The 288,358-nt window shown below is 33.3% G+C and overlaps 3 protein-coding genes and 3 long non-coding RNA genes across 13 annotated transcripts; 3 read left to right on the forward strand and 3 right to left on the reverse strand.

Annotated features, from left to right (window-relative positions):
* Positions 1-26,799: 26,799 nt before the first annotated feature.
* Positions 26,800-134,734, reverse strand: LOC143249518 (uncharacterized). 2 transcript variants are annotated; one of them, XR_013027811.1, is made up of 4 exons: positions 134,602-134,734; positions 119,010-119,176; positions 56,666-56,788; positions 26,800-29,614 (listed from the first exon to the last, which is right to left on the reverse strand). It is a non-coding gene; the product is annotated as an uncharacterized LOC143249518 (long non-coding RNA). The 2 variants fall into 2 exon arrangements; XR_013027812.1 differs by lacking the exon at positions 119,010-119,176 and having other exon boundaries at positions 134,602-134,731.
* On the forward strand, positions 39,794-180,687 carry LOC143249517 (uncharacterized). Of its 5 annotated transcripts, none has more exons than XM_076499503.1 (5): positions 39,794-40,078; positions 154,526-155,612; positions 169,520-169,673; positions 170,316-174,086; positions 177,626-180,687. In XM_076499503.1, exons 2-5 carry the CDS (start codon positions 154,620-154,622, stop codon positions 177,685-177,687), a joined length of 4,980 nt encoding a protein of 1,659 aa, XP_076355618.1. In that variant the 5' UTR covers positions 39,794-40,078; positions 154,526-154,619; the 3' UTR covers positions 177,688-180,687. The 5 variants fall into 5 exon arrangements, with proteins under 5 accessions (XP_076355618.1, XP_076355614.1, XP_076355615.1 ...); XM_076499499.1 differs by lacking the exon at positions 39,794-40,078 and adding an exon at positions 132,622-134,832; XM_076499500.1 differs by lacking the exon at positions 39,794-40,078 and adding an exon at positions 137,156-137,990.
* Positions 76,579-82,433, forward strand: LOC143249516 (uncharacterized). Of its 2 annotated transcripts, none has more exons than XR_013027809.1 (2): positions 76,579-76,645; positions 81,716-82,433. It is a non-coding gene; the product is annotated as an uncharacterized LOC143249516 (long non-coding RNA). The 2 variants fall into 2 exon arrangements; XR_013027810.1 differs by having other exon boundaries at positions 76,615-76,645; positions 76,924-82,433.
* A 6,062-nt stretch (positions 180,688-186,749) lies between the features above and the next one.
* On the reverse strand, positions 186,750-191,966 carry LOC143249519 (uncharacterized). The gene is made up of 2 exons (XR_013027813.1): positions 191,631-191,966; positions 186,750-191,180 (listed from the first exon to the last, which is right to left on the reverse strand). It is a non-coding gene; the product is annotated as an uncharacterized LOC143249519 (long non-coding RNA).
* A 31,112-nt stretch (positions 191,967-223,078) lies between these two features.
* Positions 223,079-260,247, reverse strand: LOC143249520 (ubiquitin carboxyl-terminal hydrolase 3-like). Of its 2 annotated transcripts, none has more exons than XM_076499506.1 (15): positions 260,034-260,247; positions 246,045-246,105; positions 245,436-245,522; positions 242,132-242,215; positions 241,502-241,583; positions 239,505-239,596; positions 239,183-239,299; positions 234,225-234,338; positions 233,084-233,307; positions 231,803-231,880; positions 230,409-230,527; positions 228,809-228,928; positions 228,172-228,245; positions 226,886-226,926; positions 223,079-226,024 (listed from the first exon to the last, which is right to left on the reverse strand). In XM_076499506.1, exons 1-15 carry the CDS (start codon positions 260,119-260,121, stop codon positions 225,900-225,902), a joined length of 1,506 nt encoding a protein of 501 aa, XP_076355621.1. In that variant the 5' UTR covers positions 260,122-260,247; the 3' UTR covers positions 223,079-225,899. The 2 variants fall into 2 exon arrangements, with proteins under 2 accessions (XP_076355621.1, XP_076355620.1); XM_076499505.1 differs by having other exon boundaries at positions 241,502-241,598.
* A 1,626-nt stretch (positions 260,248-261,873) lies between these two features.
* LOC143249521 (integrator complex subunit 15) lies at positions 261,874-266,403 on the forward strand. Its single transcript, XM_076499507.1, has 2 exons — positions 261,874-262,015; positions 264,719-266,403. The coding sequence occupies exon 2, from the start codon at positions 264,757-264,759 to the stop codon at positions 265,909-265,911; it is 1,155 nt and encodes a 384-aa protein (XP_076355622.1). The 5' UTR covers positions 261,874-262,015; positions 264,719-264,756; the 3' UTR covers positions 265,912-266,403.
* The last annotated feature ends 21,955 nt before the right edge of the window (positions 266,404-288,358 follow it).

The raw sequence follows: 288,358 nt of genomic DNA on the forward strand, positions 1-288,358 counted from the left end.
ATATTTGATGGTACTTGCGCTGGTCCATTATTCCATCTACTTTGCAAATATTTCCTGCTATTTCAAAAGAAAAAATACCACAACTACCACACTGCCTCTCACATGCTTCATAGCAAGTGCTATGCATTGAAGTAGGTATCTTTTACCTTTCTTCTGCCAGACGTACAACCTATGCTTGAAACCTATTATTTCAAACTTGAATTCATCTGTCCATACACCCTTTTCCAATCATCAACAGTCCAGTTTTATACTTTTTAGCAAATTGCAGTCACTAGACAGCATTTGGAGATTGAAATAATCGATTTCTAATTTTTACACGACTAAATATTCTATTCTCGTTGGCCCCCCGCTAGTACAGCAGTAAGTCTACTGATTTACAACACTAAAACCAGGAGTTCAATTCCCCTCAGTAGTCTCAGCAGGTAGCCTGATGTGGCTTTGCTATAAGGAAAACACACACGCACACACTCTCTTCTCGTTGAGTCTTCTTGACACTGTAGACTGGATAGTTTTGTGTAATTTGGTTCACGGTCATTTATTTCAAGCTTGAGATCAGTAGCAGTCTTCCTTCTGTCTCGAAGGTTGCATAAATGAAAATATTTAACATCAATATATTTAAGTTTAGTTGTTCTACCACCTCCCTTTTCTAGTTTGAAAGTTATCTTTCTTGAACTCGTGATTTTAAAATGTATTTGATAGTGTTTAATGAGCATTTCAGGTCTGCAGCAATTTATTGGAGAGTCCAACCAGTATCACGTAAAGCTTTTATGCAAACCTTTTGTCTACTGACAATTTTCCACGTTTCTTGGGCCGTGACATGAGAACAAAACTTAATATATAAGGTGTTTGCTGTTCATAAACCAAGCATGAATGGTTTGAGCAGTTATGTGTCCAAGAAGAAATGAAGTTCCAACGTTGTTTCACAATGATGGACAATTGGTTGCCTAGCCTTATGCTGTAATGGTCATTAGCAAAGCAAGTAACACGAAGGTTGCATTTGTTATACTGCATGTTAAAGTGAGTATCTGGTTATCAACACATGTGAGATTACTAGCTATAGACTGTGTAGATAGTCTTGACTTAATGCAGTAGCAGCAGGTTAGTGGTTGTTGACTGAATATACCAATTTATTTGTTGGACTTTGTTGAATAGTTACACAGTATCACAGAGATACAAATGTTTCAGGTTCAAGTAAACAACCCCCATGGAAGCTTTCTTGGAGTACTAGGAATGCTCCCATTACTGTAATACAAGAGATGTTAAAAGACTGGAATATACGTCCTCAGAGGGTGTTTGATCATCCATGGTAGTGATTGTCATAACAGGGAAAGCATACTCACGTTCTGTAGTGATGTTATAATGGTGAATGTGGTAACATGCATTGATGTCCTTCAACTACCATGAAGAAATGAATGTGTGCACACATTGGAAGAATTATTATGCTTCAATATATTAGATCTAGCAACTGGATATTAATACATCGAGCTAGAATACGAAAGCAGCGCTAATAGTGAGACCTGAGAGATCTCCCTCATAAGTTTTGCATCATGGCGTTTAACCTTTGCAATGCACTTGCCACTTTTGAGAAGTTGATGGAGATTATACTGAGGGAGCTGAATGAAAGAAGTGCCCAACATATGGTAATAATATATTGATATTTGGTACATTTGACTCTATAGCTGAGAATATGAAAATTTCATTTCAATGGATACGAAGAGCAGGCATTAAACTGAAATTAGAAGGTAGAATTTCTTGACTATATTGTCAGTAGAAATGTGTGTAACAATTAATTACAAATGTCTTAAGACATTGCTTTAAGCCTATTACATTTTTAGCACTATATTTTTAATCTATTGGATGTTTAAGAATTGGAAGAGTTTAAATTAACGGTATTTTAGCCACACTGTCTTCGTCATATTCATTGCCAATGATGCATTTTACTCAATACAGAGCTCTTCAGACTGAATGGATTCAATGAATTCTGTAGTAGCAGGAATACTATTTATATAAGTCATTTATTACAACAGTAGTTGCTATGGTGTGAATACCTCTTACATGTTAGTGAAACATGATTATAATTAATTATACTTGCCACAGAACATTATGTTAGGCCTATAACATTTTTAACACTACATGTTTAATCTAGTCTCTTAAGTATGTTCAATAATTAGAAGAATCTGAATGAATTTTATTTCAACCACACCATATTCGTTATATCCATTGCTGATGAAGCAGCTCATCAATACAGATATCTTGGCTTGTAAAAGGTGTTCACACTATAACAACTTTGTTGTTGTAACAAATAACCCATATAAGTGGTATTACGACTCATAATGAGTTTTGGATTGAGTGAAACACATAATTGGCAATGGATATGACAAATATAGTGTGGTTGAAATGCTTCTAATTAATACTCTTTTATTTATTGAAATTTCTTAAGGAACTAAGTTAAAAATATAGTGTTAAAAATAATATGCCCGACATAATGCCTTACGAGACGTATAATTAATTATAATCATGCTTTGCCAGCTTGTAAAAGGTATTCACACCATAACATTTATTATAAATGGAATATACATGGATCCTACTAAATTAACAGTGATGCTAAATTGGCTTAAACCTGTGACCATGTAAGAAATATAGGTTTCTATGACTTCTTGTTATACTATCAATAGTTTGTGATCAATTTTTCCAAGATTGCTACACCACTATTGGCTCTCACTAAAACTGAGATGCACAACAGAATGAGTAATATGAACAAACATTCTAATCTCTAAAGCATAGTTTAGTAATTGCCCAGATTTGGTATATCCATAACAGGACTATCATCAGTGATAGTAGAATCAGAGTAGTTCTGTCACACTAGCACGATGGAGTAGAATGTTTGGTTATATAAGTTAGTCATACACTTGTGAGTCATGAACACAAATTCTGTACAATGAAGAGAGAATTACCTCATTGATTCTTATTATGCAACATGATAAAACCCAATTAACTCAAATTGAGGAATGTAGCATAAATGCATGGTTTCAGTAAGACGTGCTCTACGAAGTTGTGTTTCTCAATCTGTTTTACAGCTCATCGTCATTTAGGCACGAGATTCTCCAGAATTTGTATAATACAAAGGCTAGAGGGCACCAAAGTGTTATCCACATTCAACATTAGCTTTGAAATAAATAATGATAGATTTAAAGTGTCTTATATATCTTAACCAATATAGTTTGCAGAAAAAATAACTCACTGTTCAGTAAAGGCGAGTGGCCAGTTTCCTAAGCAAGTATATGTACTGTGTTTATATTATTAAGTAATGATTATTCATTGCGTCTTACATTGCGTCCAGTTTTTTTTTTACATACTATTCAAAGCAAAACCAGTTGTACAGATTTCTGTACTAAATGTTTTAACAGGCTAATTTTATAGAAGTTCAATCAGAAACACATATATGTTTAATTCTTAAGGACAAAGTGTGTAACCTTTATTTGTGTAAAAGGATTAACACATGTTTACAATCTTGAGCTATCCAATCAACACAGACACACTTAATAACTTGCAGGAAATTATGCATGTCCTTTCAGTAATTGATGCTTCAACCAACCAACTTTCCCTACTGCAAAGTAATTAAATCATTATTACACAATGTACTGTACAACATTCTGTTGAGAAGCACTATTGGATACTTCACAAAACAAGGAACTCTATATTCTTTCACTACTATATTCTTCAGTCAACTGATTCTCCGAGTAGCTCCTGTTTTATCTCTCCTTTTTTATCTCTTTTAATACTGGTGTTTTTTATCTTTTTCACATTACCATCAAAATTTAACAATGAAACAGACAGTCACCTGCTGTTAACATCTCTACTACTGCACAACTAAAAGATGTGCACTTTCTAGGGAGGCCTTTTCTTCCTCTATATATCTGAAGATGCATTTATTCTCATGAATGCGACTTTCTCGGGCTCAAAAATAGAATAAAATAACTTATCATGCAATAGCATGAACCTTCATAATGACATGACACATTTTACACTTTTAATTGCATCTCACAATTTTCTCATTCACCAAATATGACACTGGAGATCACATTTTAATGCCTGAAAATTCATGCATCTTGAAAAGTGAGACATCCTAAGATCATGGTCACAACGGGATAATTTGGTAACTGGAAGCACACACTATAATTGCCATTCTAGATGCATGATGTGCATTGAAACACTTTGAAATTACATTCTACTGGGTCCTCAGCCATCAGATATGTTTTTTTGGGTATCATCACTATGCTTTATCAGCAGGAAGGCTGACTAACTCCTAATTAGATGTCAAGTGCTTATCCTGATGACATTTCAATGAAGCATGACAAATTTTGTCCAGTCTGCAGATCTCGTCATTCTCCTCGACCATGTGTGGCTGAAACTAAAGCCTTGCAATTTATGAACTTGTTAACTTGTGTCTTTGTATCCATAGGAACCATCGTACTAAGTTTCAGAACCTTGAGGCTGCTTGATGCGACCACAAACCTTTTTTGCCACCTTGTGCTTCAAACCATAGGAAATAACCATTAAAGGTTATATCAGGGACAGCTAGAATTGCACAGTGAAATTCTCTTCAATCTCATGGTCCTGAAAACAGATAAGTCAAAAACTTGGATGTAACGATCATCACTACTGCCCGCAAAAACTCTAGGTCGAAAAGAGTATTTCTTTTAGTTTTTGTCGCATTTGTCGATAAAGTTTTAACCTTAATTGTACATTTCTCCTCTCTATAATTAGTTCTCAATGGTTTTAAACATGTCGATTTATTGATGTTACAATGTAAGAAAGTCAAATAAAAAAGTATGCTCAAAATAAACTCCACAAAAATAAATCTTTTTACCGTAGCATCAAAATTTTACTTTTTAATTAAATCTGTGGTATTAGTACTTTGATGATTAAAAAAAGCTCCTAGTTCTTCAATAAAATGCAGTTTCAGAATTCTTAAATGAAAAATAAATTGAACATGGACAGCAAAGGGTAAAGAAATGAACACCATTTAATAAGCAAGCAAAATATTTATATGCATGAATATTGGTAATGACTCCAAATTTCTACTATTACTGTCTGGTTAAGATGTTCCTTCAGAGCTCACTACTACTAATTTACACCAATAGATAACATGAATGCATAAATGTGTTATATTGCAATTAATCGATGATCCACTTTAAAGGAGGAGCCTATGTACAGTACTATCCATATTGCATTAATAAAATCTCACGTGGTATGTATGTAACTAATTTTTCTATTGGAACTCGTATGCTATCATTAATGTTTATCAACAACTGATTAAGCTAATATTTAGGAATGCATAAAAGCCAATCGTAGCACCTACAAAATCATAAGACTAGTAACAATAAAAAATGGCTGTTGCTAATAAACAACCCAGACAGATTACTAATTCTCAAGTTTATTAATGATATACAGAGAATTGTCCCATAATATTTTGAATTCTTGGTTTCATAACATTATGATCTGTATTGTTCGAAGTATAATATCAGGTTTTATAAATTTATATTTGTAGTGAGTATTGCTCTTTATTATAAATATACCTCACATGCAAATTAAATATTATATCTTAAAGCTTAATTTATGGTATTAGATATGAATTATTATTACAAATTTTCTTACCTGACACACTAAAAATAAATGAACTAAAAATAAAAACTCGAATTATTTTCCGATGCTTGTTTTGGAATTTGTTTGTTTGTTTTGGAATTTCGCACAAAGCTACTCGAGGGCTATCTGTGCTAGTCGTCCCTAATTTAGCAGTGTAAGACTAGAGGGAAGGCAACTAGTCATCACCACCCACCGCCAACTCTTGGGCTACTCTTTTACCAACGAATAGTGGGATTGACCGTCACATTATACGCCCCCACGGCTGGGAGGGCGAGCATGTTTAGCGCGACGCGGGCGCGAACCCGCGACTTTCGAATTACTAGTCACACGCCTTACGCGCTTGGCCATGCCAGGCCCTTTTCGATGCTAAGTTCATCAATTTGTGAGCCAACGCAACTTTACTCGCACAGAAAATACTGTCCAGACACTTTGTTGTGAATATAATAAATTCGTATTTCGAGATAGACCTTACAATATATATTCAAAACGTTTCAAGTGAAGAAAGTTAGCGTAACGTTCAATATACATGAAATGTATTACCTGGTAAACCGTAATGAACACACTTTGTTACCATGTAGAAAACGAAACCAACGTTCACAGTTCCTTCTTAGCCGTATTCATACATGCTATTTTCACAATTTAGAGTTCCCATGCAATAAAAATATACCTGTGTGTTTTTTTAAGTTCGCACAAAGCTCCTCAAGGGTTATCTGCGCTAGCCGTCCCTAATTTAGCAGTGTAAGACTAGAGGGAAGGCAGTTACTCATCACCACCCACCTCTTAGGCTACTCTTTTACCAATGAATAGTGGGATTGACCGTCACATTATAACGGGATAAAAGGGCAAGCATGTTTGGTACAACCGCGATTCGAACCCGCGACTCTCGGATTACGAGTCAAACGCCTTAACACACTTGGCTATGCCGGGCCTCTGTGTGTGTGTGTGTGTGTGTGTGTGTAATGGTAAAACTATGACTCGTCATATATGTATATATACATATATAAATATATAATAATGAACGCATACAAAGTTATAAAAAACCCATAACCCGAGCGCTTTTGAAAGGTGGACTTTTTTCTGCAGTGACAAACTGAGAATAAGTTATTTATCCCTGTATTGATAGGAGGTAGAAGCGCAGAACTCTTTGAAAGTGAAAATATCAGACTCCACAACTTACGAGCTAGTTGTCGTCTATTACATTTTACGTGAACTAAGTCTAAATGAATTTTCTAATGACATTTTTAAGTTCATCTCTCTCACAAAAAATTGTATCACTGAAAGAGATTTATTATTTTAAGATTAAATAATAAACATAATTGAAGTGTTTAACTTTGTAGGTGTGAGTCTTCTTACGACTAGTTTCTATCTTATGACATCTTAAAATTACCACAAAATTGCATGTTTACATAAATAAAAACATTTAAAAGTATTACATTATAAAGCAAAAATAAAAAATATTAATCATTCGTATATGATGGGGCCTGGCATGGCCAGGTGGGTTAAGGCGTTCGACTCGTAATCTGAGGCTTGCGGGTTCGAATCTCAGTCACACTAAACATGCTCGTTCTTTCAGCCATGAGCGCATTATAATGTGACGGTCAATCCCACTATTCGTTGTTAAAAGAGTAACCCAAGAGTTGGCGGTGGGTAGTGATAACTAGCTGCCTTCCCTCTAGTCTTACACTGCTAAATTAAAGACGGCTAGCGCAGATAGCCCTCGAGTAGCTTTGCGCGAAATTCAAAACAAAGAAACAATCGTATATGATGGTGAGTAAGGAGGAAGAGGTGCAGTGCACCTCACCCTCCTGGGTGGGTATTTAACATCACTACCCAAATACCAACACAGAGGAAGCGATGGTGAGTAACTATGTACAAAACATGTAAGTTAACACTTTAACCACGTAATTGTTTATGCAGTAACTGAATTTCATGTTGAGAAAGTAACTTTCTCAAAATTCGTTTAAAAAAAGAACTGTTCAATGCGTAGCCTAATTTCAACCTGTGATTAAATCTTTAATGTCTTGTCTTTTACAATAAGTTATTATTTTTAAAACATTTTGTTTACCAATCTCAAAAAAATACACATGGAACGTTCTTTAAATACTTCTATAAAGATGAATGGTAGAGCTGAGAACCAAAACGAATGAGAAAAACAAGATATAAGAGAAATAACTGTGGAAATATCCCATCTTCACAGAGTATTATACAAGTCTGTGGGTTGCATACTTCAACAAAGGGCTACAAAGCCAGTTGTATAGATTTCTTATCGCCAATTAGAATAAAAGGCTATTAAAAATGCCTGAATGCTAACTTGAGATTTAAGAACAAAAGCCACAGCCTGTAACCTTTACCTATGGAAAAGGATTTGCACGTGTTTATGACCTTGAGACATCTGGTCCACGAAAACTTGTTTAACTACTTGAAACTATATAGAAGTATATTAACGCATCCGAATAAAGGTATGTTCTTTATTAAGTATGAAAGCACAAAAGTAGCATATGTTCCAACTATGACAAATGCGTCATAAAATCATATTTGTTTCATTAATAGCAACAGAACACTGCCTAGGAGTTTAAACGACTTCTTTACCACTAGATCAAACTCTCGTCCTTTGGTCATGCTATTGATTGGGTTTACATCTATATTAAACATGTGATGCAAATAATAACTCATGATAATTTAACAGTTCTGCTATCGTCAATATCACTAAGATAAATAATAAAAAGAATGAAACATGAAAAGGTTACAACAAGAATACAAGCTCAAACACTGACCGCTTAGCCACACCACTTGTAATAAAAGTATAGCCAATCTTCAATCCAGTTAACTATGTATTTAGTGTTTTCATTCTTATTAAGTTTAGTAAAGTTAGTATTCTGAATTTGCGTAAGTATTTGTAGCTGCATGTGTAGTTTAAATAGTAAAATGTTGATCAGTGAATATAGTTAGATTACCACGTTACATTACTAGACATTCCTCAAATTATTGGAATTACTACAGTTATTTTTAACTTTATCAAAGCAAAGGTATTACAACAAAATAGAAGTTTTGTTTGGACTTAACAAGTGTCAATTAGGTTTCACCCAGAACATTATCAAACTAGACCCAATTGAACTCATAGTCCATTATTTAATATAGTGTATCTAAACCGTTCTGAGATACATTTTTATTTCAAGTGGGTTTCCTGTCATCGAGTATTTAATATAGTGCTGTGTTGTGGGCCCGGCATGACCAGGTAGTTAGGGCATTCGACTCGTAATCTGAGGGCCGCGGGTTCTAATCTCTATCACACTAAACATACTCGCCCTTTCAGACGTGGGGGCTTTATAATGTTACGGTCAATCCCACTATTCGTTGGTGAAAGAGTAGCCCAAGAGTTGGCGGTGGGTGGTGATGACTAGCTGCCTTCCCTCTAGTCTTACACTGCTAAATTAGGGACGGCTATCAAAGATGGCCCTCTTGTAGCTTTGCGCGAAATTAAAAAACAAACAAACAAACAAAGTAAAAATGGGTAAATCCAACATTTTTATTTGCCAATGAGTGGGGAAGAAAAGTATCGGCCCGACACAGCCAGATGGGTTAAGGCGTTCGACTTGTAAACTGAGAGTCGCGGGTTCAAATCCACGTCGCACTAAACATGCTCGCCTTTTCAGCTTTGGGAGCGTTATAATGTTACGGTTAATCCCACTATTCGTTAGTAAAATAGTAGTCCAAGAGTTGACGTGTGGTGGTGATGACTAGCTCCTTTCCTCTAGTCTTAAACTGCTAAATTAGGGACGGCTGGTGCAGATAGCTCTTGTGTAGCTTTGCTCGAAATTCAAAAATGAAAAACACACATCACGTTGTAAAGGCTTTTATACTTCCTTCTGGTGTGATGGCTGACACACAATGTATTCTGCCAGTGATGTATGTTTGTTTTTTGAATTTCGCGCAGAGCTACTCAAGGACTATCTGCGCTAGTCTTCCCTAATTTAGCACTGTAAGACTAGATGGAAGGCAGCTAGTCATCACCACCCACCGCCAACTCTTGGGTTACTCTTTACCAACGAATAGAGGTATTGACCGTCACATTATAACGCCCCCACGGAAAAAATGACGAGCATGTTTGGTGCGATGGGGGATTCGAACCGGTGACCCTCGGATTACGAGTCAAACGCCTTTACCCACCTGGCCATGCCAGGCTGTACTAGTGCTCTCTATATTATAAAGAGTAGAAATTACCCTGCCCTTTTCGTTGCTTCTTCTAAAGTTTTGTTCATATTCGCAAGGTGATTTTTTGTTTTCCTTTTTATAGTATTATTGCTAACACTTTCCTAACTTTAAAAGTATTCAATGTAATTATTTTAATCAATCTTTTTTCCTAGCCTATTTAAGTAAGCTTACCTAAGTTTTTCTTTTAATATTAAAGATTTTAATAATATCCTTGATTGAGTTAATTTCCATGTTATAATTAATAACACGTATTTCACTTACCAAGAGTTTGTAAACAGCAGAACACCAACTAAAACACACTTTAGTAACTGAAATTCTTAACCTCTGTTTTCATTCTGTATAAATACGAATGTTTTTTGGTGAGAGCAAACTAGTCAATATATATGTACATGTAATATCAACAAGAACAAATTTACCCTCGTCTAAGTTGGAAGTGAAAAGTCGGTACGTGTGATATCTGAATTAAATCATACTGTAGATGCAGTCAAGATAGAGTTTCTGCTTAAGATAAAGCATGGTAAAAGATAGATCATTAAAAACATTATGGATTTAATGAAAATAGGATAAGAAAATTACAGAGTAGCAGAAATAGTAGTAGTACTAACAATAAGATACTTTGTTCTTCTGATTGTCTTAGATAATTTAGTAGTTTTCAGACTTAGATATGATTGATCAAAGTTCAACCATTGAAGGTCATAAGAAATATCTGAAAATAATTTAATGTTTCAACTGTGTATGTAGTCTTGATGTCATGAATATGTTACAAACATTATTGCAATGGAAATCAAGACCAGTATGGAATGACGCTGAGCAAACATGACCTTGCTTTTGATAGTTTTCTCATTAATACCAAAACAAATATTTTTTTTTATAAAGAAACATTTATTTAACACAATAATCGTAAAATGAGACTGTTCTCAGTCTCAAAAAATACAGTAAAATACTTATAATTTACTGTATAGGATAAAAACCTGATGAGGCTGGAAACATGTGGACTGAATTAAATATTCTTATCATGAATATGAACTAAGTACAGAATAACAGAGATTCCTGTCCAAGGGTTGCAGAAATTTATTTCTGTAACTCTTTTGAAAGAAAAGGACAAATAGGTGGTTGCACCTTTAACGTTAATTGCTGGGTAGAGAAGTTTTGCCTTATACAGCCATAAGGAAGTGTATATAAAAATCATAACAGTGCTTCACTGCTGTGTTATTTCTAATTATGGTAGGTCTACGATCTACTGAAACATGTAGAAACATTCAAATAAGATTTGGCGCCTTCAATAAATGTTTTATATTAAGTAACTTTAAGTGTTGTGAATTTTTTTAAGCATTTTACAGGGACATCTCCAGCTTGATATTAACTATACATGTGGTCAATTCCACTATTAGTTGGTAAAAGAGTAGTCCAAGAGTTAACGGTGGATGGTGATGACCAGTTGACTTTCATCTAGTCTTACACTGCTAAATTAGAGACGGCTAGAGCAGATAGCCTTCGTGTAACTATGCACAAGATAAAAACAAACAAACAATTCCTGAAAATCTGATAAGTGAAAAGGAGACTCGTGAGGGCTTAACCCTAGGATATCGGTCAATGGGACTGTTGCTCTACCATTTAAATATGCAAACGTATAACACCGTCTTTCTCTTTCTTCACCCGTAAATCGCATATATTCCATCAAAACATTAACTACATATATTCAAAGTGTTAGTAAACAAAGTGTGACAGAAGATAATGTTCATGTTCGGAGATGTTAATGTCAGAAAGGGAGTATACTCTGCTTTCTCTATTTGTACCCCACCGGCACAGCGTTAAATCTATAGATTTACAACTCTAAAAACAGGGATTTGATTTCCCTCGGTAAACATAGTAGATAGCCCGATGTGGCTTTGCTATAAGAAAACATACACACACACACACCTTTCCCTATTTCTTGTGATAAAAACGATTTGAAAATTGGTTACATGTATATTATATAAAACAGTTTTAACTATAGGAAAACCTCTAAGATCCCATCATAATTCGTCACTGTTAACACAAGTGTTATCGGGTGTTTTTTTTATCTGTATTTCTTGTTATTCATATTCGGCCATCACCTTCAAACTTAATGAAACAAATATCTTATTGGACAAAATACGCAGTACATTATCAATCTAACGCACTTTATATTATCTACTGATTTAAATACAATGGATTTGAAAACAAATTATGCAAAGCGTTATGGAAAATCTTAACTTAGCAATGCTAAGTCGTCTTTGTGTAATAACACTCTTTCTACTGCATAGAATCGAACTCTCGATTTTAGTATGGGAATTCCATAAACTTATTACTCACCCTTGGATAACAGAAGAAACTATTAACAGAAATTAGTAAACAGATTATATCTAATACAAGAATTTCATGCCTGACGTGGCCTGGTGGCACTCGAGTAGCAATCTGAATGTCACGAGTTCGAGTGCATGATTGTGTGTGTGGGTTTTCTTTTAGCAAACACACATTAGTTTATCTGCTGTGACCACAGAGGAGAATCGAACTCCTAATTTTAGCGTTGTAAATCCGAAGACTTATCGCTGTCCCAGGGAGGACCACGGGTTCGAATCTCTTTCCTTAACAAACTCGCTCTTCCCGCTGTGGAGGCGTTCTAGTGTAACGCTCAATTCCATTATTTGTTGGTAAAGAGTAGTCAGAGCGTTGGTGGCTTGTGGTGATGGCTAGCTGCCTTCCCTCTAAACTTTCACTACAAAATTAGGGACGCTATCGTAGATAGTCCTCGTGTGGCTTTGCGCGAAATTCAAAAACAAATAAACAAAACAAGCAAGTATTTCAATACTGGTAGCATTATAAAACAAATGTTTACAACATTTTCATGTTTTAAGGCCGTTTGAAACGTACCTTCCTTGTATGATTTCAATGTATGGTTCATGAATAACTTATATCTACACTATTCACATAATTAAAGGATAATAAGGTTTATCTACACTATTCACATAATTAAAAGGTAATAAGGTTTATTTAAATTTTGATATATTTTTAAGTTATCTTTTTTTTTTTCAATTCAACTTGCTTATTAGAGAGAATGACACTAATTAAACTAGGATGTGTAAGTTTATGCACCAATGATTCCTTATGTAATATGCCTTTCTGAGAAATAACTAAAATTCAGCAAAAGAAAGGTTACTTTTTCATTAGGAAAAAATGTTTACATTTGAAATTATACTACGTTTAAGAGTTGTTGGTTGTTTTTGTTGTGTTTTTTTTTTTGCTATTATTGACTTTTACAAAGATTGTGAAAGTTATTAGAACCTATTAACTGAAACTGAAATTTACAAAGTTGTAACATTGGTACAAAAGGGTCACATCCAGAATGAGGTGGCACAGGTCATAGGGATATCACAGTCTGTGGTCAGTAGATTATGGCTTAGATACAAGACCACAAGATATTATACCAGAAGGACAGGATATAGATGCAGTAAATGACTAATGTCTGCGTAATTTAGCCTTTAGAAACAACTCCAGTAGGGCTGGGGCCTCAGAAACGAGTTTCAGCAAACACTGGATACCGAGTATCCTGATAAACAGTCAAGAAGCTGGGCTCAAATCCAGAACCCCGGTTAGAGTCCCCGCACTAACCCCAAGGCATCAAACAGCTTAGCTGTCGTTCGAATAGGAAAAAATCACATGGATCCTTTAGTAGTAGAGACCTCTGCACTAATCACAGTTAAGAACAGGTTCAGTGTATCTTAAAGAGATTGACGTGAACGAGATTCTGTTTCCGTCTTCACTCTTTTGCTGGTGCTGTGGGAAATTAGTTCATGTACCTCTTGTCAGATTCTGAGCTAATTGTATTACTTGTCATTTTCTAGCACTGATGCTAAATTTATGCCTGACTAAACAGCTCCTAAAGCTACTGCTCCTTTTTTCAGAAATGGTATAGTCAAACAAAACAAGTTATTCAGAACGTCTCCTAATCAATCTCCTTGTTGCCACTGACTACCACCATAATAGGGTAAACTGTTTCCCGCGTAGTAATTGTAATATACATAATAATCGGTTGGTTCTTGACAGTAAGAGCCTCTCATGATTATTAAAAGTAAGCATTATGATTACTCTTTCTTATTCAAATGAGGTAGATCGACCAATGTCTATAATCTGAAAATTGTGTTCAGAAACTGATCTGTATTGAGAATTTGTAAATGTTTCAGTGATCGTACCTCCATCCTGAACTTGAACAATTTGCACCAGTGGTATGTATGTATCACCAACAATACTGGATTCCATAATGTCCCCCCCTCAGTGGCCTCAACAAAACACACACACTCCATAATGTCTGAGTAAATTTAGATTAAAATGAAATCAAATACCAAATGGAAAGGAAAATATCTTATGTAGTAATAGATATTAAATATAAAATATATGATGATTTATCTTTACCTCAGGCCTGGCATGGCCTAGCGCGTTAAGGCGTGCACTTCGTAATCTGAGGGTCGCGGGTTCGCGCCCGAGTCGCGCCAAACATGCTCGCCCTCCCAGCCGTGGGGGCGTTATAATGTGACGGTCAATCCCACTATTCGTTGGTAAAAGAGTAGCCCAAGAGTTGGCGGTGGGTGGTGATGACTAGCTGCCTTCCCTCTGGTCTTACACTGCTAAATTAGGGACGGCTAGCACAGATAGCCCTCGAGTAGCTTTGTGCGAAATTCCAAAACAAACAAACAAAATCTTTACCTTACCTAATCCATAAAAGTGTTCAAGAAAACATTTTCTCTCACAAAATCATTACAACCTTTATAACTGTAGTAGTAGCAATGTCAGGGATCTTTTTCATAATCGTATAGTTACAGTTAATTTAGATTTTTTCAATAATAACAAACTAAGATTGGAATTTAAAAAAGACAAAACGTGAAATCTCAAAATATTTAGAGAAAAATATCTATTCAACGTCTTTAAAAATCACATAAGTTCATGAACTATTTATTAGTACCCCGATTGATAAAGCTGACTGTAATTTAGTTTTTGTGTATAAAAATTATACACACCAATTTTAATTAACGAAATGAATACTACAAACAAATTTACAAAAACAGCGACTCAGATAAAATACTATTATTACAAATTTAAAGACGGCCAGGTGGGTTAAGGCGTTCGACTCGTATTCTGAGGGTCGCGGGTGTAAATCCCGGTCGCACCAAACATGCTTGCCCTTTCAGCCGTGGAGGTGTTATAATGTGACGGTCAATCTCACTATTCGTTGGTTAAAAGAGTAGCTCAATAGTTGGCGGTGGGTGATGATGACTAGTTGCTTTTCTTCTAGTCTATTACTGCTAAATTAGAGGTTGATCGCAGAGAGAGCTATTGTGTAGCTTTGTACAAAATTCAAATCAAACCAGTCATTTGTTTTAATTCAATTAACAAAACACGTATAAGGGGCTCCATGTAATGTTTAGAGTGCACATATATCATAACACATGTGTGTTTGTTTACAAACTTATATGACCACATATGCATGCTGTTTTACACTTGATCATATTATCTAGAAGTTTCAGATCACCTCTGGCTTCCCCATAGAGAACATTGACAATATCCAGGGACCATCAAACTCAATAAATTTATATTTCAGATTTCACTAGTTAAACAATTACAAGTAAACTTTCGGATAAATTAAAACTTTTGAACTAAATATATCTTTGTCATGATTACATAATTATGCTATTACTATTGCACTCGTCTCAAGAAAGGCTGGATTCATCGTTAATTGTAGAACCGGCTTTTCACCAGTGATGATCATCGAAAATCTAATGGGAAAATCTAGTCACACCTTCTGCAGAGCCACGGGCATAATGTAAAGCCTTCTGTAATGCTACAGATCATGGGTGAAACTTAGTTAAGTTATGTGGAGTAATTTCCTTGAAACATCAAATAATTTTTCACATCCGAAAATTCACTTTCTATTTGTGAAAGTAAGGGATAGAAACTCCCTTTTAATTACATGATTGTCCTAATTAATAATAACCAAGTAGCAGCTACAAATGTAGCTTATACATTCTGCCAGTGCTCTCTACTTAGAGGTTTGCAAAACAAAGGTTTGTGGCACTCTTTTGATTACCAGGTGCTCGACCCAATGATCGTCCTACGTTTTATGTGATTGAATAGAGATTCCGCAGTGTAGTTCATACAACACATGCTCTCTACTACCCAATAACTTGAAAATAAAATGTATTTAACCCAATAATCATCTTATCAATCAAAAGATTGGCATCGATGGGCCATCTGTCATTCGGATTGATGACTAACTGCCTTCAGGTCTTTCAGTTTTCCATTTAGTACATCAAAGACAACCAGACTGATATCCTCTATTTATTCTTTATTATCAGGTGAGCCTAAGTGACTCACGACAGTGTCTTCGTTTTCCCGATGTCGATCCATGCTCTATTGTTTTATACACCTTCATTAAATATCGCTAGTGTTCATCCCATTTGGTTCAATATGGGTTTACAAAATATACAAGCATCCATTTTGTAGTCTGTATTACCCAGTTAGTCAAACAATTTGAAATGGAATGATGAGATACAGTTCAAATATTAAGCACACACAACACTTTGCACAAATTAGTGAACAGGTGACTGTTTAAGTTGGCTACCTGGTGTATGTATATTTCTTTCAGTATATTTTACTGTTACCCAGTGCTTGGTTAACACATCTGACATCGTCTGGGACAGTATATCCGTCAACGTCGACATTGGTTCCGTTACTTTTTAAAAGTGGGTAACAAATTGTCGGTGGTAAAATGTTAAAGCAAGGAAACTGCAAACTTTTTGCTTCATCAAGGGTTTAGGTCAATTTCGGACTGCAGCTATCTTAACCATTTTGTAAAACTTCCATTCCTTCCCACTATGTCATCAAGAAACTCCACTTCTATTTGCATTAGTAAACAATTTCTGGGCTTCATTTTGAAGACTGCCTTTCGAATGGACTGGAGCACCACCTGCAGGTTCTCAGGTGTCAACTTGAGAATGTGGTCAAACGCTAGAACATTGCCGATATAGAATAAACATCATTTCCATTAAAATCTACTGAGCATAAGCTCCATCCGCCATTCACAAGGAGCTGGATCGTTACAAATTAATTGGAACTAGTATAGTCTATCTCTTATGTTGTTCAGTGTGGTACTAATATATCCGCCCCTCCCCCACGCCTATCTTCTGTTGCTGGTACTCTTGGACCTACAGATCAGATAGCCGATATCACCGCTCCTGACTGCTTTTATCCCAGCAAAGTAGTGACACGGTGGATTGTCACGCAGACACTAATAAAGTCTTTACCTTCTTCCTTTGCAAAGTCGACTATTAAAAAAACAACTAAAAACCGGTGTTTTCCAGAGTTAGGCCTTTCTGATCACCTAGTATAAGTCTCTTTGATTGAATAAATAAAACAAGCCTAAATTTCCAGATGAACTTGGGTGTCTTTCCTCTGTCTACAACGTCATCTTGTGGTCTTTATACCTCTACATCATTAGTGAGTTGTGGATTTAGCAACGTCATCATCAGCCAGAGAACAGATATTACGACGTTTACAATATCCCGTGATTAGACCATTACTTCTATAATATTGTAGAATAAGTACCTATGCTGTACCTATGTTTAACTCGAAATCAAAGTAATACATTCTTATAATAATAGTGATAATAATTGGAAGATTATTTAGGTACAGGATGTTTATGTTTTTTATTGAATAACAAATAATGCACAAGATAATACTCTACCGTCATCTAGTAGCAAGGTCTGAAACTTTTAAGTCTATTAATTAGACCATGGTTTTTCAAACTATGCTTCGTGGAACCATAGTTATCTGGGGCTCCGTGAGGAGATTTTAGAATGTTAATGTTTGTTTCTAAAACTATAAAATTGACTCAGAATACGTTGTACAAAGAAGTAAAAAGTAAAATACATCTTTAATATAACACGATTATCGCATAATAGGCCTTTTAATATTTTATTCTGCCTAACGCCAGACAATTTTATTTTGCTTAGGGGAAGTTCTCAATTAACTTCGACAGTGGTACCATCTCGAGATCCCATGCGTCATAGGAGATGCAAGATAGCCTAGTAATTTTCGTATGAAACATTGGTCGACCATAAGTAGTGATGCCAACTGTCTTTTAAAAGCCAGATCTGTATTAGCGGCTAAATCTCGAAAGAAATAAAACAAAATGAAACATGATGTCATAGCTGAAACTTGTCCAGATTTGAAACATTGCGATGCAGTTAGATGCAGTATCAATTGTTTCAATTTCAAAGTATATTTATACGAAGCATAATTATATTTATGAAAATTATAAATGGTAATTGTTAGGTTAGGTTACACTCGTTGTAGTTAAATTAGACAAACTTGGTACCAATGAGCTCTATGACGTCGTACTCCCACATGACGTAATATTTCATTTCATTCGAGATTTAGACGCACGTCAGCTCTGGCTTAATATTTTGTTCTTTGGCTTTAAAATTTCTGTTAAAAAATTGTAAAAATAATAAGTTACCCTTTTCCTTTAGAAAACATATTATTATAGCGGCCTAGACTTTTTTCACAAATCTTTATTTCTGACTTCGTTATGGCAACACTGATCTCAGGTCAGCATGTCATTGTATGATGATAAAATCAAGTGCTTGAACGAGTTTTTATTAAGAAGCTATTTTGTGTCCGTGATATACGTTTAAAGTTCCAAAGATATAATAATATGTTTTTAGACAAATAAATAATTAATTGACACCCTTATAATGAATAAGTGGCTGAATATCAGTAATAAATCTGATACGAGTAAAAATCTTCCTAGGCCTAGGCCTAATACAGATTCATCGACGTTGTCGTCGTGTGCAAGCACTTTAACGCAGAATGATGCAAGAAGTACAAAACAAGAAAGGAAATAAAGTATGATGAAAGTTTTATTGAATATGGTTTTACATGGACAGGTAATGAATATGGACCTGTTGGGTTGTGTTTTGAATGTGGAACAATGTTGAGTAATAGTAGTAACAGCAAAGTTAAAACGGCATCTAAAAACCAACCACTCCCAATTTAAAAATTCATCTCACGAGTATTTCAAAATAAAGTGTTTGCAATTAAATGCAAGAAAAGCTACATTTCGCTAGTTTGTCCACCAGGACAACAAAGGTGTTCTTATTGCTTCACATCGTGTTATTTACCCGTATTGCAAAAGCAGGTGAAGCTCATACAAATGCAGAATATTTGATAAAACCATGCGCAAAAGATTTGGTAGAGTGCATGATTGATGAAAAATTTCTTAAAAGCATTAACTCTGTGCCCCTTTCTGACAACTTGGTTTCTTGAAGAATCAAGGATATGCCAGCAAATTGTTTAACGGAGTTAATAATAAAGCGAGTCCAACGTTTTCGCTTCAGATGGATGAACCAACAGATGTCACAGGTTATGCGATGTTGCTTGTATTTGTTCATTATATTCACAAAGCTAGTTTTAAAGAAGACATGCTAATTTGCAAACCTTTGCCTATTCAAACAACAGGCGAAGAAATACTTAAACCGATCGATTTATTTATGGAAGAACATGAGATCCAATGGCAGCTTTGCTCAAGTATTTGCACTGATGGGGCTGGAACTATGATTGGAAAATTTTCAGACACAGTAGCACGCATAAAAAAGAAAAATCCGGACATCGAGAATATCCATTGCTGTGTTCATCGTCATGCACTTGCAATGAAACAAATGCCAGAAAACGTAAAAGATATATTGGGTGATGTCATAAAAATAGTTAATTTTATAAAATCAAGACCACTCAATGCGAGAATTTTCAGTTTACTCTGTAAGGATATGGGAAGTTTGCATAAAATTATGTAACTTCATACTGAAGTCCGATGATTTTCTCGGGGAAAAGTGCTTGCTCGGTTTTACGAACTGCGAGAGGAGATAAGTTTCTTTTTATCTGAATGCCATTTTGAACTTGTGTACAAATTAAGGGACAAATGCTGGATACAGAAAGTGGCTTACCTTTCGGACGTGTTTGCCGATCTAAATGAAGTAAATGCTACAATGCAGGGTACCAGGGTAATCCACTTCAAAGCTTAGAGCAAAACGGAAGCGCTTCATCGTAAGCTAAAACTTTGGGGTGAATGTATATTTGTAGAAGAACTTGATTGTTTCGAAAATCTCAGTGGTTTTTACTTATGAATGAAATTTCCTTAAGTGAAGATGCAAATGTTTCAGTCTTGCAGCACATATCTGATTTGTATACGACTACTGGGGAGTACTTCCCTCCTCATTTAGAAAAATTACTGTGGATTCAAAATCCCTTTGTTGACTCTGATTACACCCTATAAACAAAATTTCAGTAGGAAGAAATTACACAATTTTGGATTCGAATGGCCGTGGAATACCCTGAAATAAGTAACAGAACTTTGAAAATTTTGATGCGTTTTCCAACAACATATCTTTGTGAGCAAACGTTTTCACTGTATACAGCTACAAAGACCAAATTTAGAAACAAGCTAAATATTGAAGATGACTTGCGCTTACAGATGTCAACCATATCTCTAAATATTAAACTACTAATATATGAGCAGGTAAGTGGAAGTTTTTTTTTTTAATATTGATATTTTTAATAAATTTATATTATAAAAGCATGAAATAAACTTCATCAGATGCTAGTGAACGATTGTTTCTATTTTTAGTGTATTTTTTGTTAAGGCTCCGGAATGTTTGTTTTTTTTTTGATGTGAAGCTCCGCAGGTCTAAAAGGTTTTGGAACCCCTGTATTAGATTATTACTATATTACTTCAAAAAATAAATTTTCACTGCAGTACGTCTTGCTTGACATAATCTCTAGAAGTACAATTTTCATTTCCTTTATATCAAATGATTATAATTATGATGGCTGTCATTATAGTATATTTATTTGATCATCAGGTGCAATTATTAATGAAGAAAATATTAAGTGGAAACCTACCCAATTAAAGCGCTAAATAACAACATGTAATTAATTGCGAAGGTTTACAACATATTATTTATTCAACTAACGCATTGTAGATTATTAATGACGAGTAACTGACTATTCATCAAATTAGTTACAACGTATTGTTTAAAAAAAAATTATACGAAACTTTAGTGTCATCTAGTGACAAATATTGCAAATTTGGATCTATTGTAGTTGTTTGCACAGGAAAATAATATTAATGACTTCGTTGTTCTCATATACGTCATGCGAAGTTTTAAAGTTATCACTACATCTAAATGATTGCTTGGTTTTCTAATTGGCAACAAAATTTCAATAAAAATAATATTTAGATAATCATAGTTTAATGTAGAGTTACCAACATTTTCATAACCAGGGTGCGCTCATGCTGATTGTCTTTCTAAGCTGTTGCGAACTGTTCAAATGCAAGTACAAGAAAAACCATTATGTGTTATAGATGAATATCCTGACAGTTTTTGTTCGTTTGTTTTCCTGAAATTCCTCATAACAGTGGTTGTTACGGACCGAAACAGTTCACGGACCGTTGGTTTATAAAAACTAACCTATTCATGTAAACTAAATCATTAGGACGACAGAAAATAATTTTTTTAACCAACCAAAATAATTCATAAATGCAAAGGTCTGAAACTGCATCGTATTTTTTTTTATGATTTAAGTCAAATTCTAGACTGTTTTTATATAATCTCCTAGGATTAAATAAAAAATAAACAACTATTCCTATCTGTTAGGCATAGTTATACGAAAAATTATACGGGCAATTTGCTCGAGCATTTATGGATTTGCTATTATTCACTATTTTAACCACACTAATTTCAGATAATTAATTATTAATTGGAATAAAGTATAACTTTATACACTGTTTTCATTTATTTGCATCACATTTAAATAGTATTATATTTAATATTAAAATATTATTGAAGTAAACGCGATGATGAATATTAGCAATAGAAAATCTAGCAACCTCACGAATAGCGTCCACATCGGTTAAGTAGTTCTCGTTTCTCAATCTCTTTTTTTTTTTTTTTTTTCGCGAGAGTTTGTAATTTGTTTCCAGTTGGGTATTCAACCGCTTTTTGTCTCATTTTATTTGATCTACTTATAAGTACCTCAACAGATGGCGCTTGCGTATGAACGATGTGCAATAACTCGGTCACATTGAGCACTTACTACTAGGTCGATTTACCTTTATAACAACTTTGAAATATAATGCAAATAAATAACGAAAATAAGTTCAATATATTTTAGAACTGTATTCGTTTTATGGCACTTATCTACTTTGTTTTTTTTACTCTGTGTAAATATAAGTATAATTCACATATGATACTGTTTGCTCAGTGAGTGGGATTGTAATTGAACACGGTTATATGGTTTAATAAATAATGCTAGTAATTCTGATACGACGAAATGGTAATCGCATATATTATATTTCAAAAAGTAATGATCCATACATAGTCGCGTTTTATGTTTATTACTTCTTTTATATTTGTCTTGTTTTGAACATTAAAACAAAAAAGATATGGAATATCTATGAAATTAAGAGTAAGAAATGACAGTTTGAAAAGGCTTTCAGTATGATCTATTGATTGGTTTCTGGATTATGAATTCAAGGGTTGCTAAGCAAATGCGTTCTACACTTTGGGGCTGTTGTAACAGTATAACAATAACGGTCAAATCCTTCTGAGGCCCATCATGGCCAGCTGGTTAAGGCACTGGACTCGTAATCTGAGGGTAGGCGGGTTCAAATCCGCATCGCACCAAACTTGCTCGCCCTTTCAGCCGTGGGGGCGTTATACTGTATCGGTCAATCCCACTATTCGTTGGTAAAAGAGTAGCCCAAGAGTTGGCGGTGGGTGGTGATGCCTGGCTGCCTTCCCTCTAGTCTTACACTGCTAAATTAGGGACGGCTAGCGCAGATAGCACTCGTGTAGTTTTGCGTGAAATTCACGACAAACAAATCCATGTGTTCGGGCAGACGATAATAAATCCAGCGCTTGCGTAGGTGTGAAGACTTTTCTTTCCTTTTGTCTATCACAGATAGCGCTTGTGTTTCCTTGTGTGTGTTTTTTTAATTTCACACAAAGCTACTATGTCGGGCCGATACTTTTCCACCCCACTCATTGGCAAATAAAAATGTTGGATTTACCCATTTTTACTTTGTTTGTTTGTTTGTTTTTTAATTTCGCGCAAAGCTACAAGAGGGCCATCTTTGATAGCCGTCCCTAATTTAGCAGTGTAAGACTAGAAGAAAGGCAGCTAGTCATCACCACCCACCGCCAACTCTTGGGCTACTCTTTTACCAACGAATAGTGGGATTGATCGTTACACTATAACGCCCCCACGGCTGAAAGGGCGAGCATGTTTGGGGCGACCGGGATGTGAATTCGCGACCCTCAGATTACGAGCTCCACGCCTTAACACGCTTGGTCATGCCGGGCCCTCCTTGTGTGAAAACAATTAATTTCAAGCACGTTTAATAATAATAATCAACGCATTGTGCACAATGAAGTTTATAATACCTGTATGAGAAAGAACCTAATTTTAGAATCTTTTGCATGATTTATTGCGGTTTTGTAATAAGTTTAAGGTTGATAACATTTATAAATAAGTTGTTTTGGAGAGTTCGCCGAATGAAATGTTATTAATATCTAATTTTTTATAATTATATTCTTACAAAAAAACGTTAAAAAACCAACAAACTATATCTAAAAAAGTAATGTGTTCATGATGTCATGCAGTGTAAAAGTTCAATTTATATATTTTGAACATTTTCTGTATATTTTCACCATTAAAGTATTCTTTCACTTTTGTTTCGTGTTTTCATTCTTTTGTAAGATTAACCGTTTTATAAGTAAAGAATAACAAGGGAATATTTTATAATGATGAAGACAAACAAAAGAAACTTAAGTTATCGGGGTATAAAAATGAAAAACCTTGCGAACGTGTTAAAATTTCATCCAAAATATATCTTATTGAAACATTTATTTGCACACTACTTCCTATAAACGAGAATAACCGAGAAGCAGTAGTCGCCATGTTGTTTTTGATACTCACAGTCTTTAGTTTCTCCTGGCATGAAAAAACTCAGAAAGAGAAATAAAGAAATAATAAAGAGAAATCATAGTTATTTTGAAGTTTGCACATGCACGAAAGTATTTAAAATAAAAAGGAATAACATCTGGCGAAAAAGCTGAAAGTAGTTTCCTGAACAGTTTTTCAGTTTTACAGACATGCGTGATTGTATTCTCTTTGTCGTGGTGTTTTTCCCTGGTAATTATTTCAGTTAACGATTTCAGTTCCGTGGTCAGAAATTTAATTTAACTTATAATAATGAACTTACGTCCCTTAAAAAAAACAACATTGTAGACTGAAACTAAGTTACTTTTACTGGGTCTAAGTTCGTGATCTATGATATATGCAATATAAACATTGCAGAAGTCAAGGAAACATTTTCGTGCTCAGAACAGTTACCATATTTGCCAATTCATAGTACGATACATAAGAAATGCATTCATATAGTTGGATAGACAGATAGACAAACATACATCAAATAACAGTGTTCGTTTATTCACCATTATGATATATAGTTTAATGTATACAGCATTTTTTTTCACCAGAAAGCAATTTTCATCCAAGGCAATTACGCCTGCAGCCAGCTATAAAAGCACAAGTAAACGTTCCCATTGGCCAATCAGAGCACGAAATTTGTATTTTCGTTATTGTGATTGGTAGATAAGCACTGTCTAGAGAGCACTGAGCGATCAGGAATGTACAAGGTTGTAAAATGCATGCCCTACGGGGGTGATAAATGGCAGGGGACGAAAAGGGGACAGTGAATAGCCTCTAGGCGTAGTAGTTCCTGCTGTTGGGGAAAAATGAGACAATATGTTACTAGCTAAGTTTTTGTCCTTGAGTTTAACGCAGTTTGTATACCAAAAAAGACAAACAGCACACATGTGCTCTGTTTCACAACTGCCCATCTCTATCGATTCACATTCAACCAACCATAGACTTCACAGTTTTACGCCGACGCTGTGTATTTACTTTGTCCTAACGACCATGCGGGCTTCTAAAGAAAAAAAAAAAGAAACAAACAAACAATAAAGGACAAAAGAAATTGTGGTGGCAAACTTTTATATTTCGTTTATTTCATTATTAGTTATCGTTTTAAGTTGTACTTCAAGTACAATATTGTAATTTTAGAATAATTTCTCTACACATTTTACGAATTCTACGATTTAGTATTGCTGTTCTTAAATATCTCTGCCTTTCTTATTGGCTTCTTCCTAATAATTCTCATAGAACGATTCAAGCACATTAAAGCTTTTAAAAACTCAGTGTAGACATGATAAAAAATAATGTTGTCGAGAAACCCTAACTAAATTATGTATTGTCTCTGAAAATAAAATAAAATACAAATTCAGATGCTAATGTTAAAAAATTTTGTGTACAAATACTGATTAAACACTTTTTGTATTGTTTGGTTGTTTGTTTTTTTAATTTTACGCAAAACTACACGAGAGCTATCTGCGCTGGCTGTCCCTAATTTATCAGTGTAAGACTAGATGGAAAGCAACTAGTCATCACAACCCACCGCCAACTCTTGGGCTACTCTTTTACCAACGAATAGTAGGATTGACCGTAACATTATAACGCTCCCACGGCTGAAAGGGACGAGAATATTTGTTCGGAAGGTCATTCGACCCACGACCCTCAGATTACGAATCGAGTGCCTTAAACACCTGGCCATGCCGGGCCTTTTTTGTATGGATGAAGAGTCTAGAAATTTGTGATAAAAACAATTTTATGGAAAACACATTCTGAATACACAACTACAGAAAATCGATTACAATTATACCAAAGTTAAGTATCTTCGTTAACCTCAATAAAGGATACAGAGCCATTGATTTTCTATAGTTGGTGCACCTAATCTCAAGAAAGGCTTTTTTTTTTATATTAACCGTTGTAGAATTCAGTAAATAAATTTCTATTTCAATTGACCCATAACCCATTGATTACACCCGTACACAAAAATTATAATCAGAAATACAAATGTCATGTCTGTTAATTAATTTACATTTACAGTACGGTTTTCCATATGTAATCTAACACTTTTTATGTAAGATAATTTTGATTAAGATTTAAGTAAACGAATCGGACGCTTCACTAAATAACGATTTGATATTTCGAAATGTTCTATTTTATATCAATTAATATATTTTAGTTTCCACAGGAAAATATCTTTTTTAACTCTTTCAAACGGTTTAGTTTTTTGTAAATAACAACCCAAGCGAAGAAACAACAAGAAAAAAGACTAAAGTAAACTGAAATCAATAAATAGTTCATGCCTCACTGAACGTAACTTTTTTATCAACATATTAGGAAGAAGAAATAAGTAATGTGTAAGATGTATAACACTGCTTTTCTGAAGAAGTCCTGTCAGACATTACCATATGGTTTTCACATATTAAATTAAAGCTCAAACAAAGATTTAATGTTTGTTGAGCACGACACAAAACCAACAGACAGGCGTATACACAGTCTGGACACTCGCATGATGTCGTCAATATTCAACGAGTAAATCTGGTAAATCATGTACTGAGCTTGAATGTTTACAAAAGACAGTTTCCGACACATATTTTTGTCCAGTTGAATTCTGAACTTTCGACTTAACTACTCAAAGACGGATAAATAACTTATTTGTCTTTATGCAGCGCCATCTGGCGTCAACAACTTATTATGATAAACAAATAGTAAAAATATACACAATTTTGTGAAGCGCAAACGTTATAATATAATACTGAGTAGACAAAAGTTGTGTCAACTGTAGTCAACCCAAAAGTTACCTGGCCCCGTTCGTACAATACAACTTTAAGCAAAGGTAAATAATAGTTACGTTTTGATAGTTTAAAGTACAAAGATACACAACGGACTATCGTGCTGTGCCCATCAGGGTTATCGAAACGTGGTTTTTAGCGTTGTATGTTTCATATTTACCGCTGAGCCACTGGATGTGAAACAGTAATAAAATCATGGAAAATAATCTTTTATACCTAAAAATGTATCAAATTGCAAAAACACTTCGCCAAGCGAAATGTGGTTTCAACATTAAAAACAATAACATTTTTTTTTCTTTATTGTAAAAATTTTGCTTCTGTTTGTTTAGTTCTCGCAACTTCGGACATCGAATGAATTATGGTAAATGAAGTGCTTGAATGCACTTTATCGTGTACGTTGAATAACTTACATTTCACTTGTTGTTATTGATTAGTGAGATGACTGATTAAAGCTAATAGAAAAATAACTCAAAGACATTTGTTTGTTTTGAAAAGCTACACAAGAGCTATCTGCGTTAACCGTCCGTAATTTAGCAGTGTAAGACTAGAGGGAAGGCAGTTAGTCATCACCACCTACCGCCAACTTTTGGGCTCACTCTTTTACCAACGAATAGTGGGATTGACCGTAACATAATAACGCCCTCACGGCTGAAAGGGCAACCATGTTTGGTGTAATTGCACAAAGAAATGAATGATGTTAAAGTTAGTCAACAGTACACTAAATTTATTTAACTTGTGTACAATAATTGTTTATGCTTACAACGCTGCTTAAAGCAAAACATAACTTGTATTACTGATCCATGTACACTGTTATAAAATATTCGTATGACAAAAAAAAATTGCTTTCAAAATATTTAATTAAAAGTATAATTAACTCGTACAACGAATGACAGACTGAATAAACGATCGCTTTTGCGGCTAGTTTATCTATTATTGATTTATTTGTTCATTTTTACTGACTTTGATAACGATGTTGACAGAGTAATAACAAACTTCTCTAAGAAGTTTGATGTTTGATCTGTATCACTTTTATTTTTGTATCGAATGAATTTTTTTTATGCTCCCTCAATTTTCCACCGAACGCATGATAAACTACTTATCTTGTTCTATAGAGGCTCAACACAATAGTTGAAATTACACCCTCCCTACGCCATGGTCGATACTCTGAGCCTTGGCAACTGATCTAGGTTCGTCAGGTTCCTTTCATACTTAACCAATAGAAAAACAGATTTCTGAAAACGTAAACTATGATTGGCTGAAAGATATGTATTCTCATTCAACCCGTCTAACGTAGGGAGAAATGACTTGAACTGCAGCTACGAGCTTGCTTCTCGCTTGTTTCGTGATGGCGTCAAACATAGAAAACAGAAAACGACGTTTTATAAGTTTCAGTTTTTGTTCAGCTACGAAGCAGACTTAAAAATCAGAAAACGAAGTACAAAAACCAAATATGCATGCAAATATTTTGTAGTATTTTAATAAAATCAAATATATAGTGTATTAATCTTCAGGGATCAATAGTCAGAGAAATATTTATTGTAAACACTGCTAGAATTCTTACTTTTTCATACACAATACGTGCTGCTACAAATACGACAAAAAATAAAAAGTTAGTCAACAATTGATCCACGATTCTTAAATTTTTCGTTTGTACACAAGGGGCTCCAGTATTCTTTTTTTTATGTTTGCTGTACTTCTCTATATGTAGTTCTTTCTATGGAGGTATGCTGTACTTCTCTCTCTGTAGCTCTTTCTATGGAGGGTATGCTGTACTTCTCTATCTGCAGCTCTTTCTATGGATGGTATGGTTCGTGAGTGTAGTTAAAACATCTTTGTTATTTCTGGGCAAGGTTTTACGGACTAGCTATCATTAAATTGTGTGTGTGTGTGTGTGTGTTTATCGTATAGCAAAGCCACAAAGGACTATCTGCTCAGCCCACCGAGGGGAATCGAACCGCTGATTTTAGAGTTGTAAATCCGGAGACATACCGCTGTACTAGCGGGGAGCCTATCATTAAATAATCTAGAACATGTGACAGTTGAATCAAACTATAACTGTGCTTATTAAATAAATTAGCATGTCGTAGGTAGGATAGGGAAACTTCGTTCTCTATCGATCTCAACATGCAATCTACTTAGATCTGGAACGTTGACAAAGATAACTTTTGTTGAGGGAATACCGTTATTTCAAATCCCAAAGGATCTATGTTAACTTCCTAGGTATTATCTCGGTCGGATTCAGTTTATCTAGAAATTATTGATGTTTTATTGGTTGCCTGACAAAAGGATAAAAGGTATAATTTTTGCTTTGTAACGTGAATAGTGGAACATTTAACATCATAAGTAGATAAACATAAAACGTTCAGATTTTATGCGTTTACCTTAACTGTTAAAATAAATTTATAATTCAGTCATACTTCCGGAGAAAAGCTACAACATCAAAAAGAAAAATGTCAAATGAACTGATCACAAAAATACTGAAGTCAGAACTTATGAATTTGTCTCTTTTGCCATCAGACTTCAGTATATAATACTTCCTCTCCACCCACCCACCCAAAAAAAAAGCAACTAATAACAACAAAACAAGCTATTCGTGAGAAATGGACATAAGAAAAAATTGTTGTAAATTTAGAATTGTAGGTGGCTGTAATGTCAAAACTACTGTATGTGTATTGAGTCACCCTGATAGTTTTTCTTCTTATTGTTTTCAGTACAATGACTTTTCCCCGAAATTCACTATTGGAAGATAATACAATGTGGTTCGTCTAAATATGGCTTCATCGTCTTCGCAAATAAACATCCCCAAGTCTGCTTAACTTTTGTGTATACATGTAGGACTAGCCAGATGGGGGGCTTCACAAGGCTTTTGTGTTGCATTAGTCATTGGCAGGTTAGGAGCCACAACTTATTCATTCTCCTTGCAACTGCTAAAATAAAAATAAATTCAATATAAAAGAGTTTTTTAGCCCTCAACAAATAAACAACTAACACTAATCGTATAAAATATAAGTAACTAAACTAAGATGTATATTTTATATGTGTATATATATATATATGTTCGTTTGTTTGTTTTTTGAATTTCGTGCAAAGCTACTCGAGGGCTATCTGCGCTAGCCGTCCCTAATTTAGGGGTGGAAGAGTGGAGGGAAGGCAGCTAGTCATCACCACCCACCGCCAACTCTTGGCCTACTCTTTTACCAACGAATAGTGGGATTGACCGTCGCATTATCACGCCCCCACGGCTGAAAGAGCGACCATGTTTGGTGCGACTGGGATTCGAACCTGCGTTCCTCGTGTTACGAGTCGAACGCCTTAACACACTTGGCCATGCCGGGCCATGTATATATATATATATGTATATGGTAACATAGAATTGCCCCTCATCTTTATTATGAACTCATTTTATACCGTTCAGGGAAAAGTGGCGGGAAATGTTTTCTGCGATAAGTAATCTTGTACTAATTCTCATATAATGTAAGCGAGTATTCAAACCATACATTAGTTTAATTTGAACATAGTTACATACTAGTAAACTGTACTCAGTAAAAGAGATTCCATGGTTGAGTTGTACCATAATACTTTTGATTTGTTCTTCATCCACTTTTTTCTATTTTTTTTTAGATAAATTTCCGCCTTGCTTTACAGATAACTAGAACATCGAAACTCATTGGACCTTCTCATTTACCATTGTTACAAGATAAAATAACGTTTCAAGAAGAATAGTTATATAAGCAATATTTGTCCAAGAGAAGGCACATCTAATGTAAAACAACTAACGTACTTACTCCCAAGTTAGGAGGAAAAGAAATACTACAGAGTAAGATATCAGAAACTAATTAGAATATTGTGTAATTTAAAACTTTGCTGTATCTTATTTTGACACATGTTCATAACCAATGTTTTGTGTCGCCATAATTTCTTTCTCGTGTATTATTTTATTCAAAACCTTCGTAAATGTCTGTCCTTAATGCAATTTATTTTTCGAAAATGATTATTTGTAATTATATTTTAAAATAATTATTTATTCTTTTTTATTCCTCTTTAAAGTGCTCTTACCGAAAGTTTAAAACAACGTATCTGAGTATTAGAATAATTAGATGATATATCATAAAGGCACGTGTGACCTAAAGTGTTGAGACAAGGTCCTCGCGCTGCAGCATATCCAACACATTCTATCTACCAACTGATAAAATCTGTTTTCAAGTTCCACTTATGATACACGTATACACATGTAGTTTTCACAAATATATTCGATGAAATCAAATACTTTATGACTTACGACAAAAAAAGGAACATTTATGCTATCATTATAGCTAAAAATATCGTTAACAGCGAGGATGCTCAACTAATTAAACAATAAAAGATTCTGAATTTATAAATAACAGCACTAGAATAGTATATTTAATTAGATGTGTTCATTACAGGGTTGATTTTTAGTTATATTTATAGATAGCTTGCTCTGAGCAAAATCTAATATTAATCAGAACATCAACATACATGCACACATGATGCCGATGTTCGAAATGTCATTTTCTAACAAGATATGCAGAATATTTGGTACATCATCTCAAAGGAACATGAAAACATCTGTAGGCTTTGGCGTTGTACACTTTGTTTGCGAAATATAATGCCTTATGACAAATATAATTAATTATATCATGCTTCCTATTATGTTTTTGACAATGGATATGACGAATAAAGATTAAAATACTATTATTATAGACTCTTCTAATTATTGAAAATCCTAAAAGGACTAATGTAGGAATGTAATGTTTAAAATATAATATAACAAATATATCATGTGTTTAACAATGCATAAGACTAATACAATTTGGTTGTGGATTTTACTATAGAAAAATCACATCGAGCTACCTACTGCATCGACCGAGGGGAATCGAACCCCTAATTTTAACGTTACAAATCCATAGACTTATGGCTGTACTAGCTGGGGACAGTTTGATTGAAATACTATTACTATAGACTCTTTTCATTATTGAAAATCCTTAAAAGACTAATGTAGAAATGTAGTGTTTAAAATATAATAGTCCTAGCATAATGTTTTGTGACAAATATAATTAATTATATCATGCTTCGTTAGCTTTTAAAATACTTTCAAATCATAACCCTTTTCGTTAAGATTGTTTAAAATTTTCTGATTGTACTAAAAATAATTTTCTTGTTTTTAAAATTTACAAGATAAATGGTGCCAAACCTTTCAGTTATTGTTTTGTACATACGCAGAAGAAAAACAATTATTAAGGAGTTCGACCTACAGTCAGTCCGCTATCCCTAGTTATGTTTGTATTCATTGTTTTGTTTGAATTTCACACAAAGTTACACAAGGGCTAACTGTCCTTAATTTAGTAGTGTAAGATTAGAATAAAGGCACTTAGTCAGAGAAAATAACCGTCAACTCTTCAGCTACTCTTTTACCAATGAATAGTGGAATTGACCGTTACATTATGATATCCCCACAGCTGAAAGTGCGAGTATGTTTGGTATGGCGGGGATTCGAACCCGCGACCCTCAAATTACGAATCGAGTGCGTTGCCAGGCCGTGTTTATTGTAACCACCTCACCATGTGTATATGTACAGATTAAACAATTTTTGTATCATTTTGTTTTCAAATCATGTACTATTCATACTGCCTTTTCTTTCTAGATTACAGATTTTGGATAAATTGAATAGCAAAGTTAAGGTCAAGAAAAGAAAGCTCTTTTAGTAATTTAACAGCTTCGTTAGTATTTTATTCACTTCTGCGTGGATTTGCTACAAGTTGTGAGCTTGGTAATGTACCACAGCGACATCTGTACCGTATCTAATTAGGTGTGCAGGTGCTGTCTAAAGCGTTTCTCTGAGTTTGTTAATGATCATTTAGAATTCTTTCTGTAAACATATTTTGCTTGATACAACTAGCAACAACTTTACAACTTTTTATATAACAAGTCGCTTGTTCGCTGTTCAACTTTTAATTTTACAATAACTATCGGACTTTCATGTTAAAGCAATGAAAATGAGATAAAAGGCCTGTCTTCCTACGATACTTCGCTCACAATTATTTAGACGTATACCAAACTCGAATTTCTGGTTTTTGTCTGCCAAAATAACTGGTAGCAATAAACCTGATTATGAAGTGCAGTGCAAATCCCCACTCAAGCGCTTTGCAATAAAGTTTTTACAGTTAAATCATTTCACGTGGTATTCATGCTTAGTACGATTTGTATACGAAGTATACTTTAGCTACATAAATGGCGTAATCACAGTATCATAGTTTCTTGGAAGGGTGCCAAATAAAAGTTTTTCTTTATATTTTTATTTTTTGTAACATGTAAATTTAATAATATATCATCATTATACATGAAGAATGTTTTCGGCTAAAATATTTATTAATATTTTAAGGTTTAACCTACTCCAAAAATGTGCGTTAATTAGAAATTTGCAAGGCAGTCTGTATTTTTACGATATATTCTGCATAAAGCCTGGTTATTACTAAAACAATGAATCCCTCAAAGAGCTACTTTCCTTAGAAGCCTGTAGTGCAACAGTACATCCAATATTATCACAGTAGCCGTGTTTGTATTTGTCTTTTACTTCATTGTAATTACAAAAATATGTTTGTTTGTTGGTCAATGGCAAAGTTACTGAGACAATCTGTCACCATTCCAAATGCTGATCTTTACTGACAAATAGGGATTCGGAATGGCCAATGTTAGGTATCATAATTTATCTCAGACAAGTCTCCCATTTATTATGTAACGTACGTTACGTACTGCGATTCCAAATAGCCAGAAACTTGAAATAAAAAGTTAATTAAATATCGATACGTATTAAATTTATGATACTTATCAACACGACTGATACACGCAATTTTCTTTCTTAACAAAAAATATTTTAATGTACAAACAACACTACAATTTATAATAACGGTTGTTAAAATAGTTATTACAAATAGCAGTATATATACATGGGTTTTACAAGCTTACAAACTATATTGAGTCTTTTATCTGGTCTACAACTGAATATATTATCAACAGTCCAGGTCACGTCGAGTAAATTAATTTTTAGTTGATATTGCTACATCTCAGTTAAGCTAGCTAGCTGTCTTTTCTTGGCTGGCCTCACACCACTTACAAGCTGATTTTTTACTGACGAACATGTTTAATGTCCTCGTAGAAATAATAACTTCCGAAGTTAATTCACTGAAGTTGAACGGTTTGTAATGTTCGAAATCTATAAACGTTCGTGGTGAAATTCTGTAGTTTTCTGATTAACAAGCGTTTACCACAATTATAGCATTTGAACGTATAGTGACTGTAGATGACCAACAATATTCTATAGCTGTCTCTTGGCAAGTCGATTTATAAACCTTTTAGACGTGGTTCAAGAAAGTTCAATTTGCAACAATACTGTCAATCCCATTGTGATATTTTCAAAACGACACCCAAAACTCGAGCGGTTTTAAATAGTTGACTATTCTTCTTCGGGAGAATAAAAGGCTATTACTTTTTTAATTCTCACACCTGAGAATTTTTCACAAATTTAGAGAACAAGCGGGACTTGCACAAAACATATTTAACAATATATGTCACATGCATCAAACTTAAACAAAAGCAGATATTAAAATAAATTTATAACAGTAAATCCGTTAGGACGCTCAACTCGTATTCTTAGGATCGCGGGTTCGAATCCCCATCATACCAGATCTATTCGTCCTTTTAGCCGCGGGGCTTTATAATGTGACAGTCAATTCATTAGTAAAAGGGTAGCCCAGGAATGGCGGTGGGTAATGATGACTAGTTGCATTCCCTCTAATCTTACATTACTAAATTAGGGACGAGTATCGCAGATAGCCCTCAGGTACTTTGCGCGAAATTAAACAAATAAAAATCAACTAACTTATAGTGGGATTGACTATAATATTACAACACATCTACGGCTGAAAGGGTGAGCATTTTCGGTGACAACTTTAGATCCAAAGACCCTCATAACTAGCTAACTTTTCATTCAGTTTAAGTTTTTTGTTTTTGAATTTCGCGCAAAGCTACTCAAGGGCTATCTGCACTAGCCGTTCCTAAGTTAGCAGTGTAAGACTAGAGGGAAGGCGAGCATGTTTGGTGCGACGGGTTCAGTTTAAGAAAATGTTAATTCATTAGTGAAACGTTTCTGATGTGTATTTCAACTTCTGCAAAATGTGTATAAAAGTGAAAAATAATAATTTTAATATAACTAATAACAAGTGTTAGTAATTGAAGTTTCGTCCCGTTTATTGAAGCCGTTAGCTTTTATATTTGATATATAAGTAAAAATTCCACTGAAGGAGAAAGAGCACAAAGCAGATTTTTAAATATACCCCAAAGTAATCCTAAAGACTTTTCGTGTACGTTTTGCCTTTCACAAGCCTCGTATTGTATAGTTAGGCCACGCTTATCGTTTGCAGTGTACCGCGACGCAACGGTCGTGGATAAAAAAAAATTACTACTTTACGTTTCGTATAAACTGGTAACCGATCTGAAGTAAAGTTAGACAAGTAACAAAATGTAAAACATATGTTAAATTTGTGCAATAAGGAAGGCGGGTTGCAAAGGTTATAGTGTTGTTAAATAAAAACTAACAGGTATGCTTCGGATCTTTGTGGTAATAAATTAGCTTTTCGCTATCCATAGAACATACTCAGTATTAATAAGTTAAATTTCATTAAAGTTAGAAATAACTGAATTCTCGTCAAGTAAAATATAAAAGTACTTTGTAGTGTATTATAGAAAGGATGTAAGTTTTCGAAATTAACTGTCCCCATGAAATGAGATTTAACTGTTCATTGATATTGCATGCGGGTAACATTTTGCAAATGAGTTACGATTCAGTGTTAGGCCTAATCAGATTAATATTAATTTGTAATCAAAGAATTACTTTTTTATGGAAAAAATGATACGCGAAGCTAAATCTATTTCGTGCAACGGTAATATCTTCATTTATTGGCAATAATACGAATATTGGTTCAGCAGCTGCGTTTCGAAAGTTTCAATATGTTAGTTTTAATTTAATTTCTAAAAATATGTACCCTCGGTAAACAGTTCTAAAATTCTGTTATTTATAAGTCTACGAAAGTGCTTTTATAACTCAAATTCGAGTAAATTTTATTTGGGAATAATTTCCAATATTCTGGAACATTACAGTAAACCTTAATTATTATGTAAATTTAAATTACAAGACAAATGTTTGTTGAATTTCGCGCAAAGGTAGTCGATGGCTATCTGTACTAGCTGTTCTAGTTTAAAAGTGGCAGCCTTAGGCGAAATGCATCTAGCCAGCGTCACCCACTACCAATTGTTTATGTACATATTACTGACGAGTAGTTATACTGACTGCACTTTATAACGCCCAAAGACTGAAAAGGGCGAGCATCTTTATTGTGATGGGGATTCGAACCCACGACCTTTAGATTACTAGTCGAGTGTCTTAACCACCTGGCCATGCCGGGCCGAAAAAACAAAGAGGGAGAGAGAAAGTACAAGTGGAGAAAAGTACTCTGAATATAAATGGGAGTTTCTACTTCTCTATGTATCTTTAAAAAACTATTATTGTTAACATTACCATTGGGAAAATAGGCACTTACTAACGAAACACGTTTTTGTTTTATTTCGTGATGCTTCCAAATAGAAGTAATTTATATTGATTTTACTCAGCAAGTGATTGCTTGAAGCGCAAATCTTTGTTCACGTCACTTTAGCTATTTTGAAGCCACAATGACGAATGAATGTTTTATTTCTTTAGTATATAAAATATCACATTGAATACAATATCTTATTTAGTATTATTTGTTTTTAACTTTATATTATCACAAAGTAGTTCATGACAAGAACAAACATGAACACATTACATATCAGTAGAAGCGTCGTGTATGTGTGTGTAAGACCACCACGATTGCAGCTCAGGAATTGTTGACTGTGATGTAAGTTGTGTTTCTCTTTGTGTTTGTTCTCTTAAGCTTTGAATATTTTCATTTTACTGGTTTCATTTAGGCAAAATGTATGTGTTTTCTTATGGCAAATCCACATCGGGCTATCTACCGAGTCCACGGGAGGAAATCGAACACCTGGTTTTAGAGTTGTAAATCCGTAGACTTACCGCTGTACTAGTGGGGGTCTTAGGCAAAGATAAATCAATTATATTCTTTGTGTAGTTGTTTTTTGTTTGTTATTAAGCACAAACCTACACAAAGGGCTATTTGTGCTCTGCCCACCATAGGTTTCTAGCAGTACAAGTCCCGGACATACAGCTGTGCCATTGGGGGGGGGAACTCTTTGTGTAGAAGGAAGGTTCACATTTTTTAAATTTTTTAAAAAGACTCCTAACCTCTGTTTGGTGTTGCTTGTTACGCCCCAGATCTGCTCCTTATTTCTGGTACCGAGCAAGTGACTTTAATGGTCATACAACTGAAATTATTTTAACCATGCTTTTTTCACACTTCCTGGTAGAAGGAACAATTGCTCATTGCTCATTTTGTAAGCAGTAGCCTGCCATACACAAAACCGTATCTACCCTTGGATGGGTGTATTGACAATATCTAAGGTTCCCCAACAGCTGCCACTTCCGTGGTTACATGGGTATAGTTTAAGCGTGTTTATTATTAATAGAAAGTAATCCTTTCTTTGGCTTTATTCTTGATCTACTGATTTCCAACAAACAATGGCATGATGGCTCAATTCTAAGTTTCAGTGCTATAAAGTAAATATTCGAAGCTCGATCTTTCGTATGAATATGTCTGTCCATGTGGGAAAATAAATCGTTAATCAGGTATTCAGTTATTGGTTTATTAATTTCTCGGTACCTTTGTTAGCTTCAGAATATTCGCCCAAATAAGTTATAAAAAATGACATATTCGGTTATCTGTTCCATACCGAACGGATAGACTACAGAAAAAGTAGGTAGCTAATCTACAGCATCCAACACCAAATCTTGTCTTAACAGAATGCTGAAATACGGCCTACACTCTAAAGCGGAGGGGATTTTTTTGCATAAACGAGTCGCGAATCCCGAATCCTCAGCAGAAACACTTCTCTAATTATCACTAGAACGTGTTAAATGACTCATAGTGAGACTAAATATACAATGGGAATGAATAATTTCTAGCCATACGCAAGAGAATGTCAGTCTCTACATTATCTATTCGCTTTATAAATAAATACTTATAAATTGTCTGAAAAACTTCAAGTTCCCAGGTTAAGGCTGAAATAGTCTTTTGAACATCACGAGGGAGACGTTTCGTTTATTTTTGTGTGTGGATATATATAACAGTTTCTCAGGACTCCAAAATCAATTTCGTTGGAGAAAAAAATGACAGAAAAACTTGAAGTCTTCACTTTACAACGTCAGTAAAAAGAGTCGTATGATATCATTCCCAATCATTTTTTCTTGCGTCATTAACTAAAATGCAGTTTTGAACTGTATTTGAATTACTAATGAAAATGAATAAAAGTCGAATAAATTAGTATTCCCAGAGATTCATTTTTGCTACTAGATTCCACGAGACAGATTAAAAATATAGATATAATTTTGAACAACAGTTAAACTTATAGTACCAAGGAAAACATTTAAAACTGATTAATTTATTTGTTCTTTTTGGTTTTACTTCGGAATTAATTGTAAAGTATTGGTTTGGTAACGCACCAGATCTAAGAGAACAGACTGGGAAGTGCAGTCACCATTTTATGGACAAATAAGGTGGATCTATACGTTTGTAATTTTTCTTTACATAATAGAAAAGTAAGAAGCAAGTGAGATTAAATTTTTCACATATATTAAATATTTGTTTCTTTTACTTTGTTATGAATGTTGCCTATATAAAGTTTACACATCATTTACGCGGATAGGTAGGTGTTGATTGTAATTAATAACATAAACAACAACAAAATAGGCAAAACAGATATGTAAAATTAGATTTGTAATCAGATGGAATTTCAGGAGTTAGTGTCTAGTCACTATAGAGGAATTAATTAGCATGTTTTTCGAATTCGTTCTTTTTTACTTGATAAAGTAATTTCATTATATACCTAGTTTATAAAACCTTTTACATATTATAAGACAGCTACAATATAACGAAAATTAAAGGGTTCCGACTATATATATATATATATATATATTCTTTAGATACGATGTAATACAGCTTATGTAAAAACAATTTTGTTTCAAGTCTCAAACTGGCTTAGCAAAATTAATAAACTAAATTATAGTGTTTGGTGTTCAAATTTAAAATATCAATCTGCAAAAAATCTTTCTATTATTTTTGGTGAGTATAAATAACCTATACCCCAGGATTCTTAAAGTAATAACCCTCACGCATATCAATCAACTAAGAAACTCTTGGAGCAACTAATCGATCAACTTGGCAAAGTTCCAACGTTAGAGTGGATTTAGGATGTCATTAGAACTTTGAGCTGTCTTCCTACTTTCCAGCAGGGTACGAGAGAGTGATTAACTGACTGTGTAGGAGGGAGAACATTGCTAGATATGTGCTGATGACCAAAACCACATCAATTATAGACGCTCCCAACACCGTAGGGTGACGTCAACAGTACCAGGGAAGAAAGATGCTTACACCCCGCAAAACTTCGAGTAATTAGCTAGTATTCTGTTGACATATTTGAGCATTGCTGAGTGATTTAATTACAAATAAATTCCTTGTCCTCCCCTAAACAATGTAATTAACAATGTTTTAGAAAATGTTAATTATGTAATTTGTTGTGGCCTTTTCATTTTACTATGTTGTGATGTGGATGTTATATTCAGTATGTACTGCAGTCGCGACATTTTTTCACCTCAAAATTCACATTTTTCATTACCCGTAAATAATCACCACAACAAGTTACAAAGTTCACCGAAGAATCTAAACAAGCACAACAGTTGATTGGTATGTTGTGGTTGATTCTGAGCACTGTTAACATTTAGCAGCACATTTCCAGCGACGTGTATGATTGATAATGGTAAAAAATAACTAAGAGTATTGTACGAGAACTAATAGATAACTGAATCGTTTTGAATAAATACTTTTTTTTAATACAAAGCTTACATAATCTGAAGGATTGGCGTGTGTTTTGTAGTCATGTATGAGGACAGAGTCTGGATAAGAGTTAACGAGCAGGGTTTCGTATTAAAAGTTTCTAGGTTCGCGCCAGCGATATAGTGCTGAACATGTTTAACAACTGTTGGTACGTTCGTTATACGAGAAACAGTCAATTCTACTATTCGGTTAAGAGTAGTCAAGTTGCGTTGAATAATATTGGTTAGTTCTCTTTCACATCAGTTAGCGGTCCAAATTCTGGATAGCCGTGCTTGAACCTTGGAGCATATAACCTAGCAGTTTAGTCCACGTGTCATGTAAAGTAGTTTTCAGGTTAGAAATATCATATAGATGTAGGTTTAGATAATATCTAGACAATACATTTTAATGTTTCGTTAAATGGAAGTTATAAAATTTTATACGAAAGAATAGATTATTATTATTGTGTTAAGATAAACCGAACCAGTAGAATGACAAATTGTAAATCTTCCCAATAGCCCTCATAAATCATTTTCCTGTCCCAAAAGAATGCTGACAACAAAGCAACAGCCTGGCATATAATTTTTTACTTAACTTATTTTTAAATGAAAAATAAGTTACGTATATGTCTTTTCATGCTTTCAGAACACAATACATCATAAGTAACTCCACATATGACGTGAATTAAATGCTCTGTCTTCAAAAAACTGAAAAACAAAATCAATATATATCTCCCGAAAGACATTTGTCGTTAAGTTTGTCAAATGTGGCGTGAATATTATTTTTCTTACTGCGTTTCTGGTGCCACTATACCTAGGTTACTTTTAGAGTTTTATTATAAAAATAATAATAATGTGATAATAATGTCAGTAAAAAATAGTTACATTAGACTTACTAAAATCATTGAGCTGGTGAGGAACGGAAAATGTGTTAGCTTTTGCTCTGTAGCTAATTATTGGTCTGTTATGAATCCCTACCAGTAAAATGCAACCCCGAATTTAATATTATGAGTGACATACTCTATGCTTATGTGGCATATTTATCATAAAAATATCCTCTTGTAATTAATAACACAGATATGTATACAGTTTTTAATTTTTCATTTCTTCCTTGTATGATAGGAAATTTTTTACACACGTGTGAAGTTATATACTGGCTGTAGATATTGTTGCGATATCAACTTCGTCCTGTGTTGAGCCCCAACAAATGACCTAAGTGGTGAATACAATGCTCCCTTTTGATATTGCCTCACAAACAACGGTCAGATGCGGGTTGTAACGGATACACTATTATATATTTGTTCTCAGATTGACTTTGTGTAAATTAAATTTATACTTAGAAGTGCATGTGACTTGTATTGTTCAATGTGTTCTGTGAAAATTTTGCCTATTCTGTAAATTTGTAGAAAATTCTCGAGCGTAAGAATCAATAATGTACGATGTGTGTATGCAAATACTAATATTGTTGCCTTAGCTTAAATTTCTAGAAAAAATCTCTTCTCAGGCTTATAAAAGGTAACCAACACAACGTGTAGAGACACTTTTATACTGCCCGGCTTGGCCAGGTGGTTAAGGAACTAGACTCGTAATCTGAGGGTCACGGGTTGGAATCCCTAACACCAAACATTCTCGCCCTTTCAGCCGTGGGGCGTTATAATGTGACGGTCAATCCCATTATTCGTTGGTAAAAGAGTAGCCAAATAGTTAACGCTGGGTGGTAACGACTAGCTAGCTGCCTTTCCTCTAGACTTACACTGTTAAATTAGGGACGGCTAGTGCAGATAGCCCTCGTGTAGCTTTGCGCGAAATCCAAACCAAAACACTTTTATAACGTTGGTCTGCTACAGTTAGAATACTATAAACCTTGGAAGTTATAACTGTGATTATCGCTTATTAATGGCAAAACTACAGGTATATGACAAGGGACATTTATAAATTTCGAACATTACAAATCATTTAACTTCAAAGAATTAACTTTGGAGGTTAATATTTTTACGGGGACATTAGATATTTTCGTCGGTGAAAAATATCGTGTGCTTAGTGAAGCAGCTAGCAAGCTAGCTATTAAGTGAACTATATGGATACAAACAATAAATTCATTTTCTCATCGTGAACCGTCGTTAAAATATCCAGCTCCAGGTCAGATAGAATGCTCAGTGTTGTTTGTAAGTTTGTAAAAGTTTTGGATATAAATTGTATTGCTATTTGTATGTTAAAATATATTTTAGTTAAGAAAGAAAACTGTGTGTAACATTCTTGTGTGGTAAATATCATAAATTTAATACATATCAACATTTAATTAACTTCTAAGTTCAAATTATGATTTAATTCTGTCTTAGGCTCTTTCAATTTGTAATACCTAAAATGTGAACAGTTAATAAACTTTCTATGTGGCTTGACAACCTCCCTCGTAAGAAAATTACTTGTTTCATAGCTAGGTGGTTAGAGCGCTTGAGTTGCAATATTAGGGTCATGGGTTCGAATCCCCATCTTATCAAAAGCTCGCCCTTTCAGCTGTGGGGGCGTTATAATGTGATAGTCAATCCCATTCTCTGTTGGTAAAAAAAGTATATCAAAAATTGGCAGTTTTTAGAGTTTACTAGTTGCCTTCTTCTAGTATTTCACTAATAAATAAGGGACGGCTAGCGCAGATGGCCCTCGTGTAGCTTTTCGCAAAATTTACAACAAACAAACAAACTGGTTTGTCTATTCTTCTTGTACAATTTCGACATTTTACCAGCGTTAGATTATCTAGTCCAATAACTTATTATTGAAAATAAAAGATAACGTATAAATCTACTGTGTGCTTGTTGTGCTGAGTTCATGGCTCAAGTCAGAGTTGCAACAACAGAATACTGGTTGAGACAATATTTTCGTTAATAAATTACATGAACAACAACAGTTAACGGGGTAAATTAGAGTAAGTTGGCTTAGTCTCATTTCTCATCCATATTATATGAGTAACTTACGAATCCTGAGATAGGATATATTCTGAGCCTGTAATCTCTGCTATTCCATACATTTGGTCAGACATATTACGACCATAGCATTGGTAAAAATATTGAATCATCTACTTTAAATTCAGACAGTTGTGGCATTGGAGACAGAACTGTTTGTATCTTGCATACTATCAGAATGGTATTTCACAAATTTCCTTTAGCCCAAATACCTATAGTTTCAAGGAAGTTAGTAAAAAATTACGAGAGCAGCAATGCCAGTTATTTTAAACTAGCTAGCGCCAGTTCAGGTTTCACTTCTGACTTAGAATATGATTGGAATCTGTGTTTATGAGAAGGTTTGGTGATCCACCCAGTTCCAGTATTGTCGAGCAGATATGGAAACGTTGTTGAGAAATACATGAACTACTACGACTTTGTGTGAATTTAATGTATCAAGCACTTTCAGCAAAGCCATCGTTCAACCAGTATATATTGCTTCATTCAAGCTAATTAAGTTAGGCTAGCAGTGACCAGAAAAGTTTAACATCTTAATCTTGGTAGCATTTAATAAAAAACGAATAAAGTTGTAGTTGACTGTGGTTCAAACACAGGAATCATAAGCATAAACTTTATGCATGAGTTATTGGCATATATACTCAACTGCAGCTCAGTGGAAAAGTAATGAATATTTCAGTTAAAAAAATCCCAGGATTTGTCTACAGCACTAAAGTTATGTCATAGAAAAAACAAAAACAAACACAGATGCAGTTGCATGTACTATCTCTTGCTAATGCATCAATGAAACATTAACGGCTCTTGTAAACACCTTGCTACAACTTTGCTATTCTGAGAGCAAAACGTATTCCAGTAATTGTGTGTATTACGAACTGATGACTATGAAGTTATAAAGCGGAATGATCCTAGGCACAGCATGTGAAAGAGAAGCACCTAAAACTAGCTGTATTCCTACAATTACTTTGACCACACTACACATGCATGCAAAAGCAAAGCAACCACTGCATCTGAAATCACTGGTAGAAGGAAAATTGTAGTAATAATATTAATATGGGCCAACAAAAAACAAACAAGTTGATATATGAATATACTAATATGTTTGTCAAATCAGATGGCTCCCTTGTATGAACTAATTTAACCCCTCACTATATAGATATTAGTGGCATATATCTTTTTAACCAACTGATGAATCCTGAAACACTAAAGACACTGTCAGCATTGAGATACATCAGTTGCTGAGAAAGTGAATCATACAACTATCAGAGAATGCTTAATCACCATTAGTGGCTGTAAAGAAAAAATTATAGATGTCAATGTTATATTTTGACTTTAGATGAGTGAATGCAGATGTGACAACCTGAACTGACATCTCCGTTCTCTCATAGAGGTAACTCTCTAAATACCTTAGAGTTCTCTGGCTGCTTCAGAACTTGCAATCTTGTACCTGGCTTTTGGTAAATAGAACTTGGTGAAAAGGAGAGACCAAAGTCTTCTTTCAACATTAGCAATGAATTGTATGACTTTTGTATCATCCACATTATATTACCCCTGTTCTGTGAACTATATTTTTAATATAACCATACTCATTTCTGTAATCACCTAAGAAGTTAGTTTAGCCTCTTAAGCTACATTAGCATTTATTAGTATGCATATACTTCTATGAAGTGTTTTAAGGAAAGAGACTCCTTGAAATTTATATAATAGAATGAACAAAGAACAAAAGGATGGTTATTTAATACAGCCAGTTTAAAAGGAGGCTTTACCGGCTGTACTATTGCAAAAATATTGAGAATTGATGACAATAATGTATTATTTGTTCTGCTTAAATGAAAAGCTTTCTGTAGAAGAAGAGACTGCAATGGAGAATTGTAAGTTTTATTCAGTGTAGAGTATCTATGAAGTTGGTCAAACCTCTCTCAGAAACAAATATAAATAGTTTATATATGCTGTTTGTAATAACTATTTTAGCATATGGGCTTATGATTGTCACATCACACCTGATAAGTTACTTATGCAGTGATTATCTTGCATCAAAATAACAGAGGAACTTCACATAAATTATTGTTAACAGTGTGGTTTTTTTGCCATGTTCTGCCAAGTAGCAGATGTAACATATTTGTGAACTTTGTCATATCAGTGCCTCATGGTCTAGCTGAAAAAGCAGATACATGGAAAGTTTGTAAACTTGGAATGGATTGATTGGGATGATTACCTATCATAAGCTACAAAGGTGCAGAGGATAACAAAACAATAGTCTACTGATTGTTCTCAAACTTGGAAATTAAAAGATAATATATACTCTAAATATGTATGTAAGTAATAACTTCATCTATTCAAAATATTCCATAATGTTTGTGGGAATATGTGGAATAGTGTAAAAACACTAGTGTTGAAATCAATGAAAATGTGTCACAAAGAATGGGAAATGCATCTGTGTGAAACAGAAACATTTAAAATGAAACTATAAAGGAGAGAGAATTTGAAAACAAAACACTGGGCCTTGTTATGTACATGTTTTATTTCCAGCTGTGAAACTAACAGCTGATAGGATTTACAGTACTTGTTACTTTGACTACAAATGAAATTTTATAGGAAGAAGTCAATACTTATTTACATAAAATGTATCTGTGATCATAATAACAAGTAGAAAGAAAACAGAAAATAAATGGATAAAAATGTCATAACTGGTGGTACAGTAATGATTAATCAGTGCGGTTGTGACACGTAATTGAAGTTCTGTTTAAGGAATGTTAAACATGAGAAGTTTTACTATGATAAATCACATATTTAAACCTCATATGATATGATAAAATGAACAGTGCATGACTTTATCTTTATACTCACAACAGATTGCTGCAAGCAGGGTTAGAAATAGATGTAGCTATGTTCACACCTGTATTTGTCAAGAAACAATAGTCAGTCAGTGATACGTGATTTTGACACTCAGTCTGTATTCAGAACAGGGCACAATAATTTTTCCCAACAAGTCTATGTTTGCACAATTTTAGTAAAATAGATGTACCTGGTCTAGAAGGCTATTTTTTTGCTCAGGAACATTTGTTGAATTATTTGCAAGCCATAGCAATAGACCATGTTATTTTTCTTATGGTGTGGTGATATGTGAAGGAATGGTCATTACTGCTCTATATAATACAGTTCTTAAGCAAGGTATTCTACCTGTCTATGCCAATGTTTATCAAACAAGATACCTATTATCATTGCTGCTGTGGTATCTGTTACTGAAGGATATTTCTTGTCTACTCCAACTATGGTGCACTGAAACCAGTTTTAGCTAGCCAATAAAATATTAGCTATTCGAAAAACCAACAGACTATAGTGGGAAGGTGATATTGGAGTCATATCAGGCATAGTTAGAAATCATCTTCAAAATGAATGGGTAGGATGGTGAACAATAAGGTATTCATTTTGCTTCCTTGTCAATATTGACAACATTGAATAACAATGTTCTGAAAAGAAGAAACCTTAACTGAATTTGCAGAAGATTTAGAAGGGCCTGCACAGCTATCTTATCCAGACACTCCTTGAAAGAAGATGGATTCTTTGACAAGTGACTAATATAAAGACATCATAGTAGATGAGAATATAAAGATCATGTTGAAGCAGAATAGATGCATGACTCTAAAGGAAACTCTGCAGTTGACAAAGGAACTGGAATTCATCAAATTTGCAGATTAACTAATAATGAGACTATCTGGAATATATCAGAATATTAAATTCTATAGTGTTGAAACATTTAGTTTCTGTAGAAGAACTGGAAAAATAATCAGGCATATAGTTAAACAGAACAGAGGAAATAAACCATAGAACAATAGTTGTTTTAAGTGAGGAACTGTAAGCAAAGTTCTGTATGGAGTAAAGGCTCCTCCCAAAGGATACCAGATGGAGGAAAATGCTATAACTGTGTCAGATATGATTACTACATCAGACTCTGTAAAGAATTAACACCTAGTAATACTTCATCTGTTATAAATGAAAAAAGTTCATTATTTGTAATATGCTGATGAACACAGCTAAACTGTTTGATCCAATTTATTCATGAAAGGTGTGAAATTGCTTTCAGAGATAAAGAAAAAAAGACTGATCAATTTAGTATGTCATAAGAGACCAATGGTTGTAAGAGCTCTTCTAAATTTGAGGAATAAAGGATGTAACCTTATGAAGGAAAGACTCAACTGAGCTTGTGATAAAATGAAAGGTAGCTATGCCTTGAGTACTGATAAAACTTGGTTGTGTTGAGGTTACATGCTATGGTTGAACAGGTCTCATCACAAGAAAGAACAAACTCCAAGGTTAAGTATGGTTCAGAGGATAGGTAATTCAAGCCAAAAGTCTCTGCTGTGATTCTCTTTTGATGTACTGCATTGAAAGAATATCCAGCTTGGTAGCTTCAAAGAAGAACTTGTCAGCTGAGCCTCAAACTTTTGAAGAGCTAGTATTTTCTGTTGGGACTATTTTCAGAGAGGTAGATTCATCGGATCACATATCAAGAAAGAACTCTCCCACAAACAATACCGGACAAGATGACATTCTATACGTATATCATGGGTCTAGAAAGAGAAAACCATCAAAAAGACTATATGCATTTGCCAAATTAGTGTAGCATTTTATTCTATATTTTTACTAGATCTGTTTAAGAAATTTCACAATTCATAAAGGTGCAGTTTTGTAAGCTGTATTTTAATATTTTAATTTATTTGCAACTAAAAGAAGCTGCAGGTTTTTGATGTCATGAGATATTAGTTTTAGAAACCTCTAGAATAAAAGGTGAATTTTAAAACAACAAGTTTCTCCATGAAGTATGGAGTTAAGTCGATACGTAGTTGGGATTAAGGAAACTTATCACCCTGTTTGACAGAAGTAAATGAATTGGTTATTTGTTCTGGTACTGTGATTAGAGAGGTATAATGTTATTTGTAAACGTAAGTCTAAGAAATTACCACACTTTAAATGTGGTTTAAACTTACAGAAGCGTTTAGAAGAGGAAATAAATTAATTTTGTTTTATTAAGTGGACCGGAAAATAAATTTTTATCACGTGAAAATTCAAAAGAATCCACTCAAAAACAACAACAGCAACAAAATAATATTATCAACTAGCTAGTGAGTTTTTTGGGCTTGATGTTTACAAAAATCTAATTAGAATAGAAATAACAGGCTTAACTTTTAGAATTTTGATGGAAATTTAGACTTGAAAGTTGATAAGTTAGATAGTGCATTAAAAATTTGTAATGTGTCAGTTCCTGTTTATGTCATGGGAACTAGGAGACCTGTTATAAGACATGTGAAAATCAGTAGCAGGAGCTGTAGACATACATAATCATGATCATGCGTGTGAAGTGGTATTCGTCCTTCTGAGGTTGTCCTCATACAATTGTCACAAGTAGGTGTAAAGGTATTTTAATTTCTGGGCCTCCTGAAGTTATGGTCGCTACTGTATTTATCTAAGTTTTGTTTTGATCTTCAACCAGTGAAGTTGGTTTGCGTGTTCTTTTGGAATGTTATTACCAGTTTATTACAATAAAATTTGTTGTCAGCTTATTTTAATTTTATCATTTATTTAATTTTCTTGTTCCGAGTTTTAATTTCATTTTATTTGGATGTATTGTAAATATTTTTTGTGTGCAGTGCCCTCTGAGCTTTCAATGTCGTCACAATTATCTGTTATGCATTTACTGATAAAATTATTATAATATTTTATAAAAATATTATAATTATAAAATAATTATAATACTTATATATTGTGCAACTTATCTATCTATCAGCTAGTTGTCCTTAATGGAGGTTACCACACTTACTACATTTTTGTTTCTGTTTTAAGTGTGAGGGTTATGGGCGTTTTATCAGCGCCTAATTACTCTTCTTAACCCTGCCCTGGTCAGCGGACTGATAACACTAAAAATTTGGTTTTGATTCCCGCGATGAGTATAACCACCGATAGCCCTTTGTGTAGCTTTGCATTTAAAAAAATAAACTGCTTTTTTTAAGCACAACTGCCTATGAAAAACAAAAGAGTCGTCACTTACTCTCTGAAATCTATATTCTTATAAAATTATATATATATGTGTGCAAAGACACACATACAGATTCAAAGCTTTTTTGAACACTTAACAATAACTGATAGAAGCAAACACGTACGTACTGTTTATTGAAATATATTTTAATATTATATGGTTAAAAAGACTGTAAACCTTAAGATATGTGCTCGCTTGTATGTGCGTGAATTCACGCTGCACACGAGAAAGCTTTCAAATAATAATAATAAAAAAGAGCCTCAGAAAAGTAGGGAACTATAGTGACACGTGAGATAGCTATGATAAGACGTAATATAAACGAACCATGCGAGAAAAGCAGGAAAAATCGTCAAGTCGTGCTTTCCTTCATGTGCATCTGTATATCAGAATTTATAGTGTTGTACACTTCTCTGAGCACGATTCTCTACACCCATTAGTCACTTTCAGCTGCTTCTATACAAAACAATTTGTCATGCTGGATTTCTACACAATACAACTTACTATTGTTATTATACGTCGTGTACGGGTGTTTTTCTAAGAATTTATGCTCATGTTTTTATTGTCGTTTCATATGTCGGTGTCTTGTTTTTTTCTGGTATCAGTATTGGGAATCTGTTTGACGCAAGTGCCTTTTCATTTAAAACAACAACAAAAGCCGAATTCGTACAAGATAATTACATTTTACAGAGGCAGATATTGTTAACATACTTATCACCAATGTAATAACCACATTTCAAATAGCAATACTGAGGGACTGTTGTTCAGCCTGGTCCCAAGAGAACTGTTTTAGTAGGGAGGTGTAGCTTTAAGCGTTTTTTTTTTTTTCTATCAGAAAAACAACATCAGTACACATCTTAGTCATGTGTACTGTTCTTAAAAGTAAAACGTGATAGGAAACATAGAGTTCAACTCTCCTCTGCCTCTTCCAATTAGTATCTCTGTCTGAGCTTTGGGGCAGCTGTCCCAATTATGGCGACGCCACTACTTAACACAGACTAGGAAGTAAAAGAAAAAGTAATTTACAAAATGTGGAATAGATTATAAAAGTTTACATTTAATTTTAAAAATGTATTACTTTCAAAATATTATATTACATTTCGGTTTGTATCGAAATCTGGTTTCTAGCGTTGTAAGTCTCCGTAGACATAAAGCTATGCCACTGGATGGGCCACATTTTAGTATTATAAAATTCTTTACACTATAATCTGTCCACGTATCTAACTGCAGAAAAAGACTGGATATTATTTATTGAAATACTGGCTGAAGGGGGAAAAATGAACAAACCCGGATTGTAGGTGTGAGTTCGGAAGAGCGACGAGAACACGTGTTTTATTTCACATGATTTGAAATTCAATGTTTTAGATCACATCTTTGGTGATGCTTCTTTCTATAAGTTTTTGTTTGCAATAAAATCTATTGCTCGTCAAAGTCCACACAGTATAATATGTACAATGATCCGTGAGTTTTACGGAAACAGCACTGACTTGATGGGTTGAAATAAACGCGAAATAACTGTTTAAGCCATAAGATAAACCTGTATGTCTAAGGCTAGAAGAAGGTGGATTTCAGCTCTATAAGAGATAAGGATGAAAAGAAATCTCATCTAGAAGCCCAGGGTTTTTCTACCTGCGATCAACTTTGGAAAATGTAGGTTTTGCAATCTGGCTCGAAGGCTTAAAGAAGGCATCTATCGCGCAGGCAGCCAAGCGTATGTATTCAAATTATTAAGGCTACACGATTAAGTGGTACTGTATTAGCAAATAGAAATATTGTCTTCACACTAATTTATATGTATTGAAATACGAAATTCCTTTTTACTGCTTATTGTTGTTACAGGAAAATAGATTTGCAATTATGCTCACTCACACACAAAAATATATTATTTATTAAACTTGTTCGTCACGACAAAATGTTCGATAGACAGTGGTGAATTATAAACGCTATGTAGTAATATAATTACTCTGTGTGATGTAAACGTAGCAATTCAGATGAATTACAACCAGTTGAAAATACTTGGATGGAAAATACCATTAAATCTGGTGTGACTGTCTAGACTGCTTAACGTAAGCTGTCATGAAGCTTCGTGAAATTGTCTACACTCCTTGAGATAAGACACCACCAAGTTTTGTGAAACTACCTATACATCTTCAGGAAAATTTCATCAGGTAATATGAAACCACTTATATTCCTTGAGCTAAGGCATCATTAAGTTTGGTAAAACCATTTATATTTCTTCAAGTAAAATAACATCAGGTCATATGAAACCACCTGCATTCCTTGAGTCAAGACATCATCAAATCCTGCGAAACTACCTGCATTCCTTCAGTTAAGACATAGTAAAGCCTGTTGGAGCTGCCTATGCTCTTTGAGGTAAGATATTTAAGTCTTGTGTGTGTGTGTTCTTATATCAAAGCCACATTGGGCTAACTGCAGTTGCCGCCGAGGGTAATCAAACCCCTGATTTTCGCGTGTTTAATCCGTAGACTTACCGCTGTTCCAGCGGGAGACTTAAGTCTTGTGAAAGTGTCGTTTGATCTCCTACATGTAAGTTCATAGTCTGATAAGGCTACCTAAGCTGTATTTCAGGTCCGTTATCAATCAGTCTGGTAAACTGTCTTCCACACGTAATTCAGCAATAAGTCTGTTGGAACTCTCTAGACTTCTACTTGTGATAAATACATCATTAAATCTGATGAAGTTGACTAGATTCCAAATTTTACACAATCATAAAGTCTAGTGCATTCGTCTAGTAGATTCTTACATATAAATTATCATTAAGTCTGAAGAAACTTTCAGCACTCCTACAATGAAGTTGTCAATGTGTCTGATGAATCTCTCTAGACTCCTTCCTGTTTGTACGATTTTTTTAAGTTTGGTGAAACCAACTAACTTCCTACTTGCATGATATCATTGAGTTTGGTTCAATTGTTTAGTTTACTTTGACCAGATGACAATAAGTGTGGTGAAATTGGATGCACTCATTCGTATAAGACATTTTAAAATTTGGTGTAACTGTATATGATCTTTCCTGTAAGACATCTTTAAGTTTTGTGAAACTACCTAGAAGTCAGTAAAACCTGAGAAGCTCTCTTAAAGATATCCATATAGTTAGTCAAGTCAATTTCCTACCATGGTTTTACACATAAACTTTGTTTTCCAACGTGATGTGAATTATATTCGCAATGTTGGATCTGTTTGTCATCCAATTTGCTCGCCATATACTCAGGTATTACATTACGTTTATCTCCAAACTCGAATATAATTAAAATACTATCAAAATTATTTGATATTATTTACAGAACGAAAAATGCATATCACGGAGAAAACAATAATAGCATAAATTTATGTTTTCCTGCTCGAAAATTCAACAAACCTAAGCTAGAAAACTAAAAATATTTTATAATGTACATAGTTATTATTATCACTACTTTTTGTTTAAAACATTCATTTTCTTTCTCTAACTATATTACTTTCAGCCAGTGAATGTCAGTTATTCACTACCGATAAAATAGTTTCTATTCCTTGTAGTGTTTTTCACCAAGAAACTAAGCTTACTCCTATTTCTTTGCTTGATTTTGTGAAGGCAAGCACAAAGCTGCACAATGGGCTATTTGTGCTTTGCCTCACCACGGGTATCGAAACCGGGTTTCTAGCAGTTTGAGTCCGCAATCATACCGCTGTGACACAGCGAGGCTCTTTATTTGAACAAAAATACTATGATTTTATCTGATATAATATATATATATATGTCATCAGATATAAAATAAGAATAGAATGTGAAAAACATTCTGATTGAAAATTTACATGCAATAAAGAAACGACCCCACCATAAAATCTTAAATAGACCCTAGCCTTCTTGTATCGACCGTTCTTAGTCATACTATCTAGCTTGATAAACAGAGTGAGAAGGAATGAAGCCTGCATAAACTTCGCTGTGTAAGAGTACTGAATCAGATCGACTGATTTCGAGACTTTCAATTTAGGTCTCGAACTTTTGAGGTTTCTTATTAGTACAGTAACAGCAGATATTACATCTGTACAACAATCAAGTCATCAAACATAACTCAGTGAATGCTTTCATACTAGTTGAAACTATCTCAATAATGAGGCAATTTAAAATTGTATTTTTGTCAATACAGTAGAACTTAGAAATATTAGAAAATATTGTTAGATTATGTAGATATATAAACGAATATAATTCGATCAATATATAAACAGATAAGTTGTTAACATCAAGTCAGACGTCTGTTATTAAAAGTTTACTTAGATTCTACTTGAAAAAAAATCGAGATGGGATTATAATATGCACAAATATATCAATGAAATAGAAACCCTATAACCCGAGCGCTTTCGAAAGGTGGAGCCTTGTAAAGACTTCTTGGACCTACGTGTTTTTAGAACATCATGAGTACACAAAATATCAAGATAGGTAACTTGTTTGCCATCTCAAAATGTTTATTACTGAAAGTTTTATACAAACATGTATTATTTAAAATCCAACTTGTCGTGGTGAATTATTTGAATATACAGACGTAGAGTACGTTATATTAAAACTGTTTTGGAACCTCACAATGTCGTTACAATCCATATTGCCACGTCTGGTCACGCTTTATCTAGCCACGACGCATCTTGACAGTAGGTATGTAGTGTAGGTTTAATTGCAAAAAAATTCCATCTTAAGGGTGAGATGTCTAAAGTATATCATTATTCCATGATGTTATCATGGCAACGGCTTCCAGTAGCAATTTAGACAATCTGATCAGACAGATTTATAGTTGAACAGGAGGTATGACTGAAAGCCTTATCTTGGTGAACACATATACTGTTAGCCTCGTTTCCAGACTCTTGGTTATATTGCATACTGTGGTAAGTGGATGGCTCTTGCCACTGACCTTTGTGTTCATGGATTCTCAATTGTTAGCTGACGTCACACTTTTCTTATCACAGCTGTGGTACAACATCTAGCAGGCCTCGTTTTGAATGTTTGTAGTTCTTTAAGTGGATGCATACTTTTTATTTTCCAACTACATGAAGTACAAGGATACTATCCCCTTGAAAACTTTAAATCCCAGATCTGAACATATATTTACAATCTGAATTATGAAAAATTTGTGTCGGAAACAACTGGTTTGGTTTGTTTTGAATTTCGCGCAAAGCTACACGAGGGTTATCTGCGCTAGCCGTCCCTAATTTAGCAGTGTAAGACTAGAGGAAAGGCAGCTAGTCATCACAACTCACCGCCAACTCTTGGGCTACTCTCTTAACAACGAATAGTGAGATTGACCGTCACATTATAAGCCCCAACAGCTGAAAGGGCGAGCATGTTTGGTGTGATGAAGATTCGAACCCGCGACCCTCGGATAACGAGTCGAGTGCTCTAACTACCTGGCCACGCCGAGCCCGGAAATAACTGTTATATACTATTTCCAAAAAGTGAACAATTTTTGGTGGTATTAAACATGCTGTGTAAAACCAAAAGATGAGAAAATGTAGTTCTAATACATTCTGTGCCATCACAACTTGATATCAGATGTGGTCATTACGTAACTTGTGGATTTGCAGATTCAAAATTGTTTTACTATAATGTATTCCTGTATCCAAAAAGTGTGTTTTATCTGAGGCTTAACTAAACATATTTCCTGATCATAAATTTATTCATTACTTTGAGATTGAAGTACTAAAATTAGGGATATTTTTGTAATGGAAAAACCTTTTAGTTTAAGTATTCGTATCCTCTCAATTACTCATCTCAAATGTTTGCATCAAATCGTTGTTTTGTTGAATAGTACAGTTCAATTAAAAATAAATTGGTTGTTTTATACTCGCGTTGGCTTTCTGGTTCGGTGATGATACCGAAAAAAACTATTTTCATAAAACTTAAGATGCATTACTTGGATCATATTCGCGAATTTTAACATTAACAGTTCTGACATATATCATTTGTAAAAGCACCTTTGCATTTGATAAGTTAAAAAGGTAATTTTCATTCCAAAGTAGCAATATTTCAATCTATCCAGCCTGTCTCACACATACCTTCATATTTCCGTCTGTTCTCAGTTTCTTAACTCCCATTTTGCTTATTATAAAACGCAATAAACTTGATTTATTAATAGTTTCTTATTGGTATTTTATAATAAAGGAAATGAGCAAGTGTAGTTCGGCTCACATTGTTTCACTTTATTACGCATAGATCACGGTATTGTTTGCTGCTAGACGCAAAGACATAAAATAAACAATCGGTGCTCTGCCCACTGCGAGTATCGAAACACAGTTTTTAGCGTTATAAGCTCTTAGCCTTGCCGCAAAGTTACCAGAGGGCTGTATTATGATATTAAAAAAATATAGTCAGTATTTTTTAAAATTACGGACCTAATAAAGGTCTCTTTGAGGTGAGTTAAAGACATTCGATGGTCAAAAACAAACAAGAACAACAACAAAAATGAGAATTACTTGTGTTATATGAGAAAAGACTGGAAACTATAAGTTAGGATTTTTAATTGAAATTATAATTTGAAAGTGTAAAAATAAACTGTTTGTTGTTTTTTTTCTGTCAAGTGCGCGAGCACTTATTATATGTCATCCCTGCTCGTACTGGTACATTTTTAAAGGTTGTAAATGGTTTTATGGTTTGTTTATTTTGAATTTCGCGCAAAGCTACACGAGGACTATCTGCGCTAGCCGTCCCTAGTTTAGCAGTGTAAGACAAGAGGGAAGGCAGTTAGTCATTACCACCCACCGCCAACTCTTTGGCTACTCTTTTACCAACGAATAGTGGGATTGATCGTCACATTATAACGCCCCCACGGCTGAAAAGTCGAGCATGTTTGGTACGACGGGGATTCGAACCCGCGACCCTCGGATTACAAGTCGAACGCCTTAACCCACCTGGTCATGCCGGGCCCTGGTTTTATGGAAAAGCTGGATTTTGTTTAAGCCTATCATAACCAAACTTATTGCGCTCAGTCTCAGGCCTTTATATTTAAACTAGTATAAAAACCCGCCATAAGTGACGAAAAACACATTGATGATTAACCAAATTTATAAAAGTTAACTAAAATGAATGCGTTTGTACCTCCAAAATATACCTTCTCTTTATATATTTCATCAGTCTCAAATTAACTTTTTAATCACCACAATTCCCCCTTCCAGTGGCACAGCGGAATGTCTGCGGACTCACACTGCTAGAAACCGGTTTCAATATTTGTGGTGGGCAGAACACTGATAGTATAGTCAATTATGTAACTTTGTGCTTAATTCCAAACTATTATAACAGTTTTAGTAAAACCTAGTCAGAAAAATTAAATCTTATCGTTAAAAAATATGCATGCAATTTGAAACAGACTTAAATAGCACTCATGAACCTTTTCATTGTATTTTAGATTAAAAAGAAAAAATTCAGTCCGTTATAAAACTATTTTGCCAAAATGATACCCCTGAAACCACGACCTTGAAAGGAATTTTATGCCATCCTCTTATAAACACGATTCCCGGTTCCTTTTTCTTTCATAATACTAAACGGTGAACTTTGCCAACATGAATGTGTTTCAGATATGATATTAGTGCGTTTTCCCGGTTTTATGAAAAGTCTCACACATTTCTGCACAAATTTTGAACTTTTTCGACTGTACAAAGGATATAATATTTGAGAGTAATAAACGTTTTTTTTTTTATGTTTGAACACCAAGTAGGTAATATGTGTGTTTAAATACCAATGTAATATTTATTAATTAAAATTCATTAACGACTTAAAACTTTTTAACCACTGACTCAATAACGTTAGTAATAGTAATTTAATTTAAGCATTTGCTTAATACATAAACGTAACTTAAGGCTTAGCTGAAACACTACTTGGTATTTTTTTTTGCTTTTGACTACATCTCAATCTCATAAGACTTCTGAATTTAAACCCTTTTGCTGTCATATCACCAACGTTATATAAAAACAGATCAAAACAAACCTTTCTAATGAATCAACATGAATACCATAGTTGACTTATGAACAATCCGGTGATAGCTTTGTTGCTAAGCGACGATTCACGTTGTTGAGCATATTCAAAAGAAAAAAGAGCGTGAAAACGTTCCTAACAGAGTGACAAAGGGAATCAGTTAGTGATAGATTATATATCATGTACTGTTCACACATTAAGTAAGAGTTTTGTTGCACGAGCTAATTCTATTTTGTTTTCTCTAATTACCGGAAAAATGAAGAATGTTTCCTTTTTTATGTCAAACTTAGGAGCGTTTGTAATAAATGGCACTTTCATAAGAAAATATAGATTTTTATTTTTAGATTAGCATTTCAAAACAAATTAAATACGTAAAAGATAAAATTTTCGCTAAAAGCAAAACATATTTGAACATTTTGGAGGAAAATAATAAAATATTTACTATGTCAAAGCCTATAAGATCAACAACAAACAATAAACGAAATTTGAGCAGAATAATCAAACGATATCTAACACCAGGCAACAGAAAGAAATGTTTCTCTTTTACTAGACAAAATTCAACTGTTTATAAGTAACTTAATGATGCTGATTCTAAAATTCATATTGAAAATTACAAATCACCTCTGGTTGTTGAGTAGATATATATATATATATATGATAGATGTATTCAAAATATTCCTCTATATTGCAATAATAGTAACTTTTCCTTTAATAGCTTTATTTATTCATTGAAAATTACATTTCGAAATGTTCAAAAACAATATATAATAGCAATATCAGTTTAATAAGCAATGAGTATAATAGGATTATATACTGAAGATACATTCGGACTATGTTCAAAACTTTCATCATGGTATCATTTTTTATTTTTTGTTACAAAATGTCTGATTGACTTGTATGGTATGGGTAGTAACACTTTTATTGATAAGCAAAGAACAACGTTTCGATCTTTCTGGGTCATTTTCAGGTTAACAAAAAGAGTTTGCTTGACTTACTGCACCTTTTGTGTTTGTTCTCAGTTTTACGCTCTAAGAACCTACAACAATCTCTCATCATCATAGGATTTCATCGTCCTTGACATTCTATTGTAGATATATCTCACCGTATTCATTGTTCACTACACCTATATCATTTGGAAAGAAGTCTATATGGAAGTGTAAGAAATGTATCTTTAGTGATATCCTAGACCCGATTTTCCTGTAGATCTCGAGCGTATCATCAATCATCACAGCATAATTTTTATCTCTGAAATTTCATAAAAATAGTTGACAACCAATATGAATGAATTTCAGTTCTCTCTGATTGAGCACTGTTTCAAAATCATTGTCCATCAGTACTTCTCGAATTTGTGACTTAACTAAGATACATCTTTTAATTTTTACTATACTGATTTTTGGAAACTTGTCAAATCGATGTCTGAAACCACTACCATATTTGTTTATTCCTTCTTGAGTCCCAGTTTAACATGAATTAGGGACAGAAACATATTTTGAGGATTCACCAGATGTTGATACTCAATACTCCGTTTATCTGCTATATAATTATCTTTAATTAGCCATTTCTTCTTTTTGAAATTATTTTTATTATCTCGGCTGTCCTGTAGACAATGTTTAGTACACTAGCTCTGCATGCCTGTCAGAGTGCAATAAATTGTAGATAACTATATATTTTCCACTTATAGTGATCATATTTGATGGTTTCAAGCATAATCTGCAGGCATGTATAGTTTTTTTTTCATGTTACCAGCATAAGCAACAGAAATTGATGGCTTAGTGTTACCATTTTGCAAAAGTGCAGCTTTTAGATTAACTTCAGTTGAGTCGAAGAATTTCCAATCATAAGTATCTAATTCTTGTATTAGTGCATCAACATTTGTACAGAAACACAAAGTGTCTTGCATGCTGTATAGAAAAGCAAAACTTTGATGATGACTTTGATAAATTGAAACTCTTTTATTTTTCCTGAAGATAATAAATTGCCTTGATGTAACCGCCTTTCCCATGTCGCCTTGATAAGGACAAGTCACAAATCAGATCATTTATCTTTTTTTGAGTGATCAGATGAGACAGTTTATGTTGAGGTATCACAGAAGGAGTATTATTATATGAAGAGGAGGAAGATGATTCATTGTCTTCTTTACAGGATAACTTTTCTGTTTCTCAATTGCTGCTGGATGTGGCACTGGAAGACCATCCTCATGAGGTACAGTTTTTATTACAGATGCAATATCTGGACATTTAATGTGTTGTTTAGTTTTGCCTGAATATCCAGAAACAACAGTCGTGCAAAGATAACAAACAGTCAGTTGAATGATCTTTGGGCTCATGTTATATAACGGGAACTGCAAATGACATACTTGCTCTATTTTTTTATTCAGTCACTGTGTCAAGCCTGATATGTAAACTAACTATACAACACACACGTAGTGCCCAATGTTTTTCTTAATAGCCAATTTCCCCCCTAAAATAGCGGTAGTAAGCTATTTACCTTGTGTGTGATGTTTGTCCCTCGCAAAAATGTATTATAGTTTCTAAAAATGTAACAGAAATTATTTGGTAATTTTTGCACTTTCGAACTTTACTTGGAGACATCAGGAATTTCAATTTTTTTTCTAAAAATATAATAAAATGTATGTTTACAGAACTAAAGTTTAAAATATTAAAAAAACGTTTTACATGATTTGATTATATTAAGAATGTGATGCGAGGCTGAAGATCAGACTTTGTTTTGACTGTGAGCGAAACAAGACAAAGTGACCAACTGAGTGAGTGAGAGGCAACTGAGAGAGGTTTCTAACTTCGTCACTTTTGTGCTCAGTCGAGGAATCTCTTGAATATTCTGGCAAATTAAGCACGTGAGGGTAACATGATTCCTGGGCGAAGCAAGTGAGCGTGGAAATGAAGCAAAAGTGGTGAAATTCGCAACAGTTATATTGAGAACAAATAGCATATATGAACAATATATTTGATATTTTACACCAATACAATACAGTCAGTGTTTGAAATTATTTAAAAAATGTATGTTTTTGCCTACTGAATTATCTAAGTAAATCTAATTTCACACCATGAATCTATTATACCGAGTTGATTGCCTGATATTTCACATTGTGGCGATAAAATATTCGGATATTAAACTAACTCAAGATCAAAAGATTAGGGATAAATTCTAATTACAATTTTGAAATCAGCCTTATAATTTTACCCAAAACCAACTGAGTTTTGTCCAGTAGTAAATTTTTTGTTATCTAGAGCAATTAAACCACATATTTTAAGTGTTCTTCTACTCGTGAAATAAGAACCTCACAGTTATTACTTTAAACTTACGATGAAGCATACAAGTAACTTTATGAGTTTCGTTCTTCTTGTTGTTTAAAGTTAAGCACAAAGCTTCACAATGGGCTATCTGTACTTTCCCCACCACGGATATCGAGACCTGGTTTCTAGCGTTTAAGTCATAAGACCTGCTGCTGCGCTACTGAGATGCATGGGTGTTGTAAATATGGTATACTGTATTGTTTATTTAATGTTGCTATCATTATCAGTATTGATTAAAATGCGTAATATATACATTTTTTTATTATTATAATATCTATATTATAATCATTATTTAGTACAGTTAGCTTAGTATATCGTTTTAGAAATATCATAAATCTTCTGAGTTGGTTGAGCTTTGTGACGCATCATTGGGTTGATGGTCTAAAATCAGGGTACCCAACTGATGGGCCCGGCATGGCTAGATGGTTAAGGCATTCGATCCGTAATTTTAGGGTCGCCTGTTCGAGTCCCCGTCACACCAAACATGCTCGTCCTCTCAGCCGTGGGGGTATTATAATGTTACGATTAATCTTACTCTTCGTTGGTTAAAGAGTAGCCTCAGAGTTGGCGATGGGTGATGATGATTAGCTCTGCCTTCCCTCTAATCTTACACTACTAAATTAGGGACGGCTAGCGCAGATGGTCCTCGAATCGTTTTGCGCTAAATTCAAAACAAATCAAATTCAGCTGATGAAACAATAGATTTTAATCTTTACAATGAATACACTTAAGAACGGTATATTTAGTTAGTTATACTATTATCAGACTGATTTTTAGTCTTTATCTACGTAGGTAGTTTTCTTTGATCAAAAAGTAATATTAATTAAACAGTCTCTGAAACTTGTAAAGTTTCGTGATTAAACATTAAATAAAAAAGTTATTTAAAATGAACGTATTATAATACATTAAACTACAACCTTGGCACAAAGCGGCGTTTTAATTTACGTCCAAATTAGCATGAAATATTGTTTTCGTGTTAAAAGACTCATGGCGCTGAATACATTCAGAAGATAATTAAAGGCAGTCAGTATATTATTCCAAAACAGGGTGGAATTATTTGTATTTTTCTAATTATGATGTCTCGTTCACAGTTAAAAGGAAAACCACTTTCTGGTTACTCTAGGATTATACGACTTCCCATGGTTTTAGCATGGACCTGCATACCTCAGGTCACTAACCTTTTGTTGTTCATAGTTTTGTTGCAAGTAGAAATATGTTAGACTGAGATTGAATTTCAATAGAAAAGAATAACAATTATACTGCACAAATCTTAATTGGATAATTTTTACTAATATGTCTTGTGCATGAGCCCTCACTTTATTTGTGGACTCATAAAGTATTGTGTTCATTTGTTATACAATATTTTTAAACCGAAAATAACTTTTGTAGAAACGTTCTTTCAAATCTTTTATTAATTACATTAGAATAAAACTAAATCCATTCTGTATACAAGTAATAGACATCAAATGTGGATATATTTAGGTAATTATATTCACTTCAAGAATAAGTGTTCTCAGAGAACGTCTTTTTCTGTATATGCAAATCACAAACATTATGTACGAAGAAGTGACAGTAAACATTAAAATAAGTTTATTTAGACAGTACGAAGACTTAATTTCTTAACATTTCAGTTCTATTTGAAATTTTAATTCTGAAACTGTGTTTGCTAACAAGGTACGAACAATTGAAAACATAGCTGCTTTTCCAACATTATTCTGTACTCTTTTTATCGCGGGAAAACAAGAAATTACTTTGTTTTGGTTAATTATGGACAAAAACAACGGTTCTGGGATTTTACTATAATTCAGTTGTATGTATTTTAAAGTGCATCAGGACTAAGCAAGTGGATACTTATAATGTATAATACTGTCTTCCATTCCGAAAAATGAAAAGTCACCTAACAACATAGAATATGATCTTATTTTCAGAAAACTGAAAAGTTACCTAACAACATAGAATATGCTCTTATCTTCAGAAACCTGAAAACTAACCTAACAACATAGAAAAGGGCTACGTGTTAGCCGTTATAAAGTATATTTTTACTAAAATCCCGGAAATTCACGAAATTAAAATATGCAGCTTCGTATATCATGATAACAATTAATCAGCGCATTTCTCATAACAAACTGGTGTTTAGAAAAGCAAGGAATAAAATATAATATAATAGTAGGATAAAACAAAGCTTATTTACAGAAAATCTTAATTAGGTAACAGTGTAAAGATGTATAGTTTTAGAAGTTGCTATGATTTATAGTTTTCGATACAGCCGAGGTATTTATTCTTTTTGAGTCATAAATTACCACACATCATCGAGAGTTGCTAATTAATAAATCAGTGTTTAGACAATTAAACAATTAAGTTTGAAATTTAACATGATTTAAAATATAATGTTAATTAACATGTTTGGTTTGCTCAGGAATAAGGACCGACTGGTATATATACAAGCACAAAGATTTCGAGGCTGACATTTTGTTTATATTAGCGCGTGCTGTTCTGAAAAAAAAAATTAGAAAGTTCAGTACTATATAATTCTTTTAAGAGAAAATTTATTTTAATGTTGAATTATCTTTAGACAGTTAATTGAAATTCGACATAATAAAATCAAAGCCGTAACACTAATGATTTGTACGAAAGAATTGTGATGCACAGTAGTTGTGTTTCAATAAATAAAATAAAAAAATCAGTTATGTATACAACAAACCATAATTTAATTATTCAAAATCATGTTTTGAAAATGATCTATTACTATTACTTACAATTCATGTAATTATAATACAGTACTTCCAGCTCTTGTTTCAAGCCAAGAATCATGATGGTTACGCACGTGAAACTCGTTTCGAAGACGCTAACAAGGTAAAATTCTGACATACTTTCCGATAAAGAAAAAAAAGGGGGGAACAAAACTTATTTAGAGAAAAAAAATAATTTAAAGGAAGAAAACTCGACTTCGTAATGAAACTACGTAAGAGTGTTGGACAGTCATTGATTTATTTAGTAAATAGTAAAAAAACTCCGTATCTACAGTTCCACGTTGAACATCTTCCTTACTTTGGTTCGTAATGTTAGAAGAATGTTTTTCGTACATACATAAAGAAATATATAAATAAGAGTAGTTTCCATTTGAAGTTTTAGTCCCTGTCCCATGATGCCTTATAAATTACCGTCTACTGTAGTTGAAATTTTTTGCTTGTATAAAAGCAGATAAGAAAAGTTCGAGACTTTCAAAAAATACTTTTCAAATCCGATTAAATTTAGTTGGAAATAATGAGATAAGATCAAATAAAGCAGAGAAAACAAGCTTCTAGAGAATTCAGGCTACACTGAACTTTCGGTAGAACAACCAGATTAGAATGAAGTAACGCTAATAAAAATACAGCAAAAAAAATAACAGCTCACAAATCAGAATTGAAAACAACAAAATCTACTTTGAAGAAAAAAGAATGAAGTTTTGATGCGATAAATAAATGCAATGTTTTAATCTTATGTCTAAAGCGGAATCTTCATGTAGTGACTAAAGTCGATTCATGACTATAACATTAAGGAAGGCCCGGCATGATCAGGTGGTTAAGGCGCTTGACTCGTAATCTGAGGGTTGCGGGTTCGAATCCGTTGCACCAAACATGCTCGCCCTTTCAGCCGTGGGGACGTTATAATGTTACGGTCAATCCCACTATTCTTTGGTAAAAGAGTAGCCCAAGAGTTTGCGGTTGGTGGTGATGACTAGATGCCTTCCCTCTCGTCTTATACTGCCAAATTAGGGACGGTTACCGCAGGTAGCCCCCGTGTAGCTTTGCGCGAAATTCAAAAATAAACAAACAAACACAACTTTTAAGGACCCACCCATTCGATTTTCAAAATTAAATCCACACTATGAACATATTTTTAGCCTAATCATCCGCTGAAGTTTTAATATAGCAATATAAGCTTCAATAATAATTAAACCCCAAATTACTGACTTGTTTTTACACCCTTCACTTTCAATGGATCCACATACTTCAATATGCATGAATAATTTTATATTTTTGTTTGTTAATATCCATTACTCAGTGTTAAGAATTGACGATACAAATCTGGTGAAAGCATCAATTGTATGTGTAAACCACATCCGGAACACCTGCAGTAGTTAGTATGACCAACTATATATCGATGGAATTTTTGTTTACATTTTGTTCATACTTTATTACGAATGCTTGTTTGTTTTGAATTTCGCGTAATGTTACATGAGAGCTATGTACGCTAGCTGTCCCTAATTTAGTACTATAAGAATAGGGAAGGTAGCTAGCTAGTCGTCACCACCCGCCGCCAACTCTTGGGCTACTCTTTTACCAACGAATAGCGGGATTAATTGTTACATTATAACGCCCCTATGGCTGAAAGGACAAGCACGTTTAGTGCGACGGGGATTCGAACCCGTTACTTATTCGAACTCAGATAGTTCCCCTAACCACCTGGCCATATTAGGAATGCAGTAGTGAATAAAGTAATGGACACGCTAACAGCCTGGTGCTTAAATAGTTTTAAAGTATTTTGTGAAAAGCCGATGGAATCGATCCATAATTTTATGGTTTACAAATGATAATTATAGGAAAGACGAACGGTGCAATTGACTATTTGTAGTTTTATTTCTGAAAGCACTTATTGTTAACTCAAATGGTAAATAATATCATAAAACATTAAAATGTCACTGGTTATTTAGGTTGTTAGTAGCTTAGATAAGGCTCTTACTTGGCTAGTTTTATGATTTCTTGGAAAGTCATATATTTTACGAAATTTTGTTCGAATTTTTTTTTAGTTTTTTTTTAAGTTATTTAGTTTTACAGTTATGATATAAAATAGTTCCTGTTGAAGTTATGCTTTAGCCACATGTCATGCTGATATTTATTTAGGGCTAAGTATTTGTCCTAACATTATACGTTTCTCTAGTTTGGTTTGAATTTTGCGTAAAGCTACACGAGGGCTATCTGCGCTACCAGTTCCTAATTTAGCAGTGTAAGACTAGAGGGAAGGCAGCTAGTCATCACCACCCACCGCCAACTTTTCAGCTACTGTTTTACCACCGAATAGTGGGATTAACCATCACATTATAACGCCCACCTGGTTGAAAGGGCGAGCATGTTTGGTGTGACGGGAGTTCAAACCCGCGATCCTCGAATTACGAGTCGAGTGCCTTAACCACCTGGCCATGTTGGGTCTCGTTTCTCCAGACTAATTTACTCCCTTTATTATTAAGCGATGTCTAAGAACTTAATTTACTGCGAAAAAACGTATTCGCTGGCATGGCCTAGCGTGTTAAGGCGTGGGCTTCGTAATCTTCGGGTCGCGGGTTCGCGCCCGAGTCGCGCCAAACATGCTCGCCCTCCCAGCCGTGGGGGCGTTATAATGTGACGGTCAATCCCACTATTCGTTGGTAAAAGAGTAGCTCAAGAGTTGGCCGTGGGTGGTGATAACTAACTGCCTTCCCTCTAGTCTTACACTGCTAAATTAGGGACGGCTAGAACAGATAGCCCTCGAGTAGCTTTGTGCGAAATTCCAAAACAAACAAACAAATCTAGTAAGTTAATTTTTTGAGTTTAGAAAGAGAATAAAAGACGTCGTTTCGAGTTATTAAAATATATGTCTGTTAAAATAAACCACTGTACACATGTGATAATAATACAAAATTATTTTGCACTTTAGTTACTGCTTGAAGCAACGTATAAGTTTTTCTCATCTAAATACTTCAAAGAATCATTACCGTGAACCCAAATTTTATTATAAGTGTTTTAAAGCTTGGCTGTCTTTGTGTAAGTAATGTTTTAAAGCTACTTTTTGAATGAAAGGATGTAAACTCGTTGTAAAAAAAATTAAAAAACAACAAATGACTGTTATAAGTTTTTCGTGTTTTTAAATGTAGTTAAAAGTTTATATCATTCCGTTTGATATATGGAAGGACTTAAATTATCAGTAAGCTGATTAATATTAATGTATCTCTCCTGAGGGCCTACTAAACCTCTAAGCTTTTGTTGTAAGGAAGTCGCAAAATGAAGCGACGGGGATAAATCAGCCTGAAATACAAAGCAGTAAACGAGCGCAGCAGAAATGCAAGGAAAAGACACGTACAGCAACCTATTATACATCACTGTGAAAGAGCAAAAAGAAATTCGAGTAGGAAAGATAAGAAAGTGGTATTGTGTGCTGCCGGGTGTTAAGTATAAACTATATTACTGATCACGTTATGTAGGAGCTAACAAATCAAATGTTTCGTAGAACATCATCATTTTTTAGTATTATGCCAAATCTGAAAAAAACGGTTAATAGGTAACCTGGGGATATGTCTTAAAAGTAAAGTATTTCAAGGCTTTTATCGATTCGACAAAGTTGAGAGAAATAATCTTTGTTTTTGCGTTTATTACGACAGGGAAAGAGAACTGATATATTATTATAGAATGAATAAATAATCATTCATTATTTATGAATGTGGAAACCTTTTTTGTGGAAACAAAACTGAAACTTCTACCTGTAACGGATAAAGTGGGCATATTACACTAGTAAGGTTGGAAAGAAAGTTAAAATGGGTTTATTACAGTAGCAGGCTTTGTTTGTTTGTTTTTGAATTTCGCACAAAACTACTCGAGGGCTATCTGTGCTAGCCGTCCCTAATTTAGCAGTGTAAGACTCGAGGGAAGGCAGCTAGTCATCACCACCCATCGCCAACTCTTGGGCTACTCTTTTACCAACGAATAGTGGGATTGACCGTTACATTATAACGTCCCCACGGCTGAAAGGGCGAGCATGTTTGATGCGATCGGGATTCGAACCCGCGATCCTCGGATTACGAGTCGAATGCCTTAACACACTTGGCCATGCCGGGCCAGTAGCAGGCTTAAGAATTTCTTTGCACAATAACTGAAGATTTGAACGTTAATGTAGAGGAATATGAGTGTTAAGAAACAGTTTCAAAGGACAGTGTTAAAATAACGCAAATTAATCTCATGTACCAATGACATACTTTACAAATATTTGAATTAATCCACCATGTAACCATTTCCTGTCTCCTTTAGTAAGTCTGTATCTTCATAAATATACAAAAGTTACGTAGAATATTTGTCAATATATTCTTCATTAGGTCCGGAAAATAATATAATTGACATTTTGAAAAATTCAGTGATGAACTCCATCATGTTTTACATGGAGCTGTAACGTTGTTCTAAAACCAAATCAATTTTCAACTATATATGTAGGGGTGGTGGGTGGAAGGAGCCGAAAGTAGTGTTTAGAAACAGTCGAATCCCTTATTATCTCTCGGTTTTAATGTGAAATACATATTTAGTAAAGATATACAATAACCTTTATTAAACTTGTTGTACAATAATTTTGTTTGTTTTTAACTGCAAAGCTATACAAGGTACAATCTGTGTTTTGCCCATTGCAGGTATCGAAGCCAGATTTTTAGTGCTATACGTCCGCAAACTAACCGCGAAGTCGACGGGGAGGGTCTCTTGCGCACATATGTAAAAACAAACAAAACATTAATTGAAAAGAAAAAACACTGGTACAGATGACAGTCAACGAGTGTTGTTATTGGTTCAAGTAGATTGAAATTATTACATAATATCACATATATATATATACATACATACATACATGTATTTTATAACCTCTGTATTACATTTTGGCAGCCTAGATGTCTTGTTACAGGAATTTTCAAAGATGAAATAATCTAGTTCTTTCATGTTAACACAGCTGTTTTGACAACAGGAGGTACTCATACTGTATTATGTGGGTGACTCAGCAACTGTGAATGAGGGTGAGCTTTATGAAAAAGGATATCGCTCACCGAGCTATTGATTATCGAACTTTTTTGTTACTCACTAGGGGTGATGACATACATCCAGTTGAAACTGACAGCTATGTTTCTATTCCTAATAGCAACATAACAAAGCTAGCTTCACTGTTTCGAGGTGCTTATTATCTTTTTCTTAGTAAAATGTCCTGACGAAAGATGTTGGAAAACCTACAGCCTGTGAGGTAATGCCTGTCTGTCTGTTTTATGTCCTGATAAAGTTTGTTTGTTTGTTTTGAATTTCGCGCAAAGCTACACGAGGGATATCTGCACTAGTCGTCCCTAATTTAGTAGTGTAAGACTAGAGGGAAGGCAGCTAGTCATCATTACCTACCGCCAACTATTGGGCTACTCTTTTACCAACGAATAGTGGGATTGGGCGTTACATTATTACGCCACCACAGCTGAAAGGGCAAGCATGTTTGGCGTGATGGGGATTAGAACCCGCGACCCTCGGATTACGGATCGAGTGCCTTAACCACCTGGCCATGCCAGGCCTCCCCTGATAAAGTAATACTATAACTGGGAGTGCTATTACTTCCTGACATTTTTTATATCAAAAGAAAAAAAAATATATATAAAACAGCCATGGACTAAAGTGGCTTAAAAGTACGAAAAGTAAAATAATAGATTTTTAGTTATTAATATTTATTTTTAGTTATTTTAGTTAATTTTTCAACTGTTAAAAACAATACGTTGAAGAACAATATACGGTTTGTTTGTAGTTAAGGTTATCTGTGCTCCATACACCACGGACATCGAAACCTGTTACTTGTGGTGGAAGTCCGCAGGTATACCAATCTGCCATTGCAGGGACTGTAACACGTTTAACGTAGTCAGTTTTTGTTTCTAAGAACGGAACTAAAGTACAAAGTACATTATAAGTCATATAAGTAAAACAACTTGATGGTTTTGGATAAAATGTGTTATACAACTGTTTATAGAGGGCACTTCTAACCTTTGATACTAATTATTCTAAAAATTATTTATATTTTATTCCACACTAAGGAAACATTTCTTGTAAATAACCGATTTAACATCTTCGTCTGCGCATTACTTACTGACTACAAAGTAATGTTTGTAATTACATTTTTGCGAACACAGTATGATAAAAGTAATGAATTTGATCAAATATTAGCAGCTTTTTAATTTTTCACCGTTACACCGTATTTTGGCAAGTATTAGATAGAACCATTCTATACAGAATGAACAAGAGTGTTCACATGTATAATACCACATTTTTTGTGTCCTCGGCTACATCAGAAACTCAAGTGTACAGAACTATACAAGAGAGAAATAAATTATGATTATGCTAAAATACTAAAGGTTTTATTACAAAATAGTGTTTTGAGAATAGAAGAAATGCTCTAAGATATATTACTGTACTTTTCAAGCAAAAAATTAAACATTGGATAATATTAAAAACAATTTAATAATTGATTATTTGAATCAATAATATTTTGTTATATCTATATGAAAACAAATTAATTCATCTCTGTTTGCTCCATTTCTGGCTATTGGATAGAATGTGGCACCGGTCTGTTAAATAATTCTCGGGTTTGATTTATTACTCTAAGATTTCTTTTCCTTTACGAACGTATATTCTTGAGTACCCATTTCAATGCTGTTCTCAATAGTAATATACTTGTTTTTCATTTTCAAAGTTCACCCAGGTTGTTTCAATCTCAGCTGTGTCGGCATGAATCTGGAGCATTTTTAGGACCTCGACTTATTTTTTAGTTTTGTTACATAGTTGATAATAAATATTTTTATAAATTACAGTTATGATGGAGTGTGTTTATTATCTTCTCATCGGGTTTTCTTGATAAATTTTGTTTGTGTTTTTTTGAAGGCAGGATTATCAACATTATTTGATTGCCCTATATTTTGAATTTAAACGTTTTTATTTTTTTATATTATACTTAATACTACAAAATCTTCTTTAACCTTTAGAATATCCCCATTTTACATTATTTTTGGCAGATTCTGTACTGTCAGAATTTTAAAATATCATTCTTTTATTATATAATTGTTACCCAACGTAATGTGAACATGTTGTGGGCCTCATCGATGATTATTGTACTATGTATATGCAGAACCACATGATCGTGGTCATAGGTTTGATCATAAGTCCTGACAGAGTCAAGTGCTCAATGGACGTTTATGTATAGGTAAATATTAATTGCTTTGGTTTGTTTTGAATTTCGTGAAAAGCTATTCGAAAGCTAATTGCGCTAGCCATCTCTAATTTAGCAGTGATAAATTAGAGAAAAGACAGCTAACTATTACCACCCAGTGCCATCTTGCGGGATATTCTTTTATAAACGAATAGTAAAGTTGTTTGTCACATTAGAACACACCCATGGCTGAAAAGAAAGCATGTTTGGTGAGACGAAGATTCGAACCCGTGAGCCGACCGCCCTAGTAGGTGGAGAGGTATGTTAATTGTCTTTTGAAAATGATTGGTTAAGCTTCAGAAAGCTACAACTTTGCAGATTTGAGCTTTGCTTTTTTTAGCTGCTATTTATGCAGGTTTTGAATTATTCCCTGCTATTACCTTGTGGAAACAAAACACAGTTCGTATGAGCAATTTATAAATTACTCATGCAAAGTACCTCTTCAATAATTGTTATATGTAGAGTAAGTTGTTTCAACTATCTATTTGTACACGAACCCTACCCTAAAGTCACCTCTAAGTATAGCACATTCGCAATTATACAGCGACACTACAGACTTTTCAATACCCCAGGAACAACTGGCTTCTTCTCTCAACATAGGTGGCAGAACATGAGGCACTGGGGGCATATGCCTCTACAGTTTTGATCCTGTAGCAAATTCCCCTTCGAACAGGAAATAGAGACCTGTGTATAATTATCTTGCAACGTCGCTGATTTAGTTTCGAATAGAATAGTTACAGGTGACATAGCAAATAAATAAGGTGGCCCATATCTTCTGCTACCTATGTGTTGGGCATGTTCCCTGAATAACCTTACGAAACGCCTAAGATGTGTTTTTAAGTCCGCATAATTTTTAAACTTAAAACATAATTTTAAAGAAATCACTAGAAGGGTTGCGTTTTAAACTTCTGTATTCTTCGACAGTTGCCAACAAGAAAGGTGCACAAATCATTTACACAGATACATCTAAACTTAGTTATCATACGTTTTGAAAATCGATATCACCTCACAGTAAGCGGAAATTTATTACAAAAATCAGTTTCGATCAATCTTTATGAAATTCAAAATTTCAATTGATTAAATGAAGAGTAACAAGAAACTCTTGGAGTCAAACAGTAAAACACAAAACAAATTCATGACTTCGGTCATCACAAGACCAGCTGGTTTTAGCTGTCATTATATTAACTAAGTAAACTGGACTTCTTGAAGGGCTGAAAAACGATTACGTCATACTGTCTATTCATTTTTTAATTTTTCAATAAGTAAAGTCATATACTAAAATTTTATTATCGAGCATTCTTAAATTACTTTTAATTTGGACTATGTGTATAAAATAAATCGTAACATGAACGTGAAAATTACTTGCCTGAACGAAATTAAGCAAAAACATATCATGTAAGTCTTAATAATATGTATAAGAATATTTGTATTTATTCCAAATAGAATATTCATGTAATTCTACCTCTAGTGTTTTAGACAGAAATAATCATTTAAGCAGCCATTCTGTTTTCATTGCGAAAACAAATCAAATAAAGTTACGAACAACTACAGAAAGAAGTTTTTAATATATGGAAATACTTTTCAAAAAGAAGTGGCTATTTAGTCTTAGTATCGACTTCCTAATAAGCTAAATATATTACCTAACGTAACGTATAACGAATTCGTTTTAGGCTTACTTTTATTTGTATACAAGAGCTTAGACATACCATTAAAAATCAGAATGTTGGTAATCTCTGTTTGTCCTCGTGAAGCTTATTAAGATAGAAAAATAATCATTGCGAATAGATTATAGAGAATTATGTAAAAGGTTGGTTTGGTTGGTTTTTGGAATTTCGCACAAAGCTACTCGAGGGCTATCTGTGCTAGCCGTCCCTAATTTAGCAGTGTAAGACTAGAGGGAAGGCAGCTAGTTATCACCACCCACCGCCAACTCTTGGGCTACTCTTTTTAACAACGAATAGTGGGATTGACTGTCACATTATAACGCCCCCACGGCTGGGAGGGCGAGCATGTTTGGCGCGACTCGGGCGCGAAACCGCGACCCTCAGATTACGAAGCGCACGCCTTAACGCGCTAGGCCATGCCAGGCCCCATATGTAAAAGGAAAATACAATAACGACATATGTTTATAACTCACAACCATTTCTTTCGTGCCCTAATTTTCTTGTGCTATTAAAAAAAAAAAGACTAAATTTGTAATTTTCAGTAAGAACATTAACCACATTTATGTTATTTACTTGTAGAATAGTCATATATTATTCTCTACTACTCATTTGTATGAATATGTAAGTCGTTTTCTTCCTTTGGTCATTATTGGCTTATTAATTAATTTTAACGACAACAAAAATAAATACATTGCTCCATTTGCAGTCATTCCAAATGAAACTAACGTATTTTCGATAATGTTACTATTGCTAGTTGTAATGTAAAACCATACACGCGTAGTTCCGAATCACACAAATTATAAGGTGAGTTACTGAGAATGCCGAACGTATTTTGTTGCTTTTGTTAAGCTTAAAAGCACACACTTACGCATAATGTAAAGTTTGTTGTTCTAGCATAAATTGATTGGTAAGCCTTTGTAAAATAGTTGAACAATTAGAAAGTCTGCGATACATAAGAACTTTGTGGACTGTAATAGCCAACCAATTTGATCACTACACGGCCTAGCTGAACTACTAAACCTTTTTTTGTTACTCTGTATGCCAAGGACATGTTATTTAAAAAAATCAAAATTTACACATAGTGCTTTCTGTGTAAGTGTTTTTACACATTATAGACTTATTTATAATTTTAAAAAACAACATAGTTTGTTTAGTTTTTTGTTTGTTTTTGAATTTCGCACAAAACTACTCGAGGGCTATCTGTGCTAGCCGTCCCTAATTTAGCAGTGTAAGACTAGAGGGAAGGCAGCTAGTCATCACCACCCACCGCCAACTCTTGGGCTACTCTTTTACCAATGACTAGTGGGATTGATCGTCACATTATAATGCCCCCACGGCTGAAAGGGCGAGCATGCTTGGCGCGACGGGGATGCGAACCCGCGACCCTCAGATTACGAGTCGCATGCCTTAATACGCTTGACCATGCTGGGCCCAACAGCATAGTAAATAACTCAGAAGGCTCTAAATAAAAACAAAAGGCGTAACTGAAAATTACGCAGAATATAAATTAGAGTAACACTTGGCAGTAGATGTTTTACTTCAATTTTACCTGCCACAAGTCATTGTCTGAAAAGTTATTCAATCAAAACTGCATGTCGTTACCTCGGTAGAATTTATATAAGCAAAAACAACACTAGAGACTCTATTTTTGTGTTCTATAAACAAATTAATTAAGAAAGTATGAGGGAAAAAATTGCAGTTGTGCGTATTATAATCACTTTTCTGTGGGATAAAAGAACTTACCTTCTTGATGCATATTTGTTTTGTTTTTTGAATTTCGCGCAAAGCTACTCGAGGGCTATCTGCGCTTGACGCATATTATATTTTTGATATTAAAACAACATTTTTCATAACACTCTATACACGTGCACAAATAGCTGACAATAAAATTACAAGTTTTGTGTGTGTGTGTATGTGTTTATTATCTTCAACCAAAGCGGTACCTTATTTGAAACATGACCCCTAAGATTAAGGCAAACTCATCTCTAGTTTAGAAGTGCTTACTATGGGAAGACAATCAACACTAACAGCATCTATTGCCTACGTAGCTACTCTTAATCGAATAAGGGGTTGGCTTTCTCCATTATAATGCTCCCACAGCTGAAAATATGAAATATGTTCAGCTCCATGTCGTGACTCGAACTCTAGTCATTTCGACCCATGGTACAGCAACCTAACCAGTAGATCACGCGTGGCATCCTCAAAAGATACGATTCCAGGCTGAGGGGAGTGACTCACTGATTTTAATATCTTCTTAAGTTGTTGACTAAGATTAAGTATTTGTATTAGAATATGTGATAAGTACATCCCTAGGGATCATCATCAGCTTCTTGACCTTAACCATACCTCAGATTTTCTTCATGTTACAGTAATACCAATAATATTAGTAAGAATGTTACAAAACAAGGTAGAACTCATTTTAGATAATGTTGAGTCTTGCCAATTGAATGTTAAACATGGCGTTTAATTATATATAATAACCATTAATGTTTAGTGGGTTCAAATGAATATTAATTAGAGTTCTGAGACGTAAAAATAGCAAACAGATTGCTAATACGAGTATTCCGTAATATTGGTCATAGAAACTTCGAAACCTTTTATTAATAAGTGCTACTGATAAATGTTTTAAGTGGCAAAACGTTCGTTAAAAGAAACAAGTAAAAAATCATGATATGGGAATCGTAGCTTTGAAAAACAATGAATGAAGTAGGTACAGGTGAAGAAAGAAGACCGCTGTTATACAGGATGAATTGTAACATTAAACCACTCAACCGTTTCGGTGTTCTGAGAACATTTCCTATCCCCTTCTGACGTGGGGGAAGAAGTAATAGCTCGTTCCATGAAGTGAGCAGTGGTCCAGAAAATCCTATTGAGTGAACAGCGCCGTCCATCACGAGGCAGCAAGCAAGCGATACCGAATCTGGCTAGTAAACTGTGACAAGCGCTAAGGTTAAATTGGCGGTATCAGACAAAGCAACACGAAATCACGTATCTTTGTCAGAAAGGAGATCGTCAACTGTTGATATAACACAAAAAATAAATTATACAGAGAGGAAGTAAGATATATATATTGTATATACACGTTTATTGAAAATGAACTACACAAAATAAAAAGGTTATGCGATGAAACAAAGTCGCCACAAATCTGTTACGTGTGATTTCACTCAGTGAAAGAAGTGACATAATAACATTTTTGAAATCTTTCAAATTACTTTCCGCAGTGGAAGAATGAAACAAAAGTAAGTTTAATAACTTTGAAGCAAACAAGTCTGAGTGTACAATTCGAGCAAGGTTCATACAGTGTTTACTGATTTTCAAACTAAAGTTGAAAGAAATGGCTGGTTTTAAAGGTGCTCAAATTTAAGTTTCATGAAATGACACACTATGGATTTTGCTACTTCATGCTTATTGAATTTTATGTATATAGCACTATATTTTAGGTCGATAACTAGCAGTTTATATAATTTTCAACCAACAGCAGTTTAGGCTTAAGGTCCATTAGGTGAAAAAGAATGCTAACGCTACACTTCAGATAATGATAATATAATTTGATATCGGCAAATTAACTGGTCCGGCTTTTTTAATTTGATATTGAATATATTATCATGTACTCAAACCTAATAAATATCATAGAATTAGAAACAAGAAAGAATGTGGTGTGTAGGTTAGGCCTATATGAATAAGATCTGATAACACTATGTAACACAAATTTTCTTCCTGTATAGTATGTGTTATTTCTTAATTGTTTATGATGTAAAAGTACAGAAAATGGCCATTATTCACTTCAAACTTTGCTTTTGTGACCTGGATAACGAAATTTAGAAATTAACTTATTTTCTATGTAAAAACGGGCAAATTTGCACATTTTCATTTACATAAGGTCTGAATAAAGCAACATATGCGTCAAGATTTACATGTATTTATGCTAAAGTTATACAAAAATATTTAGAAGTGAGTAGTTTATCGAGATTTGCGACTGTAACGTAAACCATTTCACGTATCAGTCCCCAAATATAGTCTACCATCTGTTTTCGTTATACACTCCTTGGTCACAAAAGCAAATTTTGAAGAGAAAAATAGGTCTTTTCCATTTACTTTAGGTATAAGCAATTGGAAAATAACACTTTCTGCCCAGGAACAAGAAAAAGTAAAAATTTTATTACATAGCGTAATAAACTAATGACCTTTTGAGATGGGAATTTACAAAGCAAAACATCCAATTTTAAGAACCAGGAAGAACACAGGCCGCACGCACTAAAGGCCTGCCTACATCAACTACAATTAGGTCTAAGCTGCAGGTAATTCTGAACATTAAGAAACAAAAGACAAAATACTGATATATAAAAGCTAAATAGGCGAACATTGTTCTTACTGAATGAAATGTGTTTAAAAGTATGACATGGATTTGTATATATTACTGGAGTTACAACATAGTCTCAAAACACAAATCTAAGCGTTACTTCTGTTTGACAATGCTATTTACAGTAGGAAACGACCTTCAAAATTCTAAAGACTTCTTAATACAAAGAAGGAAGATAAAAAAAACATCAAAATTTGATATAATGGTGGTTCTGCATGCGAAAGAAAAAATTGCCTAACTTGTTATACGAATTACTTGTGAAATAGAAATAATGTTTTAAGTTCTAAAGTGAATTTATTTTTAATAATAAATTTAACTATAATGCTAACAAAGTACTTTATCTTCTAAAATACGTCATATCTGAGAATATATGTTTTATTAAAATTAAATCGAGGGTTATCAGGGAATTTACATAGATATGTTCTAAAAATACTGTCTATAAATAAATATGTATTTTTCTACATTTAAACAATTTTAACAGCTTTAAAAACCCGAATTTCCATTTGTTTCCATTTTGGTATTGTAAAATTTAAAAAAATAGGAGGTTATTTTTTGAAATATGTTTGAGTTACAATTATAATATCCAACAGAGGGCGAGGTGGTATTTTGCAATTCAACAAACTTGAACAATAGGTTTGCAGTCAACTATAATTGAGTGAGTACAAGACAAAACTACATTTAGAAGAATATTTAAAAATCAAATACTCGTTCGTAATTTTATTTTGGAATGATTTTATAATTAGATACTAATTAAGGATAAATATTTCTGTTTATTAAGATAATGATTGAATTTTGATGTTTTAATATTATTTATAGATTTTATTTATTTATTTGACCATTCTTGACCTCATTTCAAATTTTTGTAAGTTATATATGATATGAAATGTAACTGGAGGCTTGATACTTTTATATTCATTTCTGTACGTTACTTAGGTTTATTGACTTGTACCACTGGAAGTAACGAAACCGATTTATTTGAAAATGAGATACGATTTTCCGATAAAAGACGAAGATCAGAAAGTATATTTAATTATTGTACTAATATTATTTAAGTAAAGCCCTTTACTTTTGCTTATATATATATATATATATATATTAAGTTACATAATGTGAAAACAGATGACATGAAGGGGCTGTCTATATATTCCCGGACATTCACCCAAGTGGCAAAAAGTGTCGCATGCGCGTTTAAAATTCCTCTGTAAAGTACTATTTTTACGGGTTAAATTTCGTAGTGAAAAGGAGTCGGTGAATCATCACCTTTGTTGAAAACGATCACGGTAGCATGAATACAACAGTTGTTCTAGACCTGTATGTCAAATTCATAATGTATACACATTGTTAGAAGCTATTGTAGTTTTAAAATTATTTTTATTCGTTTCGCTTGGTAAACCACTCAAGTATTAACATAATGAAATTAATAACATTCTTGTCATTATTTCGGTGCTATTAATTATTACACTTGTAATGTTATAAATACTATTTGTGAATGTTAAAAATATGTTTAAATCAATGTATTTCTAATAACTGTAATGTTATCTGAAAGAGTATAAATGTTTAGTTATGTGGGTTTAGAATATCTAACATGTGGTGTTTAGGAAACCCTACAAGTTCTGAAAGTGAGGGGTGTGTGCATTAAAACCAACTAGTCATGGGATGGAGGGGGAGAGTAGAAAATGTGTAACTAACTCCCTGAATAAGGGATAATTTTGGAAAATGTAGAACGCATATGTGTACTCTCTAAACAGAGGAAGTGAATGGCCCCGGATGTTTATCTGAATTAACAGGAGAGCCACGAGTCTAAACGACTGGAAACCGTGTTCTATAACCAAAGACTGCATCTCTGAAGATCACGTAAAGCTCGACAAGAGAAACTGTTCTAGTTTAATAATTAAGTTTAGTTATCAGAGCAAGTTGCTTATACAGATCAGACCTAAACAAAATCAGACCAGTAATAAATATAGTTAACGTAATTATACCGTTCATAAGCTATTAATTGAAATGACTGGATTATATTGTTCCATTAGCTGCGTAGCCTCGTTGTTAGCGGAATTTTATGTTGTAATCTGAATATCTCACGATGTTTATCTCGCTCAGAAGATTTGAGCCACTGGTATGATTTAATGAAATGACATTAAAATCTACTTGAAAAATATTTAACTAGTAATGAAAACAGGCTAGAATTTTAGACTTAAACAGTTAGCTTAGTAGTCTATAATATGATTTAATCTAACAAATACATCTCAGTGTTTTGTTTATTTTATATTTCAGTTGGGCCTAACTATCGTTATAAACAAGAACTATGGTGGCTCAATCACTTTTACCCGAGAAAATTATAATTAGGTTATTATAGTTGGGTTGCCCTAAAGAGATGGTTCTTTCTGCTTATATGTGTCTTAAATCTTACGAGTGCTTAGCCTACACTTGAGTAATCGATATGTTGTTAGCTGTGTTTGCTGTAAAACAGCTTGCTTAGTGCGCTTGAGGGAGTGTTTATACAGTCGAGGCGAACTTTACGAATTATGGTTTTTCTTTTTAAGCCGGCGAATAATGCAAACAGTGGTGATTATTTGAAGATATATATTTTTCCCTTTTTATTATTTTACTTATTTTTACTTAAAACTTTAAGGCAACGGTAAAATACGTGTTCACGTTTGTACATATCCCCTAACGGTTTTGTGTGTGCATAACCTATCACTCCTCTTTTTTATCACTCATTTCTTCCTCTATGTATCTATGCATGGATTATATTTATCAAATGAAAGTGTCATGCGTGTCTAAAACCTAACTTGTGCATGTGTAACTAACTAACTTCAGTACAACTGGTTCTTCTCGTAGAGTTGTTTCCAGATGAGAAAGTTCCGGAAATTATGATAGTTATTCGACTCTAACGAACAGAGAGTTGGTTGAGCCAAGCTTACACTCTCACACGTGATTTTCTTTTTCTTCCCCAGTTCTCTTTCCCTCTTCATCCCCTCCGTTTCCTGTGGTAAGAGTACAATTACCGCTGAGAGATTAGGCAATTTTACAGTGCAATGAGACAATATCAGTTGCTATGGCAACGTGTGTAACGAGTGTCAGATCCAATTGTCTATTTTTGCGTGAGAACGTCAGCTACATCAAGATAATCACTTCAGAAACATAATGGCTTATGTCAAATGGACAAAAAATATATCTTTTAGTACAAAAGACAATATAATTTTCACAACAATTGTATAGTAATCAATAGATTTTATTATAAAACAAAACTCCATCAACTTAACTATAACTTCTTGCAAATATGAATATATAGTATTACAGAGATAAAAATCCAGTTATATCATACATTAATAATGCACGATTTCTTCAAGCATGAGAAATTGCCCGCTGTAGTATAAAAGTCAGAAGTGCCTTTCGAGTCTAGATAATGTTTTTAAAGTATCGATTTCAGGCTACTTTCTAATGTCACTGCTTGAAATTTTAATTAGGCAAATATTTATTTCCCACCAATAAAGGTAACTCCAATAACACTACATTTGGGAGCGTGGTCCGCTCTCTTCCACTATTTTGAGTCATGATACACGATCTGTTTGTTTGATGAAACGGTACCCTTGTTAAGAGAGGTATCAAACCTCATTTCCATTCGGCATCAGTTTTAGGTATTTTGCTATCGATGCTTCTCATTCCGGCTCTCATTTGTGTCGTGAAGATGTCTCATTATACATATTCAAAGAATGGTTGATACTCAGCTCATGTTAACTTATTCAAACGTCTGTACCGTTCCTCCTGGCATTAGTTAGTATTGCGATAGAGCTTTGAATTTCGCATCTGTTGAACCGATTTTGTTTTCCGTGGAAAATCACAAAATATTTTCCCCACTTTAAGCTACGTTCGTGTTTGTGTGAATGGTATAAGCATGGCAGTCAATCAGTTAGCATGAATGGTAGATGGTAGACTGCCTTCCATCCGGTTAATAATTCGGATATAAAATAGTCTAATTAGTTTTTCTTAAATATAAAACACAAATACCACACTCTTCTTGGATATGACCCACGTCCCAGAGGAAATGTGGAAAAAATTAGGCAAGTAAGCATATATTATGGTACTAACCTTAACTGACGATTGGTTAACGTCCCTTTCACAAGGCTTTAAGTAAATGCGGGACAACTACACGAACAATTTTAAAAATATTCCTGAATATCTTCCCAACAAATATTTTAGTCGGTTATTAAACAATATAATTTAACTTCTAACTTTCACAGTTTACTAATATCATCATAAACTACTTGAAAAGGTAATAAAAAATACTCTGAGTATTTTCACCTTCTTAAGTAATAGGGGAACGTATCTTTTAAAATAAAATAAAAAGCATTAGGTACTTCAACAAACTCGCGTAAATGTTAAAAACACAAAACATTAATGTGATTTCAACATTAGCTTTAAGCATTTGAACACCATTTTTGGTACGGATTCTTATGGAATTTTAAACTATGTTAATTTACCCTTCGGGTAACAACTGTAACTAACAAGAGAAATAGTCAGAGTTAAGTTGAATTTCTCTGATTCCGACTGAGTTTCCAGCATCAAGAGAGACCGAACATGAAGTTAAAATAAAGTGAAAATTAATATTCATTTATTCAAAACAAATGAGAAAATCAGTGCACTGGACAATAGATGCTTGCACTGGAGATCTCAGGATATATCTCTGTCCTTATCTTTCTATATCCAGATTGAAAGAGTGTGACATTCACAACAACAGTTACATCATCCCTCAATGTGCAAGCGTTACCCACGTTATTGGTTTTCCCAAGTGAAATAAAGAAGGACGTAGTGTTTAGACATTTCTAAACAATAATGTTACTAGAGAAAGTAGATACAAGGTCTAAATTAGGTTCTCAACAACTTCTCGTATAAAAAACCTAAAATTATCCAAGTGGAGCACAAGCCTTAAATGTGTTTAAGTTTGTCATTTTAAGCCAAGAGGGAACTAAAATATAATACTTTTCTAAATACCACACCCTAATATTCTTTGTTTTCAAGGATACATTGGCCATCACTAACTTTAATCTTTAATCTAATAAAATATATATCAAACAAGAGGCAACCCTCAATAGCCGCGACTGTAATTAGATCTCAAATCGATCAAGAGATGAAGCTAAAGGCTGAAAGTTTGTTCTTGAAAAAACAACAACAAAGAACAGAGCACCTATGCCGCAGCTAAAAACTACAAATAATTTTTATTAATATAGTACTTTTTATTGTAACAAAGAAATTTAATTTCAATTATTTAAATTTATTGCATTTATTTAATACTCTGTTAAGGAGATGAACTATTAGAGTAAAACAATACAAAATATATTTCTTGACACTGATAATATCACTGTTACAAATGCAATCAAATGTGAGACCTATTAATAGAAAATAGTTTGAGAATAAATTAAAGAAAAATTAGTACATGGATGTTTTTTCACACTTTACAAAATTTTATATAATCAAATAATCCTTCCTTATGTATTTTCGATTTCTAACACTTTTTTTATATTTTAAAACATTATGTATCCTTACATCTTAGTTTTTGTCTCTCTGCTTGACAAACATTTTGTAGGTTTAAGTTTACATATATAACTACAGGGTTGACATCTTATATTAAAACGGTTTTGATTATGCAAATCATCAAGCCATATGACAACAGCTGTCGATATAGTCATGGTGGAATTTCATTTTGTTATTGTTTGATGTTACATAGGTGATGTGATGCCAGCAAAAAATTCAGTTTTGGATAGGGTATGTAAAATATTCACACGCTAGATGGGGAACATCCCTTGTACTTAGCAGCATTGGAAAACAAAGGAATATAGATAGATCAATCTAGACAGAAGAGACATCCAGAAAATACCTGCAGCAAAACCCAGCTACAGCAAGTAAAGTGTGGCATTTTGTGAAACATGAGAAGCCATCAATGTAAAGTTCAATGACAAAAGCCGCCCACGAGCCCCAGGGTACAGTACACAACATAATTACGTGGGATCTCCTTCTGGAAATGAGACCAACAGGGTATGGGTTCACCAAGATAAGGTTTCTTGGTATACTTCCTGATCAAGAGTATCATACTTCAAGCAACTGGAGATGGAAATGGCATCCATACGAAGACATATCAGTCAAATTGTCAGATTGTTCATATTGTGAAATCATTATTTTCATACACTAAATGAATTTTTTAAAGATGCAGGAAACAGTGGCGTACCTTTAATATTACACCTTTACAATAAAGCATTTTACAATGAAAATTGTACTGCAGGGCTTTTTTCAAGGTATACGGCCTCTGGTAGACGACATGGACTTTAATATTGTAATGACTCATAAGAATCCAAAATCATTTTAATATAACATACTCAGCCTTCTGTTTAAACAAGTTGACCTGTGTTAAAATGAATCATTTTGTTAATAATAAAAATGTATGAGACAATAACGTTAAATGTCCTACTTACTTTGGTGGTTAGTGTACTTGACTTGCAATCTGCAGAACACGAGATTGAAACCTCGTCAAACTTGCTCACTTTCTCAGCCATGGGATCATTATAAGATGATGGTCAATTCCAATATTCACTAGTAAAGTGTAACTAAATAGTTGGTGATGAATAATGTTGGCCTGTTGTCTACTCTTTAGACTGCCATTTAAAAATTAGGGACAACTAGTGCAACTTTGTGTAAAAATTCAAACAGTAACTGTTCTACCTTTTTAACGTAATAACACACTTTGGTTTCACAATATACTAATAAAGATCTTATTATTATTATAAATGGTGAAGGGAAATATCATGTTTTATGAAGCACTAACACTGTAATTATAGAACAATAACAACCATTTTCATTTATGATAATGTAAAGGAAATACTATACATATATATTGTATTATATTTTATAAAGCACTAATACTATGCAGTTACAAATACACTGAAACATTTCAGTTATTAAAAGATAAATGGCAGTGTTATATATTTTACGAAGCATAACACATTGCAAGTTAAAAACTAAAAGATTTTGGCTATTTAACAGTAAAGGGGAATGCCATATAATTTAAAGAGCTTTAATACACTATAGATTAAAAACACTAAAAACTGCTTTCGATTATTACACGATTAAAGAAAATCTGTAGTTTTTGAAACTCAAAAACACATTATGGATTTAAAAACATTAATAACTACTTTTAGTTTTTAATCTATGAAAACCAATGTTGTGCATTCTACACCAAATATTTAAGCACACATTTAAGCACATGTTTAATGACTGCTGGACCTCTACAAAGACAAAAACTTGCCAGTCATTATCATTTGCTGTAATATTGACAGCAAATTCTTGAGGGTTGCAGTGTTACCTAACATATTATCTCCTTCACATAGACAAGTACTGCCTGTGCTAATTCCATATGAAGTTAGCAGATTTTCTGATCTGTCCTAGAGGTGTTTTATTCTTACGGCAATAATTCAGGTTCTTCTCTACTGGCACAAGGCCCAGGGTTCCATCTATGCAACTGACTAAGCTTGGCAACGCTATTTGAGGGTTATCTTGTAAATGGATATGATATAGCTCTTTATGATTTCTTTTGGAGCATTGAGTGAAAATTATATGATGGATGGTTGAGGCTGAAACTGAGCTCAACTAGATGGTGGTGGTGATTATTGATATAGAAACCATGATGCTAACATCTGTTAAGGAGGATTAATTGCTTTGATGCTATAGGCCTTATTGGTGGTGTCACAGATACGAAAACTGACTAAGTCGCATCTTCGCACTTAGAATGCTTTTAACTAGATTGTAGCTATGGAAAAGCTTTTTAGGTTTCAGAATGTTGTATTTCAAGTGAAGGTGAATACACAAATAGTTTGTTTTTTTACTTACATCCCTTAACAAAACACTTAATGTCTCTATGGCAATAATCCATAGTAGCCACGAGTTTAGATTTTACTGATGAATTTGTTACCTTTGATGTTAATAGCACCGCAGACGGGTAAGTTGCATGAAGGCTGTTTCCACTTCTGTAATTGAATTCAGTTCGTGAAGGGAAATTGATATTTTTTATGGTTCTGGAACAGAGGTATATGTGGAGTAAATGACATTTGCAGCTTACATCAAAGCTTGTGTGTCTGAACAGTTATTTAAAAACTCTGCACCAATGATCCAAACTTTAAGTTGGCAGTTGGAAACCACAGGATAATTCTCCACGTCTTGTAAGTTATTGAAAAGAAAGCTTTCAGTATAATCTCCTTTCGTGTTGGTAGCGAGAATAAAACAGTGAAAAGCAAAAATGAATTTTTACCTTAATTGGATGGTAAGCAAAGAAGCTAGCTAGAAGGGTTAAATGTGTCATTCCATATGAAAAATTTGGATTAAAGAAGTGAAATCAAGTGGATTCAGATTGGTCTTATTCGAGCTTGTAACGTAGTTTTCAAAGTTTTAATGGTCCTATTACAACCACTGTTTGTTCTGAAAGCAAGCTTTACATACAGTGTGTTAAAAAAATTACTCTTATTAACTTCCCTTTATACAGGAATACATTTGCTCACGTTTGTAATGCTTATAACAAATGTATCACCATGCCTTATAATGTCCAAGACTATCAAGCTTCATAAGGATCCATAATTTAATCAGTATCTAGGTTTGGTTCTCACTGTTGCAAACTTTATCATGCATAAGAGCTTTCAACCATTCTTTGTGACAATAAAGAAGGGAAGAGTAAAAATCCACGAGCACTAGCTCCTAAACAAGTAAATGAAATGGGCCATTAACTGTACCAAGTTCAACCTCTAGATTTTGACTGCTGAGTAAAAATCTTTGAGCACTACTTCCTACACAAGTAACTGAAACGGACCAGTAACTGTACTATTTTCAACCTCTAGATTTTGACGAAAGAGTAAAAATCCGTGAGCATTAGATCCTACACAAGTATTTGAAATGGGCCAGTAACTGTACTTCTTTCAACCTCTATATTTTGACCGAAGAGTAAAAATCAGTGAGCGCTATCTACTACAGAAGTATTTCAAATGGGCCATTAAATGTATGATTTAAAACTTTAGATTTTTGATATAGGAGTAAAAATCCGTGAGCACTATCTCCTACACAAGTAACTGATATGGGCCAGTAATTGTACTAATTTCAACCTCTAGATTTTCACCATCGAGTAAAATTCCGTAATCACTAGCTCCTACACAAGTAAATGACATGGGCTAGTAACTGTACTAGTTTCAACCTCTAAATTTTGACCAAAGAGTAAAAATCCGTGATCACAAGCTCCTACATAAGTAACTAAAAATGGCCAGTAACTGTACTAGTTTCAACCTCTAGATTTTGACTGCAGAGTAAAAATCTTTGAGCACTACTTCCTAAACAAGTAACTGAAATGGACCAGTAACTGTATTAATTTCAACCTCTACATTTTGACGGAAGACTAAAAATCCGTCAACACTAGCTCTTACACAAGGAACTGAAATGGGCCAGTAACTGTACTAGTTTCAACCTCCATATTTTGACCGAAGAATAAAAATCCGTGTGCACTAGCTCCTGCAGAAGTATTTGAATTGGGCCATTAAGTGTGCTTCTTTTAACCTCTAGATTTTGACCAAGGAGTAAAAATCCGTGAGCACTAGCTCCTACAGAAGTAACTAGTATAAAGCCAGTAACTGTACTACTTTCAACCTCTAGATTTTGACCGTAGAGTAAAAATCCTTGAGAACTAGTTCCTACACAAGTATTTGAAATGGGCTTGTACGTGTAGTAGTTTCAACCTCTAGATTTTGACCGAAGATAAAAAATCCGAGAGCACTAGTTTCTACATAAGTAACTAAAATGGGCTTGTAACTGTACTAGTTTTAACCTTTATTATTTGACCGAAGAGTAAAAATCCCCGAGTACTAGCTCCTACACAAGTAACTGAAATGGGCCAATAACGGTATTAGATACAACCTTTAGATTTCGATTGAAGAGTAACAATTTTTGAGCACTAGCTCCTACAGAAGTATTTCAAATGGGCCAGTAACTGTATTACTTTCAACCTCTAGATTTTGACTGAAGAGTAAAAATTTTTGAGAACTAGTTCCTACGCAAGTAACTGAAACGGACCAGTAACTGTACTATTTTCAACCTCTAGATTTTGACGAAAGAGTAAAAATCCGTGAGCATTAGATCCTACACAAGTATTTGAAATGGGCCAGTAACTGTACTTCTTTCAACCTCTATATTTTGACCGAAGAGTAAAAATCAGTGAGCGCTATCTACTACAGAAGTATTTCAAATGGGCCATTAAATGTATGATTTAAAACTTTAGATTTTTGATATAGGAGTAAAAATCCGTGAACACTAGCTCCTACACAAGGAACTGAAATGGGCCAGTAACAGTACTAGTTTCAACCTCCATATTTTGACCGAAGAATAAAAATCCGTGTGCACTAGCTCCTGCAGAAGTATTTGAATTGGGCCAATAAGTGTACTTCTTTTAACCTCTAGATTTTGACCAAGGAGTAAAAATCCGTGAGCACTAGCTCCTACAGAAGTAACTGGTATAAAGCCAGTAACTGTACTACTTTCAACCTCTAGCTTTTGACCGTAGAGTAAAAATCCTTGAGAACTAGTTCCTACACAAGTATTTGAAATGGGCTTGTACGTGTAGTAGTTTCAACCTCTAGATTTTGACCGAAGATAAAAAAACCGAGAGCACTAGTTTCTACATAAGTAACTAAAATGGGCTTGTAACTGTACTAGTTTTAACCTTTATTATTTGACCGAAGAGTAAAAATCCCTGAGTACTAGCTCCTACACAAGTAACTGAAATGGGCCAATAACGGTATTAGATACAACCTTTAGATTTCGATTGAAGAGTAACAATTTTTGAGCACTAGCTCCTACAGAAGTACTTCAAATGGGCCAGTAACTGTATTACTTTCAACCTCTAGATTTTGACTGAAGAGTAAAAATTTTTGAGAACTAGTTCCTACACAAGTATTTGAAATGGGCTTGTGTGTGTACCAATTAAAACCTCTCGATTTTGACCGTAGAGTAAAAATCCGTAAGCACTATCTCCTACACAAGTAACTGAAATGTGCCAGTAACTCTACTAGTTTCAACCTCTAGATTTTGACCGAAGATAAAAACTCCGTTAGCACCAGTTCCTACATAAGTAACTGAAATGGGCCAGTAACTATACTAGTTTCATCTTTTATCTTTTGACCGAAGAGTAAAAATCCCTGAGTACTAGCTTTTACACAAGTATTTGAAATGTCGCCATAACTGCACTAATTTCAACCTCTAGATTTTGATGAAGGAGTCCGTGAGCACTCTTTATAACACAAGTTACTGAAATGTGCCAGTAACTCTACTAGTTTCATCCTCTAGATTTTGCCCGACTAGTAAAATTCCTACACAAGTAATTGAAATGGGCTAGTAACTGTACTAGTTTCAACCCCTAGATTTTCACCGAAAAGTAAATATTCGTGGAACTAGCTCCTACAGAAGTATTTCAAATGGGCCAGTAGCTTTTTTAGTTACAACCTCTAGATTTTGAGTGAAGAATAAAAATCTGTGAGCTCTAGCTCCTACACAGGTAACTGATATTGCACAGTAACTATACTAAATTCAACTTCTAGATTTTCACCATGGAGTAAAAATCCGTGAGCACTACTTTCTAAGCAAGTATTTGTAATGGACCAGTAACTGTATTAATTTCAACCTCTAGATTTTGACTAAGGAGTAAAAATTCGTGAGCACTAACTCCTACACAAGTGACATAAATGGGCCATTAACTGTACCAATTTAAACATATTGAGTTTGATAAAAGAGGAAAAATCACTGAGTACTAGCTCCTACACAAGTATTTGAAATGGGCCAATAACTGTACTAGTTTCAATCTCTATATTTTGACCAAAGAGTAAAAATCCGTGGGCACTAGCTCCTGCAGTAGTATTTTAAATGGGCCATTTAATGTACTACTTTCAACGTTTAGATTATGACTTTGGAGTAAAATTCCGTAATCACTAGCTCCTACACAAGTAAATGATATGGGCTAGTAACTGTACTAAATTCAACCTCTAGATTTTAACCGAAGAGTAAAAATCCTTGAGCACAAGTTCTTACACAAGTTTTTGAAATGGGCTTGTAGGAAAACTAATTAAAACCTCTTGATTTTGACCATGGAGTAAAAATCCGTGAGCACAACCTTTTTCACAAGTATTTGAAATGGGCCAGTAACTGTAAAAGTTTTAACGACTTGATTTTGACGAAGGAGTAAAAATCCGTGAACACTAGCTCCTACACAAGGAACTGAAATGGGCCAGTAACTGTACTAGTTTCAACCTCTATATTTTGACAGAAGAGTAAATTCCGTGAGTACTATCTCATACAAAAGTATTTGAAATGGGCTAATAAATGTATCATTTAAAACTTTAGATTTTTGATCTAGGAGTAAAAATCCGTGAGCACTATCTCGTACATAAGTAACTAATATGGGCCCGTAACTGTACTAGTTTAAACTCTAGATTTTGACTGAAGAGTTAAAATCCTTGAGCACTAGCTCCTACATAAGTAACTGAAATGGGCTAGAAACTGTACCAGTTTCAACCTCTAGATTTTGACCGAAGATAAAAATCCGTGTGCACCAGCATTTGCAGAAGTATTTGAATTGGGCCATTAAGTGTACTCTTTTCAACCTTTAGGTTTTGACTCAGGAGTAAAAATCCGTGAGCACTAGCTTCTACACAAGTAACTGAAATGGGCCAGTAACTGTACTAATTCCAACATTTAGATTTTTACCAAGGAGGAAAAATCCATGAGCACTAGCACCTACCAAAGTATTTCAAATGGGCCAGTAACTCTACTAGTTTCAACCTCTAGATTTTGACCGAAGAATAAAAATGCGTGTCCACTAGCTCCTGCAGAAGTATTGGAATTGGGCCATTAAGTGTACTTGTTTAAACCTCTAAATTTTGACCAAGGATTAGAAATCCATGAGCACTAGCTCCTACACAAGTACTTCAAATGGGCCAGTTACTGTATTACTTTAAACCTCTAGATTTCGATAGAAGAGTAAAAATCTGTGGGCACTAGCTCCTACAGTAGTATTTTAAATGTGTCAGTTACTGTACTAGTTTCAACCTCTAGATTGTGATTTAGGAGTAACAATCCGTGATCACTAGCTCCTACACAACTAACTGATATGGGCCAGTAATACTACTAATTTCAATCTTTAGATTTTAACCGAAGAGTAAAAATCCGTGAGCAATAGCTCCTGAACAAGTATTTCAAATGAGCCAGTAATTGTACTACTTTCAACCTCAAGATTTTGACCAAAGAGTAAAAATCTTTGAGCAGAAGTTCCTACGCAAGTATTTGAAATGGGCTTGTACGTACACTAATAACCTCATGATTTTGATCAAGGAGTAAAATCCGTGAGCACTAGCTTTTTCACAAGTATTTGAAATGAGTCAGTAACTATACTAGTTTGAACCTCTAGATTTTGACCGTAGAGTAAAAATCCGTGAGCTCTATTTTCTTCACAAGTAAATAAAATGGGCCAGAAAATGTACTAATTTCAACCTATAGATTTTAACCAAAGAGTGAAAATCCATAAACACTAGCTGCTACACAAGTATTGGAAATGGCCCAGAAACTTTACTAATTTCCACCTCTAGATTTTAATCGGAGAGTAAAAATCCGTGAGCATTAGTTCCTACACAAGGAACTGAAATCGGCCAGTGACTGTACTAATTTTAACTTTAGATTTTTATCGAAGAGTAAAAATCCGTGAGCACTAGCTTCTACAGTAGTATTTTAAATGGGCCAGTAACTGTACTACTTTTAACCTCTAGATTTTGACCAAGGAGTAGAAATCCGTGAGCACTAGCTCCTACACAAGTACTTCAAATGGGCCAGTAACTGAATTACTTTAAACCTCTAGATCTTGACCGAAGAATAAAAATCCGTGTGCACTAGCTCCTAGACAAGTAATTTAAATGGGTTAGTTAGTGTACTAGTTTCAACCTCTAGATTTTGACTAAGGAGTAAAAATCCGTGAGCACTAGTCCCTCAAAAGTGACATAAATGGGCCATTAAATGTACTAATTTAAACATATAGATTTTGACCAAGGTATAAAAATCTGTGAGTACTCGCTCCTACACAATAATTTGAAATGAGTCAGTTACTGTAGTAGTTTCAACCTCTATATTTTGACCAAAGAGTAAAAATCCGTAAGCACTAGCTCCTACAGTAGTATTTCAAATAGGCCATTTAATGTACTACTTTGAATCTTTAGATTTTGACTTAGGAGTAAAAATCCATGATCGCTATCTCCTACACAACTAACTGCTGTGCGCCAGTAACTCCACTAATTTCAACCTCTAGATTTTAACCGATGAGTAAAAATCCGTTAGCACCAGTTCCTACACAAGTATTTAAATGGGCTTGTACTTATACTAATTAAAATCTTATGATTTTGACCAAGGAGTAAAAATCCGCGAGCACTAGCTTTTTCACAAGTATTTGAAATGAGTTAGTATCTATATTAGTTTGAATTTCTATATTTTAACTGTAGAGTAAAAATCCGTCAGCACTAGTTTCTACACAAAAAACTGAAATGGGCCAGTAACTGTACTAATTTTAACTTTAGATTTTTATCGAAGAGTAAAAATCCGTGAGCACTAGCTCCTACAGTAGTATTTTAAATGGGCCATTTAATGTAATACTTTCAACCTTTAGATTTTGACGTAGGAGTAAAATTCCGTGACCACTAGCTCCTACACAAGTAAATGATATGGGCCAGTAACTGTACTACTTTCAACCTCTAGATTTTGACTGAAGAGTAAAAATCCGTGAACACTAGCTCCTAGACAAGTAATGTATATGGGTCAGTTACTGTACTAGTTTGAACCTCTAGATTTTGACTAAGGAGTAAAAATCCGTGAGCACTAGCCCCTCAAAAGTTACATAAATGGGCCATTAAATGTACTAATTTAAACATATAGATTTTGACCAAGGTATAAAAATCCGTAAGTACTCGCTCCTACACAATAATTTGAAATGGGTTAGTAACTGTACTAGTTTCAACCTCTAGATTTCGACAGAAGAGTAAAAATATGTGAGCACTAGCTCCGACACAAGTATTTTAAATGTGACATTAACTGTACTAATTTCAACCTCTAGGTTTTGACCAAGGAGTAAATAAATATTTGTGAACACTATCTCCTACACAAGTTATTGAAATGTGCCAGTTACTGTACTAGTTTCATTCTCTACATTTTGACCGAAGATTAAAAATCCGTGCGTACTAGTTCCTACAGAAATATTTATAATGGGCCAGTAACTTTACCAGTTTCAACCTCTAGGTTTTGACTGAAGAGTACTACCTCCTACAAAAGTATTTGAAATTGGCTTGTAACTGTACTAGTTCCATCCTCTAGATTTTGACCGACCAGTAAAAATCCAACATAAATAATTGAAATGGGCCAGTAACTGTCCCAGTTTCAAAGTCTAGATTTTCACCATGGAGTAAAAATCCGTGATTACTACTTTCTACACAAGTATTTGAAATGGGCCAGTAACTTTACTACTTTCAACCTCTAGATTTTTTGACTGAAGAGTAAAAATCTGTGAACTCTAGTTCCTATACAAGTAATTGATATTGGCCCATAACTGTACTAAATTCAACCTTTATATTTTCACCATGGAGTAAAAATCCGTGAGCCATACTTTCTACACAAGTATTTGAAATGGAACAGTAACTGTATTAATTTCAACCTGGAGATTTTGACTAAGGAGTAAAAATCCGTGAGCACTAGCTCCTACACAAGTGACATAAATGGGCCATTAACTGTAGTAATTTAAACATATAGATTTTGACCAAGCAGTGAAAATCCGTGAGTACTCGTTTCTACACAAGAATTTGAAATGAGTCAGTAACTGTACCTATTTCAACCTTTAGATTTTAACCCAAGAGTAATAATCCGTGAGTACTATCTCCTTCCTACACAAGTGACTGAAATGGGTCAGTCACTGTACTAATTTCACCTGTAGTTTTTATCGAAGAGTAAAAATCCGTGAGCACTAGCTCCTTCACAAGTATTAGAAATGGGCCATTAACTGTAATCGTTTCAACTTCTAGATTTTGATGGAAGAGTAAAAAGTTGCGAGCACTAGCTCGTACACAAGTATGTTAAATGTGACAGTAACTGTACTAATTTCAACATCTAGGTTTTGACCAAGGAGTAAATAAATATCCGTGACAACACTATCTGCTACACAAGTTACTGAAATGTGCCAGTAACTGTATTAATTTGAATCTCTAGATTTTGAAAGTAGAGTAAAAATCCGTGAGCACTATCTTTTACACAAATATTTGAAACGAGCCAGTAACTGTACCAGTTTCAACCTCTAGATTTTGCCTGAAGAGTATATATCCGTAAGAACTAGCTCCAACAAAAGTATTTGAGATTGGCTAGTAACTCTAATAGTTTCATCCTCTATATTTTGACCGACTAGTAAAATTCGAACACAAATAATAGATATGGGCCTCTCTGTAGCTGTACTAGTTTCAACCTCTAGATTTTAACCGAAGAGTAAAAATCCCTGATCATTCGTTCCTACTCAAGTAACTGAAATGAGCCAGTAACTGTACTAATTTCAACTACTAGATTTTTATCGAAGAGTAAAAATTTGTGAGCACAAGCTCCTACACATGTATTTGAAATGTCACAGTAACTGCACTAATTTCAACATCTAGAATTTGATCAAGGAGTAAATATCCGTGAGGAATCTTTTTGACACAAGTTACTGAAATGTGCAGTAACTGTACTAGTTTCATCCTCTAGGTTGTGCCTGACTAGGAAAAATCTTACACAAGTAATTGAAATGGGCTAGTAAGTGTACTAGTTTTAACCTTCAGATTTTGACTGCAGAGGAAATGTCCGTGAGCAGTAGCTCCTACAGAAGTATTTAAATGGGACAGTAACTGTACTACTTTCAACCTCTTGATTTTCACCATGGAGTAAAACTCCGTGAGCACTACTTTATACACAATTATTTGAAATGGGTCATTAACTGTACTAGTTTCAACCTCTTGATTTTGACCGAAGTGTAAAAATTCGTGAGCACTAGCTCTCACACAAGTATTTGAAATGGGACAGTAACTGTACTAATTTCAACCTCTAGATTTTGACGAAAGGGTAAATATCTGTGAGAACTATCTCCTCCACAAGTTACTGTGATATGCCAGTAAATGTACTAATTTCATTGTCTAGATTTTGACCGACTAGTAAAAATCCTACACAAGTAACTGAAATGGTCAATTAACTGTACTAGTTTCAACCTCTATATTTTGACTGAAGAGTAAAAATCTGTGAGCTCTAGCTCCTACACAAGTAACTTAAATTGGTCAGTAACTGTACTAGTTTCAACCTCTAGATTTTGACCAAAGAGTAAAAATCCTTGAGAACTATATCCTTGACAAGTATTGGAAATGGGCCATTAAATGTACTCGTTTAAACTTCTAGATTTTGACGGAAGAGTAAAAATTTGCTAGCACTAGCTCCTACACAAGTATTTTAAATGTGACAGTAACTGTACTAATTTCAACCTCTAGGTTTTGACCAAGGAGTAAATAAATATCCGTGAACACTATCTCCTACACAAGTTATTCAAATGTGCCAGTTACTGTACTAGTTTCATCCTCTACATTTTGACCGAAGATTAAAAATCCGTGAGCACTAGCTCCTACAAAAGTATTTGAAATTGGCTTGTAACTGTACTAGTTTCATCCTCTAGATTTTGACCGACCAGTAAAAATGCTACAGAAATAATTGAAATGGGCCAGTAACTGTCCCAGTTTCAAAATCTAGATTTTCACCATGGAGTAAAAATCCGTGATTACTACTTTCTACACAAGTATTTTTAATGGGCCAGTAACTTTACTACTTTCAACCTCTAGATTTTTTGACTGAAGAGTAAAAATCTGTGAGTTCTAGCTCCTACACAAGTAACTGATGTTGTCCAGTAACTGTACTAAATTCAACCTCTATATTTTCACCATGGAGTAAAAATCCGTGAGCCCTACTTTCTACACAAGTATTTGAAATGGAACAGTAACTGTACTAATTTCAACCTGGAGATTTTGATTAAGGAGTAAAAATCCGTAAGCACTAGCTCCTACACAAGTGACATAAATGGGCCATTAACTGTAGTAATTTAAACATATAGATTTTGACCAAACAGTGAAAATCCGTGAGTAATCGTTTCTACACAAGAATTTGAAATGAGTCAGTAACTGTACCTCTTTCAACCTTTAGATTTTAACCCAAGAGTAAAAATCCGTGAGTACTATCTCCTTCCTACACAAGTGACTGAAATGGGTCAGTCACTGTACTAATTTCACCTGTAGTTTTTATCGAAGAGTAAAAATCCGTGAGCACTAGCTCCTTCACAAGTATTAGAAATGGGCCATTAACTGTAATCGTTTCAACTTCTAGATTTTGATGGAAGAGTAAAAAGTTGCGAGCACTAGCTCCTACACAAGTATGTTAAATGTGACAGTAACTGTACTAATTTCAACCTCTAGGTTTTGACCAAGGAGTAAATAAATATCCGTGAACACTATCTCTTAAAAAAGTTATTGAAATGTGCCAGTTACTGTACTAATTTCATCCTCTAGATTTTGACCAACTAGTAAATATCCTACACAAGTAATGGAAACAGGCCAATAACTGTACTAGGTTGAACCCCTATATTTTGACCGTGGAGTAAAACTCCGTGAGCACTATCTCCTACACAAGTATTTGAAATGGGCCAGTAACTATACTAGTTTCAACCTCTAGATTTTGACTGAAGAGTAAATATCCGTGAGCACTAGCTCCTACAGAAGTATTTGAAATGGGCTAGTAACTGTACTAGTTTCGACCTCTAGATTTTGACTGAAGAGAAAAATCTGTGAGCTCTAGTTCCAACACAAATAACTGAAAGTGGCCAGTAACTGTACTAATTTCAACTTCTAGATTTTCACCATTGAGTAAAAATCCGTGATTACTACTTTCTACACAAGTATTTGAAATGGGCCAATAACATTACTATTTTCAAACACTAGATTGTTTGACTGAAGAGTAAAAATCTGTGAGCTCTAGCTCCTACACAAGTAACTGATATTCGCCAGTAATTGTGCTAAATTCAACCTCTAGATTTTCACCATGCTGTAAAAATCCGTGAGTACTACTTTCTACAAAAGTATTTGAAATGGAACAGTCACTGTACTAATTTCAACCTATAGATTTTGACTAAGGAGTAAAAATCCGTTAGCACCAGCTCCTACACAAGTATTTTAAATGAGTCAGTAACTGTACTTTTTTCAACCTCTTGATTTTTACCGAAGAGTTAAATCCCGTTAGCACCATCTCTGCAAGGTAAGTGAATTGCGCCTTAACTGTACTATTTTCATCCTCTAGATTTTGCCCGACTAGTAAAAATCCTACAGAAGTAATTGAAATGGGCTAGTAACTGTTCCAGTATCTACCTTTAGATTTTGACCAAAGAGTAAAAATGCGTGAGCTCTAGCTTTTGCACAAGTATTTCAAATGAGCCAGTAATTGTACTACTTTCAACCTTAAGATTTTGACCAAAGAGTAAAAATCCTTGAGCACGTGTTTCTACACAAGTATTTGAAATAGGCTTGTACGTATAGTAATTAAAACTTCATGATTTTGACCAAGTAGTAAAATTCCGTGAGCACTAGCTTTTTCACAAGTATTTGAAATGGGCCAGTAACTGTACTAGTTTCAACCTCTAGATTTTGACCAAAAAATAAAAATCCGTGTGCACTTCCTCCTGCAGAAGTATTGGAATTTGTCCATTAAGTGTACTTGTTTCAAACTCTAGATTTTTATCAAACTAATTGAAATGGGCCAGTAACTGTACTAGTTTAAACCCTTAGATTTTGACAGAAGAGTAAAAAGCTGTTAGCACTAGCTCCTACACAAGTATTTGAAATGGGCCTGTAATTGTACTAGTTTCAACTTCTATATTTTGACTGAAGAGTAAAAATGTGTGAGCTCTAGCTCCTATACAAGTAACTGAAAGTGGCCAGTAAGAGTACTAATTTCAACTTCTAGATTTTCACCACGATGTAAAAATCCTTGAGTACTGGTTTCTACACAAGTATTTGAAGTGGAACAGTAATTGTACTAATTTCAACCTGTAGATTTTTACTAGGGAGTAAAAATCCGTGAGCACTAGCTCCTACAGTAGTATTTTAAATGGGCCATTAACTGTACTAATTTAAACATATAGATTTTGACCAAGGTGTAAAAATCCGTGAGTACTCGCTGCTACACAAGAATTTGAAATGAGTCAGAAACTGTACTAGTTTCAACCTTTTGATTTTGACAGAAGAGTAAAAGTCAGTGAGCACTAGCTCCTACAGAAGTACTTTAAATGGGCCAGTTACTGTACTAGTTTCATGTTCTATATTTTGACCAACGAGTAAAAACTCGTGGGCACTAGCTCCTACAGTAGTATTTTAAATGGGCCATTTAATGTACTACTTCCAACCTTTAGATTTTCACTTAGGAATAAAAATCCGTGATCACCAGCTCCTACATAACTAACAGATATGGGCCAGTATCTTTTCTAATTTCAACCTCTAGATTTCAACCTAAGAGTAAAAATCCGTGATCACTAGCTTATTCACAACTAACAGATATGGACCAGTAACTTTACTAATTTAAAACTCTAGATTTCAACCTGAGAGAAAAAATCCGTGAGCACTAGCTCTTGCCCAAGTATTTCAAATGAGTCATTAATTGTACTACTTTCAACCTTAAAATTTTGACCAAAGAGTAAAAATCCTTGAGCACGTGTTCCTACACAAGTATTTGAAATGGGTTTGTATGTATAGTAATTAAAACTTCATGATTTTGACCAAGGAGTAAAATTCCGTGAGCACAAGCTTTTTCACAAATATTTGAAATGGGCCAGTAACTGTTCTAGTTTCAATCTCTTGATTTTTACCGAAGAGTAAAAACCCGTTAGCACTATCTCCTGCAAGGTATATTAATTGGGCCTAAACTGTACTATTTTCATCCTCTAGATTTTGCCCGACTACAGAAAAATCCTACAGAAGTAATTGACATGGGTAAGTAACTGTACCAGTATCAACCTTTAGATTTTGACTAAGGAGTAAAAATCCATGAGCACTATCTCCTACACATGTGACACAAATGGGCCATTAACTGTACTAATTTAAACATATAGATTTTGACCAAGTTGTAAAAATTCGTGGGCACTAGCTCCTACAGTAGTATTTTAAATGGGCCATTTAATGTACTACTTTCAACCTTATGATTTTGACCAAACAGTAAAAATCCTTGAGCATGTGTTTCTACACAAGTATTTATAATAGGCTTGTACGTATAGTAATTAAAACTTCATGATTTTGACCATGTAGTAAAATTCCGTGAGCACTAGCTATTTCACAAGTATTTGAAATGGGCCAGTAACTGTACTAGTTTCAACCTCTGGATTTTGACCAAAGAATAAAAATCCGTGTGCACTTGCTCCTGCAGAAGTATTGGAATTTGGCCATTATGTGTACTTGTTTCAAACTCTAGATTTTTATCAAACTAATTGAAATGGGCCAGTAACTGTACTAGTTTAAACCCTTAGATTTTGACAGAAGAGTAAAAATCTGTTAGCACTAGCTTCTACACAAGTATTTGAAATGGGCCTGTAACTGTACTAGTTTCAACCTCTATATTTTGAGTGAAGCGTAAAAATGTGTGAGCTCTAGCTCCTACACATGTGACATAAATGGGCCATTAACTCTACTAATTTAAACATATAGATTTTGACCAAGGTGTAAAAATCCGTGAGTACTCGCTGCTACCCAAGAATTTGAAATGAGTCAGTAACTGTACTAGTTTCAACCTCTTGATTTTGACCAAAGAGTAAAAATTCGTGGGCACTAGCTCCTACAGTAGTATTTTAAATGGGCCATTTAATGTACTACTTTCAACCTTTAGATTTTGACTTAGGAGTAAAATTCCGTGATCAATAGCTCCTACACAACTAACAGATATGGGCCAGTACCTTTACTAATTTCAACCTCTAGATTTCAAACTAAGAGTAAAAATCCGTGAGCACCAGCTCCTGCACAAGTGTTTCAAATGAGCCAGTAATTGTACTACTTTCAACGTTAAGATTTTGACCAAAGAGTAAAAATCCTTGAGCACGTGTTCCTACACAAGTATTTGAAATGGGCTTGTACGTATAGTAATTAAAACTTCATGATTTTGACCAAGGAGTAAAATTCCGTGAGCACCAGCTTTTTCACAAGTATTTGAAATAGGCCAGTAACTGTACAAGTTTCAACCTCTAGATTTTGACCAAAGTGTAAAAATTTGTGAGCACTAGCTCTTACAAAAGTAACTGAAATGGTCCAGTAACTGTTATAGTTTAAATTTCTATATTTTGACCAAAGATTAAAAATCCGTGAGCTCTAGCTTCTACAGAAGTAACTGCAATTGGCCAGTAACTCTACTAATTTCAACTTCCAGATTTTCACGACTGAGTTAAAATCCATGAGCACTACTTTCTACACAAGTATTTGAAATGGACCAGTAACTGTACTAATTTAAACATCTAGATTTTGACCAAGGAGTAAAAATCTGTGAGCTCTGTTGTCTTTAGAAGTGACTGAAGTTTGCCATTAAGTGTACTAGTTTCAACCTCTAGTTTTTCACCAAAGAGTAATAATCTGTGTGCACTAGCTCCTACAGGGTAACTGAAGGGGGCAGTAACTATACTAGCACTATCCGTGAGCACTATCTCCTTGACAATTATTAGAAATGGGCCATGAACTGTACTCGTTTAAACTTCTAGCACAAGCTCCTACACAAGTATTTTAAATGTGACAGTAACTGTACTAATTACAACCTCTAGGTTTTGAACATGGAGTAAATAAATATTCGTGAACACTATTTCCTACACAAGTTACTGAAATGTGTCAGTTACTGTACTTGTTTCTTCCTCTAGATTTTGACCAACTAGTAAATATCCTACACAAGTAATTGAAACAGGCCAGTAACTGTACTAGTTTGAACCTCTATATTATGACACAAGTATCTCCTACACAAGTAACTGAAATTGGCCAGTAATAGTACTAATTTCAACTTCAGGCTTTTCACCACGTAGTAAAAATCCGTGATTAGTACTTTCTATACAAGTATTTGAAATGCACCAGTAACTGTACTAATTTCAACCTTTAGATTTTGACTAAGGAATAAAATCTGGTAGCTCTAGCTCCTAGACAAGTAACTGATATTGGCCAGTAACTGTGCTATACTCAACCTCTAGATTTTCACCATGCTGTGAAAATCCGTGAGTACTCGCTGCTAGACAAGAATTTGAAATGAGTCAGTAACTGTACTAGTTTCAACTTCTTGATTTTGACAGAAGAGTAAAAATTTGCGAGCACTAGCTCCTACACAAGTAATTGAAATGGGCAAGTAACTGTACTAGTTTCAACCTCTAGATATTGACCAAAGAGTAAATATCTGTGAGCACTAGCTGTTACAGAAATATTTGAAATGGGCCTGTAACTGTACTAGTTTCAACCTCTATATTTTGACAGAAGAGTAAAAAATCCGTGAGCACTGCTTTCTACACATGTAACTGAAATGGGCCAGTAACTGTACTACTTTCAATTTTAAATATTGACGGAAGAGTAAAAATTCGTGAGCTCTAGCTTCTACACAAGTAACTGAAATTGGCCAGTAACAGTACTAATTTCAACTTCAGGCTTTTCACGACGTAGTAAAAATCCGTGATTAGTACTTTCTATAAAAGTATTTGAAATGCACCAGTAACTTAACTAATTTCAACCTTTAGATTTTGACTAAGAAATAAAATCCGGTAGCTCTAGCTCCTACACAAGTAACTGATATTGGCCAGTAACTGTGCTATACTCAACCTCTAGAGTTCACCATGCTGTAAAAATCCGTGAGCCCTACTTTCTACACAAGTATTTGAAATGGAACAGTAACTGTACTAATTTCAACCTGTAGATATTGACTAAGGAGTAAAAACCCGTGAGTACTAGGTCCTACACATGTGACATAAATGGGCCATTAACTATACTAATTTAAACATATAGATTTTTAACCAAGTTGTAAAAATCCGTGAGTACTCGCTGCGAGACAAGAATTTGAAATGAGTCAGTAACTGTACTAGTTTCAACTTCTTGATTTTGACAGAAAAGTAAAAATTTGCGAGCAGTAGCTCCTACACAAGTATTTTAAATGTGACAGTAACTGTACTGGTTTCATTCTCTAGCTTTTGACCGACTAGTAAAAATCCTACACAAGTAATTGAAATGGGCAAGTATCTGTACTAGTTTCAACCTCTAGATATCGACCAAAGAATAAATATCCGTGAGCACTAGCTGTTACAGAAGTACTTGAAATGGACCTGTAACTGTACAAGTTTCAACCTCTATATTTTGACTGAAGAATAAATATCCGTGAGCACTACTTTCTACACAAGTAATTTAAATTGGCCAGTAACTGTACTAGTTAGAACCTCTAGATTTTTATCTAACTAATTGAAACGGGCCAGTAACTGTACTAGTTTATACCTCTAGATTTTTACCGAAGAGTAAAAATCTGTGAGCACTAGCTCCTTCACAAGAATTTGAAATGTGTCAGTAAGTGTACAAATTTCAACCTCTAGATTTTGACCAAGTGTAAAAATCCGTGAGCACCAGTTCCTACACACATAACTGAAATGGGCCATTAACTGTACTACTTTCAATTTCTAAATATTGACGGAAGAGTAAAAATTTGTGAGCTCTAGCTTCTACACAAGTAACTGAAATTGACCAGTAACTGTACTAATTTCAACTTCCAGATTTTCACAACTGAGTTAAAATCCATAAGCACTACTTTCTACACAAGTATTTGAAATGGGCCAGTAACTGTACTAATTTAAACATCTAGATTTTGACCAAGAAGTAAATATCTGTGAGCAGTAGCTGCTACACAAGTAACTGAAACGGGTCAGTCACTGTTGTAATTTAAACATCTAGATTTTGACCAAGGAGTAAAAATCTGTGAGCAGTAGCTGCTACACTAGTATTTGAAATGGGTCAGTAACTGTACTAGTTTCAATTTCTAGATTTTGACCGAAGATTAAATGTCATTGAGAACTAGTTTCTACACAGGTATTTGAAATGGGTCAGTAACTGTACTAGTTTTAACCTCTAGTTTTTCACCAAAGAGTAAAAATCCGTGAGCACTATCTCCTTGACAAGTATTAGAAATGGGCCATTAACTGTACTCGTTTAAACTTTTAGATTTTGACGGAAGAGTAAAAATTTGCAATCACAAGCTCCTACACAAGTATTTTAAATGAGACAGTAACTGTACTAATTTCAACCTCTAGGTTTTGAACAAGGAGTAAATAAATATTCGTGAACACTATTTCCTACACAAGTTACTGAAATGTACCAGTTACTGTACTTGTTTCATCCTCTAGATTTTGACCAACTAGTAAATATCCTACACAAGTAATTGAAACAGGCCAGTAACTGTACTAGTTTGAACCTCTATATTTTGACCGTGGAGTAAAAATCTGTGAGCACTAGCTCCTACACAAGTATTTGAAATGGGCCATTAACTGTACTCGTTTCAATTTCCAGATTTTGACCGAAGAGTAAAAATCTGTGAGCACTAGCTCCTTCACAAGTGTTTGAAATGTGTCAGTAAGTGTACAAATTTCAACCTCTAGATTTTGACCAAGTGTAAAAATCCGTGAGCACCAGTTCCTACACAAGTAACTGAAATGGTACCATTAACTGTAGTACTTTCAATTTTTAAATATTGACGGAAGAGTAAAAATTAGTGAGCTCTAGCTTCTACACAAGTAACTGAAATTGGCCAGTAATAGTACTAATTTCAACTTCAGGCTTTTCACCACGTAGTAAAAATCCGTGATTAGTACTTTCTATACAAGTATTTGAAATGCACCAGTAACTGTACTAATTTCAACCTTTAGATTTTGACTAAGGAATAAAATCTGGTAGCTCTAGCTCCTAGACAAGTAACTGATATTGGCCAGTAACTGTGCTATACTCAACCTCTAGATTTTCACCATGCTGTGAAAATCCGTGAGTACTCGCTGCTAGACAAGAATTTGAAATGAGTCAGTAACTGTACTAGTTTCAACTTCTTGATTTTGACAGAAGAGTAAACATTTGCGAGCACTAGCTCCTACACAAGTAATTGAAATGGGCAAGTAACTGTACTAGTTTCAACCTCTAGATATTGACCAAAGAGTAAATATCTGTGACACTAGCTGTTACAGAAATATTTGAAATGGGCCTGTAACTGTACTAGTTTCAACCTCTATATTTTGACAGAAGAGTAAAAAATCCGTGAGCACTGCTTTCTACACATGTAACTGAAATGGGCCAGTAACTGTACTACTTTCAATTTTAAATATTGACGGAAGAGTAAAAATTCGTGAGCTCTAGCTTCTACACAAGTAACTGAAATTGGCCAGTAACAGTACTAATTTCAACTTCAGGCTTTTCACGACGTAGTAAAAATCCGTGATTAGTACTTTCTATACAAGTATTTGAAATGCACCAGTAACTGTACTAATTTCAACCATTAGATTTTGACAAAGGAATAAAATCTGGTAGCTCTAGCTCCTAGACAAGTAACTGATATTGGCCAGTAACTGTGCTATACTCAACCTCTAGATTTTCACCATGCTGTAAAAATCCGTGAGCACTACTTTCTATACAAGTATTTGAAATGGAACAGTAACTGTACTAATTTCAACCTGGAGATTTTGACTAAGGAGTAAAATTCCGTGAGCACTAGCTCCTACACATGTGACATAAGTGGGCCATTAACTGTACTAATTTAAACATATAGATTTTGACCAAAGTGTAAAAATCCGTGAGTACTCGCTGCTACACAAGAATTTGAAATGAGTCAGTAACTGTACTAGTTTCAACCTCTTGATTTTGACAGAAGAGTAAAAATTCGTGAGCATTAGCTCCTACACAAGGATTTGAAATGGGCCAGTTACTGTACTAGTTTCAATTTCTATATTTTGACCAAAGAGTAAAAATTCGTGAGCACTAGCTTCTTTAGTAGTATTTTAAATGGGCCATTTAATGTACTACTTTTAACCTTTAGATTTTGACTTAGGAGTAAAAATCCGTGATCACTAGCTCCTACACAAGTAAATTATATGGGCCAGTAACCTTACTAATTTCAACCTCTAGATTTCAACCTAAGAGTAAAAATCTGTGAGCACTAGCTCCTGCACAAGTATTTCAAATGAGCCAGTAATTGTACTACTTTGAACCTTAAGATTTTGATCAAAGAGTAAAAATTTTTGAGCACTAGCTTTTTCACAAGTATTTGAAATGGGCTTGTACGTATAGTAATTAAAACTTCATGATTTTGACCAAGGAGTAAAATTCCGTGAGCACTAGCTAGTTCACAAGTATTTGAAATGGGCCAGTAACTGTTCTAGTTTCAATTTCTATATTTTAATTGAAGATTAAAAATCCGTGAGCACTAGCTCCTACATAAGTATTTGAAACGCGCCAGTTACTATGCTAATTTCAACCTCTAGATTTTGACCAAAGAATAAAAATCCGTGTGCACTAGCTCCTGCACAAGTTACTGTGATATACGAGTAAATATACTAATTTGATTCTCTAGATTTTGACCGACTGGTAAAAATTCTACACTAGTAATTGAAATGAGCAAGTAACTGTACTAGTTTCAATCTCTAGATATTGACCGAAGAGTAAATATCCGTGAGCACTAGCTGTTACAGAAGTATTTTAAATGGGCCTGTAACTGTACTAATTTAAACCTATAGATTTTAACCAAAGAGTAAAAATCCGTGAGCACTATCTCCTACACAAGTATTTTAAATGGGCCAGTAACTGTACTTGTTTCAACCTCTAGATTTTGACCGAAGATTAAAAATCCGTGTGCACTACCTCCTGCAGATGTATTGAAATTGGGCCATGAAGTGTACTTGTTTTAATCTCTAGATTTTGACCAAAGAGTAAATATCCGTGAGAACTATCTCCTCCACCAGTTACTGTGATATGCCAGTAAATGTACTAATTTCAAGTAAAAAGAGTAACTGTACTAATTTCAACCTCTATATTTTGACGAAGGAGTAAAAAAAATCCGTGAGCATTAGCTGTTTCACAAGTAACTGAAATGGGTCGGTATTTGTACTTTTGTCAACCTCTTGATTTTGACCGAAGATTAAAAATCCGTGAGCAGTACTTCCTACACAAGTAATTGAAATGGGCCAGTAACTGTACTAGTTTCAACCTTTAGATTTTGACCGCAGAGTAAATATCCGTGAGCATTAGCTCCTACATAAGTAATTGAAATGAGCCAGTAACTGTACTAATTTTAACATCTATATTTTGACCGAAGAGTTAAAATCCGTGAGCACTATCTCCTACAGAAGGAACTTACTGAAATGGGCCAATAAATGTACTAGTTACAACCTCTAGATTTTGACCGAAGAGTAAAAATCCGTGATCACTAGCTTTTACACAAGTATTTTGAATGGGTTAGTAACTATACTAGTTTCAACCTCTAGATTTTGACGAAAGAGTAAAAAAAAATCCGTGAGCACTAGCTCCTACACAAGTAACTGAAATGGGCCAGTATCTGTATTTGTTTCAACGTCTAGATTTTGACCGAAGAGTAAAAATCCGTTAGCACTATTTCCAAGACAAGTAACTGAAATTAACCCATAACTGTACTAATTTCAACCTTTAGATTTTGACCAAGGAGTAAAAATCCGTGAGCTCTAGCTCCTACACTAGTAACTGAAATGGTTTGAAATAGTTTCTACCTTTCGATTTTGACCATCGGATCCTCCTGTCAACACATACAGCTCACTTCTACCAAATTCAAATGCAAATTTAAGTGACTTCAAAGCAATGGCATGTGTGTTTTACTTTCTGCTTCGGGCTACGCTGTAATATATCTTAACTACACTTTTTACTGAAAGAAATGTCGAATTTTGCATAATTTTATGCTTACAAAATATTCAATTTGTACAGTTGAAAATACTAAAACATCAAATTCATTTTCGTTCGCTAAATTTCATTCTTTGATGTATATAATTCTACTTAAGTTCTACTTAAGATTTACTATATAAATTGTTTCTCCGTGGCAGAAGAAATCAGCTTATTTAGAATTATTTTAATATAGAAATTAAATGTTCTTATTATTAAAACTACTTTTCTGTAGTTTGCCCGCAAAAGAGGACTGGCAAAATCGATCACCAAAAGTTAATATTAAAAGACAATAACAAAATGCTCATTCAGAAGGACGTCTATTCCTTCAAATGCATTCTTGTATGAAAATAAGTTTACTTTATACATTTTAGAACATGTAACAAAAATAAAACAACCTAAAAAGAAAAACTACCTAAATAGTCCAAATTCACCTCTTATATTCAAAATATTCTATCGTTTTGCCTCATTACGTTTATATGGGTTTAATGACTTTCGCCTTGTATTTCAACCCTTGTTAATGTCTATTGTTTAAAAATATAATATTTTCATACGGCATAAAATACCACATGAAGATATATTTATGTTAAAAACTAGTTGTGAAACTGAAACATATGGATTTAGTATTATGGTAAATAAAGGTGAAATTTCTTCTTTTGTTTTATTTTTTTCAGTAGTATGTATTTTGTTTATAGAGTTATAATCTTCATGAAAATGCCTTGTAAATATTGTGATCAAACATAGAAGAATGACTTTGTATAATCACCTTGTACATGTTTTATGAATGTCTTTTTTATTACTCACAATAGCATCTTCTCTACACAAAATGTAATTGTCTCTATTTTGTTACTATTGTCTTAAAAATTGCTGCCAATAATGTATCCTTCTAGTCTTTGGTTTTACTTTAACGTCGACTCTCGACCTCATATAACTTTTAGTTATATAGTTATAGTTTTTAGTTTTTTATACCTTTCTCGTTGTTGCCAATTTAAATTTTTTCCTGTCTTATATTTGGTTTATTGGGACTTATTGAAAAGACAGAGTTTCTAAGATTTGCTGGCCTGCCATTCACATAAGACAGTAGTTAGAAAAATTAATTTTGTTTTATTATTAAACATCATTCTTGTTGAATGAAGGAGACAGTCATGTTGTGTGTGGTCAAAATTAAGTTTTATTCGAGTTCGAACTGCTTAAGGATTAAAACATAATGGTGTTGATAGCATATATGTCTAAGTATTCAGCACTGAAACAGCTAAGCAAATAAAGTCTCTAACAGAACTCAGCACATAAACGTTCGTCTAATTTACATCTATTCCTATGATCTTTAGCGTCACTATTTCGTTTATTCAGACAAGTTAAAGCACACCATTACCATTATCCAGGTTTTCATTTAACAAATACTCGTGTATTAGCCAAATCATTTTGGTTCTCTTGTTACTTTGCTCATAAATTATTTGTGCATTCTCTCATCTTTCGCGAGTAGCACAGACACGTGCAGAATAATAGGAAAATAAAATAACACTACATTTGATATACATGATTTTGTGCCTGAAGATAATAGGACAGCTTATTGTTGTACCTATTAAATAGAGCAACAGAAAATAAAATACAATAAAATGGAGCAAAAGCGAAATGTCATAAGAATAAAAACTACATATTCCTACTTATCATTCCAAAAACATTGTATTAGAATTAATGAAATAACAAGTTAGTTATTATCTGAAACATTACACTAGAATGTGTGTTAAGTATATGAAAGAAACAGTGCACAAAAATTTATTTGGGGGGGAGCAGCATGACCTGGTGGTTAAGGGACTCGAATCGTAATCCGAGGGTTGCGGATTCGAATCCCTGTGACACTAAACGTGCTTGCCCTTTCAGCCGTGAGTGTGTTATAATGTGACGGTTAATGCCACCATTCATTGGTAAAAGAGTAGCCCAAGAGTTGGCGGTGGGTGGTGATGAATAGTTGCCTTCCCTCTTGTTTTATACTGCTAAATTAAGGACGGCTAGTGCAGATAGCCCTCAGGTAGCTTTGCGCGAATTTCAAAAACAAACAATACTTTAGATACCAAGGATTTCCATACTTCAGATGTAATATTTTTACAGTTTTACAACCAATGGTTTTAAAAATGTAAAATCAGGCTTAGTGGTTTAGAATTAACCACAATAAACATCCTACGTTTTCTTCTCTACCCTGGCATAATTTGATGGTTAGGGCACTCGACTCAGAACTTGGGGATAGCGGGATCGAAACCCGTGGTGGCATTCATTACATTGTGACTACTAACCTATCTGTTCATTGGTGCAGAGCAGCCCTAGAAATTGAAGTGTTGATTAGTTTCTATTTCTCTAATTTATCACTTAAACTTTAGGGTCGGCTAGAGCAGATAACTCTTGAGGAGAATCGTGTGAAAATGAACAAACAAACAATCTATTTTACCTCCTTTTTTTTTTCTCACATATTTCCTCTCATTCTTATCTAGCCATATTCTACATATAATTCACATGCTTGTCCCTAGGTGATGTGAGAAACAACCCACTGTAATAATCCCCTAATTGTTCCTTGCGTATCAAGCGAGTTACAACGAACAGCTGAATCCAATTATTGCACTTATCCGGCTCGCCAGCTGCTTCGGTTCCGGAGTAGAACACACGAACGAAATTAACAACAGTTTTGTTGCTATTAGCAAAGTGGTTGTCATAGCAACAAGAAGAAACGAGATTTCCAGTGACACGTCGGTCAGAGTTTAACTCCATCTTTCTTCCATAGCCAGTGGTAAAGAAATGTTAATTACAAGAGATGGTTATTGAGATTTTTCTCTAGTTTGTTTCTTGGTAACATAGCAAAGTTTATGACCTAAAATACCAATGTGGACGAATAAATAGTAAAATAAACACAATAAGTCTGAAACAGAACTATGCAAAGCCATCCACCAGCGTATTTATTTCACTAGTTATTACATTCGAAGAAAGTATGATCTCTAGCAAACATTATAAGTTGACAACTGCTGTCAGAGTTATCTTTCTTTTTTCTTTAACGAATAGCATCTATGATACCTACTTATTAGCATTAGTTTAACTTAACTCTTATCTAAAATTATAAGTTTTGAAATCTCTCGTCAGTCATAAGCTAATTTCAGTATTTGCATATTTTGAAATCTTTTACATTGCTTTTCCAAAACAAAATGAAGTTCTTCGTCTCTACAAAAGTAAAAGATTTGTTCTAGCATAGTTTCAAAAAATTTTTATTATCTGGATGAAAATCAGTGGTCCTGTTGACTATGCCTTAGTATATGTGATATGTAACATTCAGTTTTCAATGACAACAGTATGTATGTGTCTATGTCTGAGTCCATATAAAATATACACATACAAGTATACTAATTTTGTCTTATTCTTGTCTGCATGTATATATATGTACCTTGATTTAATCGTGAAATATATAAGGTTCTCTTAATTGCATATCATACATAACTCATAGCATAATTAAGTAACTATAGGACATGAAAATCAAAAGTTCTTACCACAAACACAATCTATAAAGTACCTTACCATTCGTTCATGGCTGCCATATTCGATTATTGTTTTGTTTATTCACAGAATTTGTATTTATAACTTTAAATCGTAACGCATTAGTATCAGGTCATCCCATAAGTAATGCTCAATTTTAGGTTCAGAAAAAGATAAATGATTTCAAACGCTTTTAATGTTATTAAATCAATAATGTATGTTCCATTATTATTAATTACTTCCTGCCAACAATTCACAAACTTCTGAATGCCACTTCTATAAAATTCTTGGGGTTTGGAGGGAAAGAATATAGAGAGGGTAGGTTTGACATCTTCATGTGTTCCAAACTGTTTTCCATAAAAATAGTTCTGCACACTTCGGAATAGATGATAATCAGATGACGAAAGATCTGGAGAATAAGGAGGATATGGAGGTTTTTCTCAGTCTATCACTTCAATCTTTACAGATCTGGTCCTTGCTGTATGAGGTCATGCATTATCCTGGTGTAACACAACACCTTTACGATTGATCAAAGCAGGCCTCTTTTCTTTCAGTGCAACATTCAAGCGCTCTAACTGTTGACAATAGAAGTCTGATGTACTCGTCACATTGAGTGGCAGCAACTCAAAGTGAATCACACAAACAATATTCCACCAAACGCTAACAAGACTTTATAAGGGTGGAGGTCCATTTTGGACCGTGCTTTAGCCAGTTTATCTCCACTGAGTCATTCATTGTCTTCGGAGCTTAATATTTTTATAAAATATTCATTTTTCATCCCTAGTCACTAACCTGTCCAAAAACGGCGAGTTACGTTCACGAGAGTGCAGAGAAGTGAAAATGTCCATTCTTGGCTTCTGTCAAATCATGGGGGACCCATTTTCTAAGTTTTGACACCTTTCCAAGCTGTTTAACTATTGAATGGGTTGAATTAAGCTTCTGTGCTAGTTCTTAAACTGTTACAGCACAATCTTCATCAAGTGCAGTCAGTAGCAAGTCATCATTAAACTCAACAGGACGACCTGAACGTTTAATGCTGTTGTTACCTGATCTGAACTTTTGAAATTAAGCTTCAACGTTTTCTTTCATTGAGAGGCTCCGCACCATAAACACCTTGAATGTTTCGTGTAGTTTCTGCTGTACTATTGCCTATTTTAAACTTATAAAACATTATATGCCTAATGTGCTCCTTAGACACATCCATCTTTATAAGGGTTTATTTTATTAATGATTTTAAAAACTGGAGTTGGGTTAGTTTCCCTTATTTGTCTGAATATTTATATACATGTCCTACTACATATTTTAGTCATTAAATCCTTCTAAAAAGACAGATGATGATGCACTTTCTGTGTTAATTTTTCCGACATTACTTATGGGATGACCTGATATTTCGTTTCACACATCGATGACAAATTGGTGCAAGATGACTGTTTTAATTCCAGTCTGAAACTTAAAGACAAAACATTTGTTTTGGAATTTCTCACAAAGCTACTCGAGGGCTATCTGTGCTAGCCGTCCCTAATTTAGTAGTGTAAGACTAGAGAGAAGGCAGCTAGTCATCACCACCCACCGCAAACTCTTGGGCTACTCTTTTACCAATGAATGGTGGGATTGACCGTAACATTATAACGCCCACACGATTGAAAGGGCGAGCATGTTTGGGGCGACCGGGATGCGAACCCGCGACCTTCAGATTACGAGTCGCACGCCTTAACACGCTTGGGCATGCCGGGTCAAGACAAAACAACCCAATATGCATATTTTCGGACTATTGTTGTTTGATGAAGAAACATTTATATTTTAATACGCTCGTGCAGCTATTTCTTTGCCTAATCCTTTTTATTTATGTGCAAACGTTTCACATTACTGGCTAATGAATTACAAAATTTACTTCATAATATATTTCATGCGTGAGCACATAATTGACGACAGGTTGATTCAAACTTCGAATGATAACAAGTAATGTCATTTTTTTAAATATCCCAATAAAATTCAGATATTTTTGAATTTTGCCGTATACTCTCCAACCGTGTTTTTTTACTCAATTCTTGACATTTACTGTAAAAGTATCTCAACAAAACTGTCTTTTTATTTATTCGTTTTTCTTTCTTGTAGCATTTATTTACTTTTATTAGCAGATCTACATTTGAACTTACTGAAGTTGTTTATTCTAACTAAATTATTATAGTAAAGACGTATTAACATATCCACGTTTATTCTTCATATATGGACCTGGCATGGCCGCTCGACTCATAATATGAGGGTCGCAGATTTGAATCCTCTGTGTCACCAAACATGCTCGCCCTTTCAGCCGTGGGGGCGTTATAAAATTACGGTAAGTTCCACTCTTCATGGGTAAAAAATAGTCCAAGAGTCGACGGAGGGTGGTAATAACCAGCTGCTTTCCTCTCTTGTCTTACCCTGCTAAATTAGGGACGGTTAGCGCATTGTAGCTTTGCACGAAATTCAACGCAAACAATCAAACCTTTGTGCATATCGTTTATACATGCTTTATTAATGTAATGTAAATAATAAATCTTATCGACCTGCTAGTATACAGTAACAATCCTTTTATATTCATCAGAGTTTTTATAAGAGCAGACGGCACAGTTAGAGCTGATTTCTTAACAAGTCTTCCTTCCAGTTTCTACTGAGAATAATATATTTTTAGTTTTCTCAAGCATGTTTCATGCGCTTTATTTATGTCCTTATGAATAATATGCATTAAAAGGTAATAATTCAAGAGAGTTTGATCTTGTTTAGTCAAGCTTCTATACCATCTCTTCTATGAGAAGTGGGTGGGCCATGCTCCCAGGAAAGGAGGAGTGGGTTAAGAATTGTCCTTGTTACGAACTGGGATTAATCTCCCCACATGTGTATTGTGAAAATAAAGACTGAGGTAGGTAATATTGAACTGTGAGGTATCACATTATGACTTTGGCCTTACTAGAATGTGTGGTCTGGGTACATAAGGTGAATAAGTTTTTCTACTATTTTCTGTAGCCAGATAGTTTAATTAAGAAACATAAAAACCGGCCAGTTGCAGCTGTAAGACATTTTCATCTTCTAATTCTTCCTGGTATTCTATAAAAGTTTTAATATTCTTCTTTATGCATTTGTATTTGTCTTTTTTTTATCAGCCGTCATTCTTTGTTTTAATCTTTCTACAAACATCCCGTATTTTGGGCTTAATAATTGCTCCTTGCCCTCCAATTTTAGCTAAGAATATCTCTTATAAAATAAAATATTTTAACAGCCTTAAAATCAGGCAATTAGGCTAGCAGTTAATGTGCCGATTGACAAGAGTAGTGGATAGTGTTGTCTAGTGGCTATCTCTAGATTCTAATGTATCACTTCAAAATTGTGAACGGCTAACGCCAAAACGAACTGAAACGGCCTGATCTCGAGCTTTCCACACCATTTTTGTTCAGATTTAATTAGATTAAAAAGCAAAACCGCAAAATGAATAAAAACAATTTTAGTTAATACAACATACTCGTGTTTATTGTGGTACCATCTCTTAGCAAAATATAAACTTGTGTCATGCTCGTAGAAAGATAAATTAAAAAAAAATACATTGTTGTATTTTGAATATTTAGTGAGCCACTCGCTCCTATTATTATTATACTATAAATTTCAATACTGGTCTTAAACGCTCAAAATGCAATTCGTGTCAACCAACATTAGTTGTTTTTTTTTGTGTATTTTTATAGGCACACATTGCAGAGGGTATGAGAGGGCACGTAGTTTTCTCGTCAGCGAGAACTTTCATCGTCACATTTCAACAGTAATAATAAACTTTTCATTGTAGCCGAAATTATCAATCAGTAAAAACCAACGCTAAATGTGTATCAAATCTATTATAGAATCATGGGTTATATTTGTTTCTATAACAAGGAGGAACCATCCCCCATTCCACTACTTTTGAAAACAAAATTACGGCTCTGATAATAATATTATTTTTTATGTTTAGAAGAAAAAAAATAAGCTACACGAAAGTTTGTGCTTTATGAATACGAAAAATACAAGAAATAGCAAACACTTGTGATGGCAGGAAGGTTAATAACAAGTAGTTTGGTGCAGTGGGTGAGTGAAAACATGGAAGCCTTCGCTCACTCAGCTGGTGGTCGGTCTTAAAAATAAAGTTAAAACACGTAAACTTAGTTCCATAAAAACTTTAAGCAAAATCGGATTCGTGAACTAATCACTCTGAGTACGCTACTTGCAGTAATGGCTTGGCATAAGCATTTTCCAATTTCCTCTGACGAGGTTTGCGAATGAAATAAATTTACACTATCATGTACAAGTACTGCCAGGAGATGTCATAGCAAACAGAAAATAATATAAAAATTGCTCCGTAATCCCTGGATAGTTTAATTTATGGCTTATGCTCCATTTGGCATGTTTTCCCAACTTCCACTGCAAACGTACAGATATTATGAGGGATTAGACTGCAAGTTTTTTAATATTACTAAAAGAATTTTTTGTTTGTTTGTTCTTGAATTTCGCGCAAAGCTACATGAGGACTATCTGCTCTAGCCGTCCCTAATTTAACAGTGTAAGACTAGATGAAAGGTAGCTAGTCATCATCACCCACCGCCAACTCTTGGGCTACTCTTTTACCAACGATAGTGAGATTGATCGTCACATTATTACGCCCTCACTGCTGTTAAAGGACGAGCATATTTGGTGCGACGGGGATTCGAACCCGCGACTATCAGATTAAGAGTCGAACTCCTTAACCCACCTGGCCATGCCGAACAAAAAAAAAAATAAAGAGGGAGGGGGATGTTTTATAAGAGTGAAACTCAGAACCTGCCATTCGATTAGGTTATCCTACAAGTTGGTAATAGGTGTCGTTGGCTAGAGTAAAGGTTAGCGCAGGTAACCCTCGAGTAGTTTTGTGCGAAATTTAACAAAAAACAATATGAAATATAAATCAACCATTTCAAATTAAGCAGACAATTTTATAATGCCACAAATTACTTACTTTTGAAATTTAGGTACAATAATCTCAATTAAAGTATTGCTTAGTTATCAATACGAAATATACCATGAAATTAATGCAACCAGTTCAGTTATAAGATTCGTTTATTATTAAGCATAAATCAACGCAATGGGTTATTTATGTTTTGCCTGTGGCAGGTATCGAAATCCTATTTTTAGAGATGTAAGCCCTCAGAGTTACCTCTAGGGGTATCTAATTTACTCATTACTAAAATTAACGAAGTGTAACTCTATCTTTTATTCGTAATAATGATAAACTCTAAATATTAATTTTATTATAATGTTGGGCCTGGCATGGCCTAACGCGTTAAGGCGTGCGCTTCGTAATCTGAGGGTCGCGGGTTCGCGCCCGAGTCGCGCCAAACATGCTCGCCCTCCCAGCCGTGGGGGCGTTATAATGTGACGGTCAATCCCACTATTCGTTGGTAAAAGAGTAGCCCAAGAGTTGGCGGTGGGTGGTGATGACTAGCTGCCTTCCCTCTAGTCTTACACTGCTAAATTAGGGACGGCTAGCACAGATAGCCCTCGAGTAGCTTTGTGCGAAATTCCAAAACAGATATTACAATGTTCATAAATTTTTTCTAAACCATTTTAAATTTTTAGGCTGTTCTTTTGAAATATTATTTGAGATTCATCATTATAATAGTAATATATTTATTGCCTTTGTAGTTAATAAAAACACTTATATTCTTAACCAGTTTCTTAATGTTTTATTGCCATATAATTTTACTACTTTTGTTTGTTTATCCACATTAGGCTATCTGCTATGTCCACCACGGGAAATTCTACCTCATAATGATCGCTTTAAGTCAGTGAATTCACCACTGTCCCACCGAGGGGACATTTTGTTTCTTAATACATGAAGAGTTAATAATTATTAAAGTAGCATAATGTTCAATTTCATTCTTGATTTCACTAACCTTTTTTAGTTTAGAAAATTCGCACTCCGCTTTATATGCACGAAATATTATATTTAAGAAGTTGTGTTGTTGTTGTTATTGAGACGAAAGACATCAGACGTGACAAACTTTTGTTTAAAGCTGCACAAGAATGAAAAGTAATTTTAATATTCTCGCCATCAGTCATTTTCACTTTTCCAAAGCATATTGTCGATAGACTGTTTTACCACTTCCTTAGGCTAACTAAGCCGAATTTGTTTTTTGTTTTTTTAAATTTTGCGCAAAGCTAGACGAGGGTTAGCTGTGCCAGCTAGGCCTAAACGTCAGTATACTAATTTAAAATGAATAACTAAACATTAGAATTTTGCAAACTTTAAGTTCTTATTGTTATCATTGGTATCGTTTATTGCATCTTACTATATTTGTACAGATTTCTCTTTTATACGGATTATGAGTCTTTTATGATTAAGCCGTTCATCATAAACTAAATAATTTCAATCTCATATTTATCCTATTTCATCTCAACCGGTTCAAAAAACTTTCTAAACCGCTTTTTTTACGTAAACGTTAAGCTTCGGTTTATTTAAAGAAATGTACTTTCTAATTATTTGTGTATTTTATGTCACTACTTTAATACATATATTTCGACGAATTTCGTTACATTTCTGTAATTACAGTTAATCTTTATTTTATTATTACTTTGCAAGTTTATTTTTGATACTGTTTCCACCGGTTACATTATCTTCTACTAATAATCTATTTTGTAATTTTTAACTTTGACCACTCACTGTCTTTTGGTGGGTCCGTGTCACTGACTGACAACACTGAAACCTGGAGCTCGATTCCCTGTATTGGATAGAATACAGATATCCCATTGTTTAGGTTTTAGCTAAAAGTCTTAAAAATAATCTTTACCACATATCACACCATACACACACACACTCTCTCTCTCTCTCTTCCTATTACGTGAATGTGACGCTTTGAAAATTCTGTCAAGCACTTTCACTTTTCCTCTTTTTCGCTTCTGCAGACATGAGAGCACTCTTCAAAAAAGATCAGTCTTAACGGGTTGATTTTGAACTTTTATAATTACGCTAAGCTTGGTTGAAGCCCAAGAAGAATAAAAAAATACTTGCGTCAAACACTGCTGTTATTTATATAAACGAGTCCAGCAATTCCCCCTTAGACTCCTAGGATGTTCTAGCAATATATTGAATCATTGTTTATCTTAGTTCCAATGGGCATATAAAATTATCTTCAAGTAAAATTCACAAAGAGTCAGTTAATTGTGAAGACTTAATAACACCATGCAAGGTAACTGACGCGTGGGTTCGTATAAAGAGTTCTACGAACTGTGGAAGACACTATATAATCTGTCATTCAGCAACCCGTATAAACCAGGGTATGTGTTAAAAATCATATTATAAATAACGAGAAAATGCAGCGTTTTCTTCTTTTGTGTCCCAACAACTAAGTGACAAGCATTTTTCTTCACGATTTCCATAAGAACTTCTATGACCTTAGAGAAGCACGTGCTACTGAAGAATGTAGTTACTTTGTGGAGGAAACTGAATCTGGTAATAGAAATATGAGGTACTAAAAACCGGTTAGTGGAAACAAGGTAAAATATGTTATAATACTCAACCACACTATCACTGCCATATTCGGTGATGAAGAGGCCTTTCCTAAGTAAAAACTCCAGTGTATAAATCATTAGCTCGCCAGAATGTTGTACATATCTCATTGTATCTTCGATGTATTTGTTTACTTCCCCAATTTCGTCATTTATAATAGTACCATCATCTGTTCCTGGTCATCAACATTATTCGTATCTTAGGTTCACTATTGTAAAGTCCTTATATATAACATGGATTTCTGCTACTGTGTACCTTGTCAATAAAGAGTTATTGTTATTTTTTTAAACAATGTTCATCCTCAAACACGTTTAAATTAAACTCTATTCAATTTTCCTGGACGGTTTCTTTCGTTCATGCAAACTATCTATGCACTGCTATTTTGATCCTGTGGTAAGATATTATTTTTTGAAGCAGCGATCAGAATTTTGTTTGGAAGAGTGCCAGATGCCACATTAGTTTTATCCTGTGGTAAAATATTCGATTACGGCAATTTGTGAAATGTATTTTAAATTGAAAAATAAGATCAACATTTAAAATGAACAATAAATTGTTTTTATCTGGGCAACGGCCAAAATTTAGAAAAACTTTACATGGTTTGGTAAAAATCTACATGACAAGCCGGTAGTTTTATAAAGCAACGATCTAACTCATTGTAATCTATCAGGGTGGTATGAGTATTGTACATAATAAGTCGATATTTTCAAAATTTTGCATTATCGCCAGCTAGCCCGCCATCTTTATTTAAAAAATAATTATTTATTTTACAGCACAATATTTCTGTTGATTTTTAATAGTTAATTCACTTTGGCCATTAGATTCATTTAAAAATTATTGTTTGAACTGACCTGTTTGAACAATATGCTCAACAAGAGAAAAAATTAGCTCTTTTATTTTCGTTATGTTCATAGATAACCTTCATGTTTCGTGATGACGAGAAAACCCACTTGTAGAGAAAATATATATTTAAAAACGACTGGTATGGATAGAGAAAACACTATGTATAGGAGCGAACAACGTTTCGATCTTCTTCGGTCATCGTCAGGTTCACAAGGAAAAAAAAACTGACGACGACCGAAGAAGGTCGAAACGTTGTTCGCTCCTCTACATTGTGCTTTCTCTATTCACACCAGCCGTTTTTACATATATAACCTTTATGTTCATCAAACGATATTTCAAATTACGTTTAGTTTGACCAATATATTTTTGTTGCATTCATACTGAATTTGATATATACTTTTTCTTTGAAAGTCTCACAGTGGCTCAGCGGTAAGTCTGCGGACTTACAACGCTAAAAACCGCGTTTCGATACCTTTGGTGGGCAGAGCACAGATAGCCCATTGAGTAGCTTTGTGCGTAGTTCAAAACAACAACAATTTTCTTTGAATTGTCTTTTTTATCTTTGATGTTAGGAATATTGGTTTAATTTTGTTAAACGGTTTAAAAATATGAATAAAATTATTTTTCTGAATACATTAGCGATTTGGCTTGTTATATCTTGTATATATTTGGAAATATTACTGTAGCGTTAATGTTATTAATATAGACACGTGGTTAAGGCACTCGACTCGTAATCTGAGATCGCGAATTCGAATCCCCTTCACACCAAACTTGCTCGTCCTTCCAGCCGTTGGGCGTTATAATGTGACGGTCAATCCCACTATTCGTTAGTAAAAGAGTAGCCCAAGAGTTAGCGGTGGGTGTTGATGACTAGCTGCCTTCTCTCTTGTATTGCACGAAATTCAAAACAAATTATAGACACTGTTTATTCTAGTACATTGCTTGATAAAAATTGAATTGTATTTTTTGTAAAATTATATCAATTATATCAACATTATAACTTCCGTCAAAGATCATGTCATTAATTTTTTTCAAAAACTAGCAGCTTTTCATACTAATATAGATAGAACATTTAAAATTTGTTCTAATTCTACTAATTTGGAAAACGAATTAAATAATATAAATGTCATGGCTAACAATAGCACGATCGCGGGTTCGAATCCCTGCTCGCCCTTTCAGCCATGGAGACGTTGTAATTTTACAGTCAATTTCATTATTGTTTGATAAAATAGTAACCCAAGAATTGGCGATAGGTGGTGATGACTAGCTGCCTTCCCCTCTAGTCTTACACTGTTAAATTAGGGACGGCTAGCGCAGATAACTGTTGTGCTGCTTTGCGCAAAATTCAAAACAAAAGACCAAAGCGAACAAACGTTTATAACCATGCTGAGCTGTTATCAATGCATACTTACACTTAGCTTATAAAAATATAAAAATAAAATTTGGTCACTCACAGAGTGTTTCTAATAAAGTAATTTAAAACTAGTAACTTACAACTTAAAACTACAGTCATTTCTGGACTACTCGATCTCAATGCATGCACGAAACGCAAAGAAGATACAACAGTTCAAGCTGCTAAGAGTGATGCTGAAACTACACTCACCCAGTGTTATATAAACGCACAAGTGTAGAATATAAGCTTTCTAATCACAAGATCAGAGCAGACATTACTAATTACTTATTAGCCAACTGTGTTCCAAAAACTACAAGAAGATTTTCATCTGATTTTGGCCGAAACGTCAGCAAGACGCCAATGTGAAGTATGAAAGATGATTACAACAAACTAGTAAGTAAAATCAGTGTTATTTTAATTTTCTTTAAACTATTGTTTCAGTTTCTTAAGATGGTGCAAAAGTATACTAAAACATTATTGATCAGTTGTCAGTTTCCAGTGGTGACTTGATCATACCAGACAAGGATCGTAACAGATTTCTATATCTGGTCTTAATGACAAACTGTAGATTCAAGTGTTACTTACCATCATGAAGTCTTCAACACTTCTGCCACCACTGCTCAGATACTCTAATAAAACAGATAACTAACGTAGACCTACCTACCTCCTTGACAGATGGGACTACACTTTCACAAACACCATTTGAGGTAATGAGAGCGCCATGATACATCTTGTCAACAATGTAATCTTGTCATATGTCCAAGAAGAACCAGAAAGTAATAGCTTTTTTCAACACACGAAGGTTATTGTGGTTGAAAACTTCCGACCCATCTAAAATATAACAACCATACATTCCAACGTTTGTACCAGCAACACAACACCTACGTAGTAACTACATCTATGTATCTTGCCATAAACTGATTGTACAATAAAGAATTTCAGTAACACTTTCATGTTTGATACTTAACACATCATGCCATCGAGAAACAGGGTGTAATTGGCAAAATTTCATACACTGCTATTCATTTACCTTAAAACATTAGTTCTGAAACTAGTTTTTACAAAATTGATTATCACTACCCAAGAGAAACTGTTATAATGCAGTGAACTTATTATAATAACCTTACTCCATGAACCGTTGTGAAACATATACATTATTTTATTTCGTACATATATATATATGTTGTGCCATTAATTGGTTTTTCTAATGCACGTGACATATGTAACGTGTTCTATTGTAATACTGAAATGACTTATATCAACACTTGTAATACATTTTGTCAAAGTTTTAATATCGCGATTTAACTTACCCACGAAAATTGGAGCAGCAAAGATGAAACTGAATTTACAGTATGTACCAGTAAAAGTATGTAATTATACATAAATTACCGGCTGGTCAAGTTGTAAGTAAAACGTGTAAAGGAGAATTAAAGTATCTGTATCTCTGGTGTTGAAGAACAAATGCATGATTTTCAGAACAACTGAGATTTATGTTAAAAGACTTCTTCTAGTTTCTATGCTCAGCAGAAATATGAGTGAGCTGCTGGTAAAGCATATGAATAATTCTGTAGAATCAGAGGTTTCTGAAGAGATTAAATTTATTCTAGCGTCATATAAGTGTTGGAGATGAGCTATTAGTGAAATATTTTCTGTACAAGAGATTCTAGAGCACTAGGGGTAAAAACCCGCACTGAATTTGAGTAGAAGTTGAAAAACAGTAAAAGACATAAAATGTGTGGTCATTATCAGTAGTAACTGTGAAAAAGAATACTGAATTTTTGTATAGGATTTGGCAAGTAATTTGTGTCGGTAAGTTTCTTTTCTCTTATAAAGATAAATGACCCTAGACGTTTTAGAGTGTTTCTGCTAGTTCAGTACACTAGGTACTATATCTGGCTAACAGCAAGTAGAACTTGATGACACCCATGATAATACTTATATGACCAAGAGCTGATTATAAGAACAAAACGCGTCACTGAAATGGTTGTTTTATATGTTTATAGAATTTTGCACAAGGCTGCTCAAGGACTACATGCACTACCCAGACTTAATGTTGAATTCATAGACAAGAGAGAAAGCAACTAACTGGTCACCACTACCCATCAACAGCTTTTGGGCTAATCTTTACTAATGAATAATGAGATTGGCCATCATATCTTAATGCCTACGTAGTTGAAAAGGCGAGCATGTTTGGTAAAGGGATTCGAACCCATGTCCCGCAGAATGAGAGCCAAATACCTTAACCACAAGGTCATGCCAGGTTCAGTGATCAATGTCAGAGGGTCGGATGGGTTGACTGTACATTAAATAATAATGTTCAAAGAAAACAATCTTGTTGCACAAATCATCCATTAAAATAACAAGAAAGTGCAGATGGACGTTTACCAGAACAAAGAAAAAACCGTCTAAAACTACCTCTGAGAGAAATAAACTTCGAGGCAGGGAAAATACCAGAAATAAACGGTTGTTAAGTTTTGAAAATTTTGGGAATAGCTATTAATAAGCCCTGACCTAAACTGGAATGTAATTGCCATGAAGCAGGGAAAAGTATGATTCACAGGGTGTTGTAAACATTTCGTAGAAGTTCATAAAATCACACAGTTATCTAAGCAATTAATCATAGGAGAGGGAGATGTTTGGCACATATTGTGACACACTTCGTGGTTTCAAACATTCTGTTTCAAGAGTTTCTATGTATATAGCAAGGCATGGTTAATCAGGAGACACCAAATGATATTACGAGAGCTGTTCAAAAAATACGCGGACTGTTTGAATTGCGCGGCTCCAGTTGGTTCCAGGGAAATCCGCTTGGTGTCGCTAGGTTTGCACAGATCAGCTGATTACGACGCCATTTTCCGATTGCAGATATCTTCATTTGTGTATTAGCTACGCGGTTTTAAGTGAAGTGCGATTTTTTCGTTTGGCGGATTTCAGAATGAATGACTTGAAGGAGCAACGTCTTGCTGTGAAAATTTGTGTTAAACTTGGAAAATCTGCGACTGAAACTTTTTGCTATGCTTAACACGGCTTACGGTGATGTTGCTATGAAGCGTACGGCATGTTTCAAGTGGCATGAACGTTTTAAGGATGGTCGACAGTCCATTGAAGATGATGAGCGTCCTGGACGTCCTTCAACGTCAACTGACGAACCCACGTTGACAAAATCAACACCCTGGTGCGGGCAAATCGACGTCTGACTGTCAGGGAACTTGCTGAAGAGTGTGGGGTATCAGTTGGATCTTGTTACGAGATTTTCACCGAAAAATTGAAGATGCACCGCGTTGCTGCGAAATTTGTGCCTCAGAACTCGTGAGTTTTTGGCCAAACACTCGATCACTGTTCTTCCCCACCCCCCCTACTTACCTGACCTTGCTCCTTGCGATTTTTTCTTGTTCCCCAAACTCAAAAGACCCTTGAAAGGTTTGAGACGATTCCCGAGATGGCAAATGCGACGAAGAAGCTGGGGGACATTACAAAAGAAGCGTACCAGGACTGTTTCAACAAGTGGAAACACCGTTGGGATAAGTGTGTGCGTTAGGGAGGAGAGTACTTTGAAGGGGTCCCAGACCTGTAACTTCTAAATAAAGTACATTTTGTTTTATGACGTCAGTCCGCGTATATTTTTTGAACAGACCTCGTATACACCAAGCCAACTTGTAAAACTACCTCTACCGACTGTACTTCTGTAAGATGGTGATACCATATTGTGTTTACTGCATAAAGAAAGAATTAACTATGTTAGGCAAAATTGTAACACAAAATGATTAATTATCCATATATTGTATCACAGTTTGGTTTAGCCATATCTCTCTCAGGAACATAAAATGGAAATTAATACATACTGATAGTATTTAATTATTTCACTTAAGGGGCTAAATGATATATACTAGCTAACATTTAAGCATAGTTGAACCATTAAAGAGATCCAAACTTTTCTATCTCATAGCAAAGTTTAATAGCATGCTCTTTTTCAAATGATTTTACATGTTAAGAGTGGAAAAGACTCACAATTTGTCTCACCATTCTCAGTCTGATTGTCTAATCAAATGGATATTGCAAAAGATCAAGCAAATTCTTGAAAGGTTTATGAGCTATGAACATACTGACTGGAAAGATCACCTACCTTATGCTACTGCAGTGTATAAGGTAGTAGGTCAACATTTAATAGTCGATCCCAAATTTGTTGTTCAGTGAGAGGTTACACTTATTGCAAATTTGATGTGCAACATCATATCAATTACACATATCCCTAAGTTGTTATAGAAATGTGTGGAATGATTATGAACCATCTTTTCCTTTTCACGTCAGTTTGTAAGTTACCAACTTGAAATTGCTACTTTATGGAAACAACAGAGTTGAGATATAACTGTCAAAGATATATGAGTTTAGTACAAAAACTTAGTTTAGCTGTGATAAGCACCAGCATCACAGTAGACTTTCAGGTCAACTTTGACTACGTTATATCTTGTTCTCTGATAACTTTAATTTGTTGAACTATAAGTTCTAGCAACCACTTGATGTATAAAGCGTGTGAAATAGATTGACAAGCTGAGCCGCTCTAATTATTCTCTTGTAAGTTGGCTGTACCAGCCTACAGAAGGAGACGAAGAGAAGGCTTTGAATAGCAATAAAATAAGCAGATCAAATAGCTTTGATTCAATGGATGTGAATGATGACGTCAAAAGTAAGTTAGAACCAGGATTAACGGTCATCTCGCCATTAAGGGCAGACATTTTTAGTCTCTTTCTTTTTTATACTACTTATAGCGAAAATAAATACTATAATAAAAGGTACCTTGATATTTTGGATTAAGGGCAACATCTTCATTCTCGTTCTCTATAGAGGCACTCGATAAAGTGAGCAGTTAATCCTTTTGCTGTGAGCAGTTTCAAGTGCTCATGTCATGATCCTTTAGAGAGTTATTTTCAAAATTTTATTACACAGCTTTACTGCTACTTATATCACTGTAAGTACTCAAAATATTTGTTTTTCGAAGTATTTCTTATTTATTATTTTATATTTTAATAAAAAATAGCTAGAATTTAAACATATGTTAACAGAGAGTATTTATTGGTTAATGAATAAATGTGTTGAAAGAGAAATTTATAACTGCGTGCATAAATATCTTTGTATGCCTGTATGGCATACTGCTAAATTTGAAACATCTCAGAAAGATAATCAGTATTCAAACACTTGAGATGTTTATTGTATTGGCTCCAAACAACATACTGCCATATAAGTTTTATAGATTCAAAGTGCACTTTTATTACTCGGGGAATTCTTACTGTAAATACTGTAGGATAGACAAAATGATAAATTGCACATCGTATTCTCAGAGCAGGTATCAAGTCGGCTTGTGCGTGCTTTATTGCTCTCAAGAGTATCTTATGATTTAACGTTTTTACAGTATGCACAAAATACTGCTTCCACAGTTGTAACAAAAATGGCTTTAAATGCATATACGAAACTAAATGGAGGGGGGACTTAAAACTCATATATTTAGTGCAGTCAATATGAATCCAGTTTTGCGTGGCTCATATTTTATATTAGGAGCACCTTGGTATAGAGGGCGTTTGGACACAGTCGAAAGGTATCTTCAATGTATGGGATCTATATAATTGTTCTTAAAGAGTCAGATGATGGAAATCTGGCACTCGAGAAGCCATAATGTCAACAAACTTCAGCAGTAACAGAAAGAAAATAAAGAGAAAGATAGGTTGGCTTTAAGATCAAAAGAAAATAGCAACCTTTATTTTCGAAGATACGAGGTAGAATCGTAGTGTGAAGCTACGATATAAAGTTATCCGAAATTCACTAAGTCAAAAAGAAGCAGTTAAGATAATTTTTATACACCAATTCAAGAGTTATAAAGAATGACTGGTAGTTGTTATGTATTGTAATCAAATGAGAGTTACACCTGTTAAGGCCTGAAATACAGAGCGACGTTCAACTAAACAAGTAGTTTGATAATGTTTTAAACAATCTCGCAATTATAAACATAGATGGAAATATCGTGGTGAAAGTTAATTGTAACTAACTATAAGATCTAACCGTGAGATTGAGGGAAAAATTGTAACAGAGAAACAGGTATAGATGAGAATGATTTAAAATAGCTTTCTCATAAGCATCAAAACTGAAATTTTAGTGTTCTAAGTTAAGAGACTTGCGTAGAGCCACCAGGAGACTTGTACTTAACTAATTGTATTTTCAATTTATTTACTTATTTATTACTTTTGTATTTTTCTAAATAACTGTATTTCGTAAAAATAGTATCAATTGATATGTAAAAACGGCTGATATGGGTAGAGAAAGCCGTTTTTACATATATATTTTTCTCTACAAGTGGGTTTTCTCGTCATCACGGAATATAATCAATTTATGTTTCTTTCCTTCGCTCTGTTTCATAATTTTAGTTTGCTGTACATGGTCATTTTTCATTACCAGTATTTCTTCAGTTGTGTACCTTGTCAGTAGAGGGTATTTATTTCATGAGAACAGAGTCAAACTTCCTTTACTGCATTTAAATTGAACTTAATGCTTTCTACATGCGCCTTCATTCACTCAGTTTGCGGCCAATTATCTGTATGTTAATAACTTAATTCACAGTCTTCATTAAGGCGTATTAGAGCTATCAATTTTATTAAAACTTACTTAATGTAGATGTTTGTTTGCAATTTCGCGCAAAGCTACGCAAGGGCCATCTGCGCTAGCAGACCCTAATTTCGCAGTGTAAGACTAGAGGGAAAGCAGTTAACCATCATCACCCAACAACAACTTTTGGGCTACTCATTTACCAATGAATAATGGGATTGACTATTACATTATAACGCCCCCACGGCTGAAAGGGCGATCATTTTGGTGTGACGGAGATTCGAACCTGCTACCCTCAGATTACGAGACAAGTGCCTTAACCACCTGGCCATGCCGGACCGTATGTATACATGTTTGTACACATTTGTGTGTGAAACCAATATTGAAGACAATGCTTGAATAGTAGACTTGTTTTGTGTGGTTCTATTTCTTCATTATTTCTAAGATGGTTTTGAGGCTCAAGGAACCTGATATGCCATATTCAAAATTCAAGATTTTAAGGTTGTGTTAAAGAATTAAAAGTATAAGAGAAAACGGAATAGAAATGGAAATTGGTTGTTTTTAGCGTATTTGAGCAAACAGACACTGATGGGTGTAGATACAAGAGGGTATATTCCCCTTCATTTGCAGTTAGGGAAAATGAAATTCCTAGAAAACGATAGAAAACAAAGTGATTAATTTAGGTTTTAAAATGTTCATTATATACGAACGACAGAAAACACCTTAGTCATAAGAAGTACACAAGATCCCCCTCTCCTTTAGTCACATACATCTCAGTCGATCAACAGCACCACCTCATAATCATAATAACAAAATAAGACTTACTACTGGTTTGATTTTAAACTGAACCAATTATAGGACACTTTTCTATCATTCATAATACCGAGAAAATACATCAGAAGTTATTGGCTTAAAAATTTACGTGTCTACTTTAAAGCGAATAATAACATTTTACTGTCTTGATAAGGTATTTATTTATATGTGGAATTTCCACTTTGTTTTTTATTAGTTTTAGGCCTTATTTTTCAAACAAATTCACATAACGCAGTCAGTTATCGGATGGTGGGTCAAAAACTCCTTGAACTCCATATATGTTTACCCATTTAAGCACTTTATTCAGAAAGTAATGTATTAGGAACATATTTAAAGCGGCTTGTATATATTTTATTGTTTAAAAATTACTTAAGTAAAAACGTATTTCAAAAATAGAATACCCTGTTGTAAAAGTTTTAATAGAATGTATGCCATGTTTCTAGTTACCATTTTCTTTTCTTTTTTTGCCCACTTGAACTATAAAGTTTTATGTTTACAGAATAAATATATATAGTCACAGAACCGTAATTGACCACAGTTGATGGGTTTGATAATTTGTGTAGTATGTAAACACAACATGGCATGGAACACGCTCGAAGTAAATCTGCATAAAAACATTTCTCGCTCAATGCACAAGTACCTGTATAACTTGATAACAAAATCAGTCATACTGTCGGAGAATATTTATGTTCAAAGCCCTGTTTTCAACTCGCTGAGAAGTTGTTCTATCTATGGTACATCTTTTGTAATGGTAGGCAATGTGCTATTGATCGTGCTAGACAAGACTAGAAAATTATCACAACGATCTCGTATGGAAGCCACGTGCTCAAAATTCATTGTATTTTTTCCCCCATTAGTTGTGTAATAAACTTTTCGTGGCCTGCGATCACTAACCGTGACGAATCCTATGTGAACAAGGGTGTTGAGAGCTTAGACTGACACGTGCAATGAATAATAGGTTACTACACGCAATTTGGTACTTTGAATGGGATTTTTACCGTTTCGAACATCAATTGTAAACCATGTGGAAATTCCTAGTCAAGGAATCAGTCAATTCGATAGAAATAATATATGTTTTGAACTTTTATTGTGTTAAGCTTAAAATATCGATTATTTGAAATAATGTGTATTTTGAAATGTTTAGAATCAATTTAATGATTGATTTGTAACCATGTCCTAGCTTGTCAACTTGCATAACATAATAAAATCAAACGAAACAATGCTTGTATTGAAGGTGCACGTGTTGAAATATACTGGTCTGAGCTTGCAAATGTTTTTCATTCACAGTGTAACACAAAAAAATACGAAATACCCGATCTTTCATTTCTTTATCTAGGTATTCTGGTAAAAGCAGGTAACGACTGGTGCGGACTAATGGAACGTCAGGATCTATTATAGTAAATTATTCATTCATATACATGTATTTATGTATTATGCTTTGTGATATTTTCAAAAACGTTTTCTAAATATTGAACAATTCGGATTTTTTTCTTCTTCTTAATTTGTGTTTATTACACATACAGAAACAAGCAAAACTGCTGTACAGGAAGTGGAATCTACGGTTTCCGTATTAGAAAAAAATATGTCGTTTCAGCAAGGTTAAGTTTTTTTAGTCTTGTACAGAAAAAAAAATTATTTTCTTCATCATATTTATGGTAAAGTAAGTTATATCAGCTTAAGTAAAATAAAATAAAATAAATCTCAAACCAAACAAATAGAAGTGACTTTTCGAAATTTTGATGGCTTATATTCCAAATACATTCCGTTTACTTGGAGAGTTTAATATGGTATATACTTTTATTATGCTTAACTTGTAATGAGGTATTTCTTTGAGTTATTTTGTACCAGTACGGTACGGAAAATAGATATGAAATATACAAAGTATCGTTTCTTATTAAAAGAGAAAACGACTTGTGTTAAATCTCAATTAATGTCGACGTGCATATTTAGGAAGTTAGAGAGATTCTTTTGAAAAAGAAAAATTATCTAGAAGGGAAGATAAAAACAGTTTCTTATGAAACGTAACGAGTCAAATTAATGGTCTGTCGCAGAAGAGTGTAAACTTGCTTGTTTGTTTTGAAGCGACATTGAAGTGTAGTGCTCCTAGTACATTATGAACATTCTGTGATTTTTCACACTTTGTATTATAAACATACTGTAATATTTCACACTTTATATGTTGTCTTTTGTTTTAACGTGATGCTGAGCAAGTAGGTGTAACGATTGTGTGTGATCGATACTGCCTGTACATTTTGTCACGTGGGTTATCCGCTCTCGATTGGTAACTTTAATTAGTCACTGTCAAAATATAAAAGAAGTATTTCAAACAGGTGACTTTTTCGCATTTTTTATTCACTAGTCTGATAAGAGAAGAGAGAGAGGAGAATCCAGCAAATATACTACAAGTTACGTGCGTGCTCTGTTCACATCAGGCTTGGCAAACTGGTGTGTGTGTGTGTTTCACAGCAAATCCATGTCAGGCTATCTGCTGTGTCCACCGAGGGGAATCAAACCCCAGGTATTAGCGCTGTGAATCTGTAGACTTACTGCTGACTCACTGGGAGATCTAGGAAATTGATTCTTAACCTTCTGAACTTCGCAGACCCCTTCGATATATCGACCTTAACGTAACCCATTACGGTCTTCGTACGTGATGTAATGTACTTAGTATATATATGGCGAGAATACTGTAGACTGAATTAAAAGTTTCAAAATGTGTAAACAAATGTTATTTCATAAAAAAATTCCAAACCGTTTCGGTTTTTTTTCAGAACTGTTCAAAACCCCATGAGAAAGGCCATGTAATTAACAGAGAAAAAGTTAAACTTAAGGAAAAGGTATTATGTATGCGTTCCCAAATTATCACAGTTACGTTTGGCTTGTTTATATTTCGTAATAAAATTTAATAGTATGTTTGTTTGTTTTTTGAATGATCATGTTACTGAATCCATTCTATCTAAAAATATTATTTCCCATCAAACCTTGCACCTTCCATTACTCACCCTGGCACGCTAACTTCTGGTTCCGCTCGAGCACCAGGTTTAAATGACATCAACTGTTTTCCCTGAATATGACCTTGAGGATATATATGGTTGAATGCGTTTATTATATGGACTATTTGCAAGTATTACCATTCTTAATTTTTATCACCATTGTGTACATTACATGTAACGGTGAATGAAGCATCACTCGTTGAAATCTCACTACAAAATTTCCACTTTGTGAGCATGATTCATTTTGCACGTTACTTTCAATGAATTTAAATACAATATATCTCATAATTGCAGGGCCTGATTTAGACCGTTTGAAGTTTCCATACAATACTGCTATGCTGGAGGCCTCTTTAAATGAATGTGATTCAAAATTGAGGCCCCTTAATCCTTGATCCATGTAATTGCATGGATTGTATTCGTATAAATCTGGCAATGCGTAGTTGTTCTATATTTCAAAAGTTTAGTATTACTTGCATCAATTCATATATTTTGAATTCAAATACGAATAAGTGAAATACATCTTAAGAAAATTTTCACTGAATAAAGTTGAAATCAAAGTATGAATGCTACTTAATTGTTTTGTTTACCTTACACTATCTTACTCCATGTGAAAATATTAATGCATTACACTATGATATTATAAGTGAAAGTGACAATGCCATGAAATCGTTTTCTATATATCTGTTATATACATATATATTCAAATATATCATGCTATGTACTTCACTGTAGCGATCACACGGATTGAACAGGATCTGCAATGAATTATATTATTCCCAAGTTCTGAGTACATGTAATTTTTAATACAATATTTATTTGAAGGCTAAATCCGTAATCAATTGACAAAAGACAGAAATGTACAATTTTAGTATTAAGATATTAGTATTTGTGTTCCCTTATCAACAATTATAAAAAATAACAGTTTTTTAGACGTAAAGAATTAGACAATATTGTTAGATTAGACCTACTTTCTATTTCCTAATACACATCAGTCGGCTTCTAATTCGAGGGTCGCGGGTTCGAATCCCCTTCACCCTAAACTTGCGCGCCCTTTTAGCCGTGGGGGCGTTATAATGTGACGGTCAATCCAACTATTCGTCGGTAAAAGAGTAGCCCAAGAGTTGGCGGTGGGTAGTGATGGCTAGGTGCCTTTCCTCTAGTCTTACACTGCTAAATTAGGGACGGCTAGAGCAGATAGTCCTCATGTAGCTTTGCGCGAAATTCAAGAACAAACAAACAAAAAATTCTTTAAGTAATATTATATTTCTGTATTTAAACAGGATACAAGCATTTTTTAAATAATACCACCTTTTTTCTGTCAATAAGTATTTCTCTAAGATATTGATAGCGTTAAAGATATTTCCATAGGTGTTTATTGACAGTATGAAGTGTTATGAGTGCTAAAACTAGAAGTGCTTAAACAGTTTATCACATATTATGTTCAACGAAAAAGCATCTGTATTTGCTTGAGTTACACTTACAGTGTATTGTGGTAAGTGCAATATTTAACTTAGCTAATTTATCTGTATTTTATGGCAGCCTTTTTAATTATCAACACAAATTCCTGATACATTTCTACGTACAACACACTAACTCAATAACAAGGCTACTGAAACTAAGAAACTAGCACGATTATATTCTGTATTGTGTATACCAATAAAATGAAGCTATGATAAGATATAATTGAAACTATGAAGACTTACGTGACTGTGTCCTGCAGGCTTGTTTTTTGCCATGACTAGGACTGAGATATTGTGTGTAAAGTTAAACTAAAAAGTAAAATGTAAATGCGTAAACGCTTTAGCTAGAAACCATGTAACTTATTGATAACGCTGATACTTTAAGGTTTCTGTTACTATTAAATTTCTACCCCTCCCTTCTTATGCACACAGACATATTGAAAACTAAGTTATAAGTAAATCATAAAACACGTACTACTTTTCATCTAGTTAATGTATTTTGATTTCTGTGAACTGAATTGAAATGGAATGCCAATTTGTTGTTGTGCATGAGGCAAATATGTTTGCTGTTCTTTTTCGTAAAAACAGCAGCAGTGTTTGATGACTGTATATATATATATATGTGTGTGTGTGTTAAAGATTTATTTTCTTTTTTATCAAGGTGAAACTGAAAAGAGAATCTGTGTCTTAGAGGTCTAATGCAATTCTTTGATTGACCGTACCCTTTTCTGTGGCTTGCAGTTTCGTCTATTCAAGGCTCATTAGTATACCTTGGGTCAGCAAGCTAAAGAAATACCATTAGGTCTCCTATAATGATGAAGTCTATATAATATCTATAGGGATTTAAGCCCAACCCCACAGTAATAGTATTGTTCTAGTTCGCGACTTACTAGTACTTACAGTCTTGAAAAAAATGTACTTTACTGGAAATTATAAGGATCTTTTGTGTTTGTAATTTTTGTATGAATAATTTGTGTTTAAATATACCAACATTCAAGTATCTTCATTTTAACAAAAGCTAAACAGTGTAGTTCCATTAAAACAATTAAAACGCTATCTTTGAAATCTTTCCATGATCGATCATTATCGACAGTTTTGATTGTTTTGTTCAGTCACTAAATCACTGTTGACGACAAATTCTGTTGCTGATAGCGATTTTTACGTCGATATGTAAAAGACTTAACATGTAATTTTGATTATTTCAAGTACATAAATACATAATTTCTGTAACTGCATAATAAAATCTGTAAACGTCACTTTTCTCCAGTTTTATATTTTATGCACAGATCAATTGTTAACTTCTGTGATCTGACAGAGGAAACATTTTTTTTATTGCTGCCAATTATTGTTTTAATTTTATTCTTATCAATATATGAAAGCAATAACGTTTTAATATCTATCTATAAAACCAATATAAATCTAGTTTGTTTTTTTTGGTTGTTATCAATTTTTATTTCTTAAATAAAGTACACAAATTCTTATTTGAAGAGTGGGCCAAACAATTTATGGTTTACAAATTGGATTTATGTGTTATTTTTTCAGCTAGTGGCACCCTCTCGTAGTGAAAATGTTACTTGCTATTCATTTTGTCTTCGTGTAAAAATATTTTGTGTCTCTATATATGTACATATATATATATATAGGTTAAAACCAACTTTAATAAACATTAGTCTTCACAGATCCTTTCTTACATAAATATATATATGTTCCAATAATTCTGAATAGCTTATTCGATCACTGGTTGAAAGAATTACATCTTTAAACAATTTTATTTTGTTGTAAATTCTTGCCGTATTTCATAATTTTGTGTAAATAGTTACATTTCATCGTGTAATTTCCATATGCTATTTACGTTACACCTCGTTCTTAGCCTAAATTTGTTTTATTATCATGGTGTCCACACCTTTTACAAATCGGCAAAGCATGATCGTAGTTAATTATACTTGTCATAAGACATTAATATTACGGCTGTTATGTTTTGAAACACATCCTTTATCTATTCCCTTAGGGATATTCATTATTATTGTTTTTGCAGCGTGTGTTTTAAACTGGTGTTAAATGGACATAGTTCAATTCAGCAGATGTTTTTCACACTTTATCTTATTTATTCTGTATTTCCGAGTTTTTATTAAATATGTATATTTTTTATCACTTTCTCATAACAATGCTCACTGATGATAACGTAACAGCAGATAATTGGTTGGTGCCTTAGTATTTCAAACATAAAGTTTCGAATGTAAAAATTATAAGGCTAAACAAACAATTTTGCTAAAACAACACCAACTTGTGGTTTGTGAATGGGCATAGAAAGAAGACTATATATTTACAGGTTTAATGCTTGGTATTTCACATTTATTGTAAGTCTGCCTCTACATACATACACGTATTTCCATGTGGGTTTTCATTTTCCGTTTACATGAAATTATTTATGGTACTAACAGCTCTTTTTTTTGCATTAAAAATTTACCGATTTTACTTTATCCTTTGAAGTTTGTTTTTAATTTTTTGTTTACCCACTAACCGGTGGACAAAACACAGATAGCCCTTTGTGTAGTTTTGTACTTAACTTGAAACAAATCTATCTACCCAGTTCTAGTATTTTGATTTAATTTATAATATCTTAAGACTCGCATTGTTCGGATTGCTGTTTCTTCACATTATTTCGACCAATTACATTAAACCTAAGAATTTATGATAATTGTTAGTCAGGAAGTATGGTTCGTATTACAGTTATTACCTTTACAGATTCTCATAAAAATACTTCATATACTTTATTGTTTTTCTCCAGGAAATTCTATAATAACAAATATTTCCACTGTTTTTTTTAAATGTGACATACATTTTTTACTTTCTTTTTTGTCGAATATCCAAAAGATTGACAAAATAAGTTCGAATTTTAAAGTTTGCCTTTCCATTTACCATTCTTGTGTTGTGTCATTACGATGTCTCATTTATTTTTTCACAACCTAAAAATGTTGTCCTAACAAAATTCAAGGTTGAACAAAGAAACAACTCTAATTCGAAAGTTTTTTTTTTTATAAGGAAAGTTTATTTTTCCAAACAGATTTTAGTCAATACGTATTTTTGTTTTGTTTTTCTATTTCACTCAAAGCGACACGAGGGCTATCTGTGCTAGCCGTCCCTAATTTAACAGTGTAAGACTAGAGGGAAGGCAGCTAGTCGTTACCACTCACCGCCAGCTCTTGGGCTACTCTTTTACCAACGAATAGTGGGATTGACCGTAATATTATAACGCCCCAACGGCTGAAAGGGCGAGAATGTTTAGTGCGACGGGAAATCGAACCCGCGACCCTTAGATTGCGAGTCGAACGCCTTAACCCACCTGGCCATACCGAACCTAATCGATAAGAAAGACAAAAGTAACTGGCAAGAAACGTAAATAATAAAGGGGCAAAACAGAAAAATATAACACATTAACTCGAATAAATTATATTTTAAAGTGTGACGTTAACAAATGTGCATGTTTCCCAAAGATTAATTATATTCTCATTTATTTACAGTCCTAGAAATGCTTCTTATTTTTTGGAATAATGAAAACGAAGAAAACATTCGAGTAGGCTACAGATTGGAAAAAAACGCTACGCGGGCTTCTGGTGTTAGCAAACAGGCTTTCCTCTGCTTCTTTCTACCTGTACCAGTCTATTCACAAACCTTGGCGCGACCTCCACGATCGACTCTGTCACGCTGTGTTGCCAAATTTATCACACTCGCAGTACAAGAATACTCCCCCCTCAGGCACGGTCACGTGAGAGTGGGGTGCTTCCCACAGTGAAATTAGAAGTATGCTTTTATTATTGTTTCTACGAACAACACAGGGGGCTGTAGAATTGAAAGGGGGGAGATTTAGGTTGCACATAGCAGACATAGCGGGCGAGCATGTTCCAATTGATGTGTTCACTGGCGGTTTGTGTTTGCGTTTGAAATAGATGACAGTTTACCGTCTTTGCAGAAACAGTAATCTGTTAAGTAAGTCTTGTCACAAAAGTATTTTAAAGGAATGTTTTCTTTTTTCCCTGTCACGTAGCGGCGATTCTTAGGTTTTGTTACACGTTTCTATAGAAAATGTTTACTGCAGTCTAACTGAAACAAACCGAGTTGGCGACCCTGTAAAGAGAAGTAACGAAATTACAGTGTTTTTGTGCCTAGAAACAGTGTGCTGTGCTATGTGTCAATGGTAGTTGTGTGTATGACGCGTGTGCTCGTGAAGCCGTAATAGTGCACGAGCTGCGGACAATTGAAGCGGTTGGAAGAACTCGAAGGAATGACGTCCGGCACGTGATACAATAAAGTGAGGTGAGCTTTAGGTGACGTGAATGTTCAAAATGTCTAACAAATTCTAATCAGTTCGGATTAGTTTTAGAAATCGATGTCAACCTACCGTTCCAGTTTGAATGCACATTTCACCCAGGATCATTAACAGCACGAGCTGAGAGAGCTATGCGTCACCGTCATCAGTCCACCGCATGGTAGTAGTACTCGTAGCCAATCATTCGGCTAGAAGCCTCTACTCTGAACAGCAAAGAACAGACGGTCAAGATAGTTCATCTTCTGCACATTCTGGGCTATTACGTAACAGCAGTGTTAATCCTGCACTACAAGAATATTCAAGGCAAGTGTTTGTTTGTGCCCAGTGGATGTAAATTTTGTTTGTTTTCTTGATGGTGTTTTCGCTATTATAAGCACAAGAAAGATCGGTTTGTTTTAGCGTTCCAGGGACGTTCGAGAAATAAGTAATGGTTGGGGGTGAGACGTTATACTGCGATCAATATGTATATATATATATATATATGTAAAGGGCGTGGGTGGAAGTGAAAAGCTTCGTTTTCAACTATGCCTGGGGATTTGCACCTACCATATGTACTGTTGTATATATCATCGGAATATTACTGAAGTAAACGATCAAATGCGTTTCTTAACACTTTAAAACGAATTAGTTTTGGATTTTTTGAAATTAATGGTATATTTTTCACATGTGTATCTTTTCGCACTTGTATGTCGTTAAAGACAGTGGTTTATCCCATTAGCACCAATGTTTATCAATATCTTTCGATTCAGCATATCTAAGTAAAAACAAAAACAAACAACTATCACGAGTTCTGTTCAATCGTATTTTAAATTACCTAGAATAAATTCCATCACCTAAAAATATTTTTAATGTCACAATATATTTCAGTTTAGAGTATCTCATTGCTTTAATGTCATCTTTCAAAATTTGTGTAAGGCTTCGTTACAACGTAAACTAAAAAAAAAAAAAAAAACACTACAAAATATATGCCCTAACAATAATAATGTTTTTAACCTTTCGGAGACAAAGTTGTATGTTCTAGAACTGGCTGAGGGGACGAAACATGAAACGCTCTTGAACTTTTAATGAGAACTTACCATCGTGACTAATGTTACCATCCCACACACTTGTAAATAAATATCTCCTACGATTTAGGGGCATGCTTACATATGGGAGATACGAGATAAAAATGAGCATTTTAGCAGTTACGTGTATCACGATAGGTGACATCATTCGAGAAAAAAATGCTAAGCATGTTTTTCTAAGCCTTGGTGATAACCATATGCACATTTTTTCCAAACTTGCTGGTGTCCCACGTTTTTCAAGTTGTAAAGTTGTAGCTTTGCGTGTTAATCCGGTGTGTATATATGATAGAAATATATATACAAACCGAATAAACACACAAAGATACAACAAAGTTCTAATAACAATAGTACACACACATATATATATATATATATATATTTGGATTTTTCCAAGTATTAAAACCAAGCTAGAAAAATGGAATACTTAAAAATAAATTTATTTCTAAGTACTATAATTTATTGAAGGTTTTCTTTAATATGCAACATGCCACAAAAATTCTGCTTAAATTCCATTTTCAAGCAAAACTTTAGTATTTTGCTCTTGATATTGCGTCAGTGTTATCTTTTAAATAATTATACTTTCAGGATCGAATAACTGATATCTTTACTGGTTAATTAATAATTTTGAATTCTGATTTTGTCACGTGAAAAAAGGAAAAGCTTACAGGAAGGTGAACAACCTTATTTGTGTTTATATGAAAAAAAGTAAAGATGCGTGATTTTAAACTAATAGACCGAGTAGTTCGAAGTAACTCGTAATTTTGTTGGAACATTGTGTCGCGCGATATATAATTGCTTAGCTCGTGACTATATTTGTTAAAACCAATTTTCCACTATTTCTTTTTAAAGTTACAGCACGAGCGAATAATAAACCCTTTCGACAACATGTAAGATACGATGATCTCTATAATACACTGTTTGTGAAGAAAGGTCATTCCAATGTATGTTAAGGTTTAAAATTAGTCTTTGAAAACTAATGATACGTTGGTTTCTTTAACCAACTAGTAACCATATAATGGTAATTGGATACTAAAGTTTCAAACATCGACTTTGCTGCAACAAAGGCCCTTTCATGATTTTGGTCAGTATTTTTGACATCACACGCACCTGTTGGTATAGGCTGTAGACAATCATATTAAATATATTTTGTCTCCTTTTTCATTTTTCATAAATATTTTATATTGATACAATTATTTGGATATTACAAAAACCATAAAAAGCTCATAATCTTATGGTTTACGTTTATCCAGAGTTATCTGTGTCTATCCTTTTACATATTTTTAGATGTGGAAGAACGTGCAACAAATTATATTATATTATATTGTGATGTATTAAGTATTATCTTCTATTGTATTGTATTAAAATACACTCGAAAAGCTGACAGTATTACTTTATTGATAAGGGTTATGATAGAAAAACAAACAGAATGTATGTTAAAAAGCATTTGCACAAATTAGGACATGAACTTTGATTAACTACTTGTAACTTACACTTACTAGATATCATTTAACGGAAGAAGTTACGTACGGTTGTTTATATTATTGTATAGCACATTGCTGTTTAATGAAGAGGTTAATGTAATGACATTGAGTTATCCAGTCATGCATTAGGATGTGTTTGCTATATATATCTGTACGCTCGCATCGCGCACAAGCTGTCATCATATAAATCATCTTTACAACTCTTAAGAATTACGAGTAACAAATTCATTACCGTGTAGCGAGTTAAAGTTTGGGAGTTGTGTTGTATTAATCACTTTATCATCTTTGTTACAGATAATCAGTTAAAAACTGAGGAAAACCTACAGATGCAAATTAGAAACTGAAATTTAGAACTTTCATTACGTACAATTTTCCAACTGGTAGTTAAAATGTTCTCTTAGTCGTGAAAAAAAAATCTTTCTTCGGTTCCGGGATAATGGAAGCGAATCAAGTATTTATACGGGTAACTACTTCGTAACGTTATATGTTTGAATTAAACAAGATTATTCTTTGTCAGGTTCTCTATTTTACTTAGCTTGAAGACATCTATGTTACTGCAAGGAGGGTTTATTTGTTCAACTACATACTTCGTAAAGTTAAGAAGGCGCGGCTGTAATATTCGCAGTATTGCTTCGTTTATCTTAGAAGCAACCGGTTACTTACTTAAAAATCTAGTATACTAAAGCAGCGCCAGGGACCGTATAAAATTAATGTAACTGTGTGTTGTTTTTTTTGTAAATTAAATAATTGCATAAGAAATAAATCTTAAGAGGATAAATGAGATTTGATAAGCTACGCTTCAACAAATGGGAAAAATGGAAAAGGATTCCAATTCAATGTACAGAAGTAAAGATGAGCTCGGGTGATTTATATCTTGCCCCCAGTTTGGCTGTTAGAACCTCTCTCAAATTCTTAAGTGAGTACCTAATCGCACGTAATATTATTAGATCGTTTCATTTTCAGTATAAATAAATATAATTTAATACATTGCTGAATTGTTTCTGTTGTATTGGTTCCTTATTGATCCACAAAAAAACACTTTGATTTCTTTTCAAACTATTTGAATGCATGTTTTGGACACTGTGTTAATGTATTTTCGTACTGATAACGTATTGAATTCCATTACTTGAAGAAGCGTGGCTCCTGGGAGAAAGTATATGTAATATACAATTAAATCGACCCAAATAATGTGTAGTCTATGATTGTGTACTTTTTAGCAGTGTTACGAATTTAACATGGGTTCGTTGTATTCTACACTTATGACTCATTTGCTAATATCGTACAAAATATTGAAACAATTACTACAAATTTACAATTATGTAATAAAAACAAACAAACGACACTATCACACAATAGTGAAATAAAAAATAAACAGGTGTTTTATAGATAAATTATTATATTTTTTTGAGGTGATCAATTCGTCTAGATCATGGAGAATATTACTATTACTGGCCAAATCCGTTAATTACGTCAAGATGCATTTTGAATGCTTGAGCGCAATAAAATTTATCGTTATTGGCACGTGCAGTTACAGAAATTTGTTTCGTTTTCATTAATTCTTTATGTCTAAATCATGACGAACATTTTGTTTCAGTTTAGCGTGCACTATTTATTGCTTTCTTGATGTAAAAAGCAGTTGGATTTCGAGATCAATCTTATATCAAATAGTAAAAAATAAACTTGTGGTGCGTGTCATTTTTGTAAACGATTTCTCTTAGATTTTATTCTTTCTTGGTATATTGATTTCACATAACATGCGGTCTGACGAAATACGAAATAATGTCAAAGTTGGGAATTGTGCGTCACCATTTAAAGAACGAGAAAAACGATACGAAAGAATACACAGAGTTCTATGACACATTTTTTTATTTTTTTGCATTTAAACAAAAGTCCATATTCTTTAGAATTTTTTTTTTTACTTTATGTATTATGCTTATCTATACTAAACAAAACCAAAGTAAGGTATAAAAAGAGTAAAACCACGGATTAATTCATTTATTAATTTATTTTAAGCTAACTCTTGTATTTCTTACTGTTGTGTATCAAAACAATAGAACAAGCTTAGAACTGGTAAGAACGAGCAGAAGCAGATAAAACCGTTAATTCCACGAACTTGCTTCTAATTTAGGTTTAAACAAAACGTTTTATACCCACGTGCTTACGCAGTTAAATATTGGAATGAATCCAAATTATCAGCATCGTGTTTACAAACTTACTGCTTTATTACTTAATTCACCATTGCTAAACTCATCAATCCAGAAATAATGGAACAAAATGTTGAATCAATCACTAGTTCTTTTAGGCTGAAAAGAAAAACTAACGAACAGGTTAAAGAAGACAGTTGCGAAAGTTGACTGATTAGACAATAAGATAATTTTCAAAAGTACAATGAGCGATATTTTTTAAACACTAATATATATTTCTGTATCTTACTCAAGAGCAGAGGAAAAAATGATAAACCTGTGGTTTTAGGATCGCCTCCAACTCTTTCTGTTTTGTAGGCAGGAACCGCATAAGCAATCTTTCAGTCATCATGGACTTTCACTCTGTTCTGCAACTTTTGAAAATAGCAGTTAATAAAAACCCTCACCAACTTCTTACTCAATTTTGGATATATCTCATTTTAAAAAACCTTGAGTCTTTTTTTGTATTTGCAAGTTTGTCCAAAAGCACTTTTTGTGTGCATATCAAGTATTTGAAATAAATGATTTTGTGAAGTTTTAAATGGTAATTCTATCCAAACATTTTTGTACCCATTTGTTTGATATATTAATATGTAACTTTAGGTGAGTGCTCGTCGTACTGAAATACAAATTTAACTCGAGAACAAGAGAGAATATATCCAGATGTATATTTATAAGTGTGTGTGCATATGTATTTACATTATAAAAGCTTTTTATGTTATTTGAATTCTCTAGAATGAAGTTAGCGGAAACTTGTTTCAAAAGTTCGACTCTTGTGTTTCGTATTTTAGTAATAATCCTTTCAAAACTAACTTATTCAGAAAATTATGACCTTTTCACAAGTAGTACATGTATATTTATCCTTAAAAGTGTTTTATACGTCTGAAATTATGAGTTTTGAAGTCTATGATATATTGTGTTGCTACCATAGGAGGTACGAATTTCAGAGCTTGATAAAGTTATAGTGATATGCAGCCAGTTCTTAACAATTAATATTAAATTCCGATCAGAGGAAGCTACGTAGTTAGAGCCAAGCTAATAATTAACCTGTCAATCAGTATAGTAAATTAAGTATACCCTTCTTACTTTTCTAGTTATAAAGATTAGAAAGCACTATTTCATCAGTTAGGTACCCTTACAGTTAATGATATTTCTGACCATAATCACAATAATATTGTGCAAGGTTAGGCCAGCTTACTCCTGAGCGCTTATATTAAGAAATCATATCGATAACAAAAATATAATAATGAAAAAAATGATATTCAGTATACCAAATAGTACAACTAACACTGTTAATGAAAGTAGCAATAAATGTTATAATGCTCTGTATATTTCAAAATTTAGCATTTATTAGTAGTTTTATTAGTTTCAAAACGAAGTTTATTAACGTAATATGTGTGCTGTTTAAAGTTCGCTGTTTGATTATGAAATCCTTACGCCAATAAATGTATGAAATCCTTACGCCATTAGATGTATGTAATCCTTACGCCAATATGTGTATGTAATCCTTACGCCAATAGATGTGTGAAATCCTTACGCCATTAGATGTATGTAGTTATTCTTAAGACGAACGACTTCTGGACCGTCGCCACTTTAGCTTTCTTTTTATAAAACCATTTCAACAAAGTTATGCTGTTTATGTAAGGCAGTTGGCACTCCCTTTCATGTTGTTATTACGTTTGTTCATATTTTTTAGTCAGCTCAACCGAAACATAAAATGTAAGACCTCCAAGTGCTAGTTTGTTTTGCGCTTTCGCTGTATTATCTTGAAAGGTTCCATTTTATGCTGTCGAGACGCATTGAGTAGATTAAAAAAATACTTTTCGACCCACCAACAATAGAAGGTACCAGTCGCGCACAAGGAATACAAAGCCTTGTTTGACGTCAATGACCTGGTTTTGCTTCTGTTGTGCAGCATAGCAGATGGTTGCTACCCGCATTCCTGTTGCTTTCTCGTTAATTGTTGTTGCTCTTCAACGTCCAGATTCTTTTGTCCCTCAACAGTTCTTCCCTCAAGCTGTTGCTCTTGAGAGGTAGGACGTTATAGGATAGTGAGCTCATACTGTGAGAGTTATTAATTAAGTGTGACTATAGTTATGGGCGGGAGGAAGTGGGGAACAATATAAATAAATAGAATGTGCATGGAATGATAGGCGAAGGGGTGGTAAATCCTCTTGTAACAAACACTGAAGCAGAAAGACGAATTTATTTCCGACATAGCTTATTTATCTCGTGTTGACTTTCTCTCCTTTATATTTAAGCCGATTTATCTGCTGGTTCTTTGTTTTAAGCACAACAACATTAAGTTTGTTTGTTTTGAATTTTGCGCAAAGCTATTTGAGGGCTATCTGCGCTAGCCGTCCCTAATTTAGCAGTGTAAGACTAGAGGGAAGGCAGCTAGTAATCACCACCAACCGCCAATTCTTGGGATACTCTTTTACCAGTGAATGGTGGGATTGAGCGTAACATTATAATGTTCCCACGGCTTAAACGGCGAGCATGTTTGGTGCGATAGGGATTCGAACCCATGACAACTTCATTAAACTGTACGTGTGTTTTAAATATAACATATGCTTATTTGTTTACTTATTTCTTTATTATGATTTTCTTGTGAAGATGAATACTTAAGATTGGTTCATATTTGTCATATTTTTAGTTAATGATGATGTTTAGACCAGTATTCGATTAATTTTCTTTTTCGAGTTTTTACTGAACTTAGATGTAATGCAGTTTTGTGATTGCACTTTAACTAGTTCATTATGTATTCCTCAGTCATTTCGAAAATTATTTTTATTTAAATAAATAACAAACGTAGAGAATTAGTTAGAATACTGCCTAAAAATTATTTATCTGTGTTAGTCACGAAATGAAGATAATTATATTGCTCTGAATATAAACTATGAGAAAACCTCAAGCGGACGTGCTGTTATGTATAATTATCAATAACCAGTAAAGTCTGTACAACTGTCAATGTGCCACATGTTCACTTAATCTATGCCCCAATGGTTCTTACGCTTAAACAGTAAATTTCTACTTTATAAAGTTAATAAATCATCTTGATAGGCGCAGATAACCCTCGAGTAGCTTTGCGCGAAATTCAAAACAAACAATAAATAATCTTGATAGGTATTTTAAGTTCGGTCTGCTGTGTTTGAAAACAGGTTTTATTAGATAATATTAGAGCATATCGCTTACGGCAGTGATTCACATAATACATGATCCTCGAAACTTTCCTTTTCTTTACGTATCAATTTGTTAGTGTGTTAAAACTGTTGTAATTTGATTTTAAGTTTTTTTCACAAGACTTAAGTGAACAGCTCCAGTCGTAAATACCATTAAATGTTCGATTGTCTACTTGGTATTCCCGCAGAACCTGTGAACTCGTATGTAAAATAGTCTAGAAATTCTCTAAATTACGAAGGATCCGGCGTGGCCTGGTGGTTAGGGCACTTAACTCGCAATCTGAGGGTCTTGGGTCTAAATACCCTTGACACTAAACTGCTTACCCTTTTAGCCGCGGTGGCGTTATAAGGTTACGATTAGTTCCATTATTCGTTGGTAAAAGAATAGCCAAATAGTTAGCGCTGGGTGATAATGACAAGCTGCCTTTCCTCTAGTCTTACGCTGCTAAATTAGGGACGGCTAGCACAAACAAACTAAATTACGAACTAGACTCAGGCAAGTGATTTTTTTTTTCTCAACATAAGTTTTCAATATCTGTATATTGTCAACTTCGTGAAATGTACGCAAGGATAAGATAATGAGTGTGATAACTGGGTAAGTCTTATATAGTGTGGGATATTATGGAAAAAGCCAACGTCTGAAATTACATGCTGGTAGTCGTAGATCAGCATAGTTAAAACTATTAGTTTTTATACCAGGTACTAACGTGAACACATAGCTTGTTACCTCATGTATAATACCAACAAAGATGAGAACTTCCATCAACTTATCTTATCAGTTGATGATATTTCAAAGTACGTGCAGGAATCCTTATCTGTAAGGAATATACTAACCTAATCAATGTTCGATAAAACTGCAAATGAGCAGTGTTGAGTAATATACGTTGTTTTTCTAATGAAAACGGCTATTTGAGCTCCATCCAAAATCCGTTTCGTGTAATTAATGAAATTATAACATTTATATCGTAATATGTAGATAACTATGGGGACGTATAGGGGTGGCAGACCTTATGTAGCCGTCGGCAAAACTTGATTAAAATCTGATCGCTTATCATGTACAAGAACTGAGGGAAAATGAAGATGTTTTTATTTTTGTGTGCATTTGTACGTTAAACATAAATTAGTCATTAGGGTTATTTTCTATTATTTTTCTCTTTGTAAAATGTATTATCCTCTCTAGTTCCTATTTATATGTACATAACTAAAACTAACCTACGAGAATGTGTCCCATGTGATGTTTTAAATATCTGTTATGAACCGTAGCAGAAATGATTATACTGTCTTTTTGGCACAGCTCGTAAAAATGCGCCAGCAATATTTTGATTTCTATCATGCTTGTTCAGTAACATTATTATTTGGTATTCCACAATATTGAGTGTTTGCATAATTACAACCTGATGTTTTTAGGGTATTAGCGTCTTTTAGGCCTGGCATGGCCTAGCGCGATAAGGCGTGCGCTTCGTAATCTGAGGGTCGCGGGTTCGCGCCCGAATCGCGCCAAACATGCTCGCCTTCCCAGCTGTGGGGGCGTTATAATGTGACAGTCAATCCCACTTTTCGTTGGTAAAAGAGTAGCCCAAGAGTTGGCGGTGGGTGGTGATGACTAGCTGCCTTCCCTCTAGTCTTACACTGTTAAATTAGGGACGGTTAGCACAGATAGCCCTCGAGTAGCTTTGTGCGAAATTTAAAAACAAACAAACAATTAGCGTCTTTATATGTCTAGCAAGAACTGATAAGGTTAAAAACTAAGAACTATAATAGTGCCATTGCATGTGTTAGATATACTCACTATTTCATTTAATTTAATACGATTGTTATGACTTAGATATACTGTAGCTATAAAGTGCGAATCTTAAATTTAATATTTTTAGAAACGATAATTTATAGCACGTTTAGTTTGTTTATGTAACTGTGTACAAGCTATACAAGAGAATTATAAAATAAGTCACTCTTTGTAAGAAGATTAGATACTGTGGATTAAACCTACAAGATGATTAAATACTGAGAAAAAACCTACAAGAAGACTGAAGAATGTAAATTAAAACTTATAAGAAGACTAGACAATGTGAGTTAAGAACTTTCAAAAATATTAGAGAATGTGAGTTAAAACTTACAAGAAGGCTAGAGAATGTGAGTTAAAACATGAAGATTAAAGATTGGAAGCCAACCCTTACAAGAAACTTGAAGAATGGAGGTCAAACGTTACAAAAATTAGATAATGTAAGTTTAAATTTACAAGGAAGTTACGATAAAGTTAAATACTGTATATTAAAAGATAAAATTAGTAAATGCATGACTTTTTTTGGGTATTGTTATTTTGAATTGGTATCCTCGGCCCCTTCAGTGGCTAAGCCATAAGGTTGAGAGCCTACGGCATAAAAACGGGCTTTGATCCTTGAAGTGAGCACAGCACGGTTAGATGGCCCACTTTGTAATTTTGCACTTAACAACAAAGTAAGCAAACTAACCATTGTGATCTTACTTTAGTTATAAGACGTGTCTATAATTTAGATTTTTTTTATTTTTATAGCTTTCGTAACTTTAAACATTGCAAACATCTTTAAACAATCAGATGCGTTTAAGAATCATCTGATTCACATAAACACACATTTCTGTTTTTTGTGGTATTAACGAAACATGAAAGTCTATTCATCATAAGAATGTTTGTCGTGGATTGTCAACATATATAAATAATATCAGGTCATCCCTCAAGTAATGCCCGATTTTAGGTTCAGAAAAAGAGAAATGATTTCAAACGCTTTTAATGTTATTTAATCAATAATGTATGTTCCATTATTATTAATTACTTCTTGCCAACTATTCACAAACTTCTGAATGCCACTTCTATAAATTTCTTGGGGTTTAGAGGGAAAGAATATAGAGAGGGTAGTTTTGACATCTTCATGTGTTCCAAGCTGTTTTCCATAAAAATAGTTCTGCACACTTCGGAATAGATGATAATCAGATGACGAAAGATCTGGAGATAAGGAGGATATGGAGGTTTTTCTCCGTTTATCACTTCAATCTTTGCAAATGTGATCCTTGCTGTATGAGGTCATGCATTATTCTGTTGTAACACAACACCTTTACGATTGATCAAAACAGGCCTCTTTTCTTTCAGTGCAACATTCAAGCGCTCTAACTGTTGACAATAGAAGTCTGATGTAATTGTTACATTGAGTGGCAGCAAATCAAAGTGGATCATATCAACAATATTCCACCAAACACTAACCAAGTCTTTCCAAGAGTGGAGGTCCATTTTGGGCCGTGCTTTAGCCAGTTTATCTCCACTTAGACATTGTCTTCGGAGCTTAACATTTTTATAAAATATCCATTTTTCATCTCTAGTCACTAACCTGTCCAAAAACGGCGAGTTACGTTCACGAGAGTGCAGAGAAGTGAAAATGTCCATTCTTCGCTTCTGTCAAATCATGGGGAACCCATTTTCTAAGTTTTGACACCTTTCCAAGCTGTTTAACTATTGAATGGGTTGAATTAAGCTTCTGTGCTAGTTCTTCATCTGTTACAGCACAATCTTCATCAAGTGCAGCCAGTAGCAAGTCATCATTAAACTCAACAGAATGACCTGAACGTGGCGCATCATTTAAGATGTTGTCACCTTATCTGAACTTCCGAAATCACGTTTCGACGTTTTTTTTCATTGAGAGACTCCGCACCATAAACACCTTGAATGTTTCGTGTAGATTTCTGCTGTACTGTTGCCTTTTTAAACTTATAAAGCTTTATATGCCTAATGTGCTCCTTAGACACATCCATCTGTATAAGGGTTTGTTTGATTAGTGATCTGAGAAAGTGGAGCTGGGTTAGTTTCTTTTATATGTCTGAACATTTGTGTACACATCCTGCTACATATGTTAGTCATTAAATCTTTCTACAAAGAAAGAAATGATGATGCACTTTCTGTGTTAATTTTTCGGACATTACTTATGGGACGACCTGATATATTTGGTAACAGTTTATACCGAAGACAAGGTTATATCTGTTTGTTTGATTTCACTTTATCGCTGGTTTCATAAAGAAACCCGTGTCAGCCCTCATAATTGTATTATTTAATTTACGTAGGTAACGCATTCGCGTTGTGAATGAATTCGGATATGTGATTCATTTAGTTACAAGCTTGAAAGCATACAGATAGGTTTAAATGTATGCCAACAGTTTCGGTGCTATTGAAAGGTATTTAACTATGTTAGTGTCTTGGTTAAGGTTCAGACAATACCTTAACGTTTTACTTGTCTTAACTCTTGTGTCTGTCTATTTGTTGGCCCGGCATGGCCAAGCGTGTTAAGGCGTGCGACTCGTAATCTGAGGGTCGTGGGTTCGCATCCCGGTCGCGCCAAACATGCTCGCCCTTTCAGCGGTGGGGGCGTTATAATGTGACGGTCAATCCCACTATTCGTTGGTAAAAGAGTAGCCCAAGAGTTGGCGGTGGGTGGTGATGACTAGCTGCCTTCCCTCTAGTCTTACACTGCTAAATTAGGGACGGCTAGCACAGATAGCCCTCGAGTAGCTTTGTGCGAAATTCAAAAACAAACAAACAAACTGTCTATTTGTTATCATGTTTATATCTGTATGGTCAGTACAGAAAGAGTGGTATCAAAAAATGGTTTGTTGTATGTTCACCAATACGTTGCTGATGTCATAAAATGTTTCGTTGAATATTTTTTTTCGGTTATAATTTACTAGTTTCATTGGTGAATTAGTTATTCTACTGATACATCTTGAGTTACATACAGATCATCATCGGCCAGAGTTCAGTAAACCGTTATGCATTTTAAACTTTGAGACAGACAATAAATAGTAATGTATTACAAGGTATCGTTTGAAACACTGTTCCCCATCGTGTTTCTTACACGTAACAATTATTACACGTAATGTGATGTTTTTCTAAAAAAAACGACAAACAAATCATTTTTGTCTACTTGCATTTTGTCCAAAATCCTGTTTTATAAATGTAACAATAATTATGCAAGTCTAATTAATTTGTTTAAAATTCTAAATAAAACGACCACACTAAAATATTTTGTTTTACGCTATGTCAGTTAGCTGAAATTAATGTTTAAGAAACTGCATCACTGCATTAATATATCATAAATTTTATCGGCTGTAAAAGAGCAGAAAACACGTTAACGACACATTCCAAGTATTTTTTTTATTTATTATTTTGTCGATAGTTTTAGTTTTGAAATGTGTGTCTTTATGTTTGGATAAACCGGCTGAGATGCAGTATGTATGTTAATTGGATTCGAAATGCCCTGTTAACAGGTAACCAGAATAATATAGGTGTAATAAAATATGATCGTCCAAACATTACGTTTCACGATAATTAAATTATACTCTATGCTGTGTGAATCCTGCTGAGAAGAAAGGGCGTTTTACAAACAACTAACGATTTGCGGCAACCCTAATTAGACGTGGATGTAGTCACCTAACTGGTTTTCCATTTACAATGAGGCCATATATATATAGTTTATATCGTAATTCAACTCGAGACAGTGTAATTGTAGAGCAATGCGTGTGTCGACCTTAGCTATCAGTACACTCGTTCTTACACAGTAGATTTTTAATAACCTGAACTGTATACATAATATATGTTCATTGTGTATGAAGTATATGCAGATACATTTCTATGGTACTTCAAGCCTTGTTGATGCATATAGCGGTTTTAATTTCAGCGAACAAATAAATTACTTTCGACACATCTTGTTAGAAGCAATAACATGAGCACTAGCAATTACGTTAAAAATCTACAACATAATAACAAAAATGCTTGTCCTGTTTAATGTGCAGATAGATTAAGCAGACGTACTTAGTTACCTTCTAAAGCCCGAAACTAAACAAAAATATTCATCAAAATATTATATATACATATGTGTGAGTTGTTGTTGTTGTTCAGAATTGAAAAGCTTCAGATTTCTCATGTCCAAATTCCATGATACACGATAGTTTCCTTAACCTTTTTTCTCCCTATGGGATTACAGAATTAAAACATGTAGTTGTAGAGCAATGCGTGTGTCGACCTTAGCTATCAGCGCACTCGTTCTTCCACAGTAGATTTTTAATAACCTGAAATGTATATATAATATATGTTCATTGTGTATGAAGTATATGCAGATACGTTTCTATGGTACTTCAAGCCTTGTTGATGCATATAGCGGTTTTAATTTCAGCGAACAAATAAATTACTTTCGACACATCTTGTTAGAAGCAATAACATGTAGCACTAGTAATTTCCTACGTTAAAAATCTACAACATAATAACAAAAATGCTTGTCCTGTTTAATGTGCAGATAGATTAAGCAGACGTACTTAGTTACCTTCTAAAGCCCGAAACTAAACAAAAATATTCATCAGAATATTATATATACATATGTGTGAGTTGTTGTTGTTGTTCAGAATTGAAAAGCTTCTGATTTCTAGTGTCCAAATTCTATGATACACGATAGTTTCTTTAACCTTTCTTCTCCCTATGGGATTACATAATTAAAACATGTCTTTCTTCTTTCCCTAACTTGATATTTCATGGCAGAGGAATAGTGTGAAGGAGTAATGTCGTAGGTGGAAGATATTATTATCATTATGACATCTTATATGTTGAGTACTTGACTTGATTGGAAGTTGAGAAATAATGCTTATAAGTGCCTATCTTGTAAATAATTAATGTGCGTTATTTATTCCGTGATAATATACTCGTGTCTAAGTGAATTATAAAATGTTATTTATGATTGAGAACGAACAGTAAAACATTAATTCTGCCAGCAAACTTTAAAGTGAGGACTAAGCACAATATATCACCAAAGTCTTCGCAACTGTACAAATTTAACTTAAGATTATCGTTCTATAAGTTTTTATCAATTTTGAAATGTCTCTATGCCCAGTGTTGTTGAGAAATGCAATTCTTGTTTATTGTAATTAATCCAATATTAACAAAAAATACAATATTCTACAACTCAAACTTGAGACGATGAGTTTTGTTGCGTTTTTATCGCGAAAACTTTGTCATACAAACTTACAAACATCTAGAAAATTGTATTTTTTGTGTCGTATAGTGTAGAATACAGTAACATCTTATTTTATTATTATATAGAATGAAAGAAAGTAAATCTGAGCTAAAATAGTGCGCATGTCAGAAAAGCTTAGCGTTCCCAAGCTTATATTGACAGGTTATATTCAAAAGTCTGCAGTTTCTTGTATTTAAAAAAATATATTTTAACAAAAATGTAGTCAATGAATTTATTTTCCTATACAAACATAAGATGATTTTAGTTTTCAGTTACGCTTAATATCAGGTTTTATTTTATTACATATCGCGTGGCAGATTCTATATATCAATGAAACACAATATTTTATTACTTCATGTTCTATGTATACATTGAAGATTTCTTGCTAGTTTTATGCTCTTTGTATAAAAGTTAATTTCCAAAAGGTTTTAGTGCTTGAAAAATTGCTCGTATTAAAAGCATCAGACTATATTTTAGTTGTGCAGGGCCGGTGTCAGCAAAGAAATGCTTTTTGTTCTTGTTTTTTTCTCTCTCTACAATCCAACTAAGTGCGCATCGAGATTCCTAAGATCCATACCATTCAAAAATGCAGCATTCTTCAATATGGATCAATAGTTTTAAAACTAAAGAGATTCATTTTTTAAAATTAATGAAATACCCCTCAGTGATACAGCGGTATGTCTGAGGACTTACAACGATAAATAACGGGTTTCAGTACTCGTCGTGGGCAGAGCCAGAGCATTGTGTAACATTGTGCTAAAATAACAACTACAAAAAAATTCCATAAAACGTTGTCATTATGCAACGCAATACTCGACATCTTGTGCTGTAATGTTTTGACCAAAAGTATTTTTGTTACCTATCCCTTACTTTCGAATAATTGTTACGCCACATTCAAATATCCTATTTCATTGTCTTACTGTGAAATGTTCATTCCTCTTTATATTTAGTAATCAGCTAATTATGTTTCCGCAAGAAACTACTGGTTTTTTTTCTCCTTTTTCTACGATTTTCTTTCATTTGTCTTTTTCCAAAAAACTTTCAGTCAACTGCCATTTCTTCATTTCTAAAGCGGATTTGTGTTTGAATAGAATCTCAGCCTTCATCATTATGCCTGTCCTTTAGTTAACTTTATAATACTACTTTTATTACTATTTTTACAACAGAGCAACATTTTTATAATTCGAAGTTCCGCTTCTATTTCTTTTGTCATTTAAAAAGCCAGTAATTTAGGGATTTTATTCTCCATGTAAAGTCGAGACGGCTTAATCTGCTTTATGATAATTTCCTGGATCAAGTAATATATTCAACTTCCATACTTACCTTGTATGGTTCTTTTTTTTCAAGTTTGTTTGTCAGCACCACATAGTTGTTTTTATTTAATGATACATTTTTGTACTAATACGTGTTTGTTTACTTTACGTATAAGATAGCGTACGTGAGTTACTAGGTTTTAGAGTGTATTCTAAAGCTTTATAAATTTTGCATATAATAATAACAAAATAGGTAGTCGAAGATCGTGAAGATGGCTTTGTTTTTCTGTCAAATGATGACAGAGTTATAGTTACTGCTAGAACTAGGATGGTACTAGGCCTGTTGAAGAAATATTATGATGAACGTAATTAAGAGATCTCGGTTTTGTCTGTTCACCTGTTTTCGATTTTAGGACGCTCTGAATAGCTGAAAAGCGGCATATACACAGGAGCTACATCGACTATACGACGTAGTTCCTCACAACTAGCTTCTTATGACCTGTATAGAAGAACATCTTGATGACTTTTGTATTGCTTTAATACGGGCGGTCATACCATCCCTACTTAAAGAATGCAAGTGCACTTTCGTATACGTTATGTTGGCTGTTGGATGCGCTGTTACGTTGAGTTCAGCTATTTCGTTATCATTGTTTAAGACAATGAACTGTGTATCTTACTCTTAGCAGTCTGCTGTTAGTCTGAAAAGAGACAATTGCCCGAAACATCACCTAACAAATAGATTTTACTGTAGATATTTCAATTATTTATGTCTGTTGGTATTTTCAAAGTAGTTTTAGATAATATTTTACCTGGACGTCACTCATAATATGGTAAATGCCTTACCCTAGTAGCGCAGCGGTATGTCTGCAAACTTACCTCGCTAGAATTCGGGTTTCATTACCCATGGTGGGCGGAGCACAGATAACTTTGTGCTTAGTTACAAACGTATAATATGGCATGATGATGGAGAGAAAAGAACGGGAAAAAATCAAATTACTGTTGTTTTTTTTATAAAGACTGTGATGCTTGTTGGAGTTTAGAAGATATTCTTGAAAATTAGAAATAATATAGGACTTAACTTCAATATTATAAATGTTTGTTTTTAAGCTCATTGTCAGATTTTATCTCAGAGGGAGTTCGACACGTTTGTTTCGACAACACACTTCATGCTTTTAGAATCTCTAGATCACGATAGGAGGGAGGAACAAATTTTCATTAATTTAAGTTCCGAAAATATTCATTATTTATGAAATGCTAAAAAAAACCCTCAAAAAACAAATTACCTTATTCTTGGAATACAACATACAAGCTTCCCTGTCTCCCCTCTAGGCACACAAAGTAAAATCAACATACGCTTCCCTCACCCACCATAACAGCCTTATCAACATACAAAATCAGATATTCTATAAGTAATAGCTTAGTTTTTCCATACTAAACCAATTACCGGGCATGTTACTATAATTCGCAATACCTTTAACGTATGGTTGGAATGATAAAGTGACATTAAATTTACGTATGCAATTTTAAAGCGAAAAACGCCACCTAAATAAATAAAAAAAGCAGCTTTTTTTAATTATTATTCAGCGGTTAGGCCTTTAGTTTTATAAATTTATACGATCCAATGAATTTTTCCAGGGGTATTCGTTCCATTTTTCCAACCCCATCTTCGTCTGCTGCTGACTCTTTATTATTATTTTATTTTTGTATAGTATATACTAAGTTCTCTTAGAATCGTTACTACATTTTTTACAGAAGTATATTATTACGTTTTAATTTGTACTTTTTTATACTCCATGTTTTATATTTGGTTGTTTTTTCTTGATTCATTCAAACTGGGCAATCATGGTTTTCAATGTTATTTTTATTGTTTTTTTTTACGGTTTGTCCACAACAATGGCTAAGTTAGCAACGGTTGCTAAATGAGCTGGAACCAGATTGCAGATTTACTGAATTCTTATACGCATTGTCTTTATATCCGTTCTTTTGTATGCCAGGCCAGAGTTTTTACTTGTTTCATGATTCCTAATCGTTTTTATGTTATTTTGTTTTATCTCAACGTGATTTACAACTTTGACAAACTGCCAATAATAATTTCTATATTTTCTTCATATAAAAAGCGTCTCCGTTTATTAACCAGATTATTGGTTGTATTACCACTGTAAAAGATTATGTCTTTAAAGCGGGTGTGTCTGGTCTAATGTGATTGCATAGATACGTAGTGAAGATTAAAATAATTCTTTCCTGAAAGAACAAGTGAGGATTTTGTTAGCTAGCACCTGGTTATATATTTTATTGTTTGATAATAAGAGATTGTATTAACTGATTGTGTTCTTGTGAAAGTAGGCTAGAGATTAATGACAGTTTTCGGTTTGAGTGGGCGTATGTTACAAACTTGTTTCCAAACTACTCAGTGAAATTGGGTTAAGCGTGGTTTAAAGACTTAGTACAAAAGTGCTAGTCGAATAGATTTAATCAAATTTTAGACCTACAAAGGAATTAGACGAATATAATTAATCAAGTTTTACAATTAAGCAGTGCATGTTTTAGAACATTTTAAGGGAACTGGATAAAAAATCGTTAATACAGTATATATGTGCGTATTCCCAAATGAAATAGGCCACATTTGGTGAAAGGTTTAGGTTCATTAGATTTTGAAGAATGGGGGTCGGATGTAATGTACTGTAAATTTATTAATGGTATAAAATCCACTGATTAATTAGACAAATATCTACCAGGCATCAGTCGATTAACTTTTAATTAATGTAATTGAAAAGTCATGAATTATGTCACAGTGGGGAACAGTTTATCGAACTTTGAAATTTGGCCGCGTTTTTAAGAATAGGCCCTAACAGTGAACGGCCAGGATCAGAGTAATTAATAAATTGTAAGTCTTCGATAAAAAATAACAACACTCAGTTGAATCTTCGATACAACTAATGTTGAATGATGTTCATTAGCAGGTTACCTCTTTTAGCTATAAATGTTTTATTAATTTTGTGACATTTCACCACGTGCAGATTCGTAAAAATATTTTGTCAAAAAACAGCGTGAAGCTGCGTAAATGTGTACATGTATAAATTGTTACTCAAATTGTTGAACACGCTAACTTAAAAACATGAGCTAATGTGATGAAATATTTACCGATACATTTCATAAAAGTGAGGAATTACTATTTTAACTTGTTTCGACATTTCTGAAAGTAGTATTTAGTTAAAATAAGGCAATCAGCTTAGTCGATTACATAGTTAAAAAATAGAAAAATGTTTTTCATCGTTTCTCTTAACAGGCACGAGAAAGAGGTTTGCCTAGAGTTAGTTATTATTTCACTGTGCAATTTTGGTTTGTAAATTTTTCTTTCATCCATTATGTTATTAACGATGTGGATTATTACTTGAGGTTAGTGGCGTTTTCCTTCAAAACGTTCTTTTTTAGATTTAGTAAAAAGGAAACTATTTCTCTTTTCTGACATAACGTATCACGAAAACATTGTATTAAGAGAAGAAAGTTAGCAGTCTTGCGTGACAAACACCAAATATTAGAATATGTTTAAATTCGTTGTTAAAAGTCACACATTACTCGTTAGGCTTTTTAAACATTTTCAGTTTTGATATATAACTTTGAAGAAATGTGAATTCAAAGAAAAATTTATAAAACTATAATACGTTATACAAGAAGTGTGGTGTCAAATAATATTAATTAGATATTTAATTTTTTTACCAATATATGTGATTGAACTGTCAAATAATATTAATTAGATATTGAATTTTTTACCAATACTTATGACTGATCTGTCCGTTTTATTTTTCGTTTTCAGAATATTCGAAACTATAAGTGAACAAGACACCGGTTTCTTATATTTGTAGGATGTACCTTCGCCCTTGCTTTGGATTGTGTGACAAGAGTGGCAAATGAAAGACCAGCCGCTCGATGGCCAGCGAGGGAAGGTGGCAGCGCCCCACCCCACCAAGCCTATCTGCTTGGAGAGCGTCAAGACTGAGCTGAAAAATTCTGTTACTGGTACAACTAATGCAACTAATTTTGATGATGACTATAATGAATGGGAGTTAGGAATTGGTGAGCTTATAATAGACTTAGACGCTGATATTGAAAAAAATAACCAAAGAAGCGGTCAATATTCCCAGTCTAAAGGAAGTGGTATTGTGAGTGCTAGTGGCGCAGCGTCCTTGAACCTTTTGACCACACAAGGGATAATTAGTGGAGGCATGTCAAACTGTAAATCACCACGAACAAATTCTGGCGGAAGTTGTGCTGGAAGCTCGTCTATTACATCTGGGAGAATAGGAAATATGGGTGCCTTAGTTGAACATCAGGCAACTGTCGACAAAGGATTAAAAATGAAGATCAAGCGAAAACATGTTGGCAGCAGATCATCGGAAGCAAAACATGAAATTGTCCAGTCCGACACCAAAACGATCAGTGGAACAGTAGTTTCTTCTGCTAATGGCGTTACTGGACCAAGCTCTTCAGAAGGCAAGTCAAAACACTCTTCCAGCAAAGGTCGTAGTAGTAGCCATAAAGAAAAGAAGGATAAAAATCGAGACAAAGAAAAAAATAAAGCGTGTGAAATAAACGGAATTTTTGGGATTACGCCGATATCTGGCGATAGTATATCCTTTTCTTCTTTACCCACACCCACAGTGAGTTTGGGCTTGCCAACTGGGCTAGTGTTGCCCAAAAGTGTAACCGATGACAGTGTTCTTCATGATGATATAAATAGTGCAAATGTAATGGGAAGCTGTGCCCCTTCTTTAGTTAATCATACACCCAAAGTAGATTCAGAATGTTCATCCGCATGTGCAAATAGTTCTGTTGTTTCGGTGCAAGAGGATATTACATATACCCCATTAAAAAAGAAATTAAAAGTGGAAACAGAAGAAGAGGTAAGCTAATATTTTAATGTATTTACTGTACTTGACCTTATTTTGTTGCGATTTCTGAAGCTTCAAATGCTAGAAAAACATTTAGTCATTTTTTTTCTCTGTGTTAATCAATATGTGTGTGTGGAGGGGATCCGTTTTGTAGATATAATTTGTGTTTGAAATTTAAATTAGTCATTGGGATTGATTATTTTCCATTTAACAGCGCCATTCGTTATATGTGATAATTATGGAACAAAATAAATACCCCTAATAACAACTTTGGATGAGTCTATAAAACTACCAGACTGATATGAATCTGGCAGAGATGAACAAATGTATTAAATAACTTTGCTTGCAACAATGTAACCGGTTATAAACATCTAGATGGTCAAAGTAAAGTGCTTGCCTACAGCTCCTCTACGAATAAATTACCACTGTCGTTTTCTACACGATCATAACATTTTGTAACATAGTGTTCGTAGATCTGCAGAGACGTACATTTGTATCTAATATGTATAGAACATAAATTTAAGAACTGTCATCTTACGTTTCTATGCGCAGACTTAAGTATTTGTTTACTAGCAACAGCAATGAAAGATTGAAGTTTGAACAAATTCATCTTATATCAGTCTTAAAATCATTAAAAGGTGTAAATTGCTATGAATTATTCAAACAACTGATTATTAAATTAATTACATTAATCTAGTAATTAAAGGGTCGTGTTCGAGCATAGAAATCTTATCTATTTCAACGGCAGTGCAGGGTATTTGCAATCCTTGAACTTGGATGTTTTTATTCAATACACTCTCTTACCTCTAATTAACGGCCCCTTGTTTGTTGCAAACTGAAAAAAAGGGAGACACTAATTTTTCACACATGTTATGTTGATTTAAATGATAATAAATGTGTCTGTGTGTAGGTTCATTTTCTTTTTTTTTCTAATCAAAATTACGATGATAAAAGTGGATTATATGTTGGATTGCTATTCCTGTCACACAAGATAAGCTTTATAAAAATACCAGGGGGGAAGCGATAATTAAAGAGATGGGTTCAATTAAGAGCAACACAGTATAACCTTGATAAGGATAAACCGTTATATCTGTCCGTCTTAAGTATTATTATTGGCAGGAGTATAAACTTTAACGAATCATTAGTTTTGTCTTATTTCCATGTTTTTGTGTATTGCTCTCCCTATTTTTTGCCGCCTGTGTCGATTTACCTATATAGTTAGATGGGTACATACACGCTTACTTTCTACCTTACATGTATGTCAAAAAAATGTTTTTTTAAACATCAGTAATTAAACCATTGTTGATCAGAAGACTCAATTCACGACAACAAAACATGCCATTCTATCAATGTAAAAAAAATAACATAAAGTAATTTGTTTGTTTGTTTTTTTACAAAAATATACACGTACACAATTTTTCTTTCTGGCCTTAGAATTCATATACACATGTTGTTTTCGGTTATTCACAAATGCATTAAACAATCTTGCATCTTTAATCGGTGAAACCGTGAAATTGTAATTATTTATTCAGAACAAATATTTTGTCGGTTTGAAAATCATTGGCATCTCAGTGAAGAAACTGGTCGAACAATTTATGTTTGAAAAATCACAGAATTTTACAGTTGATATTCTGAAGTTTTAGGTTAAAACACGTCTCTCTTTCTCTGTCTCTTTCCATTTACAAATACGTTTTTATATTAAAAAAAAACTTTGGTTTCTGAAGAAACTTGCTTTGCAATATGTGATACTACTTTTAAGTCTTTACTTTGGAAAAATGTGAATTTCTACATCATACAGATGCTCGTGAACATTCTGATGTTTCAAACACGTATTGGAACTGACTACGTGAACTGTATATGGTTACTGATCACTGATAAGCTAGGTGATGGTGGTTTTATGTGTATGACGTAGATCATTGAAGAATAATCCCAAATTAGATCAATACTTCTGAAATCCTAGTATCTCAAGATTCAGTTGTTGCGTGGTTAAATATATCTTTAGATACTATAAAATAAAATAAAGAAAACTTGAGCAAAGTCATGTGTGGTAGATAAAATGCGTTAAGAAGTTTGATTTCTTACCTTAATATTCAGTTAATTGATTATTTCGACCCAGTAGCATATTATGTATCGCAACACAGTCTAAAAGTGGATCTTTTTGGATATTTACCAAGGGAAGAAAGTTTCTTATTCTCTCCTCACAGTACAATATACTGGAGACTTGTTCCACTCGTGTGTACGTTAGTTTTTGAACTCATTAGCGGAATAATGCAGTTCACATATTAAGAATTAATAACTCTGTGCTTGTTTCAAAATTTAAAACATTGATTTTTGACTTTTTTTGTGTTTGCTACATTTTGTCTGTAAAAGCTCGGTAACTGTAGTTAAATAATATTTTGTTAGCTAAGAAACGTACGTAATTTCTTTTCTGATTGCTTTCGAAACATTTAAATACCTCAAAGCAATTTTGTTTATTTGCGTCAAGATTTGTTGTGAGACGCTCGTTATGGCCTGTTGTTTTGAATTAAGCACAAAGCTGCACAATGGGCTATTTGTTCTCTGCCCACAGGTATCGAATCCCGGTTTTTAGCGTTGTAAGTCCGTAGACATACCGCTGAGCCATTGGGGAGGGGGGGAGTTACGGCCTGTAAGAGCATATATTTCAAACTATTTATCTTAACACCGAAGCGTTTGTTCACCACAAGGAAACACAAAATATTTCTGCAGCAGGTGTCTGATTTTTTTTTGATTTTTTTTTGCCCTTGGCATTAACTTAACCTTCTTCCTCCCATGCATAATAATAAACAAGAAAAACACGTATATTTAAAACAAATATATGCGTATAATTTGAGAAACGCGTATTTATTTATGGTGAGTGAAGAAATTAGATACGAAATTAAAAACAGGCAAATATGTGCTATTTTCAAATTTAATACATGTACAAATAACTAATATTTGTCCCCCTAGTGGCACAGCGGTCTGTGGACTTATACCACTGGTAACCAGGTTTTTATACCAATAAATATGCTACTAAGTGAATTAAGTAGTTGCAATGTATGTCTAAGGCTCTAGAATGATTAGATAACCACTGAATATCAAATTAGTTATGTATTTAACGCGTTGGAAATTTGTTGGATTAGGAATAATACGCTAATCCCAAAGATGTATGTAACTTACCAACATCCGTTTAAAATGATTAGAGTTTTATTGTTCTACAAGCAGGAACGCTGCTGTTGTTTGTCATATAATTTTACTACAAAACAAACAGCTTACAAGAAAATTTTAATCAGGAGTTATATATAACCTTCACATTGATATCTTCTTACAGGGAAAGTGCTGGGGGGGGTTATTATAAAAACCAGTTTTAATTGTTTCTGTTTACAGGAGAAGCCACTGAGTTTTCTTCATTATTTTATGATCCAAGTTTTAGCATGATGTTGTATATGCGTGTTAGAATCTGTGTAGGTTTAAAACACTTAAAACTAAACTTACTATGTGAACGCCGCTTGTTGTTACATAAACTGCAAAACTGTTTCAAATGTTATACTTTTTTATTTATCTTAGTTTATTAAGTTGCTGTTCTTTAAAATGTATATCACAGTTGTTGTTTTTCTTATGAAACGTTAAATCATTTATAGTGAATCACAAAATAGCTTCGGATTTAACGTACGATATGAATTGGATCATTTTGTACAGAAAAGCTTGAAGAGAGTGTATGTGCTTGTTGAAGTTCAAAGTTATGAGGCTCACTTCCTATTGTTTGCTTTTATAAATTATATTATTCCCTCCCACTTGAATAGAAAAAAAAAACCTTTATTACTCCCATCTGAAGATATTATGTGCTTGCAAGTCTTTATTTCTTTTCATTTCGTTATCGTTCGCGCTGGTTATTGGTTAGTTAGACTTGTGATTTTTTTTAAGCAGTCAAACACACCCTTGCGGCGCCTTAGTAACTTATTAATAATATAAATGTAATTAAAAAGTGAACACTCTGACAATGGTTCTGAGGTCTAAGTTTTTGCTGAGCGATCGGCTCTCACGGAGAAAAAAAGAAACAACAGCATACAAATCTTTGTACGTCAAACTTTCGCTTTATTGATCAATTATCCATGGCCGCGGCCCTCTTGCAAGGCACGTGCAAGGTGTTATTTTGTCGTCTAGACACCCGTAGAGTCCACTGATGGTTTTGTAGGGGGTTCAGCAAAAACAGTAATACGTGTCAGAGTGACATAACTGTTGTTGTTTCGTGTTGTAATATAATTCCAAAAACTTTTCTTGCTATTTCTTAAGGCGTAGATTTCAACAAGTTGTTAAACAGGAACCTTATATTGTATCAGTAATTATTAAGACGTGGAGCTGTAACATATTACGAATTATTAAAAAAAACAAGTTTAGATTTGCTATAGTTGTGTGACTATAAATGTGTTTTTAGAGGCTCTGAACTGATGTTGCTCAAACTAAAGTATACACCTGTTCATTGTGTGAGAAAAACTGCCTGACATGAGATATTTTAGTTTACTTTTCAATGATATAGCATTATTGCAGTTTTATAATGTGGTGTAGGATCTTGTAATATACCTATAACAGTTTTTCACAATAATGTTATTGTTAGTTCACACAATAAAATGATCGAAACATGAAATTAGCTCTTTTTTTTTTTTTAATATCTCGCATCTTAACACTCCTACGAAAAGACGTTTCTAGTCCTGATTTCTCCAAGCCCGTTCCCCTGGCTGTGGTTTCGCTAGATAGTAGATAGGGACAGTGGGAATCTCGTTAATCCATTCATTAATTGATTTAAATGGCAATTTCATTTAAATACAAAATTATTAGCCTAATATTAATAACCTTTCAAGTTGCTCTGGGACCTATTAGGCCCCACTTTTCGTAGGAGTGTTAAGACCACACATTTATAGAAACGGATTGACGAGAAACTGTTAATTTTGAGGATTTGTGAATATAGCTATTATTTTCAAACCCCAGTATTTCCTCAGAAGTAACTGATTGACTCATTTGATAAATGTACAATGAAAACGTCACTTTCATATGAATAAGTACAGTGTGTTCATATGTATATTTTGAGTAGGAATTAGTTAGACGAGCCTCTCCTGCAAGATTATTTAACCTGCATATATTTGTTTAAGCTGCAGTCATCCCTCGTATCTAGCTGTCCGTCAGACCAGTCCAGTATTTCCTGTTCTTAGCATACTATGTCCATCTGATTCCTGCTTCCACCACGATATCGTCTCTCCATCATCTCTTTTTCATTCGCTTAAATCGTTTCCCCTATCCTAGGTTGCCATTCGATTGTTCTCAATATTCACATAGTCAACACATGTCTTTATAAACCAAAAAAATTTGTCACACTTAAGTCTTTTGTTGGTAGTGTATCAAAGTGAAAGTCGGAAAAAATGAAAGCCGGGGAGAATCCAAGGGTTTAAAACTGACCTTTGATTGAAGCTTAGCGATCAATACCTTCAGTATACCTACCTTGGCGGGACCATATACTGTTTGCCTTGGAAATCAATTATATAAGCTGAAGCTATGATCTCTGTGTCTATATTTCCTGATTCATAAACTGGGTATGTCTTACAGCTAAGTGCATATATCATATATAATGGATGAATTTATGATACTCGCTTATCAAAATTTCGGAGTTTTCCTTCAGAACTGCACTAACCATGCTTTTAGCACTTTCTAAGTTTTATTAGCAAAAAAAAAACAAAAAAAAACAGAAATTTATTAGTTTACTAGCGTTAATTTCGAGCTCTTTATATTTATAAATTTAAAAACATACATGACATATTTAAGAAGGTATATCTCTTGTTCATCACATATTTGATGTCATCATTTCTATCCACGTTATTGACTCTTGCTGCTGATTTAGCTTCTTCAACACAGTTATGTAACAGCTTCTATCGGAAGAGCTGTTAAAATTTTTCAGTACTAGTGAGAATTAAGAACAAACAAACCTAATTATGAGTAAGAAGTAAAATACAGAAATATGGCTGCTCTTCCCTAGCTCATTAATTGAATACTTTGGTTATTAGCGGTGTTTTCGGCTGTAAATCCAAGAACACCTGATGAGGTTGCGCCTCCTAAGAGTTGCCAAGTACCAAAGCAGAATTGTCACGTGCAGCACCTCCATGACAGATACAAAATATTGTGCATGGTAGATTGCAAGCTCTGCATCATCAAAGTCCAGAATAACAAGGTGTGTCAGTACCACATGAACACCTTATCAGTTGTAAAATCTCCTCTGGTGCTAGAATAATGTTATTAACTTGCACAAGAATCTTTCCCGTCTTGTCTCCATCCAGGGGTATAATAAGCAGTTGGGTCAATGCCTAGTGTATCTTCTTCCAGAGCACATCTATAAGTGGAAACCTGCAAATTAGATCTTTTGACATTCTCCGTAAATGCACCATTTGTTGGAAACACGGTACATTGTGCTTTGGGCATCGTTAGGAAGACCATAACAAGCCAACATAAATTTTGTTGCTTGCTAAACAAAATCTATCATGGTTGCACTCTCGTTGCCTAGATGACGTAGGGAATATTTAGACTAACAACCTTGAACTGTAACGGGGAAGGTAAATTTTTTGTTCCCTCTGAATTCAACACAATGGAAAGATATATGTACGTATGTATGTAAATTTAGGTAACTTAGTGTCAAATCATTTGATAAAATGGCAATATTTATTACAGTAATCAACATTATGATGTAGTTTCTTGAAAGTTTTGTCTGAAGATACTGAATGTGAAAAACAAACAAACCTGTATGTAAACTGTAAAACAAAGTAGCACAAAAGATCTGAACCTGGTTACCGTACTAAATTACAACTTATTGTAACATAAGCCCCCAGTGGCTTAGCGGTGTGTCTGCGAATGTACAACGCTAAAAACCAGGTTTCGAGACCCGTGGTGGGCAGAGCACAGATAGCCCATTGTGTAGATTTGTGCTTACTAAAACACCAACAATAACCGTAATATAAATAGTATTTGTTATTTGTTCTAACGATAATATATTTTAATGTTTATATGATTATAAGTAATATAAAATAAATCAATTTATTATCCCTGTCTATGCTAAAGATATATATATATATATCCTAAAAATAAAAACTAAACAATTGTTTAACTTAAATAATTATATAACTAAATGAAACAAATTGATTACTAGTTCTTATGTTTATCACATAATAGATGTCACGTCTATATATATTTTATAGAGTATATAACAAAAACAAAGCAAAGCCATATATATGCATGAAACTTCTTAACTAGTCTAAATTCACGCATATGTGAACAGTACTATATTGTTTTGCGTTATTTTGTTTTCGTGGTTTTCTTAATATGTGTGGCCCGACGGTTGACTCGTAATCCGAGGGTCGCGAGTTCGAATCCCCGTCGTATCAAACATGCTCACCCTTTCAGCCGTGGGGGCGATATAGTATAACAGTCAATCTCACTATTCGTTGATAAAGAGTAGCCTAAGAGTAGGCGGTGGGTGGTGATGACTAGCTACCTTCCCTCTTGTCTTACATTGCTAAATTATGAATGGCTAGTGCATATAGCCCTTGTGTAGCTTTGCGCGAAATTCAAAACAAACCTTAATATGTGATCCAGTATTTCAAATTTTGTTACTTAAATTTCTTCATACAATATGAAACTATACGAAGGTTTTATTTTTGTGGTATATAATATGAAAATTCCATCGTTTTTCTTCACTTTTTTCAATGGTAAATTATTATATTTTTCAGTATTCCAAATACTCAAATACAATTACAATTTACATGGAATTTGATTATTGTGATCAATTATGCTAAAATCGCTTTTTTTTTTTTTTTACAATCACTTTATACAACGACAATATCTGACGATTTGTCAATGCTAACCCCATTGACCTGAAATTTGTGTTAAAATATTATTTTTTTCAATTTAATTATATATTAGTTGAATACAAATTCTGATACAAATAGACAGTTTGTCATTGGTATTGCTTGTTCTCCTTTACCTTATTCCCTTACATATTTAATGATCAATATAATATTAGCACTAGAAAGGGAAGAGGAACATATAATTCGTCCATACACACGAAGTAGTAACCTCGACCAAAAGACATACGAAATAATTTTCCCATTTCTAGTGGTTCCTTCTGTTACAGCGGTAAGTCTACGGATTTACAACACTAAAATCAGGTGTTCGATTCCCCTCGGTAGACTCGGTGCGGCTTTGCTATAAAAAACACACACACATTTCTAGTGATTAAATTGTAGAATGTTAACATTTTTACGTTGAAGTGAAACACTTGAACTGTGTGAAACAGAAGGATATTTTAATTTCGCTGCTGAAGGATAATTTTGTACCCGTAATATTGAAGAACTGGATAAAATCATTGAAGTAAAAATGCTGTTTTTCAACACCACATTTCTTTCAATAATTTTTATTGTATAAAATGTTGAATATTGTACGCATTTTTAAGCGGACTAGTGTTACAACGTAAACGTCACGCAACTTACTTTTTTTTTGTAATGTCCTTTGTACCATAGCTTAACTTTAATAATTTTCAGTAATTCAAGGCAGCAACTGATAAAAAATGCCTTAAAAATATCAAGTAATTATCTCGAAATACGAAACTGAATTGATATTCATTAGCAAACGTGAAATCAGGCGATCGGTAGAGTTAACATGCAAATCTGAATTAATTTACTGCATTTAATGTACAAAATTATATACTGTCTGCAATTAATATCCGTATTGGAATGTTATGTACGTAAATTCTTATGGTGTATTGTGAATTTTATTTTGAATATAAATATGTCTGTATAATAATTAACTATTGAAATGGATAGGTACAATAAATAAGTGGAATTTTTTATTGCATTAGTATATATTTATAGATAGAAACAAATAGGTATTTTTTAAAATTTTTTGCTTGCCTTTCGTAAAAAAAAAAAAAATATCAGGCACTCATATTTTGAGGAGTTAAATATAGATTTATAGGTGCAGAGCGACAAAAACCTCCCGTTATTTTGAGTAGTTGTAATATAATTTTAAAGGTGCAATTAGACCTCTTTCTCTGGTTATTTTGAGTAGTTGTAACATAATGTTTAAGGTGCAGAATGGCCTCACCCATAGGTTATTCTGAGGAGTCATAATATAATGTTAAAGGTGCAGAACTACCAATTCCACAGTCTAAGGACTGGAGGGAAAATGCGTGACTATTTTCATATAGGACATTATAATGTATTTCGGACGAGTCTCTGATTAATTACATTACGTATTACTACTTTAAATAACCGGGAATTTTAATTTTAGTTTAGTAGTTAATTAAGTGTTAATATGTATCAAATTCTTTGATAGATTGCTTAGGCAAAGTATTCATGATGAAACTTTGTAGAATGGACGGCAACTGCCTGTTGTGGAGACACAAGTGTAGAGAACGACAGTACTTCAAGACGAAAGACTTTCGAAACGCCGTCCTCTATACTTGTGTTTCCACAACAGGCAGTTGCCGTCCATTCTACAAAGTTTCATCATGTATCAAATTTGTTATTTGCCAATAAGATTGATACACACAATTCCCTTTTTAACACAAATATATTTTAATATACAAACATTAAAAACAATACAAGTTATGATAACAGGTATTACTAATAATTAGTACAAAAGATAGTTGATATACAAGAGTTTTACAAACTTAAAAACTATACTGAGTCTTGTATGCGGTCTAGAACTGTGTATTTTCGAGGATCCAAGTCCATGACCAGCAAATTAATTCTGAGTTGATGTTGTTGCACCTCGTTTAAACTAACGACTCCTTTTTTGGCTAGCCTCACACCAGGTTAGAAGTTCACTTCGTACCGAAGAAGATATTTAACGTCCTCGTAGAAATAATAACGCCGGAAGTAATTCACTGAAGCTGAATGGTTTGTAATGTTTGAAATCTATAACGTTCCTGGTTCATTTCTGTAGTTTCTGATTAATAGATGTTAATTAAAATTATAGCTTCCCATTCATATAGTATACTGACTGTAGCCGTCCAATAATATTCTCATCTTCGCCTCTCGGCTAGCCGCTTTTTATAAGAATCACGCGAGTTTGTAGAAATTTCGACAATATTCTTGCGTGTTTTCGTCAAACAAGTATTGTTGATTTTGACGCTCAAGAATATTCCACAGTTTTCAGGACAAGCGGCATTTACGCAATACACAGTTAAGAAAATGCATTGCAGACTAAAAAGAAAACTATACAGAAAGAATCGTAGGCACAGAATGAACGTACAACAGTAAATCCGTTACAATATCTAATTATCACTTATTTAAAATTAGTTTTCCCTTTATTCCTTCAAAACTAAGAGTAGCTAGTGCAAATAATTCTTGAGTAGTTATACGCGAATTTCAACAAATAATTCAAATTTCCACTTTGTTTAGTTGTAGTGTTAGTGTTTAACTTGCAACTTTTACATGTTCTTTATTATCGGTATATCAAAGCTATGTACGTTATAACATTTATCTCTGTGTCATTTCATATTTTAAGTAATAATGAAGAGAAATTAAAACCAAAGTGTTGAAACATCGAACTTTAGCAATACTAAAGCTATTACAAAGAGAAAATTGACATTTCTTTCAGTAACTTTTAATTGGTAATCCAGAGAAGTGGTTAAAAAAACTAAAATTTACCATTTCTTTTAAGCTTGCTTATTTGAAATTATAGTAATCTTGCTGAATCTTTAAAAATATCTTAACACCATTACTAAATTTACCATATAATAATGCTGTTTTAAGTTGCATTAATTTTAAAATTAAACAATGATTATAATATAGAGAAATTATTAAAATAATGAAATACCAGAGATTAACTTTCCTATCAGTGGAGTCTCTCCGGCTTTTTTAAAACAACTTTTTCAGTTTATATATGGACATTTTAGTTCCATTTTGTTGCAATTCAGAATATTTTCTTTGAAGTTTTATGTGATTTATTTTACCACAGAAAATTGTCAAATGTCGATCAGTTGATGGAAATTATACTAATCCACGGTAACAGTTTAGATTACATTTATCTAAAACTGCAAGTGCGTCTAAAATGAGCTCTAAATTAACACGATATTTTTTCTACTCTTCGTCAGGGGCGGTGCTAGTTGTATTTGCTAGGGGACGGGAGCATTCACCCTCAAATTTCATTCCAAACTCACCCAAGTTTATTCTTCCTATTGGTTTAAAAAATAATCTCAAGTGTAAAGAATTTTCCTCCCTCCTTTTTTTTTTTATGCAATCGCCAAGGAAAGTCAGCTTGGGTTGGACAAAGATGTTTGCCATATTACCTTTCCCATAAACCCACATTAGTGTGAGATGCCCCCTCTTCATTGGAAAGTAACTGAACCCAGGCCTGCTCCTCGTAACTGTGTATTATGTTTATGCTTTAAAAACAAATTAAAAAAATATGAAGATAATTTGCCTGTGTTAGTTTTATCTGCGTATTACACTTGAAACGTTGAGCAAAAAAAAAAAGGTAGTTTAAAATTTTTTCTTTCTATGTATTTAGGCAACATTTTAAGTTTTTTTTTAATTTTTTTCCATAAACGTATTATATTTTAAGTCGTGCTCAACTCACGATATTCCAAGTTGTTGAAACATTCACTATTTGTTTCTCGCTCTGTTGACAGCTTAAAATAATCAATAAACTTCCATATTCCACTTCTCTTGATAAATATAGTTTCGAAGTTTTGAAAATATATAAAATTAGACAGGACGCACTAGCTACGTATGTTGCAAATAACCCTGGCAAACGTTGAAATATATTAATTCTGCGTAACAAAAGATTTGAATAGAAGAAAAGGCATGAGAAGCGAGGCTGAGGCGGTTTGGTCACGTGAAGCACAAGCAATAAGGGGAGCACTAGAGCTAGCAGGGGACGACCGGGAAGACCGGTATAGCTTTGGAAGACCGAGAAAAAATGCAGAAGACCTGGTAATGAACAGAAATCATTGAAGTAGAACAAGACGTGTAAAGGATCACTGCCGAAGGGAAAAGTCGAAGCAGATTATGCCCATTGTAACAAAAAAGAGTTTCTCAGTGTTATATTCAAGACTGGAAGCCACCAGCTATCATTAGAAAAAAGCACAAAGTTTAGCATTTCTTGCTGATTCGTAATTAAAATTGCTACTTATTCATGTTTGAAAATTCATAAGTTAATCCCAAATATTTGTAAGATATGAAGAGTGTTAACTACAAAATTTCTGTAATCTACTGTTGTGTGCTATGTTTAAGTAATTCAATAAAGAAGTTTCAACATGACGTGTTGCGCCTAGAAATTTCGTATTTTAACAGGACGTCTCGAATTTTCATAAGGTTTGGGGAAAACAAACAATAATCTATAAAATATCAAGGTGTGTTAGAGAATGAAGCATAATTAGTATCAATTGGTTCGTCAGATAGTGAATTAGTCATTTCAGTACTACTGAACGTTTTTGGCAAGTTTATGCTGTACATAGATAGAAACTTTGACAAGTCAGTGAAATTGTGAATTAACCACGAATGTACCCTGTAGAATGCTATCAAAGAAATAAAGAACTTATTACAAATACGTGGTATGAACTTTGTGTTATTTTTACGAATAAAAAAAACGCCCAGTCAAAAAACCGTTACAATATTATGATTACACAGCTTTTGCTTGTCGTGCAATATTTTATTTTTTTGATGGTGTCATAAAATGCTTATTTATCAAAGAACACTCGGAGATCTTTTCAAAACTGCATTTTAACATGCAAACTTACTGAAATATGTTAAAGTATTTATGTTCAATAAAAACGAACTTACTTTGTAACGTCATTTAGACTTTGTAAATATTTTTTCCCTTATTTTTCTCGCACGATAATTGAAATAAGCCACGCCTCTAATCCTTTCTGCACGCTAAACACGTGGCGTAGTGAACTTGCTAACATTTGTATGATCTAGAAGTCGGGAATAATCTTAGTATTCAAATAGGGGGGACTAAAACCTCTTTTCCTCACATATGTCCAGCTCTAGAGTATTTTCCTCACTAAAGGGGGGGTAGTAGCCCACATCGATTGGTGGGAAGGAAACTGCAGTCACAGCACGAGGGAATGGCCAAATTTATGGGTGATGTGTTAGAAGCTGGATGAATAGGTTTATGATTGAGTGAAAGAATGAATAGGCAAGAAGTTAAGTAGTGACGGGTGAGTTAGTTTTTGAATTAACTCACAGTTTGTTTAATTGACCGAATGAAGCTGATGATAGAAAGTTACAGCAACTTTTCTGTAGATATAGAGTACAGTCTAATAATAATGTTTAATCCACTTAATTTATTGAAAATTATCTCAGCGATAGGGTTGCTAGTACGTTTGCCAGATGGGAAACAACGACGTTCTTTAAATAACCTCCATAAAGCGAATTAATGGATATAATGTATGTTGAATGAGATCATTGGTTTCACAAATTTCACACAGGGGGTACAAAAAAAATGACCATATGGAAATCTAGTTATCTAAATATTTTAAAAAGAAAATATTGGAGAAGAATAAAAGACTATATGCAGTATTTTTGGCAAAATCGGCAATAATTGTGTGATAATAGTTCATTCATATGATTGCCCATTTTAATAAATAGAGAAAAGAAACACATTAATATTGTATATGCAGCAACAATTTTAATATATTCACCTCAAAAACTAAATAAATAAAAGATTGAATCAAAAATGTAGTTCGACATATTATTTTCAACAGTAATACTTTTAATTCATGTCATGAAATTTGGCTTTTTTGGTTTTTTCATTCTTTGAAAGTTTTTTACTCTCATGACTCAATATTTACGAAAACCTTACAAGTAATTTTGAAGTTAAATCAATAGTTTTCTTTCTTTGTCTCGTTTTATTTCATTTATATTTGCTCTTCATAGAACAATGTGGACGGCACATTCTGTTCCCGAGAGACAAAACATAGTAGCACCAGTACCAGCGTGGGGACTTTGATAGAACCAGAATGTTTGGGACCATGCGAACCAGGTACCAGCGTAATATTAGAAGGCATTGTTTGGCAGGAAACAGACGGAGGTATGATGACTCCTAGACGTTATGTAACGATACGAGTTCAACAACGTCAGTGTAATTTGATATGTTACGTATGGATTAATTTTATGATCAATGAATTGAGTTTTTTAAAGCAAACTTTATAGAACTTGAATATAATTATTTTTGTTATTAAATTTGTTACAGAGCTTTCTTTCAGTGCTAGACCAAGAATTAAAAAAGAACCTAATAGTCTTCGTATTTGGAATATAAATAATACATTAAAGGTTTGAGTATCTTTAATTAATATGATCTTTATTTCGATTGAATTTGCCTGAACGTTTCGTCATTGAAGATGCTCGAGAACTTCCTTCGCAACACCAGGAGGAACAGAACCACATTCAGACAGTTTTAATCCTGACAAAGACTATATCATTGAAAGCTACTCAAATCAAAAATTAAGATGGCTTGCTATTAAAATAGTTTGTAGAACTGATCCCCATGTTGAGAGTTTTTGAAAATCTTTAAAAATAAACCAAACTATCATCACCAGTAACACTTTGCGGCAGTTTAAGTTTATATGAAAGCCATGTCGTCTAAACCTACTTAAAAAAAACAAAAACACTTTACCTAGTGGGTACATTTTATACTCCTGTTCTTAGTCCTCGTTTTATTTACTCCTTGTAGGAGTACTTGTGGTTAACGTAACGTGGAGAGGGAAGAGCTACGTTGGGACGTTACTAGACTGTACCAAGCATGATTGGGATCCACCGCGATTTTGTGAGTCTCCTACCAGTGATATTGATGCCAAACCTACTAAAGGGCGAGGAAAAAGGGGAAGAGGGTCTTCAAATTCATCTGGTGAAGTACAATATTCGGACACAAGAACAATTCAAAGTAAACTTCGAAATGGCAAAGGTCGCAGGAGTGCAGTTATTACTAATCCTTCTAGATTCACTGTGCCTAATAATCCAGTGAAGAGTGTTGGTGGTGCAGCTGGGAGCAGTAAAAAGAAAGGAAGATCTTCAGATACAGAAACCATTTCATCGCCAAATGAAGCCAAGTATGTCAAGAAAAACCGATCTCAGATGCGAAGCAATTCATTATTTAGTACCACGTTAAATCTTAATACTGAGATATCTCAACCAAGTTCTCCGGAATTTATTGAGTGTCCTGAACCCAATTGTAACAAGAAGTACAAGCATATCAATGGGCTAAGATACCACCAGTCACATGCCCATAACAGTTCAGATTCAGGTAAATTAGACGAAGAGGGTAGAGAGGAAACTAAAGATGTTACGAACAGTTCTGACAACAATGAAAGTTTGCAAGAACCTTCAAGTGTACCACCTAGTCCATCTCCTTCTTTACGAAGTTCTGCTTCGCCTAGTCCTCTTTGTACAAAGGGTGAAAAACAGGGTGAATCTTCTTTAGCTTCTTCTGGTTTGCAAAATGAAGACTTATCCTCATTTAAACCTCTTGTTTCAGGTTTAGAATTAAGTGAACCTCTTGAAGCTTGCAAGAGTAGTCCCATTATTAAGTTTGCTTCTGCTTCCAGTTCGTCAAGTTCCTCAACTGAAAAAACAGATTTAGTGCCTTCAGAGTCAGTTGAGCAGTCACACCTTTCAACAAAATCTACAATATCATATATACCAGTCACATTCAGCCAATCTGTGGAACCAGAGATTCAAAATACTGTTTCGTATTCTATTTCAAAGACTTTGTCTCAGGTATTTGGCAATATTTCTGTATCTAATGATAGACTTAGTACATTAATTACTACAGCAAACACAACAATTCCTTCTGTAACCGTTAGCATTCCAACTTCTCAATTCTTATCATTGGGACAAGGTCAAAGTCAGTCGAATTTATTAGCAACAACAAAAGCAGTAATAACCCCGAATTTATCAGTATCATTATCCACTGTCCAGCAGATGTCGCCAACAAATAATTTAAACACAGTAACATCTTTATCCTCATCTGGAGTTTCAGCATCTTTGACATCAGAAAAGAACAAGTCAAAACAGGAAAAATTAGAAAAGTCGAAGTTGAAGTCTTCGACCATTAGGCCAATTGTACCAGCCCCTATTGGTCAAATAATAACCACAGCAACGAGTACACCCATTACTCATCCAACATATGGGCATAATGGACACTCGATGGTAACGTCATCTTTAAAGCCAATTCAACCAAAACCTACCATTCTTGGTGAACCAACAACAATAAACCCTGTTTTGGAAGGTTTGAAGAAAGAAAAAAATAGACATAAGAGAAAAAGCAAAGAAAAGGAAAAAGATAAAAAAGTAACTTCAGTTGGTAACTCTGACAAGAAACCTCTCGATAGTGCAAAACCTTCTTTAGTTCATTCCTTCCCAATTGAACACCTACAAAATATGAATTTAAACTCTATCAGTAGAGTTAGTAAAGAACACCAAGAATTACTAACGACAAATACAGGGGTCAAGGTTCCCTGCGAACTTCATCTAGAAATAAACACCATAGATTCCAGTAATATTAGCGAGAATGTTCAAAGTCCAGCATATTCTGACATTTCTGATGATAATGAAACAGCCCCTGTCTTGGAATCGGAGGTGCAAGTTGCCAAGTCTAAAGAGGAAAAATCCACAGATCCTGAAAATCAGGCTACACCAACAAATTTAAGTCCTTATGGTATGTTTTCTTACTATAGTCCTCCCCCCTATCTAATTCCTGCTGCACCTCCATCAGTACCTGTATCATTACCTTGTCTTGAAAAACCTGATATTGCCAAAAACTTTGCAATTGACAAAAATAAGGAAAATAAGACGAGGTCAGAGAAAACTCTAAGTTCTAGTAAAGAAAAAGAAAGCAACTCTCATGAATATAGTGAACAGAAAAATGTTCGTGAAGAACACATAAAATCATCAAGTATATCAACAATGGATGACAGTTACGGCGCTGCAACATTGCAACACGCATATCCTTATTCATATAATTTTATTTCGGGTTACCCTTGTAGTGTGGATCCATCCTACCATATGCGTTTGTTAGCCACTGATTCACATTACAAACAACAGTGCGAACGATACATTAAAGACAAAGGAAGGCTTCTGCAAGACCACTCAGAAAGACACGAGTTTCATAACATTTCAAAAGATAATCAATGTATTGATGCAAAGAACAAGAACATTTCCACTGAGAAAATATCTCCAATTAATCCACTAGCGGGAGTAGACTGTGCTTCAGATCTGACTCTTAATAAAAAAGCATCTCTTAACGCTTCAGCACATCAGCACAAAGAACGAGGAAGGGATAATAAAAATTCTGGAGCCGTAAACACGAGGATAGAAACGTCACCCGCAGTTTTACCTTCTTTTAAGGAAAAGCAGATTGAAAATCATCAAATATTGAAAGAAAATATCGAACTAAAATCACAAATGGACAACAAACCGAAATTAAACCAGTTAGAAGCTGTAAGGTTATATAAACGCGAACTAGAAATCCAAAGATATAATATGTTACGTAATCACTATATGGATCAGCAGAAATCTGACTGTGAGTCACAAACATCTATTAACACACTGCAGCAAAATGAACATACTTTACATCCAGATTCACGATCGTCTTCCAGAAAGTTGAATCCATTAAATGAATCAAGCAAACTATCTTCTGTTACAAATTCTCCTAAAAATGACCTTCATAAGTTTATATCACGGTCGATATCCAACACTAGTCCTAAACCAGTCTCTAAAGACTCGCACAGCAAAGATAACAACAATTCCTCTTCATGTAGTAGTAGTAGTGTCGGAAATACAAAGAAAGACAGCATGAATTCTAATACAGGGAAACATCACGAAATACCTGAGATTAAAAATGAAAAGAAGAACAATCCAGAGGGACAAAAACCTACAATGGAAACTACTGGACCACCTCCGCCTCCAACTAATAGTTATGGCTATTTGCATCCCTCTTACCTTGAGCCTCCACACTTTGGACATATGCCTTTTGAGGGACATCCCATGTACAGAACTGGACTCAACCCTATATTAATGTCTTCTGGAGCACCGTATGGTAATCCACCGTACTTGCATCCCCAACTTCGTTATCATGTTTCTCCAGGACCTTGTGATATTCCACCTCACTCTCAAGCTTCACCAGCTACCATGGTACCTAAAGTAGCATCTAATGCACCAAAAGCTTTGGACCTGTTACATCAAGTATCTCAGCATTATTCTTCCCACAAAATTCACGAACTTCAAGACAGAGCTATGATTTCGCCAGGCCCCATTTCAACACCATCAAGTACTGTTACATCAGCGAGTTCCAGTAAACCATCTTCAGACACCACCATAACAACTTCCAAACAAGAAACTAGCTCGTCAGGGGACAGATCACATCTACCTCCTCCGCAACGCCACCTTCACACGCACCATCACACTCATGTAGGAGTGGGTTATCCACTTTATGACCCTTATGGTGGTAAGTATATATTAGTTACTTATCTTTAAAAAAGCCCATAAGAATGGTAACTGAATATAAAATTAGCAGGCAATCCTTTCCATATTTCAGATTATCAATCAAGCATGATTTATGTTAGTCAGGATTTCCTGATTCAGGATGCATGAGAAAGAACGTCTGTAAAAATTAGTTTTGTTTTCTGTTTAGAAGACTTGTGTATACTGTCTTGATACGACAAGACACTACCGAACAGTAAGAAACAAAGGAATTTATATAAAATTTTGTAATTTTTAGGCTCCTGATATATTTTTATGTCTGGAAGCGTTACTTTCGTTAAGGCTTCTGGAATACTTGATATTACTGGAATTTATCCACACACATAAAAACGTTCATAGCCATACGATAAAATATCTTGTAAATTTATGACATGTTGTTACCACGTAAAGTAAAACAGATTAAATCCAAAATATGTTTCATTATAAACATTGTCCAAAACGTATTTTTATGATGTATAAAACACGTAATGAAACTTAAGAGAGTTGTGATATCAATTGTTGATAACTTCCGATAAAAAAATAAGTGAATTGTATAGGTCGGAATCAAACATTAACTAATAAATCAGTTAAAGTATAATAATTAGAATGCATTTACTTATCATTTGGATACACTTATTATCAACGATAATTTCGGCCGTAAAATTCATATACATTATCGTAATTACGTAGCTGTGCAAATTGACTACTTTTTTGAGCGTCATATTACATATCCAGCTCTGATTGGTGAAAGTCTACAAATAACAATGTACTCTCATTCCGTAATGGGTTTTCTTTTTCAAGCTCTTGTAGTGATACACTTTAAAAGTTTTACCTTAAAGTTATTGCAAATTATGTGAAAGAGACTGCACTCCTTTTTATTTTTGAAAATGCACACAACTTTGCTAAAAATGAACAAAATCTCTGTTGAGAATCAGTAGCTATCATTCTCGAAGAAAACTGTTTAAGGCAGGGTCATTGGTTCGGACGTGAGGAGATATAGCAGTTTACTCGAGAAACTTGGCAGAAACAGTAGTGCGATTGCGTCGCTTCTTTGTGCAAAGTAGCACAGTTCACAGTAGAGATGTGGTCAAGATCTCTACTATTTGACTTCAGTATATCAAGCTTAGTAATAATGTTTAATTTTGTTTCTATGGAAATCTAGACGTAAGAAATATCCTAAAAATATTACGATTATGAAAAACGTCTCTAAGACATAAGCGCTTCTAACCCTAGTATAAACCCGAAGTTAAATGATGTGAACGATTAAAGAACAGGAAACGTAAACGGCAGTAATAACTTTATTTTCAGCATTGTAGATGGATAATTGATTCCTGTATAATTTATAATTTGTTTTTATGTGAAACGAGTCAAAATGCTGAACATTTTATTTACAATCTTTTATTTGTAGAATTTTGTTGTGATATGAGTTTTGTTCAAACTTAACTATTTACAATAACTACTGTAGTAATGATATACGGGTTCTTTCATGAAATATTTTAATTTTTTGATATATAGGAAAGTTTAATATAAGTTCGGTTTGGATCTATCAACTCATTTAGGATGGCATGTGAAGAAGGCCTGTACATCGACTTTCTGAGCCTCTTTATAATTGCTTCTATAGATGCATTTCTTAACAATAAGACAATAGCCCTACGTGTGTACTTTACAATCCAAACTGAAGTATCGTGCTTGCGTTATTTTTATTATTCTCTCTGAAAATTTTCGTTTAATAATTTGAATAAATCTAAATATAGTGAAGAAATTTTAAAACCACGTTAAGTATAAGTAGCACGTGAACATAAACGTTCGACTAGATTGTTAATTTATTTTTGACCTAATCCTTATGACATGATTAGGTGAGAAGCTTGTTCAAAATAAAAAAGTTAATTCCGCTTTATTCATCGTGGCCAGACGTGGTCTGGTGTTTAGCCTGCCGGAATATAACCCCAAGAGTCATGACTCGCGGCTCGATGTTCCAAAATTTCTTTCCAATTTTAAGTGTCGTAAGTGCCTTTTAAGAGTGACTTTCAAATCCCACTATGTGATTAAAGTAACCCGAGAGTTGGCGGCGGAAGTTAGTTCTCTCTGAGCCCAGCATAGCATGGTGGATATTAGGGCGATGAGGGTATGGGTTTCGAATCTCTGTCACCGAGCTCATTCGCCCTTTCAGCCTTGGGGTGTTGTGACGTGACGGTCAAGCTCATTATTCATTGGTAAAATAGCAACCTAAAAGTTGTTGGTGGTTAATACTGACTAGTTGGTTACCTTTCCTAGTCCATCGCTGCCAAACTCAAAAAGCCCTCGTTTAGTTTTATATAATATTCAACACAAACCAAACCAGATCTACCTTTTCGTCACTTCAAAATTATGAATGACTAGCGCAAATTTCAAATAAACAACCAATTGTTAGCATTTTCCTGGAAGAGGTCAAACTACGTCTGACCTTCCCGGATGTGTAAGATCTAAAGTCCGATCCCGACAAGAGAGAGATTCATACTTGAGCTTCGGCGGCGTGTCACTTACAAGCAATGTTTTGAAAACAGGTTTAATATTTAACAGTGTTTTCGAGAGTATTTATTTTGGGTATCAATATCTTTGGACTGATCGTTTTAATTTACCGTTTTCATAAAATTATCAGTCCGATATTGAATAACGGAAAAATAACATTTTTTTCTTGTTAAATTTAGTGTTAACTTGTAAAGAATTTTTATTACACAAAACTGATTTCGAGCCTTTGTACGAATGTTTATGAAGTATATATATTTTAGAAGAACAAAAACCGATACGTTAATGATTATGTTGTTCAAAAAGTTTTACGTTTTTGTTATTGTTCTTAATATTGTTGTTAACTGGATACTTAGACCAGTATGTTTAGAAATGAGTTACATATATTGATTGCAACAATTGTGTTTTTTATTAATGTAATGCTATAGTTTAAGGTAATTCGTAAACAAATTTTGTAAACTTTTGTCATTTTCCTGCTAATAATTCAATAAATCAAAATATTTTAGTCTCACCCAGTCCTAACTGCACCATGTGTTTTCACATAAAAGTGATGATTTTAAGAAAACATCAAAAGTTAAAAGTTATTTCTTGTTACCAATTATTTACAACATCAAAACAGTCATTTTTTTTTAGACTTGCACAATGGGTTGGCATTCGAACGGATATTTAGGAGTGATTAGCAGTAGTAAAGCTCATGGGTTGGGGTGAGATTTACGATATACTAAGCTTTAGTTATAATGCCTGTTATTGGAATGAATCTCAACTTCTCTCAAACACTGTGTTGCTGTTTAGATCCTGTATATAAGGGTATGTTTTTGTAGTGAGTAAACATTACTTGTGTAATTATTTTTTAGTATATTACTTCACATTTCAAAATTAAAGTTCTGAATATCAGTGATCAGCAGTATCTTTTAACTTTTATTTTAAGAAAATGTATTAAGTTTTTTGTTTCTTTTTTCCTTCTTGAAACGTTAAGCTTTCTTAACACATAATGATCATGCTTGTTTGATATTTTTGCAGCATTGATTGCATCACAGCATGCAGCGGCTAGCAGTGTACATGCTTTTTCTTCGTCTAAATGAAACCTTGTTTTGGGATACAGAACTGTTGTTCAGCATAAGTGAACAGATGTGTTGGTTATGAGGAACGTTTCTCGAAACACTTAACTTCCTCTCTGTATAAAAGACTTTTGTGTGAACTTAGAAGAAAACCAGTAAAAAAGTGGGTAATTCCATCGCTTTTCAACATGATTTTAGATGACGTTGAGAACTGAATAGTGTTTACTAATCCCTGGTGGTTACAGGAAGCTGTCGACATTCTGGTACCTCATACTCGGGAAAATTGCCTTCATGTGTAGCTCAATGTAGACTGCTTCAAGGTTCAGAACTTAGAGTATTTCCTGCTGCACACTCGCATCATTACTTTATTAGCCTGAGAAAACAAAAATGGTTACAAGTTGCATTCAAATTTAGTAGTGTACCATATTTAATTACATTTAAAACTGTAAAGTCGACGAGTGACGAGACGAGAGTATTTTCGTGACCAACAAAGTAGTAGTTGTTTTTCATACTTGAGATTGTTGTTCATGGACGTATAAAGACATAAAAATAACTTTAGAAGAAAGAATAATGTGTCTGCTGTAAGATACGGTGTGCGCATCTATATCCATGCACACTTTCATTAGTATAGGCTTAAGTCTGGTGTTGTTTGTAAATAGTTACTGTTCTAGACAAAAGGTGCTAGGTACGTTGTTTATGATCAACAGCGTATGTCATGGTTGACCACCTTGATATCTTGGAACATAACCACATCTAGTTGTGAATGTACAATAGGTGTCATACATTATGTAAGTGCACGTAAAAGTGTTGTAAAAATATAAATATACATATATATATATATATATATATCTAACGATATCCTTTTATTTGGGTATATTATTGTGTCAGATACACTGCCAATGTTTGATTTAAAGAAGGCTTGAGTCATTTGTAAAGTTAATTTTGTGTATAAAAAGTAACGCACATCAAATCGTTTTTAATAAAGTATGGAAGCATTACTTATTTTTCAGTTCTTTTCTACACTTCTGCTGATCATAATTATCTATTAACGCACTTTATTTCAAGAAGATATAACGAAACTGAAATGTGATGAGTGATTTTCTTTAATTTTCTACACAAAATTACCGAAAATCCAAAAAAGAAAATGATTTGCTTCCTTGTGCCAAATGTTGTAAGATTTCACATTAATTTTTTTTCTTTTGTTAAAGCAAAACTTTAAAATGTTTTATGTGCCAAACTTTAAACATAATTTCATTTTAATGTTTTGGGGTTCCAGTTTTTATCCGTTAAAAGAAAACTGTGTTTCAGAATGAATAATTACACTTTTAAGGACAGTTATAAACATGAAAAATAAGTTTTAACAGACATTATTGGTAGTTTTAATAATTCAAATTAAATTTTACACGCTTCAGTTTGGCTCTGCAAATAAAAAAAGTACTGTATTTTCAAGTAAGATGATGGTAAAAACAAAGAAAATTATTTCAATTTTCCTTAGGGAAAAAAAAGCAACTTCATATTGTTTAAATGTATTTTGTAAACTTTTTCATGGTATCATTTTTTACTTTAGCCTACTTTGTTAGTTTCAGTACTAATCTGGATATTATATTCATGTTATTAAAACTTTTGTAGTTATTCATAAGTATACTTGTTTTATTTCATTTGCACGGTTTCCTGTTTATTAACGCGAAATTTATCCAGTTAAATGTGTGATACTAATAAGCAAACGGTTATTGTGGAAGTCTCAGAAAAGTTTAAATATAATAATAGCGTAGAGGGTATTTTGTTTGTTATTGTCTGCCTAAGAATATGATTATGTAAAAATTAATAATCTTCGATTTTTTTTTTCTTTCTATAGCACACACGTATTGAATTGTAAACTTATGTTTTATATAATATAGTTTGTCTTTACATCCACCTATCGGAGAATGTGATCACTGTATTTGACTGTGTTTGTGTGTACACAAAGTTTTTAATTTTTATTCGTATACTTTTCAGGTAAATGGTGTTAGAGCGTTTTCTATATGTTTTGATTGGCGTTTCACATTTAACGACTCTGCCAAGTCACCTTATTGTACAAACTAGTACTTTGTAAACATGTAATAATACTATATCATGTATATAATGTAGTTTTTAATCATTTATTCTTAAAAAAACTAATTTCTTTCTCGCTGGTGTTCAGATACTGTGTTTTTATGGAACATAAGTAAAAAGCTTTTAGCACCAAATGAATGATTTTCTGATTTATAAAGTATCTTACTCTTTACATCTTAGTACCTCAAACAAGTTGGTTAACATACGATAACTTAGTCATATGTAAACTAATATTTTTTGAAGATTCATAAATTATTTTTTTCAAAACAACATTAAAATGCTTGATAATTTATTTATTTACTTTTAAAGAAAAATATTACAATATTTATAGCCTTTGTGTGAACAAATTCAGTTTTTATTAACAGTGTACTTTTTAAACTTATCAATCATTGTGTTAACGAGGTTTCTTCATGAATATTTTTTATGTTTGGAAGAATATTTTAATGTGAAACAGGGACTGAACAATAAGAGAATTAATAGTATTAAAATATTAAAATTCAGTTCAGAAATTCCCTTGTAGCAAGTGCATGTCAATTTTCAAATACTAAAACGTTTCTTCGAATGAAATTTACGATGTACAATTATAACATAATTCAATTTTTACTAATATTGCTATCATAAAAAATTCACTTTTGAGAAGGTTAAAAAGTTAGGCAACTCTTTGAAAACACGTAATTACTTTAACTAAATGAATTATACGTAATATTTTTAACGTGAGCCTGACCTTCATGAAATAAAATATAACGCATTTGGTCATTAGACTATTAGTAAAAATATTCTGTAAAATTGTAAATAACAAATTATCTTAAGTGTTGAAAGATACAGTGATCTTGCAGAATTATAGCATTTACAAATGGTTAGGTCTGTATAACTATCATCTTGTAAACGCTGACTAAGAATGTTGACATGCAAATAAATTCATTTGAGTTTGGGTTATTTCTAATTGTCATACTCAATTCAACTACTGTTTGCATTAAATCAAAATTAATTTTGTCTTCTATATTAATTATGCCCAAACATTCTCAGGATTTTATATGTTCATTGGGTATAAATTACAAAACGTATTAGTGCGGTTCTTGAAAAACATGCACAGAGTAACAAAAGATAAAATCCGTTATGACGAGAAAACTCACTTGTAGAGAAAATTATATAAGTAAAAACGGCTGGTATGTGTAGAGAAAGAACCTAACGATGACAGAAGAAGGTCGAAACATTGTTTGCTCCTCTACATAGTGTCTTGTATACTCATACCAGCTGTTTTTACTTATATGACAAAATATAAAAGTTTTCATTATTGGATTGCTCCTTCCCTTTACAGGCCCGGCATAGCCAGGTGGTTAAGGCACTCGCCTCATAATCCGAGGGTCGCGAGATCGAATCGCCATTGTACCAAACATGCTCGCCCTTTCAGCCGTGGGGGCGTTATAATGTGTTGGCGGTGGGTGGTGATGACTAGCTGCCTTCCCTCCAGTCTTACACTGCAAAATTAGGGACGGCTAGCGCAGATAGCCCTCGTGTAGCCTTGCGCGAAATTCTAACCTTCCCTTTACTTAGATAACAAATCAATATTTGAAAAGCTAACAAACGTGTCTGCATATTTTTCAGATTGTCTATCAGTTTAGCTAGAATCTTCCCTTGTTACTTCATAATATAATGTTTGTATATATACGCGAATAAAAGTGCAACCAATTATAATACCTTCATTTTAATTCCGTAGTTAACACAAGTCAGTATATATTGTAAACGGTTACTTACTTTAATATTTCAAAGATTATGACCTATAATGTACAACTTTTTTTCCAAAATATTTACATAAACCATCTATGGTGCCACATTTTTGTAAGCTATTGTCATGTTCACATTGAAAGTGTTACATGAAGTTATTTTCGCCAACTCTTTAAATTTAAAAATTTAATAATCTGATGGCGCAGGTGATTATCATTCCAATTATCTTAATACACGCGAAAGAGGAAAATCCATAAAGTTTGGCCATTTTATTCGCTACATTAGATAAGCACATCTTTGACTCTTTCATATTGAAACAGCTCAGACTACCAAAGTATACTCCCTAGTGTTTCAGCAGTAAGTTTAAGGGCTTATAACAGCTAAGTCCGGAGTTCGATTCCCTGTGTTGGACAGAACGCAGATAGCGCGTTGTGAAGTCTTGCGCTCAAGATAAACGAGGGTGCGCCACCTGAATGGTAAGTGTTGATTCCTATCAGGGACGATTTCACGTATATGGTCCTCTATACTGTCGAGCTTGCTTTCTATATTTCTTACGATAATCTCAAAACTGCGTATCGTTTTGTTGTAAAATTAATTACTGTCGCCTGTTTTACGTTCCGTACAACTAATCCATTTGTAATTTCACGGTGCACTCGCTCTACTACACTTGTTTTACAATCACTATTTGTTTTTCTAGCATTAATTCTATAATGTATATTGCTTATAACGCCAAAATGTGGGTTTTAATATCCGCGGCCGGTAGAGCACATATAGTCCTTTGTTTAATTTTGTACCCAACAAACAAACAGAACATGTATGCTGAACATATTTAACTGCAAATACTATCATATTGCAAATTTACCCGAGGATCTTGAGACCTTACGCTAGAATTCAGTTTTGATCTCTGAGGCAAAACATTCTTCTCACAACAAATAGTATGAATAGTTGTTTTTATATTATAATACAGCAGACAATCACACACAAAATTATGTAGTTATGCATGTTTTCTTGTAACGCATATAGTTTTTAAATATTTACAAGCTACAAACATAAACAGTCTACTGTAGTAGTGTGCTCGGACATTTTATACTGACATAAACTCATTTAGCCTAAATTGTCATCATTGCCCTGTTCATTAAATATTCAACGTCTGTGTACAATGAGTCGTCTCTCAGTCTCACATCGTGCTTGATTTTGGTTTAAACACTAACTATCAGGATATAGTTAATATGTAATTATTACTGAATTTAGTGCTTTAATTCATTTATTAATGCATTTAGTTCTAGTGTCTTCAAAACTGGTTAATCATATGTAACTCTTGTAATTTAACGTATTACGAACATCCTTGATATCCGAACGAACAACCTTAAGTATGCGACAAAGGAGAATGCAGAGGCAAAAAAAGGCACTGGCACTGTTTGTTTGAATGTGGCGTAGGTGTTTCACAAAAATAAATAGCATAGACGTATTTTGGTGCAAGTTTTCAATTCCAATGCTGGAGTATTTCAACTGGCACAATTTGGCTCACCAAAATTACATAAACAGCGAAAGACTGACAAGTGTTGCACGTTTTTATGAAACTTTGCCCAATATCTTCTTCTTTGTTCTTTGGTAAATTATAGGTTCTCGTACTTTAAATGTTTGAGAAACACCCCTGATATTTACAAAAACATATAGCTAAGATATATACTTTATCTCCTTTTAATGTAAAATAGTTAAAAATAAAAGCAAAATCTGAAGTCTAAACATGAGTGAACAGCAAAAACTTGGTAATTTATTTACCTTAACGTTGAACTGAATGATGCACTTCTGTTTTAAAAGATCAGATTACTCTAATTTAGTAATGTAAAACTAGAGAGAAGGCATCTAGTCATCACCACCCACCGTCAACTCTTGGACTACTCTTTTAGCCAAAGAATAATGGGATTGATCGTCACATTATAATGCTCCTTCGGCTGAAAGAAGGAACATGTTTGGTGTGACGGGGATGCGAGTCCATGATCCTCGAATTATGAGTCGAGTGCCTTAATCACCCGGCCATGCTGGTCCCTTTTTTGTGTAACTAAGTACAAAGCTACACAATGGGCTATCTATGCTCTACCCACCACAGGTAAGGAAACCCGTATTCTAACGTAATAAGTCTGCGGACTTATTACGCAGTAGCTGTGCCACAGGAGAGAAATTACAAGTGATTCGTGGAAGTTTGGGCCCGACACAGGCAGGTGTCTAGAGCACTGAGGGTCGCGGGTTCGAATCCTGTCGCGCCAAACAAACTCGCCCTTTCAGCCGTGTGGGCATTATAATGTGACGGTTAGTCCAACCATTCGTTGGTAAAAGAGTAGCCCAAGAGTTGGAGGTGGGTGGTGATGACTAGCTGCCTTTTCTCTAGTCTTACTCTGCTAAATCACGGACAGATAGCCCTCGTGTAGATTTGCACGAAATTCAAAAAGAAACAGACAAATAATGTGGACGTTTACAACACGCAACAGGCCCGGCATGGCCAAGCGTGTTAAGGCGTGCGACTCGTAATCTGAGGGTCGCGGGTTCACATCCCCGTCGCGCCAAACATGCTCGCCCTTCAGCCGTGGGGACGTTATAATGTTACGGTCAATCCCACTATTCGTTGGTAAAAGAGTAACCCAAGAGTTGACGGTGGGTGGTGATGACTAGCTGCCTTCCCTCTAATCTTACACTGCTAAATTAAGAACGGCTAGCGCAGATAGCCCTCATGTATTTTTGCACGAAATAAAAAAAACAAATTATAGGTCTACTGCACTTATAAACAACTACTGAAATTATATATTATTTATTAGTTACTACGTAAAGTTTTTTTTAAGCAAAAACAGCTAAAAGAATGTTCACACAGCATATAAGGTCAATCTGCCTTCACTGGAATTTGCGAGGAAAGCTTTTCTAAGGGCTTTTCCTGAGCCCCAACCTTCCTGGCTGCGACCTGTGTTTGGCACTGACCTCTAAAATGTGAGATGTAATGTCCAAAAGTCGATAATGACGAATTTATTGTTGTATTTGTCCAACTGCCAAAGCGCAATGTTTATTTGTTTCTATTTTACACGAATTTATAATTTTTTCTGTTAATTAAGGTATGTAACACGTATGAAAAACACATAAGTAACAGCAAAATAAATGAGTCACTAAAGAACGTTTGTTTGTTTTGTTTTAAATTTCGCGCAAAGCTACTCGAGAGATATCTGCGCTAGTCGTCCCTAATTTAGCAATGTAAGATTAGAGGGAAGGCAGCTAGTCATCACCATCCACCGCAAACTCTTGGGCTACTCTTTACCAACGAATAGTAGGACTGACCGTCACATTATAACGCTTCCACGGCTGAAAAGGCTAGCATGTTTGGTGTGACAGGGATTCAATCCCGCGACTCTTGGATTACGAGTCGAGTGCCTTAACCACCTGGCCATGCCGGACCCTACTAAAGAAGGGTTTTGAAAGTTTGGCCTATGCAATATCCCCTTAGGAAAAAAAACAAGAACAAAAAACGTAACAACAAGCTGACATTACATTAAAAACAGTTTAGAGCCTTAAATATGTTTCTTATAAAAGAAAATGCAACTAAAATTCTAAATTTTAGCAACAAAATATTATATTCTCCTTGAAAAATAAGTGGAGCATTAATCCAAATAATGTTAATTCGGATGTATATTTTCAGTAAAAATCAGGTTTTAACAAATAATGAAAATGTTGTGCCAAAACAAAATAAACTTTAGACGGTAGTTATAATACAGCAAATAACACCAAATATGGTGAGTTATATGTTGGTGATTCCTTTTTAGGATTCAGATACAGAGATAGTGAATTCGTTTGAATTTTGCGCAAAGCTACACGAGGGTTATCTGTGCTAGTCATTCATAATTTAGCAGTGTATGATTGGCGGAAAGGCAGCTAATTATCACTATCTACCGCCAACTCTTGTACTACTATTTTATCAAAGAATAGTGGTTTTGACCGTACATTGTAGCACACCCACAGCTGAAAAGAAGAGCATGTTTGGTGGAACGGGAGATTCGAACTCGCGACCCTCAGATTTCAAGTCAAGATGTCTAACCAATTAGCCATGACAGGCCTATTTGTTATGCATGTTTATTTAAGAATGCCGTGAGGTAGTTTAGGAGAGAAAGAAAAAAAATTGGTGCTGTGACCAGTATTTGTTTGTGAAGATCAATACTAGTTTATTACATTCCTACTGTTCCTCAGTTTTGTTCTTTACTCTTTGTCTTGTGCTCTACTACCAGGTTGCTAGGTGTAAAGTATAGTTGTTTTAATATAGACTGAACTATTTTTGGAAGAAGGAAACTAGATATTATCTAAAGTACCAAGATAGTTGAGGCAGAGTCACTTGTTAGATCTCAATTGTTATAATATACACTTCAAGGGATGACTATTTTTCTACCAGTCAGTAACTAACCAACAGTAATAATTAGAATCTTTCTGAAATTTCTACCCTTGATGGGCCCAAGGACAGAGGTTATGGTGTTGAAACCACACCTTTGAGCCACTCAGCGAAGTAAGTCAACAAATATGAGCGTGTCACACCCACCACAAAGAGATGCAATGAGGCCCAGTGAAGAAACAGCTAAAAATGACCTGTTTGAATGGCAAAACGTCATCACCCAGCTTAGTGTACCGATCATTATTAGAGGCAAGGAAAATAAGGCTGATGGAATATTTTTTACTGTTTTGTGAAAACAATTTCCTTTAGATTTATTACATATCGCTATTTAATCACCCAGATGCAACAAAAATTGAAGTGTATTGTGGATGATAATGTCTTAAAGGTGGGAAGAAAGGATAAATCTAAGTCACTTCATCTCATTGCCATGTCTGATAGCGAGATGAAACAGATCATACTCTTAACCTTCTATGGGTTGACCAAAATCTAAAATATTTCAAGCACGTTGCAGTCTGAAATACTTGGGCTCTGAATCAAGCTATACAATATGTGCTCTTCAGTATCACCAGAGCTGCACTTGATTGTGTTGAAGCTAGGAACATATAAATCGGTGAAACACGGTATTCATAGTCTGAAGAGAAATATAAAAATGTAATATAACAGACTAAACCTAAAGTTTGATGTGGGAAAATAAAAGAATTCCTGTTCATCCATGCAGATGGCATGCAGCATACCCCGATCTGACTCTTACAGATCAGGATATTTTCACAGGCAAATTTCTAAATGATTTGTTGAATTAGCTGACTCCCCATTACATGAGCTTTAAAGATTTAGTACATATTAATTTACAAGCAGAAATCACAAATGAATTGTTAGTAAAGTCCAAGAAGTTGCTGTGGTGTAGCATATGGTTGAGGTCGATCGTCTTGAACACATTAGAGCCAATAGGTAGAAAAATATCATTTTGTGGTCCATGCCCTGACATCTACTGAAGGTAGTAAAACAACCATTAACCTATACTTTGCACACGATAGCTCAACTAGGTTTGGTTTGGTTTGTTTTGAATTTCACGCAAAGCTGCACGAGGGCTATCTGCGCTAGCAGTTCGTAATTTAGCAGTGTAAGACTAGAGGGAAAGCAGCTAGTCATCACCACCCACTGCCAACTCTTGGGCTACTCTTTTACCAACTAATAGTGGGATTGACCGTCACATTATAACGCCCCCACGGATGAAAGGGCGAAGATGTTTGGTGTGACGGAGATTCGAACCCGTAACCACCTGGCCATGCTGAGCCAACAGTTCAACTAGGAAGGTTGATGCTGTGTTCCAAATCTGTTATTTATTGTTTTAGTTTCAGTGAAGTCTTCGTCTTAATAAAGTTGTGTTCACATGATCTTAATTAGTTCTCGTAATTTGTTTAAGTGTAACGTAACTGTTTCAGTAATCGTTGTTTATGTGTAATTCTTAATAAAATATTTAGATATGATTTCGTCTGTGAAACAAATCTAATTTTTATTGTTCAGCTATCGCCGGAGCAAACTTACTTTCATACAAATCTCTAACCAAAATACCACGTATGTGATCTGTCCTCATTTTTACTTAACTTTATGTACGACAGCGGCTTTTCAGACTCACAAGCCAGGTGATTATTTTTATATTTCAGTAGATGTTTTACATGAAAGTTTTATAATCATGCCAAATCTCTATCACCCAATTAGGAACGTAAAGTGTTAGTATTAGCGGCAAATTAAGATATAATGCCAACAAAAACTTGTTTTGCATGACACATTTGTTTTACACAACGTTAACAGTAAAGTGTGATTTAGGTCAAAGAACATGCTTTCGGAACCACATTTTATTTATACGAGTTCAAAGCACGTTCGAATGGGATTATGTGTTTAAAAAACAACACTCACACACAAAAAAAGGACAGAAGTATCGTTAGCCTTACGATTAATATCACGTCCAGGTTTATAGAATAACTGAAAATTGTTTATTGATAAATTTTGGTGATATTTATTTCAAAATTGTTTTACAATAGCACTCTATACATGAATCTGTTAGTTAGCGTTATCATATACTTTCTGCTGTCATTAGGTAACGCTTTAGATGGTTGTCCTGTTACTCGTTGAATAGAAACGATAACAAAAAATGAAACGTAATTAGAGAAAGGATTACAAACTAGTTTATTTTAATACGATGTTGAAAAGGTTGACTAAATCAGAAAAATATTATAGCACGATAATATTTAAGTAGCTTATTTACCAAAATATGTGAATAAAAATAATTATTATTATATGCGTAGCTGATAAACTGAAGATTATAATGCAATTTTGTTCTTATAAACTTGAATGACGTAATAAAAATAAGGCGGTTTTACGTTTTTCTTGAAATAATTGATAAGCCATTCACTAAGAAGTCAGTCTAGTGATTAGATAAGAGCAGTGCATATAAATTAGGAATTTAAAAGAGTAATCTATTCGCAAAGGAACTGGAAATGAGCTTCGATTTTAAAATAGTTTGGTTTGTCGTCTTCAGGGGAAAGCACTTGTCGTTTATATATACTTGTCTCTATGTAATTAGAAATTACTGTGTTACATACAGTTTCGGCGCATAGAAAACAAAAAAGGAAGATAGTTACAAACTCTATTAATAAAAAAGTTTGAATAACCTTAAAACTAGTTCATTAAAAAAAAAGACATGATTACTTTCATGACAAAAAATCGCCATTCTATAATTTAGTTCCATCGCTTACTAATACGGACGCTTCAATCTACAAATACTTTCTAAAATGTTGTTAAAAAAGTCAAGAAATGGATTAATATCATGAACTTAAACTGTTTATAGAGTTGCAACAAGAATAACCTGATTAACGTTTATAATCTAAAGAGTTCCGTGTCATGTAATATTTCTTTAGGATTGGTTTGTTTCGAATTTCGCACAAAGCTACTCGAGGGCTATCTGCACTAGCTATCCCTAACTTATAATATAAGACTAGAGAGAATGCAGCTAGTCATCACCACCCACCGCCAGTTCTTGGACTACTCTTTTTACCAACGAATAGTGGGATAGACCGTTACATTATAACGCCCCCACGGCTGAAAGGACGAAGATGTTTGGTGTGACGGGGATTCGAGCCAGCGACCATATGAGTTGAGTGCCTTAGCCATCTGATCGTGTCGGGTCGTTTCATTAGGAGATTTATGTAACAATGGCTTGAATAAGCGTAACTATGTGAAACATTATCGTGAAAAATATGTCATCGTGAATTCTGTAGGTAGCACTTTTTAAACAGAAATACGTCATAGCATTTAAGATAAAAAGTATTATAAAACGTGGAAGTACATTTCTTTTCATCTTTTTAATTGATTCACAAAATCTCACTGAACAATTTGATATGGGAGAATTTATGAAATATCATAAAAATGCTGTGTACAAATATTTAAGGGAGAGTGCTTTATCAACTTTTGCAACTGAACTTATAACGTTAAAACAAAGGATTTATTCTCTAGTTACATTCTTAGAGCCTGTGTTAGTTTCGTGAGAAATCCTGAAATAATTTCGCGAGAAATAATAAATATGAAAATTAAGACATTTAGAAAGTTATTATGTTCAATATTTCTAACAAAACAAAGATGTAAGTTGGCCCTGCATGGCCAGGTGTTAAAGCACTCGATTTGTAATCTGAGGATCGCAGATTCGAATTCCCGTGATACCAAACATCTTCGCTTTTACAGCTGTGGGGGCAGTATAATGGACGATCAGTCCCACTATTCATTGGTAGAATAGTAGCCCAAGAATGTGCGGTGGATATTGATAACTAGCTGCCTTCTCTCTAGTCTTACACTGCTAAATTAGGGACGGCTAACGCAGATAGCCCTCGTGTAGCTTTGCTCGAAATTCAAAACCAATAATATATTCTCGTATCCCAGTCTTGGTACTGAACGAAAGGCCTCGTAGGTACTGGATATGGCAGACACAGTGTGGTTGACATATTATAACATGTTTTATTCACTCATGTGTTATTTTATAATACTTTCTTACATGAGTAGCATAATCAATGAAGTGATGCTTCATCCTCCGGTTGTGGCTCAAATGAAGCGTCGCTTGTTACCTCGTGCTGCTCTTCAACTTGATCAATATCATTTTCTCTTTATGATCCGCTATATGTTTTGTTTTATCACATTAGCTGTGCTATCACGTCCCAATCATTGGATAATGGATCTACGTCACTTGTTTTTATTTGAACTTTCATCTTTGGAACGAGGTGTGTAATTACAGTGTTACTTAGTATATACTTGACTACACAGTAAACGATGGACTCATCACAGTGGCACAGCGGTATGTCTGCGGACTTATACTGCTAGAAACCAGGTTTCGATACTGGTGGTGGGCAGAGCACGGGTAGCCCATTGAATTGATTTGTGCTCAACTTCAAACAAACCAAACAAGTAAACGATAGCAAATTAGGTTTCTTGGTGGCTTATACAGTTTTTCAAAGTGCTTCTTGATTGTTCTCGTAATTTCGAGAACATTCGTAATTTTTCTAGTAATGAAAATCTATAATTTGCATGAGAAAGGTTGAATCAGTGGTCTGAAACAGGAGAAAGCACATATGCACTCCAGAAAGTACAAGTAAAAACAGAATCAAAACAATTGGTGTTGGAAGGATACGACGTTGTGTTTACAAGGAGTTAAAATAGTGAGTGAGTTACAGTGTATCATAGACGTTTCTGTGCTATGTAATATGAATTTGAAGTGTAGTAAGGTGCAAGTACATCCAACGTGGTGTACTTAGTATTAAAGTTAAACAAAACATATAATGTAAACTAGGTGAAGGCGTTTTATTTTAATGTCACGTTTACTTTAAAATCTGTTTACATGTATGAGATTTTGTACAATATGTATGACAATAAGAAACAACTTGTAAGATCTTGAGATAATATTATCAAAGGATGCAAGGGTATACCTTTTATAGGATTATTTGTTTGTCTAAGTTACAAATTTACGAGTGTGGTTAATTTGAAACTCGCTAGTGTCACCCACACCATGTACTGCATGTGGTATAAATAAGCAAAAGAAAAAAAGAAATCAAAACACATCAAACCAAATATGCTCGCCCTTTTAGTTGTGGGGGCGTTATAATGTGATGGTCAATTCCACCAGTCGTTGGTAAAATAGTAGCCCAATAGTTGGCGGTGGGTGGTGATGACTAGCTGACTTTCCTCCAATCTTTCACTGCTAAATTATGGATGACTAGCGCAGATAGCCCTCGTGTAGCTTTGTGCGAAATTTAAAAAAAACAACACAATCAATACACATGGGATTGGAACGATGCATATTTGATAATTATTTTACTACAACAAATAATAATGAGACATAAACTTGATATTCATTTTCCAGGTAATGTTTTAGCAGTTTGATATAACAAGTACTCGACCTATAGTCAAAGAGTATAGAAAACACAAGTTATTTTTTAATTCATCTGATTGTCATTATGATTGGATTTTGTTGGTTTAACACCAAGTCATTGAGAAATTCAGTTATACCTATTTTCATAGCTTCTCAATGAAAAATTCCATGTTTATTGAATTTGAAAAACGAAAAAAGGAAAATCAAAAATAAACTACTGTATGGATAAAAAAAAAACGAGATTCATGAGAATATAGTCCTAGTTGGTCTTGTTAAAATACGTGAATATAATCATTTTTTCTCTAACTTATCTTGTACCTTTCTGACTAAATGAGCAGCTTGTATCCTTCCAAGATCCACATGACACAGTAACTTGTCAGCAGCTCCAGTCATCACATGACTCTTTTTACTCATTCTTGTTTAATGCGACTTAATGTACATTGTCTCCTGTCGAGACCAGATGCTTTTGTATGTGAGAAAGGGAAAGAGGGTATTTATATATGACACTAAGTAAGCCAATACTTTTCTCCTAAACCGTCATCATCACCCACAAATTTCACAACAACTTCTAATTACCAAAATGGCGTAATATATTTCTTTCCCCCTCGAAGTTGAAAAGATGTAAGTAGCAAAGGCCATTTATCAATGCCAGAAACAAACGTAGATTACGTTATCGCTTCCAGTATACGCCATACTTTTGCATTGTTTATTTTTAATTGAGCCTGTTCCAACAGTACACGAACGGTTTGTCGCAAATTCGTGCCCAACTGTAGTGATGATCGATATTTATGCTAAACTTTATATATAAAACAGATTTTTATTTTAATGAGGGAAGCATTACATATGCAAATAACTTTACTGATAGCGAACATTTTACAATAGGTGCGTGACGAAATAATAGTTTTAGAATATTTTGAAGCCCTAAACTGCTCAGGACATAAATTCTTAAAGGGCAACATTACCTGGATTACACAAAAACCTTCATTGTAAATTTGCACAATCAAATCAGGTTTTTCCTATTTACACCAATCAAATAATTTTTGACTTATGTATGATTTTAAGTTCTATTATTTCTCAGGCATTGGCTGATTAACTTAGAATAAAAGGATATGGTTGAAACTAAGGATACAGAAAATTATTATGACTTGAATTTAAAAAGCATTCGTATGAACGCATGTTCTCATTTATAAAGTCTATAAAATCATTTTAGAATAAATAAAGATATTTCAAACTATATTAAAAAACGTGCCTCCAAGTGGCACAGCGGTTTGTCTCCCAACTTACAATCCTAGAAACTGTTTCGACAACCCTGATGGGAAGAAAACAGATAGCCCAATATGTACCTTAACATCAAACAAACTTGTAAACAAATGCTTTTAATTTTCAAAAAAAATCTTCTTCCAATCCAATGACTCAGATAAAGTTATCTTAGCTGAAACCAACTGATTTGTGACTGAATATGTCTTGAAATGAACATATACGTATAGAAAGATGAATAATATTGTTTGTCCTTCACACGATGGAGCTGACAATTTTTCAAACACGTTACTTCCGGATTTTGGAAACAACAACAACACAAATCACGCTTACATTTAACGCAGTCTCTCTGACGTCAACGTTTACATGTTAGCCCAAGAAAACTGGACTTACATTCGATGTAATGCTATAAGGAACATTAAATGAAAACAGTTGAGTTAGAGGTTAAAAAAAAATTCTCAAGCAATGAGTCGGGGCCACTTAAGCTGTTAAAAAGCTCAAGACGAGATGGAAATACTGTTTAAAAAGTGTTGCAAAACAGCAAAAGTAAAATGTAAACTTCGTATGCCTCGAACAATGCTAACTATAAATTAATTTCCCGCGCATGAACCCAGCCAAGCATCTATCAAACAACATTGCCATATGTGTCATACTGTTATAATATTCTATAATGAGCCGCAGTGAATTTCTTACTAAATGTTACTAAAACGTTCAGGAAAGTTGGTTTAAATAATTCACGTGCCAACAAAAATTTAATTGCATTTTTATGAACGCGTTCTACTTTCGATTACACTTCAATCGCTATTTTTTTCCTGTTAAAAAACAAATTTAAAGACTACAGTTATAGTAGAAAGTTTTGCAGTTGTTGTTTTGAAAGGAGCAAAGCTTTAGTTATTTATTTTAATTTCCTCAAACTCCTAGAAAACGTCTTCTTTTTATAGTGAATATCTATTAAAAAGTACACTTAATGGATTTGTGTTTATAGCTATAAAATGGGTTATATTCAGTCTGATCACCACGGAGAATCCAAACCTGAATTTTAGTGATGCAAGTCCTTAAAGTTACCGCTGTCTCATCTGAGAACCGCTTAATGGAAAGCGTTGATATATTTTTATTTTGTACACGTTACATAGAGAGTACTATGTTTTTAGTCTATGTTATGAAATTATAAACTGAAATATTTATTTCTCAGTGTAATTTGTCCAAGGAATAATAATGTAAAAAGACTCCTTATTACGTGTCAACTATTGAATTATTTACTCTGGAATACTAAACAGTGTATTCAAACAAATAAATACATTACCAAGATATTTATAATTAAGTTAATCTTTACTGTATTTCCTCCTAGTGGCACAGAAGTATGTCTGCGGACTTACAACGCTAAATATCGGGTTTCGATACCCTTTTTGTGGCAGAGCAAAGATAGCCCTTTGTGTGGCTTTGTGCTTAACTACAAACACACTTTACTGTATTTCTCCAAACATCTTAAAAAGCGAAAAACTGAAAAAACTAATTCTAACTATGAAAAAGTGTTGCTATTTATATTTATTCAGATACGATCTCAACTGTTAACATTTTTGTTTTTTGTGGAAGTTATCCAAGTTAGTTGAGTTTGTATTTGCATGCACTGCAGTGAATTACTTGAAGTGAACCCAAGTGCGTGATAATACTGTATCTTAAAATAAACCATAAAAGTTCTTAGTATCATGGATAATTTAGTTGTTAAAATGTTTCGTTATTTTTATGATGTCAATGACTTTCTTTTCGATGTCTATATGTGCTCTGTTCACACACACGTTCCGATTTCTCTACTCAACGTACTATGTAAATTTAACTTCGTTTTCTGTGTTTTATAATTTATAAGACGTTTACATTTTTCTTTCATGCTCTTACCATTAAAAATGTATTCACGTAATACTTTAAAGTGAAATTCGTTTAACTTCAAATAAAGTTGTATCTAGTGCTCGCACAGGGTAGAGAAACAAGAAGTCCCCTTCATAGAGTCTCTTCAAATACTTTTTTCTTTTGATAAATTCCAATGAAAAACAGTAGATGTCATATGAAATTTTCAACAGTGTTTTTATTATCATGGTTTATCATACACAATAATGTCATGCACCTTAAGTTGCCTTAATGTTTGTTATAAAAATAGTACCAGCATTCATTACAAACGACGCGCAAGTATAGTTCCCAGATGTTTTAGTTATATGTGTGTGTGTGTTTTCTTATAACAAAGCCACATCGGGCTGTCTGCTGAGTCCACCGAGCAAAATCGAAACCCTGGTTGTAGCGTTTTTTGTTATGTTACAACACAAACAGTTAAGTTAAAATACATATTTAAAACCTAAATATATTTTCGACTAGTACTAACTAAAAATTAACGTTTCAGTTAACTGAATACAAACTAAATCTTTTAAGTATCGCCTATAAGGCTTTTCCACGAAAGAACTTTAATCATTTAAAAAATTAAAAGGTTTAAATTGAAGCAAGGAATGTTTTGTCCACAAAAAATCTAACTGACCATATTAATATAAAAATGATCCATTATGTGTTTGTATGTATATTACCACCTATTACACACAGTTGGGTGGTTCGATTACCGTATTTTTAGCCGCGGCAACACGACTCTGTTTTGTTCTTTCGACTGATGTATTTGACCACTCCCGAGGTCTCATACATTAATTTACCCTAATCCTGCCTAACAGAATTTTAATTTCAGGGTAGGGTGGTAGAGATCCTGAAGAATAATAAAATTTAATTAGATATACGCGCGGACCTCTCTTGGTATTGCTGGCGCACAAAAATAGAGCTAATAGAATGTAAAAAAAAAAGTGTCCTAAATTAATTTAGTCTAATCTTGCATTAAATAATTTCAAGTGCGCGACTATTGAGGATTACCTCTTGTTTTCTATAGTAACTAGAAAATGTCTAACGTATACATGAGCTATTTAGTTTTAGGATTTTCTCTCGAGAAGGGAGATAAAATTAATCTAAAATAGGGCACTTTTACACTCTTTTTATATACTTTTAGTTTGCATCATCCAGCGTTGAATGGTTCGATGACCGTGACGTCTCCTAAGGTAATTGAAAACTGACCGAGGGTGTACACGGGTCACTTGTTTTAGAATTATTACCTTAGGAGGGGCATGTAAAAGATCCCTGAAATATGGCACATTTGCACTTTTTTTTATAGACTTTTGGCTTTGAAGTTAAAGAAATTAGTTCATAAGTAGTTAAAGGAATTAATTACTATCTTCCGCAAAGCAAGAGATGTAATTGGCATCTCATGAAGTCACTAGGGTTTTAGTAACAAAATAAAGCAGAAAGGAAAATTTTGTAAATTACACAATTTTTGCTTCCTTAACAGAATATCTTTTATATTAATAATTCTTATGAACCAATGATATAACAAGAAAACAGTTTTAAAACGACCAGTGGCACTTGACAAATTTATACATCACTGTTGTATATCAGATTGCGTTTTTGTTTTTTTATATTACATAATATTTTAAAACATAGTAAGTGTGTCAGTGATTAGCGTGTTAACGCAGAATGAACACATACATTTATAAAAATGAACAAATAACGCCCTAAGCTCTAAATAATAATGTTTTTTCGACGTTCATCTTGAGGGCCACGTCTACGCTAAAACACATTAACAACACAGAAGGTACTGAGAAGAATAACGTAACTTAGCTAGATAAATTATCAAAAGAGACAGTATCAATGTGTTCCTATGGTCAATAATGACTCAACAACGAGTGTCCTCAGCACTTCCCTTGAACATCACCTAACAGCGTTTCTTTTTTTTTAATCAAAATATATTGTTCTATTCTGTTGTTTTAGAGTTGTTAGTGTGTTATAACAGTAGACATCCTGGAAGACACACACCGAAAAGAAGAAATATAGAAATTAAGATCAGTAATATTTATGTAAAGTTTAGATCACAATAAGACAGTTTTTATTAATAGGTAAATATCCCGCAAGGTGTCAGTCTATTAATCATCCAAAACATAAATCTGGAACTAATAATTGTACGTAAGTTATATGTAATTTTATATTTTTTGATAAGTGAGTGTCGTAAAACTTAGTTTTATTGTGGTCATGAAACACGAAAAAAAAATTTCTTAACCAAGTAATGGGGATATTCTAGTATTTGTTTCTGGAAAGCTTTTAGGTCCTATAAAAACGTGAAAAACTTTTATCCACCAATCGCTGCTATTCGGATTTTGGCTGGTTCCACAAAATCTTGATATATATTTTTTTAAAATACCGCTACAAATTTCAATAAGAACAGAATATTCTTAATGTATAACACAAGAGTTACAGGGAAGAAAACATCGAGTAAAGCGATACTTTCATTCTTTCTCTTTTCAAGTCAATAGCACAGCCCTCTCTATGTTTCGCTGAAAAAGTCAGGATATCCGGAAATCTGGAAGTTATCTATTGAAGCGGCTTCAGATCTTTTCTTTGATAAGTTCCCTGGGCTCTTGTCTGTTAAAACTCTTGTTCTCACACAAAGAGGGCTTTCCACGCTATCTTCTTACTTTTTCTTGTTCACCCGCCGGGTTCTTTTTCCTCTTTGGCTTGAAGGGCACTTTCATCATGAAGAGAACATACAATCGACCATCTGGGCAAAGCACTGTTCAGGAGGACTGAGTGAGGAGGGGTGGCATTATGTCCTCATCTTCACGTGACAGCTGTCGAGGGAGACTACGAGTAGCTCTACAAACGGCCTAGCGTGAGTTCTCACTCCATTCCAACTTTCCTATCACATATTGTCTCACGTGTAGAAATTATTTCGGTGGGAAAGTGAGCCTCGCATTAGGTAGCTTTTAGCTTAATATGGCTTCCAGGAACCTTCTACTCTGGCTTAGAGCAGAAGCAATTTCTTTCAAGCAATTATTGACTAATAATTTATTCTGTCCAGAGAAAAAAATATTTGCCATAAACACATAAATTATTGAAATTCACTTAAGAAACATACATTCATGTACTATAAAGCTGCAATTGATATTTTGAATATGTAAAACAATCATAAATGTGTAACTCTAATGGAATAAACAGTTACATTGAGCGTAAAAGTTCTACCAATTATTACATTTTTCGAGTCATAAGACAAGGATACTAATTCTCCTACCTTGCGCTTTGTTTTTAAAAACATCTATACTGTTTTCAAAATCACTTAGGTTAAGAAAACAAGTGACAATATTCCTTTACCAAGTGACACTAACAATTACCATAACTACGAGAATCACGCCGAGAAATTAGTCATACTATTTTAATATCCAACTGAGAAAAACGTCCGATCGCAAGTAAATGCTTTATAATTGAAGAACAACACTTACTGATTTTATTTTAGGAAGTAGGTTTGTCGAGAAGATTTTACGTCCTAAACATTGGTGATAGAGAGTAGTAGATTTTATCAATAATCAGTTCGATGTAATGTTAGATTTCTGACAGAGTGCTATAGAGCAGTAAATTGTCATAAGCAGCTTATTAATGGAACCTGCATGACTCCAGGATTTTCCATGATTCATGGTCACATTGAATGCATAGTTCCCATTACAAAAACACATTCATAACTACCCCATGGATCACCACCTTCTCCTGGGCCACACTTGCTTGAAAGTTCTGTAGAGACCACTTCATCCTATTTCAGACTCACCAGATCAAAAGTCATCAATCACAATGACCCTCAAGCGACTATGTTTCTTGTGCACCAACTTTGGTTCTCGAGGATAGGCCTCAATCAACAGTTCTGGAGGCTCCAAGTTGTAGCATTTCCCCTTCGTTTGTCTGTGGCTGCAGCAAGATTATAATCATGGGCCTTTACAGCAGCATCAAATGCCCAACCTTCATGTGGAAAATGTTATTTGCTCATTTTAAAATATTTAAACTTAACGCACACAAAATATAAAAATAGCATGATGAAAAGAGTACTTTACTCTTTAGTAGTTTTTGATATATTGATTTATCTTTCGAATAGTAACTGTAAATAACAACAAGTATGGCCATGAACCCTATAACGGTGTTAAAGCAAGACTGGATACAACATTACAATGAAGTAAAATCAACCTTTATTTCAAATAAATCAAAACAACTGACAGATGATGAATGGTGCTTTCAGATAACAGAGATATTTTAATTTTTCATTTTCTCTGAACACTTTTCAAGGTCACTGGTTCTCTCATTGAAAGTAAGACGTAACATCTAGATGTTTCTAAACCTAGACAGGGTGATATAGCTGGAGGAAGTAAAAAAAAAATCAAACTAGGCGTCCACCATTGTTTCCCTTGAGAAAGTCCAAAAATATCTAAGTATAGTACATCCACACTAGCCATGCGTAACAGGCACATGGTAAGGTGAGTACTGCACTAGATGACTGTCTTATATTTGGAAGTAAGTGCTCTAAAACTGTGTATACTAAAATATTTAAAAAATAATAAACTTAGGTAAACTAAAGAGTTTATTCTATTAACCAAAGAAAGAGAAATAAAATATAGTACTTTTTGCAATACATATATCCATCAGCAAACACGAAAATGACCTCAAGTTCACCATTTAATCGACTGTGTAATGGCCACTTATTGAAGTATGTCTGTCTGCTCCACCTCAATGCAGTGATGAACAGTTACAAAATCTGGTCAAGAAAACTGACCAGCATGATTCCATATTATGTTTATCCAAAACATTCCTAGTCCACAGGAATTTTGAATCCATCAGAATAGTTCGGTTTTAAACGTTACTTCCTTCATAATTTGTCTTCTATTATGTTTAATAGAAAACTATTTATTCAAGTTCAACTACTCATTTTATGTGAACCAGATTTTGTGGTGGACTTCCCCTGATGTTACTAACTACCCTAATTTCATAACATGGAAGACAGTTTCAGATAAAAAGAAAGTCACGATGATCATCTTGGCTGAACTGTTGTAATGATTTATCAATGGACAAACATTGAATAGATATACTTTAGGACAATGGCGATTCATGTATCATTATCACATTCTTGGTGTGTTTTAGAGGATGAAGTACTCTGCAATTTTGTAAAATAATAATCTTGGCTTTATAAAAATAATTTATAAACCTTTATTTCTTATTCTTAATGTTTATTTCAGTAGGAAGGCATGCTTTTGTGTTATTTTTATAGGGGAGAAGGAAAGAAATCACAAGTTAATGTTTGCATAGACATCGTTTTTGTTAGGAGGTTGGTCTACTTTCCGTATGTTCTAAAAATTTACTGCTATGTACCTTTCTTTTTCTATAGCATCATGCACATAGTATTTTATGCAAGCTGCCTAGATAGCTTATGGTCCTGCAATCTTGTTATCAATGTATGTTGAGAAAGTTAAACTTTTGGTTTAACGACAAGTCGAAAATACAAAAGGGAGAGGTTGAGTAAGTTATTTTTAAAATTATTTTAAGCTTCACCACGTCATTACAGTACATGTTGTCATGTTTGAGCATTCTTTATCCAACGACTACACGTCTTCAGTACCCCTACAGCGTAGTTTCCATTATAAAAAAAACAACTCGTCGTAAAGCTATCACGTCTAAAGCACACACTTCCGACCTACCATAAGATCTCTACTTTGTGAGAACGATGATTTCTCAGTGCGTGTTTCATGACATAGTAACCCATATGTTCTGTGTCCAATTACTTAATCATAATGTTTTCATAAAAAATAACATAAATATTTGTTTCACTTTCCAGCTGTTTGTAATATGTAACAGTGTAACGTACATGTTGCGGAGGTAACTTGTGTACACGTAACCTGAGGAGATGCAGATCCTTAATTTTATTGCATACTGTTCTCTGATACTTGCATACTGTTTCCTGAGACAAGTGAACGACGTTTTGCTTTTGCTTTTTGTTTTGTGTTTTTTTTACCAATTTAAAAAAATGTTGCTGTTGCTTACAACCAATGGAGTAGGACTCGTTACCAATCCCCTTTTGGATGGTTTTGTTGACCCAGGTTAATTCACATTCCCTTGTTTTCCACAGCCATGAAGTACAAATGATGTCGTCATTTTGAAAATCCTATATCCCTGATCTAAAAACATAGCTATAATCTAAGTGTATGAATATTTGACGTAGTAAAGTTGCTACGCCTCCTCCTAAAAGCAACACATTTATAGTATTGTTACACTATTTAAGAAATGCCAATAATAAAAATGTAGTTTTGATACATTCCGTTCTACCGCGACTTTATACTGATTGTGACTTGGTGATTTTCCTACTCAAAATCATTTTAATATAATGTGGTAAATCCTTCGTATCTTTTGTTATATTTATATTCAACAAAGAAATTAAGACTGGATTTATTGTTGGTATACAATTTAGTTCTTTCTGTAACACATAGGTTGTTGTTTTATCTGTAACACAAAGGTTGTTGTTTTCTCCATGAAAAACTGTGCAATGGGTTACTAGCGCTCATTCTTCAGCGGAAGATCAAACTCCAAATGTTAGCGATGTAAATCTGTAGACTTGTCCCACCGGAGGACGAAAGATACAGGAATAAGTTTGTTTTTTCTGTTAAGCTATTTTGTAGATCATGGTACTGAAACCTGATTTTTTTTGCATCGTAAAAGACATAGGAAAATTATATTACAAATCAGCGAACATATTGATTTGTATACTGCATATACATATAATGAGTTGAATGAAAGAAGTCTTATAGGGAATTACAATAAAATTTATAAGGTTATTATAAGAGATACTGCTTAAGCATCTGTTTTCTAAGTTTTGGTGTAGAAACCTTAAGGAATGTTTAACAATCGTTTTATGAAGCTATGCAAGTCAAGCACCATGGAGCTGAGTTTTATGTCTTCTATGCCTAGGGTCCGTTACAGCGAAAAACAAAATTGCGCTCCGTACTTTGGAACTGTGTGTTATAAAAGTGAAGGTTATATCCCACTATCCAGTCTGACAAGAGCAGCCCAACAGTTGATAGTGTTGACTAGTTTCCTTCTATCGTCTAATATTAGGGACAGGGAGCGCAGATAGGTTTCAAGTAACTTTGTGTGCAATTCAAAAAAGAAACAGAAAATAAATTTTATGAACAGAAAAAAAACACCATCATTTGAGGTCAGCAAAAAATAACAAAATTCACTACAAAAAAAGAAGCAGTGTCTAAAGTAGTAATTAGGCTAGTGTTAAAATCATTAAACAATCAAGTAACGACAGACAAAGAAATATACGTAAATCAATAGAAGCATTAAAAATGAAATAAATCAGATTTTAAGTTGAAATGATCGACCAAGGTTGAACTTTGTTGAACTTTTTTTTCTACTGAAATAATGTTGTTTAATATTTATAACATTGATGTAGTGTTTGTTGTATTTCATACCTACAGTATCCTGAGTTTCTGAGATACGTCTAGTCAATTTCAATGTTATTATTTCATGCAATAAACGTCGTCCTTTTCTTGTTTTAAATAAATTTTGGCATGAAGTACCTTTTGTTTAAATATTCATGAACAGAGGGAAAGTTCTTGTTGCATATACTACGACAACGATATAGATTTTCCAACAAATAACGTATATTTATTCATGTGCCATTTAATTAATAAAATATATTCAAACAAAAATTTGAATATTATTATAATATACATTAATTCTAAATTCCCCCAGGAACTCAGTAACATGCACTTTTTCCAGCGTTATTAGTTATAAGACAATTTTGTATTTTTGTCCCAGAAAACTATAATATTTTAAGATTTTCAGAGTAAGGCGGTAGAGTTGGCCTAAATTTATGAGAAAGTTAAACGTTAGCGATGTCATCAAAAGCGGGCCGACTTCGAGTTTTATAACTTGTGTTTCGTAACACAATTTGTAATCCGTGTTGATAGCTTTACTTCACGTGTAAGAGGTTTAACGACAGATTATAGCTTGTGACTGTTTTAACTCCTGTTTATTTGAGCTTAATTTACATTATATGTTTATTAACTAATGCTAACTTCAATAACTAATTTACTTTAAATATTCAGTAGAGGTAAACGGAAGAAAGCAAAGACTCGTGAATATGTTAAAGACACGAAATTAGAAATAACACGAAACATCAAGTAATAAATATAAGCTTTTCTTAGTAAATGGCTGAATGTTAATTGAAACTATTTAGAATAAATGATGTTATGTCTAGGAGTCATTATGATTGTTTGTTTGAATTTCGCGTAAATCTTCTTGAAGGCTATCTGCTCTAGCCGTCCTTAAATTAAGCAGTGTGAGACTAGAGGTAAAGTAGCTAGTCATCACCACCCACCGCTCACTCTTGGGCTACTCTTTTACTAACGAATAGTGGGATTGACCGTAACGTTATAACATCCCCACGGCTGAAAAGGGCAAGCCTGTTTGGTGCAACCGGAATTCGAACCCGCGACCCTCAGATTAAGAATCAAACGACTTAATCCACCTGGCCATGCCGGGCCGAGTCATTAAGAGGCAGACAGTTTCTTACTACGAATGCGAAATTCAGGATCTAAATTTATGTTGTAATGAGGGAGAAATCTTTATATGATATGTTTTGCCTATGATTTCAACAAACTTCTACCCTCAAGTTCAGCCCATACAAAATATGTACATATAGTCTCCACATTAAATAATTTTTTACATTACTTGTTGTTTAAAGCATTTAAAATCTCATCTTTCTACATTACACATCGCTTTCAGTACATTAACTCTGATCAGAAGCTATTGTTATTAAAACTATTTAGTTGAAAATCTAAATCTTGCCGACAGCGATTGACGGTTTTAATGAAAAGGTCAGTTTCGTAACCACGACTAAATTCCTGGATAATTGTATAACAGCTTTCAGTATACCTGAAGTGCGAGTACACGAATACGGCCAATGCACGTTTACTTCTTCGCATTTTCTGTGTTTTATTTTTTTAATACACAAATAAATAACAGGCTACATATGTTTTATTGTCGGCGGGGAACTGAACCCCTTATTTCAACGTTGTAAGTCCGTAAACTTTCCGCTAACCGAGAGGGGTGGGGGGCTCCTTACATGATTTTACAAATTACCTCATAATTTAGTAACATAACAAAAGTTTATAAATGCTATATTATATTTACTACCTTTATACATAAAACTGTTATGTCGGTTTTTAGTGCCACCTATTGGATGAAATTTATTCCTGCTTCTATCAATTACTAATCTCTATCTATAGGTTACAGACAATGAAACAAAAATAAAACAAAAAGCACTAAGTGATACATTTGCTGTACCTCTTTCTCAATGACTGTGACTGTAAACAGAGGAATGACAGTATTTGTTTGTACGTTGTTGTTTATCTGTCATAAACACTTTATGAAGAGTTAAAAAGATTTTGATATAAGTTCTGATGTTGGTTTTAAATTTAAATTTTAGTATGCAAACAATCATATACAGTCATATCTTTAGTATGCTTTTCTCTTGAGTAACATTTCGAACTGTATTCGGTTTGAAACCAGTATGTACCCTTCGATTTCTGGCCTCGAGATTAAAATGTTTGGTAACTCTGATTACACAAATAAAAGCTTATGTTATTATGTAAAATATTTGTTGTAAGATTTTACAAAGTATTTATTTGTTTCGCTCTGCTAGTATTATAAAGTAACACATTATAATTATTTTGTACGAATATTATTTTCAAAGGATTTTTTTTTTTTTCATACGCACCTTTAAAGCTATGTTTTCTTGCTCATGCTGTTCCATCACTGGTTTTATTTGCATGGTATGTATATATCTATTTGCTATTTTGTTTCTCAAAATCAATAGACGCTATTGATCTCTGAAATTATTTATTTTAAAACCTAATTTCATGTACTAAGTATTATTACTTTACTAGAACATAACTTCTAAACAGCATGGTATTTTATTGGACATAACAAATATTCACAAGCGCCCTATTTCTGAATTACTTATATTGGTTTATTTGTAATTAAGGATAAAGCTACAGCATGTGTTATCTGTCCTCTGCCCACCGCGGGTATCGAAACCTTGTTTCTAGTATTTTAAGTCAGCAGACATTCCATTGTGCCACCGGGGCTATTTGTACTAGAAAATAAGTTGATTTGGATAAAACGTTAACACATTGTGTTTTATGAGTTAATAAATTTGATCTTTCAAGTTCATTCTTATAGACTCGTTGAAAATTAATAGTTTAACTTTGAAAGTTAGGGTTTGAAGTTCACAGCGACAATTTCGAAGTTTATGTTTAATTGTAGTTTGACGTTAATAATTACATTTTAAACTTAGATTTTACTTTTAATATTTTCAAGACTTTTATTCTTAATTTGTGCTAGATCTAGGACAGTGCATTCTATAGGCTTAGTTTATTTTGTAGCAATAAATTGTTGAACATAAAAATTATATTTATTTTTATTTTAGGGATAATATTTACTCAGTTGGTAACACTGTTTAAAAATTATTAATTGTTTTACACAGCACTAATTTGTTATATGATTTATGTATAACGTAGCTTATGTTTTTAACCTTTGATTTTTTTCTTAAATATACCTTAGGAACCGTTTGAAATCCTATAAAGATAACTTAATTCCATTTCTTTCTCTCACTCTCCAACTCTGTTTTCCTGCCCTGTACAATATTTCAAGATTATTTTAATCATGTTTTTCTCCTTTTTTCGAATGTTTATTTACTGTTAAGAACAAAGCTATACAATGGCTACATGTCTGCAATGTGCCAAGTTTTCGATTCTTAGTACTTAGCTCTATGACCCCATCAAGGTTACAGCAAAGCCACCGGGGTCTCCTGTCTTGTTTGTTTGTTTGTTTTGTTTTTAAATTTCGCGCAAAGCTACACGAAGGCTATCTGCGCTAGCCGTCCCTAATCTAGCAGTGTAAGACTAGAGGGAAGGCAGCTAGTCATCACCACCCACCGCAAACTCTTGGGCTACTCTTTACCAACGAATAGTGGGACTGACCGCTGACACACGAGACTCGTGCCCCGAATCCTCAGTTGGCGTCTTGAAAGATCAGAATAGAAAACCATGAGCGATATTATACACAGACGCCGAAAGCTGCTGCATCTATGGACCAGAGTCCTGAATGTTTTAAGCGCCTAGGGACGCCTCTGACTATATTGTAAGAATTCTTTAAATATTTGTATGATAAAATCCATAAGCTGTGAAAAATGAGTCGAGAAATGACAAATGGCAGACTATTATTGTCTTTTTATGGTCTTGTTGATTTTATCACGTCTGTCGTATAACTGCAATAAAGATTATTTTATCAAAACATTAAACCACAATAATCTTATTGATATTATAGGCACTCTGTTGAATATCAATTAGGTTTCACCATATTTATAGTTTGGCTACTTACTTCTTAGGATATCACTGCAAGGTTAGTGTGCATTTATATTTAAGATCCGAGCATACGTGAATGGCATAATTGAAGACACTGGGTAGAAAATCGATATCATGATTCTAACAATGGTTTGCTTCCAGAGACATCCTATGGAACAGGCAATAAACGCTCAACACTTAAGAATTGTTTTAAAACATTTATGTTATGGACATAGAATCTTCCATATTTTACTCTATTATTTAATTCTGTCCAGAATAATGAGTCTATTAATGATGTGTAATATAATAGAATTAATACACTGTGTATCATAGTTTTAGTATGTTGCGTTGATTGTATTTTAAACAATTAAGAGACCCCCAGTGGCTCAGCGGTATGTCTGCGGACTTACAACGCTAAAAACTGGGTTTCGATACCCGTGGTGGGTAGGGCACAGATAGCCCATTGTGTAGCTTTGTGCTTAATTCAAAACAACAACAAACAATTAAGAGAAAGTTATTTCTAGATATTTCTTTAATTTGTTGTATTTAAGTTCAAGTTGTAGTACGTCTTTCGTAAATCATAACAGAAACTTAGGTAATAATATAAAACTATTACATTTATTCGGTTGTTAGACATAATTTGAAATATTAAATATAAATTCATTTCCATTTATTTCCCTTTGATTTCGCTACGTGTTTAAGTGTGTTTACCAGACTAATTACAAAACTAAGAACTAAGAAGCAGTTGATGTGTTACACAATTTGTGGTACGCATATAGTCATATACACAAATACGTATTTAAAGACGCGAAAACATTTTTATCAAGCATAGCAAACCAAAATGTACATATATTTAATAACAATTTTTTTCAAGTGTTTGAAATACTCTATTTTCTTAAAACATCAACTCAGTTTTAACCCGCGTTGACACAATACCTTTTTCACTTAAAGTTGGTGAAAGCTGTTATTTGTTACCAGTATTTGTTGTATTGTTTTATACGTACCATTTCTGTCTTAAGATATTGTAGTACCAACGAAACACAAAAACATCTGTTCTGTTGCGCGATCAAATATTAATTACAACTATACTTGTTTCGACAATATTTCACTGTCATAATCATTCACTCCTATTGTAATTAAAGTTTGATTGTATATGAAAAGACGTTTTGACACGTGTCATTGAACTTATGCACAAGTCTGTCATTACGTAAATCTCAGTTTTCATATCTAAGTTTTTGCAGTAATTTCTTCAGCTTGTTAATCCAGAGAAAGAATTATTAATATTTTGATAAATTATTGGGTAAGTAATATGAAAGTTATTTTAAAGATTTTGTTTTTTTGATTCCTCAAACCTAACAATGAAGTATGCCAATGACATTATCAAACGTCCATCGCGTTTCTTGCAACGTAAAACAAGAAATGCATTGTGTGAAACAAACGGCTTGCCTAGTTATTCATAAAATTCGTGAACTGAAGAACGTTTTTGTCTTATTTGGCTAAGAAAAGTAATGGCATGACTGGACAAAATAAACGTTGTTCAGGATGGCGTGTCTCTTTTTTTCTGTTAACTATTCCGTTCACTGGCTACAAATTATTTGGATGTCTGAGTAACAACATAGAATCTCTCTAGCCTCGTCCACGAGGTTCTTCTAGGTCAGAAGAGATGGGGCGTATAAAGGGGGAAGGCGCGTATATCAACACATGCATACAGGCTCACGCTGAGATAGATTCGAGATCCAAAGGAAGTTGATGCAGCTCAGCCAAAGGGGCCACGAAATCCCCACTAGACGGACAAGTAATGGGAGACAGAAAAATATGTTTCAACGAAGCAGAACGTCTGTGTCATCTATTTTCTCTACTCATTGAGCAGAAAAAACCTTCCTTGCAGCGATGTGAAACGAGGTCTTGTCCTAAGTCTGAGACTGGGGCGTAGAGATGAGAGAATTTCTACCTAAAATGTGAGGTGCAGCAACGTGGTGATTGATAGATCGATAGTATTAAGTGCTTTTGACACTTTACGTTAATTGAAAGTGCTTCTCGTCCTGAATCCATCTTTTCTAATAAGGAAGAACCACGCTTATATTGTAAAAAAATAGGCTAACTTAAACATATGTATGTACTAACCGAAATTTTTATTGTAAAATGTTCTTATATCGCTATATTACATGCGTAAATTAACGAGAAACATCGGATACGTACACTTTATTTAGAACATTTTGTTGAATTTCGAGCATATCCGTACAGCCAGTCCTAAAACCACACAAAATCCCTTGGAGGATCTCAGTTTAAAGTAGTTTTATTAAAAATAATGAGCAAAATAAAACAATCCAGTAATCAGAGATATATACAAATGAGAATTACTCGATAGTGTTTTTGCTGAGGTATTCAGTGTTGTACAAAACCATTTATTTATGTAGTAAATGAGGTTCTCTGTGGCAAGTCACGAAACATGTAAATATATAGTAACCGGAGGCTCTGTAAAAAAGTATCAAAACATATACATGTATAGTAATCGGAAGTGTATTTAACATCACATACAGATTACGGGTGTTGTGTCTACGCCCGGAGAGATGGATTGAGTGACAAAAACAGTTATTGGAGTCTCATAAAACAAACGACAATTTATCAGAGATTATTACATTAAATTATTTTTGCTAATGTTGTGATATTGGAACAATGAAAACTTGTTTGCAAATTGAATGTTCTTTATTTGTAGCTTTCTATATAGGATTTCATGTTTGACTTAACCATTTACTACGTGTGTGTGTGATTTCACTTGTTTATTTTGATTCTGTCTGTTTAAAGTGATCGTGTGATACGAAAAACCTCCAAATGATTGTTCAACAAATTAGTGTTGAAACTTAAAAATTATCTTAGCTATCTAAGTTCAATTTAGAGACGTTTTCTGTGTTATCAAAAATTAAATATTTTCGAACTTGTTCAAATTAAAAGTGAACGTTTTTTTGTGATAGTACATTAAAACTTATTTTTCATTGAACATTTAAAATTTCTTGTTTTACACTTGATACGTACCATTTGTTTTCGAGGCTTCGTTCCAATATGCGTCCCTTTGTAAATTTTTATAAACAAATAGATACTGTATGGACCTAAAGAATAAGATTCCCTGCTGCTAGATAATTTTGGTGCCTCTGAATTATTAATAAGTCTTTTAATTTAGGTACCTATTATTTATTAATAAACCTTATAATTTAGATACCTGTCAATTATTAATAAAACTTTTAAGTTAGGTACCTGGTCAGGCATGACCAAGTGGTTAAAGCACTTGGATCGTAATCAGAGGGCCGAAGGTTTGAATCCACTTCACACCACACGTGCTCGCCCTTTCAGCCGTAGGGGCGTTATAATGTGACGGTCAATCCCACTACTCGTTGTTAAAAGTATAGCCCAAGAGTTGGCGGTGGGTGATGATGACTAGCTGCCTTCCCTCTAGTCTTACGCTGCTAAATTAGAGACGCCTAGCGCAGATAGCCCTAGTGTAGCTTTGCGCGAAATTCAGAAAACAAACTTAAGTACCTATGGATTGTTAATAAATTTTCTATGAGAATTAAAAACACTATTGTTTCAGATGCTTAAAGTACCAAAATTACATTTAGATCAATTGCTTGATACTGCTTTAGAAAAGGACTGGCAATAGTGAGGGTAAGTTAATAGGAGAATTCGCCCTGGAGCATCTTTAAAAATAGGTAAGGATAAAATTTTAGTAGACGTTCTCAAAAATGTTATTATTTAACATTTTTAAAATCTGGATAAAAGTATAAAAAGGGCTGTTCGAAAATTAAATTTACAGAGTTAAAATTTAAAGTGTAAAATCCGAACCATCTGTCCGATTGCTTATATATTGAAACCAATTTTGTTTTGAGATGCACATGAGTTTCTATACCAAATTTAAACGTGACTCAGCCAGTTTCACATATAACGTATGATACCAGGAAGACAGGAAAGTCTACTTTATATTAACTTATATGAGCAATTCAGAATAACGTATCGACGTTTTACAAAGAAAAAAAAAATGTTTTACTAACTCGATAGTATTATTTGTTTACTATCTCAAAGTTAAAAAATTAAGCAAACATTAAAGTGATAGAAATAACTGTTTATCAGGTGAAAGTTCATATAACATTGTACATAGATCAGCCCCCAGTGGTGCACTGGTATGTATTTGGACTTACGCTGCCAGAAATTGGGTGAGCAGATCAGGTATATTCCTTTGTGTAACTTTGTGCTTAAAACAAACAAGCATATAGACAAACAAAATATGACATTCCAGTTAATACCAAATTTATTCAAAAACCCGGTACAAAACTGAAGTCTATACTATGTAAAAACTACACTGACAAACACCACACCAACATTATTTATAAAATACAATGTGATAACTGCCACGACTTCTATATTGGAGAAACAAGTAGAAAAATGGAAACCAGATTCAAAGAACATAAAAAGTCACCTTCACACGTTTTCGAACACTGCAAGTCAAATAAACACAACATAACCATAGAAAACACTCAAATACTAAATAAAGAAACAAACATAAACAAACGCAAAATCAAAGAAGCCTTACTTATACAACAACTTAAACCCAAAATAAACCAATATAAAGGAACGCCTTTATACCTATATTAATATAATAAATAAATAAAATTATATATTCAAACATCTAATACCGCCCTCTACATTTCGACACACAGTTACACAACCCCTTTCAAACATGTGGTCAGCTTCCGGTCAGTTACCTCTTTCTTTGTGAACCTGACGATGACCGAAGAAGGTCGAAACGTTGTTCGCTCTTCTATGTAAAATATTTTCTCAACCCAAACGAGCCGTTTTTGCATATAAATTGCCAGTAATGTGTTCATTACGTTGCCAGTATTTATTGAAAAGAGTAAAGCCCCCCCGCTAGTACAGCAGATTTACAACGCTAAAATCAGGGGTTCGATTCCCCTCGGTGGGCTGAGTAGATAGCCCTATGTGGCTTTGCCATAAGAAAAACACAAACACAAAAGAGTAAAAAGTCTGTGATAACCATCACGTAGACTAATTTAGACCATATTTAGTATCATAACCTCTTTTATAGTCGCCATAAATAACATGAAATAACACAAAATATACTTTTAGATGGAACTGATATATAAGCTTAATGTGTATCCAAAAGGTAATGTTGTTTAAAATCAATTATATATGTTCCACATAAATGTGAGAGGACTGAACTTCTATTGCATCCTTTCTTTGACTGGGGTCTGCGAAGGTACTGCAGGAGGTTCGAGAGTCATGTATGAAACTTCATAAAAATATTTACAAAATAAAATATCAATCGTAAAATTAAATTTGTATGAATTTAAACATTTAATTTTGGAATACAGCTTTTCATGTACACAAAATATATTTTGTCAATAATAGGAATACACAGGAGTAGAAAAATATAGTCTGTGATATACAGGTATTTTATTACAGTCAGTGACATAAATTTATTGTACTAATATATATATAATATAATATATATTTATAAAAATAATATTATGTGATGAACACTGAAATAGTTGTGTCAGATATACATATATTCACTAATTAAAAATATATATAAACAACGCTCATACGTAGAAGTATACAAGTTACTGAGAAATATTTCTAAATATTGTTCGTTTTTAATATTTTTTTCCGACTTTACAAGATATGTTTTAGGTAGTGGATACAGTGACCATTAGGATTCAGGTCAAGTTTATTGTTATTACAAAACAAAGAAACTTCGTATTTGCCTTTCTGTTCTTTACTGCTAACAAACAAATAGGCTATTAAAAAAAGTTTTACAGTTTACGCTTTGAGTTAATTTTATGTGGCTGCAAAAATAACTTTTCCAATAAGATTGTAGAAAAAATAAATTTTATGTTTTAACCATAATTAACAAAATGCACGTTTATCTCTTTTACAGTATATGTTTTGTACGTTTTTACTTTTAATGAAATACAGATTTACCACATTCTTCTAATATATAATAAATAGTTAGTACACGTGTAAATTCGCTTATTGTAACGTGATTGCTGCTGTCTCGGTTTGGGATGAAGATATAATTTCACTAGAAAATTAGAGGAGGAAAGACACTAAAGCAAATGTCTTCAATTTATTTTGAGCTGTAAAGTTCAAAGCTGTAAAATACACAAGTTCTAACGTCTCTAAACTAACTTCACAATCATGATGACGATCCATCTGGACTGGCTGTTACTTTCTGCTTAAGGGCCATGAAACACTTCTTTCATTGTACTAACTTTTAATTTGTTATTGTTCAAGTGGCAGACATTAATTAACAGTTAACATTATTACTAGTTAATTCCACTGGTTCAGCCTGCCATGGCCAGGTGGTTAGGGCTCTCGACTCGTAACCTCAGGGTCGAAGGATAGAATCCTCTTCACTCCAAATATCCTCTACCTTGGGAGCGATATAATGTGACCTTCAATCCCACTATTCGCTGGTAAAAGAGTAGCCCAATAGTTGGCGGTTTATGGTGATGACTAACTGCCTTTCTCTAGTCTTAAACTGCTAAATTAGGGACGGCTAGCGCAAATAACCCTTGTGTAGCTTGCGCGAAATTCAAAACAGACAAATCAGCTTGTTTCGAAAATATCCTGTTCATCTCCGCTGAAACCTTATCTACTTCAATGAGCGAGTGTTTAAGTATATAGTTTTAACTCATTATCATCCTTCATTTTATTTTTTGAACAATATAAACATTTACTATAAGAATTTTTAACCACGGCGTAGCGGCTCATGGAATAATTATTCTGTGTTTTTTTGTTTTTTTTCAAGTACAAACTTTTAGCTCATAGTTTTGTCCTCTCTTAGCCGATTTGAGACCTAACTACAGTTTTGGACTCAGGAGGTCTCAGAGATTAACTTACTCTAATCCTAAAATAATTTCATTTCAGGGTAGGCTGGTAAAGATCCTGGTGAATAATTAAATCGAATCGGATGTGCGCGCGCCCCATACTTAGTATTGTTGGCGTACAAAAATATAGCTGACAAAAAGGAACATAATGGTCTCATAAGTTAATTTATTCTAATACTGCCTTAAAGAATTTCAAGTGCTGCGGCTATTGAATATTCCATCTTGAATTCTTCACAGCTTGGTTATTTTATCATTATCGTTAAATACCGAACCTTTACTGTCGACTTAAATGAGCAGAAAAGATTTGTTTGTTTTGAATTTCGCGTAAAGCTACAAGAGTGCTATCTGCGCTAGCCGTCCCTAATTTAGCAGTGCAAGACTAGAGGAAAGGTAGCTAGTCATCACTACCCACCGCCAATTCTTGGGCTACTCTTTTACCAACAGATAGTTGGATTGACCGTGACATTATAACGCCCCCATGGCTGATAGAGCGAGTATGTTTGGTGTGATAGGGATTCGAACCCAGGACCCTCAGATTGCGACTCGAGTGCCTTAACCAACTGGCCATGTGAGCAGAGAAGAACTGATACTCTTTGAAACTGCAATTTCCAGCTGTTCACTGAATGTGTTTTTGAAAACAAAATGTGAAATAACTTGTTTTATATTAAAACAGTAACAATTCAGCAGTAATAATGTCAGTATAATGAACATTTTGATTTTCAAGTACAATGGCAAATAATGTCGCAAAAATGTAAAAAAAGAACAATGAAATAAAAAAATGAGCCGCGTGATTTTTGAGGTCGTACTATTTTAATTATATACAAGAAATTACTTTTGGCAGAGAAGACATTGTACATAATACTTAAATATGAGTACTGTGGGTCAGACTTACAACGCTAAGGTTCGGGATTCGATTTTTCACAATGGATAGCCCATAGTGTAGCTTTGTGCTAACACCAGCAGCACAAAAAACGACTAACCTGTGAAGAAGATTCATACGACAACCAGAATAAATAAACGAACATACAAAAAAGACGAACATACATATACTACTCCAAACTATTATGTATAAATGTACATATAGCAGTATAACTTCCCTGCAGAGATCTAATTAAGTATTGTACAGCAACTATTCCTATAAAGCATTTTAAGCGGAGGCTGACAAATTTTGCTGTTTTTTTCGTGTTGGTCAGTTAGAATGGTTGAAAGATCTAAAAACTAGTTCTTTCATTCTTTTCAATTCCTTTTTCATGACTAACTCAATTGAACTATGATAATTAGTACGAGAAAGAAAATGAACCTCTTTGTGCACGCCTTTAAGATTAGCCTTATTGTATGTATGACGCATGTTTTGTTTCTCTTCCTCTAAACGCCCCTCACCAACTCTACCCACGAAAACCCCTGTAAATAACAAATGATCCTAGTCTAGACAGGATATTGGTTTACGTACAGTTACTATACCAGCCGGCGAGTTAGCTGTGGTATATTTGAAAAAAAAAAACGTTCGAAAAAACGTGGCACATGCATTGTAAGTTTGAATATACTTGACTTGGAAGAAACACAAAACAACGATAACAATATGTTTTGTAAGTAGAAAAATCGATTTACGTAGGTAATAACAAAATATGCTTTACTATTTGTTTTACTTGTTTCCCTTGGACCAATAAAACCTTACGAATATTACATAAAGTAAAACGTTTTCTACATTTACGTATTTACAAAACCTTGCTTTGAACCGGTAGCTTTATTGTCTTTTTACATTCAGATTACTTGTAGTTTAGTGACAAATCTAACTTCAATAAGTTTTGAAAAAAGTATGTCAGTGCCATTAAATATTTTTACTTGGAATGGATACGAACATTAAAATATATTTCTGTGCACAAAAAAAAAAAAATGCAACCACAAAATTACACTCAGCAATACTTCAAATCCGCCATTGCTACACCGTCCTTGCAGCTGTAGCTTCGGGTGACACGGCGGTGAGGTTTGTCTGGATAGCCAATCACCGTTCCCATTTTCGTAATCTTACACTTTGATTGGACAAGCTTAGTATAGCGCTGCTACGACAGAATGTGTGTCTTTCAGGAGATAAAGCTCGCGGGTAAGTGAAAGACAGCAACCATTGTTCTACATGTTTTAAAGACTTTTTATATTTTCACCGGAAAAATAAAACACAGTGAAATTTTAATATGAAATGTTTTAAATATACCATACTTAACTTATTACTGAAATAATGCAGTAATTTAGAAAACGATTTTGTTCCATAAATCTATACAGACACACACACACACACACACACATATTGAAGAATAATTTAATATAAAAATTATATGCTTGCTAATACTAAATATGTTAAACTCTACTAGGTGTGATTACCAGTATAAAACTATAACCTCTTTTCAACACTGTAGACTTACAACAGCACATCCTTCAGAAGAAAAGATAATTGACATACATTATATATATGTATATGGATTATTATGCGGGCTGTCTATTACCATGAAAAGGCTTTTCATTCATTTCAGTTTATACGTTATGCTGCCATGTTGTAGTTTTTGTTGTTTGTTAAATTGAAATCGAAGTTGATATAACGAATGTAAGTAGAGCTCTGACGTTTATAGATGGCTGCTGAGAAAGTTTGGTGAGTGGCCGTTGTTGTACTCGAGTCGTTTGGTGACATGTATGAATTAGTAAGTATGAATACTTTTAGTTATTTGCTAATAACCATTCTTGGAAAAACAAAACGATTTTCTTCATAATTTAACTTGCAAATATGTACAACAAAGCACAAAGTACTAGTATTTTTATGAGATACCCGTTGAATAAACAAAATTATGGTACTGTAAGAGTGGAGAGTGTTAGATTATTCGTCTATGGCTGCTAGCGCCATCTTGTAATTTTCTATCAAACCACAACAGAAGTTTATATGCAAAAAACGGCTCGTTTGGGTTGAGAAAATATTTTACGTAGAAGAGCGAACAACGTTTCGACCTTCTTCGGTCATCGTCAGGTTCACAAAGAAAGAAGGTAATTTTGGTTTTCGACCTGAAAGAAGTGTTACCGGTGTTACAGTGAGGTGGCAACAGATTGTATTGTGTTAGGACTCTTGTAGGTTATCGGCAAGACCTCACCGGTCTCTTTGATAATCTAAGTAAGAATTGACATGTCCAATATCTAAGAAGCCCGCCATGATAACAAGGTTTTACAATATTTAGTTACAGGGTAGATATCTAGAGATTTTAAGTAAAGCTGCTGACAAACCTGGCAACTTTTATTGGAATTGTAAATTAAGTGTAATAAGTATTGTAATGGAATAAAAACTTAAACATTCTTATGCATGTATGCCTACTAAGTGAATAAAGAAAGAATTACGTTTCTCATTTTTTGCGAATAAAGGGTGTATAAACATAGGATCATGTTACACCGGTGTTCATTTTTATAGCAGCAGATTATCACAGAATATGAAGATCCGTGTTGCCTGATAAGTTTCTGCTACGTATATATATATATATATATATTTATAGAGTATATTTTATTGTTTATGTGAGAAATTAAAACTGTTTGCATATACAGCATGCGACCCCCACCGCAATTGCGTATGTCTAAATACAGAAATACCTTCCACACCGCTATTAAATATCAGAGAAGGTTGAAAGTATAACAAAGTTTGTTTGTTTTGAATTTCGCGCAAAGCTACTCAAGGGCTGTCTGTGCTAGCCGTCCCTAATTTAGCAGTGTAAGACTAGAAGAAAGGCAGCTAGCTAGTCATCACCATCCACCGTCGTCAACACTTGGGCTACTCTTTTACCAACAAATAGTGGGGTTGACCGTCACTTTATAACGCCCCCCACGGCTGAAAGGGCGAGCATGTTTGGTGTGACTGGGATTCGAACCCGCGACCCTCAGATTACGAGTCGAACGCCTTAATCCACCTGGCAATGCCGGGCCATGTAATAAAATAGTTATAATGGATAATACAGGTATTTCTCCCTTTCCTTTTATGTTCTGATTATTTTTACAAGTAATTCAATATGATTTTTAACTGTCGCGCTACTGTTTTTCCTGCAAACGATACTGCTTTCTTCTATAGATATATTAGAAACGCAGTGTTAATTTCTATGCTTTGCACAACAAGAGACGACTAGTTCTCATCTATTCTGAGAATGCTCAACATGAAACAAGTTTTTAAGTAAACACAACAATCTGACTGCAACTTACTACATATATTTACTATGTGTAAACACATTAAGTTATTGTTTTGTTTAAGTCTTCGCAAGCTAAACAAGTATTCATGCATGAGACGAAGCAAATATTACTACTTAAAAATTTAACATTAAGGTCAAAATTCTTTATAAAATATTAAAATAAAGTAGCAAATTAATCTTCTAGAAACCAGTTTTTATTAAAATAACAGAATCTGTGGCTAAAGAGATTAATTTCTTTTTTTTATTAGTTGTCATTACGAAGAAATAGAATTTTATGAGAAACATATCAAAAACACTTGAAGACCTTTATTTTAAAAGTAACGTATCCATAACTTTTAACTAATTTTATACAGTTTTCGAAAATTGTTCACAAGTTTGTGTGTGTGAATCATTTGGGGAAGGGAGAATAATATTTGCTTAAATAATAATAAAAAAAACACAACTGATTGTAGTCTGTGGCTAACCTCTTAATAATCTATATTGTTTCATTGGTACCACTTAAACACTCTCAAGGAAAGGGTTGTGTTGGAATAATGTCATTCATTTATATAGACTACGTCGACGTCAACTGTCCAATGGGTTAAGTGACACCTGGAAGTTATGTCCTGGAGTTTTGTTTTTCATTTTGGGATGACCAGATGTCGCGTGGATAGCGCTTATGGACTGGAACTCTACCGTCAAACAAGCTCGCCATTTCAACTTGGGGGTGTTATAAAGTGACAGTCCTACTATTCATAAAAAAGTAGTCCAAGAGTTAGCAGCGAATGGAGCTGACTAGTTGTTTACCCTGTGGTCTATCACTTAAAAAAAAAGGACGGCTAGCACAAATGGTCTTTGATTAGCTTTGTGCAAAATTCTTATTAAAGTACAAACTGTTTATAAAGAGATATACATTCTCGTCAGAGTTCTTCCCAGATAACAGAGTAGTGAAGCCTTTTAGCTTATTTAATTTGTACACTGTTTGATTTTTTTCTTCAAGTAATTTAGAGCCCGATTCAGTTATAACTCCACGTAATATTTTCTGTCGACCTTCTGTTGTTTGAAGCTATTTTTGTGAGATAATCAGTGCAACAGAAAATACCATAGAAACAAAAAGATATAATAAAATTATTCCATTTTTTTTTGTTAACCTGAACAGCACTTTGTGCATACCACTAGCTAAACGGTTAGGTCATAGACCTTTGTGGCTCAGGTGTAGCTGTTCTCAATTTTCAACTAAAAATTAAAGAGAATATAATTAGTCAACAGAAACCAAATAACGCAATTGACTATCACTCTTATAACACATGTACAGCTGAAAGTGTGAAATGTGTTTCGTAACACTGTCTTTCAAACCTGACACTGTTCAATTCCGAGTTTGATACACTTGGATACTTTGTGAACATACAATGTATTCCTAGTAATCCATACATTCCATCCTTAAGCATGAATTAAAAATATTAATGCTATGCGAGAGTAATATGCCATATAGTTAAGGTACTTAGAATTAAATAGACGATACCGATTATTTATGTTCATATCCATGTTCGAAAGAATAAGGTTGTTGAATCAACTCAAAAAAAGAATTTCATAAATCATATACAAGTGTGAGTTTTCTTACGGCAAAGCCACATTGAGCTATCTGCCGAGTCCACCGAGGGGAATCGAACCCCTCATTTTAGCGTTGTAAACCCGTAGACTTACCACTGTATTAGCTGGGGACAATCATATATGAAAGATCCATAATTAGAACTGTTGGCTAATGATTGCACAAAGGATGTTGTATTTTAAAGAGAAATGTTCACAATGATAATGAAACGGTTCGCTGAGAAAACACGTATCATTCAACGTTTTGTCTTACTTTGTTTTGAACCACAGATTTAAACGTTGAATTTTGTTTTTGAATTTCGCGCAAAGCTATACGAGAGCTATCTGGGCTCAGATTTAAGCGATATAAAAACGATTTATATCGTTGTAAGAGTATACCATTGAGTTTTCTAAACGTTCAATTGTCTTGGTATATAATGCACAGAAAATGCTACATTAAAACTGTTAAGTTTATGATTTGGTTTCGATTTTTTCTCAAAGCTAGACGAGGGCTATCTGTTGCAAATCGAGTATCCTAATTGTCTGGTCATTTCAGGCCGTTATATTTATATAAATTTTCCTATATATATATTCCTTTTTTCTTAGAAAGCATTTGTTAGAAGATATTATAGTAGAAACTTGATATACCTAATTTTTTATTTTAATCTCATACAGTTGCTTCCGACAACATAACATGAGACAAACATAGAACATCGCCTCGAACCACATCTTTTGCATGAAGCAATTTGTTTTCACCTTTCTCATTAATGTCGGGTAGGGACCCAGAAACATCAGTGGTAATTGGAATGCTGAAATCAGTAGGTTTTCGATATACATTTGTCCTTCATAGTTCTATAAATAAAATAATCTTCGGCTTAGGTCAAGATGCCATTTACAGCTAGTTTCAAAGATAATTATTCTTCATAACCTTGAAACCCCAAGCCGCAAAAATTAACACTATGAAATTCTACTTAATTTTTCAACTCTTGAAATCAAACGTAAAGAATTATACTTGATTTTTTGTACCATAATGAGTACCACGTTGATAACACTATCACGAAACTGTTGAAGTTACACACACTTTTCTTTAGCGTTTGATTTCACGAGATCTACAATCATCTTTATAAGTCAACAAATTCAGGTTACGATGTCAGGAACCAGATGATCATTGACCAGAGCTTTCACCTTTAGATGTTGAATAAAAGATAACCGGAGTAATTTGTATGCTAGAATGAGTTTCTTAATGATGTGGTAAATCAGATTATTATTAAACTTTGTAATTTTATTTTAATGACCCGCTATACATCAAATTGAGGATCGTTTATATGCCAGAGTGTTATGTTAGATGGGTTTCAAAATACAGACCGAGTGTTCGGGTTTTTTTTCTTTTTTCTTTTCATTATTCATAATACACAGTTTAGCATTTGGAAGGACTTTCAACCATGACACGTACAGATCAAACAGTTCAACTTCGAGAATTTATATGAAAAAGAGCTTGTTTTGTTTGTTTGAAGTTAATCACAAAGGGCTATCTGTGCTCTGCCTCATCGTGGGTATCGAAACCCGGTGGATAACGTTACAAGTCTGTAGACATACTGCTCTGCCACTTAAAGGAGGGGTGAGGGAAAAAGAGTGAACGTCAATTCTGGAATAACCAAATTACCGTATAAAATGGGTTTGTCATAATTTTAAATATTTCTTTTCAATATTAATGTTGTAAAATCCGTTCATATTTGCTATAAACACTACTATATATGCGTATCTTTGGGTTTAACAAGACAAAAAATTTAACGAACATGATTTTTTATATGTAAAAGGTGAGACCAATACAAGGCGATCTTTTTTATCAAGTAAAGTGCATTTCTAGGAACAAGATATTAAAGCCAAATAATTCTTTAGTTCAATAAATATTGCTTTAAAAAATATGATCAAAATTTAACAAAGTTAAATTTGACGAAAATAACACATTCAGTAACAGGTACACTCTTAGCATTTACAGAAATACTTTCAATCGATCGCTAAATGACTATACAGATGATTTTGTGTCAATCACGATAACGTCAAGCTCTTTCGACATGAATGGAACCCAAGGATGTTCTACAAGATTTCTTGTTCTTTGATTTACAGCTTGTGGTTCTTCAAGGTAGTATATTCATCATAATACTGTACCAGTACATTTTAATCTCATAGCACATGCAACAAGTCGTTGTATATTATCAAACGGTAAATCCCCTCAGAAGCACAATGCAATTTTTGTTCATACAATTCATACTGTCCGCTACCTCCCCATACTATATCTGAACCGTCGTATTCAACGACGTTGCACAAAGTATACTGTTCACTGGTATAGACGTGAAATTATGGGTTGCTTTGAATTTCGTATAAAGTTACACGAAAGCCATCTGCGTTAACTGTCCATCATTTTTAGCAGTGAATGATTAGAAGCATCTAGTCATTATCACCCACCGCCAACTCTTGGGCTACTCTTTTACCAACGAATAGTGTGATTGACGCTTCTACGGCTGAATGGACGAGTATGTTTAGTGAGACGGAGTTTCAAACTAGCGACCATCAGATTGCGAGTTAAGCGCCCTAAACAACTGGCCATGAAATTATGGTTCATTGTGAAAAATACATGCGCCTACTATTGTCAGTACTTCAAAATTTCAGTTACCTTGACAGAAGTCCAAACAAATTTTGTGGTTTTATATGGTAAATTGCAGGTCTTCTCGACTTTGTGCCTGGTTAATAGCACTCATTCCAATTACTTTATCAAGTTCATGGGCTGTTGGCTGACAATTCCTCAGTCTATGTTGCACAAACAACGGTGATTAAATGAAATAGCTGATCTTTTCTTAGTACTCTATAGTAGAGATCACCTGTCTTCCATAGTTTTCCTAAGAAATTGTAGCATTTTTTATATAGTTTACAAAATTTAAACAAGTAACAGTTTGAACTTGCTTCAAGACCTACAGCAAATCAGAAGGCACCCAAAATTAAAACGATTATAAAAACAACGCATTATCAGGTGAAGACGATTTGAAGCTACATTTCTCTCCAAATCGCTAAATGCAATATAACAGCTGCCAATTTTCACAGTAAAACATGCTGACGTGCATACAAATTATCACATATCGATTTTTAATACTGTATTCAGGAGATAGAATATTATAATTGCTAATTTCTTTCATTTATATTTTACTAATCATGTTTATCTAAAGACGGCCATTGCTATTCGTAAAACAACTTTGAAACATCAAGCTACTGGTATAATTAAAAAAAAAATCGTTAAACTTTGCAACGTGCTAAAATGTTGCAATGTATTTTAGGTTAAATAGTTTAGTATTAAACAGTGAATAAAATATCGATATATGTAATGCGAATTTTAAAGGATACTTTTATCTTACTACAAAGATAAATGATGAACATTATTAAGCAATACCAATTATTACATATTACTACATTCTTAGCAATGAGGATATTTTTTCGCTTTCTCTACAACGTTACATATTCATATGGTGCTGGTTTGGCATGGCCAAGTGGTTAGTACATTGAATCACAATATGAGTCGCGGGTTCGAATCTCTGTCCCAACAAACATGCTTGCCCCTTTTAGCCGTGGAAGCGTTACAAGTGTCAGTCAATCCCACTGTTTGTTGTTAATAGAGTAGCCCAAGAATTATCCGGTGGGTGGTGATAACTAGCTGCCTTCCATCTAGTCTTATACAGCTAAACTAGGGATGACTATCTGTACTAGCCCTCTTGTAGCCTTGCATGAAATTTAAAAACAAATACACGTATAGTGCTATTTATACTTACTACTTTCATTTTATGTAGTACAAGTTACCGGTATTATTTTATAAATCTCGAGAGCCACGACTAATCACACACAGACTGCGTTACTTGCAAGATTATATCCAAACAATCTGCATTAAACTTGAGGCTTGGCAGTTCTGAAAATATTTATTAGAAGAGTTTCTGAAAACCAGTATTATATTCTGATAGTTCCTAACACTGAGGTACTTGAAATTATAATGGCTCACTGTGGTTTTTTTTTTATACGTTTATAGTTCTTTAAATACAAAATAAAAAAGTGTTAGGAAAGGGCCTTTCCCGAAATGGTTTGATCTTCAGCAATAAAACCAACCCTATGAACTTTATTGTTGAAACAAAGTTATAAATCTTTTGCCTACAAACAGGTCTCTGTTTACAAAGGTGTTTATTATTTTCTAGTTACTGCTTAAATTAAATATTCATTTACTACCTTCAAAAATATGCGAAAAACCCTTTAACTATTGATAAATGAATCTAAGACCGTTTTTGAACATCAGGTTACATTCCAAATTTATATTAAAAGTGCCACTCAAGGACGTTTCAACTACCTAGATCAAGGTACAAGTCTGTAGATTCATAAAATACTGTCAGTATACCTAAACTGTACCAGTGAAAAATTAATTTATTTTTTATCATGATTTTTACTGTTTATAACGGAAATGTATTTGACAGAAATAAACAAGTATAGTTAAAGAACAAAATTCATAAATATGCACCTGATAAGCATACAACATTTTATTACCTTTACTGCAAAAATATTTTACAGATTGTTGTTCAATGTACAAGTATTATTGTTTTCACAATAGGAATTCATAGTACAGTACTACTACTTAGAGATAAACACATATCCTTTAAACCATCTTAATTCAAAGAAAAAGAGGAACCATAATTTTAAGGTCTGAAATCTGCATTTAGTTTTAACTGAACTATTTTACTGTTTACCCTAATCACCAACAAATTACTATCGTTGAATTTGAAATTATTTAAAACACTTAAAAAATGAATTATGCGACTATTGGTTCAGCAACAAAATAAAAAAGGCAAATTATTTATCCACTAATTCCTCTCGTTGAACCTGCATTTAAGAAGTACTGGCACCTTTCAACAAAATGGAAGAAAATTTCACACAGACATTTTGCTTCGTGATTCTACATTTTTGGATACAACTAAATCTTGCTATATATTTGTAACAGACATACTTGTTAACTTCTAGTATGTCTTTTACAATACATTAAAAAAAATAATCAGGGAATTTTTTTTTTCTGATGTTACATCAAAAACCTTACCAAACTACAAAATATTTATACAGCTGACCATTTAACATACACACACACATGTACATACACGGTATTTTTTTTTATTATAAAACTGCAAAAATAAATTGCTGTTAAATAGTAGGTTCCTTTTAAAATTAAATTCAACAAATTAAAAACTACTTTAAGAACTTAGGGTAAGTAAAAGTTAGATTGCTTATTTCTGTCAACTTCCTGATGACTTCTAAGTAATTTCCTATTGGCTATAACAGATAACACAACTGTAGTTACTGTTCCCTGAACCTGAATTACAAAACACTTTATGATGACATTATTTAACCCTTTGTGAGTGGCTTCGACAGCAGATTGTAAAGTCATAGAAATAGCTTCTCTGCTATACATAAACTGATACTGGAATTAGTTACAAAGAATTCTATGCATCAAGAAATGCTGGAGAAAACACTTAACATTTTCCCAAGAGATAACCAGAAGTGTGATTTTAATAATAATGCTCTTTGACATCAATGATACTGAGATCAGGTATTAAGCTAGCCTGTAAATAACTGTCAACTTGAATCTTATAGAAACATGCAGATGCCAGTTTTATATTTAATGGGGAAAAAAAAATTCAAAGAAAAATTTCGTTTATAAATGCAAGTTTCTGTAGTTTTCTTAATGCATACAATTAAACCTTTTGTTCAAGCACTTTCTAATGAATATTCTGCTACACAAACATATCAGACATCTACAATAAAAATGACAAATTAATATACCAGACAAAGTGAACTACATCTAACTAAGAAGTAATACCCATAATTGTGAAATTACATAAATAGTTTGTTAATATAGTTTCTGAAGAGTTCAATGAGCGAGGAAACCCTTGACCTTCCATGATACTTCTTTTAATTTAATTATGCTTTTAACAACAGTTCATTTTAAGTTATTTTAAAATTACAGTATAGAGAATTGAAACCTTACCATTTCAGCTGAATATATATAAAGAAAATGAAAGTTCAGTGCAGTAAAGTCTTGTAAAAACAAACAGTAAATTTCATAATTTTCACACATATATATTTAGTTTACACAACTGTTTTAGTTTGCGATTTGAGACCTGATTTTTAATGCTTTAATTGTAACTTCAATGCTTAATATTAACTTTAAATTATACAAACCATAATAATTTAAGGCTACTGACTATAACTGACATTATAAAACCTATACAGATTGTATCAACTTCTAACTATCCATATTGAAAACATCCTTAGTGTTAAGGCCATTAATCTGCTATTTTTGGTAATTTAACTGAAATACAATTTTGGCTTAGGAAAAGTATGTGTTGTAAACAGAAATTATATAAAATATGCTCCACCCCTCTCCAAAAAAGAAAAAAAATAGATTAGTAAATGAAATGAAAAAAATATTTTTCAATAAATGAGCTACGACTGAAAATTCAACATCAACTTGGAACACGTTCTGAGATGCAGGTTGGGGAAGGGGAAATACACTTTCTGTGATAAATTATTAACACACCGTTCTTAAGCTAATGATAAATTCTGAACACCTACATTCATTTTATTTGAGGTTTAAACTACTAGAAGATGGAAAGAAAGGCACAATACGGGAAAAAAGCATGAGTACTTGGTTGTCCTTGAAATCCCTGCCAAGATGTAGTGAAGACTGCCATGAAATTATGTAATATAACTTAAGTTTGTTGAACCAACCATTGATCAAAGTACATATAAGAATTAATAGTGCACCAATTTATTTCATTTTCAATATCTAATAATTAAAATTGTCTTTGTAATTCATAAATATGGTTAACTTATTTTATATTTACTTACATTTTATAATTCATATTTTGAAGGCCAGATACAAAAACAACATTGAAGTCAAAAATCATCATTGCAGAAAAAGAAATTCTTCATTAAAGAGATTGGCGGTTTTAATATCTTAAGTTAAATAGCCACAAGTTTCTCACTGCACTGTACCTGGTTGAAAGTTTAAGGAAAATTGTTGTTTTGTTTTTTAAACAGTATAAATATTCAATGAACAAAGTTACATCATGGCTTGACAGATATTAAAGAAAAAAACAAAAAAAGCTCCACAATTGTTTTCTAATCACATTACAAAATAAGAGGAAACTCCACACCCTGCACACTAATTTTGCTGTGATCAGAAAACTGTAGAATATTGACATTTTAGGAAGGGAGCTTTTGTTTATAGCCTATTCTATTTGGGTTATGGACCATGAAACTTAAATACATAAAAATTGTTGGTTTTTTTTATAGGCTAAATGGTGCTAGGTTCACTTCTCGTCGAATGTAAAATAAGATGTAAGCTTTGCAGTTTGCTACAGTTTCCTCATCACATATTGTTACAGTGCTATCATTGAAGTGATGCCAGCATCCTTGGAAGATTAAAAAGAAAATACAATTATTAGAAATCAACACAAAGGTATTCATTATGAATCAAGACTACATAGTGCTTCATTAACTAAATCTAAAAAAGCATTTATTTTTACAACACATTCAAAACTGAAACCATGTATAATATTTGGTAATTTTAAGTGAACAATATAGAAGGTACAAAAAATATCTCTGTAATCCTTAAGCAGCCAGAACAATAAATTGAATTTGGGAATTTAACAATAGCACCCAGATGAAATTATTCAGGAGAAAACTGTTTCATAGTTATTCAGTCTTGTTTATAATTTTTTTTTTTAATAATCTAGAAGTTCCTAACCCTAAACACTATTTCAATGATAGTAAACAATATCCTGAATTACTAAACAAAGTTTATAAAAAAAAAGTTACACCAGTGCAATGTTACCCTTTTAGTAAATTTGGAAGATATACAAGTACATGCAGTACTTAAGGTTTTGTTAGCAAATACTGAAGTAATTTTAAGACAATTATTTTAATAAGTAATTATCAACAAAACAGTTTTAAAAGGTTTAACCATAATCTTCTAATATTACTCAAAATGTAAAACGTCAAAATTCATTTACTCAGCATAAAAATAAAACGTTACATCCTGAATAAATGAGATCAGGTTAGCAACTACTACTGAATAAATTGCACATTATATAATACTAGAAGTTATATCTTCTACTTCTGTTCTAATAGAAAAATTAAGAAAAACGAGTAGTATATTAACAAAGATGACTGTCATGGACAAATCAGTCTGAAGCACTTAAGTTTATTATGTATGTATAATAAACTGCTTCAATTTTTTTTTTTTAATCAAGAAGTGAAAAGTTACAACATACCTGAGTGTGTTGCATAAGACGTATAGTGTCCAGAACCAGCCCTATGCAAAATATGATAAACAATTTGAAATTGTAAAAAAAAAATAATTCTTCTGTTCACACTTCTAAAAATATTTCATTCACTAAACAAATTTTCCTAATCTTAATTGTTATTTTCACATATGCTAGTAAAAATCACATTTTATACACTAATAGTTTTTCTTAAATGGAATGTCAGAAATGAAGATATCCAGATTATGAACTAAAAATGATGAATGAAATAATTTGCAATTTAAACTGGAAATAACAGCTTCAACTGACAAAGTTAGTAATACCCTGAAAGCCTAATCAACTTGTTAATCTGATCTATACATTTGGTCACCTAGAAACAACATGAATTACATTAGTTTGACCATTGTAACTGAAATTTTGCAGATAAAAATACTTTTTGAAATATTTTTCAGAAATATGGTATTGAAAATATTTATGGAAATGCACAGGTGATGTACAAAACAGCCAGTAGTTGCAATTAACTGGTAATTTTATCATTAGTAAAAATATATTGTAACAGAAAATGAGAAAAGCAACTAAGTTGCACAGTGCACTGGTACTTTATATTTACTTTAGACAGTGCAGTTCAACTAATTTCTATGTTATAATCAGTGTGTCAATGTATGCATAAATACCAAAAAATTTGACCTTCTCAGTTTCCATGTAAGCCCATATAATATTCACATGCAAACTTCTTAGTGAAGGAATGGCATGATGGATAACAGTTTTCTTGTACCTGTCAGCAGACAAGGTGTCCTCAATTTTGTGTAAAACTCAATACCAATTGCTGGGACAGAGCCAAAACACACATTGATCACTTTCTTCCCAGCCTGCTTCACTGTAGATATTAACACTGACTTTCCTTTCTACCATTAAAGAAACTACTTCTGACTGTTATCAAACCATTGGAATTCAGATTCACAATTACACAATGACATCCTCAAAATTTGCTCATCCCATTGTTTCAGATCTGATGCATTTTTCAATATCAAAATTTATAGGTTGTGCATTTTTTAGCAAGTGTTATGTCAATTTGTTTTGATTTCATTATTAAATATACAAAAACTTATTTCCATATATAGTAAGCCTGAGAAAGTTTAAGCTACATAAAGGTCATTTCTTTGCAGTAAATTACTTGTATGAATGCCTTATGTAAGACAATTATTGAATAAAAATTTGAAAAAAAATACCATGAAAATTTTTTCTATTAAATTTTTATTTTCACCAGATGTTGAGTTTTATAAAACAAAACTTACCCTGATCCATGATGCACTATTACAGCTGCCAAATCATACAGCATACAACCTCCAGAGCTTCTTCGTGTTTCATGCTGAAACAGGGAATGCAAGTCAGTATCTTGCACCTACAGAACTATACCATGTTTGGATGGGTTCAAACATGCGAAGTTTTACATTACAATTGTTTGTTAGAGAGGTAACAAACAATCAATATGTGCAGTTTTAGTTTCAATAAAAATATAATTAAAAGGATATTAAAAAAAAAGAAATATTAACCTGGTTTTTCATTAAATTAAATAAACTTTTTCAGACTACCTAAATCTTTACTAAAAAGGTTTTAACATAAATCATGTCAATGGACCATGTAGATGAATGTATTGATAAAATAATTACATTATAGTAAAGCATTTAAACACACACACACACACACACACACACACAAAGAAACAAATCTTGTACAGACATATTTAATTGTATTACTTTCGTTTTCACATTTAATTAATATGGATTTTACAAACATTAATTCCTGAGCAAAAGTTTTATGTTAATCAACAAAATGTCATTTAATGTTACATTTTCTTTGGTAATGAACTTAAAGTATTGGCTACTCTTCAAATTTATTTAATCTACTCAACACATAATGAAAATTTATTACCATATTAGCCAGCATGAATCTGCTCATGTCTAAGCCTTTAACTGGGAATTTCACATAATTGTCCAGTTTAATTCGAAAAAAATTATTCCACCTAAATCGTTTCAGATGTAGACATAAAACCTAAAGGAAATGGAATTGTTAAGCACTGTTATTAAAAATACATACATAACTAATTTTCTTATGCTTTAATTTTTTGTAAAAATTTATTTTCTTGAGATAGTTTTAATGTTTAGTATAATCTCCATATAATAAGTACCTTTGACGTGAATCTGAAACAAAGTAGTATACACAGATTATATCACGGTAAATTTGTTCACATATGTTAAATATCTAAATTTAACAAACTGATCTGGACATAACGTCACATAATGAATAACAATATTGTGATGCCATATTTAAACTTCAATTCTGAGAACACCAAGAATATATAAATTTTGTTTCTTTTAGAACAAAGCCACATTAGACTACCCTTCTGTGTCCACCGTGGATAATCAAACCCCAGATTTTAGCATTGTAAATTTTTACTTACCATTGTTCTACCATGGAACAAAACCAATAAAAAACTTTGAATCAGACACTAATTTTGTTTTGTTAAAGATGATCACCATTACCGAAATAAAACTAAATGCTTACTACATTATGTTTCAGTGATCTATAACACCTGTTAGTACTCTCTCTATATTTATCAACCAAGCACAAATTTGTCAAAACTTGCATTTTATTTATTGTTGTATTACTTATTTTAGAATTAGTGTAGTAGCTTTGCTGTATAGAAACTAATCTATTTGATACTTTTATTTCAAATAATGTTGCATTTATGTAATTTTTTTTCAGTGTATTCATGCTACACCTATGCCAAAAAAAAATCTTTATACAAGTATGCAAATCTTTCCAACATGCTAAATGTACAATTTGACACTGCCTAAAAAGATTAATCACACAATACAAAATTTGTCAAACAATTAATTTTGCTCTTAAATGGTTCTGTCTGAAAATATAAACGACAGAATTTCCAAATTCTAATGTTTTTGAGTCACACTGTAATATGTACTTGTTAACCATGATTACTTTGGCAGGAGAAACAGCCTAAAAGTACAAAGTTCAGTTATTTGTAAAAATATTTTACAACGACATATCTTCATTGTTAGAGTAAACTTAGTATAAACAGCCATAATAGTTGTGTAAAGCTATTTCTTGCTTTCAAAGAGAAAAAAAATAAATACATTGTATATTTAATATGCTTGTTTATTTTATGCATTTTAACAAAAACTTTCAGAATTTTGTCTTAAGAAGTGTAACACACTCATAGAAAACTGTCCTTTTCATAGTCTGAAAGGTACTCGGCATCTGATGGATAAATTATTTGAACTAACATATTTTTACTTTGCCAGCAGAAATGAGTATCATTAAGATGTCAAATTTCTGAAAATCATTAACTTTATAATTTAAAATAATTATCAAATGTAATATGATCTTCACAAAAATAGTTAGTTAAAAACACAAACACAGTAAAATAAGTTGAAATCTTTCAGTTCTGAAAGCAAAATGAATTGGTAAATATATTACAACAAAGGAATTTACAAAAAAGTCAACAACCTACATTTGGAAGCCTTCGAATCCAAAACCTCTTAGTTGATCTTTGTTTACATTTACATGAGTGGCAGTAGTAAAGCTCACTGTCTGCCAGCTCTTCTAATTCTGTAAACCTGCTCAAGCATTCTACAAAAATGGATAGTCATAAAACCATACAGTTAATAAAATTAATAAATGTACAACACAGCATGGGAAGATAACATCAGAAAAAAAACACCACAAACAGGAATTTAACTTTTGATACATGATGCAATAATATAATCCTCAGAATTGTTCTTTATAATCCTAGCTAACTTGAGATTAAAAACTTGTAAAAAAGAAACATTCAATCTTTCAAACAGTTAACCTTATCTAATTAGTTATACAACTAGAAAAGAAAAATGTACAAGTTGTAAAATGTAAAACCCTCAGTTACCTGAACTAATATCATTTGTAGTTGTAAATAATAATAAAAAAAACAAAACAGCAATATAATTGTAATATACAAAAATTATAAACAAAATCATTGTGTTATTAAATATTTACAGGAAAACTTAGCATTTTTTTAAATTCAAACATTTTCTATAAACCAAACTAATAGAAACAGAACGAAAGAGTTTCAAAATTACGAATGCTGCGATATAGTGTTAACAACAAACTTCAGTCTTTTTTCACTTAACTTCTGGTAAAAAGTATGGTGGTGTAACAAAATGCTAGCATGAACTTACAAATGTTAACTGTTTATTTCAAATTACTTAAGCAAAAGGTTATAAACATTTATGTCGTGTTGCCTGCTCTTGGAATAAAATTCAGGAAAAAATACAGTATTTACATTTTAATAAAAACAATACAAGCTTGAAATTTTACACTGTTTTAAAAATATTAGTCAAATAAGTACTTGAATCGTGCTTAGTAATTTTATTGTTATGGCTTTCAACAAATGACATAAGGGAAAATTTTCTTACAAGCTTTTGAACTTATATCTGAAATAAAATGTTACACGAGATTATCAGTAAAATAAGTAATGACATCAAGAATGCCTTTTTCTGTGACAGTTTTAATTATGTTTTTATACATATGAAAAAATTCAGATTTCATTTTAATATATTTATTTTATAATAATCATTACAAAATTGGGTTAACAATTTGCCATATATAATTTTCTTTCTTAAGACCTCAAAACAAAATTTATAAATACCTGTAAATTAAAAGTTTAATATAACCCAAAAGTAGATATAGCATTTGTGCGCTATAAAGTAATTTTGAACCATATTTTAAGCATTCTTAAAATGTTAATTTAGAGGATGAACAATAACCATGTGCAAGATATCCGAAACATTTTTTTTAATTTTACAACTTAAAATTAAGTTTATACTACCATACCGTTTTTTACCATTAATTCAAGGAAGCACAAAAACTCACCATGTAAATGAAAAGGTGGTGGTTCTTCATCTTTTGACTTTGGCTGCTTATATTGATATGGAATGTCTAAAGATAGGTCTGAAATATGATTTTTGATAATTTATTCTTACTTTTTAATGCATGATCTATAATTAAATCTACAATATATGAGAAAAAAGTTTTAAAAATTAAATTTTTTACAAGCCAGAGGGCTAAATCCAATTCTTTGTGAAAACCTTAAAAATAATTTTGAGAAAATTTTTAAAATTTCCTCAACAAATCCTCAGATTTGTTGTTTCATAAACAAATGTACAGAGGTTATAAAATTTGTGAAAATGAAAGACCTTAAAAAGATAACTCAAATGATGTTCACTAACAAACACTTCTCTCTCCCCCCAATATTTTTATATATTTGCTTTTTAAATTAATTCAAAACTGATAATTATAAAAATACAAGTTCACATGCTTTAGTGCATTACATTAAACCAATTTCGAATAGTTAAATCAGCAAGCCACATAACAACCAGAAGTGATATTAAAAAAAAAAAAAAAAGTGAAACTGTGCCCATTACAAATATATTTTTACATTTTGTGGGTAGATTGATACCACTGAAAACTGATCACTTTTGGGAAGGGTAACAGCCCTCTGATGCAAAAGGTTCATATTCTCAGATCATAAATATATGTTCTGATATGGTATTCAGAACTTCCAAAACAAGGATCTCTCTTGTACTTAATGTCTTCATAAAATAAAGGAATATGAATACATTTAGGAAATTAAGACCTTTAATTAAAAAGACCTGCAAAAAATCATAATCTAGCCATAGTAGGCAATGTGTGGCCTTTTATTACACACAATATTTAAGACAGATTTCTGGCAAATTGACACAAATCATGTGCATACAAATTTTATCAAGAAATATTTGTACATGTAACATCCTTCAAGCAGCTAAAAAGTGAAATGTGTATTCATGCTATTATGTGAAAGTTACTAGGTGCAATACCTATTATGAATTTCTGCATTATTGGACTGTTGTAATGAGCACCAAGAAACTATTAATCTCATAAAATCAATGAATAATGAAACAAATGTAGAAAGAAACAGAGTACTTTCAACATTTCAGCCTCATAATGGAACCTTTAGCAATGGAAAATGCACTGCAGTCATTTTCATGATGTGTGATCATTAATTAGATGGGGCATGACTGCACATGATGACATTAACTATAATTATATAGTGAGGATCCAATATCACTTTAGTATAGGTTATTCAATTTCTGTAGTATATAACATACTTCTTACCTAAAAAAGGATCATGTTTTTTAGATTCTGTGCCACAAACAAGACAGTTCATCTCATTTTGTAAGACTCCCCCAAAAATTGCTGTAACTATTGTACATTTTCCTTTAAGTCCAATGCAGATAGGATTGTGTGTTGTTGGGTAAGGAAGGATATTAAGAAGTTCCATGTGTAGTCTATCTAACATGTAGCGTAGGAATTCATGAGCATCTTGTTGTTGATAACCTCTGAAATTCAGGACAAGAGATACTGTTCATTATTTATCTCTGCAAGGGTTGATCAACTCAATTCATTTCCAAACATTATTTTTTATTGCTACAAGTTTTAATGAATGAAAAAACAGAAAATATGAACTAAAACATTAAAATGCTATAAAATATGACATCTTAATAGCTGTGACTGACAATTTACATAAGACATTCAACCTAATTCTGTCAAGATAGATAAAAACCAGGAAGAACAGACAAGTTTGTTTTGTTATTACACCAACAAAATGTTAAATTCAATATTCAATAAACTACAAAAACTGGACACTGCTATCACATTTTCTTCATTATGATAAAAAGGACTTTTTTTTAAATTAAATTAAAAACACATAAAACTAGATAAGAATTGACTGTGGTAGTCCCTAGTAAAAAGTACTAAAAGTAATCTTATAACTTCAACTAATTCTAACTTTTGTATATAGGTACATTTAGAAAGTTTACAGTACCCTGGATCAAGTTAAAAAAAATCTTTCTTTGCATTAAACTGAAGAAAATGATACTGCAGAATCCAATTTTTGGAGGTTATTAAATTTGACATTAATGTTTTTTGTTTGTGTAATCATGTGCTGACTTCAGATCACATTTCAGACCCAATCTCAAAACACTTTTGTAAAATATTTTCAATCTGTGTTAGTCATTAAAATGAAATTTCTAACCCTGAAAGTACACTGAAACACAACAACTTAATAAATGTATTTTATCATCAAAACCAGAAAAGGAAACTTTTTATGACAATTTACAAAGATAATATATAACCCCACCCTAGTAAGTCTGGAAACAATGACTGGAGAGTTAAAACAATTAATAAAGTAATAAAAAGTGATATGTTAGTTTGCACTTTTACAATTCTTAGGTTAATTGTCTATGAAAAAAATTACCTGAACCGTGGCACTACCTTCCATACAACTGCAAATAATGATTCTGGTGAAATTGCAGTTTTACTTCCTTGCCATAAGGATATTAATGTTTTTCTAAGTTCTTCACATAGAAGCCTTGAAGAGTTTAGATTAATAAACAAATTAAAAGCTTCATAAATACATTCAAACAAATATAACCAGTAACACAGAATATTACAAGAGTAAGGACATTTATTAAATGGTTATGAGGTTGGTGTAAAATCTGGAAAGTCAAAAATATTATGCAGTTAAGAAATCATAACTGCAGTTATTAAGCTATAAAGCAAAAAATGTTTCTGACAACAACTATATGCTTTTTTTGTTCTCTTATGGAAATTCATGATATTTAAGGGTTAATAATTATTCTATAAGCTGTCCTGCATGGTAAGTGTTGATTGTGGAAAACTCTTAAATTGATCAAACAAGGAAGAACCATTTTGAGATAAAACATCTAAAACCTCTTTTATCAGGTAAAATTCTGAACTTAAACCAATCTCTACTCAATCAATTCTCAAATGAAAATTTTTTGTTGCAAAATTAGATACAACAAGGTAAAACAGTTTAGCAGAAAGAAGTCCTTATATTTATTGTGTTTTTAACAATTTTAAATTTTTCTGTTTAATTCACAATTTCTTCACAGCATAATTCATTTAGATCTTAGATATCATTGCTCAGAAGAAAGCCCATGTGACCTAAAACTCAATTATATAGCTATCTCAGCTTACAGTTACTCATGTTACATATTTTAATGGTTTAATTTAAACAGCCTGATGTAATAAACTGTTTACAACTTTGAATTAACTATACCACTTAATGTAGTCTAATAAAATACTGCATTACAACCACATGACTTTACATTTGAGTAGTGATTTTTTTAATGATTGAAAAATATTAATATACTCATTGAATTTTAGTTACCCATACAAAATGTTACTGTCAATTTTAATTTATTTTTTCTCAACTGGAGACTGTTTGAAACCTGATAGAGCACCAAATCTGATATTCAGAGAGTACAAGACTGGTAAGCTAAACATTTGGTAAGACATTAAAACTTTTAAAAGAGGAAGAAAAATTATAACCAAACAACTGTTTTCTTTTGATTATTATTTTCTTTTATTTTTAAAAATGTGCAAATAACATTTGTTAAACAGAAAATGAGCTAGCCTTTATCCAGTACAGTAAGTTAAGGATGTACCTGAACAGTTAAAAGGTAATCTTCTGACACTTCTAAAATCTTAAATTAAAATCAGTTATACTTAATGACATATATGGAAATGGTGAATCAAAAATCCAAAACCCACACTTCAGTCTGAGCTCTATCATAGAATTAACATTACAATGTTCTACAAAATAATTACATTTAGATTCTGTTGGTGATTTATAATGGACAAATTACATCATGGTAACAATGGTATGTGTTGTTTTTTTTGTTCTACCCTGCTACTCATACATTCAATGCAACATGTTAAATAGCAAAGAAACACAACTCAGTAAATGACACATGTTCTTGCTTCTGGTATACATATGGGTTATACTTTTGCTTCACAATATTAGGACTACAGCTCTTTAATAAGAAAGTGTAATAAAGGATGGGAGTTATATTAAAAACTTTACACAGCACAGGTTCTAAATTAAAACAGCCATAGAAGACCTTATATTTTACAATATTGATTATTTTCTTATGCAAGCAACAAATAAATGGTTTAAAATATCTCAAGTTTACATGGTATATTTTACACACACACACACACACACACACACACAAATACATTTTAAAACAGTTAAAAATAGCAGATGAATTTGAAACTGGTATATTTTATTACACATTCACTATAATTCACCATTTATTATCTGAATACTATATTTTACAAGAACTTTGCAGGTATTAGATTTTATACATTTAGCTGATGATGGATGAAGTACAACTTAAGATATTTTAATTACATTTCAGCTTAAATAAATTTGACTTAAAGTTTTTTTATAAATTAAAAACTATAAATGTACAGTGTAAAAAATGTTTTAGAAAAGTAATAACAAGAAATTTCTCCAGTTCTAAAATACACTGCTGGCCAAAACCTTAAGACCAATGAACATAAAGAAAAAATATGCATTTTGCATTGTTAGACTCAACCACTTATTTGAGCAGAGCTTCGAAAGATGAAAATAAGAAAATAAAAATAAAATTAGAAATTTTTTTTTAGCATTTAATAGGGAAAATGTGAACCCTATGAAATTAGCCTAAATATTAGCTGGTCAAAAGTTTAAGACCATACTGAAACGAAGCATTAATCGGTAAACATGTAACAAAATTTAGTCATTTGTGTTCAAGCATTAGCATTGTCAACATCTTCAACTGACATCTCTTGTGTTACACTGGGTAAAAACATGGGAAAGGCTAAAAAGCTGACAGAGTTTGAACATGGCAGAAGCGTAGAGCTGCAAAAGCAAGGTCTCTCTCAACGTGCCATTGCTGGTGAGATTGGGTGTAGTAAAACTGCTGTTGCAAATTTCTTAAAAGACCCTCAGGGATACAGAACAAGAATTTCAAGTGGTTGGCCCAAAAAACTTTCGCTGGTGTTGAGCAGGAGAATTTGACGGGTTGTCCAGCAAGACACCAGCCAACTGTTGGACGGATGCAGAATTCAGCTCAAGATTAATAAGACAGTATCTACGAGAGAAAGGCTTTAAAAACCGTAAACGTCTTCAAAGGCCACACCACAAAACAGCTCGGTTAAACTTTGCTGAGAAGCACCAAACATAGGACGTAGAAAAGTGAAAGTTTTATTCTCTGATGAGAAAAAAAATTAACTTGGATGGTCCAGATGGCTCCCAACGTTACTGGCACGATAAGGATATCCTACCAGAGACATTTTGTACACGACACAGTGGAGGAGGTTCCATCATGATCTGGGGTACTTCCTCCTTCCATGGAGGAATGGAGCTTCAGATTATACAGGGGCATCAAACAGCAGCTGGCTACATTAGCATGTTGGAGAGAGCATCCTTATTGACTGAAGGCCCTCACTTGTGTGGAAATGACTGGATCTTTCAACAGGACAATGCTGCAATCCACAATGCCCACAGGATAAAGGACTTTTTCATGGAAAAAACATGATTCTTTTGGACCATCCAGCATGTTTGCCCAAACTGAACCTCATTGAAAATGTTTGGGGGTGGATGACTAGGGAAGTCTATAAAAATGGACGTCAATTCCAAACAGTGCATGATCTTTGTGAAGCCATCTTCACCACTTGGAATAACATTTCAGCCAGCCTTCTGCAAATGCTTATATCGACCATGCCAAAGAGAATGTTTGAAGTTATTCGCAATGACAGCCGTGCAACTCGCTACTGAGACCTCTTGTTGGGTATTTCCTACCCTGTTTAGGACTTCTTTTTGGTATGGTCTTAAACTTTTGAGCAGCTAGTATTTAGGCTAATTTTATAATGTTCACATTTTTACTATTAAATGCTAAAAGTTTATTTTTATTTTCCCTTTTCTTATTTTCATCTTTCGAAGCTCTACTCAAATAAGTGGTTGAATCTAACAATGCAAAATGCATATTTTTTCTTTATGTTCATTGGCCTTAAGATTTTGGCCAGTAGTGTATATAATCAATGAATTACTTTTAAAACAAATAAATTTTATATAAATTATTTTAAATAGTTAAAAATATGATGTATAACCAGATAGTTTTGAATGAGGAACTCAACACTAATATTTTTGCAGTATATGAATGGTACTTTTACATTTAGTAATAAAACAAACTTATTTTTTCTTAATACTTTAGAAGTACAACAGTTTTATTTCAATGTCTTACATATTAATTTGGTAATAATTCTGGTTAAATACTTATGAAATGCTAAATGGTTAAAATTCACAACATGAAGAAATGTGCTTCATTACAACAAAATTTTGATGAGTTACATGAAATACTGAAAAAAAAGATGAAAATTTTATAGTTTGATGTTCATAAAAAAAAAAGACTTGTAATAATAACATATGCAGGGCAATTTCAATATGATAAAAAGGTTGATTTAATTTCTGGACATAGCAGATTCACATTCAAATCCATTGTTCACTTCAACTGATCTTTAGAATGACTTATTTACTTTACGAATGTCATTCTCGAGAATAAATTTTTTTTTTTTCTGTTATTCAAAAATTAACATCCTTAAAGCTTGAAGTAAGTAAGATTACTAAGATTGCCACTAGGTGGTTGGTTTGTTTTGAATCTTCCATAAAGCTACAGAAGGGATATCTGCACTAGTCATCCCTAATATACTAGTGAAATATTAGAAGGAAGACAACTATTCATCACCACCTACCACAAACTCTTGGAATACTCTTTTGCCAATGAATAGTTGAATTGGCCATTGCATTATAATACCCCCATAGTTGAAAGGGTAAGCAAATTTAGTGGAATTCAAACCCATGACCTGCAGATTACAAGTCAAGTACCATAACCACCTGGCCATGAGGTTGTTGGTCAACCTATACAAAGAATGCATACTCTAATAAAACCTGTGAATACATCCAATGCTGCTGTACATGTGTTAGAATGCAATGTTACTACTAAAGCTAATAATTTCAATTCATAATTAGCGGAGATTAGAATTAGCATCAACTGAGGGTTAGTAGGACAAGTAATTTCAACCAGCCAAATACAGTTCACTTTTTATTCTTTCAATAGAAGATCCAAGGTGTTGTAAATTAGTTAATTTGTGAAGTCTCATTATTTTTGTTGCTTGTAGCAGCTTGTATAACATTCAGCAAAAGCCAGAGTAGGTAAACTGTACAATATTTTTTCAAACAATAGTTACCATTCTACTTTTTTTTCACTTGTAAAAGAGAATCATCCACTGAAAAATAGTTAGTTATTATCAGTCAATCAATTAATCTTTTCAATAGACACATGTAACAATCTGAAGATTACTCACATGTCCTCTCCATTCCCATTGAGACCTTTTAGATGGTGATTTTTCTTGCCATTGTTATTTGGTTTAGGTTCAAGAGATGGAAGCTGCTTGAAATAGCAGCAGAACTGTTCAATATTACTGTGAAAAACCAAAAATTTATTGAAAAATGCAGTTTTAAAAAACGAGATAGTTAAAACAGTTGAAAAGAGTTTATATTAATTTGACTTACTGTTATTCAATAGCTCATGTTTAGAAAAAAAGTGTATTATATTTTGTAAAATTCTTATGTATTGGAATTTAAATTGAAGACATATTCAGTATTTAAAGATTTTATATAACATACCTAAGAGACTGAAGCACAGCATTCATAAAGCATGTGTTACCAAGATTTCGAAGTCCTGCCACTTGAGCTTTGGGTTTGCAATATTTACCACCCTATAATACAAGCAAATACACATACACACACAGTGACTAATACATTTTACACAACAATAAAAATATGTTGGTAAGATTTTCATTTACTCATTGATTAAAATACAACTATAAATATTTATTATTAACTATCATTATTCCTTTTTTTTTCCCAAAAAATTTTAAAATTTACATTACTCTTCAAAATATATTACTGGAAACTTTTTCTACATTTTTTTGCATACACTTATAAGTAGCATATTTTTACAGGAATTGTGTCATTTGTCATTCTGAAAGCAACTTTATTTTAAATAACTGTTATTGCTATATTTTTGCATTGCAAATAAAGTGTGCTCATAACCAAAATTTTTCGTTTGTTTGTTTTTTAATTTCATGCAAAGCTACTCGAGGGCTATCTGCACTAGCCATCCCTAATTTTGCAGTGTAAGACCAGAGGGTAGGCAGCTAGTCATCACCACCCACTGCCAACTCTTGAGCTACTCTTTTACCAACGAATAGCAGGATTAACTGTCACATTATAACACCCCCACAGCTGAAAGGACAAGCACGTTTAGTGCAACAGGGATTTGACCCTATGACCCTCAGATTACGAGTCAAAAGTCTTAATCCACCTGGCCATGCTGGGCCCAACCAACAATGAGAGATCAAATTAAGATAAAAAAGCAATGCTATGTACTTATGCTAAATTGATAAAAACTGAGTTATAAAAAGTGGTGTCAATTAGAATGCAAGATAAAGCCATTTTTGTGGAATTTTACTAAATACTGTAATAATTTTCAAAATGTATACACACACACACACCACTTGAATATATATGTGTATTCAATTTTATACATAGAACCTATATACTTTCCATTGAGTCAATTATGGCTAGAATCTATATGTTGCTGTAGATACTCAAAGCTACCACTTAATGATAGTGAGATGATGAATTAGAAAAAAAGGAAACACTTCAACTTATTATCATGATAAAAACAACCTATAGTCAAGATGCGATTTTATTAACATGTTAACTGCTGGCAAGTGCTAATAAGGGTTTTAGCTTAATATCTTTGTGTCTTCAATTTAAACAATATCAATAATAAATTTAAAATATGTAACCTTTACATTTCTTTATTTATGATGCACTTGCAATGTGAGCATATTTTGAATGTAATAACAAGCATTGTTTTCTAGGCTCACATTTTATCATTACTATATATATTTAAAAGAAAATTTTTTATTTTGATGTAATATGAAGTTATTAATAAATGTTTAAAACATTATTTAAATGTATTTTAAATGGGTTTGTTTTAGGTTCCAGTTTCTTGAGTAAAAAATAAAGAATTATTTGCCAACAAATTTCAAAATGTAGATTACAACTAGATTTCAGAAATGCATCATGATTGAAAAACACCAATAATCAAAAGAGGATTATCTCCTTACTCTAACACTCTGCAGAAGTCAGGTGAAAATTAAGTACTTTTGTAAATATATCCATAATTAATCTCATTCTGAACAAATCTGAAATTTTTTATAACTTTAAAAGCTGAATTGACAAAATGGTCATACACCTAGATAATAAAAAAATGTCCAACTACCTTGCTCAGAAACAAAGGAAAAATACTCTTCCTTAGATCTGCAACTGTCCATAATCTAAGTAATCAGAGTTTGAGCTCTCTAGCCAACAAAGCAATCATTTGAAAATTTTAAGATTTAGCAGTTTGAGATTCAACATTAAAATTTAAAAATTAAACTTTTCTAAATTTTTTATATCATTATATGATCAACTGTATTTATTCAGTTAATTTTAAAATACCAGAGGCATGGATTCTGTAACTTTATGACCTTATAGTATAGTATTGCAATAGCCATAAAAAACAAACAAAAAAACTTCACATTCTCAAAATATTAAAATTATCAACTTACACCTTTATCTCTCTTTTTCTTCACATTTTCTGTATTATCACTTGAGTTGCTTCTTTTCCTAAGTTGTGGATGATACTCAGGCCTATGCCAATCAAATCTATATTAAGATACTGTTTACTCAATTGTCTACATCACAAAGAAAATACGATACATCTCTATAGCTTGAACATTATGAAAATCAAACTTAATTAAAATTACAATGACACATTAAACATTTTCTTAACTGTGGATCATAACTTGAAATTATTTGAATTGTTTTAAATTCATGGAGCAATAGGGTCTAATTATAGTTGTAGTAATATTATGTACAAATTTATATATTTGTTCATTAATTTAGTATATTGCATAGTTCAAAAACTAACTTCACTCTGCTTCTTCAAACTGTAAATTTTATATATCTTAAGAGAACATTTTTCTAGCTTTTCAACAATAGATGGTACTTTTATTGTTGTACCATTACAAAATGATCATTAAAAATACCTGATGACACTGCTAGTTGTTCAAGTTATCTCAAGTGCCTTATAATTATTTCATGTACACAGAAAAAAAATTTCATAATGTATTGCTCATTTCTCAGTAGATGTTTTTTTATAAAACATATATATACTACCTGTAATGATAGATACATACTCATTTAAAGCTTGAAGCTTCTCTCTAAGCTGATGTAGTTGTCTATTTTTGGTGTCATTTACCACAAAGTCATCACATACATAGCTAAAGGCAGAAATATGCACAATATTAGTAAGCATTTTACCTTCCTGAACAACAGAAACCCACAATAAAATAGGAACATTTTATACTTGTCTGAGAACCATATTTTGGAAAATAGTTAAATTGTTTTATAACTATAGAAAAGGTATTTAACCAAAAAGTTGTTTTTGAAATTAACACTGCAGTAAAAAATATAAAATCCAAAGAAATACTTTCCTCTACCTGTTTGTAATAAGAGTCAAGATTTTTTTTTTATATGCACCTTACTAATTCTTCCATTATTTACTATCTCCTGTTTTCACCTATAATCTTGTGTTAATCTCAGCTTATATTGTGATTAGGGTGAAGAATAAAAAATATCTAATACTTACCACAAACAAGAGATGTACCTGAATGTTATAGCAGAGGTTAAATATCATCATTACATTTAAAACAATTGTAAAGTAAAACTCCTTTGAAGAGAAATTATACTTTATACTTTCTATACTTCAAATACATTTGGTCCATATTAAACTGGAACAGATTGTATTTCTTTACATATGTTTATACAAAGGTCAATTTCTGGATAATAAATATAAAAATTCAATGCAACAGCCAAGATTAGAAAACTGTCAGTTTTATTTTTATATATAGATATTTCAAATGATATCATACATATTTCAAAAAGATATTACATGGTGGTAGATGGTTCAAGCAATCCATGTTTTAAAAGAAACCTAAAATATCAAAAGTGTTTTATTATATTCTCTCGCAGTGTTGTAATTAGGTTTGTAACAGACTTTTCTCTTCCTAATTCATTAAATATGTATACACTGTAGGGAAATTGGCAGTTAAGCATGACTGCTAGCAGCAAACAAATTTACTTGACCTTTTTCAGAGAATATTTGTTTCAGATACACCTATGTATTTGAAATGCTGCAGGATAAGTATCTGGAAAAAAATGTTAATCATTGTACAATATTTTTTGTTGTTGTGTTTCTAAAGTATCTGGAAGATCACCTTCTTGGACTGTAATTTAGACTATTGGCCATATTATGTTGAAGCAAAGAGACGAATAGGTTCTTTGGAAGTTTTACTACTTATATAATAATTAACTTTTCATTTTTGCATATGAAAACATTCTAATACATTTTCTTAATATCCACATTTAACAATAATATCGCTTAGTTATATTTATTCTGCTCTTGTAGTCCTAAATATCTTCCAGCAATAATAAAATATTTACTCATTCTTAAGTTCAATTAATCAAGAATATTATGTTAAAATAGAAGCAACTGATAAACTGCTTTGAATGTTGACTTAAATAAATCTTGGTTTTGCCTATTACAAGCAGCACTACATAAATATAAATGTGTATTTTTATTTGAACAATAAAAATATGATTAATGATCTATATAACTTATTTCTAAACTACATGTGAACATTAAATTGATTACCTGTAGGGTAACAGGATTTTCAATCAAAAATAAATTAGTCAATATTGTAACAGTCAACAATAAATTATGCAAATTCATACTATTGAACTATGTTTCCCACATCTTAAAAGGTAAAAATGTACTCTCCTAGTCCTAGCCAATTTAACAATAGAAATGTTGGAACTCTGCAAACTATGGGCAATTCTCATTTTTTATAATTCATTGTCCTTGGGAAGATTTTACATGATCTGTACAACTATGTTTTTCAATCCAAAAAGCTGCTCATTTATTACAGTACTATTCAGTTGTGCAAAATCTCAGTTTTACAATAAATATAAACAATAATAAAAGTGACAGAGAACCATTTAGTCCATTATCATAATCTCTCCTTCCACCAACTTAAATGTGATTAACCACAGTCATATCCAGGAAATATTCGTCTTTTTTTTTTTTTTTTTTTAAAGTACATAGCTACACAATGGACAGTATATGCCATTCCTTCCAATGAATATCAAAACTACATTTTTAGTGTTATAAGCCTTCAGTCTTACTATCGAACCACTGGAAAATTTTACAAACTTGGTGTACACCACATTATCTAGCAAACCATCACACAAGTTCAACGAAAATATTTTTTCAAAATAAGCTTAAATCTACACTTTCAAAAGTATAAAAATTACCCCTAATTTCCAAATGAACATTTTAAAATTTCCATTTTGTAACAGTTTTCAGCACTGTAATGAAATCCACTTTAATTCTAGATTCCTGAAAAAAAATCAAATTTCTCCTCCCAGTCCAGCTGTTGATATCCTTTTTGTAATATGACAGTTTCAACTATTAATCTTATGAAAAATTACAAAAATACCTTAATTTTTCAATTCAAAACTATTAGCTAGTTTCACCACAAATAAAAATTTAAAATGACTTCTTTGAGCTTCTATCAATAATCATGTCTAACTACAACACTAATGCTCTTATATTAGGTTGAGGAATAATTCGCGAGCATTTTTAAATAATTTCATTCAAGCATTACATGCAAGACTATACAATACTTCAATGCATGAACACATTACACCAAAACATTTATTATGATACTTTATTTCATGTAATACCTAGATATATAGTATGCATTGTTTTAAACAAAATTGCAAGAAATTAAATGCGAAAAGCAGATGGTGTCGAAAATGCTCGATTTTGTCCACTTGACATTCCATTTAATGAGCTGAAAATGAAAGCAAAAATTAAAGACATATGAAAATCAAACACACCATCTATTAGAGCAAACAATTATCTACCAAATGACATGAAATATTTTGTGAAAGTGTTTCATTTCTGAATATATTTTTTTAACTTGCAAAACGCTCACGAATTATTCCTCAACCCAATAATACAAACAAGTCCTTTCTAAATGTTCATATCGTAAGGACATAACTTTATATCTTTCCAAACAAATTCATTTTTATCACAATTACCATGATAATCTATATTCTATTGAATGTACTCTCCATCACAGTCCTAGGCAATTTAACAATAGAAATGTTGGAAATCTGCCACATTGTGGCCAGTTATCATCCGTTTGTTGGGAAGATCTTTCTTAATGAATACAATATAGATAATAAAATTCTCAATCCAGAAAGCTGCTTATTTATTACAATACTCTTCCAGTTATGAAAACAAACATTCAAAATTGGAACACATAAAAATCACAATCACTTTATTGGAATCATATTCACTGAAATAGAACCTGTAAATCTACTATTTCCTAACAGAAATTTGTAAAGCATATTGCTATTAAAAATGTATCTTACCAGTATGTCGCATAACTGTGGCAGTCCATAGAGACCATATGCTGATCGTTTTCTTCATGATGAGTTTTAGCATGTGCATTTACATATCTTCATCATGAAAACAAAACAACTAAGTGTTGAAAAAGTAGTAAAACTATTTGTTCACATGAAAACTAAAAACCAATATTTTCTTAAATTAAAACAAACAAAAATACTGTTCCATGTAGATACATTCTCTGATACTTGAGTCAGTAAAGAAGGAAATCCTTATAAACAAGAATGAGAACCAAAAGAAAAAAAGATACAAGTTGTCAGAATTAAACTTCTGTATATACATGTATCAACAGCCCCATACTGAAATATGTATAGTTTTCACTATGAAATGTTTGATAGAAACTTCAACTTCATTCTTGATGACTGTGCAAATTACAAATTGTATATGAAATTTCCTTTACAAAAAATCAGTTAAACAAGAACTAAGATAGCTTAGTAATTTGGTGCCCAAACAAGTAATACTAGTAATGTCTCTAGCTCAAAAATATGTTTCAGGTAACATTCTAAAACAGTTACTCCCTTGCTATGATGACAGGCATAACTGTTATTAGAAACAACATGTACATAACTTCTTACCTTCCACAGTTGATTTCCCCACATGTTAAACAGATCCAAGAGCTTTTCTTTGTCTTGCAAACTACAAAAAGCAGTCATTAAAGTTTTGTAAATATGAGATCATTCAAAACACTCCAATATTTTTTGGGTATGTCTTCACAAAATGAGAAAAATGACGTTCTTCAAAAGGTCAAAAATCTTTGGGATTATTTATAATAATCCAAATATGTATTTTAAAACTAATTTTAGAATGTTAAAAAAATTGTTTCAGAAAAAAATGTTTTGGTAATCACTTGATTATAAATTCTGCATGAACCCTTCATAATAGAACAAAAACTACTGCTTTATAAAAATAAGTTTAGAAATGAAAAATCTATTATCATTAAAGTTTGATGTGCACATGTACATGTAATACATCTTTCTAAAAAGGGATTTCCAATCTTCTCTAACAATACTAATTTAAAACACCTAATTACAACCTATTTCAAAATGAGAATTTTAATACATTTCATTTTATAACTGTTCTAATTCCTTTTACTGCAAACAATACAATAAAAATTAGCACAACAATTTTATAAAGGTATAGGACACAAATCTCTTGAGAATGTAATTCACTATATACATTACTATAGTAAGACAATTTTGTTGACTCATGAGGAGACATCAGTGATTCATCCCTTGTGGTTAACAAATTTAGCTCCCTTAAAGCCTAAAGTACCAGATGTTATGGAAGATTAAACAGACTAACAAAAGAACTAATAGTACAACAGGATATGCAATGATAATTTTTTTTTTAAAGAAAATCCAACGAAATAAATGTTGGCTCATCAAAATTACAGAACAAGTAGATGTTAGGTTTCATTTACTGCAATAATTGTAAGTATAAGAAAATTTATCATTGATCAAATTTATTTATCAAAAGCTATATGAAACAGTATTATGATGAAAGTTTTAGACTAACTATCAATATAATTACAATTTGGTGAAAGATGTTTCTAGAGTTGGGTAATTAACTTAATTATCTATGAATATCAAATAATCAATTGATTAAAATTACCGCTTTTTTATTACTATTTAAATTATTCCAATCATCCTAATAATGGAAATATTGCTATTATTTCTCATCATTCTGAACTAATTCAACACTGTTCAGTAGTACAGACTGATGTTACAACTCTAGAAAATACAAAAATAATCAAAATATTACTATTATGATTTCTAATTAATATTTGTACAATTAATTCAATTTGTTCCACTTTGCACTGGCATAGCCTAGTAATATAGAGGGTTGCCTTATAGTTTCAGTCTGAAGTGTATTCAACCTATTGAATGATGATTCACTATATAGGGTATGATCCACCTCAGGCAGTTGAATATAAGGTTGCTACACAGTATATGGTTTGCAGTTAATTGGTTAATTTTGATGTGCAAGCCCCAAGAAAGGTAAATGGCTGGCAGGATCCACTGCCAACCCTTGGGCTAATCTTTTACCAATGAATAGTAGGATTACTCCTCACTACTGACTGGGTGTTATAATTCCTTTACAACTAAAAGGATGAACATGCTTGTGATTCTTAAACCATGAAGCAACCACCCTAGCTACTAGGTTATGCCAGCCTGATGGCATATTAATTTTTTTATTATATGCTGTAAACATGAAAATCAGTTGAACTACTTAAAAAAATGAGAAATACACTGAATTATTTATTCAATAACCATTATAATATAAATAGAGCGCATCTAGTTTTTTCTAATCTTGACTGTGAATACCTTGTGTGGTGCAAAAATACAATCTATGGACATACAGATTACTACTGATGCAAGGAATAATTTGTTTTAAATATAGCTTTACCTACAATTCAATTTTTATTTCCAGTAAATTATTTTTAATGTATTTTGTATAATAATGGTCAAACATTATACAAAAGGCCAATTGTATCATAAGACTAATTAAATTTACATTTTGCAGATCTTCTAAAATTAGTCCTAAAAATTTTTAAAATAGTGCTCAATAAATCTCAATGCTTAATATATCTGAATGTATATAGTAGTTATTTTTAATAAAAAATAGAAGTGAATATCATTACAAACTAGTATTACATTTAGTTATACAAGTTAATATAGTGTAAATGTTTTAACTCCACATTGTTTCCATTTACTTCAAGTCCTAACTGAATTCCAAACAACACTCGATTTATGATACATAAAAAAGTGGTGCATTGATAGCTTTCTCAGTTAATGAATGCTGAGTGATTGAACCAAATTTTGACTAGATTTTGATTATTAACATTAATGTGGAAATTGAATTTATACAAGATGTCAGTATTTCTACTTGATTAGTACATAAAAACTGAATGATGCCTTATGTTTACTCACACAAAAGCACAATGATCCACTGCTCTGATGATCTTCAGGATTTAAAGAAACAAATGGAACAACCTTTATGAATGTTGAATTGTGTACTCAGATATAAAAAATTACAAATCTAATACATTTAATTTGTGAACTTTCATGTGGTATTCATTTTTGGTTATCTTTATTCCACAAAACATCAACAGATTAGGTAATTCTATTTTATTAGGACTTGCATACAAGTCCACTCTGTTTAATATATGAACTTAAAAGATCTTTTTTGTATTTTTTGTTTTGTACTTAGCTTCATTAATACTGTTATTTTTGTCTCTCAAAAGTCATTACACTTGGTATAAAGTAATGTGACTTCTGGATAACTGAATCTGACAGATGTGACCATTTTTTTTTTTTACTAATTTCACCTTGTACTGTTGACTTGTGGTGTGAAGAGGCCAACAGGCTAAGCACGTGCCAATAAATAGGAGCTGAAAAGCAATGGAAGCACAGACACATTCTCCAGTCCTCAAAAATACAGCTTCCACAGTATGTCAAACAGTTTGATATGTGTTATTTGTTAGTAACAACGTGGCAACACTTCTACATGTAGAAGAATAAAAAAAATGTTCAGCCAGTTATACAAGGTGAGTGATATTCTACATATGTACTATATAGATGTGTATATGTACATACTTATTCAAAGAAATCAACAAGTCAAAATTACAAATTACCATGTTTTATTTATTAATGAAACAAATCTTAGTTTCATATCACTATAATTTCTTTCATGACATCTTGTATCATTGAATAAATGGCTATGATATTTATTTATTTTTGTTTAATCTCTTTTTACCATGGATTTTATTCTAAAAGGAATCTAATCAGATAACTGTAATGGGGATTATTTAAAAATATTGAATCCAACTGCAAGCGATTTATCATTCAACAATAATTAATTTCTGTTTCATAGCAAATGTAGTGCAACAGCTAAGTGAATGATGTGCCCTTACAATAAAAACCAGTCTGCATAGCTTTAGAAAACTGATTCATTTGGTGAAAAACAGTAATGATGAATAGTGGTTATGACCACAGTTATAGACATCTTTAATGTTTCAGAATTATACATATTCCATCTTCAGCATCTTTGCACCCTTTGAAGACCTTTTAGTTCTAATTTATGGATGTAATGATTAGAAACTATTGATAAAAGAAAATCCAAGCCTCAATAGAAATTGAAACTTGTTCACCATTGCTTTATTCAAATAGCCTCTATTTATTGTATTGTTAGACTACTATTTATACCAAATATTGTGCATTTTTACAGAGTTGCCAAAAAGAGAATATGTAATTCTGAAACTCATTTAAAGATAATTAAAATTGTTGCTGTAACTGTGCTATTCATTATCAGCAATAGAAACGTAATGCTTTAGACAATTCAGTAACTTAGCTTTTACAGTTTAACTTTAGTTTTGTATTTTCTCAAGTATACTTTCAGTACTTGATTAATTAGAACATCACTTTTGATAACTAAAAACTATCATGTCAACATCTCATGTCATTAACAACACAATATTTTTGTATGTTTGTCTTTGTCTATTACAAAGCTACTAAGCCTGTCTTCTACTGTCCCTAATTTTGAATTGTCCATCACAGGGAAGGCAGCAACCAACTGCAAACTCTTGGGCTACTCTTTTTACCAAAGAATAGTAAGATAGGCCATCGCGTCATAAACACCCCCACAGCTGAAAGGTCGACCATGTTCGGTGCCGGGTTTCGTTTTCCATCCGACCCACAGATTTTTGACTTTCAAGGTCACGCCAGACCCTCACAATCTTAAACATGAACCATTACGACTCTGTCATAAAATAAACATTCGTTCTTTCGAAAACATAAGTACGACTTTTATATAACAGATTTTACATAAATCAAAATCCCTTGGAAAAACTATTCTACTCGACAATGTTAAGTGTACATTTTATCATTTTGTGCGTTATTACGCATTAAACATATCACTTGTATCTCATGACAATCATATAGTAGAAAACAGCGAACAAACAATTATTAATATTTGTCTAAAGATGCTTTCCTTCATGTTTTGATTAAAACATTTCAATTAATTTTTTGACTAACATATTACATTGGTTTCTACACAGTCTGGCTCGGTATGGTTAAACGATACAAAACATTTCTAAATGTTTTGCGTTTGGTTGAAGTTAGAACACTAAACGACTTACAACCCACTTTACACACGTTTTTCCAACATCAAGGTTGTAAATTTCACTTAGGGGTTTATACTACTATCCACGTGTAGTCACACTGCAGGTTTCTTTATTGTTCTAAAAGACAGAACTATTGTAACAATGACTCATATGTTAGTGAGACAGTAAAGAGCTCTCTCTTACAGTAGCTACACTCCTCTGCATACATAAAATCAAAATTTCATCTTGGATTCTAAACTGAGTTCACGAAAGGTAGCATGTTATATAAACGTGATAGAATAAATTATTAAAACAATGATCTAGTCATTTTTCTACTTTTTTTTTTTGAAATTCCTGACGAAAAATGAAATAATGAAAATATTCGCCAAACAAACTTCGAGGGAAAATACGTTAGCGCACAATCATAAAATTCTTGAAGCACTGATTTGGTGCTTATTATAAGTAGTGGTTACAGATTTAATTCTATAACACACACATTTATATATACCACGTTTAGCCTTTTTCATGCCATATACGTTATGTAACTATACATGTACGAGTATGTTCTATACTATAACTTGTTCCTTAAACTTTTTGCAAAGCTATTCGGAAGCTACTTACCTCAGTTGTTCCTAATTTTGTAGGGACAGACTAAAGGTAGGTAGCTAGTTACCACCCGTCACCATTAAATATCAGATTACTCTCTGTTAATTAATAATAAGAGAGATGATAACGTAACGTCCTATATAGCAAGTTGAGGGAAAAAAAATTACATGTGGTAACATTATACTATTCCAATGTATAACTATTTTCTTATAAACTATGTTCTCAGATAGAAACTGGGTCCCTTCCTTAAATAACTTTGGTTGTTGTAACATAAAACGTCACAGCAAATTAATATTCATTATTCTATATTTTCTTAAATAATATGTTGATTGCTGAATAGCCTACTCTTTCAACTATTTTTTTCAGAATTATTAGACATGGACAGCGAAGAAATAACAATCTTACAATATGTAACACGCGAGTCATTTACCTCATGAGGATCTGTTTTACAACTAAAAAGAAAGTCTGCCAGTCTACACGTGCTGCTAAAAACAGGCCTAGTAGAGCAAATTTGAGTTATTGATTTTTTCGAGCACGCACGTTTCCAGTTTCTTCAAGTCTGTATTAAACGTATTAATCATGTAAAACATTCTTTCTGAACCTTCCTATGTATCAACAATTTCTCGCTTCAAAGCTCGTTTCTGATATTTGTTTAATTTCGCACAAAGCTACACGAGGGCTACCTGCGCTAGCCGTCCCTCATTTAGCAGTGTAAGACTAGAGGAAAGGCAGCTAGTCATCACCACCCACCGCCAACTCTTGGGCTACTCTTTTACAGACGAATAGTAGAATTGACCGTAACTTTATAACGCCCCTACGGCTGAAAGGGCGAGCATGTTTGGTGTGACGGGGATTCGAACCTGCGACCCTCGGTTAATAAGTCGAGTGCTTTAACCACCTGGCCATGCCGGGCCTTCCGATATTTGTAAAATTATGTTTTAAAACTTACGATAGAATACAAATCGGAAATACTATATTTGAATATTTATCGTACTTCTGTGTTGTTAATATTTGTAGTCTTTCAGTATTATCACAAGCCTTCGTGACAAACACCACACCGTCTGTTTTTATAGAACGTTAACTACATTTATCACAATATTTATGGAAAATTATTTTAAACAAGTTAGTTTTGGTAAGTGTATAAAAGACATCACACTGTAAAACATGTATATTATTTTCTTTAATTAAATTTATCTTTACTGAAGAATTAATTAACTTAGTAACAAGTCTACACTCTTCCTCAACCTCAACGACACCAACTGGTCATACAAAACCACTCACTATATTCATTATGTCGAGAGATCAACTTTAAGTAAAAATATATTGCAATGACGGCTGATATGGGGATTAAAACTTAATTAAAATACAATGGATGAACAATGTTTTGAGCTGCTTATATCATCTTCAGGTTAACAGACTTAGGTTAATCTGAGGACAACCAAAGCAGTTCAAAACGTCGTTTTTGTACTTTATTTTAATTAAAGTTTTTAATACCCATACCAGCCGTCTCCGCATTATATTTACTACACTGTTGAATATTTTTAACGGGCTTGTTACCATGTACATGTATTTCATGCATAATAGTTCAGGATTAAAGAATTTAAAACTGATCCTGAACTGGTGTATTGTATCCAGAGGTGCTGGTACACGGGGCCCGTGCCCCGAATCCCCGATTGCTGTCTTGAAAATTCAGAATAGAAAACAGCGATCAATATTATACTGAGACGCCGAAAATTCCCACGCCTATGGGCCAGAGCCTCGAAGCTTTAACGTATCTAGCGACGCTTCTAGTTGTATCATAAAACGGAGGATAGCTGAAAAACGCTTTCAAAAACTTGAAAAACGAGTTGGAACTAGGAATATTATTCTCACGTGCGAATACTCGATTAGTTGAATGTAACTGATTAAAGAACACGGCAATTAATAAATTAGAAGAATTCCATTAATCACCACGCTCTACTGAAAACGTAAAGATGTTTAAAGATATTTGAAATAAATGTTAATTACAACTAGCAATAATAATAAACCTTTCACGTGAATTAAAACAATAGGCCTTTGAGAACACATTTTTTAACTGTCCTTGGTTGACGACTACGTTCTCCATTTATTTCTCGCTCTCAATTGTCGCCTCAGTAGATTTCTAAATAATTTCAGCTTTTTCCTTATTTCAGGAAGATTCATGTTTACTTTCAAACCAACCAACCAACCAAAAGTGAATCATACCTGTTCATATGCATTAACCTCTTGTTTTACTTTATCTGACCAAACTCTATTAGCTGTACGTAATGTGCACGTTAGCCCTTAACGAAGTTTGTTGTGCACGATTACAAGTATACTAAAATATTTCTTGCCTGTTGCAGATATAAAGAAATAGTAAAGATATTAGATACCTTACTAAGTGAAGACAATCTATAATCTTTCTGCACCACAATTTACAATATTTTTTTACTCTGACTCCAGAAATTTCCACACATACACACACACACACTTTAATTTTTTAAATATCAAACTAAGTTACAGTAACTCTTTCTCATCAGTATTAGGCATAAGTTCTGCAGTTTTCTACACCTGGGATGCACCACTAAGATTTCCATCCATGATAAAGTTCCCCATGTATGTACAAATTTGGCATTTTTATGGCAACTGAAAACATGTAAAACAACCATTACTGGGGTATCTGATCAAACAATTGTTATCTATTGACTAAGAGGCTTAAAAAACTAATTTTTCTCAACTCTAACGAAGAAGATGCGCTTCTATAGATAACTGGTAATTAAGAAGCTCACAACTGATTCATTCCATAGGTTACTTCAACCATCACACTGAATGTGTGTGTGCGAGATTCTGTCACTTTCAGCTTTACATCACAAATACTTTCGTGTTCAGATGTTGGAAGTTACAGAACTGACCAATATGGACTTTCATATCAAATGATAAATTTATTGCAGTTAATGCTCTGACCAGTACCTCCTATGTAAGGTACTGCTGCTCTATTGTCATGAAGTTTAATTGGTAGGGCATCAATAAAAGTAGAACTAATAATGTGGAATTTTTGTTACCATTACTTTGTTTCAGCAAACAAGTAGGCTTAACGATAGTTTTCAGTAACATTTAAGACTTTTCTAGTTTTCATGCAGCAAAACGTTTTTACTTCATTAAGTCATTTATTGCAATTGTTAATTTCGTTTGTCATCCCAGTAACATTGAATACACGCATTTTTCCAAAGCAATTAAAAACTTTTCTATAATAATTACAACTGAATTTCTTTTTTATGTTTAATTTTTAGTAGGAAATATTTCCTAATTTTAATGTCAATTTTTCCTAACTTTTCGTCCTGAATTATGTTTCCTATCATACAAGTTAGAGCTTAGAAAGTGAACCATTTCAATTGCAGCTGCAACTCTTTCATACATTTGTATACAAAAGGAAAACTAAAAATATTTAAAATGTTTCAGCTGGCACCATCTAGTGAGTGCAGTGAAAACTATTTAAAATAAGTAATTCAAGGCTCCCTACTTAGATTTCATCACCATGCATGAAATTGGATTTTGTAAGTGGTGAGCATTCACACAAAGCAGTTCTACCTGTTGGCCATAAATGCATGTATATTTAAATGAAAGCTATCTTAACTAGACAGTAACTATTGAATGGATCACCCCTAATTGTGCTTTAAGTGTTGATTTTATTGGTAATGCTGGTGACATAGCTTATACCCATAGCAACAGAAACAGTACCCTAAGTTTATTTAAAATGTCAATGTCAAACAAACATTTTCATTAACACACAGAAAACATGAAAATACATAGTCAAGATTTGTACTATCTTAAAATATGTTATGTGAAATATAAAAAATAAAATAAAATTTTACACAAGTAAAAATGAAGAACTTGCAATTTTTAATTTTCCTAACAATGTCAATATGGCTAAAACCAAGACCATAATAAAATAGAGATAAAGATATTTATTTTTTTAAAATGATTTTGCTTCTTTTCAAGTGTAGCACTGAGCACAGTTCAGATAAACTATAAACTTCAGAAGACTGACTTTGTAATCATTAGATTTATTAGAATCCCCTTTTAGCCTTTTTTTTTTTTATATGAATCACTTAAAATTTTCTCAATCTTAATATATGAAACACAAATCTACAACTGCTTTTTGCATATGTCTGAGTTAAATTCCCTGAAACTTGTTTTATGGCTATCTTTTCCTGCCAAGCAATCTTGCAAAATTTCAGTTTTACAATAAGTGTAAACAATAAGTGACAAAGAACCATTTAGCTCATTAACACAATTTCCCCATCCACTGACTTAAATGTCATTAACCACAGTTATATCTAAGAAATATTTAAGCTTGGTTTGTTTTTTAGACACTAAGCTACACAATGGACTGTCTGTGCTGTTCCTTCCATACATATCAAATCCACATTTTTAGTGTTATATGCCTTCAGTCCTACTACTGAGCCACTGGAAAACTTTACAAGTTTGGTGTACACCACATCATGTATCAAACCATCACACAAGTTCAAAGAAAATAATTTTTCAAAATAAGCTTAAATCTAAAATTTTAAAAGTATAAAAAATATCAAATGAACATTTTAAAATATCCATTTTGAAACAGTTTTCAGCACAGTAATCAAGTCCACTTTAATTCTACACTACCAAGAAAAAATCAAGTTTCTCCTCCAAGTTGAGCTGTTCATATCCTTTTTGTAGTACAACAGTTTTAACCATTGCAGTCATATGGAAAATTACAAGAAACCTTACTTTTTAAACTCCAGACTTTGCAGAACTGTTAGCTCTTTTCACAACAATTAAACTTTACAATGACTTATTTTTAGCTTCTATCAGTAATTATGTTTAACTACAACATCAATGCTCCTATAATACAAACAAATCCTTTCTAAATTTCCATATCCTAAATGTATTAATTTTTATTTAAAAAAAACAACAACCCATTTTTATCCAAATATCCATAATTTTCAATATTCTATTGAATAAGAGAAATATTTTCAAGTGTAGCACTGAGCACAGTTCAGATAAACTATAAACTTGTAGTGTATCAATCTTTTTACCTGCTGCATATGAAGCTGATGCAAACAATGAACAAAAATGGTTCCAAACAGGAAAATAAGAAAAATGTTCATTTGTAACCACACTTTGTTATCTCACACCAAGCCAATATACTACTGCATAACTAATGGATCCTTATCAAATATCTAGAAGGCAAGTATGTCCTCTTAAAAAAACAAAAGCTCAGTCAAAAAAATAACCATTTTAAGAAGTCACCTACCATTATCCTGAGTAGTTACTTTGCCATTTTTTCAAATGTTTCTTCTGTTTATCTCTAATAACAGATTAACTACAATAACATATATCTACCAGCTCCTTTCAAAACTATGGATTTCATTGACATTCAAACCTCAAAATTTCCTTGATGCCAATTCACTTTTTATTAAAGACAGTAAAACTTCCATGACCTCCTTGCATAGTTTATCCCTGATACACAAATAATCAAACGTATATTACAAATAGCATATGAATTTGAAACTGGTAGATTTTATTACACATTCACTTTAAAATTTAGACTACTAATTATATATCAACCTATCTGAAACAAAAAGGTACAATTCACTATTTTTTATCTTAATACAATATTTTATAAGAATTTTGTAGGTTTCATATTTTCTAAATGTAGTTGATGGATGAAGCACAATTTAATCAAGTCCTGTTATCTTTCAAAAGTTTCATGAAATACTGAATAAAAGATTCTTAAAATTTTAGTTTGATGTCCATAAAAGTTGTTGTAAGAATAACATTATATGCAGGACAATATCAATATAAAAATGTTGGTTTCACTTCTGGACACAGCCAATTCACAAGTTCAAATTTATTGTTCAACTAGTATTTAGAATGTTTAATTTAGTTTACTTTAAGAATGTCATTCTCAAGAATAAACTTTCTTTTCTGTTATTCACAAATCAACATCCTTAAAGCTAGAAGAAGTAACTAAGGTTACTACAATCACCACTAGGTGGTTGGTTTGTTTTGAAACTTTAATAATGCTACACAAGGGATATCTGCACTAGTCATCCCTAATTTAGCAGTGAAATACTAGAAGGAAGGCAGCTATTCATCACCACCTACCACAAACTCTTGGACTACTCTTTTACCAATGAATAGTCAGATTGGCCATTGTATTATACCTCCACAGTAGAAAGGATAAACATATTTAGTGGAACAGGAATAAAACCCATGACCCACAAATCGCAAGTACCCTAACCACCTGGCAATGAAGTTGTTGGTCAACCTGTACAAAGAATATATGCTCCAATAAAACCTGTGAATGAATCCAATACACATTATGTTAGAACAGGATGTTACTTCTAAAGTTAATAATTTCAATTCATAATTAGCAAGTTTTTAATCTTTCAATAGAAGAAGCTGTTAAAATAACACTTGTTGTATTTATATTTTTATATATTTCTGAACTTGTATGGTAAATCTTCCAGGAATAAGGCTAAACCCAAGAGTTTAAGTTTTGTAAAAATGTCTTTTTGACAAAAATAAATGAAAGTAGAAACTTTGAGAGAAAATAATTAAGCTTAAACATCTCTTCTTATCAGTATAAAAACAAATGTAAATAATTCATTTAGCACTTCAGACATTTTCCTTTCCTCAATATAACATTTAAAGACAAGGGCCCTGTTGGTCCACTGAGGTTGTCCCATCCATTCAAACCTAGCCCTGATTTCTTAAATATTTTTAGAGCTTTCCATTAACTTTCTTAATTTGACCACATTCACCAAAACCTGCGACTCTCTTTTGCAGTTCATATACAAGTAAAATCCTTTGTATCAAATTTGATCTTTTAAGCTATGAAATTTTCATGTTATCTCTTTGTTCTACCCTCCAATAACAGGTCTGGTGATTTCTTTCTGTATCCTCTACTGACTATAAATTCTACCTAACCCCTTTGAAATTTTCCCTCTACCATAAGAAGAAATGAGTATAATCTTGAGAAGCCAAGTTGCATATTTGCTTTTAAGAAGAATTATTTTTCTTATAAATTTGTAATTTACATAATCAATTAGAGTTTTGTGCTTAAATTTTGGATTCATTAAGACCATAAGAATCAAGTTGATAAAAAAACAAACTATCACACTTGTTAAGATTACCCATTAACCTGCTTAATTTCATATACACTGTATTTGAAAAACTAAAATTGTAATTATGTACATTTAAAAACAAAACTTTGAAAAATTTAGGCTAACTTGTAATCCTGTCCAAGGGAAAAAACTAAATGTTGGTTTTCAGTTTATTTTTAATAAATATTTGATTAATGTCTAATACGGTACTATTCTAGAAATAAAAAAAAACTTTTCATTTCCAACCTATTTAACCTCTTCTTCAGCCAATGATAATCAGTCTTAGAAAATTTAGATTACACCTCATTTGCTTTTTAACTGGTTTTCACTACACAAGTCTTTATTTAGTAAAATCAAATACAGAAATTAGAATCTTTCATTCACACTTTCCAATATGAAACTCATTTATTGAAACATATAGTCTTGCAGGTATGTAAGAAAAAAAAACATTTCTTATTAAAGTTTTAAAATTACATTACATAGTTAGTTATACTTGTATCAAAGTTATGTGTGAAAATTAGTAAACACATTTCAATAAACAGGGCAATAATGTGTGCCCATGTTTGTAATTTTATATTTTAACCCTTTCACTGCAGTGGGCTGTAAGGTTCACAGCATGATATCTGTATGTGTGAGAAACATGCCACATGCATTTATGGTATATTACTACCACTTCATTTGCTTATTTGTATTTGTCTTGGCTAAGCCTATATTGTTCCTCAGGATAATCCTCAATATTTCTTGTGGTTATGGTGTTAGGTAGATCACATGACAAAGTAATGGACTACCAGATATCTTCAGCAACATTACATACCTTCTAAGATGTTTTTGATAAATAATAGAGCTTTTTCAACAATTACAGCTTTACACTTTCAGCTACATCTCCATGATAAAATAGAAAAAAACAACAAACAAGATCAGTTATGCCTTCACCTGTACAAGCTCCCTTCATCATTTCAGTAAAACCAAAGCAGTGAGTGCCAGTGAAGCCCATGATTTTTCAAAATTAGTTGTTAATACTGAATGTTGTAAAGATGTGTTACTGACAGTAACAGGCTTAAAAATAAATCACAAAACTCTTTAGTACTTCAAAATATTATATCACATCATAAAATAAAAGTTTCACAATCATAACCTTTAAAAATTTGTGCTAAAAAACTGCAACACTTTAACAAATTTCTACACAGGAAATAAAATCTGTTGTCAAATCAAAAGGGTTAATAAAAACCAAAAGTTTGAGTATGTTAATTTTTCAACACAAAGTATTATTAATGACCCTTACTTACTAATCATTACAACTGTCAGTGTCGATAGAAATATTCTAAAAGAATACTATTTACTACTCTAAAATTATGTTATAATTTTCAATATTATTAAGTCACGTATCCGACAATTCAAATAATATATAGCGATAAAACACCATACAGGAGTTTTATTTAATGACACGAAAACCATTATTTCGATCCGTTTCTAAACCTTCACAGCTTAGATCCTATCAACTTCTAGTACTACTGCGGCAATGACAAAAGGCCAGCCGCGTTGCCATTAACGCGTTCACATCTTTTTCTGGTTTAGGCTAAGCCTAGAAATACACTATTACTAGTGCAACACTTAATTGTACAACTGTAGTTAAGTAATCGTAATTAATTTTTATATTACATTTTTAATAAATCATAGCAAGCTTTTAGTGTTTTTCTTCTTTTTTATTTTACCTGAGCAAACCCAGTCATTCGGAGAATTTTCATTTTTTAACGGTAAATTAGTAACTTTCACACAATTCATCAAGTGAGGACATTCCATGACAACAGTTCTTCTTAGGTAGCTATCAACGACTGTTCAACGCTAAACTTCTTTCAGTTCCTTTCTTCTAAGCCTATACACGAACTTTACCAATAGAATTTTTGTTGGCTCCGCAAACTATGCCATCTGGCAAATATTTCTCTAAGGTGAAGAAAAGATGATTTTTACGAATGAATTTTTTTTTTTAAATTACTGTACTGGTTAAGATAAAGTATAAGAATTTATACGATTATATTTGGTGGAAAATTTGTATAAATTAATTGGTTTACTCATACACCTTGTGATATTTAATCAATATAAGTATTTCATCTTCTAAGATGCAATTATTTATTATTGCAAAATATCTTTGTTCTCAATAATAAATAATTGTAATTTAAAAAAAGTGTACTATTTATATTAATATATTATTAGATTTGTTTGATCTTTTGTAATATGACATAAATGGTATACAAATGATTTTATATGAACAGCATACGTGGGAAAATTTCATATTAATAGATAATTCAAGATATGAGAGCTCAATTTCATATACGTTTTTTGTATTTTATACTTCAAAATAAAAGCATGTTAATATACTTCTGTTGTAAGTTTACGGTGTCAAACTAATTTTATCTAACGAAATAAAATGTTCTCTATATTGTAATGTTTGTTTGTTTGGTTTTGAATTGCGCGTAAAGCTACACGAAAACTGTTTGCACTAGCCCTCTGTAATTTAGCAGTGTAAGATTAGAGGGAAAGCAGCTAGTCATCACCACCCACCGCCAACTCTTGGGTTACTCTTTTACCATCAAATAGTGAGATTGATCGTCACATTATAAAGTTCCCACAGCTGAAAGGGCAAGCATGTTTAGTGTGATGGGGATTCGAACCCGCGACCCTCGGATGATGAGTCGAGTGCCTTATTCACCTGGCCATGCCGGGCCCCTTCATCTCTGACTGTACGTGTATCTATCAGAGGTAGAAGTATGCTGGTGCTTAGTACTGGAATTTATTAGATCTGCTTTTTCCACCACTTTGTATAGCTTTTATATGTACTATCAGAAAATAGAAATCTTACAGAATTTTAAGTGACTATTAAATAATCTTAAAAAATGAAAATAAAAATCCAGTTGAAGTAAGATTATAACTGTGAAACTTTCAATTAAGTTGCCTGTTTAATATGTATATAATTGCCTTTTTGGATCCCTGAAAACAATTACTGTGTGAATTTTTCCAAGTCTGTCTGAAATTAATCACAAAACTATCAGTGCTCTGGCCACCAATGGTATCGAAACCTAGATTATAGTGTTATAAGTCCACAGACATACAGTTGTGCCGATAAGGAAGGCAGTGTCTTTAAGCTGTCGTTGGTTTCTTAGCACAGACTTGCACAATGAGCTATCTCTGCTCTGTTCATCACGGATTTATGATGCTAAAATAAGGAGTTCGATTCCCCTCGGTAGATTCAGCAGATAGTCCGATGTGTCTTTGCTACACAAACACAGATCTTTTTAAATTTGAAAAAGATTGGTAAGCTAACTTTATAAAAAAATAAGTCATAAAGAACGAACATCCCGTTAAATTTTTGAAATTATATTACACAATACATTTACGACTGTAAAATAAAAAACGATTTACTGGACCCCAATTTTTGTCTTACATTTTTTCGAAACCTAATTTCTTTATTTTGCATTTATAATAGTATTTTATTCTCCAAAAGGTTTTTAAATACCAACTTCAAAAAGTACTGTATTTGCTTTCATAAAGAGGTCGCTTTTATAGGAATATCACTGATTATCGACACATCTAATGACTTTAGCTATAAGCCTAACGAACGAATTATGATGTAACTTAAATGCGCTTTTAATATCTTATAATTACGTGAAGTAGAAAAATCCGCAAAATAAGTTAACTGGTAAGTAATGCATATTATGTAAGGTACATACGTATGTATTTATTTATATATATATTTGTTTTACTCGGGCATTAAACTCTTAAAAATCGCTTTTTGAATCTTGTATTATTTTTAAGTTTTAACTTAACCAGTGGATTTGGGTGAGTCATTAAATATCATCTTTAGTAATAGTTAATATTAGATGTCAGAATTTAATCTCTGGGTGTAATTTTAGTTCATTTATTATTTATTTGATCTAGTGTCTGAATTTAAAGTTAAATGAAGATACAATGGAAACGAGTTTTCGGTCCTTGATCTTTTAGTTTTAAAATTTTATGATTAAATAATCCTTTTATCGATACACTGATAGAAGTTAAATATTATGAAAAAGGTTTTATTCTGTGTAAAGTAAAGCGTTTTTTCTTTTTAATAACGTGTGGACAACAGCGAACCATTTAGCCCTTCATTTCAACTTGAGTCCTGATTATGTCTTTACACTTAATCTTGAGAAAAAGTCTAAACCAACTCATTTATTATTCTTCAGAATAATATCGATACTCCTTTTGAATTATGGCAAAGTTTCAGTTTCCACAACAGCTGATGGAAACTCATTCTGTAATTGTAAGCAAATCACCCTCTTATTTAAATTAAACAGTCATAATTGGAACCTAGCCTGTTTTTCTTTTTTTCCATATCTTAAAATTTTGTTTTGCCATTCTTTTTTAAGAATCTATCAAAAATAAGGTCGAATTCGTTAAATTTGTTTCTTACCAATCTTTTTATAATGAAAAACAAGATGCTTTATTAATGTATTCCAATATGATAGCCCTTTTATCCCAAAATCATTCTAGTAACGTATAGTAATATCCTTTCTTTATAGCGAGTTGAATCATTTCCAGTTAAGGCAATAGTCTTTCTTTAGATTAGGAGACTGCAACTGTATACAGTTTTTCAAGTAAGACATAACACTAGCAGCACAAGTCATGTTAAAGAGAAAACCATTCTACAAGTTTAGAAAGACTACAAAACTCTTTAACAAACTTAAACACCTGATTAAGTTTTACTACTTCATTTGTGTTCCAAAGAAGATAGTAAATGTTTTCTTTTGTAGTGTAAATCCTCTCCTCAGGAGTAGGGTTACCAAATATCCCAGTTTTTAGCCTTATTTTTTGTCCCTCTCAGAAACAGTAAGTGTTAAATTATTCCACTTTCTCCATACCTCAGTGTGAGTTTGATATGATTTATTATTAATCATGACTTGTTTACATTTTTCTTGAAGAATCATATGGTACAATACTCCCTTCTTTACTCTTGTGTTATAGAAAGTAAATAAACATTTTCTTTTGTGTAGGTTCAAAACAGTTTAGGCATGTTTTTGTTTTACTTACTATAGTTTAAACCAGATAAACTTTTAATAAATGTTTTTTATGGTTTAAAAAGTAATGCAGTAATGATCAGATTATTTATTTTCACATAAAACCCTATAACCAAAGCATTTTAAAAGGTGGATTTTTCTTCATCATGGGCAGGTAGATGAAAGATCCACCTTTTGCAAATTATTTGGTTAAAGGTTTTTGTATTGTATTAAACTGTGTTTTGAACCTCCATATTTTCTTAATGTTGTGAAAGAAATTATTTCAGAAAATGATGCAATAAACATCAAATTATTTAGCAAAAGAACTGTTACAATGTGCAAAAAGTTCCAAATTTTTTATTCTCAAAATTTGGTAACCCTACTCAAGAGTCATGCTAGAATCCTGTTTTCAGTTTTTTCAACTTTTTGCATTCTTCATATTCTTGTTCAAAATATATCATCTTAAGCCTTGTCAGAGTTTTACACAAAGGTATTATAATAATAATAATCTTTGTTTTAAAATTCATAATACCCTTTTGATAACATAATTAAAGAAACAGAAATCTTAGCTCTCTGCACCACAAATGAGAACTAGGAAGATCATTTCAGAATGCTGGTAAATAGAACTTCTAAATCTTGTTTTTCTCAACACCACAAGTGCTACTCTTATACAAGTTTATTGTCATCAGTCCTAAGAATATTACTAACTAACTTAGGAATTCATTTAATTCCGTCATAAAAAAAGTCAAGCAAATTTCCTCATCACTCTTAATCTTTGTGAAGGGATTTGGGACTTTTACAAATGCAGTTATTTCAAAACATGTCTAGAAGATCCCATTACATGAATAGATGTTTTTTACCTTTAAACATGTTCCACAAATCTAAGCAGTTTACTTGGTGATCCAAGCATATCATCAATAATATCTTAATTCTTCTAATTTGTGTATTTAGTTTGCATCCTCCACTGGTACAGTGGTAAGTCTATAAATCTACAATGCTAAAATCAGGGGTTCGATTCCACTCGGTGGACTCAGCAGATATCTCGATATGGCTTTGCTATAAGAAAACAAACAATCTTTAGTCTGCATTGGACATGATGAAAAACTCTTGAAAGAAATACTTGATGATTTGTTGAAAGGTTTTTCTTTATTAAGGCTCCAGACTTGTTATGAGGGCATTGTTTTCTATACCTGTTTGCCATTAGTTTGAGCATTTAGAAATATTGTTCATTACCAAAATATATGTGATTTTATATTATGCTTTAGTTTATTGTGACATGAAGTGTGAAACTAATGAATGATTTTTATAAGTAAGTAGGTATAAATTTTATGATATATTCTAATTATACAAAGTAACAATTTTTTTCTTAGGTGTACTGGAAGAGGCTATGATTTTGTTAGTGTGAAAAATGACTGATGTAAGTCTACAGTTAAAGAATTACCTCAGGAAACTGGATATGCCTGCAGTTCTCAGTGAGACATTGTGTCAGATTGAAGAGATAACATTCAGCTCAGATGCATCTCGCAGTTATCAGCAGCTCATTACTGAACTCATAGAAGAGTTTGTTTTCTCAGAAATTGATAGACGAGGTCAACCGAAAAGAAAGTTATCGGCAATTAGAGAGCTTCAGATTTTTCAGTCTCTTTGTGACTACTTTAATGAGTCCAGAAAAGAAAGAAGATTGGCTATTTTCTTGTTACTTTTCCCATGTTCATCAAGATTAACTGAAAAAAGACAATCTTTATTGGCCCAGTTAGTTTCATTAGCTGTTGCTGTAAAGAACAGTAGTATTTTACAGTGTGTAGGTATGTGGATGCAATATATAGGATGTACATCCACAGTCTCCATGTATGTAGCCAATACTCTACTGACAGATTACTTTAAGGTAATTCCTGACTGTACTGGATACTTGGTAGACTTGCCAGAAATCTCACCAGTATTTTGTGCCAGCCTCATTGTTGCATTGACACGCATTCTACCTGAAACTTCTCCACCTTTAAAAGTAGTCAAATTAATATCACAGTGGATAGGTTCTTCCTCATCTGTGTGCTTTAGCCCATTGGAAATTCTTCCTCCAGATTCTTCCCATTACACTGAGCCAGAAATCCCATTATGTGGGCTCTTACTTTGGTGTATTTTGTCTCCCTTCAGAGAATGGAAGTCTGATGTATCATCATATGATAAAATAGCTTTTGCTTCACATGATTCTTTGAAACTTACTGAAAAAAGTGATAACAGTTCCAATGTTTTTTCCTGCCTTCACTTAATGCTTTTAGAGACCATGATGAAATCTGGACAAAGCAGGTATGATGTTACACTGCTTAAATACATGGTTCCCATCCATGAAGTTATTCGAATGATTAAAATTGTGTCCTCTAAATGTACTTGCGTTAACCCATCTTCTGATGCTGTTGAGGTCTCTATGTCTCGTTTAGCCCAAATGTTGCAAATAGCTTGTGCATCAAAATGTCTTCAGGGAAATTTGGAAGATATTTTTAAATTGGTTCATCATCTACCATATTCACGACTACTACATGTTGTTACAGGATTTGGAAGAAAATGATTTTTCCTTTTCTGTCATGCTAAGAATAACTGTTGATTTTTTTTTCTTTTAATGTTTACAGTTGAACAGAGTGAAATATAAAAGGTGATAAAAGCTATAAAACCATGAGTTTGACATTGTATTTACTTTATCATTATTTTTTATTTTCAAAGATTTTCTTGTACCATTCTACTATATATTGTTACTGTTCTTATTCATTACTTTAAACATTCAGTAAAGATTTACCTGATTTTACATCACAATAATGTTTTTACTTTTGTATAGTAAATGTTTAGGAAAATCTTGAGAATTAGCTAAATGAAACATTTTTGTTAATCAGTTTTTTCAAACTGTTTGAATGAAGGAATATTTACTTTATGCTGCACTTCATGTTGAGTCAGTATCTTTCTTGGGTGTAGGTTCTGGCTTTGTGTGAGAATTTAATAGATTATAGTTTTTTTGTTTTGCTCTGAGTGATTTGCTGAACCATTAAATATTTTTTTTCTTCCTGTTTCCTTGTGAGGAATGCTGTAACAGTTATTAGTGCTCAAGATCAGGAGTGAAAAGAAGTGGCACATTTCCTCATATCTAAAATTTTTATTAACCACATTTATTCATGTCCTTTTTCTTAACTTGATAACATATTATGGTTTACTTGAAGAGGACTGATAAAACATTTGCTGTCAAATTAGTATCTGTTGCAACAGTACTTTTTTAAGCACAGGATTTCTAGAATAATACAAAAGAATTTTAATCTCAGATATCAAAATTTGTATGTGAACTTGTTTTAAGCCTAACATTAGTTCTTTAGCTGAAATGTTTCCATGTTCATTTTTCACTCAAATGGGGTCAGAAAGGATTCCACCCTTTTAATATATTTTAATACAAATTTCTAAATTGAGAGTCGGTTTTTGATTACAGAATGGGTTTATGATACCAAGGGCAATATTTGGTGATACGAAAAGAATATTAAAATACAAATTAAAAAGAAACAATCAAACTCTTCATAAAACTTGTGTAGGAAGGTACAGAAAATCATATGGAAACAATGTGTCAAACACCAACTGAAAAAACATCCAGAAGGAATTGAACTAATCAAAAGCTCTTCTAATGGATCACAAAAACTGATGTTGGGTACAAAATATGTGAAAACAAATACAAACTTTCTTACCTGCAAGTTCAAGTTCATAAATTACATAAATTAGGAATTTATGTGTTCAGGATGATTAAAGTAGCCACACTGAGTGTATTTGACTGTACATGTTTTGTCTTTTGACCTTGGAATATAGCCACATAAGTTTGTTTTTGATTTGCCCATTGACTAACCAATCTGTCATGTTTTGAACTGCTGAAGGTGTCCAATAACTACCTCCATGGCTTTTTGCACTGAAAGTGGGTATGCCCACTCTTGTAGTAGCTGTTCTTGTTTTTATAGCAGTTTTGACTAGTTTTATCCACACTTCTTTGATGAACTTTAGTCCCTTCATAGTTTTGTCCAGATACCTTTTCTTACAGAGGATAAATGCATTCAAAACACTAACATTGTTAATTTTGGTTAGAAGCACTGAATGGTCATTTCCTGGCAGTCCTGTGACAAGAAAGTTCTTTTAGCAATTTGTTAGCAGCACTGACAGCACTTTTGCTTTTATTGTAATTTAGTGTTATGATAATCTTGGCATGTTTGTGTGTGCTTTTAGATTTATCATAGTGTTGGTCAAATAACATGACTGCTGTATTTTCCAAGGGGACATAAGAGATCATCATGAACTTATCTGTTAACAAAAACATTAAGTGCCCTGTCTTAGATTTTGAAATTAACATTTTTTAAAGTTCTTTTCTATTTTGTCTCACTGTGTCAAGAAGTAGTTTCCCATGTATTAACAATTGTACACATAATTCAACATGGAAGGCTCAAAAATGTGTCTGGGATATCTTTTTTTAGGTATCCCACAAATCACATTGCTTTTCAGTGGGCCCATGCATGTGTTTGGCAGGTAAGACGTCAATTCCAGAAGAAGTCTTGGAATAACTTCACAACCAGCATCTCTTCTACCACCAGTTCCAAAGTAATATGGGACAAGATTTGGAAGGTCAGTATGCAGCATAATTCTGTTCTTCTTTTGATCTTGCTCTCTGATGGTCAGGAAGTTGCTGATGCACAGAGTATTGCTGATATTCTCAGTGAAAGCTTTTGCTAGGTATCTGGCACTTCTGTTTCATCCTCCACCTTCTTAGTTGTTAAGACTTGGGCAGAGTGATCACCTCTCTTCTTTTGCGCTGATTGTCTGTGACTATGATCATCCCTTTACACTGCTGGAACTCAAGCTTGCTCTCCATTGATCTGGCAGTACATCAGTTGGGCCTGATCATTTACACTATGAGATGCTACGCCATCTTTCTCCTGCTTCTCGTGCCATTTTTCTGATTGTTTTTAACTGAATCTGGCAGAAGAATGCTTTTCCTGATATGTGGCACCAGGCTACTGTCCTACCTTTCCTTAGGCCTGGTAAGGATCCCAAGATTCTTTCAAACTACTGCCCAATTTCTTTGACAAGCTGCTTCTCTAAGTCCTTGGAGAGGACAGTTAATGCTTGTTCTGTTTAGTTTCTCAAATCAAACAACCTCCTCTCATGCCCACCTAGTGTGGTTCCAATGATAGTGTTCCACTGAACCACCTGATTTGACTTGAAACGTTGATCAAAGAAGCATTTCACAACGTTTTGTGTCTGTATTCTTTGACCTTGAGAAGACATACGTGGAAGTATGGCATTTTGCAAGATCTCCACTCCTATGGGTTGTGTGGCCATTTGCTCATTTTTATTAAAAATTTTTAATGGGCAGGCAATTACAGGTTTGTGTGGGTTTAACACTTTCCTATTTTTTCCTACAGGAACTTGGAGTATTTCAGGGCTGTGTCTTGTGTCACACTTTCCTGTATAAAGATTAATGCCATCAGTGGACAGTTCCCTCCTACTGTTGCAAACGAGCTATATGTTGACAACCTCCACATCTCTTGTCAATCGTTGAACATGAGGTTTATAGAGCGGTAGCTACAGACCTCCCTCAATCGTTTACTGAAGTGGACCACAGGAAATGGTTTTAACTTTTCTCTCTAAAACTGTTTGTACATGCTTTTGCCACCAACGGGGTATTCATCTTGATCCTGAACTCCATATTGATGAAGTTGTGCTTCCCATGGTCCCTGATGCAAAGTTCTTGGTGCTTATCTTTGATTGTAAGCTGACATTTATACTACACATCAAGCAGCTATGAGTCAAGTGTACAAGGTCACTGAACATTCTCCTTACACACACATACCCCATAACCTTTTATTATGTATCTGTCTGAGATATTTTCTATTATATATTTCAAAAAAGTAGTACAGTGAAATATATTCAGGTTAACTAAAGCTACAAACGTGACTCGTTATAGATGTACATTACAACCTCAACTATTTTACCATAAACTTGATACATATTTATAAGAACACTGGATGATGATAATCTATCTTAATGCTACTTCTCAATACATTAACAATGACAAATGATGGAATATACTTTCAATATTACAAAAAGGTATTTTCTGCCAAAATGATCACATGAATATTAATGTTGCCATATAATGCTGAATACTGCAAAAACATGAGCATTGGATATTATACATAGCTTTCAAACACACAAATAATACAAAAGTAGTAAACATTACAACATATTTGTGTTCACTTTTGGAAAAAAAACATTTTTAAACTTCACAATTGAAACTGTCCATTTTAATGAAAACTTTAAATATGAATGTCAATGATATCTAATTCTTATCATGTGCTTTATTTTTAGTGAAAAAGTTTTGTTTTCTAGAGATCCACTGGATAAATCTGTTTGCTATGTCTAGAAAATCTAAGTTTACCATCTATATATCTACATGTATGACTGATTTGTAAAGCTTTACTATAGTCTTTCTCAGTAAAATTTGAATATATGAAAATTTTACTTCTACTAGATACAAATCTATATCTTGTGAGCTGAAATTAGTCTAATTGGAATTCTTCGTATTTGTCATAAAACGTGTTGGCCAAATTGCAGAAATGTTTTGTCAAGTAACAAATACATGGCATTGCAAGAATGTAAGTCAAAACAGTAGTAATGTTTCAGAGTGATGTTGTTGTAACCCATATTTTAAATGTTTGATAGAAGGCACATACCATTAAGATTGAGAAAACTTGTGAAAGTTAACAAGAAGTTTTATGGAGTACATGGAAACAAGGGTACAATAAAGATGAGAAGTCAGTGGAATATTTAACAAGTAATCAGTAAGTAACTCATTTCAATGTTAGTAGTAAAGTGTTATGCCTTTTCAGTTACTCAGTCAAATAGCTGAGGATTTAAGTAAGTTATTTGCAGATAGCATTGGCATTGTTTCTATTGAAATTTTTGTGAACTTAGTCTGACAACTTTTGCCAAATAAATACTGTCTATTGTTGTGAAAATTATTAAAGAAGTAGGTTTGCTATCATTAAGGGAACATCACTTACATTTTTACTAAATAATCCAAAATAACCTGCCAAATGATAGAATATATTACACTGGTGTGAGAAGTGGGATTATATTGGTAAAAATAAAATAAAATGTTGACTAAACTTTAAGATAAGGACAACATGGGCAAAAAACAAAAGCAGTAGTTTTTAGTGATGGTGCAACAGTTAAAAGAAGAATAAGAAGTGGGAAACTAAAAGGAGACCAAGAAGATATATATCGGAACTGGCAGGAGATTACATGTTAAGAGACAGAAACTTAGAAGAGTTAAAGTGACAGTATTTGAAGAAACATGAAGAACAAAAATACATTAGATTGAAGACAAGTTCAATGAAGCTGTTGGAAATTTAAAGAGGCATTACAATAATAAGATTGACAAAGTATGAAAAGAAATAATTGAAGTTGAGAGATTATAACAGCAAAATTAATGAGATAGAAAAGATGGTTAGTGACAGAACAAAACATCTAGGAAATAATCAATGCAAAGATTGAAACAACCACACCTCTTTCTGTATTCATCTAAAAATTATAACTTAATTTACCATAGAATATGCAACAGAAAAACTTATCTGGTCTACACTTGTAGTCACAACTGCTGTGCAATCTCTGACTTCAGGACCTTCATGGAATATTCCAGCCAATTTCTTACCAGATCAAGCCTCAGTTTATTGACATTTCCCAATTGAGAAAACGAGAGACTGTGATGAAAATGTATCATGAAAGGCATATCAGGCACAATCTTGCTGCATGTTTTAAAGGAATATCTTTAACAACACTAAATATTCTTCCAGCCGAAAGCCATAACTATCAAGTATTGGCTGCTGCTTAATCCATCAGGTTTGGAGTGACACACCAGAAGGAAGTATCTAGAAAAAGAGTTCCATAGAAAAAAATAGACCTTTGCTGAACTTTCAGAAGATTTCTAAAGCTTGCCCTATTATCTCACCTGGATGCATTGTGTAAAATGATGGGTTTGTTGGTGACTATTTTACAGATGCTATAACAAAAGAGTATATGAGAATGAGGTTGAGGCAAAGTAGGTGTGCATCTCTGAAGGAAGTTCTTTGTTGAAATTATAGATAAATAATTGAAGGTACCATCTTTAAGTTGAGATTATTGGATTGAATAGTACTGAAACATAAAACCCCATTTGATAACAGTACAGAAGAAATGAAAGGATAAGTTAGATAATTAGTTACACAGAATAGAGGAAATAAACCACATGATAATAGGTGTTTCAAGTAACTTCAACAGGGTTATCAGATTCCTAGAATGAAAAACTGGATTATTTTTCTTTCCACACACAGTGATATTGTATTAATTCTAAAACAAATTACATTAACACTTTTAAACCATGTGCTACATAATATAATGTTTATTGGTTTGAATTTTAAAACAATAGACAAAATGTTTGAACTTTATCTTGCTAAAAGATGTTCAATAAAATAAAAGGGTGCCTAAGTTTGATTGAACTTACTCAAAAGAAAAAAAATGTTTCTACATTTTTATTGCTGAGCAGGTTTTCAAATCTCAATTACTGCAGCTCTCTAATGACAAGCTAAGAAAATGCTTGGAGTGGGGAACGCACAACTGTGTGATCTGTTTTTGTCAGATGAATCTCTAAGCAAAACTTAAAGGAGTAATACGTTATAATAAACCCTAGATATCAAACTAATTTCACAGTGCAGAGAAACTGACAACACTTGCTGTTTCTGAACAGGCCAAAAACTAGTTTGATTCTAGTTTTACTGGGACATCTGGTAATCCTGAATTAAAAAAAAAAACGTGTCAGAAACTCCAGACAAAAAGTAGGGAATAACGACTTCTCCCAGAGGATGTAACTAAAAGAAAACTTATAAATTTGGGAAGCATGACCCTTATTGTCAAGATTGTGAGGAATAAATAGCTGTTAATAAACCAAAGAAATTATCCTAAGGATGAGCCTCAGAGCCCAACCAGATTAAAGGAACAATAAAGAGTTCTCAAGCGAGATGAACAGTTCATTACTTGAAGAAAACCTTCCACAAGTACATCAATTTATTGATGGTAAACCTTACAATATTTTGATCAATGGTGGTTTACAGCTACAATTGTTTGATTCAATTTGGTAATGAAAGTTTAGAAATTATCATCAGAGAGGTTAATGCAAATAGCAGGTGGATATAAAGTTTCAGCAAAAGGAAAGTTTGAAGTTATCCTTACTATAGGAAGTTCTCTACATTTATGAGATATGGGTAATTGACATCGAAATTAAATTTTGGGAACTGTCTTTGTGGAGATGTGAATGTGAGGTCAAGCTAGTAATCGGTGAATGAGAAGTTAGTAAAGTGTCCAGTGAGTAATAAGTAAGTGTTAAAGTTCAGTGTAAGTAGTGAGATTATATTCAGATACCGAAGTCAATTTGTACCTACAACCTATTTTAGACCCTCGAAGTGAACAGAGCCTGTGACAATATTAATGAAGAAATAGAGCAATGTATCATCTTATAAACCAGTTTTAGTGTTATGTTTATCAAATAATAGAAAATAATTCTCTGAATGGTAGAATGTATTGAAATAATAGCTTGTAGTTGTACTGTTTGTTGGAGACATTTAAGCCCGATGTGAACAGAAATAATGTTCGATTTCTGCTTGGATATAGCTATTAGATTGTTATTTTTAACTTCGTTGTTGATGCAATGTCACAAATATATTCTGGAATTACTGGTAGATCCAAATCAGCCAATATCGTAACTACAGTTATAAGGGAATTAATGTAGGGATTCCTAGTACTTTTTTATGTAGGAGCGGGGAGTGCCATGGATACATTTGTAGTTGCACCATTGAGTTGATGGAGATATAACTGTCTTTATATATCAACAAATAAAGTACTTATAAAAATTAAGAATTTAAATAATTATTAATTATAATGAAGGGTGATAAGCTCCAACCGACGTATATGATAGTTGTTTATCGTTAACCTTATTTAGAAGTGGATTTAAGTGATATATCTTTAAGTGCTGTGGTGCTTAGTATGTACGAATGAGCCGAGAAGTGGTTTCACAAATAAGTTTTATTTCTGGTCATCAGATGTCAGCACAAGTTGTTATATATAATGTTCGTTTGTCACTTATCGCACAAACTTGATATCTGCCAAACCGATTTCAGTAAAAATAAATAAATAAAGAATAATATAAATTAAAATTTAAGGTACTGAGAATATTAAGTATTTATGCAATTTATAGATCTCGGTACATGTTATTGATGTCTGAGCTTAAAAACTAGTTTCTTAATTATCTAAACAATACAGTACACAGCAGTTTCCTTCAGATTTTTGGTGGGAACTGTCTTTTTATGCGTGGTTTGATACTTCATGGTCTGGAATCTGCATGATATTCTCCCTATCAATCAACATGAGTTTGTTGTGTGGTGGAGTGACTTGTATGCAGATTGGAAAGCGTCGATTTTGTAAACATCCCCTAAACGTCGGTCCATCACTTTGGGGGCACTTGTACCATCCTGGTCCCCAGTGTAATGCAAACTGAGGGAATCTGGCAAAACTAATATGATATTAAAAATTATGTATATTACCATTGATTTACAAAAAATAAAAATAATGTTTACTTATCAACCAAATTCAATGACATTTGCCCCCCAGTGGCTCAGCGGTATGTCTGCGGACTTACAACGCTAAAAACTGGTTTTCGATACCCGTGGTGGGCAGAGCACAGATAGCTTATTGTGTAGCTTTATACTTAATTCAACAACATCAATTAATGACATTTTTTTTAAAAAGGAGAGGAAATAAGTAATGGAATGTTTTGGGAAAAATTAAGTATGTTGTAAGTATGACTGCCAGTAAAGTACAGTGATAATATAGGGATGGATACAGTAAACCATACAAAATCTTTACATACGTAGTAAGTAGAAATTGAGTCAATCTTACAAGCTTATAGTTATTAGTCACTAGGACTGTATAACATTATTCAGTTTAAACCTAAATTCATACAATTGACAGGCATTCAACATTTAGTTGTTGCTAAAAGTTATTTTTGAAAAGATTTGACTAGTTATGTAGTAACTTTTGTATGGTTTTATATATATTCACACCTGCTTTACTTCTGAACATATTAGTATTGCTATCCGTACATTATATTTAACTTTTAGATATTTTTTAATCCCCCGCTGGTATAGCAGTAAGTCTACGGATTTACAACGCTAAAATCAGGAGTTAGATTTCCCTCAGTGGACTCAGTAGATAGTCTGATGTGGCTTTGCTATAAGAAACACACACACACACACACAGAGTTTTTATGTATTATTTGTTAAAAAAGAAAACGACGTGATTGTGTAACTTTTTTAAAACATAACCTGTTTAAGGAAACAAGCTAATGACGAATACAAAATAATTTTATAATTAAACTTGCACAAAAGGCAGTCAGCTCTAGCATTTGTGAAGACTTTTAAGTGAAATATTAAAACTTGAGTTTATTAATCATTATTGCATATGCACTATATGATAACGATAAATCAATTTCGAAAATAAATTTAGAAAAAATATTCCCTTATTTCTGAAGACAGTAATAAGTTTTTCTATTTATCCTATTGGGTTATGTGGTGTTTCATATGATCATTGTTTTTTGTAATCCTTGAAAGGAAGGCTTTTATTTTATTCTTGTAGTTCTTTGGTTCTTATTAAGGACGATATAAATCCATTTCAACGATATGCTTTTTAGACGAATACTGTGTTTATCATATATTTTGTAACTACATCTGCTTGCATTTTAAATGTATGTTAATTTATTTAACCTTACGTTACTAAGAGGTCACATGTTTTAAATAAACTAAGCGAAAATTCAAAATATTCCGTATTTGCCATTGAAATAATTTCGTTCGTCATCTTTGAATCATTTGTTATTTCAGAAATTTCGTTAAGTCCATATATGGATTTATATGTAATCTGTTTAAAATTAAATTATTGCCATTTTACACAGGTTAAGAAAAGTTTTATCACTATTTTTACGAAACTTCTGTATTCTCAAGTTATGAGGATAATAACAACGTCACATTCCACATTGTTTTGGTCGAAATACAGTCCTGCATATTCAGCTAATTAAGGCACTCTACTTGTAACCTGAAGGTCACGAGTTCGAATACCTATCATACTAAACATACTCGCCCTTTCAGCCATGTAGGCGTTATAAGTGACGGTTAATCCCTCTATTCATTCGTAAAAGAGTGGCCCAAGAGTTGGCAGGGGTGGTGATAACTAGTTGCCTTCCTTCTATTCTTACACTGCTAAATTAGTGATGACTATCGCAGATGTCCCTCATGTAGCTTTGCCCGAAATTCAAAACAAACGAAAACAAATAGTCGAAATAGTTATCCCACTTTGTTTGCCAGCTGAGGGTTAAGTGCTGCCAAAGGAGTTTCAAGAAAATCATAGTACAGAAAAAAAAATTGGAAGAAAAAAGATACAGATGATTTGGCCTTCCGAACGGAAACTGAACCTAAACTTAAATATATTTCTAGAAAATATTGTATTTGTAGTCATTTTTAAAAATAGCATAACTAAAATACCTTTTATTTTAGACAAAAATCTATAATTTATAGCGTAAAATATAATTATGGGAAGTAGTGTATTGGGGAAGTCAACAGACCTTTTCCTGTCCACATAAATGAACACAAAATATTACCTATTCGCTTATACCGGAATTCTTGTTTAATTATTATGTTTTGGATTTCGCGCAAAGGTAGAGTAGTCTATTTGAACTACTCAGAGTCATCGCTAGGCACAGGGGCCAGTTCCACAATTGTATTTGACGGTGCCACAAATCCACAGTTGGTGTCTTGTAAAATCAGAATGGAAAACCACGACTGATATGACAACGAAACGCTAAGTATTCTTGTGTTTGTATTCCCGACCCCCTGAATCTTTTAAATAACTAGTTACGCCCCTGACACCAGCCGTGACAAATTACAGGGTAGGCAGTTATTCTACAATATCCACAACCATTTCTTAGACTACTCTTGTGTTACTGAATAGTGGTATTTGATCGTTACCATTTTAATATATTTGCAGCTTTTAAGTGCAGAATGCAATCTTAGTATTATTATGTTTTTGCGAACGTTTGTCCTAAAGATCCACATAACAGAAAGCTAACCACTGGATCATGCTCGGCTAAACACCAGTTTATCTTCAAAGAAGAAATTTTATGGGATAAAAGTAAGGCTCTGTAAGTCAGGGTAAATTACAAAAGTCATGTTTTCACCCGTAATAAACAATTCTCGTAAAGCTGTTTCTTTTGGAATTTTGTTTCAGATGTACACTTTTGAAGAATACCAAAAATAACAGCTTAGCAGCTCCCTTTTGTGTTTGATAAATGTTTTTAGAGCAAATGTAAGTTTCTTTTTCATTTGCTGTCGATGAAAATACAAATATTTGTCGATGTATTCCTGTGTATTTTCTAAAATCCGTTTCCAAGTTCAAGATAATGATGCCTTAATTTAACCTTTCTCATAAATTAAATATTTAAAATTTTTAATATTGTAGTATTTTTACAATTTTTTCTTACAAACTTGGGAAGGATTTAAACATTCTATGAAAGTAAAAGAGACTCTGGGGTATGCCCAATGTTTGACTGCATCGAACAGAGGCACAAAAAATTGCAACATTTGTAAAAAAAAATTTCTAGATTTAAAACGTCGTCAAAAGTTGTTTGATCTCGCCCTATTTTACTGTTATTGACACCAAATACTGCAAAAAAGAGGAATAATGGAAGCCATACCCGTCAAAACATAAAACTGTGAACCAAAACACAACTGTGCTGGTAGCCACTTGGTGGCACAGCGATATGTCTACGAATTTACAACGCTAGAAACCGAGTTCCGATACTCGTGGTAGGCAGAGCACAAAGTTATTTAAGTAGTATTCCTCATGTTGAACAGTCGATAGATGGAAACAAGGTAGGACAATATGATTACATTAATTTTGAGCTTGTTAAGGAGGTAAGGATTCTGTACTAGATGATATTTTCTCATGGGTTTTGAAAGAGGTTAAGGATTGGATATATGGGTTACTTGCTACTATATTTTGTAAGTCCTTGAATAGTGGGCAGGTACTAGAGGATTAAAAGTTGGCTAATGTCAGTCCTCTTTTCAAGGTAGGCGATAAATATTGTTCCAATTGTTCCGTTAGCCTCACATCAGTTATCGAAAACGTTTTGAATGATGTTTTGCAAAACCATTTAACAAAGTTTAGAATTATATTAGATAGTAAACATGGTTCTACTAAGAGAAAATATTTCCTTACAAATCTTTTGAGATTCTTTGTAAAGGTTACTGCTTATGCAGATGAAGGTAAAGGTGTGGATTTGATGTATCTAGATTATTAAAAATCATTTGACAAGGTGTCACATAAAAGGCTTGTAAAATAAATTATTTCTGTAGGTGTGAGGGGTAAGTTAGCTAACTGGATAGAAGAGTGACTGGATGGAAGAAAGCAGAGGATTGATATAAATAGAGCTCAATCAAGTTGGATTAACGTCACAATTGTGGTATCTCAGTATTAGAAACTTTGCTATTTATGATTTACATCAATGGCGTACATGAAGGAATGATCAATAAATTACTTATTTTGTAGATGATATTAAGGTATTGGGTATTGCTAGCTATGAAGAAGATTATGCTGATTTACAAAATGATTTAAATCATTTAGTGATTTGGGCAAGTAAATGACAAACAGGTTTTCTTTGTAATGTGGGTTATAATAATTTGATGGGAATAACCTTAACAGTGTTATGAAAGAAAGGATCTTGGTGTAATGGGTGTTTAAACTCTTAAGCCATCCAAGCAATGTGTTGTTGCTAGCAGTTAGGCAAATGGAATTTTATGTTGTATCTACAGAAGTACTCAATACTTCTAAAGAAGTCATAATTTTATTGTATGGGTTACTAGTAAGGCCTCATTTAGTGTATTGTGTTCAGTCATGGGCTTCATACCTACCTTAGGAAGAACATTGTATTGTTAGAAAAAAGTTCAGAGAAGGGTTAATAGAACGATATCTATAATGGAAAAATTGTTATACAAGGACAGGTTAAAATCTCTGAAATTGTTTTCCATTGTAAAATGTAGACTTAGATGAGGTCCGATTGAGATGTCTAAGATTGTTAAGGGAATTAATGGCGTTGATGCATCATCTTTTTTCCTACTAAACCATGAGAATAATAGCACTAAGGGACACAAGTATAAATTTCGTAATCGCCAGCAAGAGTAGTTATACTTTTCTAGTAGAGTGGTTAATGTTTCGAGTGGACTGTCTTCAAATGTAGTGGTTTGAAGGGAGTTTAAGAGAAGGCTTTGATATATATTTAAATGATAAGAAATGGCTTTAATTATTTTTATAAGATGAAACAGTCTATATGGACTAATACGTCCCTTGTTGTTCTAAAATTTTCTGTTCTGTTAGATTACACTGTTTCTATTCATTACATTTTCTGGTAACATTATTTCGAAATAAATAATTAAAAGTACTATTAACACTACCAACAGATGGCACTAGCGTACACATGTAAAAGAATGTAGGGTTTTATTAGACATCAGTGATGATCATTATACTTTTATTTTTCAATCGAGTAGAGATAATTTATCTTATTGCATAAATACTGATACTTGTTAGGAATATGAAAATTATGTTTTAATGGCTGCATGCAGAAAGGTGGTGCTAAATATTTTAACAAAATCGTTTTTCAAAAACATATATTGCAAGTCTCGATATTTTTTTTAAATAAAAGCTCTTACCTCGTCTGTTCATAGTTATTATATGCTCGTAAATGATAATGTTAATTATTTTTACAAAGTGTAAAATAAACAAGCTATCTTTCTGCTTCATATTTCTAAGCAGAAAATCTATATTTATGTTTGTTTGTGTGTGTGTGTGTGTATGTGTTATCAATAAAAGTTATTCTTAAATCAAAGTATTCTGTGATTATTATTATTATTATATTTGTTTCAAGTTTGGAATGGTTGAAAATGCATCTGTAAATTCTTGAAAGTCAAATTTTCTAAATTATGGAAAAAAGGTTATTAAAACATAATCAATAAACTTTGAACAAATATTTTAAAACACGTGATTAGAACAGTAAGATATGTTTCCTTAACATGACTAAATTTTGCAGCAAAATATTAATACTTCGAAACGTATTTATTTGAACGACTATTCGGACATAACTCCTTTTCCTAGCTGTAACTCCGGGCCGGCGTGGCCAGGTGGTTAAGGCACTCGACTCGCAATCCGATGGTCACGGGTTCGAATCCTAGTCCCACCAAACATGCTCGTTCTTTCAGCCGTAGGGGCGTTATAATGTAACGGTCAATCCTACTAACGTTGGTAGCCCAAAAGTTGGCGGTGGATGGTGATGAATAGCTGTCTATCCTCTAGTCTTATACTGCTAAATTAGGGACGGATAGCGCAGATAGCCCTCGAGTAGTTTTGCATGAAATTCAAAACAAACCAAGTCAAGCTGTAACTCTACAAGTACAGCACTATTACATTATAGTGAGTGAATCTGTAACTACACAAAACTGTAAAATTACATTATTTTGAGTGAAGATATAACGCTGCGAAGTTGTTACGTTACATTATAATGAGTGAAACTGTAATTCTACAAAGCATTAATATTACATCATAGTGGGTAAAGCTGTAACTCTACAAGCACCGAAATATTACATTATGGTGTGGGAAGCTATTACCCCACAAATACACTGATATAAAATTATATTAAGTGAGGCTTTAATCCTACAAGAACACTAATATTACAAAACAGTGACTGGTACTGTGATGCTACGAGTACTTTAATATTACTTTATACGGAGGATCATTCTTCAATTAAGTGTATGCTTCTAAACGGTATCATTATTACGAAATTTTATGTATTATATCCTGTTTTTATATTAAAGTGTTCTTTAAGCTTTATTTACTGTGTTTCCTTTGTGAAACATTTACTGGAATTAAATAACATCTAGTGGGTCAGTCAGAATGTTGGTTTTGCAGACTCGGATAAGAATGTAGCTTACCGTTGCGATTTGTTTACTTGTCTGAATTTCGCACAAAGCTACCCAAGAGCTATCTGCGCTAGCCGTATCTAATTTTGAACTGCCGACCACAGGAAAGGCAATTGGCTGGTATCATCAACGCCAGCCATTATAGTACTTTGTTGATGAACAGTGAGAGTGATCAGCACATTATACTATTCTCACGGCTGCTAGGACGAGCATGTGCAACATCGGCTTTGGATCCCATGACCCGCAGATTGGGAATAAGAACGTCTTAAACCACAAGGTCATGCGACACCAACAAATAATATAATGGAAATTATTTGATTTTTTTTTTCTAATTTAAAGGCTTTTGGATTTTGAACTTAAATTTCCATTTTAATAAGCCCCATATCAAATGATGTCACTACTATTTACAGACGTCATTCACCAACCAGGTGGCTAATAGAATTGTTTGCTGAGTAGCAGTTATATTTCTTACATTTCCTTAAATCTTGATCGTTGGTATTTACCAAAACTAAACTTATCGTTCAAAACAAACTCCTTGTTTAACTAGAAGATTGCTAGCTTATTTGCATTCATTTATCGAAACTACTACAGCTACTGTAAGCATACTCCGTGAATTCAGTTTGCTTTCAAACCTTCAAATTAAATTCAGATGAAGTAACTTCAGACAGAGTTCTTGTTTTCAAGATATACAGGATTTTGTTATTATTATACATCTAATAAGCTTAGTATTTAAAAACTTATTTATTTGTGAATAAAATTATGCTTTTCAATTCATAAAGTGGCAGCTAAACATTTTCATCATTTTTATAACGTAATTTTATTTGCATTTAAAATAACTAATACTATGCAAAGCAGCTGGACTATTTTCTTTAAGCCGAATAATTATAAAATCAGTTTATCAATGTTCCTGTCATACAGACTTGTATTTTACACGAGTTTCCTAATTGCAGTTACAAATGTGTTTGTTTCTGTTCTAAAATCTTATGCTTTATAGGGGTACTATCCTTTTAATAAGTAGTCTAAAATGTTGAAACATTTTGAAGTTTCGATACCTTATTTTTGCCGTAACTTATTTATTACTACCACGGTTGTGATGTTACCGTAAATGTTAAAATAAGCGAAAAACCCACAGGAACCTTAAAGCTACTTTAAAAAAAGTCAATATGTCATACCGTCAAAGGGTAGATAATAGCTGAACTAGCAGAGGCTAATAATTATAATTGAAATACAACTGTTTTGGCGCATAACGTATGACACTATTTAATACAAATTTTGTTTCTGGATAGTATGTGTTATTTCTTAATTGCTTATGTTGTAAAAGTACAGAAAATGGCCATTATTCCCTTCAAACTTTGCTTTTGTGAACTGGATAATGTAATTTAGAAATTAACCTATTTTCTATGTTAAAACGGGCAAATTTGCACATTTTCATTTATATAAGGTCTAAATAAAACAACATGTGAATCAAGATTTGCATGTACTTATACTAAAGTTATACCAAAATGAATAAAAATCTTTAGAAGTGAGTAATTTTTCGACATTTGCGACTGTAATGTAAATCACTTTCACGTATCAGCCCCCAAATATAGTCTCGACATTCGATTTTGTTAGACCAAAATCTCTGATCAAATCATTGAGGTCTCTTTGGTTGCGGTAGTGTAGGTTTTTCTCACCAGCTGCACCTCCGAAATTGTAATCTGGATTTTTAACGTCAACCTCCTCTGATTTGCTGCTCTCGTCTGAGGATGGCTGCTTTGTCTCTGGCGAAGTGGGTACAGGGAGCTCAGGGCAGTGTGGCACTGGGGCGATGGATGATGGAAGGTCCGGATACATGATAGCAGATGCATTCTTGCCAGCCCGACGTTTGGAAGGGTCTACCATGCAGAAGTAGCAATTGCTTGAGGGGTCAATGGGTTCATGCCACATTCTTGGAATAGCGAACTTCATGGCTCTCTTTTCTCCTCTGTACCATCCTGCAAAAGAGCAAAATAAAATTGTTATTATAAAGAATAAATTTATTTCATCCACAACTAATGTGTAAGAGGTTCATACAAAATATTTTATATGCGATATTTTTTCTATACTATTGGAAATTAGAAAAAAGATATTTAAATTTTAAAAGGTCTAAAATTTGTATAATATAAAATCTTACTATTCAAGCAAGAAAAAATTGTCCGTCTTACCTTTTGGAGTTTCTTTATAGTGCTCGCAGGTAAAATGAGGTGCCCAGAGTTTGTCTTGATCCCCGATAGGTATGCCAAAGTATGCCTTGTAGGCTTCACACATTTTAGCAGATGCTGTCACAGAGTACTTTTTCGCTTTTGTCTTGATAAATTGGTCACATACATAGCAGAATGTGTCTGGAGCTTGCAGCTTCTTGATGCCATCTCTGACAAAATCAGATAGGTCTATCTGTTCACTTAGGCAGCTAGAGCTAAACTGAAGTGGTGAGCCTCTGTATATATATATATTACTATGGAAAATTCTTGAAAATTCTCGTTAGTTCTACAACATTCTATAAAGTTCTTGAAAATTCTCTATCAGCTACTCAGCACTGAATCAACCTGGAATGTTCTGGAAAATGGATAAATTTGAAAATTTCATTAACTAGGTCACAAAAGCAAAGTTTGAAGAGAAAAATAGGTCCTTTTCATTTACTCTAGGCATAATGATTTGAGAAATAACACTTTCTGGCCAGGAACAAGAAAAAGTAAAAATTTTGTTACATAGTGTAATCAGTGTTGATTATTTCTGGATTATGTAATACTGGATCCCAGCACAGCCCGGTTGTTAAGGCACTCAACTTGTAATCCGAAGATTTTGGGTTTGAATCTCCGTCACACCAAAACATGTTCGCCCTTTCAGCGATAGGGGCGTTATAATGTGACGGTCAATTCCACTATTAGTTGGTAAAAAACTAGGCCAAGAGTTGACGGTGGGTTGTGATGACTAGTTGCCTTTTCTCTAGCCTTACACTGCTAAATTAGGAACGGCTAGCGCAGATAGCCATCATGTAATTTTGCGCGATTTACAAAAACAAACATAATACTGGCACTATATTAAAAAGTAATCCTGGTTATTCCTTCTTTCTAGTTTTTATGATAATTTTGTTGCAAATGAAGTTTAGCTAGGAAGCATTCTATTAATGTGAAATATCGGAAATGGAAATATGAAATCTAAGAGTGTTTTCTTTAGTAGTACACCTGTTTCCATTACAAACAACTATCTTTCATACTGTAAACTTATCTAGTAAACAGGGATTTCCAACCTTTTGGCACTCGCGATCCCTTACCTAAAAGTTTGAAACCCATGTGACCCCTACTTAGGGCTTATTATCAGCAGCTTAATTTTTCTTTTATTTTCTGTGAAGGAGAGGGAAAGAAACATCTAAAGAATATTTAGTAATTCTGTAATTATTTATTAGCAAATTAAATCACATTGGTCCAACCTGAATTCACAAGAAGAACATATATTTCTTAAAATAATATTAACATAGGTTTGAACAGCTATCCAACCCCGCTAGTGAGATGCCTGATGTTGCATTTCAGCAGCAAGCTTTGAAATTCGTGGTCGAGCGTTTGTTAGAGCCAGTCTCATGTCATCTCCAACATCCAATCTGTTCCTATTCTTTGTTTTTATATTGACAAGAGTGGAAAATCCTGCCTCACACAAGTAGGTAGAAGCAAATGGAACAAGGACACGTAAAGCTATCATGCTGACTTTGGAGTATGACTGATACATAGCGCACCAGAACTGAGTCACGGATTTCACCTTGAAGAGATCACGAGCTGAAGAGTCGTTCCTTAGATCCAGAAATTCATCTTGGATATCATCTGGGATGCTGGATACATCAAGTTCAGTACAAAATGGGTTCCTTACCAGGGCCTCCTGTTCCTGTGATAGCTCAGGGAAGTAACGCTCGACTTCCTTTTCTAGAGACTGAAAATGTTCGGTAATCTCATCCTTGAGGAACTGATCCAGTTGGATCTGAGACTCATCCGTCACTCCACAAAGTTTTTCAAACATAGCAATGTTTTCAAGATTGGTTTTCCACGCTAGTTCTGCAGTTTGGAAACAAAGGCCCGAAGACTATCTTGAAAAAGGAGAACATGTGTTTTCCTAACTTGAGCTTCAAATTGAGCTTGTTCAGTTGGTCAAAAATGTCGGCTAGGCATGCAACCCTTTTATTCCATGCTTCATCTTCAAAGTGAGCTACAAGATCTTTCCTTTCTTGAGTCTCCAGGAATAGCTTTATTTCATCTTTCATTTCAAAGACACGATTAATAACGTTTCCTTTCGACAACCAACGTAATGGTGTGTAGAAGAGAAGGACTTCGTGGTCAGCATTCATGTCTTTGCATAGTTCTTTGAATAGGCGAGTGTTGAGTGCTTGAGTCTTCACATAATTTACAATTTTGATTACAGATTCAAGCACTTCCTGCAGAGAGGCAGGAAGAGTCTACTGGCGAGAGAATATCGGTGAATCATGCAGTGGATGCCCTTTGCTTGAAGTGCTAGCTTCTTCACTCTCGACTGGAATCCTGATTTCGATCCCAGCATAGCCGGTGCTCCATCCGTACAAACCCCACACACGTTTTCCCATTGAAGATCTTCGTCTTGAAAAAAAGTTGAAACTTTTTCCATGACATCATCAGCTTTTGTTGTGGTTTCAAGTGCACTGCAGAATAAGAATTCGTCTTTGATGTCACCTGAATTAATGTATCTCACGAAGACAAGCAACTGAGAACATTAACTTACATCTGTTGACTCGTCGAGCTGAAAGGAGAACAAAGGGGAACCCTTGATTTCAGTCAAAACCTGTTCCTTCACATCCATAGACATTTTAGAAATGCGCCTCTGTATAGTATTATTTGACAGGGATACTTGCTGCATCTTCTTTCCACTGGCTTTTCCAAGAATAAAATTTACTGCTTTCATCATGCAGGGTTTAAGAAGTGTTTCTCCAATCGTTTGAGGCTTTTTTTGTTTAGCAATTTCGAATACAATCTCATATGAAGCTTCCACTACGGCTGCACTCTGCTGCTGAAACGACCCACTTCTATCGATTCTTTGGCTTTTAAGACACCGTTCATGCCGTTTGAAGAAATCCAAACCCTTCTTTGCGTGTTCTGGATGTTTCGTCTCGAGATGACGCTTGAGTTTTGATGATTTCATTGACTCTGCACTCAGGACAGCATGGCACTAAACACACTGTGGTTTCTCGATGCCGTCGTTGGCGAGCACAATGGTGAACTCAATGTTGAGGTAGCATTCTGAGTATCTGCGCCGTTTAGCCATGGACACAACTCACCTCTACTGCTTACTTATCTCCTTGTTAAAATAAAATAAAAATGTTGAATAATGAACGCTTTGGCAACTGTAGATCTTACACTGACTACTTGTGGGGGGTGCAGGTAAAGTAATGATGGGGTAAGTATTGGGAGGGAAGGGAGCATGGCCAGTCGCGCGATTCGTCATCCACCAATCAGCAACGGACATGTGACTCACGTGTCGACAGCGAGCACACACACACTTAATCACAGCTAAACAGACACACAAGCATACGTACATGCGCGTGCACTCACATACTCGCTACTCACTAGTACACACATACATACAGTTGCAGACACATACACATTCACACAGGCACATTTACTCACAGGCACGCATAGATACACCCAAAATATCACCTAATAACATTGAACCAACGTAGCACACGTTTTGCTTTGCACCGAAACAAAAAAAATGTAAGAGCATGAAAATGTAATTGATGAAATAAAATTAATGTTATCCCAAGCTACTTCTAACAAGGCTACGCGACTCCCCTGCCAAGGCTTCGCGACCCACCGGTTGGGAACCCCTGTAGTAAAGTGTTATAGAAATATATAGACAGAAGAAGCCCAAGTGGATTTCAGATTTCATATTTTCGACATGACAGTCGTTAGTGAAGAAGATAATTAACAAAAAATTTCAAAGTTATTTTACAGAAACTTAAAGATTAACATCAAGAAATGTAATTCATGAGCTTCTTCAGAGTTTTCACCTGTGTACAATTAGCTTGATTTAAGAATTAACAAATCAGCTTTTATATTATGTCGTTTATTGGTTCCGTATAAACAACTTGCCAAGCGATGTTGTAGAAAACAGTTAATGTTTTTTACTTTGTCAGTTAATAATGGTACCGATTTATCGGTACCTATGTTACGTACTCTATGCCTCTCGGTGGATTCACCAGATAGCCAGATGTGACTTTGCTCTAAGAAAACACACACACATACCTAGTCTATGTATCAAGACTTCAAATAGTCGGAAAGTTTAATTTTAGAGTTAATTAAATGTCGATATGTATTAAATTTATGATATCTGCCAATAAGATTGAGGCACACATTTTTCTTTCTTAACACAATTATATTTTAATACACACACAAAACAATACAATTTACGATGAAGTTTGTTACAAATAATTATTTATATCCCAAAATTTTACAAACTCACAAACATTATTTATACTTTTATGTGGTTTTGAACTGAATATTTTATTGACGGTCCAGGTCCATGATGAACAAATTAATTTTATTCTGATATTCAGATATACTTCATTTCACGGGAATGCTAGCTAGCTCAATTATTCTTGTTTGGTTTAATGCAATTTACAAGCTTACTTTTCACAGAGAAAGAGAGATATCTAATGCCCTCGTAGAAATATCAGGCTTTTGCATATGAAATGTCGGATTTTTAAAGGAAAATGTGAAACAAGTATAACTTTTTGTTGTTTAATTTATTTAATCAAAATAAGTTCGTTTTAACTCAATATACTTCTACCAACGAATTGTAAGTTTATAAATGCCATCTCTAAAATATTGAACGTCTTTTGACGAAATGATGTCTTCGAAAGCACTTTTAATTAATCTTTGGTTTGCAAATTTTTCATTTAAAAATATCAAAATGGTAAAAAAGTGATAAACTGTAGGCGTAAGATCTGGTAAATGAGATAATGTTTCATAGTGAAGTTTACCTACTTTTTGGACAGTAACACATGAGACATGAGTTCGAGCACTGTTACGAAGCAGTATGGATCCGCTGAGACTGTCTATTGTTGGATGTTTTCATGACAACTTTGGATGTACAATTTCACAACAATATTTCTCTGTTGCGATCGTTTTCACCTGGGTACAAAATTGACTAATAGATAACACCTGCTGAAGACCACCAGACACTGACTGTAAGCTTCTTAGCATAAATAATTGGTTTTGGTGCTTTTCCATAGTGAAGCCACTGTTCGGATCGTCGTTTATTGTTGTAAAGATTTCATTTTTTACCACAAGTGACGATTCTATGGAGAAACGGATCCTTTTTGCTGCAAGGTAAAATTTCATCTCGTCTTGTTTGCTGGTTTTCATTTAGTTCGTGAGGCACTAATTTATGGAGATTTTTCAACTTACCAAATTAATTTAAGATGTCATGAGACTGTTGAATAATGAATATTAAGTTTTTCGGTAAGTTCTCTTACGATTTGGTGTGATTCGGCTAAGGCCTTTAGATTTTCCTCATTAATGTCCGTCTGAGGGTGGACCTGGGGCTTATGTTCAAGGCTTGTGTCACCAGAGCGAAATCTCCTAAACCAACGCTGTGTACTGCGTTCATTAACTGTGCCGTCACCAAATGCATGATTGATATTATGAGATGCTGTATTGTGAACAAGCTTGAACTCGTACAAGAAAATTACACGAATATCAATTTTATTCACGGTGAAAAAATCATTATAAATATGAGTTAGTTTCTGAAGTGGGAAAAATAAAGTGAACTTCAAATAAACCAGACAATCTATGATATTATTCTGATATATTTACGATAATGCTTCTCTTTCAACCACTAAAAATTGAATTTCAAATTTGCACA

The sequence above is a fragment of the Tachypleus tridentatus genome, chromosome 4 (assembly GCF_004210375.1).
Source record: "Tachypleus tridentatus isolate NWPU-2018 chromosome 4, ASM421037v1, whole genome shotgun sequence".
Taxonomy (NCBI): Eukaryota; Metazoa; Arthropoda; class Merostomata; order Xiphosura; family Limulidae; genus Tachypleus; species Tachypleus tridentatus.

Excerpts from the sequence above, each read along its gene's own strand:
- LOC143249517 (XM_076499503.1), top strand. The coding sequence starts at position 154,620 with ATGAAAGACCAGCCGCTCGATGGCCAGCGAGGGAAGGTGGCAGCGCCC. Across the intron at positions 155,613-169,519 it reads AAGTGGAAACAGAAGAAGAG|AACAATGTGGACGGCACATT; the intron begins GTAAGCTAATAT and ends TGCTCTTCATAG. Across the intron at positions 169,674-170,315 it reads TTGGCAGGAAACAGACGGAG|GAGTACTTGTGGTTAACGTA; the intron begins GTATGATGACTC and ends TACTCCTTGTAG.
- LOC143249520 (XM_076499505.1), bottom strand. The coding sequence starts at position 260,121 with ATGGAATGTCCTCACTTGATGAATTGTGTGAAAGTTACTAATTTACCG. Across the intron at positions 228,246-228,808 it reads GATTCATGCTGGCTAATATG|CATGAAACACGAAGAAGCTC; the intron begins GTAATAAATTTT and ends TCCCTGTTTCAG. Across the intron at positions 226,927-228,171 it reads ATAGTGCATCATGGATCAGG|GGCTGGTTCTGGACACTATA; the intron begins GTAAGTTTTGTT and ends TATTTTGCATAG.
- LOC143249521 (XM_076499507.1), top strand. The coding sequence starts at position 264,757 with ATGACTGATGTAAGTCTACAGTTAAAGAATTACCTCAGGAAACTGGAT.